This window comes from Conger conger, chromosome 1, assembly GCF_963514075.1.
Source record: "Conger conger chromosome 1, fConCon1.1, whole genome shotgun sequence".
Taxonomy (NCBI): Eukaryota; Metazoa; Chordata; class Actinopteri; order Anguilliformes; family Congridae; genus Conger; species Conger conger.
The window spans coordinates 69,538,425-69,826,782 of record NC_083760.1 but is presented as its reverse complement, the minus strand read 5'-3'; the positions used below and the strand labels follow the sequence as shown (position 1 = coordinate 69,826,782).

At 39.8% G+C, this 288,358-nt stretch overlaps 6 protein-coding genes across 9 annotated transcripts; 3 read left to right on the top strand and 3 right to left on the bottom strand.

Annotated features, from left to right (window-relative positions):
- Positions 1 to 82,407: 82,407 nt before the first annotated feature.
- On the bottom strand, positions 82,408 to 139,677 carry LOC133135169 (inactive phospholipase C-like protein 2). The gene is made up of 6 exons (XM_061251979.1): positions 137,977 to 139,677; positions 109,407 to 111,890; positions 106,620 to 106,823; positions 95,314 to 95,389; positions 86,440 to 86,549; positions 82,408 to 83,698 (listed from the first exon to the last, which is right to left on the bottom strand). The coding sequence occupies exons 1-6, from the start codon at positions 138,220 to 138,222 to the stop codon at positions 83,498 to 83,500; spliced, it is 3,321 nt and encodes a 1,106-aa protein (XP_061107963.1). The 5' UTR covers positions 138,223 to 139,677; the 3' UTR covers positions 82,408 to 83,497.
- A 22,894-nt stretch (positions 139,678 to 162,571) lies between these two features.
- LOC133130273 (raftlin-like) lies at positions 162,572 to 213,151 on the top strand. Its single transcript, XM_061244772.1, has 11 exons — positions 162,572 to 163,138; positions 168,604 to 168,768; positions 184,656 to 184,830; positions 192,011 to 192,119; positions 194,227 to 194,704; positions 198,037 to 198,240; positions 202,911 to 203,014; positions 208,563 to 208,666; positions 211,288 to 211,363; positions 212,324 to 212,605; positions 212,783 to 213,151. Exons 2-11 carry the CDS (start codon positions 168,624 to 168,626, stop codon positions 213,149 to 213,151), a joined length of 2,046 nt encoding a protein of 681 aa, XP_061100756.1. The 5' UTR covers positions 162,572 to 163,138; positions 168,604 to 168,623.
- A 7,878-nt stretch (positions 213,152 to 221,029) lies between these two features.
- LOC133137086 (vitelline membrane outer layer protein 1 homolog) lies at positions 221,030 to 225,728 on the bottom strand. Its single transcript, XM_061255117.1, has 4 exons — positions 225,537 to 225,728; positions 222,164 to 222,388; positions 221,613 to 221,725; positions 221,030 to 221,372 (listed from the first exon to the last, which is right to left on the bottom strand). The coding sequence occupies exons 1-4, from the start codon at positions 225,600 to 225,602 to the stop codon at positions 221,075 to 221,077; spliced, it is 702 nt and encodes a 233-aa protein (XP_061111101.1). The 5' UTR covers positions 225,603 to 225,728; the 3' UTR covers positions 221,030 to 221,074.
- malsu1 (mitochondrial assembly of ribosomal large subunit 1) lies at positions 224,890 to 227,128 on the top strand. Its single transcript, XM_061255104.1, has 4 exons — positions 224,890 to 225,266; positions 225,581 to 225,756; positions 226,134 to 226,215; positions 226,469 to 227,128. Exons 1-4 carry the CDS (start codon positions 224,978 to 224,980, stop codon positions 226,621 to 226,623), a joined length of 702 nt encoding a protein of 233 aa, XP_061111088.1. The 5' UTR covers positions 224,890 to 224,977; the 3' UTR covers positions 226,624 to 227,128.
- Positions 227,129 to 229,419: 2,291 nt separating this feature from the next.
- Positions 229,420 to 252,711, bottom strand: LOC133131208 (insulin-like growth factor 2 mRNA-binding protein 3). Of its 2 annotated transcripts, XM_061246456.1 has the most exons (16): positions 252,180 to 252,711; positions 251,040 to 251,100; positions 240,337 to 240,385; positions 239,285 to 239,336; positions 238,884 to 238,947; positions 238,041 to 238,322; positions 237,342 to 237,476; positions 236,734 to 236,856; positions 236,507 to 236,642; positions 236,082 to 236,213; positions 235,871 to 235,933; positions 231,663 to 231,779; positions 231,313 to 231,387; positions 230,842 to 230,973; positions 230,068 to 230,181; positions 229,420 to 229,890 (listed from the first exon to the last, which is right to left on the bottom strand). In XM_061246456.1, exons 1-16 carry the CDS (start codon positions 252,352 to 252,354, stop codon positions 229,792 to 229,794), a joined length of 1,809 nt encoding a protein of 602 aa, XP_061102440.1. In that variant the 5' UTR covers positions 252,355 to 252,711; the 3' UTR covers positions 229,420 to 229,791. The 2 variants fall into 2 exon arrangements, with proteins under 2 accessions (XP_061102440.1, XP_061102447.1); XM_061246463.1 differs by lacking the exon at positions 235,871 to 235,933 and having other exon boundaries at positions 252,180 to 252,709.
- A 7,283-nt stretch (positions 252,712 to 259,994) lies between these two features.
- stk31 (serine/threonine kinase 31) lies at positions 259,995 to 277,632 on the top strand. Of its 3 annotated transcripts, XM_061250187.1 has the most exons (25): positions 259,996 to 260,137; positions 260,334 to 260,375; positions 260,461 to 260,513; positions 260,907 to 261,005; positions 261,248 to 261,319; positions 261,634 to 261,792; positions 262,495 to 262,808; positions 263,789 to 263,954; positions 266,994 to 267,119; positions 267,390 to 267,505; positions 268,662 to 268,818; positions 268,939 to 269,064; positions 269,350 to 269,529; positions 270,342 to 270,458; positions 270,544 to 270,663; positions 272,943 to 273,074; positions 273,526 to 273,627; positions 273,988 to 274,068; positions 274,248 to 274,373; positions 274,757 to 274,882; positions 275,277 to 275,363; positions 275,445 to 275,594; positions 276,666 to 276,791; positions 277,051 to 277,122; positions 277,281 to 277,632. In XM_061250187.1, the coding sequence occupies exons 1-25, from the start codon at positions 260,008 to 260,010 to the stop codon at positions 277,383 to 277,385; spliced, it is 3,084 nt and encodes a 1,027-aa protein (XP_061106171.1). In that variant the 5' UTR covers positions 259,996 to 260,007; the 3' UTR covers positions 277,386 to 277,632. The 3 variants fall into 3 exon arrangements, with proteins under 3 accessions (XP_061106163.1, XP_061106171.1, XP_061106179.1); XM_061250179.1 differs by having other exon boundaries at positions 259,995 to 260,137; positions 277,051 to 277,632; XM_061250195.1 differs by lacking the exons at positions 259,996 to 260,137; positions 260,461 to 260,513 and having other exon boundaries at positions 260,348 to 260,375; positions 277,051 to 277,632.
- Positions 277,633 to 288,358: the final 10,726 nt, after the last annotated feature.

Sequence of the window (288,358 nt, the reverse complement as noted above, 5' to 3'; positions counted from 1 at the left end):
GTTCTACATTAAAAACTGAAATGTAATTAATATTTATCATTCCCATGTAACCATTTAGAATGTATTGCAGCTTATGTATTTGACTCTGTGACACACCTGATGATGATATTGATATTGAAACATAAAGCATGATATTGCTTTACCTTTTTAACAATAATTCACTCAAATTCTTGAAGAATTAAGCAAATGTACTGATCATAGATTATTCTTTTTTGTATATTTTAATTATTACAGGCATTTGGTTGCTTTTCTGAAGAAAATGGAGCTAACTTACAATAACCATTATTAAACCTAAATTTACATGCAAATCAGTGAAATGTCACATTGGGCCCATGTCCCTCTGAATTTTCAGAAACTACCGTTTTTCTTTTATCACATAATTAGCCTATTTACTGGTGTCTCTCAGGATATTTTTTGTTGAGACCCAGCTGGTCATTCAGGAGTAGGGTGGGAGAAAAATTGAAGATTGTGGTGTAGTGGTGGAAGGCACAAGCACACAGCATGAAAAGGGACTTTTCTAAGCTCGGAACCTAGGGTTCACAATGCAACACAAGTTCTCCATTTGAGGCATAGTGTGTTTTCCTATCACCTTGAAATTGATTCATATCTGTTATCACAAACAACGGTGTCATCACTGTTGATCGTATTGCAACAGTGATCGTATTGCAAACACATGGCAGGCTCCATTTTGTGAAAGGTTCACACAGAGCTAGAGCAGGGTGAACACACAAAGTGAAAGGGAACTCAGTAAATTGTTCCAATTGTGTACAGCCATCAGAATGCAGAATATCATCATATTCTCAAAATATGATTTCAATGAGTGTGGCTTCAATACATTATGACATATGTTTTATCAAATACTGCAATAAGGACCAAACATTGAAGAAAAAAGCAGGAAAAAACAACATTAGTTTATGTGCCTTTTATGAAAATAACTAAAAAATGAGCATACTGTATAGTTGACCCTTGCACAGGGCATGTTTGATTTAATCTGAGTAAACTTAAATCTTGTTTCACTGAATGCTATTTTCCTATATAGTTAGTACGAGAGTTTGATTAAAGCCAGGGGAGATCAATTTGTTCTGGCTCCATCGAAAAGGAGTCAAAAAGGTCCAGCAAACTCATCCAAGCAGTTCTATTCACTATGTAAATCCTTCCAGGTTCTTCTAGGTCTTCACGTCACGTTAACTTTATGGATAGGCTTGTCTCCACTGTACCACAAGTTTCCCAGTGTACAGCCTCATCCATCTCACAAATCCTTCCCAGCTCCATTCAGACATGCTCGGGGTGTGGTCACAGAGACCCACGTGTACAGAGTGATGTGGAACAGAGGCACAGTGCTGTACACACTTGGGACGAGCCCAACAGAGCCCTGTCACCTTGGCTACGTGATGAACTTGTCAACCGCTCACATCTGATGCCATTTTGGGTAGAAAGCCGGCGGTCGTTTGGGGAGCCGCGAGGAACAACAGCAGAGCTACGCCGTGCCTGCTCCCTGACACCTCCCTAATCTGATAACGGATGGGGACAGGTTGTGTTCCCTGTACCTGGCAAGTGTCTCCCAACTTGTGCGCACGGATTTATTGGGATAAGGCCCGTCTTGGCAAACTCCAGCATCCCCCTTGAGAATAGTTAAAGGGTGATTAATCATTGTTTCTGTGCGGAATGTGTGGGGAAGAATGGAAAAGCGGCGTTACACACCTCTGAAGCAATTAATCCCTGTGATCTCCGCCAGGTTTGTCTTGTAGATAAGTCAGGGTACAAAACTGTTCCTAATTTATCAAGCCGCTCATGCCATCCGGCATAAAACACACAATTTATTTCATATCATTTATAGTCAAATTTTAAAAGAGTGACTTTGCCACATCTAAGTGTGTCCTATATTGGCTTCATGTAAACTAAGTACCTGAGATTACAATGGGAATCCAGTTTTATTGTGCACATCTGGTCGAGTCACAATGCATTTTCTCATCCGCTGGCTGGATTTTTTAGTGAATGTGGCATAAATCATTTTGCTAATCAGAAACATAAGTGACGTGAAGCCATCTTCTCCTCTCTGAACAAAGGAAAAACATATGGCTTCAAAAGCAGCCGGCTCTTTTTATTTCCAAGGTATATAACCTGAGCATAAACCAACATTATTGGTTTGATTTGCATTTTTGTTTCATATTCAGGGGGAAAAATTGTCATGTAAGGTTTGACAAATAAAGAGTGCTGCCTGTAAGGGAAAATGGGAAGTCCTTTTGCAGTGACTGTCTGATCCACAGTGCAAATGTGTTTCTTTCACATGTATGAGCCTGTGCTTCAATGTCTCGCGGATGTTTTGAAATTATCCATGAAATGGTGCCGTTACAACTGTCACAGATGTGTTCGAGTCATGCTTGCATTACATTTCATGTACATCACCATGTCTTTGAAAATATAACAAAAAATGAACACCAACATACAGAAACATTCACACATGCCTAAATATATTTATTTAAAATGCATAAACATTTTAGACCTCTGTTCATGGGTTTTAAATCATATTTGCCTCCTAAAATTGGGAAGTAGAAAGACATGCCAATAATAGTAAAATTCAGCTATTTTAATTGCATCATTACGTTCTCAATATTAGCTGCCGTTCCTGCCAATATCAATATTCCTATAGCATGTGGGGAATACAGATGACCTGCAGGATGTGTGGGTACTCCATGAGTGCCTTCATGCCTGGCTCATCCCGGCTACCCGCTGTGAAGGGAATGGGAGGTGGGTTGGAGTGCGGCTCGTCTTCCTAATGTCCCTCAGTATTCCCGTAATTACTGCCGGATCCTGTTTGGATTATAACGGCAGATCTGAATCAGTAGCTGCAGCACGTAGGACCTGATAGGTCCAGGGGGAAAAATCATGCTACTTGTGAAAACTGATATGCATGTGTGTGGTGTCTGTGTGTTTGTGTGTGCAAGAGAGATGAGAAAATGGAAAGAATGCATTCTTTTTGCTCTTTTATGATATAAGAGTGTATAGAAACTGATATGAAGGTGGTGGGAAGTGTCGAGCCCACTTGATCTGAGGTGGGCTTGTTGTTGATCAATGTGCTGGTGTCAGGTCTTTGTGACAAAGCCTCTGGGTCAATTCTCTTGCTGGGTAATGGCTTTTCTTGTTGGCCAGACTATAAATAGGCGAAAGGTCACAGAACAAATGACCAATTTCCATTGACCAAGATCAATCAACCAGGTAATACTAAATCAAGTATACCCTTAACTCTGAAGTGATTTATGGCACTTTAAGCCAAAGCGTACATTATGCAGTGAAATGCGGAAATCCTGTGAGTGAGTCGAACTCAAGTTTTCTGAATAATCCAGAGGAAGAATTATGATTTCCTAGATGATAATGGAAGGTGAGTGACCCCTGAAATTTTGGTAGTGTTGAGAATCTCATTCGCATATTAGCATTTTACTGAGGTTAGACAACAAAAAAAGCTTTACGAATGTCTGGCCTTTTACCTGACCAAGCATGCAAACAACACTGTTCATGAAGTGCACTGGCCTGCAATATATGGTTTACAGGCCAAACCATACAGTGCACATTTTGTCATAACCTATATGTACATTTTTATTTTCCTAAGAGTGTTTACTGTCAAGACACTCATCAGTAAAACAAATCAATTAGTCTTGTAGAGACCACGTTGAAGGTAAGTGGCATGACAACTTACATTCTGACCAATCAGCGGTATGTCTGTTTATTGGGCAAGCAGTCAGAAGTGAACTTGTGGTGCCAGAACTTGTGGTGCCAACTCCAATATTCAAGTTCAGAAATGGTATAATGCATACCTCAATTAATTAATTAATAAATCTAGGCGCTAGGTCTGTGATAAAATGAACATACTGGAATCTCCTGTCCAGGCTGGTGAAATAATGGTGTATTGTAATGTTGCTATTTTCTCTTATAGAATTCTTCATCAGCATGAATTCACAAAATTGAATTCACATTAAATCAGTTTCAAAATGATAAACAAGCGCTTAAATACGCAAAAGGAATGAGGACGGTTCTGCGAGTCCTCTCTTAATGATGCCTCTGGCATAGCTTTGGCTCCATGTGTCGGCAGAAAGTGAGTTTTAGAGCCACTAAACTTTTATTCTGCATAAATGTCTTTGATCAATTAAAAACACAAACTATATATTTCCATTGAATATGTTAATGTGCTTTTTTCGACATGGAGGCAATATCATTGTTCAGAAATTTGGCCTAAAGCAAGGCTTGCTTCACTCACCATAGCAAACTACAATACACTAGCTTAGTGCCCTTCTCTTGAGGAAGGAGGACAGTTTAACACTGGCTCATGAAAAATATGGCTGATGATTTACTCATTTTACAATCTCCATGCTTGCTCTGTGGAATCATAGTTTTTTTTTCTTTACAAAATGCCTAAGGAAATAAGTACTGTTTTATTTATGAAATATATTAAATTAAATGGCTCAACTGGAATGTGTACCAATGCAGACTGATTTTATATCAATGATAACATTTCATGAAAGTTTTGGAGCAAGTAGTAATTCTGGCAATGATTTGTACTGTGCCACGCATCTGTAGTCTGTAAATATGCCTTGTTTTTGTCTGTGTTGGTAAAGAATATGTAGACATGATGGCTTGAAGATCAGTATGGTTTGTCTCAAGCTCCAAATAATAAGCAATTAGTAATTTGCCAAATAGTTTAGAATATTATTTACTAGTAGTAACACCAAATTATTGATGAAAGTGTTTTTTATTCAATGCCATAGAAGCAATCACAATGGTTGTACAGACAATGAGTGTGTATTATTTAATTATTTATCGTGGCAGGTCTATCAATAACACGTTTATTATTCTTTTGACAGTTCTATCAATAACAAGTATTATTAAAGGACAACTGAGGATGTCTCGGAATTTGGGTGAGATTTTTTTTACAAGTAAACAGTTAACTCCCATCATCTGCAATATAAAAAGATCAGAGGCAAATAAGTGCGCAGAGGGACTTTGCGACACTCTTAATGGTTTCTGTGTACATATGGTAAGGTACCGCTACTTAACAATTAGTAACTGCTTTGATGAAACTAAATTGCATTTTTAAGATCCCATCAGGAAGTCACTTCACATATCTGTATTAATGAATTCAGGGCTGGAGAAGGAAAGATAATTTCCCAGCTTAAATATTTAATTCAAGCTTAAAATTTAGTCCGTAATTAGAGCTCCCCAATGAGGAGAGAACAGAGTTTGTCCATTTTAATTAGATTGTTGTTTACCTATTAATTATATATCATATCTTGTCATATAGTTTTGATGTTAACAGATGGTGCGGGGAGATACCAGGGGTTAGGACAGAATAAGATTCCACATGATTTATTAAGCTGTGCTTTATTAGTGAGATTCCAGCACTAATCACATTACTGTGCAGAACCTCAACTTCCTCAGATTAAGACAATTTCCTCGCTTATTGTTTTGCGGTGAGATGGGGGGTTGTGCACACAGGTAGCATCTGCCTTCTTGCTAAACAAATTATATCCTACAGATTTTTTCCCAGTTTGGGAATCTGGGATGCAAGATGATGTAAGTTCTGAAATATTACTTTGTGATGAGCCTTATGCTGTATATGTGTAGTATTACATACCACTTTTGTGTCATTTTTGTATCACTTATAATTCTTTATCAGCATGACACATTCAGGCAAATGTATTTCATGAAGTATATTTCTTTAAAAATAGTACTTTTCCTTTACCCCAGATGATTCTTCATTTTATTAAGCCTTTGGTTCGACGTTAGGCCTTGAAGTCATTTTTGTTTCTCCAACACCTTATGTAACACTAACACTGTGGATTTAAGATTATTTACAATCATAATATTGCTTTTATGTATATTCCATGGCATAAGAAACATGGTTCAAGGAAAGCAGGACAAATGAAGCAGAGCCTAGGTCATCTGAAGGAAAAGCATTTCAGCTGAGGGTCAGACAGTTGCAACAATATAATTTCTAGGTTTCTATGTCCAGAAATATGATGTTGTGCATGCTTAATGGCTGATTGTTTTGTAAAGCCTTATGCTGAATGCACGTGCAGATGAATAGAAGATCCTGATTTCTGTTTATTTGTAGCCTATCCAATGGCACACTTTACATGGGAAACCTGTGAGTCATTTCGGGCATCTGTCTCTGTCTAGTTGTCTCTGTTTTGTGTCCCTGTTTTATTCTGGGCTGTATATCTGTGTGATTGTTACTGTTGTGCCTACTGACGATTGACCGTGATTGATGGAAGGGATCCAGGACATCTCGATCGACAGCTGTTGATAGCTCCAGAATCGAGAGGTGCATCCAGAGCGTAACAATGAGTTCATTGCTCTCGCCGTTCAGTTGCCAGCAGTGCCTGACGAAGAGGCACCTCATGAATTTTAACAGTGGCCATGGCCTTGAACTGACTGAGAGATGGGTGAACGAAGAGCACTCTGCGTGCTGGACCACTGGAAAACGCTTCAGCATTTGTGCAAAAGCCAATGGTGTAGTGCAGTAGAGAGCACATGTTTTTTCAGGGTAGTTTGATTGGGGAAGTTTTTATCATCAAAATATGTGGAAGTGGAACCACCTTAGTTTGTCTTTTAACAAACAGCTCTTTAGACAATAGCATGCAACTCTAAGAAATACCATGAGATTGGCTGACAGGAGGCAGGTGAGAGGTTGATGGTCAATAGACTGCTGTTTGTGTATGAGGAAGAATTATGGTTCAAGAGATTTGGATGAGTACTAAGTGGCCTTTACACATTTGTTGTACACACATCGAGATGATACAATTGCATCTCATTTCACATTTCTGTTTTGTTTGGTAGTGCTTTATGTCTCAGAAGCACTGCCAAACAAGACAGAGATGTGAAATGTACAATGTAGTACAGCAAGTCGTAGGAACATTTTCTTTCATAATGTACTCTCTTGTTTGGTAAGTAACCTTTCTTTCCTTTCAGTTGTTCATTCTATTCCGGAATTCAGTTTTTTGCCTGCATTTGTTTTATTTTATTCACTGTCTCTCAGCTATCTTGTAACTTGCCCACATCTATCCTGGGGGAGAAAACAATTAAAATTTAAATAAAAGAAAGCACAAGTAGTATAACAGCATCATAAAATGACAGAGAGGAACTCAGAGTGACAATAGTTTAGATGATTTTATATACAAATAAAGTTAAGACATGCTTACGACTCATATCCACATTCAGAATTTGTGATATTTGTATGCATAAGGTAACATTGGGATCCCTGTAGAACGTTAACAAACATTAGTATTCTGTAGCAGCAGATTTATCCTCTGCTTAATTAAGGTAAATTCAGTGTTCTCATTCCACATTTGCTGAATATAAGCTTAAAACAAGTTGTGGTTATTGGCATCTGTTTATTTTTTATATTAAAAAAAGAAAAAAATACACTGGGTGGTTTGGCATCTTGCTATTTTGTGTTTGGGCCTCATATTATGGGAATTCTCAGTTTGCACAATGATTAAATGCTTAATAAAAAATTCATTGTTGTTGCCAACATCTGTATTGTAGGACTAACGGCTCACTGGAGTGTGTGAGGCTTGTAAAGTTTCCAAACGCGTTGTTGAGAACCCTGGAAAGTTCACCGAAGAGTTTGTCTTCCTCATTACCAAGCTACTTCTGCGTCTGCGATTAGACAGAGAACATCTTTAATTGCTTTAAAATCTGAATGCATGATAAGAATGGATTAATTTGATTTTTCTGTTTCTACAAGTAGCAGATGGTTTATGTCTTAGGAATGCTCATGTTGTAAAATGAGATCCCCAGCTTGTCTCTGATTGGTCACTGTTAATGAAGCATGCTGTGCTGATTATTGATTTAGAAAATGAGGATGACACGAGTATTGTGTGTGTTGCTGTAATAAATTAAAGAGGAGCTTTTTTAATAGCCAGCAGAAACATAACTTAAATAACATAAAATATTTGCTTTTCCATTCAGGTGGTCTCTGGCCCTTCAAAGCAATTTTATTGTTTATTAAAAAGATGCACTGCTATAGTTGCTGCTAACAAGCAGATGGTCGACTTGACTTATTTGTGTTTTGTGTTTCTGAATGACCGATCAGATGCATGATGGGAAATTCAATGAGCTGCTTGTCAGAACAGAAACAATGCAATTCATCGGAGGAAGCCCACCAGAGCTCTGCATGTTTCCCTAACCCACCCACTCCCCCTCCTGTTTTTTAAGGTTAGTAATTTTTAGCATTATTATGGGCTGTTGCAGGAGCAGCTGTCCCTGGGTCCCTTTCCTTCCGAATTAATATCTTCACACTGACAAGCTGCTGGTTGGGAGACAATTTGCATGGAAAAATTCAATTCTGTGATGGAAGTAATGTGCCAGCGCCAGGGGGATTCGAGTCTCCTGGAAGATGGGAAGAGGGTCCAGGTTCTGGTTTTGGGAAGAGTGGGTACAGTGGGGGCCGTTGAAAACTCTCTTTTTCTACTGGGCTGGTTTATACAGCAGAAGCTGCTGGCTGAATATAGTTTTAGAGCTGGATGTATGCTGGATCCCTGGATTGAAAACTGGGTTTGCCGATATATACAGTACAGAGCAGTGAAAAAGTATTTGTCCCCTATCTATTTTTTTAAATGATTATTTAATTTACTTCATGAAATAAAAGTCTTAAAACACCCATATCACCTGTTAGGGAAGCGAGGATTAAGCAAAATACGTTTATTCTCTGGGTCCAACAATCAATGCCAAAAATGTTTACGTTTTTGTCAGATACAGCATCTCCATTTTTGGCATCAAAACAGAGATGGAAAAGGAGATGTGCCTCATACACATGGTGAAACATGGTGGTGGGTCACTGATGTTTTCAGGCACCAGAGTGGGGAAGAAATGTGACCTGAGCGACTTTGACCAGGGAATGATTGTTGGCGCCGGACGGGGTACTTTGAGTATCTCAGAAACTGCTGCTCTCCTGGGATTTCCATGCACAACAGTCTTTAGAGTTTACAGAGAATGGTGCAAAAAACTAAGAATATCCGTACGCGACAGTTCCGTGGGCGAAAACGCCTCGTTAATGCGAGAGGTCAGAGGAGAACGGCCAAGCTGATTGTGATTGATTCAAGCTGACAGGAAAGGCGACAGTTAATCAAATAACCACTCGTACAAGTTTTGTTGTCTTGGCTCTGCACATTGGATCTGAAAGGAAACAATTAATATGAGGTTAAAGTGCAGACTGTCGTTTTTAATTTGAGGGTATTTACGTACCTCCATATCAGGTGGTGAGTTGTATGGTAAGTGCACTTATTGTCTGAATCCGTAAGGGTTAGATAACGCATTATGGAAGGAAGTTAGTGTGGAATTGGTGTGATTAAATGTGTCTTTTTATACCACATGGTCAACAGAGTGAAATAAAAAGGCAATACATCCAACGTAAACTTGAACTCGAAGTCAAGTTATCATTTACATCCAGAAGAATATAAATAGCTTCACTATAACTGGAAACCCTTTAACGAACAGCTTGGAGTTGATTATTCAACTTATACCATGGTGTTTTGCCCAAGATTAAGATATAAGGAGGGGTCACTTTTTTGAAGCCAAGGAGGCTACTGTGATAATGTTACATCCTGTTCTGTAGGTAACTATTGATGCTGGCTAAATTTTGTTTGGATTATTTAGCTATTTAGGCTGAAGTTGGTTTCTTATTCACAGCTTATCATTCGTAATTCCAGGTGTACCTTTTTTAAAATCTTGTTTATTATTTGTAGATGGCTTTTCTCAGTTTTAAAGACTGATTCTGAACATTTTTTAAAGGGTTACTGTCATAGGCCACACATTACACACAATAACTTATATCACATAATTTAGCCAACATATTTCACATTGCTGATACCTAGCAGGAAATGAAAAGAGGAAATGCTAATTATGTGTTTACAAACAAAAAGTTCAGGACGTCACATGTTTAGCCACCTAAAACATGTTTTACAATTGTGGTCAATAAAAAGCCGTTCAACTCGTACGACACTGCCATAAGGTTTGATGGAGGAAGGACAAGGGTCCTCCAGCTACAGGGCTCCCGCAGCAAACCCCAGACAGTGTATACATTTAGATCAGTGAATTCACTTTACCCAAGCTACCTGCACATTATACGCATTTATGGTATACTCTACACCTTCCAGTCAAAATCTAGTATTTACCTAGACCATGGTTTATAATACGTGGGTTTAAAATATTTTCCTCAAAAGAAAAAGTCACACTTGGTTAAATAATATGCCTAAATGGCTGAATGTAGATGATCCTAGGTTAGTTTTGTCGGCCTAGTGATTTTGTAATTGTGACATGACCAGGGCCAACTAAATCAAGTAATTGGCTGTGAAGGGATTTTGGATGTACTGCAATTTAGGAGTATTTCAGGGTGGATACATAGTACTTCTAGAATCACAGCTTTTCAAGATGACCTTCTACAGAAAACTGCAAACCACAAGTTTTCTCTTAACCGTGTTTTTGAGCTTTTTCCTAAATTAAATTAGAAATTAATGTTTTCCATAATTTCCAGTGACTTTTTATCCCCTAGCTTTATCTCTGTGTCTGTCGGTGTCCATATGTAGTTTTGACGTCTGTTTAATCATAGTTCTATCTCTGTGCTTTAAAGAGACAGCCTTTTAAGCTCTTCAAATAAAAATGCTGTTAATAGCAAACGTCAAGCTGGGGGGTGATTGTGCCTTCTCTCTTTCTTTGGTAAGCTGCTCAGGCATTTTCACCACCTGTTACTAATCGTTCTGTAAATCGTCACCATGCGAGACTTGATTTAACCTAACACTGCGGGTCTGAATCCCTCCAGGAGAGAATCAAGCAGCAGTGCTTTGATGGGGAAAGAGAGGGAGTCACTTCATGGATTTTTTTTTCCTTGCGTCATTAACTATTTATGAGTTGCCACTTCATGTTATTTACACTGGACTGATGGTAATGCTATTCAGAGCTGAAATGCCAGGCTGAACCCCACTTCAGGGGATAAACATGTGCGACTCGTTTAAATATTATACATACACGCCACCTGCAGACGTGAGACAAGGGTAAATAAAATGGCAAAAAGGACCCTGGACCACAAAACACTGAACATGAAGGAACTGGACAAACATGCTCCCTCAATACCTTAACCATCCTAGAAACCAAAGCAGCCTTTCATCCATGGAGGCCATTCTGCTGCTCTGGTTTACGCACATTTTTAAAGGGGAAAAAAATACAAAAATGTCCTTTCTACTCACTGAAAATACAAATTAAAATAAATGAGACATTTTTATTTTAAATGACTACGCTCAATGTTTAGTAATTTAGCAAAAGTGAAAGACATTTTTAACAGCAACGTCAATTGCTGTTAGAACATGCCGTAAGCAGGCATCAGATAGAAAACTCAACAGACAACTGAATTGAACACCTGTCCCCATGTAGTTGAGTGATCCACCTCCACTTACTCATACGTATGAGCAGATGTCATTTAAGAACAATCTTCTCTACAATAATATTCCAAATGTTTGGCCTTCACAATCTAATGGGGAAAAGGCATTAATTGTTGTGCATCCAACATTTCTTATATATGCAACATTACTTTCAATAATATTGATCACAGTCATGTCAGTTGGTCAACTGTCAATTTGCCTATTGATGTTTGGTTGATCCATGGATGACTTCAGCAATCATTAAATCAATATTTTAACAGTCTTTGGAAGTCCTACTGGAATTATTTCCCCCAGTTCATGATAATGTAAGCATTGTATGAAATACATTTTTGTAATACACCTTCTGATTAAATCACTTGTCTCCATGCTGAATAGATACTATACTAACCTCATAAATAGAAACTCCATTGACTGTGAGTCAGTTGGACACTGTTATCTTACAGCAAGTATCTCACCTGCAGTTCCTCAGGCAAATGTACGAAAATGTGTCTAAAAATTAAAATGGAGTAAACTACAAAGGGAGCTGCTAAACCAGCTATGATACTAATTGTTCATTTTTGAAGATCTCGTTGAGTGATTCAAATTTGTCTTCTGCCTCATGAATCCATAATATACATCACAAATATTTTGAAAGGCCACTCACATTCTGTTTTCATGTGACACTCAACATGTGAATTTGTATCCTCAGTTAGCACTACAGAAAGGTACTTTTGTGTAGTGTTGGATTTGATGAGTCAAAGCAGGCAGTGCTTTCCTTTCCAAATACGGATGAGTCCTACTTGTGTACATGTTCAGAGCCAAAGAACTGCCTATAGGGCCTCTTTCAAGTGCTGTTGTTTTTATGAACAGTCATTTACATTCCACATCAAAAACTGTTGTAAGCTCAAGCCTCCTCCTGATATATCTGTTTATTAATTTACCCTTTTCTTTTCTGCTTATCAAAATAATACACAGCTTCAGAAGGTGACAGTGTCCTGTAATGTTTGGACAGCAGCTATTTCAATATTCTGTTTGCTTCAGAGTAAACTTTTTTGCATTTTCATTTTTGCCTGTTCCTGTCATCTATGTTTACCGCCTGTACCTTCCTCACAGAATGTACTCAGCCAAGTCCAGCAGTTGAAGTCACACGATCACACACAATAGTGTTGAGTCTGTATGCTCTGTGTTCATCACATTTTTTTCAGCAGGTCCTTTCTATTCCGTGCAGTCAGTTGTTTCATAGAGCGGGAGTTGCCCCTGTGACACTTAAAGCTATTATTCAAATACAATTTAAAAACAATTTTGTTTGACTGCTGTGGTTTGGGATGGTGTTTCAGTTTCCCCAACACGCCCAAATCGTTGTAGTATGACAACAGTTTTGATAATCTGACTGCCTTGCGTCAGTATTCCCTTTGAACTCCCTTGATCGTCGAGTAATTTTTATTAAGTGAGTACCAAGCTTTTTTTGTGGAAGTCTCTGAGGCTTCAAGGAGCCGTTGTGACAAGCGGAGCCCAAGAGCTTAAATTACCATCTCCCTGCACTACCACGACTATAATTAGCCCAAAATTAACAAGAAATGTTTGCTTTGGTTAGATTATTCAGAACATTTATTTCAGTCGTCAGAGGTTAGATCAAATTGTTACTTTAATGTTCAGTTTAAAGCAGACGCCTGCAAAGGCCTTGTCTACTGTCTGAGTTTCAATTACTGAATATGCACACCTTTAATTTCTCTATATTATTCTTTTTCACATTTTTACAATTACAACCAAGAGCTTAGTTCTTCTTTTAGCTCACTGAATACTGAGTTGAGATCGCAGCACACCATTTAATTGTTTTGCTTAAGCGCTTAGGCATATAAACTATGGGATTGTGTCAAAAAGTATTAGTCTCACTGAGTATCCAATGCCTCGTGAATTGCTTTTGTCTGCTATGCAGCTTTTTTTGACATTCATCATCTTACACTTTGTTGTGCACTGTGATGCGCATGCAATAAAGGTATTGCAGCTTTGATGATGACGATCTGTATGGTGAAATAACTATTCCTTAATACTCGGAATTGTGAAGTTGTGTTAAAATGGCAATTCCAGTGTGCTCCACAGCTCTAGCTTGTCAGCACTCCAGCTCTAGTAAGTATGGTCAGAGAGGTCTGTGCACTGAATGACTATTGACACATCCCTCCCCCATACAGTTTGGGAATGCTTGACAGGGGTGGTGGTGTCAGTGGTGTGTGTACCTTTTAGTTCAATTTGCATTTGACAGGAGTAACATTGATTTCAGATGACACTCTGTCGTTTCGGAGACCACAACCAAAGAGACAGAAAGTTCAATACTTGTCAGGCAGGCACTATTAACAGAGGTTTAACCTGAAGGGACTCCCCTCTAATCTCTATCTGCACTCGACTAAAAGCCTGTGTGTTAAATCTAATGTGAATGCAGTATCCACGGCCTCCTCAGGTTGGGATGTGGAAAGATCAGCCTGCTGATACAGTCTGTAATCAGCAGAGGTCTTTGTCGTCCCGCTATTCGTTTTATGGAGATGAAGAATTGGAAATCCTTTTATCAGAGACACACATCAGGTTGTTTACAGGCTACTGAGCTAATCCTTTTATAAGCACTGTTAATGTTACTGTTCAGCACTCTGAGTACTCTCATTCTTAACCAAAATTCAGTTGACCATTTTAACATCTGAAAAGTTTTTGGGCAAGTTAATTTAGTCTGTACATTAAGGTTACATTAAATTACATTATTTGTACATGTGTATATGTTTACATTATTTAATTCCCAAACCAAAACTGCCTTTCAGTTAAAATACATAGATTTTAGATGATCTCCTTTGCTATTTACTGTAATCTGCATGTGTTCTGCAAAATTGCAATACATTCAAACTTAATATAATGATATTTAAAATTTCAGTTGTACCCCTGTTTCCAAGACCCCTGTATAATTGTAATAGATTAATGCCTGAATTCAAACAGAAAAAAAAACTCAATGCAGCACTAATTGGCCTTTAAACTAAGATGGCACCTGAAATTTGCCTTGAGTGATCATTCACATATTATAAGAACTGAGTGTCTAAAGAAGATATTGCATTAATGTTGCATGAAAAACAGGTATAAAAGCAACACCAAAACAAAAATTACATAGCATTATTTTGTCATTATGGTGCACAGCATGATCTGGATAAACCAAGACCTCCTTTAAAGTGATATTTTTGGCTGGAAAGTCAGAATAATGAAGCTAGTTATAATATGCAAAAGTTTAAAACTACTGTACAAAGAGCTTCACTTTGCATATTTATTTTTTTCAATCCAATGAAATCCTGTATGATGCAATGCTATTTAGATAATATGTGTGTGTGCCAAAACATAATAGTTCATAATACTCAGTGGTATGAGTTGAATTTCAAAGTTTTAATATAATTAGGAAAGTCAAATCAATGCACTGATACAAATCAGTGAATATTTACACCCTTAGTGACCTACAAAATGATTACCCTTAGCAGTTAATGCCCTATAACATTCAGAAGATTTTGCCATTATTCTATGTTTCCTGTGTGAGCTTAAACATAAAAAACTTCCCTTGCTTTAAAAATGGACATAATGATATTGCTAAATACAGTGAACTGGCATAGCCATAGCATAGTTGTCAGTAAGGACAGGTCAGTATTCAGAAGTGCAATGAGGTGCCCAGGTCAGTTATTAATATACTGAATGAAAATGGGTTGAATCACACCAAGGAAGTAGCAGCACATACTCATAATGGGGCATGTTTTAATGCTTGAAGGATAAATGGGCTGTAGGCTATTTCGTGGCTATTACTGTAGCGATATTTGAGCATTGAGGTATTTCTGTTAGCTCGTAAAAGGTACTAAAATGATATGTTTATCAATGAATTCAATTAAAGCATGCTAGTCTGGATAGTAACCTTGCCCTAAGGGTTGAGAAAAGAGCTTGATCAGTTCCTCTTTCCTCTTTGTGACCTTGGAATTATAAGGTTCAATTTGAGTGCCTTTGATATATTGAGCAAAGATACCAAAGTGAATGAGCTCCAAGCAGATACAACCTTTTAAATGTGGATTTCATACTTTAAAACAGTATTTTTGTGTAAACCTTCACACATACAGGGGGCTGCAGAATTATTGGCACCCTCAATAAAAATGGAGAAAAAAGGCGGCATAATAAACATTGATAATGTTGTATATTTTCTGTTAAAGCATATGGGAAAACTATTTACTTTTATTTCAATACATTTGCTCTCATGCTTAATTTTTTTATTTTATTTAGTAATAAAAATGAGGTAATAAGCATGCAAAAAAACCATCAGCATGGGAAAAGCCGAAGAACTGTCAATTCAGAAGACACAGGTGGTAATTGACCAAGTCAGGTAATGGCTACAAGAACATACATAAAAGGTTAAACATACCACTTAGCACCATAAGTGCGATAATAAAAAGGCATAAAACATAAGGAATGGTTGCAAACTTGCCAGGAAGAGGACACAAGCACATATTATCCCCACAGTCAGTAAGGAAGATGGTGAGGGAGGCTATAACTAACCCAAGGATCGCAGTTTAAGAATTGCAGAGATTGGTTTTGAAAAGAAGAAAAGGAATGACTGGAAGAGAGTGCTATGGTCAGATGAGAGAAATATGGCAGTGGGTCATTGCCGTTTTGGAGATGTTTTGCTGCCAGTGGTCCAGGGGCACCATTAAAGATCAATAGCACAATTAATTCAACAATGTACCAGAAAATATTGGCAAAAAATAGGAAGCTGAGTCTTGGTCATCGGTAGATTGTCCAGCAGGACACCAAGCATACATCAAAATCCACATGGAAAGTGAAGTAACAACAACAATGTTCTGCAATGACCATCTCAATCTCCAGACTTAAATCCCATCAAAACCATGTGGTCTGAACTGAAGAGGGGGGCATCCCAAGGATATGAATGATTCTGCATGGAAGAATGTGCACTCAAATGTAAACAAATGTTGACATAGTCCAAAGTTACAATTGTGAAGTGTGGGACAGTGGTAAGTATGGTGGCAAACAAGGACGACTGCAAAAAGCATAAACATTTAGGAAAACATGCTCCAAATCAAGAAACGATGCAAATTCCTTAACCAATACAAAAAGCTAAAGCAAATTAAACATGTAATCATGCTGCAAGAGCAGAAACAAACTGCAAAAAAGCTAATGTAAAAAAAGGAAATGTTCTGTATGTTCAGAAATAATTCAAATAGGACAATCATGCTTAAAAGTGGAAAGCACAAACAAAACCATTTGAGGGAGGGAGGGAGGGAGGTCTTCCATGCCACTAGGGAGGAAGCCTGGCATCAGAAGTAAAAATACCATTCGTATTCACCATTGGGAATATGTATTAACCATAAAGCCTGCATGCCTACACGTAGCCTACATAACAAAAACATCCACCCGTGGTTGGCCGGTTGCTGTTACTTTTTTATATCATCAACCTGGGGTGAGTTCTCCGATAGCGACGTGTCTTGAAAAATTCACAATTTCAAGACAATTTTCATGTACGTTACCCAAAACATGATGTCAGGAGAGTTTTTCAAGAGTAACTCTAAAGAGTTACTTGAAGATAGCTTTCCCTTCAGTTAACTCTAGAGGTAGGTTGCCACAAACATCTTGATGTCATTTTGATACGGAATCAAAATGACATCAAGATGTTTGTGGTAACAAATTGCACTTTCTTCAACATAATTGAAATTAGACAGGCTATCCAATTTACTGAGGCAGTTTGAATAGCCTTTTTAATCAACATAAATTCAAGTAGTAGAATACAAGATCACTTTCACAAAACTGCTCTGGTCTGAAAAACACACACTTATGGTGCGGTAGGGGACATAGTTTTAAGTAGCCTATGTTTAGATGTTTTATAGATAATCATTATATCCTCTGTCTGTTTAAAGCCTGAAAGGGATTTAATATAGCAAACGCAACACTTGGAATCTCACCACTAGTTCCCGGATATCTCACTACTAGTTGCAGGATATCGTGGAAATAATACAACTTTCACATACTACTTGAGTTGTTTTGGGAAACACTCCCTGTTCCTTGCCATTCCTCAGTTAATGTCCTAAAATTGTAGGAGCCATTTATGGCAATTTATGAAGTTCATTTAAAATATTAGATATGTATTTTGGGACCATGCATGATTTAATATGCCTTTAGGAGTTAAGATACTAACATACTTACCCCTTTAAGATACACCCTTCCTGGTGACATCATACCTACCTCTGCACATATTATTGCTGTTTCTGTGGGAAGGGGTTGACCGGGGAAGTGATATAGTTTTCCACTGCAACGGAAATGGAGGCATTGGGCATTGTTTTGTGTTTCTTCAAATAGAAACTATGTGAAATTAAATTATTGTTTTATTTTTACTTTTGGAAGCAACTATCTTTCTTTGTTATGGATGGACTAGGCTGTCCCTGAAGTGACTAGAAGTGATATTCCAAATGAAGAAAATACGAAGACACTACAACAATATCAGTTGTTCAGCGAGTAGCCTATTGCTTGGTATTGATTTTCTTAAAGTTGCCATTTTCATGCAATCACCCCTTGTCAGTGTCATGCCTTCAAAATATTTGGAGTTTGGAAAGATTACCGATGATACACTCCTAGAGACATGTAGACATTTTTTCCCCTGATATAATGCCCCTGTTGTGAAGTAATATATATAATTATACCTTATACTGACTTTTATCATTTTGGCTGTGGTCCAGCCTATTGCAGCATGCTTGTACAGCCTATTACGGGAGGTATTTAATCCGTTAATCGATTAAATGTTGGCAGTTAACCAAAACATGAAAATACTGAAAATGCCCATCCTTAGTTTTTACACCTACAGTAGGTCACTTCTTGGCGATAATTTGTTACAATCTCTCACCAAACTTTGAAGGCTGATTTCTCAAAGACACTTCTGTCATACACACATAATGTAACAAGCCATATTTCCAAAATGTACAGTTTTACTTCAAATTAAAAACAAAATAGGTAAAATATTTTCAATAATATTCCCTTTACCACATTTAGTCACATATCTTACATAGTTCTTACAAAGGTCTGAAATTACTTGAAGCTAAACAAATGTATCATTTATATAATCTATCCATTTCACAACTCTCCAGAATGTTCCACATTATGGCTTTATTACAAAAGAATACAACTACCACCCCCTCCCCCACCCCCATCTGCTACATGAGTATCTGAAAGCACCAGCCACCACTGCATATTCGTAGTTTCAAATGAATGCAAAAAGGTCAATATACACATGATATAAAATGGTTGCAATTGTGTAGGATCGAGGAGAATGAAGAAACAATTCTCTTTGAGCTGACAAGGTGTTAAAGGTATCCACATTCAAAATGACATGGCCAGCTGTGGCAGTTTGCATGTGTGCTATGGTAAACATCAATCACCAGCCAAACTGCAAAGGTGAAGCTCACAAATATGCTTTGATCGAGACAAATGTTATGTCTCCAGTAGACTCTGGAACCTTGACAGAGTCCACACTGATATTATTTGCTAGAGCTCTGTTTCTTCTGAGTAATATTATAACACTTCTAAATCCAGTATGGCATCCCACTTTCTATTCCACTGTGCCGTACGGTATGTTGGTTAAACTCAGAAATACATGCATTTACATGAAGAAAGATTTGTGGCCTTGTTTAAATTATTAAAATTTGAGTGACATGTATGAAGATAGATTATTGGTCAATAATTAAATGTGTGTTGTAAATGGACTTCTGTCTTTGCAGGACTACTGAACAGCATGGGGGAATGGGGAAATTTTTCGAGTAAATAAATAATACAGCTCTTTTAGGATGTGCTTTAAAACCATTAAATATTCAGCTATTTGGATGATTGAATTTACTGCTAAATTACATCTTCCCTGTGGATGTAATAGGGAGGAGAGGGACACATGGGAAGCAGGTTGAAAGGAAAGCATTACACCCCTTTTCCTCACCCCTCCAGGTGGAATATGCCAGATTATTCAAACAGATATCTCTAATGCACATATACTGAGGCAAAATATCATTTTCAAAAACAACACTTCATTTCAGTAGAACTCATGTCATTAAGCAGCTATATTTGTATAATATCTGTATATAACTTGCTGTAAACTTGACATTACCTCAACATAATTATATTTGCAATAAGATAGAATAAGGTATGATGTGCTCCATTATTTTATTCTTATATTAAGGCCACTTCTCACATTTTTGTTTTTATTCTTAAGCATGAAGCGTTTGGTGGTGACTAAATTTTGCAACATGTAGTATATTGGTAAAAACACCATTTTACATAGTTGTTACAGATAAACATAAAACACATAAAATACACTAACATTTATGAAGACAGATCAGTGAGTTCATGTTCTTCTCCTTTTCAGTCTTGTTTAAGGCCATTTTTTGTAAAAAGCCAGGAAGTTTTGATTTTCTCATATAAAGGAATACAAGCACAATTTTGGCATCCGACCCCTGATTACAGCATTGGTAACCACAATGAGAAATGAAGCAATTAGGGAGGTTCACATGCATTATTTAGTTCTCATTAACTTCCTGTGACATCGTGGGGTTGTGGACCAATGAAAAGTGTTGGCTGCACCCAGGCAATTAGTAAAATTAGTGGCACAGGATTTGGCGCAGGTTCAGGCCACATGGCCCGTGAGATACCAGCTTGGTGTCATGCCGTAATTTGTAACTTCACATGTGAAATAATGGGTTTGAAAAATCGCAGGGGGAACAAATGTGTCAACCTGTATTATTCAATAAAGCGAGGTCTGTGCCTGGAGTAAGAGCGTGGTGTACTCCCTCTAGCTTTTGGATCACATGGTCATGGAGCAGGGCTCTTTTTGACTCTGGAATAATTAGGAGCAGGAATATCAGTCCAATGTGTTTGTAATTAACAGCCTGGGTTGTGTTTGTTTTCATTCAGGCATGTTTGTGCCGATAAAGTTTGACTTGCCAGGATAGCAAACCACTTCCAGGAGCTCTTTCCAATCACTTATTTTTCACCTGCTATCTCCTTGTTCTTTGCCTGCCCTGGAAATCGATCGAGGTCCACCATCTTTAAGGAAATTCCAAGCCATGAAATGTTCAATGTGAAATGTTATTTTAATGGTGAAAGTAGGGACACTGAGTGAAAACATCTCAACCAGTTAATAGCTTCTATTTGTTGTAATTGTTGAGGCTTTCACATACTTGTTGAAGACAAGTTCCAGACAGTCATGATGAGGTAAACTCCTCCCCCCTATATACCCTGCCCATGTTCAGTCACTATGTCAGGTACTTACGATACCTACATTACATATGCTTACTTTACACATCAACAGCAACTGAGCCAATATTTTAATCGCATAAGTCTTTCTGTTGGAAACTACCCTTCACTGAGATCCATTTCTGTGGTTTAATTTTGATTCTGTAAGGGTTCCAGTTCATTTGTGTTATTTGTCTTTGCGTTTGCTCTCTGGCAGTGCTGAACAACTCTGTAATTCCCAGTGTCTTTGTTGTTAAGGTTATCTATTGAAAACCTGTGAACAAGTGCACATGTCAGCATGATAAAAAGACAGAAGATTCTAATTTCACAACTTGTGTACCCTTTTATGGAAATAAATCTGGAAAATCTGGTAGGAAGAAAACACCTTCAAATGATACTCTGCAATTCAATTAATTAAATTAAGTGTCATAATGTGTCAATTTGTCTTCAAGGTTCCTTGTTCATGTCTCAATGTGACTAATGACACGTTTTTAAAATTATTCGTTTTCTTCTCTCCTGAGTATTCAGTAAATTCCCATGCACAAAACAGAGAGATTGATGAGGAACTTAATCTGAAATACTTATTTTCTCTAGTTTATTTTTTCTAAGAAGATTCTGAAAGCACAATCTTGTGATATTCACCACTGCTACGAATAGAGGTGGGGAGGGGGTGTAGGTTTTACTCTGGTCACCTAGTCATGCCTTGGATGAAGGGAGACACATTTTTTTCCTGTAGTTCATCAAATGCAAGATTAATGTGTGTTGTAATGGGTGTGTTAAATATGCTCTGACTGATCACATTTAGCTCTGACAGACTATTTTTCCCATCATAGACTTAAACTGTTAGAGATCACCACAAATTATTTTTCTCTGTGTGATGGTCTGAATTTCAATGGAACCTTAAAATGTATCACCTTTACTTGAGTTCAGTCAACCGAAGAGCATGCATATAGGTGCTTATAAGAACATGCTTATATTTCATGCTTATATCAACTATTTTGATACTTTCTATCATGTACAATTAATAAATAAATAAATAAATAAATAAATAAATAAATAAATAAATAAATAAATAAATAGCAAGAACACTCCAAAACGTGGCAATTCGCTTGCTAGTTTCCTGAAGAAAGAAATATAGCCAATATAGCTTTTGTTATTCAGGTTTTAGAAAAGCAGTCAACAGTGATAATGCTAATTATAATGTGGATCCAGAATACAGCAACTGAGATATTGTAATGCTTCCTAGCTATGGTATTTCATGGTATAAACAGTATCCTCTTGACATTAGACATTTTCATAATAGAATTAATTAAAATTTGGCCTACCGTGGTCAGCTTGCTGGGGAAAGGCCTCTGGCTTCACTCAGGTATATCTGACATACAATTCTGGTTTCTTCATTGTTCGGAAAGCTGTGAAATAATGTAAATGTTCATCTAATCAGGGAAATCATGTCTCATAAGGTCATAAACCACAACTTTACATACCTACAGTACTAACTATTCAGAATATTGATTTTCAGATGTGTCCAGTTCACCATTAAAATTCTTACTGGATGTATATTTCATTTAATCTTAGTTTCATACCATTTTTGTACTGCAATGTGAACTTTTGGAGATTCCAAGCTAGTGTGTAGGACCTTCACTGTCTGTGTAGCCAGTCAATGCCTGTTTTAAAACATCCCTCCCCGGGCTATGACCAATTATGTGCCACCCTGCTGAACTCTGGGGAAGCTCCATAGTTGACACGATGGATAATATTTTATTATTCACTGCTCCAGAACTAGTACTTGATCTGACCACACCTTCGCATACAACTATTAATTTATTACTATGGAACCTGGTAACAATCCAATTTAACATATCGACATTAGCAAAATTAGGTCGGTTGGGGACACTTATCGTCGAGAAGAATTAATTTATGATTAATTGCCCAGCTTTGCTTTATTGTGTTGTAGATTTTACATATATAAAATATAAAATACGCTCAATAACCAATAACGACAAAGTGAAAAAATGCCTGCACATTTATTGAAAATCTAAAACTGAAATATCTTGTCTCATAAGTATTCAGACACTTAATTCAGTAATTTGGCACCAATTACAGCTTTGAGTCTTTGTGGGTAAATCGCCACAAGCTTTGCACACCTGGATTTGGGCAGTGTATATCTTCTTCCAGGCAGATCCTCTCAAGCTCCATCAGATTGGATTGGAAGCATCTGTGAACTGCCATATTCAGGTCTCTCCACAGATGTTCTCTGGTGTTTAAGTCTGGGCTTTGGCTGGGGCACTCAACAACAGTCAGAGACTTGTCCCGAACCCACTCCTGCATTGTCTTGGCTGCATGTTTCGGGTCATTGTTGTGCTGAAAGGTGAACCGTCGCCCCAATCTGAGGTTGCTGGCTGTATTCATCCTACCCTCAATTCTGACCAGTCTCCCTGTGCCTGCTGCTGAGAAGCAGCCCCATAGCATGATGCTGCCACCACCATGATTCACTATGGGGATGGTATTATCCAGGTGATGAGCAGTGCCTGGTGTTAGTTGGTGCCAGACATAGTGCTTGGAATTCTGCCCAAAGAGTTCAACTTTTGTCTCAACTCCAAGCGAGCTGTCATATGCCTTTTACTCAAGAATGGCTTCTGTCTAGCCACTCTACCATAAAGGCCTGATTGATGGAGTTCTGCTGAGATGGTCATCATTACATTACATCACATTATAGTCATTTAGCAGACACTCTTATCCAGAGCGATGTACAATAAAGTGCAAATCAGAACCAGGGACAAGTGCATTGAAGAGTTCCAATACCAAGAGTGATCACATAGATAAAACTTGAACCCTTAATAAATCAACTTTCCAAGTAGCTTACCATGGTTAGCAGCTAGAATACTACAATAATTATACATTATATAAGTGCAATTATAACCTATGGCATACACATAGCTTATATGGCTAGTTATAACAGTGAGGTAGAACGGGAGGTGCAGCCTTCAGGGCGACAAGGGGGAGGGGCCACGCATCCAGAGGTAGCAGAATCGAGAGGTATGGCAAGTGTATAGGGTCTGATTAGCTTTTGGATGTACACTGGGGATGTTCCCTTAACTGCCTGGTATGCACGTATCAATGTTTTAAATTTGATGCATGCTATAACAGACAGCCATTGGAGGTCGGCGAGTAGGGGGGTGACGTGAGATTGTCTGGGGACGTTGAACACCAGATGAGCCGCGGCATTCTGGATCAGTTGTAGGGGTCTGATGGCAGATGCTGGAAGGCCAGCCAGCATAGAGTTGCAGTAGTCCAGGCGGGACAGGACTATTGCTTGAACAAGGAGCTGAATTAAAGAGGTTGTGAGGAAGGGACAGATTCTCTGGATGTTGTACAGGAAGAACCTGCATGCCCAGGTCACTGCCGCAATGTTCTCAGAGAGGGACAGCCTGTTGTCCATCACCACTCATAGGTTCCTTGCACTGGGGGATGAGGTCACTGTGGTGTCCCTTAGTGAAATGGAAAAATTAGAGAAGAGAGAGGTTAGAGCAGGGATGAAGCTCCATCTTACCTGGGTTGAGCTTTAGATGGTGGTTGTCCTTCCAGCACTGGATGTCTCTCAGGCAGGCGGCGATAGGGGTAGAGACCTGTGTTTCAGATGGGGGAAAGGTGAAAAAGTGTTGGGTATCATCGGCATAACCGTGGTATGACATACCATGAGCAGAGATAACAGGGCCAAGGGATCTGGTGTAGATGGAGAAGAGGAGGGGACTGAGGACTGAGCCCTGAGGAACTCTGCAGAGGCCACAGAGAGATCTAGAAGGATCAGGACAGAAGAAAGGGAGGCTGCTCATGCAGCCGGAAGGGATTGACAGAGAGGCATGCGGTCTCTGTCGCGTGACCAGGTCTGAAGCCGGACCGGGGGGGGGGGGAGGGGGGCAGCAGGTTATTCTGTGCAATGAAGGAAGAGAGTTGGTTAGAGGCAGCTCGGTCAAATGATTTGGATAGAAAAGGAAGGAGAGATATCAGAGAGTAGTTCTGTATAGTGGAGGGGTCCAGAGTGGGCTTCTTCAGTAGTGGGGTGATGTAGGCCCGCTTGAAGGCATGAGGGGAAACATCCACAAGACAAGGAAGAGTTTACAAGGTAGGTGAGGATGTCTGGTGTGATTGCCTGAAGGAGGGATAGGGTGAGAGAGCATGAGTTGAGAAAGATCAGTGTCTGTGAGGGGAGAGAAAGAGGAGAAACGGGGCAGGCACAGAGAGGGAGGCAGGCACAGAGAGGGGGGCGGGCACACCCTTCTGTGCGGTTCTCCCATCTCTGCAGAGGACTTCCGAAGCTCTGTTAGAGTGACCATTGTGTTGTTGGTCACCTCCCTGACCAAGGCCATTCTTGCCCAGTTACTCAGTTTGGCCAGATGGCCAACTCTAGGAAGAGTCCTGGTGGTTCTAAACATCAACCATTTCATAATTATTGAGGACACTGTGCTCCTGGGAACACTCAAAGTTCAGTTTTATACCCTTGCCCTGATCTATGCCTCGCCACAATTTTATTGTGGAGGTCTACAAAGAATTCCTTTGACTTCATGGCTTGGTATTTGTCTGGACATGCAGTGTCAATTGTGGGACCTTATTTACACAGCTATGGCACACACTAAACTATATCAAATCAATTCAATTTGCCGTAGGTGGATTCCTATCAAGCTCTAGCCACATCTCAAGGACAATTAAAGCAAACAAGATGCACCTGCAAAGGGTCTAAATATTTCAATGACAATGTTCTCATGTTGTCATTATGGGCTATTGAGTTTAGATTCATAGGCAAAAATGGCAAATGTTTCATTTACATTTAAATCTACAACACAATAAAGTTGCAAAAAGTGAAGGGGTCTCAATACTTTGTCAAGCCACTGTATATGGTACATATGAAGTGAAATGTAAAGGGTTGGATTGTGTGAGAAGTACTGCCTTCAGAAACATACTCCCAGCAAACTGCCTGCTGCTGATTATCAATTTATGTTCATCCAAGAGATGATGGAAGAAAGACATCCAATAATTTCTTTATAAATATGGAACAAATAAACATCAACAGCAACAAAACAAACAAAAGTTTGCAGGTGCTCTGTTGCTGTATAAAAAAAGCAAAAGCTAATGTGTTAGAATAGGAAGGCATAATTACACTGTGCTGGATTATGGAAAACCAGAGCATTTTGCATTTTAATCAAGCCAGGTATGTTTATTGATTTTCTGTTATAATACTTTAATTCATCATTAATAATTCATATTTTTCACCACCTCAATTTTTCACACACCTGTGTTGTTGTTCTATGTATATGGCTGCTTCTGATGCTTCTTTCCAAGGGTCACTGACTGCAGGAGATCCATGGACGTAATTATCCAAAACTCATCTGTATTAAGTAAACAAATGACAGATATATAATCTGTGTCTTTGTATCTAATTGATATTTTGGAAAATATGCAGTAAAGATAATCAAGATAAGTTAGCTATATTATTTTATATTAATTATTTATTTTGCTACTGTTACATTTGTACTGTATATTTTCACAATTACTGTATGCTCCATGAAGTTCTATCTTTGGTGAGACTAGCACTGCCATTATTAAATTATCCATAATCACATTGACCAATGGAAAGAGCTGAGCTCACTTCTTTAGGGATATGTCCTATACAAAGTCACCTGCTGCTGACTGACCACACCTTGAGGTGTGAGGCTGTCAAGTTATTATTCTTGTGCCCTGCCCAAGATTGGAACTTTTCCATCAGATCCAGGCAGGGCAGGGCTTATCCTTAACATAGTTTCATTCAGCCAATATAAGTAGTGCACATTGAAATTAAAACAAGAAAGGAGCAACAACTAATTGCATACAGTACAATATCCAACGAAATGACACTTTTCTACAGCACTGCCAGCATTGCCAAGGCCTTTCATTTATAAATGATCAATTATCTACCTAAAACTTAATTTATACTGCATTACATAAGGTGACCTGGGCTACTGCCCTGCTGTGTGTTTTGTACTCTCCACACTTTTTCGTTGGCAAACTGGCAAGTATTGGCAAAAGAAGAAATGACCTCACTCTTTTGTGGGAAACTTTGCCTTCACTGCAACACTGCATTGTTCTTCTCGGGTCCAATCAAAAGGTTTCCTGTCTCATCCATCAAAACTGAACAATAGCTTCATCTTTGAACCTCCCCAGCTGTGCCGTAGCACTGCTATTTGTGTTCTGCTATACAACTTGTTAATCCAACAACAATTGCTCTAGTTTTTCTTCAGTGTATCTCTTTCTCTATAAAGTAACTCTGAAACTGTCCGATTCTGTCTCTCTGATGAGTGTTCCGTCGGTAGTTGTGTGTGAGAGATATCCTACATGTACCATACCACCCATCTACCAACACTGAATTAAATCTGTGAATACATTCATCATAAATAGCTCCTAACACTGCAGATGCATGCTGATACTCTGAGAAGTGATTGTTTTGAATCTGTTACCTGGTCGTAATACAGAAAGAGAAAAGAAAACTAGAAAAAGAAAACCAGTGAAGCTAATTATTTTGAAGTAAAAACCGAAGTAAAAATCTGAAAGCATTTAACTAGTGCATTTATTTGTCAACCTCTGGAACATAACACACCCCAACAGATATGGATGAGTGATATTTCTATCTTCTTTTGAGGTGGAGCATGTGTCCTTAACAATGATTATCTATTATGATTACCTATCTTTTAATTACAAAATGTGGTGTTTTGGTTGGCACCCTTATCCAGGAAAACTAATGAGCTGATAATTCAACATACTTTCAAACATTTGTACATTTACTCAAAGTATTTTGCTCAAGATTACAGCAGCAGTTTCCTCTCAAGTTTTTAATCAATACCCCCCACAATGCTGGTGGTGCTTGCATACTGTTTACATTAAGTTCCTCACATGTTTCCATACACATGTAATTGAACATTACTAGCTTATACAAGAACAATGTAATATCCTGAATAGTATATAGGCATATTAAAAAAGACTCCCAAATCAAAAACTCCTTTACACAAAATACACAATCAAGACCACAGGACATTAAATATACTAGCCAGTAAATTTCGGAAGAAATTCAGTCCTGCAAAAGGCTCCTGAAAATGTTACATTATCTTTTCCCCTTAATAAATAAACAACAATATAATCTTGTCTCCCAAGTATTAGAAAATAGACACTATAAGTGCTTACTGTCATCTCAAGAAACCTAGTAGGGGTGCTGAATGGCTTATAACACATATTGAACTGTAAATTTGGATTGAAAGCTGGGGTCATCGTGCCTCATTGACTTTAGACCACAAAAGCAAATGATGTCTTAGTTGAGAGAAATATATCAAAGGATATCAACAATTATGAGTCATAAACACGCCTCGCGACGTGCCTGCCGGGCGTAAAGCAGCGGGAATTAGCATGTTGAGCTGATAAATATGCATGTAAAGACGTTCCCAGAGGAATAACTCGTGTGTGATTGATAGCTTTGGAATTGAAGGATGTGTAAGTTCCTTTTATTCTGGGTTCTGCTGTTGTACTGCTGAAATGCATCTCACTTGTTAAAAGTTTTACCAACTTTATAATCCTTAATGCCACATCTGTTTTCTGTCTTTATGGCGCTTGTAAAACTTCATTAAATTATTACCACCAGCTGGCCCCGTTGCACAATAACCTCACTTATCTGTTTTTCTGAGAAAATACTTTTGATTTATAGACCCTATTAGAATAAATGATATTTTATACGTATGTATACATAAATAAACAAGGAGAAAATATGTTCTTTTCAATTATTCATAAGCCGTAGTTGGACTCGGATGCTTGGAGTTTGTGTTTGCGAGCATTATAAAGACGCACTACTTACTTGTATGTAGGCTAAACCCCCCACAAAAAAAGAAAAGAAAAAAAAGATATGTTTACCTTAATTTGAACCCGGTAAAATAGATGCCTTTGATGAAATGTTTGTGTTTGTAGTGTATTAAACTAAAATCGTTCGTGAATAGGCTATGCGAAGTAGACGATAGCCTGCAGCATAGGACTAATGAGCATTAATTGTACCATTATGTCCACATGAATGAGGCAGTGGTTAATTTGTTTTAAATTCCAAAAACCTCCAAACAATACAGCTTGTATTTCGAACATAGTATTATTATTAACTTTCCAAATACACAGGGTATTTGAATTATGATGACTATATCTCATAACCGATAAACGATAACCTAATGCAGATATTTTTGTGTTTTGAAAACTGTCATTTCAAATGGTACAAACCCACCTGAATTATCTGAGCTCGTGGGAGCATTTCTGTAGGCCTCACTACTTCCGGATTTCAGCTACTCTCTCATTTCCCTCTGTTTCGTGAAACTATCGTTTCATATTTTCGCTCAAATCCAGCAAATAAAAAGTTTTTAATTCGCTTAGTTTTTTTCTTCTTTACTGCAGATATTCCAGAAATGCTTGAATATTTTACACATATACAGCGCCCCCTAACGGTACATAGAGATAACTGTATGTCAGTTCACAGAGAAGCTGTATCGTTGAAAAAACTGATGCAGTAGTAAGAAAAATATTTAATGTCTCCGAAACAGACATTAGGCTTGTCTCAAATCTGTGAATGTAATAAAATATGGTAATTTTATATGATTATCAGCATTATGACAAGAAGAACCCTTTTAAAGGGTATACTAATAAAGAAAATTGTTAAATATTTTCAGATTAATGTAGGTGCATACTTTAGAAAAGAGCCCTCGAGTAGCAATAAAATCTGTTTGTGGAGATACTGTATGTTTGAATGACACATTATTGCTTGAGGTAAAGAACTCAAACTTTCTGGAGAATTACTGTGCCTCTGAGTCTGGTCCTCTTGGGTACAATAGCTTCATAAGATCTAGACTACACTGGGAGAGAAAAACAAACAAAATTAAAGGTATTGAAGGGCCCTCTTTACAGGTAACCTTCTAACGTGCTGAATTCTATAATCATGGAGAGCCAACTTCAGAACTGGTCACACTTTACAATAAGGATCATAAATTGGCATTAACTAATGTAGTTGGTAACATGAATTAATGATGGACAAACACATTAATTAAGCATGAAATTAGCTTTTCATTAGTCAACCACTTCATTAGTTTGTTAACAACTAACGTATTTGTGAGATGATGTTTATACATTAGCAAATCATAGGATGAACTTATAATTAGTTTACCATTATCAAATACATTAGCTGACTTTTTGTCATGGAACCTGATGATTTTCAAGTCACTGAGTTTATAACTTATTCAGCTGGAAACTATGCAAATCTTTTTCAGTTTAACCGAAATTGACCTTGTCTTTAAAGCCTGGCTGAACCTTTAAAACCAGATTTAGGCCTATATTACTTTCATCATGTTTACATGTTATGAATTAATTTATGGCTGAAATGTAATTAACAACATCACAAAAAGGAAACACTGGAGTGAATTTGTCATCTTTGGATAAAGATCACTGTGAGCTGTGCTTAAGTATTTATGATTTGTTATAATTGTGTTATAATTCAGAACCACTATCTATTAATGCAGATACTAAAAATGTGGTGAATATTTCCCTCTAGAACTTTACAATTTCTCCAGCTGAACATAAGTACGGGGTGTTGTGGGGAGATTGGTGGAAATGGCGGTTCTGAGTCAGCATGTATTTTTGTTTCAAACAGATGAGAAACTGCCACTACCTCTGTACCTGAATGATTGTTCAGTGCATTCTGGCATGTCCACTGTCATCCTTCAATCCCTCTGCCGGTTTCTTTCAGTTTTTGCCATTTTCTTTGGAGCACAGAAAACACATTTCTGTAGGGATGTTAATTGAAAAGGACATACACACCTGGCTTCAGTCTAGAGCTGAGAACAAATCAGACTAAGACCGTGGCCAGGTTTACACATTGATGGGAGTATGTGTGCGTGCCTGTGTGTGTGTGTGTGTGTGTGTGTGTGTGTATTTCAATTCCTTTTACACAGACTGCTGTTTCCCTCTGATAATTTCACTACTGTGCTCCTATATTTATTTGCTGAACCCTTAGTACCCTGCAATGTGTGTTGTATTAAGACTACACTAAGGGCTTGAGGACCGTATATTCCTTGGTTTCTCCACAGTTTAGCACATTTTATATATCTACCTAAAATAGGTTCATGAACAGCAAGTCATTTGTTTCCCAGAATTTATGTCCATTTCTTCTTGCTGCAATATGTTTTAATATCAAATGGGAACAATATATTACATTTCAGTTTCAGTCAGGAGAGCAGCATCAACACATCCACATTTAAATAGATATTGCAGGATGAAACAGCACAGATGTGACATAACCTTTAGTGCTGAGAAAGCAAAATACATATTAGATTATTCGACTCTCTGAAGTTGAAACAGTGGGAGTTTGTGGAAGTGAGTTGGACAAGCACATAGCTGTGGATTGAACCGCTTCTAGGGTGGTTGTTCTAAATCGACCCTAAAATCTCCAGAGGAGATTCTTTACACTTCACCTCATCACCCACCTGTGAAAATGCATTGCTGCTTGCTTTACATATTTAATGAACTACACTGAGCTCCTGCTCTCAGTTTAAAAAAAGGATGTTTCACGAACCTTGTTCCCTCTAAAAATAAATAAAAAATGTTAACACTAAGTAACAAAGAATAGCCTTTCTGCCCCATATTATTAACTCACCATGTCAGCATGAATTCATGATTTTGTATGTGATCTTGCTGTTGCTATGGACCTGAATGGTGAGATCACATGCAAACAGCTAACAACACCTAACAAACAAGCACCAAAACCAAAGGAAACAATAGCACCAGTACCCAGGTCATGTTTGAAACACTGTTCAATATGGTATAGCAATATACCTGTACCCTTGGGTAAGATATTTAACCTTAACTTTAATAATACTTACTGCAGGTAAATATCCAGCTGTATTAATGGGTGCTGCAATGTTGTTAAATATGCAAAGAATCACAGGGTTCAATGGGGAAATAGATAATGATTGATCAGTTGGAAAGTTTGAGCCCTACATTGAGTTATAATCTCTCCTGGTGGCAGGGAGGTTAGTATTGTGGGTCATGGCTGCACCTGCAGAGCGAAGAGCAGAGCCTGAGGAAGCAGGGCGAGGGAAAGCACACTCACAGGTGCACTCATCCTTCACAGGCAGGAAGTGGGCTGTGAACACACACAGACTCGGCATCCGCAGATACAGCACACAGCAAACCAGAACAGCTTTGTTGGGTCATTTCACTTGGCTTATTATTATCGATTTCCCCTTCTTATTGTTGTGTCTTGCTGATCATCCGCATGGCATTCCAAGTAAAAACCCCATTCGTTGTTGTTGTTCTCTCAGTAGGGCTGAGAAACGGAGATCCTTTGTGTACCGGTGTTTGTTTTCCCCAGTGCAGTAAACAGACTCATCTAGTGAGAATATTGGAAAGGCTGATTTCCCCAGGGTATGGAGAGATCTGTGAACATTACCTGTCAGCACACCTGAGCATCTGAGCCTGACAGCACATCAGAGCAGCCCATGCCACTTGCCACAGATGACTTTAACGTGTTCAAATTACCAACAATATTACCATGCATCTCAGCTGCCGATTGTGGCATTGCAGCCCTCGTCACAAAAGAAGTATAAATGGATATTTGAGAGTCAAGGAGCCTTTGGTAGGTTTGTTTCTAGAAGGTTGTGAAATGGCTGTGGCATTACTATTCATGAATTAGACAGACACATGGTCACAGTCATATTATATAAAATGTTTTTATGAGGTGGAGCAGTCATTAACATTAGAAAACATCCAACCGATTCTTTACCAATGCCTAGTCTTGCTAATTCTACTAGATTCTTTCTGCATGTGGTCCCCCATGCTAGCACAAGATATATTTTAAGGCAGCTTCAGCTAAATTAGATGCCATTTCCTTCTCACATACCCACAGTTCATGTATTTAGCACCTGATTCAAAACATGGCCTGTTCCCCTGTACATTATGTGCTCATATCACACCGCCAACCTCATGTTGTCTTTGTGGCCTATTTTTAGCCCACAATGTCAGAACATCTGAGCGACTTGTGTGTGCTAGAAACATGGTCTCTAAACATGCCCAACACATGCCGCACAACAATGCACAAATCAACCGCTCCCACTTTGAATATGTGCTAATTGATCGTCGTCATGGAAAACCTGAGTCTATTTCAGGTCAGTGTTAACAACAATGTTCCTCTAATGACTTTTTCACTACTTAACTCAGATCTTGATTGACAGAAATTATACAAACATGGTAAAAGGAAGAAAGCAAGAAATATGGACTTCTGTCATACAAATAATTTTCATGAATACACTTTTTGCTTAATGGAATTAAATAAATTATGGATTTAGATACTGTTTTTCGAAAAAAGTAAATCAATTATTGTTACTGTAGATGTTGTGGATGGTGGATTGTAGATGGAGAGTAGGGCTTTAGCATTAGGATCAGCCTCAACCACCAAGTTATGTAAATCTAAATGCTTTAAAATCCAAATCCAAGGGTATGTACTGTTCATGATGATGCCTGTTGCAAATGTATTTCAAGCCTGTTGAAATCATATTTATTTTTTATTTTTTTATTTAGAAAGCGGAAAATCTGGACTCTTAGCCACTCAATGGAAACACCCTTAGAAAGTATATATAATGTTCAAAATGTTTTAAAAACCACATGTGAATACCCAAAATGGGAAGAGTACACATGTGACCTATAAACAGTCTAAGACTTGTGTAAGATGTGTAAGATGTGAATGGGAAAAGTTAACCTATTCTATTTCAAGTCACGTGTTTTGTTTTCATTTGTGCAAATTGTAGTTCACATTTGAAAAAGTGGTGGAACTCGCGTTTTGCTTTTACATGTAATGAATATTCCGTTAACGTGGAAATGTTAGATTCACGTGTGAAATTGTGATTTTCGCATCTGAAAAGGCACATTTCATGTGATTTATTGGTAAGGACAAGTAGCCAGAACACAATATGTCTGTCAAACCCTTCATACCATACTGAAAAGAAGTGGAATATGGATGGAGTGTAACAAGAAGGCTACATTATGGTAGTTTTTGTTGTACTTTGGGCAATATTTCAACTTGAAAAATGGATCTAGTATAAAATATAAACTGCACAATTCGTCCTGGATAAGAATCGGATACGTTGTAGTGATTTAGCCCGATATAGGTGTTACCAGACCATCACCTGAAAAATAATTCAATCCCCAGATGGCAGGCCAGTAAAACAGCCTTTCTGCGCTCTTGTTTCAGTGGAGAGCGCAATGACTCACTGTGAGAGGAGAGTAAAAGGTGGCATGACAGGCCCCACGGCTGGCTCTAATTGAATCACCACACAGCTCTGAAGTCCACGGGGAGACTGGGGTGGTCTGCAGGCTGAGCCTCTCTGTATCCATCGTCAGTGTTCCCCTGAGACCAGTAATCAGTAGGTCACCGATCCAGGCTCTCACTGAACCACAGACGCAGGCTGTTGAGATACTATAGCTCAGATACAGAGCTAGGAACACATCATCATCTGCAGTGACCCGGTCATGAGTGGTTCAGTGCATGCGGCTACTTTTACAGTTTACTCTGCACCTTGTTCTGACCTGATACATCTGACCTGCCCCCCTCACATACACACTCCACCACTCTCTCTCTTCCTTTGTGTGTGTGTGCATGTGTGTGTGGATAAGAGCGTCTGCCAAATGCCAATAATGTAATGTAATGTAATGTGTGGGTGTGTGTGTAAAATTCATTCTACTATGATATAGCTGAACTCACAATTTGCCTTTAACTCTGGAAAATTAATGCAAATAATAATAATTTTCAGCCACTGAAATTGGTTATAAAATGGTAAATGCAACCTTATCTTTTTGTTCACATTTTCAGTGTTGGAAAACTGGGCCTGCTGTATGCTGGGTTTTCCTTTTAGAAAAATCTCTCTCAGCATCAGATTTATGTACAAGGCTTTCTTGCACTTGATTTTCTGTTCATGGCTTTTCTCATTTGTATGCTTTGAAAAAGTGTTGAGGTAAAAAGAAAAAAGAACTTGTTAAGTGATTCAGTGCAATCCTTTTCATATGCAGTTTGAAGAGCTCCACTTTTGTCCTGCAAGAAAATATTGCTTGACTAATCTCTGGTTCTTCAAGCCTGCATGCAAGTGCTCCCTGAGCCAGTACAATCTGAGAGTCACACCCACACCTGGCCTCAATATTCATCCTGAATGCCACCAATATAACCAGGCAGAGTGCTCTCCATGCATAAGCCAGCAGTTTGAAATTAGCAAGTGTAGGTCATCAATATAAATAAGGTATGTTTGTTCAGGAGTTTGTTCTGCCCATATTGGTCCTGGAATGACAGAAAACTAGGTCATGGCCGTTTAATGGTCTTGTGATTTTAATACGCATAAGCATAGTCTTGTTAAATCCTAATAGGCTTTCTTGAACTCAAATTTTAACTGGCATGCAACAATCAATACAAAGGTAGGCATACTGTAGCTAATGTGTGTTTAAGCCTCTGTACAGTTTAGGTAGGGACAATCTTTTAATAAAAGAATGTCAAAATACACATGCGGCTTGCTTAAATACAATATATAACACAGCACACTTTACTTGTAACAAGACTTTTAAACCAACAACAGACAGGACTGTATAACTACACAGGATTTTATTTTTTCTCATATCATAGCCCGGTTCTAGAATGTTCTAATGGGGGAACATTCACAGATTCATGAGGCAGTCACAGATTTTAGGGGCACACTTTTTATTCAGGGACAGTGTGTTTTGGCTCTGTAATCCAGCACATCGGATTTGAAATGAAACAGTGAATGAGAGGTTACGGTGCATAGTGTTAGTTCGGGTTTGAGGGTATTTACATCCATATTGTGTGAGCTGCGCAGGAATTACAGCCTTCATTTTTAATGTAATGTCGAACGATTTTACTTTTATGTCAATACAGGTGCAATACAGGCCTGCTTGATTTCTACATCATGGAAATAGGATACTGCAAATAGGATACTGCAAAACTGTTAAGCTAGGTAGTAGTTCTGCCCAACAGTATATAGGTTATAGAACACTAAACACACAAAAACAAAAGTTAAATAGTGGTTTCCTGCAACATTATTAAGTAGATTTGGATTGAATGACTTAATGCATTTGTCACAGCCTTACTTAAGAATAGTGCATTCAATGGCTCTCACCTCTATAAACCTGTATAAAGCAGAAGCAAAACAATTCTCATGGAACAGTATTAGCTGCATGTAAAAGCACATACTGATACTGGCTGTACCTACAAATCAGATGTAGAACGATTGGTGCATTAAATCCAACCAAGCAATACCCCCAGGTTTATATCATTAATTTGGCCACTTTAGGTGCACCAGGTAGGTATATTTGATCCATTAAGTATCTACAGGAATTCTGCTGTGGTCTAACAGACAGGGACTTCCCTTCACACCTTATGGTACCCCACAGGCCCTACAGATTAAAACTTAATATGTGCACTTATTAAAATCAAGCCCTGTGAGTTGGCTTTATTGGTAATGGGTGTGTGCTTAAAAAAGGAAGTGATGGGCTCGGCCTTAACCAAAGGAAAGCTTCAGAGACTTTCAATAAGGTCCCTGCTGTCTGTCTGCTTGGTGCTCAGAATTACAGAGAAGGGTATGGGAGAGAGGCAGGATGTTTAAGGACTTGAGCTTGTACTTTAACTATAAGGCTAAATGCTCAATTACCACATGCATCACAACTGAGTAAAGTGCTTAAATGGGACTTTAATTGTGTTTCTAGTTTCGAAAATAAATAGACAATAGGCAAACTAGTAGTAGTAATTCTTGCAAGGAAACAAAATAGAAACTCGCTGCTGGAAACCATACACCGTGGTTAAGGCTTCACTCACTTAATATACACTCACCAAGCACTTTATTAGGTATTTATTCAACTTCTAATGCTCTTCTGCATACCACTGTTGTAATGTGTGGTTATTTGTATTAAATTTGACCAAAAGAATCCTCAGGCAGAGTAGACAGTCTGTCTAATTTCTGCAAACTTCCAACTCAAGTCAAAGAAAAATGAATTAAAATTTTAACAGCTGTAATGCACAACTGAGCTTTTCGGCCAGAAACCAGTGTTCAGATGAACGAAACAGGCCCATGCAGCAAATATGGAACCAAAAAGAATAAGTGATTTCTCACAAAGAAACAGAAACATCTTGCCTGTGTAGAAACTGGAGCGTGACTGCAGCATTTGAATATGAAATGGCTGAAGATTTTTGTTTCAGTCACCTTGTACTGTGTGCAAACAAAGCCACCAACTCTGACAGAATAGAGGGAGAGAATTTAAAGCAGCCCTTTGTCGTTGTTTATAACTGTGTTGTCTTTGTTCTCCTTTTTCTCTGCAGAAAAGAATGGGATGAATTATTTTTAAACAGTAATTACCTGGCCGGGATCCGACAGTCGGGGATTAATGGACGATTGCGGAGCGGCAGGTTCGGAAGCGTGTGCTGGAAGGTAGGACTGCTCCTTGTCGGAAGCTGGATTCAGGGAATGGCAGATTCCTGATGCATTTTTTTTTTTTGAGTACAAGTCGTTGGCTCTCGCCAAGTCTGCCACAAAGGAACAAGACAGATTTACTTTCTCAAATCCATTCTGGGGGATGTTTCAGGTTTTTCCTCTTCCTGCAATATGTATTTATACATTTGCCTACGCATTTGCTAATTTCTGTGTGTTCATTAGTTTGATTACTTGCCTTCAGAGCACATGGAGTTTTGCAGCTCATCATTTATTTCATCATCTTGATATACATATAATTTAAACATAATTACAATGCTTTGCAATCAAACACAGACATATTACAGATATGTACTGATTATGGATCACAATGAAAAAATGTAACAAAAGAAGGAGGGACTTTTATAAGTGCAAGTGCTAGTCTTGTAAAGTGCTTGTATATTCTAATTTTCAGACTAAATACAAGACCATTAACCTATGTGCCACGAAAGGGATGTCAGGGAGATAATGTTTAGATCCACGAGCACTCTGGCACATATTTAAGGGCATTTTTGTACTTGTTTAGGTTGAAAAGTGCATGAGATGGAAAGTTATTCCAATGTGAGGAGGAGAAGTCTCCCTCGCAGATGGTGTGTGAATCAGACAGTAATTAAACTGATCTGACTTGGATACAGCCAAGTCTCTGCAGAGCCAGATCACTCGGGTCCTGACGTGCTGTTCAAGGTCACCGCAACCGGGAAGCCCAGCAAAGTGTCTCTGCACTCCTCCTTCCAGTCGCCCAAGGCAGTCACGCCGCATTGTCCTTTTCATTTCAGGGTGGAAGTCTCGCTAACCCTTTGTATAATCCATGTGTTCCGTGCTTTTGTCAAATCAATCATGCAATACATACACAAACAGATCACCATACACTCCAACACAATATTAGACAGGGGCTCATGGGCAAAAATACCCAGATGCAATCTAACCACAGTGTATTTTGCTGTTCATTTCTCACACCGTATCATAGGATTTACTAGGGCCTGTGGCCTCAAGTGTTTGAGGAGGCAGGTAAAATATGTGAGCTGGATGTCAACATAGCCCTCAACTGCCTCTTCATTGAATCGTCTGTGAACTGTTTTATTGAGCAGTGGTCCGGTAGTTTTGTTTGGCTATTCGATCTGAAGCAGGACATTTTTCAGGGAGGGGCATGGGAGCTCTGTACTACATATGTCTAGTTTATTTCTGAAGAGAAGGCCGCAGTAGCATGTTAAAGTTTCTAGGAACCAATATTAAAATAAAGAACCAAACAATACCCATCCCTCCCCCAGTCAAGTATACATACACACCAGATTTTCTACATCAAATTTTTTTTTTTTAAACCAAATGGAGCTTATTATTATTGACAACTTCTGTCAAGATTAATATGTTCACAAAGGTTTAAAAAGATGACATAGTATAAGGAAATAACATTTTGAGATAGAAAGCTATCAAACTTGGTTTTTGACAATGAACATTACCAATGATAGCTGCTCATGGTCAAAGTTGTCCACATTGGTAGAGAACTGTGACCACAGAATCTATTATAGCAGTTGAGAGGAGATGCTTCAAAAGTACTACCATAACTAGCCAACTAGTTATCGCTGCCAAAATGTTCTTTTTTTTCCCCTTGATGAGCTGTCGCTTTGCTTATCAGAATGCCAATGTTTTTCTGTAATGAGTCTGATAAGAAATGGATTCTGATCTAAATACCTTCTTCCAACACTGAATTAACCCTTATCACTGAAAACTGACTGTTTTATAATTGAGGATTCAGAGTGAACGGCGTCATTAGCCATGTCTTTAATGGGTAGCAAATGTCTTGTAACAGACACCCTGTTTCCATTCCTCTGAAAGGCTGTGGAGGTCAGAGTTGGCCAGAATGTCTTTGCAGACCAAGGATAATCACATGTAATACCTGCCATTATCTATTCAACACCACCTGGATGTTGGTATAATGGATCCCCTTACAGTTCACACAAATGGCACTCTTGTGTGATGGTGCATGCGACTACTCATGAGTGCATTCAATGACATCAAGTATACTAGGGTGTCCATATTCTTATGAATGCAGACCTTTTGAAGCCTACAAACAGGGTTAAAATGTTACATTTACAGTATTTGTTAGAATGTTTACGGTAAATTATTTCAAGTACAGTATGCGCTCAACATTTTCCTGATACAGGACGAAAAGAAAATGAAATAGTATACAATTAACGGTGGCTGGTATTGGAGCATTCTGGAGTTTGGATTTTCTAAAGTGAGAAAATACTCTTTAATTCCAACATAGCTTGTACAGCAAAGGTAAGGCTCCAGAGGTTGTACATGTGTATATTACCCAATGAATTCTTCAAAAAGTTACATTCAATTTTATATTTGGTTGGCAGTACTTCCAATTGTGCATGCTGTACTGAAGGAAATTGTGGTACCTCTTGAGAATTGAGCAAGTACCAGTGCAATAAAAAAATGTTTATGTTTATAATTGTGAATATTGTAAAGTTATTCATGTGAATAAATGCCATAAAAATGTTCTATTCAGATGCAATGCCTCTGGAAATGTAAGGTCACTGTACAAACTACTTTGGAATATCCTTAAATGTATATTCTTGAATACATTTCAACCCCTAACCAATGTCCTAACCAATACCAATGTAGTCCTGCAATAGGATAACCTGCATGTTTGCAAATGTTTTACAAATTCACATTCTATGGCACAACGTTCAAAATGGCAAAATGGAAAAATGGCTAACATTTGCCAACTTATTCTCATTTTTATGTGTTCGCCATGAACATTAGCTAACTGTAGCTAACTGTTTGAGAAGATAGTGCGCGGTGAACAAAAATCACTGCTGATGGGTGAAACGCAGAGAGAACAAAAGTTGACAATTATTTGGCTCTTATAATACACTTTAATCAGTCTAATATTAGTTATTACCTTAAAAACAGCTAAGCAACATCAGCTAGCTGACACTGTTAGAGCTAAGTTGCATCCATTTGTATAAAAATGGCTTTGGTGGAAAATGTAATGGAAGGTTAATTTAAAATCGTTCAACAGTAACTGTTTGTTGCAAACATTGTTCACCGCAAACATTTGCGGTCTTGTACGTACATCAGTATAATGCTTTTTCTCCAGACATAGAGGCAATGTAAGGGAAAGATATTTGGCTCTATGTTAATGTAAAGAGCAATACGCACAGAAATGTCCCGAACACATTTTAAAATAACAAATACAGGTAAAGGATGTATGTAATGTTTGCTAAGAAAGACATTGCCAGAGGATCATAGATGTGCCTTAGCATGGTTATTTTATAATATTCCAAGATATAAATCTTGCATAGTATGCCCTTAAACATTGGGAATGCAACATAGAGGGAGATCAGTATTTTCTCTTGGCGGTGAATCAATAGAGATGACACTAAGGGGAGAAGATAATCAAAGCACATATGTTTGAAAATGTATGAAAATTCAACTTGTTTTGAAATTGCTGCGCTGCTTAAACAAATGTAAAATGAAGAAGAGGTGTATGCAGCCTTATTAGGTGCAGGCATGTCATTACGATTGCCCATTTACATGCATGCCTTACATTATACAACATTCCATGAGAGGGATAATAGTATATGCATTTAAAATCAAGACTGGATTGAATCAAGACTCTGAAGAATCCAGAGAGACTACTTCTTGAAATGAAGGCCTTGAAAGGCAGGAAAGTGACTTTTCCAGTAATGTGGAGGGCTGTGCAAAAGCTGCACAGTTGCATAGATTATTTTATTACATACATGTAAACAAATATATGCCTCTCATAAACTATTCATTATGACTACAGTAGTCTAAAATAAAAAAATATAAACCTTGCATTAGACCAAACACAAACTGGAGGACCAATATGACAGCAAAGAATAGAGCACAATAAATATTTGTTCCACTGCTGATATTGAGTATAATTAGTGTATGAGAACAAAATGAATATATACTGCGAAGCAATTTGTTCACAGTTAGAGGGGTTTTTCTAAAACATGTAAAATCTGAAAACCTTTTAAAAACCTTAAAAGCAATATTGCCACTATTAAATACTAATATTTTAGTAATAAATGAAAGAATACATTTTTAGCAGAGATGGCATAGTAAGTCTTCATAAACCACAAACTAGGTGGACCAATCATGTGTTATCACCTAGTAAACACTTTTGTGGTGAAAAATTGGTGAAGCTCCATCTAAGCTTTTGGTAGAAACGTGAACATTTTCTAATCAAGTAGGACATGGCCAGGCTACATCCGGGTAAAGCCTGTGCTATATTGGCAATATTATATATGTCAATAGTCTGATTATCCTAGATTTCAACCCGTCTATGCGTCTACATTCCGGGTTTTGCTCAGTGAGCAGTGACAAGGGAAAGGTGGAAAGCAGGTTTTATTGGTTCTTATTGGTTGGTGATGACGGTACATGACAACTGCATCCATAGTGTGGTTCTTGAATCAATAAATCGTTATGAAATGGCTGAATATAACAATCATTCTGCAGAAGACCTTTCCAGCATGTGATCAGCATTGCAGAATGTATTACATGAGCCATGCTTTCTTTTAACAGGGAGCAGTATGTGTTGCATGTATGGGCCACAGCGATACTCAGTGTGGTGATGGCATAGTCGCCTTAAAGCCAGTTCTCAAATAGTTGCCTTTAACTTATTATCATTTTCACGATGCTTTGCAGATATGAGTACAGCTAACACTGTTGTGGTCTGGTACAGTAACAATCACAATAAAGTTGTTTATAAATAGGCTTTCATCAGCCACTTGTAAGTTAACTGTCTGTGTGATGTGACAATATTGATAGACATCTATTAAGCTACTTTGAATCCTTACAGTACTTTTCAGATCCTCTGAAACTAATTCAAATAAGATAAAGAACTCTGAGGGATGATCAAACAAGATTTTGTGAGAATGTTAGTGCAAAAAACAACATTTTATCTGCCTTAATAACTATGCAACAATAACAGCATCAACAACAATGAAAAAACAAGACAGGCTAATGCGATAAAAAAAGATATGAAGAGATACTGGGAGTTGTAATCGTGGTAATTTGCCTAATCCTGTTAAAATGTGCCAGACATATTTATCTTACACACTGCATTTATTGGCACTATTTCACAAACTGCTGAGAGGAGCCCAGGTCCTTGTGTAGGTGCTCATTTTGATGCACAAAGAGATGATAAAACCTTCTATTTATCAGAATTGGAGCAAGGTTCTGCATAGGGTCTTGTCTGAAACATATGCTTTCTTTATAGTTCTTTGTAATTTTTTGTGGAGCAATTTTCATGATGGAATGTCACTGCACAATAATGAATAACTAGCATCATATGGGTTTTAATGGAGAAATCAGGTCTGAAATCTTTCCTTAAAGGTTTGCATAAAAATTGTCAGAAAAAGGTGACCTGAGACCTGGCTCTTACAGATGAGTATGCTCCATGGAGGAGAATGGTAGCATCAAGCTGACTGTGTGTGGTTTTTAAACAATAATAAAGAAACAATATGCAATATGAGATTTTTTTTTTTATCTCCCTTTGTTCTGAAAGAATGGGTAACATTCTGGGAGACATGGAAACCATCAGCATAATTCATGCATGCTGTCACTGAGGTTACTTTCTAAATATTGCAAAGACAGAAGCTGTCGTTAAGGATTACCATTACCTCCCCCAAATTTACAATTGAACAAACAAAAATAAGTTATTCATATTCTATATCTAACAATCTGTTATTTGCAATGTTAGCTGCAGCAAAGTTTCATTCTCTTACTTTGTGCCCTATAAGCTAAAGTTTATGCTGAGGTGGACATTGCCACTACTAGAACTGTGGCAGAACTGTTTGTACAAAAACCCTTTTGAAATGCAATTCACTCTATAACTACTATAAGAAACCCAAACAATCTATTTTAATTATCAGAACGGCAGTACATTTTCCTCCAACTAAATTAAAATGTTTTAATTTATCTCTATGCTACCTGGTCTTTCTGGAGTATAACTGCTTTACATTCAGGTCAAACCTGCATTTTGAACTTACAATCATGACCTTTTAGTTGCACAACAGTCAACTTCTTAAAATTGTACCTAATTGTGTAACTTTTAGGGACCCTCATCCTTTCCCCTATGACAGCGTTACTCATTCATTGTTGTTTCCATGCTTATGCAATAGTTTTTCTCAGCATGCATGTAGACTAATCACAGGTGAGATTTTTAGATGACTTTTTTAGATCAACAAAGGCACAAGTGCATGTGCGAGCCATCCTGTCAAGCAGTCTGATCACTGATCACACTCACAGTGTGATGTTCTCACAGTACGTGCAGACTGAATTGCGGTTTCTTCGAGTTTGATGTCCGAAAAGCGAGATTTAAACCGTCTCTCCAAGAAGTTTCCATCTTTTTTTTTTAAACATTGAATCAATGCATTTGCGTAGGTAACCTTTGAGAGCAGAAGGTCGGACTCAAATCTGTTATTCAAATGACCCACTTAACTGACAAAACCAAGCTTGCAGTCAAAACCGATCACGTACAGTTTATATGATTCATTACGTTGTTAAATAGAGATTTGATGTACTGCAAAAATATAAGATATATTCCCCATCTTTCCTAAGTAAATAGAGTATTACGTAAGTGGTTTGGCCTATTTCTGTGCTGTGCCTAAACAGATCTCACATATTTATCGTAATTATAGTTGCTTTAGAGCTGAGTAACACAGTGGTTAAGGGGACATTATTTAGATAATGTACAGTATTTAACGGAAGTTAAAGTTCAAAATCCAAGAGAAGTACTGCTGTTGTACCCTATTTGACATTAATTACCCCAGTAAATATGCAGCGGCATAAATGACTAACACCTGAGCTGTTTAATTGTCTCTAAATACGTGATTTTTGGGAGCAAATTTCTGATAGATGAGCATAAGCTATAGTTATTTTAAGAGGCAAAAATAGTAGTTCACCATGACCTGGAATGAGACTGTTTATGAAACCACAAGGCAACAATTCAAATGAGGTTGAGGGCATTTCAATATACTTTATTAATGAATCTCTGGCTTTATTATTTTAGAAATCCCGAATTCCCTGGTTCCGCGCATGTCACGGACTTCCATTGTGTAATCACTCTTGGCAGAACCCTGCTACACCATGGAGAAATAATGATCCAGATAGCATGTTGTTGTAAACATTGTCTTCGCTTCAGTCTCCTGTTTTATTTATGGAATTTATAACATAGGCAGAGAGCTCAATTTGAGGCCTTCCTTCTGCTGCTCAGTATATGTGGTTACTGTGTGTGCGCACATGTGTGTGCGTGCATTTGTGTGTTTGTGTGTGTGTGTCGGTTTACTTTGTTTTCTGTATTCCTCGAATGATAATAAGTAATGGCAGCCATAAAATGCTGGGCCTTTTTCCATAATTGGAACTACAGTCAGCCACAGACAGATAAAGGGATTGTAGATTGCCCTAGAGATTAAAGGAACATGAGCAACTTTATATAGAAAACAACAATTATTTGTAAAGAAATTGGATTGGTTATCTTCTTGTATACTACTGTATGTACATACAAGTAAGCATTTAGGATTTTAAAAGGAATATTAATTTCCAAATGGACATTGTTACATGTTACAGTGATAACATCAAATTCATTAGTTTAAAATACACTTAGAAGTATGTACACATACATACATACACACACCCACACACACAGTGGCATTCCATCTGGTGAAGAATCTGATTTGTCTCGGCAAGCCGACTGGTGGAGAAGTATGAAGTAGTCAGCCCAGGTGCCTAAAGGTGTGCTTCTCTCCATGGCTCAGGGCTGGGACCAGGACCAGATGCTGAGGGAGAGCAAGGCGGTTTGTGACAGCACTATAGACAAAGTGCTGAAAAGTGGAGGACCTGGTCAACTCAAATGCTGCCCAGCTGAAAAACGCAGCAAGCTGAAAGGCTATGTATCGTTTTCTTTTCCCTTTTTTTGTGTATTATTTTCACCCTCAACCCATGAGGCAAAGGGTGAAGAGTTACGATATTTGCGTTTTTGTGTCTGTCTGGCAAATTATTGGAAAATCCGGATCTGCCGCATCATCCTCCCACAGGTAACATATGCGAACACATACACACATACACACACACAGAATTTGGAGATCTTCTATGGGAGCCCTGTAAATGTAAATGTAATTAAAGGGAAATATTCATTAAATTTGTAATTGTTTTCACTTAGACATGTCTGTGTGCACACACACTCACCTTGTATTGTAATGTCAAAAAACGCATGAAAATACTGGATGTGCGTAGTCATGTCTAAATGGGCAAACATTTAGACATTTAAATACTGTAGTAGATGTGTGTACTTAGAGCAAAATATGCACATCTAGAATGTTAATGTATTGTTCAACATCTCTTTTTTGTGGCTGAACAGAACAGGGTGTGATTGTTATGTGTAAGAAAAGGTGCCTGCCATTGTTTTTGGCCTGCCACTGTTTTCTCAAAACTCTGCTCATGTGATGCAGGCTTGGAACATGAAAGTGGCTCATGTTGCATTTCAAACAGTAAACTGTGTAGCATTGCCACAGGAAATACCTTGACCTTTAACAACAACATGCAGTATTTCATCCATTTCGCTGGTTATTTCCAAAAGAGGTGTGGAGCGTCATATATTGAAAGCAAATTTCCTTAGGTTTCAACACTCTAAGATCGACTGTTTTATCTAAGGGAGTTTCAAATCTTTAACCATATCTTTCACATTGCAGCTATAGAGAGGGCGAACTCTGTCCTTACACATCATATGCATATATATCATTGATATATATATAATATAAAAAACCTGTGTGTTGGCTCTCTTTTGACTCTCATACTAATGACTACTGCTACATCAAAATAGTCTGTGTATACAGCAAACTTTCAATCTTATGGTGTCGATATCTGTGCCCATCAGTGTTAGTCACTATTTTGCTTCATGCTGCTTTTATTTTCTAAAATATACACTCAGTGATCCCTTAATTAGGAAGTAATGTGATTTAAGACTTTGATAGGCTACAGAAATAAGTACCTAATAAAGTGCTCACTTCACATTCATTAGTTTCTTCAGTTAACATTAGTTATTATTCGTTTGCTTGGCACTTGGCACTTATTATAATGAAAAAAATACAAATGATAATTAATTTGGTGTCCAATTACAGTAGCCATTTGCCAGCACAGCCATATTCGTGCCTGAGCCCCACTGCATATTTGGGAGAGTGTAGACAACCACAGTTCTACTCCAAAACACATGGTGTCTCCAGCTGCACACCTTCAAGCTCATATCCTGAGCAAAGCGGGCATTTCACATGGCCCTATGGGGTGACCTGCTATAGCCGGCACTGCCACTGGTCGGTAGGGCTCATCCATGCACCACAGCTTGTTGCCTTATCCGAATAAGCCACCCAGCAGCCCAGGCTATCTATTCATACTGCTTATCTTTACTGAAGCAATTCATGAAGACATGTGTCCACTGCCTGGAAATAAAACCTTTTTTTATTTTAAAACAGCGTCTCTTAAATTAGTACACAGCTACCCAGTATGACTACAATGTTCTTGCCTTATAAACATTCATGAATGCTGCATTTTCCGTTTGTCAGGCATTACAAACATGGGACTGTGTGCAAATAAAAGCAATAAGTGGTAAGGTGTAAAGTATGTCTGTGTAACAGCTTCAGCCTGATGTACGGTGTTCTTGTGGATAGAAAAACCTTTCATACAGCATCTCCAATGACCAGCATACCCCCTTACTACACCCCTAGCATGTGAGCAAGCGCAGAGCAGGTCAAAGGTAAATACCCCTGAGCGCTCAGCTTGCCGGATCGACATTGGCTGGGAGACTGCCGAGGTCTTGGCATTGGCTCGCCCACAGTAATGCCCTCTGTGTTTATTTGTTCTGTGTCTGCGCGTCCTGCGGGTGTTACCAGTGATGGTGATTGCCCGTCGTCAGGCTGATGCGCAATAAAGGCCTCAGCTGGTGGATGTGTTCATCACTCACTCAATAGCCCATTAATACACAGCGCGCACACACACACACACACACATCGCATGGGCCTCTTCTCCTGATCAACCAGAGGGTGATTCTAATCAACTCCACCAGCTGCCGGCCAGCCTGCAGATGCAGGGGGAGGCCGCAAACATCAGTGCACTGCTACAGCAATATCATAAAGATGGCAAGCCTCACACCGATGTGTCCATTTGTTTGCAGCTCATTGAAGATATATATTGTGAGTTGCTTAAAGCCTAAATCACACATTAATGCAGCTTATATTAGCCCCTGTAATTGTCCTCACCAACAATACATGAAATTATTGTTGAAGCTCAGCATGAACACACTCAAATTGTTTGGCTTAATGTTACAGCTCAATACATCTTGTGGTGTCAGGTGTTTACAAGATATGACAGTTGCTCTTGTGAGCACCTAAGCGGAGATTCATGTTCTAGCAAGTCAGGATATTTGGAAAGGAATCACTTTCAGTGTTGGGTGTCACAAGGAATGCTAACATGAAGGACTTTCGACAGCAAGTGATAATCTGACGTTGTTTTCAGCCAGATACTGTTTTAGCAAGCAGTTACGGTGTCTGGATGGAGGGCCATGGAATAATCAATGCATAAATGACTGTAAGTGGATTGGTGGAAATGCTAGGGGATTGTGCATGTCCTTGAGTTTTGTACTTTAAATACCTCAGAGAAAGAATACATGAAAATAGGCGGATTGGTAGTAAAGTGCTCATAGTAATAACAAAAACCGCCATCAGTTCAGACGCATGTCATTCCCAACTCTCAACGATTCTGCGGAACTTGTGACAGGCATGAGTAAAAAGTACCCTTGGTTATTATTTTCAAAAATTGTATCCTACAGTGAAGGGTGTGTTGTCAATTTGAGGAGGCCAGTGATAATGCAGCGCTAAAATATATGCTGTATATCCTAAAATTATCTGCAGAGAAATATGTTTACAGAGATATGTTATTGTGGTTACAGCTTCCACACCTGAAAAGTTATGGACTCCAAATATGACTTATGTTCTCACATTAATATTGGGCTCAAGCCAATAAATTATTATGAAATTATTATGTGAGGTGTGATTTTCATGGTTGGAAATATACATTCCACTGCACTCTGTATCTGCAGACTGTTCATTTCTATACAGTATGTCTGAGATACTGAAGTGTAGTTATCCTAGTCTGCCTGCAGCCAGTATCAATACTTAGACGTCATAGGAAACTAAAAATTGGTGCAATATTCTTCACTCCATCTTAATCTGGGCCATGCAGAGACCTTTTGTGGGCAGGTGCTCAGAGTGAGAAAAGAGCACACCAACCTATGTTGCCACAGAGCGTCTCGGATCACAACTGCCAATTTCAGCAAAGTGTACTGTAGTAGACAGTATGTTGTTTGTGTAAGTTGTCCTGCGGTTCATTACATAGCCCAAACATTGCACAAATGTTTTTTTTTTTTTTTTTTCAAATTGAAGATTGAATGTACAAAGCAAGTTTCCATGAGCCATATTATAAAGATGTATATAATAAATGTTCAATTGAATGTTTATTCTAAGGTGAAATTCAATAGGATTATGCATTAAATTAAAGAAATTCAACTATATATTAATAATTATTATAATTATTGTTATTAATATTATTAATATTATTATTATTGTAATTACTATTATTATTATTATTATTAGTAGTAGTAGGAATAGTAGTAATATAAAAAAAAATTAATAAAATTTGTATAAGATTTTTTTTAAAGTATTGTAAAAATTACTGTCTTGTGTTTTAATTTAGTGTCGAAACTCTCTAAATTGCTTCACTAAATATAAGTTGGCTGGGCTTTTGGCATGGTATTTGTTTATCTAAAGCAGAGGTGTTCAATGTCATCCAGCTATTGTGGCTGCAGGTTTTTGTTTTAGCCTAGTGCTAGGACACCTGATAGTAATTATTGATGTGAACCTTTTCAATGAAAACCTTGAAAATCAGTCAGTTAATATAATATAAAAACCAGCACCCACAGAGATCCTTTTCAGATAAGACTGGACACCCTGAAATGATGTATTTATTTAGGACACACATGTGACTCTGAGCACAAATTCTGGCTCTTTGATTGTAGTTTAAGCTTCTCATTGTCATGAGTTATATGGTTGGCACAGATGTTGTTCGGATCCCAGTTTTTCACTCAATTAAGGAATCCATCTTGCTGTGTTAATGATCCCATGAAAAGCTCATATCCCGCTCTTTTCGTTCCCATTTTTAAGCCCATATTAACTCCCCAGTATAGTACAGAAATATTTAAATCAGTCATCTTCATTTCTCCTCTCCTGATATTCCTCTTCTGCGAGCATTTGTATGTAAGTCAGTGTAAAGTCTTGTATTTAATGGGATTAACAGTGAAAACTATGATTTTATAGCCCAAAATAATTTTATTCTGAGGAAACATATCTAATTATCTCTTTCTGTCAGAAATAACGCATTTCTTAGTCTGTGTATATAAATGAAGAGTTGTGTTGTTCAAATAGAATAGATAGCTGTAAAAGCATTAGATTAGAGATTGATGTTGGAAGGTAGATGCATCAGTGATACAAGAATATTTATCACTGTGTGTTTGCACGGATAAATGTCTGCCAAGCATATTTAGAAGTCTGACGCCTGAACAATATGGTGAGCAATAGTTCGCAATGTTGGGTGCCGCTTTTGTTTCAAGCTCTGTGTCTCCTTAGAGATTTGGAGCAGCAAACCCTACCTGACTTTTTTTTCTGTTTTTTTTTTTTCTCGCTAAGTGCCTCTCCTCATCTCAGTTTCAGCAAACCTCATGCATTTTTATTGCCATCTGGAGGATTCCAACAGGTCCTAACAAGGGGAGTTGCTGCTGAAATTGCTTACGGTGGAGTCGGTGTGTAAGAGTCACCGACACTCGTTTCGCTGGCCAAATGCCCCGTGAGGGTAAAGCACTGTGGCAGCTAATTCACTAAGTACGTTTGCCCAAGAGCGTCAAGGTTTGATGGGTCGTCCCAGACGCTATCTGACATTTGTCCCCAGTCAGACCGGATGCCGCATGAAAAATTCACTGAGGCGCGTTGCCCGGAGGAATAAGCGTTTCTTCGGTGCGTCTCACTTGGGGGGAGCAAGGTGAGCACAACTTGAGCTTGTCACGGATGCACGGTTCTGACAAACATAAGTAGATGCTAATGGCGAAATCGTGACAGAGTAGAGTCCCACCGCCATATGGCTAATTGCCACAACAATATCTTCTGTGTTATTAATCAAGTTTTCATAGTGTGCCATGATAATTGGAATAATTAGAATCAGAGCCGGCTTAGAGTTCCTCTTCCATAGATGCAAAAATGAGACCCAGAAAGATTGCTGCTGCTTGCTGTACTCTTCATCCATGTCCCCACCCATCCCCCTCCTCGTCCCACCATTCCCACTCTTCCCACCCTTCCTTACTCTCTATTTCCACTCTCTCCCTTTGTTGTTTACAGTTTGGCTCTGTGGAAAAAGGAGTGGATAATTAATGAATGACTTCCCTGTTACAGGCACCCTGGTTGCTACCTGGGGTGACACGGGGCCCACGGTTAGTTAAATGAGGCCACCACATGCCCCATGGGCTATTTTTAAAGGTGTAGGCACACGTAAGCACGTATGCACTGTCCATTCATTGCTGACACCGCAGTGTTAAAACCACTGAGCTGTGCTTGCACCCGTTACGCACACATCATTTATGGAACAGCTGTAGCAAGTACATCATGTACTGTGGTGTGAACTTAGCATTGAGATGTCATTTAATTGTGCTTTGAATAAACAGATTATCAGGCTTACACAGGTTAGGTACACTTTGAATGAATTGTGTAGCATTTTAAAAAGTGGTAATTGCTTTGTTCGTTCTCAAGACTGATTTGTTGAAACGTTTCATAAGGCACAAAAAAAACAGAAAAAAAACTTGTAGGACTGAACGTTCAGGACAAAGCACGTTGAGGCTAGTTTGAATCTGAGCCATATGATAACTGGCACAGGCAAACCCTGTAGTTTACAAAGCTCTCGTTTACACAAAAACAAATATGCAATATTTGTGTGAGGATGAAGAGTTGCGCTGCCATGCAGATCCCAGAATTTTGCAAACATTTGCATTCACTATCGATAAAAGTTGGGCCTGTTCATGGGAAATGGCCTTTTTCATAGTGAAATGCTCCGATGAGCATGATGCATCATTGACTTTGACAGTGATTCAGTTGACCAAAAAGCCAAGACTTTACTGAACCCTGTGACTGCCTTAGCTCCAGCCTGCACTGTGTAGGGAGAGAGGGGGGTGATTTAAGCTTTTATTAACAATGAAGAGGTCAGGGTGACCCCCTCACTGTATCACTCTTAAAATAATGAAAGTGCGTCTGCTGTAATACGGGGAAGCGGGGAACTCTGGGCCGTACACGGAGCGCACTGATTGGCCCTGCCGATCAGGACGTGCCCAGAGTCTGACAGAAGAGTGAAGTCATGGATTTAAGGAGGGCAGCAGGGACAGAACATATGGTCTCAGGAATATGAATACACAGAAACTCCTCGGTCTGGAATCATCGAAGAACCAAACAAGATGCCGAGAGCGTATTAAGCAAATACGAACAAGTAATGCATCATTTCCTTATGTTACATTAATGAGTGCGGATTATAGGGGGCATATTTATATATTGGAAAGTCACAAGGTCTGTTTGTTTATTTAGATAGACATGCTGTTTGTGGCAAGGAACTTCAGTTCATGATTGCCTGGGTGTGGCTCAATATTTAATTAATTTTCTAGTGAAGATATTTATGCTTATGTGTCTGTGGGCTGCAAATAGTGAACATTTATGCAGTACATTATTTAAGCTCAGAAAACTTGAATCCTGACTGCTATAGTTTTCATTGAGTTTGCTGAATGAGTCCAAGGATTATTTATATCTAGGATATTAAACGTTCATTATTAAAGCAAAATCTATTTTTCTTTGGCAAAACACTATGGCAAAATGTTCTAAATCCACACATGCAACAAAAATAATCACAACTGACTTACTTTTAATACCTTCTGGAAAAAAAAATCTATCTCACCAAGAACCAAGAAAGGTTGCTTTGCATACTCTCACCTTTCTGGGGTAAGTTTCTATCAATAACTTAAAATACATTTTTTGTTCTTCTTCACTGCTTCATCTTTGACCTTCAATGTTGGGTGAATTCAAGTCACGCAGACTCAAAATAGACTCAAGATGAACTGATCCTGATGACTTTATTGGGGTTTTCATGAATCTTGTTATGACTCCTAGCCAAATCAGCATCAGTCAGTAGGTCAACGTGTCATAACTGGCAGTTGTCCCTCACAGTGTGTGTACACTGTTCAGCCAATAGCTGGCATCCTGCCTCAACCCAAATACCGCAATTTCTTCAGTTTGTTGGTTCATGATACTCTACCAACCTCCCTTGCTTTCTTGGGAGTGCCGACCACTCTGTCCTCCAAACTGTCTAAATTGTTCATTATTTGCCAGTGAGAAACAGTTCTGCAGGCAGAAACGCCTTGTTAATGAGAGAGGTCAGAGGAGAAGGGCCAGACTGGTCAAAGCTGACAGGAAGGTGACACTAACGCAAATAACCACACATTACAGCAGTGGTGTGCAGAAGAGCATCTGTGAACACGCTACGTGTCAAACCACTAAGTGGATAGGCTGTATCAGCAGAATAATTAATAAATGACAAAAATAAGTCTAATAAATACATCACCTAGTGTATATTTGGAACCTGATAGTGTAAGCAAGGGGAAGTGCAGTGAAAGCAAAGGCTCTTAGCAGGTTAGCGTGACAATTTTCCCTGATGACGTGACTCTCAAATTCAAAGAACGTTGATGCCCGTGGCTAGACCCACTTTCATCATTAGCTGACTGGTTCGTCCAGCAAATTTTTGGGTGAGTGAGAGACCAGGATTCAAATCTCGCCTTGGCAATCTCGCTCTTGTTACAATACCTCCATCGATCGTAGATGTTTTGACACTTATATATATATTAGATTTAGTGTTTATCACGTTTTTCTGATTAAACTCTTCACTAGTTTGTTTTTCTAGGTCTAAAAAACATAATTTTCATTTGTACAATCAAATGGTCTCAGTTTGTGCTCAGCACCATGATCTATCGATGTTGCTCACACCTCAGTCCATGACATCTGTCAACACATTGGATTCTATTGAAGGAGACCCACTTTCTTTTCTCCTATCTGGAAACAGAGCTGTTTTCCTTGCTGTGTGAAGTTAATGGTTGAATAACTGGAGTGCTTGTGCAGAATAAGCAGAAACCCAGGTAAACAGCTGGTGTTTCTACAAAGCAGGCGCCGGATGGCTCTTTCCCTCACTTCCGGAGAAGGTAATGTTCCCAGAACCGGGGAAAAGGCAGCTGCTTTTCTGACCATAAACCAGGGAGCTGGGGCGTTAATTGTTTCCCAGCAGAGAGGGAATTATCCAAACTGAAGCCGCCCCAAGGGAGCAGAGGAGGGGGGAGGCAAGGGGCAGATTCAGCTGGGCAAGGCACTCAGAGGGAAAAGGAGAGGAGGCTGGATGGTCACACAGAGAGGAGTAACTCATCAAATCATACACAGACAATTGAGGAGGATGGAGTGTTGATCAACTGCATGGGATATGTTGGATCTAAATGTTCACTGTGATATTTAGTCATTTTCTGTCCTCAGACACGGCAAATACATTGATTCACTTTGTGATTCAATTCATGCAAATGTTGTTTTACAGCTGCATTTTTACATAATGCGGAAGTCTGGAAGTGTGTAAAACTAAATAGCTTTAGGTCAGTGGCTTTTAGAAAGTAATGATTGTGAGAAAGGTTCATGTGTAGAAGAACAGTTTTTGTCAGTCATGTTTTTTGCACTTGATTTTGTTGGTCTAGGTGATCTGTAGGTTGTTCTGCAGAAGTATATTTGGTTCAAATGAAAAGAAGCAGTGGGGCTTGAAGGGCCAAACATGTATAAATGATGTCTTTATTAGATCAGGGCTGTTTAATGATAACTGCACTGACACCAATGACATGCCTGGTCTCATCAGGCTGCCATTACTGTACAGGCAGCCAGCTGTTGAGGGTTGAGGAAGGATAGTTTCAGAAACTGACATATATTGTATTGTACATTTTTTATATTTTGTGGAAATGAGAATACTGTAACATAGCTATGTATTTTGTTAATAAACAGACATTAGTAGTTTATATTTATAGACTTTTTGTATTTTTTTCAAAACTTTTGTTGGATGGCATATTGTATTTCATTCTACTTGTCAGTCATTTTTAAACAGAACATATGAAACTACGTCCCAGGTTAAAATATTTTTTTTTCTCACTGCAAGAACATATTCATGATCTGAGATCTAGGATCAGTGCTTGGATCTTTTGCGTTTACTTAAGGATTGTGCTGAGTTGTCCGTCCCTTGTCTATACCCCTGGGTAACAGCTGAGGAGAGGCAGAAGCATACAGGCGCTTGTTTGTGAAATACATAAAGTTAAGTTAACGGCTCATCAAGATTATTCTGAAACAGCCAGTGATAGGTGGGAATTAACGTGATATGGTATAGGATATGTGAGAAACTCACACGTGCAGAGCAGTGTGACAGCTGGGCCTGTCTAATCAAAATATCCTCCTTGCAGAATGTTTAAATTTCCTTTGTTTGCTTTAAAATGTCTGCGTGCCTCGGCATTGTTCAATGAAAATTTGTCTTTGTGTGAATGTGACTGTCTTTTATCAGCTTCTGCAGCATCTCCGATGAAACCTATCTGCTGTTGCAGCACCATTTTTACCAAGGTTTACTGGTGGAAATAGAAATGTCCCCACTGTTGTTTTTCTGGCTGAGCTTTCGTTACCTGTTATTTTGATGGAAAAAAAAACATTTCCATAATTTCTGTGTGCATAAGTGTACACTTGCCTAGATAATATTTTCAATGTTCATTTTGCTAGCAGGTTTTAGTGTCTAGCAGCGTTCCCACTGCAAAAACAAAAAAATATAGCATTTTAGTCTTTTATTTTGACTAAATTTATTTTAGAAATCTTATTTATATGATTGTTTTTGTTAAATAAGACAAAAACACTGCCTATGAGGTGAGACAGTTTGACCCATTTAAAAAGTGGACAGTAACTTAAAACAAGGTAATATTTTCTACTTGATACTGTTCTTTATTGTTCCACAATGAGATTCATCCTTAAATTTGAAAATGACTCTATAATTAGGCCATTTCATTTGTTACATCAACATAATTTTGGTTGGAAAGGGAGGGAAATCAATTATAATTTGTTCGAACAATTAATACTTGCCTTAAAACTAGGTAAGCAATGAATAAAGGAACACATCCTAAATTCTGTTTTTCAAATTAATGACGTGTGTGATGCAATTACATTGATTTCCAGCCAGAGTTTTGCAGTGACCTGTGCGTTGCCGTTATAGCTGTTTTTGGTGGGGGCACGGCATCTCTATTTGGACCAGGTGGACACCGTCTTGGTGTCCATGCTGATGTCCCACAGTGACACCTGTGAGTTTCTTCAAAGTCCCCCACAGGAGATACTAATGTAACCAAATATATTTACAGCAGATGTCACATTTTCACAGATTACACCCACCCCCCATAAAGGAGACATACTGTAGGTGTCCTGAAACGTGGTCTATGGACAAATTCAATGTGCAAATCATACCACCTACTGGTCAAATATGGAATTTTATCTCATTACACTGTATGCAGTGAAAATGTTTTTAAAAGTTTCAATCTAAGTTATATTGTATACAAAATAAACAAAGCAGCAATATGAAGTGCAATACTGAACTCATAATACGACTATGGGAAATTATTTAGAGCAGCGCCACTCACTGCAGTGTGTGCAGGTATTTGCTCCTGCCATGCGCTACACCATCTGATTTCACTAATTAGCTTATTATCTGAACCAAGCAGGTAAAATAATTAGTGAAATCAGGTGATGTAGCCCACGGTCGGAGCGAATACCTGCAGACACTGCGGCCCGCAGGACGTGGAGTTGAGTGGCGCTGATTTAGAGCAAACTGCATCTGGTCATGGCCAGTTCATAAACATACTTCATGAGTGTGTTTTAAAATGTTTGTTCTACCCAGATATGTCTGCTTACAACAGAACAATCAAGCTTTTCTTAGCTTAGATCCTTGATTAACAAAGATGACGTACAGATTATATAAATTTATAATTGTCCAAATCTTTGCCCAAATTTTTTTGTACTACCTTACAATGTTTATAAAAAATATCTTACAATGGTATAATATCCTTAGCATGCTCAGACATGTTGCCTGTCATTTTTTTAACACAATATGAATATACAGTACTGTAATCTAGCTGGTCATAATGTAATTGAGGCTGATGACATCTGTGATGGACGTACTTGGCCAGCCAAGAGTAACAGCCCAAATTGTGCTCTGTTTCATATCCATCTACTACTGTACTGTTCGCATTCTTTTTCCTGATCTTCTAAAGAAAGTTACCAGACTTTTTTCATTTGAATTGCTCTCAAGATATTGCAATAAAAGAGTGCATACATTTTGTATTGCTTAATGCTAACTTGAATTGGATAGCATGTGACGATCTTAGGGTTGCACTATTATTAGGCAAATAATGAACATAGGCGCTGATACTGGTATTGTCATAACCTGGATCAAAATGTTGATCCAGCAGCTTATGTTGTATGTTATGTATACCCCAATTTTATCAGTTTTCCCTTACATTTATGGTTAATCAGCTTGTGTCTGATTTAAACTGTATTCAAGTTAATTGGTTTTAGATTTAAACACATGTAATATGGTTTTGACATACTCAAATGTGTTTAATCCTAGATTTTGTTCGCTGCTGTAGCGTAATTGTCTCATGAATCACAAGTTGCCCTGGACAAGGACATCTGCTAAATGAGAAGACTAAGAGGAGGGAAACAAGACGCAGAAGAAGAAGACAGGTGAGAGAATGAAAGAACATGAAAGAGTAAGAGTTGGAGAAGAGAAAGAGGGTGCCTGTGCTCATGGGGCTCAGCAGAACGGGGTAAGAGAGCGAGAGAACAAGGCAACAAACAAACGGGGAGAGGTGCAGAGACTGAAGAGAGGCTAAGTGAGCACTTTACAAATGAAAGCAGATGCCTGGAATTATGAGCTGTCGGGTCGCAGATGGAAAACTCTGTGATAAAGTGTTTCTCTCCCCTGATCCTAATTATTCACTTCATCTACTCCTGTGTGTTCCCTCTCTGAAAAAATCCCCAAAATACACAGGACCTGTGAGATAAGGGCCACCTCTCAAACATTTGATTTGCGACTTTTACAAGTCCTCTTCTGCTTGGGAGGGAAATACTCTCTTCCATCTTTCTCTCTCTCTCTTTCTCTCTATTTCCCCCTCCGTTAAGATTGATCGCATTGTTCTTGCTCTTTGATTGATTTTGTTGCCTGCTAACTGCTCTCTGTGAGAGGAGAGAAGAGAGGAGTTTATCACTGCCATTGATCTTCTTATAAATGAAATGCTCAATTTCCACTGTATTTTAGTGTTAAGTGTAGTTCATTAGTGGGAGAGAGATTTATCTCTAACGCAGTTCTCCCCACAAGCTCTCTCTCTCCATCACCCATTGGAGGAACTACAGTTGTAAGTCAGCAGCTACACAAAGTGCAGCAGCATGGAGTGGCTCTGGGTCATGAGTAAAGGTCAAGTGCATCCGATAAGACTACATCAATCAGGCAGATCAGCATACTGACAGCAACACCAGCAAGCTTTCTGCCCTTTCAGACTATAGCTTTGTGTGCTGGTAAGGGCGCTGTGCACACCCAGACAATTGGTGTGTCTGGTCCCATATTGGGGAGAAATTGCCAAGACCCTTAAGCATGGTCTTCAACCTGAACTACTTCAGTACTTCAGTAAATACCACCTCTAGAAAAGGGCACGAAGAGCATAGCATTCAGCAATAAAATTCTGCCATAGCTGTGTCTTCACCATTCTCTTCTATGAGACTCTTTTTTTTTTTTAGGGGATCAGCTGTGACTATCAGTCAGGCTTGAGACAGGTAATGTGAGACCCACAGAAGGAGATATCTATGCTTCCCCCATAAATCCCTGCTCCTCTGGGACCCAAAGGTAACTAAATCCTGAAATAACCTCCCCCCCTTCCTGTTCTTAGCAAATCTACACTCTTTAGCTCTCAGCTCATCTGCAAGTTTAATGGATGTAGTTTTTGTGAGGACTTTGGAGCTTCGGTAGAGGTAATTGGTCCGGTACATTATTGAGGCCCCCTCTACATGCACACAAACACACACATACGCGTGCACACGCTCGCATACACGCTCACAGCCCAATTAAAACCTGTCATTTGAAGAGTCTTCAGCATCCTCAGTTTCCTGTCTCACCAGATGTTCTGTCGCACCTGCAGGCTACAGCGCACTTTCTCTGACACGAAAGGGTTTCTGCGCTTTGTTTAATCTTCACTGCAAACATTCTCTACGATGCCGATTTCCCCAGAGGGGCCAGCAGGCACTCCAAGTCTCAGGCACATCAAGGGCGAAGCCGCACCCTCCATTTAACCACCGTTAAAGTTTGTTTGTCTGAACAACTTAAAAACGCAAACTTTTCCCCACTACGACGGCGGAAACAAGCGCATGCCATGTTCACAGTGCTCATCACTGTCGTACTAAACACCGAATCTGCTGTAGATACCCCTCTATATGCATGAGACCAGATACCCTAAAGTGTCTGGCTCATGATGTGCCAACCAGTGCCCATTGCCCGATGACAGATTGTGTGGCTCTTTGACAGCATACGGAGATGACTACAAGGGCAGTCTGGTCGTTCTCCTTCTCTGCATTCAGAATGAGTCAGACTATCATCAGTGAAATAACAGTTCTAACTGCATGGGTTTCTACAGTAAAATGAGGCCTGGGAAAGAAAAACAAAAATATAGTTTCCCTTTAAAAATAATAGGGCTGAGTCTGTGATTGACCACTATATGGTGGTAAATATAGTGTCTATATTTATGGAAAAATTGTTTAATTTGTATATTATTTTATTTATGGAATCAAGTGTTTGCATACCTGCTGAACAATGCATGCTAGGGAACAGACAGCCATTGATTACATGTAATTAATTCAGTTAAGAAAATTAGAATTATTTTATTATGAATTATTTATTGCTCAGAAACTTGGTAAAGTTGTAATAATTATTGCTGTGGTGAAAGTTACAATTGCTAGAAGTTCCAACAACAAGTTCCAATATGACCCAGACATAGCCATATGAGCTCCTTCACCTTGTTCCTGATTAAGGGGGTCTACTCACTTAAATTCTGACTTGAAATTACACTTATTTATTGTTATATTGTTGTTAGCTACAGTTCCAAGGCACAAGGGGGTGTTTAATTTCCATAATTTAATTTATAATGCATTTTCACAGATTTTTATAGTTGAGTATTTTCCTGAGCAAATATCAGGTGTAGTGGACTAGTACATTAATCACTGACAGTCCTGCAATAGCTCCTTTCACATTTAGCATGTTCTCTTGTGAGCTATTGTACTGCAGTTTCACTTGCAAAAAGAAGATGAACGAATGTATTCATTAAAAAAAACACAGCAATCTGTTTTTGCTGTTGAACTTTATATTTGTTTAATAACTCTATTTTGCTCTCTTTAACCCTCCTATTATGTTAAGAGTTTATGATCGCTTTCAGGTATAAAGATACGCAGAATTATTGCAAAAGGAACATTTTGACACTTATTATCTCCCAAATTACTAACCTTGTATCCATAAATATGAAAAATCTGTGAGAAACACCTCATTTTAGAGCCTGAGGTACAGGAAGTGAAAGTTTGGCACCTGTATGGGAAAGTGACACCAGAATCCTCCAGAAAGAAATCTGAGATAAAAATAAAAATGTTTGTATGTTTTCTGACATTTTATACAGTTACAGAGGGTCAAAATAAACCCATACAACACATGAAAACTGTGAAAGTCTGAAAATACAGCATTATGTTTTTTGCACGTGTACTATTTAATCTCGCCAAAATAGAAAATTTAAAAAATCATACAGTATCAAGATGAAAACAGCTAACTGGTTTTTAAGAGATGTAAAACACTGAATGGGGTCAAATTGACACCAAACATAATACGTGCTAAGTGCTAGGGTAATTTTTTTGGGTTTTTTTGTTTTGTTTTTTTGTGATTGCAAATACAAAACAATATAATTTCAGAAGGCATTATATGAAGACCGGAATTTTCCACTGTTAAATGCAGTATAGAGTACACAGGAATTGCCTATGATGTGCTTACAGACCCAACACATGAAATATTAAAATGGAATGTACATTGCATTTGAACAATATCACAAGAGTATGCCAAGCCGATTATCATTCAACGTACGTCACAATGGCACCAAATCTGTTGCTACATCAGTGGCGTCATTCTGACATTGTATAGGAAACGTGACATGGTAAGAGAAGACAGATCGTTTTTTTTCTGGAAAAGGAGCAAGCTCCCTCCTGGATGCAGGGAAGTGGTAATGCTCTGTTTCATGAATATTCATCTCTCGGAGTTGGGGACTGCGACATATGGTTAGTACTCCCATACATCCCCTGAACGAGAGATGCAAACTCAGAATTGGATTTAACGCTTCAATTCCCCACTGACCATGGCTGGCTGACACAATTACTATCCCAGAGATGTCTAGGAAACTACTAATCCAATTAGGATGGAACTGGTATGAATCGACCCTGGTGGTGCCCGATTCTCTGGGCGGGGTTCTGTCTGCATCTGGACCAAGTCATCTATTGATGTTTTCCTTGAGTAAGTAATTTCATAGGTGGCCTCCAGAAATGAATGATCCTTCTGACATGAAGCAATGAGCACAAAATTAAATGTTATATTATTAATTGTTTGAATGATAATAATGGAACTGATATATTAGTATACTAGGGGTAATGAGGTTCTCCCTTGGTCTGTACTCAGATGAGTATTAGTATGTTGGCCATAACATTCCCATATGAGCACATCTATATTGGCTGGAACCTGAGTGTCTCAGTGAACTTTCAAAACTAGATCATTCCATCTTTTTATTGGAATACATGTGCCTGAAAAATTAAAGTGTCCCTTTTAGAAGTACACCAGGATTAGAATCTCTGGAAGCTAACTTAGTGTGACAATGCTCTTGTCCCTACCAGCAGGAATGGTTTAAAGTGCTAAATGAAACTTGTGAAACTGCTGATTACTGCATGTTTTATATACTTACTGGGACCACACAATAGAGGAGATAACCCTTTTGTTCTCATGTAACACTACGACGGGAGTTCATTCTTACCCAGTCAGAAAGTAACGTTCAAGGATCTGGATTCCTGCAGGATGAAGGCCCCTTCTCCTTTAGTGGATGAAGATAGCCTACTGGGACAGGACACACTGGCACATGTGTCACCAGAAAACCTATTTTATGCAACCCCCCATTAAAACTAGCAATACTACACCGTGTTCATCAGAACAGCCACAGACTCCTCCTAGTTGCTTCACACTGGTAGGAGAGACCGTGGTTTCTACTGCTCCTCGATGGAACGCCGTGCCAGCTCCCTTACAAGTACGACACCCACACCCCAGCAGCATACAGCTGTGGTTATGTCCTCTGAAAAGCCAGACCCCCTCCTGAATGTCTGTGACAGGTCTTTTACCCAAAACATATTAAACCCTCAACAAGGTTCCTCTATGATTTCTGACAGGTGCCTGGCAAGAGCAAGCACTGCGTGTTACTTGTGTACCAACATGGAATTTACATCTGGCACTAATTTAACATTACAGATTTCCCAACTTGACCACTGGCCTATGAGTTTGCAAGCTAGGTAGCATATTGCTAAAGCCAAAAGCTGCACAGAGTTCAACAATACTAGCTACTGTAGCTAGCTAATAATAATCTTACAATAAAATTAGCCTGTTACCGCCTTTATGTTCACTGTCCTCCTCACACTCAAAAGCAACAGGGGGCAATGCATGGTCAATATCCGTGGGGTTCATGAAAATAGCTTCTCCATATCTCCAACCCATTTCTTATCTATACAGTAGTAGGCCCATTTTCAAGATCAGAAAGATTTGTGTTACCCTTTATAGGCTAGTTGTGGACCTTGAAAATTATTAGATTCTTTCACCAGAAAATTCATTGTACATTAGGCCAGCAGACCTCCTCGTATGCAAACCGTAAAAATAACGTCTAAACGTATATATAAACTGGTAGTGTTAAAACACAGATATTTTAATAGTTAATTATGGCCATTTAAAAGTAAATCCCTATTCAACACATATTTACCTGCAGCAACGAAGTCCAGTGGAAACAGATACGTTATTACTTACCTAGTCCAGATTTGTGTTGAACAATCTCTGTCCTAAAATGTGTCCGGATTGGCAGCAGATGATCAGGGATTGACATATCTTAAAACCTTAGTTGGTGGTCACACAGAATTTTTGTTGCATGTTGGTGACTGCATAAAAAGCTATCCAATTTTGACAACTTACCTTTTTCATTCCCTTTTGATTTTTGTCTTTGATTTGGCCACTTTGCTGCTGAATAATTACATCATTCTGCATCATCACATTATTCAAAATAGATACATAGTTGACACTGAACAACCATATACACTGGCAATGTTTGCAAATCATAAAAGAGGACAATACCGATTACATTTTTTTATTATTATTATTATTATCAATGGCTACCCTCTACACGTGTTCGACATGCTCTGAGGCTATTGTCACTTTTTTCACTATTGTCACAAGTTAGTAACCATGAAGGTTTGTGGCATTGACGGTTTGGCCTAGACCACTTCTTCGTAACCTACAGGCTTGGATATTGAATTCTCAATTTTCTCCTGCCATGTTCACGTTTGAATGTCAGGAAGTAAAATGACTAGCCTACAGGTCTGTAATTTGGAGAAGGGACAAGATAGAAAAAAACTTAACTAGCTTGTAATTAGTAAACTTTTCCTTAGAATGAATTAGACGATTAGACTGCTGTTTCACTTCTGGGAAACTGTTTTTTGAGAGGCCTTTAGGAAAAGGGTAATCTAAACATGCCAATGTTGTTTCCTGAAGATTTTGTAATTGTTCAGCAATGTGCCGATGTTGACTCATAATGAATATGCGACCATGAAAATGAAATAATTTTTTATCGAAAGTCAAGTGAAAGCTCGATCCATTTATTCAGAAGTTGCACACAAAGGCCTTTTTATTAGGTGGCTAGCACCCTCTTCTTTCTCTCACAGAAATACAAGGAATGCAATGAAATACAATACATCTTCATTACATACAAACATTTAAAGGAGCACAGTCACGCTTTTTTCAGTTGAGCTTATTTGGATTAAATGCTTAAATTAGGTGTGTAGGCATTTTTAAAATCACCGTCAGTGTATAGCCATTTCCTAAATTTCGGTCAAAACTTCTCAAAACAAACAAATCCGGTGACGTTACTGGATGAATAGCCACCCACTTTATAATCTGTATGGATTTAAATGAGAAAAAACAAGCAGAACAACTACATTTCTCATTCAAATCAATTTACTATATGGGAATGTGCATGCGAGTCAACCTTCGAGAAATGAACCTCAGCGATTCTCTAACTTTGACGCTGCCATCAAACATGAAGCGACGGCTACAGTGGAGCCACTGTCATTAATTACAATAGATTAATTCCCTCAGTGTCCGATGGCTGATGGCGATAGCTGGTGTTACAGTTTTGAACCGGAATTTGCAGAGGAAGAATCGCATGAGCGAGAGAGCGAGTGGGTGTAAATCCTTGTTCAAAACTGTAAGGTTGTACTTCTTCGTCAAAATCTAAAAGCTTGTCCTCTAACTCGAAGTCAGAACTCTCCGTCATATTGCTCAGGCTAGCCAAGGTAGGCTCCGTGATATTTGTACGCTTTTAGTTGTTAAACTGGATGTAACCTACTTGTTTGTTACAAGTAACGTCAATGAGCAATAGTGCCACTTCCTGGGCCAACAGGGTTTTGGATTATTGAGTAATGAATACAGTAGCTATATTAGGTTATATTAGGGTAGTTGTACTTTATTATGCTCGATATAAACATATTTGTCATCAACGTGGCAAAACCCAGAAGAGCTGTTCTTTCATTTGAATTGCTCCTGGACCGCGCCATCATCTCTTTGTGGCCTTGGTTGTTCACTAAATGGTAAAAACTGTATGGTGCATTGTGGGCTATTTCTAATGCCTTCAAAATGTAAGTAAAATTAGATTTTTTTATTCGGACACAAGAACAAGATGGCTGACAATCTAGTTTACTAGTTAATGAATAGTGAGCCATTTCAGAAACAGGCCCTGTCTCTGGCTCCAATTTGTGTAACATAGCATTGCCCAAAAATGTCCGCGGTGTCATAACGCTTTTCACAAGCCCATGGAAAGCGAACGTGAGTCGTCACAGACAATTGGACCATATTTCTTCTACACTCTATGATGTAGCTATGCCCTCCTAACTACTGTGTCCTCAGAATATGTAGTGTCTACAAGACATACTCCCGACTTTCTGACATACTGTTTTCCAATAGTACTGCGGAAGCGTCCTAAGCCTTGGAATAAAAATCCCCCACCTCTTCCTCTCTGATTTATAGGACTGTGATTGGAACCAAAGAGGTCTCTGCTTCCTCCTCTCTGTGGGACCTCCTAAATAGTATGGTTTACTTTCTGAACTGTGCTCCCGAATACACACAATGAAACCCTGTAAATATGCATATCATCCAGGGATTTTAAGTACACTACATTTAGAGAAAATCTCACCTACGTAACTGCTTTCTCATCCAGTGTACTCAACTGGCTGTTATGGGAAAAAGTCTGTATTCAAGTTAGCAGTAGGCAGTACGTTAAGTAGACAGTACATATTATGAAAACACAGTAGTCAGGACACTGTTTTGGACATGGTCTAAATGTTGTGTACTTCCACAATATGGTTGGAATATAGCATCGGAAACTATTTTTTGCATACTGCCCATCGCGTACTAAAGGCACACAAAACAGTAGATAGTATCCTTAGTAGACAGTACATGCTGTACGTTGAGGACTGATTTGGTAGAAGCTGATTTGGACATAGCCCAGATTTTCATGGCGGAGGAGCGTGTCCTCATTCCACATACACATTCAGTGAGCAAACACTCATTCCTCGAGCATGCCTTCACTCCCTACAGCCACCTTCACAAGCAGGTCTTCATTCTGAATGATCTGCATTGGAATTAGAAAGACATTAATCACCCCCCATAGAAACCCCAGTCTGCAGAATGTAGAAGCTATGGTTAAAGAATACAACATGGCTAAACTTAAGTGTGGGTATTAGAATTAAAAATTAGAAAGTGGGTGGTAGAAATGTAATTTTCCTGATCGGAACCAGGTCATCTGTCACATTTCCTTACCGTTGAGTCTCTGCTAAATAAATGCGATTATATTATTTAGTGCTTTTTTGTCATTGCATTCATTCCAGTTTCCTTATCCATTTAACTACATTTCTGTGATAATTTATTTGAAAACTACGACAACTGAATCAGATGACAGCCATGGGATTCCTCTCCACTAAATCCTACTTTATGTCAAAATGTTTATTTTTTATTTATTTATTCTTGCTCTGGATAAGAGTGCCTGCTAAATGTATGTGTATTCAAAATATGTTGTTGTATACTTGATCACAAAACCTGCCAATATTAATGAAGCAGTCTCTCTGTGCATTACATATCTTTAGTCAGTACTATTTATCAATTTAACCATTTTTATAACAACAACTGATATTTTACAGAACCGGGCAAGTCAATTAAGATTGGACAATAATTATGCACACAGTAAGTCTACAACTTACCAGCAAAAAATTTTATTTGTAAAGCCAACATATTTCCAGTGAATGTCAGTGTGACCCTTTTGCTATCCCAAACACTAGCTTTCAGGGTAGAGATGAGCCTGACCTAGTATTGTCTACTTGTATGCATGTAAACAAACAAACAACTTAACTGGCCTTAAAGTTAAAAAATCTTAAAGTTATGGTATATACTATACAAAATAAAGTATCTTACAGAAAAGCTCTGATTCAGAGGTACTGTGTCTGTAAGTGGTGGTCAAGTCGTGCAGTCTGCAGGATGTGGGGACGACATTATACAGTACATGTACAGTGCAGTAATTGATTAAACTGAATCTAGATGAGTTGTTCATGCAAAACCTTAAATTCTGTGTGTGTTACATACTGTACCCGGCTGGATACATGTATTCAGTCAGGCTAAACAGATGCATAACTACAAGTGTTAAGAGAGGAGTATGTCTTTTACCTTCAGCTCTTTGTGTGTGCTGAGAGGCACATATTAGCTCCGACAGATCGTGGTGTTAATTGCTAATTGTGTTTCTCATTAGGCACAGGGGTGACAGGTGTTGTTAGTGTGTTGTGAGTTTTCCAGCACTCTCCCATGACTTGTAGCGACTCCCCCGCGCCACACTGCCGATCGCACCACTAATGGCTCCCCCGAGATGTCCCATCAGCCCCCTGGAACAGTGCAGCAGAGAGTTCAACTTTCGCTACTGTGTTGCAGTCATTCGATAAATCTCAGAGGAGTGTTTTTTCCCTTTCTATCCGTCTGTTTGTCTACCCAGGTACTTTATTTGCCTGAATGAGGCTTGAGTATTCTTAGGTTTGTGTGTTTTGGCTAAAAGCTAAACATTCATGAGTTGGGCAGATGAAATTGACTACCCTTGTATGAAACGGAAAATGTTTGGAAGGTCTTAATACGGTTTACTGTAAAACTTTGTGACACCTTTTTTGTCTTGGTCCGTGTTCTACCAGCAAGAGAAAAGAAAAAATCTAAGCCATTGACACTGACTTGTTGAAGCCCCACTGGCTTTTCTCTGACAGCAATCTGTGTGATCATTGCACCATGTCTGCAGTGGGGTCAGTACAGGAGTCTGCCAAAGGCCTGTTGTGTCTTTGGGTCAGTATTGGGCACCTCTTTTAATAGAATATTTGATGCTTGGATGATTGTTTTAATTATTGTTAATTATTACTGCTCATGAAGCCCTAGTGTGCTTGTTTATTCCTCTGTGCTCCTTCGGTGAAGAGTGTTTTCGCTGGCTACTAATTACAGCCGCAGTGAGGGACTGTCCCTCCTGGCTGAGCCCTGCAGTGGCCTTGTGTGTGTGTTTGCGTGTGTGTGTGTGTCACTGTGTCCCCTGCGTATACATGCACACGTGAGCATGTCTGGGAGTTTTCCCCTATCAACTAGGCATTATGTGGATTTGGCAGAGATTATTAACGTATGTATTAGTCCCACTACAGCCCACGCCTCTTTAAAACACCCACAGCATATGCGTGAGTGTCCCAGGACCACTGCTCCTGCACGGCCTCCAGAGAGCGTCCCGCTAATAATAACCCCCATGACACAGACCTGCTAATGATGAGACCCCGCCCTGAGCGCTAGGCGCTGCCTGGTTGCGCTCCTGGGACTGCTCCTGCCCTCTGTCTGATGCCCAGCCCACCCTCCTGTAATAGACTCATTCTGCCCCCCAGGAGCCCCCGTGCATGAGGCTGCTCCCAGGGGAGGCCCACACTCCTTGCTTTCCTGTTAGATCTGTCAACTCCTCCGAGCCTCATTTACAGGGAGCGCAGTGCATCAGCGCGCCTCCAATTAGCCCTGCCCTTTTCACAATCTATTTCAGATTAAGATGTTAGAGATAATACAATAAAAGATATTATACCTCACAGCAGGAAACAAATCAATATCTTTTTTTTCTTCTTTTTTTTTTACAACTTCCCAGCAAGATAGCTTCAAATAATTCAGGGAAAATATTCAGTAGAAATAAAATGGTAATGGTAAATATACCTATTCTGCTGCTACTGTAAAACAAGAAGCAGAATCAAATATAAATAGATCTTTTGACCATACGTCTGTGAAATACTTTTTGTAAGTCTAAATATGAGAGCACATTGTAGCTTTCTCAAAGAAGTCCAGGAGGTAATAGGCATTACTTTCTCCTGCATAAACTGCATTATTCCTATTAATAGTATTAATATATTTTGGGATTTTATATGAGATGCAAGTAAAACTAAAGGCCTTTTAAATCACTTGAAAATGTGTCATTGTTGCTAACAGTTACACACTCAATGGACACTATCCCAGCAGGGTTCCCTCCAAGATGCAAATTACTGGTAAGCCACAACAGAATAATGGGCAGGTTAGAGTTTGCTAAAAAAAAAAGTACATACAAAAACTGTAGACTTCTGGAACACAGTAATGTGGATAGATCAGATGAGTGAGACTGATGGACAGATGAGATGATGGATTTAACCTGTACCAATGTGTGGAGAAAGAACAGAACTGACCTTGATCCAAAGCACCTTCTGCTCTGAAGCAAGATGGAGGTAGTGTTATGGCTTGGGTGCGAATGGCTTCTGGTCTTTATTGATGATGTAACAGAGGATGACAGATCACCTGAACACAGCAGCAGTGAAGGCCAAGACTTCAGTTATTGTGTTTAAGGGCTGTGCAACCAAATATAACTTTCATTTACTTTTAAGCTTATCTGTTAAACAAAATGGTAAAATGGCAAAATATATGTACACATATGTACATAATGAGGTGGCACGGATGGTGCAGGGGGTAGCACTGCCGCCTCACAGCAAGGAGATCCTGTGTTCAAATCCCGATTGGCCGAGGCCTCTCTGTGTGGAGTTTGCATTCTCCCTGTGTTCGTGTGGGTTTCTTCCGGGTACTCCAGTTTCCCCCCACAGTCCAAAGACATGCAGGTTTGGCTGGTTGGAGAGTCTAAATTGCCTGTGGGTATGAGTGTATGAGTGAATGGTGTGTGTGCCCTGCAATGGACTGGCGACCTGTCCAGGGTGTATTCCTGCCTTTCACCCAATGTATGCTGGGATAGGCTCCAGCCCCCCTGCGACCCTGTTCAGGATAAGCGGGTAAAAATAATGGATGGATGGATGGATGTACATAATGTATGTGCACATGTAAATGTTGTGAGCTAATTGTTGATTGTTGATCTCAAATCCAAATGCCTTAAGTATACAGCAAAAATAACAAATTGTTATTTCCCAGTATACTTTATATATACACTTTATTAGGAATACCCATACCTACTTATTCATACAACTATCTGATCAGCCAATCCTGTGGCAGTAATGCAATGCATAAAATCATACCGATATGGGTCAGGAGCTTCAGAATGTTCACATCAACCATGAGAATCTGGAAAAAATGTGATCACATTTCGACTGTGGCATGATTGTTGGTGCCAGATGGGCTGGTAGAAGCTGACAGGAAGGTGACAGTAACACAAATAACCACAGATTACAACAGTGGTATGCAGAAGAACTTCTCTGAACACACAATGCGTCAAACGTCTTAAGTGGATAGACTACAGCAAAAGAAGACTTTCTTGGAAATACTACGACAGACAGAAAAACGACATGCTTGTCTACAATACTTCAATACTGCACCTTTAAAACTGCACCAACATCTTACATAAACTTTTTAAGAAAATCTTCTGGTAGGTTATACCAAACATATTGCAGAACTTGCCACAATTCTTCTGCAGACTTTGGCTGTCTCACTTCTGGCTATCCAGGGAATCCAGGACAGCCACAATCACATTTTTATCTAAAAGGTGGTGTATTCCTTAATATATTAAGTCACAGACCACTAATTTAATAAAATGCTAACATTCTATTTTTGGGGGGGAAATGTTCTTTTCTACAAATCAAACGCAGAAAACAACAAAAATATCTAATAATATCCAAGAGCAAATTTATACTTAGAGAAAATATTGGGTGCCTAAGACTTTTGCACAGTTCTGCACATTTTGCAGTTGGTGCCCTACATTTAATAATCTTCCCGTTTTTATTAATTTGAACAGATGTCTAGTTTATGGAATGCCTGGTGTTTACATAATTTGCTTTTGCAGGCTAGAAGCTGAGAAGCTCGCAAATTAGAGTGTCATGTTCTGTACAATACATTTTAAAAGGACTTTCCATTATACACATAGCCCTTTGAGTCAAATAATTTCCCAAAATATGTGCTCTCAGGGTATGGTGAGGAGCAAAGGCTTTGTAATACTGGAATTTAGAAAATTTCTACAATGTAGAAAGTTCAGAAGATTCTTAGGTTTGGAGCTTATTCTCTTTTTTCTGGCATGAAGAATGTTTGCACAGTCAACATGCTGAACAAGAGGCCTGTGCTTGGGGTGGATGTGTGCGTTCTCATAACACACAGCGTGGGTGGCGTGTGCTTGTCCAACATGCTGACATGTTCACGGGTACAGGTAGATCTATCTTATGTAAATTGGTGTCGACATTCACACCTCGGATGTGAGGCTTAACAGAACAGCATTCCTTTCCTGCATGAAGTTGACTTGTCTAGCACCAGCTTCTTTCGGCTTCCTTCAAAGTAACAAATGCAGGTCAACTGGCAGTGTCTCAATCCTGTAACTAACATGAAAAATGAACAGTTTTATTGTGTAAGGACTTGATTTGTGAGGTATTTGTGGGCTTGGTGACAGTCAAGGGTATTGCCTCACAGCAAGAAGAGCCTGGGTTTGAATCCTGACCAAGGCTTTTCTGTGTGGAGTTTGCATGTTCTCCCCATGTCCCACTCTCCATACAGTAGTCATGCATGTTTGGAGAGTCACGTAGTGATTAGTGGTTAAGGTACATGATTGGGACCCGCAAGGTCAGTGGTTCAATCTCCGGTGTAGCCACAATAAGAGCCGCATAGCCGTTGGGCCCTTGAGCAAGGCCCTTAACCCTGCATTGCTCCAGGGGAGGATTGTCTCCTACTTAGTCTAATCAACTGTACGTCGCTCTGGATGAGAGCGTCTGCCAAATGCCAATAATAATAATAATAAAGTGGGTTAGATAATGAATGGATTACTGAATGACTACAATCGGCCTAAGTCTACCAGAACCTGCTGTCTAAATCGGGTTGTCCTCCAGAGTTAGCCAGGTGTATGCAGCATATAGATTGTATAATCAATACACCTCACAGTGCAGCAGCCCGTGGAAACATAGAAGGAAACAGTTTCTGGAATTTGATGGGAATTTTGATCCGCACTGAAGCACCAGCTGAAAGCGAGAAGAGATGAGATGCGACAGAGGCTCCCTGGACCAGGCGGATGTGTCAGGAAGCATCTCTGTCACCCTTTTACAGACAGCCGCTGAGTCACAATGCAGCACGTTTGATGGGCTTGTGTGCATGTGTCAGTATACCTGCGCCAACATGCATCTACGGTTTAGCTAATGTGTATGTGTATGCATGCATGACAGATTGTGTACAGGGTGTCTGCATGAATAGGTATCTGTGTCCTTGCACTTGTATTGTATTGTACATATTTCAGTGCACGTGTGTGTGTGTGTGTGTGTGTGTGTGAGAGAGAGAGAGAGAGAGAGAGAGAGATAGTGAGATAGTGTATGTGTGTGTGTGTGTGCATTGGCTCAAACATGTAAGTCTGTGATCGGCGCACTGTGACCTCAGCCAGGCCAAGGTGTCACAGCAGATCTGTGTCTGCTCCCAGGGACAGAGGTTGAGTCACACAACAGCACCCATTAGCTTAGCTCTGCTGTCTTTTTTGTTCTGAAATCATCCAAAATCAGGAAAAGTGATCGGTTGAGTTGCTTTAGATGGCTTGAAGGACGTCACTAGCAAAAATTCTCTTGTTCATTTAATTAATGTCACTTTAATAATTTCCATTAATGTGTATGACTGGTCCTATTCAAGCTCATTGCAGAGTTGACTTTCAGCTATTAACCTCCAAGTTCTATCACATTGATTGTTACATCATAAGATATAATAAAATAAATTACTTTAATCGAAAACCTAAATCTAATTGCTCATCCACACAGCATGATATCATAGATTTTGAAAGAATGGTACTACAATACAGGATTCTCTTCTGTAAGGATTGTACAAGGTGTACCAAAGACATGTCCTGTATTTGAGCACAGTGCTTAATAATCTAATTCAGAGTGAATCTTTGAACCCTTGTGTTCACTTAGTTTTCTGGGAAGCACTCTGACAATATGTTAAAAATCCATTTGCCGCAATCTATGAACCAATAGTATTAAGGACTGATCCATGTTCTGATAGGGACACATTAACCAACCACCAATGGTGTTTCAGAATATCATTTTCAATGCTTTCAGGTTTCAGGACTTTCATCTTAAACTGGTGTGGTTCACCAGAAATCCGACCAATCACCATAATTTTTAATGAATGATAATGCCATAATAAATGTGGCTAGTTATGAAAATTCTGCACATTTATACACTGTTGGGAGTGGTTTTTTTTTTTGCACCTGTGAACTCTTGACAGAACATTTCAACAAAAAGCTACTCACCAACTTTATGAAAGTTTTGTTTATTTTCAGCAATCTGAACATTTTGCTGCCTTTGCAAAAGCACAAATTTTCATGAATTACGGCAATATATTCCTTCTGCATGATTATCAATACAGAACATACATTACATTAATCTAAAATGAGGATAGTTTTAGCTTATAAATTGTCATTGGTTGCTACATTTTAATGGGGATGTTTATGATAGTTTTACATGTCATTCTTAATGTAGTTTCATTTACTCCTAGATTGTGGGTTATTGACTAGAAATACTGCACATTTGGTTTCTCCTCTTCTGGTAAACACCATTTAAACCACCCTGTAAACACGCCTGTCTTAATTCATTATTTTCTCCCTCACCGTGATCAAGCTTCTCGATTTAATGAAGCAAATAGATATTTCTGCAGTGATTGTGTCTCTCCCTTGCAGTATTAAGAATATTAAATGGACACATCTGTTTTTAATTAGGAGCTGAAGTCACCTCAATGCTGTCTTCCATTTTAATGTACTTTGTGTGCTGATTTTATTATGCCTCCTGTAGATAAACAACAGTCAATCCCACAAAGCTCAGAAAAGAATGGCAAACCGAGGAATCGATTTGCCAAGTATGGGTGATTGGATGGAGTGTTGACACATTAGTTTGGACAGGATGGCACGACACTGTACACTGTCCAGCGGAACAGATAAAAGCTTTGAGAAGGACCGTTATTCATCTCAATGGACCTTAAATGAAAGTACAATATAGACCACTTTTTTGTGGGGGTCATGACATCTCTAAAAGTGAACACTGCATTTTAAATGCGCTTTGACTAATGTTGTTTGTCTTAGCATAAGACATCTACAGACGGTAACAACAGGATTAGGCTAGCATAAAGGGTTTCTGGGTAGAGTACGTTCAAAGAACAGAGGGATAATAGGGTCCAGGGGCAGCCCAATGAACCAGGTTGCTGCAGACATAATAAAATGAGACGGGCTAGAGCAGCCCCTAATGTTAACACAGAGACACTGAGAGAGGCTTTGTTGAGCTCCAGCTGCCATCTAGTGGAACAGAGACCGGCCCTGAAAACCTCTGTCTGCAGTCTCCTCAGGGGTTTGCCGTAGGATTTGTTAATCAACTGCTGTGTGAACATGTTATCTTTGTCTTACTAGTTTTCATTACTTGTTTTAACCAAAGCATTAGCATGAGTACTTAAATAGTAAACCCAGCCCTCATCAAACAAACAGGGAAATCAAGCATTCTAGTGGATGTCCGACATGCTTTGTATGTCTAATCACTATTTTCTTCTTCTTTTTTTTCATCTTTTGTGTTCAAAATGTATTGAATACTGTCCTCAGATAGTGAAGAATTATTGGCACCCTTGATAAATATGCACAAAAAATTCAGTAAACCAACAAATAATGCTGTTATTGACAACTTTTCCAACACATGTAAAGTAGTGTGCCACAAACAGGTTTCACAATTATTGGCACACCTGGTTTAATATTTTGTGATAAGATTAGAGAACACATTTGGATTCCTCCATGCAGATTTTTTCAAGATCATTGCTATCCTTGGGTTTGGACTTATTGACTGCTCTCATCAGTTCAGACCACAGGTTTTTGATGGGATTTAAGTCTGGAGACTGAAATGGCTGTTGCAGAATATGGATTTTGTTTTCCCTTAACCATTTCTGTGTGGATTTTCATGTATATTTGGAGTCATTGTCCTGTAGGGAAATCCAGTCTCAGAAAACAAAAGACAACAAAAGTTCCTGGTATTTTGTTGAATAAATTATGCCATTGATTAAATAGTACCCCCAGACCACTGACAGCAAAACATCCCTGAAACACTGATGACCCACCTCCATATTTGACAGTAGTTATGAGGTGCTTCTCATTGTACAGTATGCAAACATGTCAATGGTGTGTATGACCAAATGTTCAATTTTGGTCACAATTGGCCATCACATTCTCTTCTGGTTCTATTCCAACGACGTTTGGTTTTGTTTACTGTGCTCGTGCCACCCGTGGCCCTTCCAAAGATTTATTTTTTTTTTGTCTGAAGGTGCAATTTTATGGTTCTTATTGAGACTTGGTAACCCCATGATTCAAGCAATCTCTGCAATTCTTGAACCAGGATCCTTGGGCCTCCCTCACCATAGTGCACGTGCACTTGCATTCTCTTCCTGGAAAGTTTGTAACCATTCCATATGTTTTACTTTTTATTGTATTATTGCCCTTACAATGATATGTTTAACCATTTATATATTTCTTTGTACCCATTACCAGACTGACAGTCACTTGCCTCATTTTTATACTCTGGTGAAGCAGGAAGTGATGGAATGACACAATATAGTTCATTTGGACTGGGAATAATTCAATTAATTGTTAGTTGTTTTGATTTTATTTACAATAATTGTGAGGGGTCCCAATAATCTTGAGACCTATAATTTTCACTTAGTAAATCACTTAATAAAAACATTGAAACATGAAAGTAACTATAAAAATATACAATGGCTTCAGAAAGTATTCAGACCCCTTCACTTTTTCCACATCTAATTGTGTTAATTGTGTATTACAAAAACTGAAATCTTTCAAAATAGCAATTGTAAATCTACAACACAATAAAGTGTGCAGAATTTGAAGGGGTCTGAATACTTTCTGAAACCACTGCACAGTGTTCCTCTATGTTTGCACATAGCATATAGATTATTATCTGTGCTGTTTATTATATGCAGCCTTTTTTCTTCATAAATGTTTTCAAGGGTGCCAATAATTCTGGAGCTGACTATACATACGGTACTGGCTGTTCTGTTTTCATATGTGTAATGGATTGTCCACCTGTTATTGGATACAATATACAAATATTGTATCCAGTTGCTGGTGACACTTTTATGGCATAAGATTACCTTCTGTACACAAAGGTAAGGTCGAAGGTCTGTTGGAGACAGCTGGGTGCAGAGTGAGGGGAGTGTAACACTGCCAGTGCTATGAAGTTTTCCAAGAGATTAATCAATCTCCAACTGACCAACAACCTGCCTGATTGATTATTTGTCCATCATACCACCTTATGACCAAGACATCTTAATAGTCTGAACAGTAGACATGCACATCTGTAACATTTACTACTATACTGCTGTTATGCCATTAAGAGAAAGTGTTATTGTTGCTGTTGTTTTTCTTGTTCCGTTGAATTTAAGTAAAGGTGTATACTGTAATTATTTTTGACATATGTGAAATATATATTTTTTATATGAAATATTAAAATAAAAATATGTATCAATATATCTGTTGAGAAATTGTGTGTGTGTGTGTGTGTGTGTGTGTGTGTGTGTGTGTGTGTGTGTGTGTGTGTGTGTTAAATTGTATCTTCACCAACCTAGACTGGCTGTTGTAGATTCAGGGTGATGATTGAGCACTGCCTCTATTTCCTAAGACATCCAAGGTAACCGCTTCCATGGAAACCACAGCACAACAATTCAGTATGTTCACATCTAGCTGGCTGATGTTAGCCTCTGACTCATCTTACTGCCACATGCAGTACTGTCACACTACCACAAGAGGTCATATGAATACACCATACTAAACCACATTCCATTCATCCATTCTGGATACAGTCAAACTGTGTTTGTACCTCTGAAAACAAATCAAAACCTTGATATTGTAATACCTATGTCCAAAAGTTAGATGTGTTTATGTCAAATCCAGTTTGGCCAACTGGCCCTTTTTTGACCATTGGCTACTTGGGATAGACTTGACTGTTGGAAGAATGGACCTGTCATTTTATAAAATGTCAGTTTATGAGGCTCAGTTAATAACTTATGTTTTAATGTGAATGCCATGTGGTCAGTTGTTCCTCTCTAATTGACTTTCACGGTTGTGAATGTCAATTAGAGAATGGTTGCTTTAGAGTCTGAATTTTATTAATTCAGATTCACAATTAGATTCTGAATTCTGAATTCTGAATTTCTGTGAACCTTTGATGTACATTATATTAATTTCTGGATTTACCGCAGCAAATTCAGTTCTCATTAATGGCTTATCAGAAAATAGAAGCTCTGATTGTTTTCTAGTAGCATTCCAGTGAATTGTGTATGCACTGTATCAATCTTTTTTTATATTTCTCTTTCTGCCCTGTGTCTGCAATTTGGGTACTATAATGTTTGCATAAGTGCCGTATCTCAAATACGTGCTCTATAGGTGTTGCATGGTGACCACTATTGACATGCTCTGTAGGCGAGATACTCCTTGTTTCCACATCTTGTTTCCTGCCCTGACCTCGTTTCTAGCTCAGACTTCACTGAGTCATTTTCAGCTCTCAGAGGGAGTGGCACCTGAGTTCCTGTAACAAGCTGCAGTCTCTGGCCTTGACCTTGCCCCCTGCCCCCACAGAGAAGAGGAGGCCTCTGAGCTGTCAGGCAAATGCTGGAGATGAAAGGGGAGAGGTGTTTGAGTGCCCTGCAGGGCACTGTAATAACCATAACAGTGAATGGTTTACTGTTTATGGTCAGTAAAAATGAGATATGTCCTATGCTCATAAATCTGTGTGAATTTCTCTGTTGGCCAGTGATGGCAGCTAATACATTTTCCTTTCATGTATACTGGATTTAGGTTTGTTTATTTGATTTGAATGGAGAAATCCAAACTTTTCTTGAGAAAGATCTGATATCGACTGATGACAGTTTTTGCCAAGTCGATGTTGAGGAGAACAAAACACATCAACACATGCTACTGACCTATAAACAATATGTATCATCAAATAGACAAATGTGTCATGAAAAGAAATCAACTTAGTTTTGGCACAAATGGAACCCCATGCTCCTCTACAGAATGGAGGGCTTTTAAACTTTTGATATGATAAAGGGTTTACCCTCATCCAGGCATGTCAAAACATTGCTTTAAAACAGCAAGTTAGCCGCTCGTGTCACTGTAGGCTATAATTGTTGGCATGCCCAAAATGGAGGTGGCTGGTCAGCATGTGTTGTGTTTGGGTGTTTATTTAAACTGTCCAATCCAGCGTCAGTACTTCTGTTTTAAGAACACAGCAGGCGGTGCCATACAGTCACTCTCTGCCCTCCTGATTGAGGAATCCCACAGTGGGGAGGTTTTCTGTTCAATCTGCGGACGGAAAAGGCCAACAGGCATCTTTACTATGTATAGAATTGTACCACCGGGATTGGTAGCATATTAAGTGTTTAACCCCATAGTCCATTGCTCTGGAAATACTGTAATGGCAGGTGGTTGCAGTAGAATGCTGTTCCGCTCATTAACGTCTCCCAAGAGTCTGAACCCCCAGTCAAGTCTTTGTTAATAAAACCACCTCTTTAATCTCAACAAATGTAGACTGGGGCTTCCCTCATGTCTTATCCTTTCAGCTATGTGGGTAACTGCACCACTGCCATCCCAGCGATGAAAACAAAGAACAAACCACAATATTTTATCTTCATTTGGAAAATAGCATTTTTCTGTCAGTAGTCCTCCTGAGAGAATTGGGTTTTAATTTGCACGCTGTAAAGGTCAGTTTTGAAAGGAATAAAGTCAAACACATGAGACGAGTGGGTGAGAATAATAATAGCAGAACTTGATCACTTTCAAACAAAGAACTGAAAGTGCTATTAAATATCACTGCACATCCAGTCGAGCTCCTCTCCTCTCTCTTTTATATCTCTGCAGACTGCCGAATGCAGTTTGCATGGGGGGCTTTTATAGAATGGCTATTTCAGCATTGACAGGTGCTTTTTATGCATTTGCTTCATTATAAAAGCACGATTCATTGGCAGTACTATAGCTAATGGAAAGGCTGTGGTGATGTTGCTCGTAGTGCTATAGAAAAGATGAGACAAATAAGCTGCTACACATTCATTTTATTTTGACACTGAATTCTGTTGATCATTCATTTATCTGAAGATCGAGGCATAAGAGTGTTATTGCTGTGGAAAAACCTGATGGTAGAAAACGGGTAGTTCATCTTATTTAACAGACTAAACTGAAATGATACAGAATTCGGCTTAATGAACTTGAGAACCATGGCACATCATGATTACTTAGTCTTTTGGAATGACTAGGGTAGCGAGTCTGAACTTCCCCATTTTAATATAAATCCTCCCTTTGTGTCTTGACTGCGATGCATATTGATGTGTCACTGCAGGCACTGTGACTGGCGCATCACTGAGACCAAACATTTGTACATGGTACTCAGCTAAAGAGCTTAGAGAATATGGTGGTGGGGGGTAGACATGCTACAACTCAGCACTGTACAATAAGAAATGGTCAGGCGACAGGTATTTCTCTTTGTGACTCTAGGTGTATTTCACCATGCTATTTTGTGTAGTTTATTCCATCAGAGCTGCACTACTGTACAGTATTTGCCTTCACAGTGTTTACTGGTCAATGTCAGCTTCATGTCAAAATACAAGACTTTATGGTGCTATTCATTTAGGATGTTAGCTGCTCCACTGCTGTACTAGAAACAGTCACAGGTTACTGTAAACAGAGGGAAATGCATGTGTCCGTGATGGTTTGACTGGTACTCCATCCATGTTAAACACGCTGTTTGTCTTCTATACCCTTGAGAAAAGGCAGGCATTCTCTCCCGGTTTTATTGCAGTGGCCTGAGGATTGCTGTAAAAACCCTTCGTACAAGCTGCAGAGGCTTTTAAGCCAAGCTAATGGAGAGGAAAGAGCAGCCAGCTTCATTCTGACAGTTTAAGGTCCATAGATCCATAGATCGTGTTTACAGTCTCTTTTTCTGGGTGGTTTCTCCATCCTCTGGGCTAATATGTCCCAGGCTATGATTCCAGCGTATAGCTGAGAGGAAAGTGCTGAGGAGGAGGAAACAGAGAGACGCTCTCCCACAAAGGGCCCTATGAAGCGCGAGTCTCTCAGGGAAGTGCAGTTTACTGACCAGCAGAGCGTGAAATATTCAGCATGAAAGCGGCCTGAGAAAGACCTCTCCCTGTCCCATAACACTATTCACTCAGCCTCTGCAAACACAACAGGCTGCTATGTGCAAGACGTGACCATGTGGGGGTCTCTCAATGTGCAGAGCGTGAGTGTCTTAGGCCACAGGAGGTCCACAGTGCAGCCTTGTGCTATCACTTCTTGGTTATAGGAGTCCATTCGCACTGTTCTCACATATTCATAAAAGTTTTTATGAATATCATTGTGAATTTTTGGTTGAGGGAACATAGAAAATATACAAAATAATATACTCACTGAGCACTTTATTAGGTATTTATTAGACTTCTTTTTTTACTTATTGGTCTTCGACTGCTGGAGCCTATCCATTTAAGAGGTTTTACGCATTGTGTTCAAAGATGCTCTTCTGCATACCACTGTTGTAGTGTGTAGATATTTATGTTACTGTCACTTTTCTGTCACCCTTCTCCTCTGACCTCTCTCATTAACAACGCATTTTTGCCCTCAGAACCGCTGCTCACTGGATGTTTTTTTGTTTTTTGCACCATTCTCAGCAAAATCTGTTGTGCATGAAAATCCTAGGATATCAGCAGTGTCTAACATACTCAAATCACCATGTCTGGCACCAACAATCATTCCACAGTCAAAGTCACTTACATCACATTTCAATGGACAAAGATGGCTGCCTCTACCAGTTACAAAGAGCTACAAATATTTAATAAATGGCTACAAATCAATCGTGCAAAGTGAAAAGACATTACAAAGTACAAATCTGCCTTGCACTCGATGTGGTATTTGCCACATACTTATAATGGTTAACCTGAAATTATGTTATCCAGGCCACGCTACAGAGTATTCAATGTTCAAGGTATTACAAATGAATGACTATGCATAAGAGAAATGCATTAAATATAAATCGAGTTTCATAGATGTCGTGCTGTTGGAAGGAGTCATCTGTCACATCTGCCCTTCTGAAACACTACAGTATCTACCTGCCAGGACTGTAATGCAGGGTGAAGCATCAAGTGTACCTTCTGCACATTATGCAACATGAATAGTTACATAGCATAAATAAGGGAACATCTACGCGATTTTGGTTGAAATTTCTGAAAAGTAGCATTGCAAGTGGCATATCACACAACATAGAAGAATAATGACATTCTCCTTACATTATAGTTAGTGACAGGTAACATTGAGGCAGGGGACAGGCGTCTGCTTCCGAGAGCTGATCGCACTGTACAGCAGATACATGATGAGGACAAGCAGATGGAACAGGAATGGATAACTTCTATGTTCATTTTTGAAACCTTTTCTGTTGACTCCTTCAGCATGATGCTATACCCTATTTCCGATGGGGAGATTCCATCTCACAGACATCTCTTGTTTTATATAAACTGGAGGAAAAGGACTTGGACAAAACAATAAAAATAAATCACGAGCTTCATGAGTGACCTGTTTGGACTTCTCGCCATCTGCCTGAAGTCACTGAGCCCTTAATGAATCATCCACAATTTCAGCCCACGCATCTTCTGTGGAAAACAGAAAGTATGTCCACTACAGCAGACCATATTCACATCCGAAGAGAGTTTGTACTGACATAGAACCAGCAGACCTTCTGTGCAGACCCACGCCCTCATTTCCCTGTGCCAATTAGTGACCGAGCCAGCAACCAGAACGGGGACAAAGATAACTCCCTGTGTTATGACTGATTGTTTACGAGAGCAGATGTGTTGTGCCCTGTATGGCCTTGCTCTTATCTGATGCATTATAACAAGAAAGCCCTATATATTTCTGTTTAATATGGCACTGCAATTTAATGCATGAGCACTTAAACTCTACTGTGCTGGCACTGGTGACCTAGGATATCATAATTCCTGCTAGCTTTATCAACAGCATTGTCTAGTGTCATCTGTTTTGTTGATCCAATGTCCCTAAGTGGATGGTCATTCACCAGGGATGTTTCCAGAAGCCTTAAGCCCACTCAAATGAACCAGCGATTCCAATCTGAAGCCCTTTATTACAGTCTCAGCCGCCTCAGAGAGAAGTCACACCGGACTTTTAGAAAAAAATGGGTAAATATTGAGTGGAAAAACAGGGATCAAGGTATAGGACAGGACACAGATGGCGAGGGAGATGAGCTGGTGTCTGTGAGAACCATTCATCAGACCTGCCCAAGTTGTGATTTACAGTATATTTGTGCAGAATGTACAGCGTGTTACAGGTCAGATCATGTTAGTGAAACCCAACACCTGGGGCAAATCTCTCCATTCCTCAATGCTGAGGCTGCTGGCTCACTCTACCTGTCTGTACTGGCCCCACAGATGTGGACAGGGCAGTCTCTGGCTTCCCCTCCCACCACCAACTCAAGTTATATTTTTTATGGTTTTATGTTTTTATATTTTATGGATGCAGTCTGCAGGCATTTAGAGAGTACTTTTGCCCTTGGTCAGTATTCTGATAGTGGTGACGTGATGCTGGATCTTTACTTGCTGCTCTGGGGCTTGTGCTCATATACAGGTCAATGTACTTATGTTTCCCTCATATTAATGAAATATATTGTGCACATGAGTATGCTAAAACTTAATTAAATGCAGACCATGGACAGTATTGTTATCTCCGATGATTCGGGTAGCTAAAGTGACTTCATTACTAGTGACTTGATCGTGGAACAAAGGTAGTTAATGTATTGGTAAAAAAAAAAGAAAAAAAAAGAAAAAGAAAAGATGACAAAGAGCATAACTGAAAGCATCGGTTCCTTCTCCCATAAATATCCAATGACATTCAGAGCCCACTCATTACTGATCAGGTCTGCTAATGTTACAGCAAAAAAAAAATGTTAATGCACAGAGTTCAGAGGAAGTGATTATTTTATTAAAGCGGAAATAAAACTGGAACAGCATATGTATTTATTTCAGTTAGTTTATTCTGGAAACGGGATTTTTAACAGATTCCAACAAAACTGGGAACTGATGTGAAACTGGCGGTACGTATTCAACTGGTATAAATGGTTAACTTCGGTTATAAATACACACCCACTGGCACTGCACTGAAGTTTATAAAGGACAACATTTTTTTCATGTGGCTTGAGTAAACACTTTGTGGGTGATGGAATAAACTGGAAGTGGACCTGTGATAGGCTGCTTCTGGAGCTCCAGACCAGACCAGACCAGACAAATGGACCCGGCAACATGAGCTTGAGACGAGGTGTGACTCGGCAGGTCTGGGCAGGACACAATGGAGCAGAATCATCCATCTCCTCACATTACTGCCCGATTGGCTAAGAGCGATGAGGCACCCACATGTTTATCGCTATCCATAAACAGACAACTAATTTTATTACCTGGAATGGTTCAGAAGCTATTATTATTATTCAATAAGTTAGACACACATGGAACATTCACTACCTACAAGTCACTCAGCCCCTATTTCAATCTCTTGTTCTCCTCACCTCATTTTTACAGAGTAGTTGCTGGTCTCGGCTCAAAACTTAGTCCGTATGAGGAATCCCCACACTGGGGTCAATGTACAGGGCGAATGCCATCAGGCCTGGCAGTCCAACGTTTAAAACACATAAAATCAATCTCTTCACCTCTAAAATAAGAAACTGTATTCAAAAAAGGGGGAGATCGGAACAATACACAATGTAAAAACAAAGTAACAGATCTCCATATATACACAAACATTTTGGCAGACAAGACATGAATCAGTTGCACTGTAAACTTTACAATCTCTCCTCTCTCACAGTTCTTTACTACATTCGCATAAACCTGTATTTTGTGCTTTAGAAACTGCCAAAGCAAACAGAAGAGGTCTCCCTTGGGCTCGCCCTATCTGTCTTTAAATGCGGTTTCCAATGGCCACTGCATTTATGGATGGTCCCGTGTGAATTCTGTTGGTCATCTCTGGACCGCAGAGCTGGGGCTGGTTTGGGGAATGTTAGGGGTAAGCGTTTTTGTTTGAATTTGATTTCGGTGGGGGAAGGGGGGGCGAGGCCCTCAGTTCAGCCCCTCCTGTGGGTCGTCGTCTGGGCTGGCCTTCTCCGGGATGACCTCCAGGCTCCGGCGGGGCTTGCCCTCGACCCCGGCCACACCCTCTGCCCCGCCCTTATTCAGGTTACAGGTGAGAGCAGCATAGTGGATCTGCTTCAGGTTCTCCAGAACCTCGTTCTTGGCATGTTTCAGCAGGTCTGCCTGGCCCTGCAGAGGGAGACAGATGGATAAGCGATGGTCAGAATTCTGGACCTGATGACGGTACAGACGGCAGTGAACCTGCTTTCATATAGGGACTTTTATAATGTTCTTGTGCCAGATTAACTTAATGTGTGTTTGGTATCAATATGCTCAGTTTGCAATGTTGTTATGTCTCAGTGTGAAACACACAAATGGAAACATTCATTAAGAATTCAAAAGGAACACTTAATATTATGACTGCAGAAGTTACAGAAATGGACAGAAAATGCAAAACTCTGTGGCTGACAGAAAATTTGAGGCAGCTGCTTTCTGAGTAGACTGAATTAGCTCCAAGGACTAGTACAGGCGTACCACAATCAAGTCCTGGACAGCCGCGGGTTTTTGTGTTTTCCTTTCAATCAGCAGCCAGTTAAGACCTTGAAAGCATTGTGTGTGGGTCCTTCAGCCAATCAATGACTTAAATGCCTCACTGGTGCTGAATCTCACCAAAAACAGCATACACTGTGACCCTCCAGGACAGCAGTCTGCTGGTCTGTCCCAGCAGGGATTTGGACAAATCAAATGCACTGATCACATTTATTTGCTATATATGAGACCTGTCTGTTTTCAATGACCTTGTCACTTGTGTAAGTCCTAATATTATTCAATTCAATTCACCTTTTTCACTGTAGCGTGACAGTGTAAACTGGGGAAACCAGACCAGCTCAACTCCTAAAGGGTACGTTCCAGAAATTTACATACAACCCACAAATTAATACTACCAGAACAATTTGGCATGTAAAATATTTTTACGCTGCATAAATGTATTTTTGTGCAGGATGCAATGTTATTCCATTCATGAGGATCTGCCCTCTGATCTAGAGTGAATTTGAACTGTTCCGCGGCAGACCCTTCAAAAGCCTCAAGGAGGCACTGCACCCACCAAAACATCCCCAGCCCCACAGAGGACATGACATTAGAACTGATGATCTGACAGAATCATTGATGGTGGAAAACACTGCGAGAGATGATCGTCTGTCAATCTGACATTAAAATGAATGCAGACTGAAACTTTTAGATGGATATAAGATGTATCAATCTTAAAATGAACCCAACGTTGTCTAAAAGGGCTTTCCATTTTACACGAGAACCTTCATTAATGATCCTAGAATCAAGCTCGACTCCAGCCCCTGAGAGATCCCATCCACCTCAGCTCTGCAGGGAAAACACTGTAGGCTATGGCTGGGGGTCCTAAGGGGAATGGTGCCTGGAAGGACAGTCATTTCAGCCAACGGGCACAGTGCTCTGCACATCATTGCACAACAGTCAGCCTGTGGTCCTCCTGTCCTGGCTGTTGAGCAGGTCAGCAGGCGGACTGCAGCCTGAGAAGCAGCAGCAGCAGACTGCACATGTTTCAATGCAAATTGTTGGAAGACTCTGCGGTGATGGGTTGGGCCTACAGAAATGGGCCAGTGGGGGGCAGCTCTGACAGTCAATGACTGCTGTGCTGCACGCTGTGCTCCAATCCCCTGCTGCGTGCAGGCAACAGCACAAAACCGCCCAGACAGGAAGGTGCCCTCACAGGAAGCACACTTGTGGGCTGAGATACAAAGACCACAGACACTCTCGTGGGCAGGACGTCGCTCCGGCAACTGACTTTTACTGTTCCAAAACAAGAGCACAATGGCAGGGGCTTCTGCCTCTCGAAAAAATGAACTGAAAAATGTAAGCACTTCAGAATTAGATGGAAGACACCAAGCATGGTAATTTTTTAATCATCTTATCAATCCAATTTTGGCAAATATAAGAGTGTGCCAAATCTATAGCTTTACCTGGGTAAACAAAAATGTTTTAAATAATAAAATCTGCAAGAAAAGCTGAAAAAGTAAAACGGCTCTCACAGGCAATCTAGCAGAAGACCTGATGCAAACCGTGGGCTTCCTCCCATAATGAGACACATTAGTATAAGGCTCAGTGAAGTGGGCACTTTTAAATGGACAGCATTTACCTTATCATTTATGGTGAAAGGAATTAATTTACTATTTACTTTTTTAAAATATTTTTTTTTACTATGAAAGATGCGACATTATAAGCTGAAAAAAATAAAGATTCCTCGCCTGGTTTGTTGAATTGGTGGAAAAACAAAATCATGAACTGTAAATGTTGATGCAAAGCATGTGACTCACTAAACACTAAAGGGAGATCCACTGACCTGATTATGCTTGCAGGAAAACTCAAACGTACACGTGTGCTTTAATGATTTCAGCAGCTCAGCTAAGCCTTCTGCACAATCTACTCAATTATCTGCATACCCTTTGTAAATACAATTATCATTTTTAGTGTAGTCTTGATTAGCATGATGATTAGCAATATGATGTCTAAATACATCTGAAGGTCAAATGTTGCTGCTAAAAACACAGATGGATGCATTTAAATACAGCATATACTGTAAATCAGAACCAGTGAGCATGCACAATGTTACAATGGACAATTTATACAAGCTATACTTTGAGGTAATTTGAAGTTTTGGGTTCTACTTGGAAAAATAAAATAACCGTATCAATGAAACTGAAAGTCTAATTCAATTTGAAAGACGATACCATTTTCAAGTAACCAAGGACAAAATGATAAAAAACTGTAAAATAGTATCAATGTTGTACTCTTTAAGCATTTTATTCTTCCAAACAGCTGTACTTCTGATAAAGTAGTGCACTATGAAAGGTTCATGGAGCAGTGAGTTTGTGCTGAGAGGAAGTTTGGCGGCTCACCTTCAGGATGGTGATGTTCCAGGTGAAGCTCTCCAGGGCTTTCTGCGGCTTGCGGCCCTTCAGACCCTCCTTCACCGCCATGTCGTGCAGCTTCTCATGGAACTCCATAGCTGCGAGGGAACAAAATCATAATCACAAATCAACAACTTTATCTATGCTGACATTCTATTGCATGGCAGCAGACTTATACAAAGTTTCAGCTTTTTAGCTTGCATGTTTACCAATTACCCATGCTTGTTACTGATAGCTTTATATATATTTTTAAACCAGGTTAAAGACTTTCTTCAAGGGTCCAGCAGCAGTGCCCCAACTACTAGTGAACCCGACAGCCTTTTACTACAGGTCTAGTTCTCTTAGCACAATGCTAAAATGGCATTGCTGCATTAACACCCATTAAATGAGTTACAACAGCCTGAATTCCTCTATAGCAGGACAATTCTCACTCGAGCAATCAAAGAGAATTTCACTGTAAGGAGATAAAACCATCACCCCGTCCACTGAATCCAGTTCCCCCCAACCACCACTTTAATGCATCTTCTTCACAGCTCCCCATATTCCTGACCCGGTTTCCAATACCAGCCACCACCAACCTATCCTTTCCTCCGCATAATGCTCGTGTCTTATGTACTGTAGCAGAAACAGATGTTGGCTCTGCCTCATGATTATAGAGAGCCATTTGCCTTCACTGTTTGTTTCTGCAGTGGGCTGTATAACTGAGATAGACTTTGCTAAATGAAGTTAATTCTTTTCAAGTTTGAACAGTAGGTCGTGACTACGGCCGAGAGTGGGAGTGACACTGGGTGGAAACAGCTGTCAGGATCTGGAAAGGGACCAGGAAGAGCGGAACACACAGGCCGAGTCTCTGGGAAGGAGAAGTGCGTGGGCGCGGTGGACGCCCGTGAAATCCTGTCACTGTGGATTAGCATCGCCCGGGAAGACACAGGCAGCGAAGATCTCTATTTTCCTCACCGAGACACACTCTTTCCAGTATCGCACACATTCAAGGGGTATGGCTTTTATATAAAAAAAAAAAAAAAAGTTGCATCCCTGTGAGGGGATATGCATATCAATTTCACCGCAAATGAAAATTCACCGAAAAATACAACATCTGTCGACATCGTCGCTGCAGAGCTCTTAACCAAAATAAATGCACAACCGTAGGTTTATATTCCGATTCCATTCCGTTATTCTCACGTTTACTGTGGAATGAAAAAAAAAAAAAAAAGCAAAAATCCATTTAAAACCAATATGCATTATAAGCTTGACAAAATTACATGAACAATTCTCTCAACAGAGCACCCGAATCTCAACAGTCATACTGTGAACGGAATATGTGTGAACCTGTTATTTTAGCAAAGAGCAGTAATCCTGTGTAAGACAGAAATGACACACTGAATGGATGTGCTGAGCATGCCCCTGCATCGCTGACTCTCTCAAGGCCTGCATCTCTCCCATTGTCACAGGCCGAGTTCTGCTCCATGTCTGGGGTTGCTTAGCAACACAGGCTTCAGCACAGTTGCATTCTGCATTCTGTGCGAATGGGGGGAATGCTCCATTTTCCAGGCTCATTCAGACATTGACAGAGATGGTATGGATCTAGTGGAACAGAGTCCAGTGCTGAGAAATTAGGCCCCGTGCGAATAGAGATAAATTCTCAAGAAGAAATGGAGGCATTTATAACTTACTATAGCCTTCTCGGTGATTGATTTGCAGCAAATAACTGCTCTGATCCAATGGGAGCCTGAATAATGTGGTCACAGTAATGAAGCAGGTCCACAAATACGGAAACAGAGGAATATAGTCATAAAACCGGTCCCCAAGACACAGTAAAGTAAAACGGCAGAACCAGTGCCATAAAACGCACTTCACATCACACTGTGAAAATCATCCTCTTGCCTTTTACTTTATCTGCACTTCTACTGTCACTGTCAGACCAGAGCAAATGGTTACAATTACGCTGGGAATACAGGGCTGGCGCAAGACAAAAGGCATAGGGTTCAACAAGCGATCCACTTCAAATACAACAGGATATTGAAAAATAGTGCTTAAGAGCTAACAGATGAGAAACTGGCACATTCTCTTCTGTGTATTCATCACAAGAGAGGCAGAGACTGATGGGGCTTTATCCACTGCCCTTGTTGTTTTAGGTGGAGCATAGCAGGGTATATCGTACAGTAAGCTCCTACCGTTACGTCACAACATTAACAAACAATTAAAATGCCTTACAGCTTTCTAATTACCCAATCAAGAACTGTCGGCTTTGACAGATGAGACAGATGTACAGTGTATAGTAGATGTACTGTACAAACAAATTCTAAAGAACGAGTTCACCGTCCGGCCCTTCTGCTGTAAATAAAACACTGTTATTCAGCTTTACCCTGGGAAAAAGTTCACACCAAAGCCCACCAGATCCAGGGGAAGTGACTCATGGGTAATCTTGTAAAATAAAGACATGCACTCCGCAGAGACCAGAATCTTCAGGCGCTTATGGCTGGTGGCCCACACTGGACTCTGGGATCTTGAGCGTTCTGGTGGAATGCGGTTTGTGATTACTGTGTTCTGAGGGACACTTGCTTTGGGGCTCACGCTCTGAGCCCCTCACAGCGTGAGCCCTGAACGCTGGGATGGCAGGGATTACTGAGTGCCAGCGATCCTGTGCTCTGGGGCCTCTGCACCACGGAGATAGGTCTCTCCGCTGCGACTGCACTCCGTTTCTCCAGCTGCGTCCGCTTGATTTTTCCAGGCGGGGCCCTGGGGGACCTCCCTCTGAACCCCAGGGGCTGATGGGAATCAAGTGCTGACCCACTTAGCTCATCACTAACACCCCCACGACACCGGATGCAATCATCACAGCAGAACCCTGTGTACACAACTAGCCTGGGGTCCAATTCATTCAGGCAGCCTTCTTAAATTCATTATCTAGCTCTTGAATTTCAAAGTAAGTATGTGCACTATGTGCAAAAAAGTGGTTAGTCAATCACCCATTTCCCTTTTTGAATTTCCAATGACCTGGATCTGCACATCAAATACTGTATGAGCTTGATTAGCCTCCATCTACTGCACAATGTGGTGTCCATACAGAAGGAGGGCACAAACACTTCCAGATAATAACAGGTGGAAGCCATAGGCAAACTACTGCAGCTACCTACAGACGTGCAGGCATTTGTCTTACCATTCTCTTGTTCATGTCATCAGGAAAAGATGAATCTACAAATAGGTTAAACATCTACTTTTGGGCCTTTCAACTATGCTATGAACTGTTGTGGCTTCATCCAAAAATCCCTCAGCCTTAATTTATCAGCCAAAATGACCCGATTGAACAAACTCCCCTTTTCTGGTTTAAGAATTAAAATTTTATCTTTGTGCTGTACATCATCAATACTAACACTGCACGCAAGGTACAAAATGTGAGAAAGGTTGCATCCCTATCACACTACATACAATACCCCCCATCTGGCCAGAAAAAGAGAAAAACAACTCACTAGTTGAATTATTTGGCATACAGTCTAGCCTGCTTGTTGTGCAAGTTACAGGAGTCCTATGTATCGTTTTACCCACACCGTTGCATTTCTGTGACAGCAAATACTTAAGTACAAAATGTACTACTAAAGAATAATACATTAAAAAGTAAATGGCTTTCTTTGCTGGTGGAGGGAACTGGAACATCCTGTCGAGTACATTTCAATTTTCTCAACCTGATAGTGGTTCACTGGCAGGCAGGGTCCATAACTAGGAAGGTTACCACTCCAAGGAAATTGCATCACAGAGGTTTTGACTTGCAGCAGCTGTTATTAACAGCTTATTCTCACAGCAACAATAAGTATTTGCTTGGTCAGGACAAAAGACTGTGAATATATGATGTGTGTCATCCATATGGAAACCCATAAAATCAAAGCTTTATTAAAGGTGGCAAGTTTTTCCTCATTCAAAGCTTTATTACAAAAGAGCTATGGGACAATGGAGAGATGACATTTGAAAGCTGAAAGAAGTGAGAGCACTGCAGGCATTCTTCTGCAGAGGAAGAGATACGTGCGATTTATAGTCAATTAAGAGAGCTATACATGCTAAGAAGATGCTAGGGACATGACCATTTCACTCAAAATTCATTAGGATTTGTCCACTGCTTGAAACTGAAGGGCACAATAAAGTGTGTCTTGAATGCATAACTACAGAAATTAAAAGCCATCATACTTTTCAATTTCTTTTGCAAAGCAGTGCATTTTACTCCACGGAGGACTTCAGAAGGATATTTGCAGAAGAAGCAACCCAAACTTTTAAAAAATGGTGAAAAAATCTCTGCAGCACTAGCATTGTAAACCATCTGGTTGACGGTCATTCTCCGGGCATAAACAAACTGAATACGCAGGAAACAGGGCTTACACACAAAGGTGGACAATCCAGGTTCAGAAAGTAAAAGTCATCCCCAGTATTTTGTTCTAATCACCTGGATTTGTTAATTAGCACAATTCTTCAGCCAGGATGTAGAACTAATTACTGCAGTGAAATCAGCTGGCTGAGTTCACAGGTGGAAGAAACACATGGCAGGCCTTTTACTTTCTGACCTCTAGATTTTCCATCTCTGCCTACACAATTACAAGACTCATTTTCAACACGATGTGATTTTGGCTACTTTGGCTAAACAGATTAAAAATTGTGTACTTTTTATGCATCATCCTGAGTTTTGTGCCCACTGAGGTGCAAAATATTATGCAAGGATATGAAAATGCACACACTTGATTTGTAACTGAGAATGAAACACTCATTTGTTCCTGAAAGTGCTCCGAAAATGACCGCGTGTTCTAGAAACGTAATCACTGGGATTTCTTGGGGGGTGGCTGTATAAGCCAAAGTAATCAAAATGAAAAAGCAGGCCTTTTTTTCTACATTTACATTTTTAAAAGATACATTTTTGAGTCTCCGTAAGTCAACACACTGATAGCATGTTAACACAAACAAGTCACTATGTGCACTAATAGTAAGCATACCTGGAGGCACAACAATATTAGTATGTTATTGAATGCCTCTGCAGCAATAAACGTAACATTTTAAAACGGGATGTGTTCCTCGTTTTACAGCTGATTGCTAAAGTGAGAGCACACCACATTTCCATGCTATATTTATTTATGGTATGAATATAATGCTATTTGTGTTCTGGCAGCAAAACATTTTAGGGTTTCTTCATAAATGGTACGCTAATATGTTATTACTGTTATTTACAACATACTGATATTAAAGTGAATATTTTGATTTGCTGCTCCACTACCATTTGATTTCATTGTAACAAGAGTAAATGGAGCTATAAGTTCCTTGTATCATTTTTTTTTTACTACAGGTTGTACTTCTTGGTGAGTTACACAACTGCCTTTTAACCCAGATAATATGGCAATGGAAAAGTGGAATTTGTAATAGAAAAAAATGCTTTCAGTAATTGTTTACTCCACTCCCCACCACAGTGCATGGCAGCGGTGAATGCAGTTCCCTGTATGCAAGACAGAGATAAAGCAGAACAATGGATCCCTGGCTCTGGATCCAGTTCACACTGGAAAGGCCTGGCAGCACATTTCAGGTTGGTTAGGAGCAAAAAGGTTGGAGCCCTGTCTTGTGTCTGCCCACATCAGTGATAATTACTGCTAGCCTAGGGGAAAGAAGGAAAAAAAAAAAAAAACCCAAAAGAGCATCTGGTGAGGACTATCTCACTCTTCCACAGATCAGCAAAGCTTGCCTCTTCCCAGAGTTCTGCTCAGACAAACCGGAGCAGGCACAAGGCATCAAAATAACCAAATGAAACACTGCATGCTACAGTACATGCATGTCATTACCAGTTAGTCCACATGTAGTCGTTTCGACATGTTAAAAACCTTCTGATCGTGCTACGCTTCAATAAGGGATGGGTCACAGGAACTGTTGTAGGTAGCTCATACAGTTTTGGAACCATTGCTCAGCATAAGTCTGTGGTTAGCCACTCATTTCTCTCAATTTACTGGAACTAAGCAGAATCAGTCTAGCGAGCAAGATACCCATGTCTCTCCTTTCAAATCCGATGCACCAGGAGCACAGAGGAAATGGCCAATGTGAACTGAATGATCTTTGAGAATATAAAAGCAATAGTGGTATTGGCAGCATGTTTCACTTATTATTCTGGTGAGAACAAGTAAACAGTTTCCAGAAATATTTAACCATGCATGAACCACGCGGCACAAACAACAAAACCATATTATTTAAAGGTTTATGACGTGGCAATTGCGAACACAAGTCACTTTCAATAAGTCGGAATCTGCAGTCGACCACAAAACACACAACTAGCTGCAGTGCATAAGTGAGTTTGTATGATTTAGCTGCAGTTAGAGCCCGGCCATCGCTTCAATTCACTTTTACATGAATGGCAGACGCTCTTATCCAGAGCGACGTACAGTTGATTAGACTAAGCAGGAGACAATCCTCCCCTGGAGCAATGCAGGGTTAAGGGCCTTGCTCAAGGGCCCAACAGCTGTGCGGATCTTATTGTGGCTACACCGGGGATCGAACCACCAACCTTGCGGGTCCCAGTCATGTACCTTTATCCACTACGCTACAGGCCGCCCTGCACTTTTCTACAGCATGGAAGTTTATGTGGGGAACTGAATATCATTACAAGACATAGTTTCCTAAAATGGAGTAAAACTGAGTACACTATACTACTGGACTGGACACCGTACTACTCTTTTGTACACCCACAGAACTATTATTTTTATAATCTAAATATGTTGTGGTATTATCGCAAAATTAACATAGACCTGTATCTTACACAGTTTCTGTTATTTGTTAAAAAGGAGAAAAAACATTTTAAGACTATCTCCTGGGATCAGTGAGAAATCTTCACCAGCATGTTTCATTGAGAAACTGCCAATCACTGCTTTCCACCGAACGGCAGGTCATACACCAGGAGAGAATTTATTAACACTACTGCTGACCAAGTTAAGTCAACAAACACGAGTGGACCAGGAAAGCTTTTCATGACAAGTAAATAAATAGAAGCTAAAATTGCCAAAGAAACAATACATACAGTACTGTGCCAAAGTCTTAGGCGCAGTGTGTGTGTGTGTGTGTGTGTGTGTGTGTATATATATATATATATATATATATATTTGTTTGTTTCCTCCATTAATCTTGTACTAGAACAGAGCAAATTTGCTATTCCGAAACATTTATTTTCCCCAAAAAAAGTAGTGTTATAATGTTGTTGTTTTTGTTTGTTTTTTACATGAGCCCAAGACTTTTGCACAGTACTGTATATGGTCAGGATCCAAGACTGAAGAACATTTCCCCACACTGTCACAAGGGCATGAATTCTCCTGTACCATTTCCTTCACATTTAACACATTTGATCGTTATTGTAAATCCATGTCACTTTTCCAGTAGTTCAACCAGTTTATGTTAATCTGTGATCTGAAATGCAAATTATACCAATTTCGACAGAGTTTCTGAATTTAATGCTGTTAATGGACAAATAGACATTTGATTTTAAACGAGGGTTGACGTCTGGAACCACAGATTTGAACTCTGTACCCTCAAGCAAGGCACTTGAGCTGAATTACTTTAATAACCATTGCCCAGCATAAACGGATAACATGCAAATGCAGATGCCGTAAATCACTATAGGCGATGGGATCTGCCAGGCAAATAAATCACACAATAAACTACTGGAGGGATTCAGTACTACTGCAAAGCAGCAGGAAAATGTTGAAACAAGCCTGCTGTTCAGGCATGCTCTCTGGGCAAAACGAGCCAAAGAAATGCTGTCAGCAGGATTTATTATAATTAATTAATTGTTATTATTATTATTATTATTATTATTATTATTTAGTTTTTTTGCTGCGTGGCCTGCCTTCATGAACAGCGAAACGTCCGTCAGTTCTCCCTGGTGTTCCATACAGGAGGCTTCCAGCACCGAATCTCCACCTGATAAAAAATGTATCTGACGGCCCAGACACCCTCTTTATTGAACGCCTAAGGCTTGTCTCAGAAAATTCAGTTTTTATAATTTTTACCTCAGTTACCTGTTGGCATTAAATTTAACTTTAAATTTCATAAATTGAACATTTGGAAGTGTCATATAGACCATATAAAAAAGGTTTTACTTAATGTACCGGGCACATGTCAAATCAGATGGCCTTACAAATGTGTTTTTTTTTTTTTTAATGAACTGAGCTGTACAAAACACCACAGTTTTATGTTCACCCTTTTCAAATAAGAAATAAATATATTTATTTTAAACAGCCTAAACGTGCAGTCATATGACAAGATACCAGGTGCGCATATCCAGATTGAATTTCACATTTTGCTACACTGCGATTCATACTTGATGTGACAGTTTGATTTGGTAATCAGGTATAGATGCTAAAAATAATGATTCATTTAATTGATGAAAACAGAATGGGAACTCAGTTAAATAAGTAAACTATTATCCTTCATTCATGATTAAACACACCTGACAGAATTTGAGAGGCTGTATCTCCTTCCTCATATAAATCATAAATAATAAAGTAATCTTTTCTGACAGTTTTGATGTAGCTCCCCATTAATTAAAACTAACACTGTCCAAAAGCTACGGAACAGGGCTCGAGTGAGATTTCAAAGGAGGCAAGTACACATGTAAAGAAATCAGCATTAATCCAATTTCCATTTCAATCAGACCACAGCCTTTGCTGTGGCTTGTTTATTGCTATTCTTCAATAGGTCTTTATTTATTCATTTGTTTGACTCATTCATCTTTTCTTTGTTACTTGCCAGTTGCATATGAATAAAAGCGTGAAGCAGATCCGTGTTCAAGCCCTCAAGGCCTCTCTTTCTCCCTCTATTCCTCCCTCTCTCTTTCTCTCATTCTGTCTCTCTCACCTGATCTCTGGATCTGCAGCAGCCTCTCATAGACGCCATCAGAGTTCTCAATCAGAGCCTTACTCGTCTGGATCATCTGCAAAAACACAATAGATTATATTAATTTCATAATTTTAAATTAGTCACAAAAGTGCTTTCATGCAAAGAAAGGAACAGGTGCACAACAGTAAGGCCATTTGACGTGTTGGGCTATCCTTCAGGCTGTCTGTCAGGCAGCCAATCTGCCTCAGTGGAGAGGTCTCCGGACACCTGTGTGTTCGCTTGGCGGAGAGGGGTCCCGCCCTCACAGACCTCTGCTCCTCTGATTAATCCCGACTGATGTTGGCAGGTCCTGTAAGCCTGCCAGCCAGTGCGCACGGCGACCTGCACTCACAGTGACCTGCACACACAGCGACCTGCACCACACACAGCGACCTGCACCACACACAGCGACCTGCACCACACACAGCGACCTGCACCACACACGGTGACCTGCACCACACACAGCGACCTGCACCACACACGGTGACCTGCACCACACACAGTGACCTGCACACACAGCGACCTGCACTCACAGTGACCTGCACACACAGCGACCTGCACCACACACAGCGACCTGCACCACACACAGCGACCTGCACCACACACGGTGACCTGCACCACACACAGTGACCTGCACACACAGCGACCTGCACCACACACAGTGACCTGCACCACACACAGCGACCTGCACCACACAGTGACCTGCGCACACAGTGACCTGCACCACACACAGTGACCTGCACCACACACAGTGACCTGCACCACACAGTGACCTGCGCACACAGTGACCTGCACCACACACAGCGACCTGCACCACACACAGCGACCTGCACCACACACAGCGACCTGCACACACAGCGACCTGCACCACACACAGTGACCTGCGCACAGTGACCTGCACCACACACAGCGACCTGCACCACACACAGTGACCTTCACACACAGCGACCTGCACCACACACAGTGACCTGCACACACAGTGACCTGCACACACACAGTGACCTGCACCGCACACAGTGACCTGCACCACACACAGCGACCTGCACACACACAGTGACCTGCACACACAGTGACCTGCACCACACACAGCGACCTGCACACAGTGACCTGCACACAGTGACCTGCACACACACGTCGACCTGCACTCACAGCGACCTGCACACAGTGACCTGCACACACAGCGACCTGTACCACACACAGTGACCTGCACACACACGCCGACCTGCATTCACAGCGACATGCACACACAGCGACCTGCACACACAGCGACCTGTACCACACAGTGATCTGCACACACATGCCGACCTGCACACACAGTGACCTGCACTCACAGCGACCTGCACACACACACACACACAGTGACCTGCACACACAGTGACCTGCACCACACACAGTGACCTGCACACACGCCGACCTGCACCACGCACAGTGACCTGCACCACACACAGTGACCTGCACACACAGGGTGACCTGCACACACAGGGTGACCTGCACCACACACAGTGACCTGCACACACGCACAGTGACCTGCACACACACAGTAACCTGCACCACACACCGTGACCTGCACGACACACAGTGACCTACACACACACACAGTGACCTGCACACACACAGTAACCTGCACACACACAGTAACCTGCACCACACAGTAACCGGCACCACACACAGCGACCTGCACACACAGCGACCTGCACCACACAGTAACCTGCACACACACAGTGACCTGCACACACACAGTGACCTGCACACACGCACAGTGACCTGCACACACACAGTAACCTGCACACACACAGTAACCTGCACCACACACAGCGACCTGCACACACAGCGACCTGCACCACACAGTAACCTGCACACACACAGTGACCTGCACACACACAGTGACCTGCACCACACACAGTAACCTGCACCACACACAGTGACCTACACACACACAGTGACCTGCACCACACACAGCGACCTGCACCACACACAGCGACCTGCACCACACAGTGACCTGCACACACATGCCGACCTGCACACACAGTGACCTGCACTCACAGCGACCTGCACACACACACACAGTGACCTGCACACACAGTGACCTGCACCACACACAGTGACCTGCACACACGCCGACCTGCACCACGCACAGTGACCTGCACCACACACAGTGACCTGCACACACAGGATGACCTGCACACACAGGGTGACCTGCACACACGCACAGTGACCTGCACACACACAGTAACCTGCACCACACACCGTGACCTGCACGACACACAGTGACCTACACACACACAGTGACCTGCACACACGCACAGTGACCTGCACACACACAGTAACCTGCACACACACAGTAACCTGCACCACACAGTAACCGGCACCACACACAGCGACCTGCACACACAGCGACCTGCACACACACAGTGACCTGCACACACACAGTGACCTGCACACACACAGTGACCTGCACACACACAGTGACCTGCACCACACACAGTGACCTGCACACACGCAGTGACCTGCACACACACAGTAACCTGCACACACACAGTAACCTGCACACACACAGTGACCTGCACCACACAGTAACCGGCACCACAGTAACCGGCACCACACAGTGACCTGCACTCACAATGACCTGCACCACACACAGCGACCTGCACCACACACAGCGACCTGCACCACACACAGCGACCTGCACCACACACAGTAACCTGCACCACACACAGTAACCAGCACACACACAGTGACCTGCACCACGCACAGTGACCTGCACCACGCACAGTGACCTGCACCACGCACAGCGACCTGCACCACACACAGCGACCTGCACATACAGCGAATTGCACTAAACAGGCTGAGCAGGGCATGTGCAGGATGGGCATAGCCACGCACACGGCTTCCCCGGATTCCATTGGATGCACGTGGTAGTTTACCTGATTCTCAAAATCCTGCACTGTACTCTAAAATTATTTTGCTAATTGATAGAAGCTGTAATAATTCAGATGGCAGAGACCCTGACCCTGATGATTTCATCAAGACAGTAACACTGAGCTCCATAAATCAGCCCAGGTACAGATAAGCTGTAAAATAGAGTCAAGTCCCCCAGAGGGGCATGGAACAGATCAAGCACTCAGAATAACTCTTTTTTTAAAGGTCAACCAGGAGTTATTCTCTGTCCATCAGACCGCACTTGCTTACGCCTCCAGTAGACTTTCCACAGGAAATCATTTGCACGCTTCTTCCTGCAGACAGGCACTCCTTATTCATTACAGCATATTTCAGTGGTGGGAGGCTGTCGCATTCTCCTTGAGGTAAATGTATGTGCAGACACAAACAACAAAATTAGATTTATTGTAATTAGCTAGAACTGTGGCTCATTTCCTTGAAGTGAAAGACACAAATTACAGGTCAAACCCAGCACATATTCATAAGTTTATGAATGTGGCCAAGAGATTGAGTTTGACCCCAATATGTCAGGATGCAGGTGCAGACAGAGCTATCTGCGTGTGACCTTGGGACAGACTGAAAGCAGGGGAGCAGCTGGCCGGTGATCAGAGAGCGGGAATAAAGGACTCCTTCACCGAGACAACAGCAACTGTCTTTATACATGAACATATTCACAAGCTGACACAGACAGATGACTGAAAGACTGTCACTGCACATTTCAGGGTCAAAGTTTATACTGGGAAGAAATTAGGCAAAAATAAATGTAGCAAGATAATAACTAGTATAAAATGATATAAGCTCTTTTCAATGAAAATGCCGAAGCATTACATTACATTATTGGCATTTGGCAAACGCTCTTATCCAGAGCAACGTACAGTTGATTAGACTAAGCAGGGGACAATCCTCCCCTGGAGCAATGCAGGGTTAAGGGCCTTGCTCAAGGGCCCAACGGCTGTGCGGATCCTATTGTGGCTGCAGTGGGATTAGAACCACCGACCTTGTGTGTCCCAGTCATTTACCTTAACCACTACGCTACAGGCCGCCCCAGCATGGGAGTTAACCTCAAGGAGTGTCCCAAATGTGGACCATGAATGGGGTTGAAGAGGAGAACTTGAGGTGGAGATCTGAGGCACTGGGTTCAAGGTCTCACACACAGGCCAACGCTGACAAGAAGCTCTGTGATGTCTTACCCACTCCAGACCTCTCCCTGACCTCCGCAGCTTCACACGGTTTAAAACCTTATCACTTCCCCATAAGGCCTTGAGAAACCATTTACACTTCTCATCCAGGAAATGTCATGGGGCCAGAGGGGAGAGGAGGCCTTACTGTCTACACAAACACAGCCACATCATGTTCAAGAGCTGCAGATCCAGGGGCCTGAGCGCTTGTACTGGGACAATCACACAATTCCGTTGTTATTTTGACTCTGTAATCCAGCCCACTGGATTTGAAATAAAACAATGAATATGAGGCTAAAGTACCGACAGTCAGCATTAACTTAGGGTATTCACATCCATACTGTGATCAGTGTAGGAATTACAGTCCTTTTTATATTCTTGGAATGAAGAACACAGCTATATGTACATGTGTACATACCTTGTGTGTGCAATGCATGCAGCGATGCATGTCATTATTACAAGGGCATTCCAGATTAAAAAACATCCTGAAAAGAACAAGACAAATGGGGATATCTGAAACACCTGGTTGTAAACCTCCTATCATCTATTCTGTCACGATCCCAAGGGCTTGGTAATGGTTTATTAACTAAAAACTGAGTGCTGTGCTGTGCTGAGTGGTGCCAGCTACAGTCTCAATTAGAGCTCAGCTAACTAGTTTTTATGTACGGCATGTTATCTTAATTGGCTTCAATACTCCCCGGGTGCCTTTCCAGTTCATTGCAAAGTCATAGGAAAATCCCTTATGCAGGAAGCCTGTCTGAACGGACGGCTGTTCTAGCAGTACCCACCCTGTGTTATCCATTCCATCAGGCAGACTATGCCATTATACCAGGGAGAACAAGCTCACTGCCCTGCCCAGTGTCCCAAACATACAGACCAGCTGCATCGCATCCATAACAGGCCTCAATCAATGCCAGAGAATTGCAGACTTGAGTTCACTCAAAATAATATATATAACGGGAGAATAAGGTGGCATGTTCTGGCATGGTTTACCTGACTCGTGGCTGATCACTTGAGGTGCCGTCTTGCACGTTAACAGGTTGTTGATGTTTGTCACTAGAGATGCCCCAAGTAAAAAATTAAGATTGTTTACAAAAATTGCTGGCCTTTCAAAGTTGTGCAACTGATGGTTTTCTGCTGTTAAGAGGGCATGTGTAATGGTATGGGTTTTTTAGGTGACTGGTCTTGTTTTTCCCTTGATTTTGTTATGTAGAACTCAGCCATCCGATTTTAATGCAGTTATTCCCTGTTATTACGGCTGTCACGAACGGACACATGCTTTATAGGGAGGGGTGTAGCATTGTTAGTTTGCGATAATGCGAACCATCCTTGTTGTGTACTTCGTTTTATTGATAATATTATAATAGTCAATAATATTATATATTATGGCATAAATGCATTTATCGATCCAGTGTTGTGAAAGTACTGCTGACTCAAGGTTTATATTATAATAACATGCATTCAGTGAGCACTTTATTAGGTATTTATTAAACTTGTTTTTTAGACTTAAGTCTTCTGCTGCTGTAGCCTATCCACTGTACAGGTTTGACACATTGTGTGTTCAGAGATGCTCCTCTGCATACCACTGTTAATGCGTTGTAATTTCCGTTACTGACACCTTCCTGGCAGCCTCAACCAGTCTGGCCATTCTCCTCTGACCTCTCTTAACAACAAGCATTTTGCCCACAGAACTGCTGCTCACTGGATATTTTTCACACCATTTTCTGCAAACTAGAGACTGATGTGCCTGAAAATCCCAGGCGATCAGCAGTTTTTGAGAGCATCCTGTCTGGCACCAACAATCATTCCAAGTTCAAAGTCACTTAGACATTTGGTCTGAAAAACAGCTGAACCTCTTGACTACGTCAGCATACTTTTATGAATTTAGTTGCTACCACATGATTGGCTGATGAAAAATTTGCATTAACAAGCTGGTGTACAGGTCTACCTAATAAAGTGATCACTGAGTGTATAATATTAATAAAATAATAAAAAGATGCATTTACATAATTATGATTTTTATACCGCGATTACAGTTGGAATAGATCGGATGATTACCATATTGCCATTAGGAATAGATCATAGATTTGGCACCAAGCAGTGCTGCAGTGGGGCCTAGTGCATATGGAAAATGTATTCCAAAAAAACCTACCTACTCGGCCTAGCCACTTTTTCACAGGCCAGCCCAAAGCAAAAAAAGACTTGTGTAATTCCTTGTGAATATATGCTTCATTTACATTTAATATGAGGCATCAAGCAATTGCATGAGACAAGACTGAGTTTCAATAGTGTCCCAGCTCTGTAAACTCCTACAGTTACTTTAAACATACATTTATGTCCGGAATACTATGTAAAACAGGAACATGCTACTGAACTGTAGGGGCTGGATGACTACAATACACAGGAGATCAATACAAGTCATTGCAAAGCCAACAGTAAGGAATAACACTGTTATTGGAAAAAACAGATGTCAGCATGTTGGCAGAGATGACTGAGCAGAGATGGCAGAGATTATGGACTAGCTGGTGAGATGCGGATGGAGTTCTATGTACAGCACAGTTTGTGAATGTTTACAATAATCCTTGTACAATTATGAACCATATTGTTACAATGGAAAAAGATTTAGTCTCTTGGCTGCAGTTTCTTAGTGAGTGGGACGCAAAAAAGCAAATGACATCTAAGTTCCAGAAAGGCCCGACTGATTTGTGGTGTCACAGAGACTGGAGGTTGACTCACCAACGGTAATGATAGGGATTCCGGTTACCATCGTTTTTTGTTTTTATTTTTGAAAACTAGTAAGATTACTGATAAGTCCTTTCCTGGGGTTACTTCGCGGAATAAAATGCAAATCCTCGGCTCAAATGTCTTGTTCAAGAATAGCACGTCTAGCCCAGGATTTGAACCTGAGACCTTGACACAAGACGCACAGTTCTCCAACTGCTGCACTTCATTGGCAATGTCACAGAAAGTGTGTGTGTGTGTGTGTGTGTGAGAGAGAATGTGAGAGAGAGAGAGAGAGAGAGAGAGAGATGCTCAGCCAAGTGCATCCCTCTCGCCCACGGGATGGAGAATCTCCCTCCAGTGCTTCAGACTGGTGTGATCTGGGGGGGTGGGGCTGAGGGCAGAGCTACGTGTGGCAGCCCACAGCTGCGGCAACAAAGCACGCTACTATTACTTCACCCATGAGCGAGAAAATTACCATCTTTTTGGCAGAGAAAGTACTACTATATGCCACTGTATTTATAGTGTGCACAAAAGTGTAAGGTGTATTGTCCGTGTATTGTGGCAGTTGAGCTCAATAAATTCCTATTCCTGACTGCTTAGCAATTAAGCCTGTGATGCATTAATACCCTTGAAGCCACCAAGCCTGTGAAATTCAGTTCACTGACGCTCTACTCTTTGCTAATGCATATTAATACTGAGGAATGTGGTGCCGGCAATGTTCTGGAAGAAACGCACTCTCCAGTAGCACAGAATGGGAATTTAATCAATGGGGCACAATGATTTCAAATGTATTATTCTTGTTGTAAACAGGAACTTTAAAGTGTTTTATTCTAGATATTTGTAAGGGTTGTGCCAGAATTCAAAAACCCCATTACAGACTGTGTAAACAAAAGACAAGAAAGAGAACATTCATTAATTTTAATCTCAGATTTTTTTTTTCCAATTCTCAATAGAATAACAGTTTTCCACTTGAAGGTAAGGAACCACTTTTTAGAATCTGTGCTTCTTGTGCTTGTAACAGACACACCAGAGTGACATAAGTGGGCAATCATAATTGACATGTAACCATAAGCATACGAACTGAACCAAACCAACGTGTGGACTGAACCGTGGGCTTTTTACACGAACCGTTGCCCGCCTAATTTAGTCATCACTGTCACTAATTCCCAAACAGAGTACAGCTTCATCCAGACCAATCATAAGCACGGAATCTTCTCTTTCCATTCATAGCTGAACAAGTTCAGCTTTTCCACTAATGACCTACCACAATCCATCACTCTCTCCCTCTCTCCCACTCCCTGTCCCTCTCCCTCTCCACCCTTACAGCTCAGAGTCTGCTCCTTCAAGCCCCACTAAATTCACACTCCCCTTGATCCTTTCATTAACAGCAATGAAAGGGCTGCCAATGTTCCACAGCGCTCTTAACACAGCGCTAATATCTTTTTCATGACTCCGTTGTACTTTCTCCACCTCAGAGCCCCGCTATCCTACAGCGCAGACAGGGAATTAAAAGACTGCCATCCTGCCTCTTCCTCGGCTCTGCAAACGTTTGCTGCTGTCAAGCCTGGGCACAGGTGCTGTTATTTAAGCGGAGAGGAACAGTGTGGCAGGAGGGGGGGGGGGGGTCACTGCACTGGATAGACTCGCTTGCTCGCTGGGAGCCTTTCTCCCTCTCTCGCTTTCCCTCTCTCTCTCACGCTACGCAGTATAAAATATCCCCGCTGCATACCAAGCCGCAGCAATTAATCTCAGAGGTAACCTGCTCCCCCATAAACATTCTCACAATGCCTGGTGGCATAAATGCATTTCTCCATCCAGTGTTGTGAAAACACTGCTGACTCCAGCATAATTAGCATGACGGTAACATTGCTGACTCCAGCAGTTAGCATGACGGTAACACTGCTGACTCCAGCATAATTAGTATGACGGTAACACTGCTGACTCCAGCATAGTTAGCATGACGGTAACACTGCTGACTCCAGCATAGTTAGCATGACGGTAACACTGCTGACTCCAGCATAGTTAGCATGACGGTAACACTGCTGACTCCAGCATAGTTAGCATGACGGTAACACTGCTGACTCCAGCATAGTTAGCATGACGGTAACACTGCTGACTCCAGCATAGTTAGCATGACGGTAACACTGCTGACTCCAGCATAGTTAGCATGACGGTAACACTGCTGACTCCACCGTAGTTAGCATGACGGTAACACTGCTGACTCCAGCATAGTTAGCATGACGGTAACACTGCTGACTCCAGCATAGTTAGCATGACGGTAACACTCCTGACTCCAGCATAGTTAGCTTGACGGTAACACTGCCTGCCACCTGTCCTTTTTTATCCTTCTGATGATTAAGGTGCACATCACGTCACTCTGCGAGTCCCTGTGTTCTGCGCCCCAGTACTGAATCGGATCATTTCCTGAGCTGCATTAATGCAGGCGCTACTACTATTTTACCATTCAGACAGGCCAAGAAAAGGCACTCTCGGAATAGAGTAGCAGGCCAATGTTCCGGAGGATCATAGCTGTGCCTGCAACACATGACAAATGAGTATGCGGTCACTGGTCAGCCCAAGGTGTCTATTCCAACGCTCCCGCAAAGCCTGATCTGTCACTGCAGTGGGAAGATCAATTCAGAGTCTGGGGAGGTAGACCTTGTGAATACGTTTAACGGTAATGAGATTCAAAGCTATGCAAATGGAATGCAGCATAGGGGTGTGCCATCAGCGTTACATTTAACCACCAGGAGTACAAACCAATTTGCCAAGAGAATTTATTCCTCAATGACAGCCACATCTTTCATTAAAGCCACATCCAATTAAAATGTCAATGCCATATGCAGTTTATCTTTTTTTCACCCTTCTAAGCACTGTTGTTGGGTGAATAATTCTTGCTTTACTGTAAATGTCTATCTTATGCAGATAAAATCCAAAATGGGACAAACATATTGTATGTACCCTAGGGATGTCACCTCCTGCAAACCCTTTCACATCCTGCATGTGCATCATGGAGGCAATGGTTCTCAGCTGGCTGACCAAGTAATGTGAGAACAACAATATCTACTTTACAACAAGCAACACGTTTCACTTAGAGTCCACAGAACTGTCGTTCAGCTCAGGCAAATAATCTTGCAAATTTTCTTGGGAAATTGCTCCAGGCATGAGCCATACATTGGGTTTATTTGATGACATGAAAGGTGCTGCCGATTTGTAATACAGAATTATGTTTTTATGAAGTCATGTAAGCTAATCCATCCAAGTCAGTGGACAGAATCAAGGAATGCAGTTATAAAGACTGTGAAGGGAAGATAAATATTGCTCTTAAATAAATATTGCTCTTATCCAGTGTTGCAGAGTTCCACAGAAAGCAACGGCTGTACTAAAGCTTTAAGCAAGGTGATTTACCTACACTGCCCCGCTAAAATGTTACATAAACCAGTTATAGAACATAAAAACTCCACCAGGTAAAGGCTGTACTGAGAAGAAAATAATACTGTATGCCCAGCCCTTTATATTTTTAAAGGGCATAGAAACAGGCAGTTTTGTGCTATTTAAAATATGTGCTCAACACTGAATAAACATCATCACTGGTTCTGTAGCATATGGTAAGTTTATGTTGGGTAGAATACCGACACTGCGGAAATGAATCAACTGCACATCTCAAGTAAATAGGTGGGTATTGTCAAATTTCAAGGATGAGCCTTTGTCTGCCTTTTCCAATCATGACAAAAGTGTAAGTGTCTGGATGTGTGAGGTTAGGCATGGTTTTGTTGCATAGACAACGCAATGCTTATATAATATAGTTATGTAACTTTAATCCATTGTATACAATTAGTGTCCCAGTACTCGGCACACTCATTATTTTTCCATCGAAAAAAGCAGTTGAACTAAATATGACCCATGACTACATTCTTATGAGTACATACAATGTTGTCTAAGCCTGTTGATACTCTCATACTATTTTTCATTAACTCAATAAGATATGTCAGCCTAATTTATGAATCAAAAGCTTACCCTCCCATCAGTGCATATTTTGGTAGTTGACAAATATCCAACAAATGCAGTAGGACCAGATCCAAACTAATTTAGTATGTTCAGCATTTTCAAAAATACACACAGTATCAATTAGAATATTGACATTGTAAAACAAATGGATCCACTGTTTGGAAATCATTGTGCTAAACAAACTACGTACATGCAAAGCAAGTAGCTTCATGTAGTTTAAGAAATATTTCACTGCAAATATTTGAAATAAGCACCGCCATACCAAGAGGTTCAGTCCGTAGATGCATGTTCATCGAGTGCATGGTCAGCCTTAACGTTGATAGTTATCTTGGCTATGTCATTACCCTCAGAGCAAATCAGTGGGAAAAGCTGACTTGATACTTGTGTGCATATATTTTACCAGTGTTTGCACAAGCATGTAGACAAGCAGATCCTCACCACTTCATAGGCCATGACAACCTTCTTCAGCACCTCAGGCAGAAGCCCCTGCGGGTCCATGGTGGGGTACTGGTCCTTCAGGTTGAACATCAGGAGGGGGATGTTGTCTGTCCCAGTCAGGCGGGACGACAGCGCCAGGATGCACTGCATGAGGTTTGCCACCGCCGACAGGCCACACAGCTCTTTAAATGGAACAATGGCATTCTGGGGTGGGGACAGGAAGACAGAGGGAATGAGAACCGAGGCGATGAGAACCAGTACTAACTGCATGCATGTTTTGTAAGGAAAATTAAATTTTTATGGACAGTTCTTAATACCTGTCACAAACCATATGACCTTGCTATGTTGGAGGACAAGCTGACTATAGAACTCATTCTGCCAAAAATATAGTTTTTTTTTTAAAGCTCAAAAAAGCATATAGATAACAGTAACACCGATTCATTATGGTTAAGTTCTGCGCAGTTTATGGTTGCTCAAATTGAACTGATCGGGAGAGAGAACTTATTTTTTGCAAAAGATTATTATCCACCAGGGATAAGAAAATTGAAGGTTGTCAACTGAAGAGCAAGGTTGATTTGCAATATAAGTATTATAATAACATCATTATTGATGTTTTCTTGCCCAAAAGAAACTGAATGAACAGTTCCCTCCACTGTGAAGAAGCATGCAGTGGCACAATGTATATGCTTCATAGAATGAGCTTCAGTTTTACAGTATTAGTATTCTGAAATGTGTCATCAACAAATTATAATTTGTCAAGTCTGAACTTAGTTTTGCAGACTGTAATAATCTTGCAAATTTTCTTGGGCTTAACATCAAATTAAGCATAATTTCACAACAATAAAAAATGGAAATAGGCAACATTACTTTTCATTAATGTTATGCTCATGCTTTCCCAGCTTCCACGAGTGACAAACAGTAGGTTTGAGGCAGAACGTATAAAAAAATGCAGTCAGGACAGTGTTGAACTTCATCTGGGTCATGACAGTTTTTCATTACATTACATTAATGACATTTGGCTGACGCTCTTATCCAGAGCGACGTACAGTTGATTAGACTAAGCAGGAGATAATCCTCCCCTGGGACAATTCAGGGTTAAGGACCTTGCTCAAGGGCCCAACGGCTGTGCGGATCTTATTGTGGCTACACCGGGGATTGAACCACTGACCTTTGGGGTCTCAGCTGCCCACTATCCAAGAATGACAGCACAAAAATACTTTTAAGTACAGGTTTTGAAGGACAAATGAGCTTGTTTCGAAAAAAGGTGTTAAGGTATAACACATGAACACCGAAGTACAACAAACATAGAGCTATTTGGTCCTATTAATACGAACATGTTGTACTACTCTGCAGATTGCAGTGTACTCACTATAATAACTATAATATAGTTAAACCCAAATGTACAGCCGAGGATATCGGATTTGATGCTTGATTGAAATGCACTTGCAAGCAGCATCAGAATTGCAGTGATTGATTCTCCACCTGCCGCTTATACAAGATTAAAATATTCCACAGAAAATAGAATTAAGCAATTCATTGGTGATTAATGCAGACTATGGACTCTAAAAATACATAAGCTCAGAGAATTCACAAAGTATATGAGAGACAGTATCGGGGGGAGAAAGAGGCATCTGTGCAAGTAGTACTAGAGGTACCAGATTCAGTATTATTACTGGTTAATCATGCAGGTTATCAATTCCCTTTCTCTGCAAAATCAGACTTAAGGTTCAATTCTTCAAATGCATCTATCCCTCGGACAGCCTAATCTGCTTTTAAAAGTATTACTTTCAGATAAAAGACATACAGAATATGCTTCCCATTAAGAAAATTTAAGGAATTATGTTCATAAGCTGCTACGTGAATGTCTGAACACACAGTGTCTGGATGTCTGAATTCTTACTGCTCAACTACAGATTAGGGAAGCTTTGAAGTCAAATGCAAGCTAGGAACACTACTTCTGCATGATACAGCAGTAATGTTCACCTACTGTCCCTTGAATTTACACTTAACATTGAAATGGGTTTGATTGATGAGTCATGTTTTGTTTACTCTTACGGCATGGCTCCACTGTAGCCATCGCCATCATCAATAAATCTGACACCCTACTGTTGTGTTTTGCCAGCCCACTTCATATAGGATGTCGACAGCTAAAATGTTTTCACAAATTAGATTAAGCAACGATGCTCTGGTTCAGTTGTAACCATAGACTGTATAGAAATAAGTTGTAACCAGCTAATTTAGCTAGCTAGCTAGCTAGCCACAGTCTCTCATAAGACGATACCTGTAGTATGTGCACGATCACATAGCCAACGTGAATAGCCACCCACTTTATAATTTGTATAGTTAAATAAGAATCATCGAGAAATGAACCTCTGCGATTCTCTAACTTTGATGCTGCCATCAAATGTGACTCGATGGCTACAGTGGAGCCGCTGTCATTAATTACAATAGATTCGTTCCCTCAGCGTCCAATGGCAGATGGTGATGGCTGACGTTGATGGCTGCAGCGGAGCTGTGCCATTAGTCATCCTGAAATGTACTTGTGCAAACAGACATATAAAAATGAATGGGCCTTTTTGGAATGATAATTAAATAAAGACAGAAGGTGTGATATTGTAGGCAATGGGACATGGAAATAACATGTAGCAACGTGAATCAAGATTGGACTGAGCTGAAGGTCAAATACTAAAATGCCAGAAAGAAAGTTGCAAATGCAGAATGTGAACACGTGAAATGACATTTCTAGGTTTTGAGAAGAGCAGACAAATGTGAGGTCAGAATCATCACCTGCATGTTTTCCCGAAGGTCTGTGGCCTCTCTCAGCGGCTGAGCTGCAGTTTTGAAGACCTCATCCACGGCCTTGATGAACAGTACTCGCATAGTGGCATACTCCCGGCTCCGTTTGCCTTTGCGCACTGACAGTCCTCGCTTGTGGGGCTTGCCCCCTCCTCGACGGTTGGTGATGGCCACATGGGCAAACAGCCAGGCATGTGGCAGAATCTCCCCCGTCAGTGACTGAAGAGGGATATGCCGAAAGCCAGGCTGCAAGCACTCAAAGGGAATGGTGTACTGCCCAATAAACTCGTCCCCAATGTAGTCATCATCCAGCACCACGAAGCGCACCATCGCCAGCTCCGGAAGGTTAATCTGAAACTCAAAGCTCTCATCAAAAATAGGGTTGTCCCCATTCTGGTGCACAGTTTTAGTCCTTTGCTCAGCGCAGTCGGCTGGAATGCCGTGAATCTCCACATAGACGTACGGGTCAACGACATCGCCCTTGGCGCTCGAGCCCTTGGGTTTGGGGAAATTCTGTCCACTGATGATCTTTATGTGCAGGAGCTGCGGGGACACACCTGGGACAGAGTCTTTTGTGTTAGCGCTGAAATACGACACTTCCTCCCTCATGATGGCAGGACGGAGGACATATCCACAGTTCCCGTTCTGACGGAACCAGCCAATGTTCAAGTCCATCATCAGGCCTGGGGTCTGGAAGTTCATGGCCACAATCTGGCAGCCGCACTTCCAGAAGTCCTGAGGGTTCATGTTGCTAGAGTCGATCCGCATCGGGCTTGGATAAACCCGTGCCAGAAATTTCTTATTGTAATTGACAAAATCACCAGGGAATTCTGTGGCACAGCGGCTGGCAAAGACTTCATTGAAGGAGCAGAACTCCCAGTACTTCTGGCTCTGAAATGCTGCCTGGAAGTCTTTGAACCCCACGGATTTGCAAAGTGTTACCAGATCTGAGAGGTCCTTAGAGAGCTGAAACTTTTTTGGTGGGACTAGGTTTGGCTGATCGCCTGATTCATTGTTCCTCTGGGACATCTCCGCCCCCTCATCCTCATCAGTGACATCACCCTCTGCACCTGTGCAGTTGGGGCTCAGCTTCTTCCCCTTCAGGAGTATTTTCCCCTTAAGATGAGCGGGAGAAGGCAGGTAGCTGTCCTCAGTTCTAGGGGAATCAAGCTGCAGCTTATCAGACAGGATCTTTTTCAGGTGCTGAAACATGACCGTTTGTTGCTTTAGGGAACAATGGTTCTCCAGGCAGAGGATCAAGGGGAACTCGGATGCAACGAAAGCATACTTGTTGATAACATCGATGACGCTGCGGAAAACAATCTGCGATGTCATGGTGTGGCCTGTGTAGATGACTGGCTCATTGTCTGGGCCATCCCACACATCCAACTCTACGCTTCTGCAACCCATCTTGAGAGCACGGATATAACCTGTGATATCAGAGGGGCCCCTAAATTGATCCTCAATCAGGTAAGTGTTGTGGGAGGCATTGATATAATAGTGGGTCAGGGGTTGGTCCATATCCTGACAGACTGTCTTCTGTTCAGGGTCGAATATGTGGCACTCTGATGACATGAGATAATTTATGAAGCCATCGAGGGACAGCCAGGCCTTCTGCTGCCCTTCCTTAGAAGGCTCATACTTTCGGATTACTTCTAGACTGGTGTCTTCACTTACCTGGGCCATGCCTTGCTCTGCCTCCAGGAACATCATTAGGTCTTTTGTGTCCAAGAACTCCTTGTTACTGGAGAACTGGACCAAGAGGAAGTAAATCTCTGGTCTGGTGCAAAGATCATGAAAAACTTCAATGAATTCCTCCTTGGTTACCTCGCCACCTAGCTTACCTTTAGACTTGTGAAATTCTTTGAACTTTAGCTCTATTTTTACATTTTTCAGGCCAGGATTTAAGTCTTTGATCAGCTGCACAGCAGTGCACAAACCTATATGCTTGTTGCCTTTGGTATCAGCATCTGCAAAGAGATCAGAAAGCCAGGAAGACCGCAGGTTGTCCTGACTGCTCTGGATCATGTTGAGGGTATGTTTCCCATAGGATATCAGGTACCGAAGCCCTGTCACCCAAATGTTCGCCACATCAGCAGAGTTTGTTACCAAGTCCAGGGACTCGTAGTTCTCTCCATAAATAATCGAGAAAGCGCAATCCTCTGATATCTGCTCATATATTCCATTGGTTCTGAAAATGTCTGTATTCTTTCCCGTCCGCACTTCCTTGATGGACTTGACATCAATCTTGGCCTTCTCAGACTCTTTCTTAGAGGGCTCCCACCGGAGCGATTGCATGTCAGCGTCCAGCAGGAAGTAGCGGTGGTAGACGCGGGAGTTGGACCGGACCTTCCTCAGTTCGGAGCCTTCCACCATGGCATTGATGCAATCACTGGCGCTGCTTATTTTTTTATCTGTGGGCATGCTGCTGAAAGAGACCGTCTTCTTCCTCTCTCTACGCTGCCTCGAGCCATCCTAAAAGATAAAAAACAGGGAGAGTAAGTCAGACAGAGAGAAAACAAAGGCCATCATCTAGACAATTTTATATGCATACATATATTTACACACACACACACACACACACACACACACACACACTCAGTGATCACTTTATTAAGTACACCTGTACACCAGCTTGTTAATGCCAATATTTAATCAGCCAATCATGTGCCTGCAACTAAATGCATAAAAGCATGCAGACAAGGTCAAGAGGTTCAGCTGTTTTTCAGACCAAATGTCAGAATGAAGAAATGTGATCTAAGTGACTTTGACCGTGGAATGATTGTTTGTGCCAGACAGGGTGGATTGAAACTGCTGATCTCCTGGGATTTTCACACACAACAGTCTCTAGTGTGTGCAGAGAATGGTTCGAAAAACAAAAAACATCCAATGAGCAGCTGTTTTGCAGGCAGAGACACGTTGAATGAGAGAGGACCAGAGTGGTCGAAGCTGACAGGAAGATGACAGTAACACAAATAAGCATGCAATACCTCAGTGGTTTGCAGAAGAATATCCCTCAAAATACCACATCAAACCTCTAAGCAGATAGGGTACAGCAGCAGAAGACTTATTTAGTCAAAAGGGTGTGTATACATACAGTGGTGTGAAAAAGTGTTTCCCCCTTCCTGATTTCTTATTTTTTTGCATGTTTGTCACACTTAAATGTTTCAGATCATCAAACAAATTTAAAGTAAAAGTAAACACAAAATGCAGTTTTTAAATGAAGGTTTTTATTATTAAGGGAGAAAAAAATCCAAACCTACATGGCCCTGTGTGAAAAAGTGATTGCCCCCCCCCTGTTAAAACATAACTTAACTGTGGTTTATCAAACCTGAGTTCAATTTCTCTAGCCACACCCAAGCCTGATTACTGCCATACTTGTTCTCAATCAAGAAATCACTTAAATAGGACCTGCCTGACAAAGTGAAGTAGACCAAATGATCCTCAAAAGCTAGACATCATGCCGAGATCTAAAGAAATTCAGGAACAAATGAGAAAGAAAGTAATTGAGATCTATCAGTCTGGAAAAGGTTATAAAGCCATTTCTAAAGCTTTGGGACTCCAGCGAACCACAGTGAGAGCCATTATCCACAAATGGCGAAAACATGGAACAGTGGGTGAACCTTCCCAGGAGTGGCCGGCCAACCAAAATTACCCCAAGAGCGCAGCGACGACTCATCCAAGAGGTCACAAAAGACATCAACAACATCCAAAGAACTGCAGGCCTCACTTGCCTCAGTTAAGGTCAGTGTTCATGACGCCACCATAAGAAAGCGACTGGGCAAAAATGGCCTGCATGGCAGAGTTCCAAGACGAAAACCACTGCTGAACAAAGAGAACATTAAGGCTCGTCTCAATTTTGCCAGAAAACATCTTGATGATCCCCAAGACTTTTGGGAAAATACTCTGTGGTCTGACAAGACAAAAGTTGAACTTTTTGGAAGGTGTGTGTCCCATTACATCTGGCGTAAAAGTAACACCGCATTTCAGAAAAAGAACATCATACCAACAGTAAAATATGGTGGTGGTAGTGTGATGGTCTGGGGCTGTTTTGCTGCTTCAGGACCTGGAAGACTTGCTGTGATAAATGGAACCATGAATCCTAGTCAAAGTCCTGACCTGAATCCTATTGAGATGCTGTGGCATGACCTTAAAAAGGCGGTTCATGCTCGAAAACTCTCCAATGTGTTGTTGTTGTGGAATTACAACAATTCTGCAAAGATGAGTGGGCCAAAATTCCTCCACAGCGCTGTAAGAGACTCATTGCAAGTTATCGCAAACGCTTGATTGCAGTTGTTGCTGCTAGGGGTGGCCCAACCAGTTATTAGGTTTAGGGGGCAATCACTTTTTCACACAGGGCCATGTAGGTTTGGTTTTTTTTCTCCCTTAATAATAAAAACCTTCATTTAAAAACTGCATTTTGTGTTTACTTGTGTCGTCTGACTAATATTTAAATTTGTTTGATGATCTGAAACATTTAAGTGTGACAAACATGCAAAAAAATAAGAAATCAGGAAGGGGGCAAACACCTTTTCACACCACTGTATATATATATATATATATATATATATGATTGTATATATGTATGTATATGTATGTGTATGTATATGTATATATATGTGTATATATATGACATTCAACACTGTATATATAAATATATATGATTGTATGCATTGCACTGCTGATTAGATAATCGCATGAATAAGTAGGTGTAATAAAGTAAAAAAAAATTCCTAATAAAGATGTGTATATAATATATAATTGCGTAGTTGCATATAATATTACAAACAATTGCTTTGAGTGATTATGCCACATATTATCCACAAATATTAACCATACATTATTAAAAAGTTTTTCTAATCTAATCTAGACCTAATTTATAATGACAAGGGTAAACTTCCTACAATGAATATAATAATATATGTATTCTTCATTGGCACAAAGATTTATTTGATTAAGGCCTAACTTTTATTTCTGGATGAGGAAACACTGAAACAGTGACTGTTTGAACATTTGAACAGGTGCATGTCTAACAAAAATCTGCCTTATTTAAAACAAAATTGCCTTATTCATAAAAAACAATAAAGTGTAGAAAGAGTTAATAATTTTCTCAGAGTGGTGAGACTTTTACAAGATTATTCTCTGTACAGTATAAGGAAACATTCCTAAACCTTCCCCCAGAGACAAATGAACTGTCATTCATTCAACACGGATGTAAGTAATGAGACTGATGTGACAAAAAAGACTGAGGAAATTGGTGTTTGTAAAAGAAAAATTCTAAATACAAGTAAAAAAAATACTAGTCTAAAAAAAGAATGAAAACAAATCCAAAATCCAACCAGAAAGCTCTGAGCAGAACAATAGAAAATAGTGATTTGGAGTGACATCTTGTCTTCCGAACTGAAATACTGGCAATCTATCCATGTTGTCTCTGCTTGGGGATCCATACAGAACAGAAGCTGTCCCAAGGCAGAAATTGTAAATTATAAAGTTTCTTTGTAATCTGTACATCACTGAGCCCAGAGAGAATGGCACGAACTACTTTTTCTCAATTATTAAAATATAGACGGATTACATCAAATAGGTTTAGTTCAGCTTGAATCTTGGTTTGGAGGGTGGGGTCAGGCTCAAGGCAATGCCACCCTCATAGGAAACAAACAGGAAGTGCAATAATTCAAGGAGTTGGGCAATAGGGAGTGCTGGTGAAGGCCTTGAATGTACAGTAAGCAGTGGTGTTGATTGTGACAGACAACAGTAGGCCTACATAAAATCTACAATCGACAATAGCTTGCATAGTATGCTTGCAAGTATTCCAGGCTCAAGAAACACTGGTTTGTTATTGTTTTTTTTCATGTGAACTTTAAATTGATTTTGCACACAGCAACCTGACAGCTTCAGAATACACAGATCAATACAAAAGTATTGGGACAGTTGACAAATTGGTTGTTTTTTTTCCACAGTACTATTCAAATTTCTATTTGTAAATTGAAACTGTGAAAGGAAAAATGCAGAGTAATGAGCAACTTATGATCTAAGCAACATTGTCCCTGTTATTTTTGTTGGTACCAAATATGGCGGCCCAATCTCAGAATCTGCTGCCCTACAGTCTCTAGAATTGACAGAGAATGGTGTGATAAACAAAAAACACCCAGTGAGTGGCAGTTCTGTGGACAAAAACACCTTGTTAATGAGAGAGGTCACAGGAGAATAGGCTGACTCATTCCAGATAAGAGAAAGGCCACACAAGCTCATACAGCAGCTGTTTACAACAGTGGCCTACAGAAGGGCATCTGCAAGCACAACATGTCAAACCTTGAAGCGGATGGGCTACAACAGAAGACCATACCGGATTCCAGCCACCCCCAACCCAGCCCCGTGATCTGCTCCTACTGCCCCCCCACCCCCCACACCCCCCGCACGTCCTCTGTCGGTTCCTAGCTCCAAACCTCCTTATTAAGCTTCCTGCTGTGCATGTTGTCTACATCTGGTAACCCTAGTGAGCGTGTGTAGTTGAAATGCAGTGTCTTTTCAGCATGCAGTTACCCTGAGGATTCTTTACACAAATACAACATTTATCAGGCAGTAATAGCAGTAATAGCTCGGAACAGCAAGTTGAAAGCAGTGCTTAGCAGAGAAAAATGTTTTGTTTCACTAATGTGGAGTGGGACCTCCTGCTGAGACAGCCTGCTCTCAGGATGCACTCTTGAACGGAAGCAGATCAACCTATCGTGGCCGACATGGCTTTCCTTTGAACTTGTTGAAAAACAAGACAGAGCTATTTAGACCCTTTGAGGTTTCTCAAATGGACGAAATGTACTCGACTGTTCACATGTCATGCTACTAGAGCGTGTATGCCCTTTGCATAGTACCCCTCCTTTTCCTAAATGCAAATAACATTTTTCCCCCAATTTCAGGTGTGCTAATAATAATAATAGAGATACATTTTTGTCTAACATATTGAATATCACACAGGTCCTGTAAAATAACTAATGTAGAGGTTGAATAGATCATAAAATCAGAATTGGGTTCACTATTATACTATATTCCCTTATTATTTCCAGCATTTGTTATGCTTTAGCTACATGCAATTTGTGTCAGCATTAGTCGAATCTTAATCCGGCTCTGGTCGAGAGAAACTCTATGTCAGTCTACATTATAACAAGAGCCCCATACAGACATGGTGTCTCCTCATCTATGAGCACTAACCACTGCAAACCAACGCCAGACCTACAGAACAAACAGTCAATCACATCTGAATATCCCACATCTAAACAAGGGGCATTAGAGAGACAAAACAATCCCACAGAAGCTTTACTGAGACTAACTTACAGTAGACAGTGCTGCATTTGTTTGGTCTATTAAGTTCTGTGTTGATCAACTCCAAATACACACGCCTCACACAAGACTAAGGCCTATAATAAAAAAATATAGCAAAGGGTTTGCAGGACACAATAATGTTCTATTATGGTACAAGCGAATAACAAAAAATTGTCCTGATGAGCTACAATGCCTCGATGATACGATTAGGCACAGAACATTACAGAAAGAGTGAAGGCCATAACTGGACAGTACACAATAAAAGTGTCCAACAACAGATTTATATTCAAATACTGCATATGAATATGAACTGAAATCTTCTGCATTACCAATTTGAATCTTATATTAGCACTTGTGACTCAAGTTCAGTTATTTCTCCGCTTTCCAATACTAATCATTCTCAGGAATTGTACAAGAACACCCACTGTAAATGATTGTGCTTGAACAATGGTGCTTGTCACAATGCATTGTGGGTAAATGCTTTTGAAGGTTCCCTCCGGTCCATAGCACTCTCTATTAGCAATGTTTATGCCATTTACCATACCATTGCTCCAGGTTCAGCTCATCAATTTTACTCAAGAAAATGTTTACAAATGCTTTGATCTCCACATAATCTTCTATCCCTGGTCAAACAATAAACAAGCAAATTGGGGGCCACTTTTTATGGATCACCACTTCTGATTTAATTGGTGGACAATTGGACAATTTGCCTAGTAGAATAGCAGCATTTACTGTTCACGAATGGCACATAGGAGACTGCAGAACCTGGCAAAGTCATCTTGCATCTTGAGAGCTACAATCCAATTGAAAAAACATCTAATCTGCCTACCTACTGTAGTATTTTACATCACAGCTAATGTTACCCATTACCGTCATTTAGCACAGCGTTTTCCAACTGGTGTGCTGCCACACACAGGTGTGCCGCCAGGAAAGCTCAGGTGTGCCTCGTGAAAATCCATTTTAAAGGATTGATGCAACTCAGATATCAACAGTAATAGAGTCATTCTGAGGAAAATCTTTGTATGTTTTCCAAAGAACAGAAAAAAAGACATTTTGGTGTACATGAGGAAAAATCTGTCAGCAAGTTTGGAAAAGTTTGGAATCAAGCTTTGCTGGCTTTATAGCTTTAGCTAAAATATATATTATATTTGGGGTAAAGAATTGTTCATAAACTTCAAATGTTCATGATTGTTCTGTTTTTGTGATGCTGTCATCTGAATGATCAAGCATAATAGGCTCTATGTCTGCTAAGCGCAGGCCTCCTGCCCATAAACAACCAGCCTCATAAATCAGGTCATAAAAAGTTGCTCATGCAAGTAAAGGAAATACACTCACAAAGAGGTGGGGTAAACTCATGGACTTTAGCGTATGAAGCCAGGATTGAAATGCACTCCAAATGCAGACAATTTGAACTTCGTCCCCACCCCCCAATCTAAAACCTTATACCAACGTTATCCGTTCAGGTAGCCAAAAATGAAATATTCACAAATATCCTGCACATTTAGGCCAGCATAATGCAGTCAATTAAAAATAAAATAAAAAGAAGCAGACTTAAAATAAGAGATTACCCCTGAAAATGTCAATTCAATTGCAGCTACGTTACCAACTATAATATTGTGGTTAACTTCAATAGGCCTTGGGCATGTAAATGAAATTGCGGTCAAAACTTGGAACATCACACTTAATCCTGCCTGCCAATGATATTCAAAACAGGAAAAAAAATAGCCAAGGAAATGCTTTCCTTTACACAAAGCACTGGAGGCGCCGGAGGGAGCTTACTCCCCCTTTTGTGTTCTTTCTCAGAGTATAAAGGAGTTCCTGTAGGAAACTGCTGTATAATAGCCCGACACAACAGCCTGCCTGGCCCCATGGGGTCAGAGCACCTTGGCTATGGATTAGTGTTCTGCTCATCTATATTTCCTGGAACTCATTAATGCAAAGAGAATTGCACAGCCTGGGCACAGGAATGAAACTGATAGAAAGTCCCCAAAATGATATCTGTGTTCTTCCAAGGTAAATGATGATCACTGTGAGAAGATATAGCTCAAACAGATGAGCCCATCTCATATCAAATCCATTTGGAAATTGTGTTCATCAGGGGCACCCAACCCCGTTGGTTCCTCGAGGTTTTCACTTCAACCTTAACAAAGAACACCTCACTAAACAGATCTTGTTGAGCTACTATTAGTAGAAGTATGCAAAATTAGTGTTGAAATGAAAAGAAACAGGATGGTAGATCCAGGAACATGGTAGGACAGCTCTTTTGTACATGGTCTTTGTCCATACCACTGGCCTTCTTTTCTAACCATCAGTGCCAAAGGACAACGTCAAGCCTACATTTTTCTGCAGAACTAATAATAATTCAGTTTGCATATTACTAACTGAAATTATACAGTTATTATACTCTTAAAGTCCTGACAGACAAATGAAGACAGAGCAGAGCCATTGCATGACAGAATGTGCAAAAACAGAGAGACAAACGACTGATTAGGTTACTCCATGGGCATGCAAAAAGGTCCGTTTCATTAATTAACCGTCAATGACGCCTTGCTTGATGTTGTAATTTTCCCCCAGAAAATAATTCATCATTAATGAGAACAGCTGTGCAATAACACAAAACAACTTGTACATCCTTGAAATTCAGTAAAGTCATGCAAGGATTTCTGCTGCCAATGCAATGAACTATACAGATGCACAATATATTGGCCAGTATACTCGTATCGGCTGGTACTGGCCAAAATATGAATTGATATTGATCAGATGAAGTTGAAATGGCAACCGCTAACCCACATTTTAAAGGCTAGAGTGTCAGCTTTGCACAGGACTGTGGCTAGAAACAACATGACAACAACAACATAATTAAAACGGCTTAGAATGCACTAAAATAAACGGCTACCGTTTTCCTTTATGTTCCATTCTAAAGAGAGCAACAGCAAATGAGTTTACTCATGATTGAAACCCGCAACCATCTGGCCTAGTACTTGAACCACTAAGAAGCAGCAAGCCTCGAGTTACAGTCCTAAAATGCCCCACTAACAAAAGAGCTAGTATGTTCACCCTAATCGTAAACTTCAGCCTTGATTGTATTAATTCTTCCCTCAAAAGTGAGACAATGGTTTACGGTTGCCTTCCCATGCAGGTATACAAATGCTCTGAATAAATGACCTTGATCTTCGTCCTTCCCCTCTCAGGGAGAAATAGTGGCATTCTTCCCCTCAGCAGCCCAGACCGTGTGGGCTATAAATCACACAGACAGGAGAGGAATGGTTTCGCTCCTCACCATGCTCCTCTCGGGTCAGTGTTTAACAGCACAGCTCTCCCCTTAAAAGAGCTGCAGAATACACGGCCGGCGGCCCTTCATTCTCTTCCCTGCGGTTTTGGCACCCTGTTGTGAGAAGACAGTTCAGTAGGATTACTGTCATTATTGTTCATGTTCATATTAAAATTCCAGGCAGGGCTGGGTTTCAGCCAAAAAAACGCCCAAGTCCAAAATAGTGGTAACATCCATATGACTTCCCTATACCTACATGAAACGCAACTCATTATTGATCTGGATTTGCAGTTTCATCGATGTTGTGTTACCAAGCAGACAAAGCAAGCTAGTTAGCTTACCGTTACCAAGCATTCAGAAAAAATATTTGTATGCCTAGAAGTACAGTGTGTGCTTTGTATTAAGCCATTGAATATGCAGGACAAGTCTGTGAATTTGAAAATAAGCAATGGAATCAATGTATGAATCACCAGGAAACCAAAAAGTCAAGATTTATTCTATTAATACATACCCTACCTGGCTCACCCCTCCCCCCTCCAAAAAGAGAAAGATTTCAGGCCCTGCATAAATTAAGCATTGAAGTGACTGATCTGATAGTAATAGAATTTGTAATGTGCTGACTACAGCAAACAGTTTGTTTGAGCAGTACACATTATCTGCAAACTCAGTATGATAAATATTGGAAAAACCAAACAATTCATTTCCAAATGAGAAAAGTACAGTAGCTGGGTCCAAGTGCAGGACATGCACCCCCAGTAACAGTAACACTACTCACTAGAGAGGCGCCCACATAATTTGTGAGACGCATTCCCTAAATGTATTGAATATGACAGCAGTTCCGCAACTGAATTTGCCCATTAGTGGAAAGTCTACTGTATCTCTGAGTCACCTGCTACCCAGCACTCGCATGAACACACACATGCACACACACACACACACACACACACACACACGCACTCATACACTCACATAACAACACACATTAAAACCTTACAAGGAAATGCGATGTGTCACAATGCATTATTTACATTCTTAGTGCTGCATTTTCCAACCCTGGGGGTATATTAGAGAGGTTTTATTTATTTCTTGATTTTCAACCTTTTAATATGCTGCAAATCATGGGCGAAAGAAATGTGAGCTCAGAATAAACAGTGGCTCTGTGAATGCCATCGTCCAGGGTTAGTTGCATCCACTGCAAATTATCCATAATCCATAATCCATCCATTATATTATTATACAGCTGAATATGTTCCAGAGACATTTGGGTCAAACACCATACCTGTGCTTGAAATGTATGATTCCCACCATTATAAAACAACCACAAGTTTGAAAATATATGGCCTTACTGACCACCCCAATGCTTTAATGGCAACAGATAAACAGGCTGGCAAAGTTAAAGTCTACAAATGGCAATAGAGCTCCCTGTCCAAATGAATGAGAGCTGATTGTGCTGGGAAAACAATGCTCTGTGGTCATTTCAGATCCAGAGCAGGGCAGAACATCACCCACCACCCCTCTAAGGTCTACGGATCATCATCATTCATTCAAATCATTTGTATTTGGATAAAATGGAAGTGGCTGTGGATTTGCAGGGAAAACGGTACAGACTTGGCAGAAATGCTGTTTGGTCATTGACAAACCTGAGCCACTGTCCCCATGCAACAGAGGAAAATGACAATGCAATGGAGTTCAGGAATTATCTTGCCAATATTAGCCTACAATTCAAAATATTAAGACTATTCATGTAGCAAAACAAGCACAGCTAATACGAAAAGTTGGCTAACTAGATGGCTCATAGGCCTACTAATAACACAACGTTACATTATCAGCACAGGGAGGATTAAATGACATAGTCCTGGTAAATTAACAATGTGTTTGCAATGTTAGAAATCCATTCCTTTTGACCGTGGAACGATTGTTGGTGCCAGATGGGGTGGTTTGAGCATCACATACAACACTCTCAATGAGAAAGGTCAGAGAAGTCAATTGAGATAAAGGAAAAGTGCTCACGGTGCTGGTGTTTTTGGGGCATAACAAATCTGTTCAAAGAATCACTTAAATTACTTAATTCTTCCTAAATTTTACACAAGGAAACCTGAACATCCCACAAACTTTATTTGAGCAGCCATTTATTTGATGTATTATAAACATCACAGATGCACATTCCCAGACAGAGCCTATTATCTCAAAAAATGTCATAACATAAATATTCTCTAAAATATGAAACTAAAATTCACTAAAAATGAATTGAATTGGGGATATTTATTTATTTATTTATTTATTTATTTCCTGTTTTTGTTTCTAATCTATTAAGGTTATTTCAGCAGTGTTGGCTATTGAGCATGGAATCGGTACCATTTCAGTATCGAGTATTATTTTAGCATCAAGTATTGTGATACTAAACCTGGTATTGCTATCAAAGTGAAAATGTTCGGATCGTGACGACACCAACACAAATAACCACTTGTTGCAACAGTGGTATGCAGAAGAGCATCTCTGAACACCCAACAAGTGGAAACTTGAAGTGGATGGGCTACAGCAGCAGAAGACCAATTTGCCCAAGAATATCAATACTAAGGGTCAATTGAGATAAATAAAAAATAAAATAAAAATAAAAAATCTTGGTGTTTTTTTACGGTGTAACAAATCTGGCCCAAGAATAATTATGAATAATTAAATTATGAATTAATTATTCCTGAGTTTAGGAGTATAAGGAAACCTGAACTTGTCATGAACTTTATTTGAACTGATTATACAGCTCTCGCAACCACAAGTACCCTGGCAGACCATATATATTCAGCAAAATTTGAAACCATGTACATGGGAGCATCAAATAGAAAAAAGAAATGATAATTGAATTTGGGAAAAATGACACTCTCCCCAAATACCAAAATTCTCTCTCCAATTGTAAATTCCACTATTTTATTTTCTTCTCTCAACACTCTTGACTGGGTGGAACAAAATAACCAGTAAAACTGAAAAATTGATCTTAGGTTCTGATCTCGCTGCACAGAAAGTATTGAGACCTCTTCACCCTTTGCACACTTTATTGTGTTGTAGATTTAATTTCATGGTGTTTACCCAACGTCTTTGCCCATCAATCTACATTCAATAACCCATAATGACAAAGTGAAAACATGTTTTTAGAATTGTTTTATAATTTATTAAAAATCTAAAACTGAAATATCTAATTTATACAAGTATTCAGACCCTTAATTCAGTACTTAGTATAAGCCCCATTGGCAGAAAGTCTTCTTACGTAAGTCTCTACAATCTTTGCACAACTGGATTTGGGCAGTTTATCCTGTGCGTCCTGGCAGATCCTCTGATCCTTGGATCAGATTGGATGGGAAGCTTCAGGTCTCTCCACAGATGTTCTATGGGGTTTTACGTCAGGGCTTTGGCTGGGCCACTCAAGGACAGCCTTGTCCCGAAGCCACTACAGTGTGCTGTATGCTTCGGGTCATACGGGTCATATGGCTGCATTCATTCTTCCCTCAATTCTGACCAGTCTCCCTGTTCCTGCCGCTGAGAAACACCGCCATAGCATGATGCTGCCACCACCATGCTTCACCGTAGGGGTGGTATTAGCCAGGTAAAGGGCAGCGCCTGGTGTTCGCCAGACATAGAACTAGGAATTCTGCCCAAAGAGTTTAATTTTTGTCACATCAGACCAGAGAATCTTTTTCCTCATGCTCTCAAGAGTGCTCAGGGCGGTCATATGCTTTTTACTCAAGAGTGGCTTCCGCTAGCCACTCTACCATAAAGCCCTGATTGATGGAGTGCTGCTGAGATGGTCATCCTCCAGTAGGTTTTCCCATCCCTGCAGAGGACCTCTGAAGCTCTTTTAAAATGTCAGATGGGTTCTTGGTCACCTCCCTAACCAAGGCCCTTTCATGCCTGGTTACTCAGTTTAGCCGGATGGCCAACTCTAGGAAGAGTCCTGGTGGTTCCAAACATCCATTTTTAAATTATTGAGGCCACTGTAGTCCTGGGATCACACAAAGTTTTACAAACGGTTCCATACCATTTCCCAGATCTCTGTCTCACCACAATTGTATTGCGGACTTTGTGGCACCTTTTATATAGGTATGTGCCTTTCTAAAATGTCCAATCAATTCAGTTTGCCACAGGTGGACTCAAGTTCTAGACACATCTCAAGCATAATTAAAGCCAACAGGATGCACCTGACCACAATTTGGAGTGTGAAATTTTAATAAATTTCTAAAAACGTTCTCACGTCGTCATTATTGGTTATTGACTGTAGATTGATGGGCAAAAATGGTCATTTTATCCATTAAAAATGAAGCCTCCAACACAATAAAGGTCCGAATACTTTCTAAAGCTTTCTAAAGCCACTGCATGTAGGGGGGGACCATGTATGAGTGTGTATCTAGGAGTGATATGTGAACTAAATGAAACTAATCCCAGCTATTGTGTTAATTGGCAAGTGATTTCCATCTTAATCTTAAACAGACTTTAACATTGGTCCCATTGCTACAACCTCAATCTGAGAAACTAAGGGCTAGCAGGCAAAATCTCAGAAAAGTCAGCCAATCCCTGCCACACTACAGCTGCTTTAGCTGCTGAATCAGATGACCAAGCAGCTGGTGTAGCTGGCACAGAATACAAGAAGCGCCCAATTGACCAGTCACTAGTGAGCCAACTGAAACCCCACCTCCCATTCAGACTATGTCAGTGTCAGCTGAGGCTGAGGCCAAATGTGTAGCCTATAGCTTCACAGGGCTCACAGCCACAGCTGACCTGGATCTTAAGAGATGTTGCTCCAGCAAGTGCCTTAACTGTAAGCACCATTCGTGCACCCGAATTTTCATCTAATCACGAAAGCTCACATAGCCTGAGCTAAGTGGCCCTTAATGGTTCTGTACTGAGCAGAAATCTTAGGCAGCCGTAAAAAAAAAATGTACAGCTAAGATGCTTTCAAAAATAATGAAATGAAAGGTTCTAAACTACTGTAAAGAGCAGTAAATAGACAACACAAAATCAATATGTGGTCAATTCTCTTACATTATCCTGCAGTTTTAGAAGAAAATTGGCTGGTAGGTTGTTCCAGGCATATTGGAAAACTTGCCAGTTCTGGCTGTCACACTTGCTTCTTGTTCTCTAGGTAATACCAAACAGCCATAATCAAGTTTTACAAGTAGTCTATTACTAAATATGTTTCTTTATTTAATGAAATACAAAAAATGCTCAGTAAAATATATTTTTTTATTTTTTATGAAAGTTTGGAAATCTCGAATTTGACACACTAATGCAGAAAACAAAACAAACATCCAAGACCAAATGTATGATATACAGTGGGCTCCAGAATTATTGGCACCCTTAATAAAAATGGAAAAAAGGCTGTGTATATAATAAGAAACAAGGATAATGATCCATATTATATGTTCAAACATACAGGAAAACTATATACTTTTGTACGTTAAATTATTGGCACCCCTAACAATTAAACTAAGTGAAATTGGCAATATAATTTTACTTAATTTAGTTAATATCAGTGTAAAGGAACTATATTGTGTCATTCCATCACTTCCTGTTTCACTAGAGTATAAGAATTCAGTAACAAGCATTGCAAAATCCCTGAGTCACCCATCAACATGAGAAAAGCCAAAGAACTGTCAATTCAGAAGACACAGATGGTAATTGACCATCACAAGTCAGGTAATGGGTGCAAGAAAATGCATAAACGGTTAAACAAACCACTTAGCACAGTAAGGGCAATGATAAAAAGGTGCAAAACATATGAAATGGTTGCAAACTTGCCGGGAAGAGGATGGAAGCACATATTATCCCCATGGACAGTAAGGAGGATGGTGAGGGAGGCTATAACTAACCCAAGGATTTCAGTTTAAGAATTGATTGCATCTTGGGGTCACCAAGTCAAAAAAAAGAAAGGAAAATGGCACCTCCATACCAGAAAACTATTTGCAATGGTGGCACAAAGACAGCCCTTACTGAGCACAATAAAGTAAACTAAGAATCTTGAGTTTACCAAACCTCATTGGAATTATGACTGGAAGAGAATGCTACGATCAGATGAGCCCAAAATTGAATGTACCTCATAACTACCGTTAAATATGGTGGTGGGTCATTGATATTTTGGAGATCTTTTGCTGCCAGCGGTCAGAGGCACTATTTAGCCTAAGATCAATGGCACAACAAATTCAACAAAGTACTCGGAAATCTTGGCAGAAAATCTGGTTGCCTGTAGAAGGAAGCTGGGTCTTGATCTTAGGTAAATTGACCAGAAGGACAATGACTCCAAGCATACATCAAAATCGACACAGAAAAGTAAAAACAATGTTCTGCAATGGCCATCTCAGTCTCAGACTTAAATCCCATGAAAAACCTGTGGTCTGAACTGAAGAGGGGGGTATCCCATGGTTTATTCTCTGACACAAATGTCCATGGCAATAATCAGGCAGTATCAGCATTACTATGATTAAGAAGGACACTATTGTGTCAAAATGGCTAAAATTGCATCCATGGCTTGAGCTATGATGATGGGTGGTGAACCTAGACAGAAACTTTATTTGTATGACTTTTCTTTGTCAGACCTCACTCACATCGTGAACTTTGACCTTGAAGTTGACCCTACAGTGAAAATCCTGTAAACTTCCTGTACGTTTCTTTAGTTTTTAGCCTACATTAAGAATTTTAGAGGACCATTAGATTCTACACCTTTTGAAATACCCATATCTTGGGAATCATTGGTCCAAGAAAATATTTTTGACATTTTCGTGACATATATACCTTAAAACTAGCAGTCCCTGATGTACGGCCAAAAGGACGTGTCCAGATTTTCACTCTTATAATAGAACAGATCTGTAATATCCACTAACTCTTCTGCATGCACCATTTTCACAATAAAGATTGTTAAACAACCACTGAATGGATTTATCAACAATTAGAAGCTAAATTAATAAGATACCTTGGCAGATTTCTCACAATTGGGAAATGAAAATGTACGTTGGCCAGTGAATGTGTAACATCCTGCAATCTGGAAATGCAGATTCAGCATTACAAATACCAGAGTCTGATGTGCAAAACATACAAAATGTAAAATGCAGGACTTATAATGCACCATTAAAAGACAAATAGAATGTGCAATGTCCTCAACATCCTCTTTCCTCACATGATAAATAGCTGTAATGCATAAAGTGGAAGCAGTTTCTTCCTACAGTTGAAAGGCTTGCAACACAAGCACACATTGGCCAACCCTATGAGGAAATGGAGTTCTCCTCAGTGGCCTGAACTGCTAAGAACAACGCAGAGCCACTGTTCTAATACCCCCAGACTACGGTTTAGCTCTAAAAGGGGCAGGCCAGCGGCTGCAACCAAGCCATGCCCTGCAGACACCACAACATCTGCTGCTGTGTCTGATGTCTTCTCTCACAACAGCTTTCTCATGCTCTTGCTTGCAATCTATCTTTATTTGAAAAAAGGTCAGGGCTACTGTAAACCAGACTAAACAAATATTTTAGAAATGGACACATGGCTTTATGTAAACCTTTTTGGCAATGGTAGAATTATTAGATTTTTATGTTCTGATCTGATTGCACATTATGTACAGGATTTCCCGCTGCTACTTTGTGACATGCCAGGAACCATATCTAGAGTATCAATCAATATCAGGAACCAGTGCATGAACATTTGGCTAATCCAATATTTGCACCAACGATAATGGTGAAGATTATGAGAGTTCTGTTGGATAAACTGAGAGGCCCGCATAATTTCTGAAAATATTATGATGCTGAAAACTAAAATGATCAAGAGGGCAAATAAATTAACTGCAATCAAAACAGGAGGATAAGCACGGGTGGCAAGGGTTCTTCATCCAGCAAGAGCACATTGCGCAATGAAGCATCTGAAAAAGCCAAACGTGGCCCGATACACAGCCTATGGTACGTGCTCCTGACTGTTTCACCAATGATGCTGTCGGCCTAAAACACCCTGTTCATTCAGAGGAATTCTAGCATTCAGAGCTCATTAAAACTCACACATAAAAGTAAGCCTGGTTTTAGTACAGATGGAGGAAATCAGCTTAGCCTGTGGATAACGGGTGGTTTATCCATAATCTCAAGCTCTTTGTTTATAATAATAAAATACAACATTGTGCACATGGTGTGGCATTTAGCAAACCTGGTTAAGTGCGATTCATCCTGGTCTGGATTTGCAGAAACAAAGTAGCCTTTAGTGTTACTTACTTTAACATGTGTGTATTATGAAGAGTCATTGTTTTTTTGGGGGTTTTTTCATATAGTCATAAATTGTAACTGCATTGGTGCAATATAAGAACTTAACATCAAACACAAATAGTATTTATAGTATTTATGCATGCTCATTTACAAACAACAAAAGTTAATCAAACACAAAACACAGGGTGCCGTTTGTTTTGCTACATTACTGGATTAGAAATATACGACATAGAAGCTGCTTCATGAACATGTTTCTACCATCAGGCCATTATCACGAAGTGGATGAAGCTGATGTCATTACCCTTAAAGCGAAATGACATTTACAAGTCATTTTATGACTCAGTAAGGTTAAAAGCCTGTTTCAGCACATAAAAGAAGAAAATTATTCCTAGTGAGTGTTGATTTCTGAAGATGAAATGACATTTTCATGCCTCCCAAGTGACAGGGAAGTGGTACCTCTGTACTGTATGTTAATGCTGTCTTCTTACTAGCTCTCAGATCTTGTTGAGCAACATGCAATAGAGAATGAGAAGTGTGCACATATAAGATGTTGTTGCATTGGTGTAGAAATCATTCTGACAATCAATTAATGAGCCATACTGCTGCAATGTGTCCCCAAAGCCAAGTCTGTTTCACACAGACAACTATGTAGCAAACAGTTAATGTACACACCTTGAACATGCACCATGATCCACATGTATGTTTACTTATAGACCTGGGCCTGGATCAGGCTACTTTTCCAAGCACCCTCAGCCGGCTGGTTTGCAACTGGAACACAAATCACTTGAGAACCACTGAAGTATTTCAGCACGTGTGAGGTGGCATTGATCATATCCCATTGTCTGTACCTTGGTGTGTCTGTGAGGGAATAAAGAAGCGAGGCCTAATAAACAATCTTGTAATCAATGAAGAGAGCAGTGAAGAACAAAACCTCTGTAAACACCAGAGGGCCTTCAATATCCGCAGCCAAAAGCTGCAAATCAAAGGACCATTTCCTTCACCGTGCAAATGGATGTTCATTACTTTAATACAAGGACGCAAGCTCCTTAGTACAGCCAGAAAGCAAACAATTTCCTTCTCTTTAAAATGTGCCAAGGACTTCTGGGCACAGGTTAAAGAACCAAACAAAATGTACGACCTGACGAATAGTCTGTGAGCTTTTGCGAGCACCTTCCATTCACCCGCCCTGCATTTCTGGGGGTGGGCCACTCAGTGCAGGGAAGAGCAGGAGGATGAATGCGAGACAGAACCCCCGCGGTGCCAATTATCCCCAAGTATCTTTTTTTATTGCTGTCTGTACAACCTTTTTATTTCAAACGCTCTACAACAATCCATAATGATGTCCTGAGAACGGTTACGCAAGAAAGCACAGCAAACACGGACACGCGTCTTAAAAGTCCGGAAAACGGGGACACACATGTGGCCCGGGGCAGCCATGCATTAACTATCACTGAAAAATACGCTGCTTTTTCACAATAAGGGAAATACATGAGCTGTTGTTATGAAAGTCATAACAAAGAAGAATAAGAAAACAAATCCATCACACACAAATGAAACATATTCAAAAATAATTCAAAATATATGATGGGCATGGCATGCATATACAGTAGTTCATACAATTATCAGACATACTTAAAAGTACAGTACCATGTAAACCAGCTGCCAAAAACAAATCCCAATATAGATTGATTTGTCACCCTATCAATCCTGAATGTGTCCTCCAGTCAGGAACAGCGTGTGATGGAGTCATGACAAGAACACAATGACCTCTACATATCATTACACAACCAGCAATCAATATTACAGTCAGCCAGCTCTGGCTGCTGTGTGCGTCTCGACAGCCACAGTCCATAATCATCCAGACCATAACAAGACCAAAGGACACATCAGACAACAACAGACATTATTTTGGTTAAACGGATGAGATGAGAAAAAATAATCTGACCGAATCATTTTAAGTTCATTGTAGCATGTCATGTAGCCAATGCTTTTCCTGTCATGGAAAAGCTAAATGTTAATATTGAGGCCAATGGCCAATAGAAGTGCAGCATGTTTTATAACAGTGATCGAAATACTTTGGCCTGTGTGAACTGGATAGATGAAGGAGCAGAGAGGTCTGTAACTGTGTGTGTGCACCCGAGTCCTCCACACCTCTCTATTGCAATTCAAAACCCATGGTCTTTAAACACTTTAAGCATGGTGTAACTTACACCTGACGCAACTGTGGTACCTGACAAGACAAATTAGGCTATATGACTACCGCTGACAAACCTGCGTCTCTGTTACTGTGGATGAATTATTTAAGGGGACACCGAGAGGACGTCAAACTGGCATAGCGAGCACTTCTGACGTTTCATTCAATTCAGCGTCGCCTTTCCATATTTCACAGCTTGAGCTCTGCTTCCCAAAGGCAGAGTCCTTTCACATGAAAAAGCGGGTGGGGTGGTGGCGGGGGGGGGGGGTTGGGGGCGGGGGGAGTATTTGGCCATGTGTGGGCCAGCGCTGACACTTCAAATTTATGGGCTGAGTAACAAAGCAGTGGCTTCGATTCTGGCTGGTGCGGCAGCCATGCTGAGTGCAGTATATCAGGGCCTGTTTTCCGAGGTGTGAGGCTTCGCAAAGCACACAAACAAGGGCTCCTTTGGGGGTTCTGAACAGTCATCAATAATTCACCTCCGCTATGGCGGCTGACCCGTTTCATCAGCCTCCTGCTGAGGCAGGGGCAGTAGAGAGAAGCCCCCTAGTCCCATAGTCCAGGTCAGTAATATAGGGACGCCCATGGTACTTGCAGAGTAATCCAACAGAGGCCTGGTGCTGTACTAGTGTTCCACCAGGCCAGCAGTGCAACAGTGAATTAGACTGCAGCTCTGAACACCAGGTGGGGCTTGCACCATTGTTGCCTGAAGGAAGGTTCTGCATTTCCAATTGTACAATCTTAAGCAAATAGTAAATAATAAGTATTAACAAATAATACAAATAAGCTAGGTATTTAAGATGGTTACTATTGGGCCACGAAAAATACGGAAATATGTGCCTCATGTAGCCTACTATTAACCTGACCTCAACAGTAGAAATATTAAAGCTGGCTTGTGAGACCTTTCAAATTTAAATGCATCCTCACAGAAAAAATAATAGTTGAAGTTGAAAATTTTGAAAATATGCACTATAGGCAGCAACAAGCAAGCAATATATTCAACACCAACACAATACAATTTTTTAATTATCTCAGCTTGGAAGTGTGCAGCCACGGGTGGTAGCTAGAGGGACAATAACTAAAATGTATGATGCAACCTCCAAGAAGAGCGTATTAATATTGAGACATGGTCAAGTAAAAAGGGCCGCCAACTCTTAACCTGGAGTTTAATTCCCCACCATGGCACTTCTGTACTGTATCTGGGTTTAGGCCTACACCAGATTAATGATAAAAGCAATATAGCACTGAATATAACACTTTAAATTAAGACTATAGACAAGCAAAACAATTTTTTGCCATAGTTCCTGAAATACTATTGCTGAAATAATATATTCAAACTGCTTAAATAAAGCTAAAGGTTCTGTCTGCCCACACTAGTCGCCACCATAGCACTGACTGGATGAATAAATACAAGTGAAAGTTCTGTTTGCATTGCGTTGCCTTGACCAAAGCCTGGCTCAGTGAGAGGGCAGCGAGCCAGAGATTGTGACAGAAGATCTTTAATCACCAACACTGTCAGTAACGATCGGCTGTTGGCTAATGCTGCGGCGGTCTGGCCGTGGACCAAGGTTTTGGGCAATTAGGCCACGTTTGAGCTGTAAGCACACAAGATAACCCCATAATGCAGCACGAGCTACCTCACCTGCTGCACAAAGCATGGCTATCCTCCAGCAGGACTGTCCCAAGAGTGAGGGAGACATTATATTACACAGCGCACGTGGGCCACTCACATTCGCGTTCAGTTCGCGTTCATGCTCATTTTTGCATGCATACTGGAAAGTATGTGAAATATTAATATACCAGCTGACACACACAGGCTCAACAGCTTGTAAACAGTCTACATTTCCTCAAGGCCCACTAGCTTGTAAATTTAGCTTACCATGCAAAGACTTCACTCAAGTAACTAATAATGAATGCCTTAATAAAGAAGCCTTCCACAGCGCTGATCTGAATTTACTTTTCAGTTTGAATTAAACTGAATTCACTCTTCAATGAAAAGTTAACTCAGATCAGTACTGTATGCATTTTCACTTCATTTCCAAAGGTGGATTATAAGGCTGCCTTCTTTATTCTTGTTATCTTTAACTGGTTTTGGATGAAATACAGACAGTGCTATTAAATAACTCTAAAATGCCTCCTAAATTCAATTATATTCCATTTAGGCATAATAGAATAATTAATGTCTTCTATACAAGCAAACAGTTTATTCATTTTTCTTCAGCCACTGTCCCAAAGCAATAAAAGTGCTGCTTATTAACATGAAATAAAAACTGTGTACACTTGTGTTGACTGTTGCTTTATTTGAAACAATCTGAAATTTGGAACACATGTCCCTTTACAGGCCCACGCACAGATCTCAAGCTTCTTCTTCCTATTTCACCGGGAGGTGCAGAAGAGAACGAAACAGGAAGTTAAACCCTTCACTTCTATATGTAGATGTTCTCATCCTTTCATGGCAGATGATGGTTTTTAAATACAAACTGCTGACACTGAAACAATATTTACTATAGCCATAGCTATACGTGCTATTGAAACAGACCTTGAGCTCACCCTCCACCTATCTCTACATTCACTTGCTCCAACCTCAGACCACCACCACCCAGCCAATGGCTTCAAACTGCACGTCATCACGCTGAAGTTTCCATCCCTGTCATAGTACCGAATTACCAATTAAAGAGAAAGGCTTTGTTGTCATGACCACATCCTCTCACAACTGCATGAGAGCAAGCAGCTACCAGCAAAGCAGAGGAGGGGCGAGACTTCCTTCACAAAGCTTGCCCAACTTGAGGCGTTGACATGATCAGTTTTCCCAATAACTGACTTACTTGAGCAAATAAATAGATAAATAGAGTGAACTATTACTTTAAAATTTATTTTATTTATTTATTTAAAATGCCTGCCATTTACCATTTTAAAATGCTGACACTGTAAAAAACATCAGCAAATTTTATGGCATAAGTCTGTAAAATAGCAAAGGGACAAAATTGTAAACAGCTGAAATATTTAACATGTAGAGCACTGTTTGGGTCAATTATTAAAGCCAACTATACTTTCAGGACTGGGATACTTCAGCCCATAGCCACAATGATTAGCCTACTGCTGCCAGATTTGTTTTCAAAAACAAAACTAACATGTTAGTTCCACAAAGTCAGTTTTAGTCAGAGTGTAAAGTTAATCAAATTCACCAGTATCAAGTTGAAATCTTAAGAATGTCTAGGCTATGTGGGTCACTTGGAGTATAAAAGAAATCCTGTAGACAATATAGGGTAGCTGCATGCTCATGTAACAGCATATTGTATTCTTACCAAAATGTTTCTTTAACGTTATTCAGATGAGCAGATGACATAACTTCCCCATTCACAGCTGCAACATTAGTCCCAGCTGATGTAGGACTTGAGAATAACATTTTCGGTTCAGTTAACTATAAAGGCATCATGCACAGAGAAACCATGTATGTGCATTGCTAGAGGAAGCCCCAGGAGTGAACACAGATTGGTACAAGATCCTGGGGAACATAAGCTAACAACTGTTCCTGAATACAACTTTTTTTTTTGGTATTACACATTGTAGGCTACTTATAGATTTTATGTATCATTAGTAGCCCATTTAGGCTACTACAAAAGCATTTCCAAATCCGAAGCAGCCACTAAATAAGGACAACATGCAATTGAATTCCACTCATAATTAATTGATAGACTACAATAAACATTTTTACCACTTCCACCAGAGGTGGGCAAAAGTGCACCAAGAGCACGGGTAATATTTAAATTTTACTCCTCAGATTCTTACCCCATGGGTGCTGGTAAAGAGCAAGCGCAAAGCATTATTTACTGAAAGGTAGCCTATGTGAAATGAAAGGGACACCAGGGAAATAGCCATGCTTAGTAATCAGTAGTGGTAAAGGACACGGGGAAGTCAACCATCTATCAAGCACGGCATCAGACCCCGATAACGGCACAGAGAAACGTCTGAAATGTTAATGGGAGGAACAATCCGACTCAAGCTACAACTGGCCTTAAAATGATGAGTCACAACAGCTTGTACAAACGTGACAACATAAAACAAAGAAAAATCATGCCTCCAAATCTGCAGATGCCCTTAAGTTTTTGATAGTATACCCACCTGATATTATTAAAGAAACAAAATTTAAGTAGAAAATGGCTTCTAATGCTATACAGAATGAACTGCTGTAACATGCAACCAAAAGGAAATGAAGTCATTTCCTGAGAAGATGCATGGGCCTGAGAAGTATGAGTCGGAGCAGGGATGAGCAGCTTACAAGAAACCCTGTGGCAAAGCATACCCATTACCACATAACAGTTAGCTGAAACAACATTCTTCAAAGACTGCCATGCAGAAAGACACATTACAAAGTGAACACAAAAAACAAGATAAAACAAAATCCTTTGAGCACCATACATCACAGGGTGTTGTAGAACTTAACATCATATTTTTTCACTCTAGGTACCTTCTAGGTCTCTGTGTTTTCATGATTATTCAAGACAATGCAGAATGGAAGAGGACCATGGCATGTTAGAAAGCCTGAGCTGGTATGAATGTCTCAGAGTGAGGGTGTTATAAAACAAGAAATGGCCATGAGCTGTCCAACCCTGGTGCAAAGCCTCACCCACACAGTTATCCCTCTCATCTGTCATTCAGCCCACAGGTAAGCTGTTTTCAGCCATCTTGTTGTGGGAGAGCAATTTATAACCACCTGGACAGCTCATGCATAACTGCTCAGATTAGATTCTGGGACTGGAAAATGGGAAAACTTCCTGGATACCTGCTAGTGTTGTAGCCTTTCAACAGGGCCATGCAGGTGTGGCTCCAGCTCAAATATTGACTTCTACTTTTTTCACCCACTTTTTTCATCCGTTGTTTAAAAATGGACAAGGCACATTCTCCTGAAAAATGGGGTCATGTGTTTTGTCTGTCTGACCCCTATTATGGCAAAAACCAAGATTTCCTCACTTCATCTAGTACAATACTCTGGAGGTTAACAGCTCATTAATTCTGATTAGCTTCAAGATTACATTATGTTCAGTTTGTTAAGGTCAACAGACTGCCTCGACTTCACTTCAGTGAACATGGGAGAATTCCTCAATTGTTTGCCTAAACAGTTCCAAATAGTACATCTGCTCTCAGAAGACTTGATAAGTTTTTGTTCACAGTTTTTGTTTTTCAACCAGCAGTCAGTGACCCAGCCCAAGACATTCCCATCTCCAACCTCTACTAGTTCCACCAAACATATATCACAGGAACCGTTTTCCATTCCTCAACACCCTATACTGAAAGCTACAGGCTAATCCCGAGTTAGGAGTAAAAGCCTTCCAGTTTGTATTCAACAAATCAAGAGATGGAAATTACAATTTAAGAGGGTTGTGTATCTTTGAAACATGCGATGTGAGAACCAATGTAAAAGATAGATGCGTTTCAGTTTTGGCAGTCTAACTATGGAATGGCCTAAAAGACGACTTGAAATTTCGTAGCTCTCTGTTGATTTTCAAAAAAGCCTTAAAATGTGAAATAACAATTTAGAATACTTTTTTTGTACTACTGATATTCTGGGTTATTTTATGGATTGTTTAGCCTTTGGCTTCAGCCTGTTCATTTTTCAGTCACTGATTGTGTGAACTTTATTGTGTGAAATGGACTGGCGTATATTCTCCCAATTTGCTAAGTTTTGTTCTTTATAATCTGTGACCAAAATGAACTAGGCCATTCATTCATTCCTTACTTCATTCCTATCTCTAGCCTCACAAGCCATCCAAACAAGCCAGAAGATTGTATCAGTCCCCTACTGTTGATCCTTCTCAAAGAAAACATGGCAATTCCGAGATTCTGTGCGTCTCTCCAGACCAGTTCTAGGCTATATGGAATACCTTTTCTTTGCACAAAATGCAGCGCATAGTTTGGAAGAAGTCCTACGTTTACATTTGGACTGTAAAGTTGAAGTCATGTACACTAACTCTACAACATTATAATAGTATCACTACAATAGCGTTCACTACAATGGTTTAGAATGGTACATATACATAAGGAAACTTTATGAAACAGTGTAACGGCCAATCAGCATCAGATCATCAGATGTCAAGGACTACAGGGCACTTGCATGCTTTCCCAATCTGGCTAAATGCCAAAGGGTACTCAGAAGCCAGTCATTTATTTTCATCGAGATGTCGATGTAGACATGACAGCGCTAATCAATGTGCACCATTTATTTGGAATAAACAGCTGTGTCACACACAGAACCAGTATTTAATTCTAAATGAATGGTTGTCCCTTTATTTTAATGTCATATTGTGCTGTCATATTGTGTCCATCAAACAGGATAATCAGTAAAGAGTCTGCCAATACAAAGTTAGTCAATCAAGCCCTCAAGTGTTAATTATGGTAAAGCACTAAGGATGGTCGATGAGCACTACCCTGCAGCTTCTGTGGTTTTCATGTCCCTCTCCCTTTCCTATGGTAAGTGAAACAGCCTCTTTATTGGCAGATCAATACTCAGCACACAGGGGAGAGCTCTTAATATGTGGCTTCTTCAACACTTCATTTCTGTGTTTTTTTCTTTCTTTTTTTTTCCTTTTTTTCCGCAATACAAATACAGCTAAATACAAAGTCAGTTGCATGTGTTGCAAGATTGTTTTTACTTAGATTGGATTTTATACAATATTCATCTATGTCCTGGGACTTTGACATGGGCATTACAGAAAAGGAGTCAAATCACATCATATTACCACTGTAGCTACTCACTACATTTGAAATACTGCATCTTAATACAGGTACACTAAACAAGTACACGCAGCGGGAAATAGTATGATATTTCTTTAGGTTTACATCACATCACGCAAAATTGTAACACACAGAAGTAGGCCCAACAGCTAGAAATGTCATATGCACCCAGAAATGTTAGTTTGTTGGCCATTCTCAAAGAGAGTACACTAAAACAACTATGCAACAATATAAACATTTTGATCTACCCTCTTTAATCTGAGAAACATTCCTGCTGCTCTCTTAATTTTCATCCTTTGTTTAATGTGCTATAGGGCTTAGGTTAATTCTGCGTGTTCCATAGTTTTTATGTGTCATTTTATGGGTTATGTTTCCTCTAAGTTTCACGAGTGAATGTGTTCTTTATTTGCTGGTCCTTTTGTAGTAAAAAAAATAACGCGCAAATGTTTTGTGTATACAGGGAGGGCTATGTTAATTTTCGCAATGTTTCACAAATATAAAATTCTGCAAGGACACCATTAGCCAGAAATGTTCTTTAATGTGTTTATGGTCCTCTCGCGTAATAGACGGCATCACCACAAGACTTAAACAGTACAAATAACATCTCATCCACATTCAATCAATTTGAATCACTGTCATCCGCAAGTCGGGTATCTCACGTGAACTAATGCTTTGAGGCAAAATTCTGTTTGCATCCGTGAATAATAAAAGGTAAAATTAAAGTATAAGGGCTCGGTTGACATGACCGAACAGGCTAACAATACTTTAACTAGGCAATAGCTAACACGTTTACATAGCTATGGGTTTACTTTTGGCACCTCAACTTACCTTTATAATACTGCTTCTTCGAGGTATCCCAGATTTCGTATCTAATCCGGCAGAAGTGCTGTTGGCTTTCTCGGGGCTGTCATATTTAGTCGGAGATTCGGACCCAATCATGGTTGGAATCCCACAGTCCCCGTTCGACACCGATTCTTTGCATTGTGTTTCTTCGTCTGTCTCGTCCCCGGTTACGGCCAATTTATTTTCTATTGTGGGAGAAGACACTCCGCCGTTCTCCCCTAACTCCGCCATAGGTAACGTTACTGTAAACGTTAAGAACTTTAATGATTTGGCTCGTTATGCGTATTTCGGCGTTTGTCTGTCTCTGGAAAACCACTGCAAGTAATGTTCATTTAGCTAACATTAGTGTCTCTCCAGACATGCTCCGGCAGAATAATTCCTAACGTATGCTAGCTGCCAGCTAGCTAGCAATATACAGACATCACATGAACATTAGCTAGCTAAATAATTAGTTGCTAGGTGTCTGAAAAACTAACTAACTTACCGTTACCGTCCCAGATGCAAACTTTTAGATAGCTGGTTAACTAATTCCATGTGTACATGTCTCAGCTAGCTTGCCAGCCATCTAATTCAATTTAACACCTTTGTGGGGTGATCCTTGCATTGTAGTTTTAGTTAGCTAGCTAGCTAACGTTAAGTTACATAGCCAACTAATTAGTCCAACTTCTCATTCTCCTAGAATTTTGTGGACAATGGCACGATTTGTCATAGCCAACCAATACAGACAGTTAACGAAATATATGGTATATAAAGGTATTATGACATATAAAGACACCTTATTTCAACTAGCTAACACTAACCACAAAGAAAAGCTGTTAATGTCTGTACTATTTTGCTACCGTCAACCAGATAGCTACCTCAATTCAATTAATGTTAAAGCTAGCTACTAGCTGTCTCAATACAACGCATTCATCCATCAACGTGGTTCATCAGTCACCCTTGCAAGGCATTGGTGACAGCTATCTAAATATCAATCGAATCAGAAAAGCGCTCTTTTGATACAGTATCAAGTTGATAACGTTAATAAGGTTTATCGGTATATACGACTTCCTCAACTCACGGGCTAGATTGGATTCCTGGCTAGAACGTTGACTATTGCAATGTGCAATATTCAAGGTAGGCAATATAAATTAACACTACAGACGCTACCACTGGTAACGTTAGTTAGCTAACGTTAGCTAACTGACATTCATATGCTGATCTAATTAGCTAGATACCCATCTATAATGACATTTGGTTAAATTGATGAAATCCACTCAGTGATTCCCAGAATAAAAACCTCAAATGGTGATGTGATAATATAAAATGTTATTCCTCTTCTTGACACCGCGATGACTTGTTAAGCTAACTAGCTAGCACTGCCTTCTTGACGACCGTTGGCTAATTTGTGAGCATCCTTAAGGCTGTAGCTAACCAGCAAACGCAAAATTAAGCACGAACCGTATCCAGATATTGCTGGCTAGCTAACCGGCTAACGCTAGCGAGGATTTCTTAAAGCAGCATCCTAGATAACCAATTGACTAGCAATCATTTCGTAAAAGCCCAGGTGAGATGTCCGTTGGTCGATATTGCTCCGACGTTTAATATTTCATAGCGACACGGTGACAGTTCAGAATACGAATTAGCTAGCTACAATCGCTTCCTTAAAACCAACCCTCGCGCGCTGTATGTTCACGGCTATCGTCCAACCGAAACAAAACTTGCCGTCAGTCAAATACCAGCACTACCCATGATGATTGTTAATGAAAACTCCGCCTATTGTGGCTGTAAAACACTCAGATTAAGTGTTACGGAGCTATAAACCACGCATATGACATCCATAAAACAAAGCGTTTAACTCATTGGTTGTATCATGAACAAGAACAAGAGGGCTATTAGACTACCTGCGTCCACTTTCACTATAGCCTACCTGCATGTAACGACAGTGATAATTTGCTATGGCGGATATCAGGTAGGTTGTCGCTGCTAAAACGTGACGGTCTTCTGAATCTGGCAAAAATGCACCATGAATAATTATTTGGTAGTTTAATAACAAAGCATAATTAGGCTACTCTTCTTAAGAAAGGAAAATGTTTTTATTTTGTAATTCGCTATTCAATATTGGTCTGACGCTCCCAATATAAACATTAAGGTTGACTCTGAAAAAAGTATGTTCTCGTAGCTCTTTTGAGTAGGCTATTTGTTTAAGGCATACAGTTCTGGACTTCTTAAATTGCATTACATGTCATTTACAGCTCATTAGTATAAGCAGGAGACAATCCCCCTACAACAATGTGGGGTTAATGGCCTTGCTCAAGGGCCAAACAGCTGTGCAGATCTTATGATGGCTACAACAGGGATCGAGCCACCGACCTTGTGGGTTCCAGTCATATACCTTATCCAATAAGCTACAAGCTGCTCCAATGTTGCAGGTATGCAGGCTCATCTGATTAGAATCTAGATTGCTAACATGAATCCTCCTTGTATGAGTGGTTTACATAATTGAGTAGATGCATAATTATAAGCAGGTTGAGTATCCCTTGTAAAGGCTGCTATTCTGTCCAAATAATGAAGAAGACAGGTAAGTTTTGTGCTCTAAGGTACAATGTTACCTTACTAGGTTAAAATTGTACCATCAAATACTAATATACAAGGGTAATGGTAAACAGGTGTACCTGTGAGGGTACTGCCCCACTGACAAGCCATTACACCCCTGTAGGTACCATTTTTGTTGCACTTTTGTTCTGACCGTGTGGGCCAATTAAGAAATGTTGTAATATTCCAGAAAATTAGAGAAATCTGCATAGCACCAACAAGTAATTTAGGTATTTATTTTGTGTATTACATAATAATTATCATGTGTTGGAAGTAAGCTACTGTTGTCCAGTGTGCTTCAAAATAATACAACAAGACTGCTGTCCCAGTACAGGGCACATAAGACTGTAGTTGAATTTGAAGTAACTCATTGAAGTTGGCCAGATTAGTAACTTCAAGCTGACAAGAAGGCGACTATAACGCAAATAATCACGTCACAACAGTCGTATGCAGAAGAGCATCTCTGAAAACACAACACGTTGAACCTTGAAGTGGATGGGCTATAGCAGCAGAACGCCAATACATGTAAAAAATAAGTATAATCAATACATAATGAAGTGGTCACTGAGTGTAGACAGTAACCAAAACCACTTGTGAAATCTTGCAATGTTTGAAATGTTACACAAGGATGTAACGTTCATTCTCCACTGACTCCAATGTATTATTAATTAACCTTGTTATCAAACATCTATCCTCTTTTGTTCAATTGATTATTTATGAATCGTGCCAGCAATTTTACCATGCTACCATTTGTTCATTTGTTTGTTGAAATAAGACTATGTATGAAACAAACATTGAAGTTTACTTCAAACAACTGAATTTAATGTGGTCTGGACAATATAATATTGATCTCATGTTTATTTTGGCCTTTTGGTGGAATATTCAGCTAAAGCAGTAGCCTTTTGTGAGTTAATACTAATTGTTCATTTCATCCTCTCATTAATAAACCGGTTTGCAGGGTACAGCATTATTGGCCATATTGTAGGTTTTCTCCTTGCAAACAAAAACAAAATGTCCTTGTTAACACTTAATATGCTAACACATGACATCTCATCGCAGATGAGAAGCAAAATAAAATCAAAAGCAGGGAGCACACTAAAAATCTAGCATACAGTATATTATGTTGTCCATGTTATGTAAATGGCCTGGCAGCAGCATTTTTCAGCAAAGCCATTCTCAATGAAGTGTTAAGGGAAGCAGTTTCTAATTTGATTTCAAAATGGATGAAAAAAGCAAATGTGTGTCAAATTAGTTGTTGTCTCTTTTTTGTGAAACGATCTCCAACCACTGCCATAAGTCGTCTGCACTTGTACTAGCAAAGCACATGAGACTGGCTCCTTTTAATAGGATTGTGGTATCGCATTCCACAACTAAGGCTCAGGTATTAGACTTAGCCTCCTGAAATCCCCGCTGCTGGTGGAGCCTGCTTCCCTGCACGCAGAGTCAGCAGCAATCAACAAAGTCCATGGAAGCCAACACTGGAGGGGCTCCTGCTACCCCATACTAGGGAAATATAGAGACACTGTTTTAAAAGAAGATATTTCCTGTTCATGGGGGAAAGTCTTTTACAGGCTGTGATATCGTGGTCTGACCATTTAAAGACAGGGGTTAGGAAAATCCAGCCAGAAATCTCCGCTGGCTTGTAATTGATGGATGATTCATTAGTTCAGGGTGAATCATTTCAGTAGTTTTGAACGTGGTTCACCATCTGGTCTCCATACATTTTCTGATTTTCTCATAAATTTTAATTATTGTAGTTCTGAATCTGGTTGGTTCAGTTCCACATTAAATCTGTGAGCCCTGAAACTTTGTCAAATGTTAGTGACGTTTAAATTATTTTTCTCAATATAACCCTTGATAATAGGTCCATACACATGTGCACTGTATGTGTTTGTTCATGTGTTTGTGTAACCAGGGCAGTTTAGCTACTTGCCCCAATGGTATGAAATCCCCAGTCATTGAACTCACCTCTTCACATATGTTAAGAAAGCATACATAGCTGGATAATCAGTTTTACTTTCACTTTTGTTAACATATCAACAACATGGTAAATTTTACTTATTGTCAGTAACACTATTTAGACATTTTAGCATATATACACTCACTTAGCACTTTGTTAGGAACTACTTATAACTGTACACCTACTTAATCCTGTGATTATCTAATCAGCCAATCGTGTTGCATAAAAGTGTCCAGATATAGGTCAGGAGCTTCAGTTAATGTTAACATAAACCATCAGAATTGGGAAAAAAGTGATTTCATACTTGGCATGATTGTTGATGCCAGGTGAGCTGGTTTGAGTATTTCTATAACTGCTGGTCTCCTGGGAGTGTACTGAAAATGGTGCGAAAAACAAGAAACATCCAGTGAGTGGCAGTTCTGAGGACGGAAACGTCTTGTTGATGAGAGGTCAACGGAGAATGGCCAGGTGGTTTGAGCTGACAGTAACTCAGATAACCACTCTGTACAATTGTGGTGAGCAGAAAAGCAGATGCACAACACGTTGAATCTGAGGCTGCAGTGGCACAGGCTCATCAAAACTGGATAGTTGAAGACTGGAAAAACTTAGTCTGGTCTGATGAATTTTGATTTCTGCTGAGGCATACAGATGGTAGGGTCAGAATTTAGTTTCAACAGCATGAATCCATGGACCCAACCTGCTTTGTGTCAACAGTCCAGGCTGGTGGCGGTAGTGTTATGGTGTGGGTAATGTTTCCTTGGCACACTTTGGGCCTGATAATACCAATCAATCATCACTTGAATGCCACAGCCTATTTGAGTATTGTTGCTGACCATGTGCATCCCTTCATGGACACAATGTACCCATCTTCTCATGGCTACTTCCAGCATGATAATGCACCAAGTGACCGGATCTGAATCCAATTGAACACCTTTGGGATGTGGTAGGATGGGAGATTTGCAGCGTCAATGTGCAGCTGACGAAATTGCATGATGCAAGCATGTCAACATGGAACAGAATCTCAAAGGATCTTGTGGAATCCATTGCACAAAGAATTGAGGCTGAATTTAGAGCAAAGGGAGGCCCTACCCAGTATTACTATAGTGTTTCTAATAAAGTGCTCAGTGAGCGTATATGGTCAAATGTCTAGATAGAGAATTAAGACATTCTTTCATATATCACTTTAATCTACATAAACATTTTTAAATGACTGGTTGAAATCCCTACTAGACTGAAATATACAGCTATTCATGGGAATCACATCTGAAATGTATCTTAAACATCTTGAAAGGTCTCATATCACACAGCCTTTGCAGGGTCTGTGCAGATGTGATGATTCACTTGGGAACTCTTAAGAGCTGCACGATTAGTGAATCTATGCAGGTCACAAACATATTCAACATAATGTGCTCTACTCTGAACAGCTTCAGTTTGAGGAAGGTGTAATGCACTAAGGGTATAAGATACAATAGCTACATTATAAAAGGAAATATACAATAACCTATATCTCATAAGGATTGTTATCTTCCAGGCTAGTCTGTCATGAAAGGTGTCTTGCATAGTTTTCACAGATCAACAATATGAAATTGCACAACAGAGACATCTGCTGGTTAAAAAGTAATTCATGGAATATTAAACATATTAAAGTATTTGTAGTTCAGAATAATAATGCAGTCCCAGAAAGCCTCCTTATTGCAATAATGGCATGCTTTATGTTTAGTTTAGCATTTTTATTTTGTTAACATCACATAATGTTAACATAATTGCCGTCTTGACTCTCAGGACTATGCAGAGGACTGTTAATAGCCCTGGTACTGCTTCATGAGGAGAGTTAATCTTAATTGCACAGATTCCTTTCAAAGCCTTTTCCCGAATTCCCTTGTGTAAGTATTTTCATTTGTCAGTTCTCTGACTGTCTTTTGAATATTCACTGAAAACGTACTGTGAGCCATTCATTCATTCATGCTGGTTTAGAGCTGGGCCCAGAAGCACCCCACAGACAGGCAGTCTGAGAGAAGAAGGATCATGTGGCCTCAGGCCTGAAATACATCTAAGGGGGAGCAGTTTCATGATGACACTGACACAGTTCTGGAAGCAACAGCAAAAGGGGATGTGGAGAGGAGACTAAAGTCTATGACAACCATCATTGTGAGCATGGCTGCAGAGAGATTTGGTGTGAAGGGGAGGAGGGGAGCCAAGCAGCCCTATACAAAGAAGCAGAGGGCAGCTAAGATTCCCAACCTCAGGAAGGAGCTGAAAATTGTGAAGAAACAGCATAAGGAGGCAAGTAAATGGTTGGCATTTATATAGCACCTTTATTCAAAGCGCTGTACAATTGATGCTTCTCATTCACCCATTCATACACACACTCACACACCGACGGCAATTGGCTGCCATGCAAGGCACCGACCAGCTCGTCAGGAGTAGTTGGGGGTTAGGTGTCTTGCTCAGGGACACTTCGACACAGCCCGGGCAGGGGATCGAACCAGCAACCCTCCGACTGCCAGACGACTGCTCTTACTGCCTGAGCCATGTCACCCCAAGTGAAGAACAATGGGCACCGTCTCATGCTCATGAAGAGATTCCTAACTCTGCGCAGAGCCAAACTACACAGGACGTGGTGGAGAGAAAGGGCCAGGAAGCAAGCTGCTCTACTTGGATTCACCAGGTAGCTGCTTGGTCAGAAACAGTGGATATCTACCCTATATGAAGGAGGAAATTGACTAGCACCTGTTTGACACTAGAGACCAAGATCTATAGCAGTATGATAAGAACACCAGAGCCAACTGAGGCATTTTACTTGAGGGAGCCACTCCTGAAAGAAGTCCAGGATGTGGTGAGGGGTGCAAAATCCAGTTCAGCACCAGGACCAAGTGGCACCCCCTACAAGGTATGTACGCATTGCCCAAAGCTCTCTGATAACCATCAGAGTCATTTGGAGGAGAGGCAGTGCAGAGTCCAAGGACGTCAGCCAGTTCAGAATCATCTCTGGTCAGTTTTTTTCTTCAGCATTGTAGAGAACCGACTGACTGATTCCTTCTTCAGCAGTGGATACATTGACATGTCAGTGCTGAAAGGTGGTATTTCAGGGGTACCTGGTTCTGTTGAACTTACAGGCATTGTCACACAACTCTGAGAAGCCAAGGAGAACAGGGGTGATGTGGTTGGACCTTACCAATGCTTATGGCTCAATGCCCCACAAGCTGCTGCTGGAGACGCAGGTGAAGTAATTACATCAATTTCAGCCTAAGAGTGTCAGCAATGTCAATTACATAGGAGTGGCACAGACTAGAGGTGGAGATCATCAGAGGCTGCACCATTTCAGGATACACTAGCATGCCCCATATGCTAGAAAATGACACATACTGAGCTGCTGCCCAAAGGCTCTGGGGGATGGCCGGCATCTGTGGCAGCATGATCAAATGCTTTGAACCATTGCGGAGGTCATCTCCAGTGCCATCAGAAGCAGCCGGAAGTTGAAACCCAAAAAACAAGGCATCAGCTTCATTAGAGCTAGAGGGAAACTGCAGCTGCAGGACTTCGTAATACAGCACAGGACCAGCAGCTGTTGGCAGACTTGGGCAAGCATGTTGCCAAGATCATGCTTAGAACTGACATTGTCCTGGTTCATTGTCATGCTAGAGCTAATTGCGCCATAGGAAGACCACATGGAGGAGGCTTTTGAGTGGAAGAAGAAATATGAAGACCTGGTTAGTGACTGCCACAGACAAGGTTGGAGGGCTTGCCAGTGGAGGTAGGGTGCCAGGGATTTGCAGGGCAGTCCATCTGTAAGGCCTACACTGCACTTGGCATCATTGTGGGGCCATCTATAACAGCACAGAGGCTGCAGAGAAAGCCTCCAGATGGCTCTGGATCAAGTACGTGGATCCACACGAGGTTGCTACGGCACAAGCTTAATCAGCTGGGTCACCTAGGTGTCTGATGTTGAATGACCCGAAACACCCGATGACCTCTGGTTACATTACTGATGTTGTGCCCTAGTGTCGCCTCAGTAGATGTATTGTTACAGCTGATGATGGTGGTGATTATTACTATTATTATTGTTGTTATTATTATTATAATTATTATAATTATTATTATTAAAAAATGAGAGATGCGCTGCATGCATAGAATGCACAGAGCAAATGTGAGGGTTGAAGAACTCTTCCACAGCTGACCAATAGATGGCAATCACATTCACATCCATTTCTGTAATTAACTAATCACATTTGCGCAATGAATCTTCTCATAGCCTACTCATCCAACCACATGCACACATTGCTTTTCCTTAAACCAACAGTCAGACCTTCAGAACTTCTCACTGCCTATGCTTCCTCTGCTTGCTCGCTTGCTTCTGCACAAATTGTGCTCCCCCTCCTCCCTCCAGCTACCACTTGTTTTTTGGATCTGCTTTGAATTGGTTTGAATTGAAATATTCTGAATTGGTTTATGCCAGGAATGTGGTTAAATAAAACAATTTAGTGGACACATATTTGTAATGATTTCAATGATCTTTCAACAAGCTTGCAAGCAGTTTTTGAAAATCTGGACAGCACAGCTTGTGCTGGAAACCGTGAGTCAGTAAATCTGTTAAATGTCAGGCTGTGAAGAAGAGTTTCATGCAGTTCTTTAAAGAAACACTGTAGTAGTCCAGAGCCTGCAGCCATTTACTGTAATTACAAAAACTTAAATTACTTTTGATATTTTCTGGTATATATATATTGATATATTTTACACACAAAACCGTAAGGAGAGGAAAAATTGTTGTTAAAAAAGTGTGGCATTTATATATTAAATGTCAATAACACAATGAAAGCACCTTTTATAAGTACTTTCTGAATTTTACTATTACTTATTATTGAAAAAACTATTCATGAATGAATAAAATGTCATCCGGAGTGCTGGAAGATTGCAGCATCAATATTCATTAGGGTGTCCTATGGCGGATTCCACTTGCTGCATCAGCCCTGGAATTTAGTGTGCTGCTCTTGTCAGTTTTTAGATGCTAAGCAGGGATGACCCTGGTTAGTACATATTTAAAAGATCAAGAGCCAAAATCTATTCAGTATTTCTTACTTGCAGGTGTTTCAGGTTCACCATGATTTGAAGAAGCGAAATAAAATACATGCATACTGTTAATGCAAGGGCGTAGGTTTGCTTTGGAAAGTGCATGGTAGGGGCAAATCAGTGTATGTCATTGAAAAATCATTTTTAAATTTGATCACAAAAAATAACCACTGCAATACATATTAATTGTTAGTCTTCCCATGACACAGTATCCTTGGAGCTTACTCTATAACTTGAATGGAAAATAAGTGAATATATATATATATATATATATATATATATATATATATATATATATATATATATATATATATGCTACCCTATATTACCAAAAGACCAAGACCAGTTTGCTTTTCCTTAGATATTTCTTTTTAGCATCAATGCAGCCTTCCTTGCATGGAGGATGACCCGGTTCTGTTGAGTCCCCTCACATACAGTATATGATCATTATGATTTGTATTTATTTGGCCCAAATACCTGTCACTGACATACACAAACTCTTTACATATTGCCCTAAGATCCAGTTTGTCCATCTTGTCCTGTATGTCTATGATGTACTGTACAAACAAAATTATTTAAAATACGCAAGTTATGTCCCATTACCACCAATGTACCATGTTTTTGAAAAAATGAACAGGCGAGCCTGGTTTAGCCAGACCCTAATGTAGGGGTATGTGTGCCAGAAGCTATATGGGATGACCCATGCGTGTCAGTGCATTAGTGGAGCTGGATCCTCTCTCACTTTTCTGGTTGCAAACGTATCCTTCATTGAAGCATTTTCATCTCAATAGGCTACTTATATTACTACAGAAGATGTAGGAACATTTGTGAAATAAGGGGAATTTGGAGATGATTAGGTTTGTTGGGGGCTTTCATTTTGAGGTAATGAATGGGATTAAAAGAAAGTACTGCTAGGTGCTGCAAGAACAGAAGTCGGCCAAACACTGGCCTGTCCTTAAATGTGTCCGTGATAACTACAATGATTAGCTACAAGCCAATTCTAAGTAAGCTATACCAAAATGGAAACATGGAATCCAAACGATAGACATTACATTACATTAATGGCATTTGGCAGACTCTCTTATTCAGAGCGACGTACAGTTGATTAGACTAAGCAGGAGACAATCCCCCCTGGAGCACTGCAGGGTTAAGGGCCTTGCTCAAGGGCCCAACGGCTATGTGGATATTATTGTGGCTACACTGGGGATGGAACCCCTGACCTTGCACATCCCTGTCATGTACCTTAACCACTACGCTACAGGCCGCCCTGGAAGTGGAAGGTAACGCCCCAGAAGTGGAAGATAGCGATTAGATATCTTTGTATTAAATTATTTATCTGATAAAAAATAATGAGCAACAACAAACTCAGTAGCTAGGATCTACATGTTAGCTACGCTAAAAATAAATACAGTTATTTTATGGTAGCTAGCTAGGAAAGATTGTAGCTGCTATGTGTAGCTAAAAAGTGACAAGCTGACTAGCCTGCAAACAATGTGAAACTCAGGTGCTAGCTTTACATTAAAAAATGTTAAACAAATGTATATTTTTACTCTGAAATAAGACATAGCCTAATCAGCATGAAAGCCAAGGCCAAGTCAGATAAAAGATAACAGCAAGCTTGTAGCTGCTGAAGTGATGCTGGCTAGTTTCCAAACTCGACTTGGTTGATGGTTTCCTAGCTAGCTTGTCAAAGTATGTACATCATACTCTGAATTTGACATTAATTGCCACGACTGATTTAATTTAGGAATTAATTCATGATGTGGTATTGTTTAATTGTTTATTCAGTCAAACTATGTAGCTTACAACCTTGCTGTATACTTATTCACGGCACTGTATGTTATAATTTGATGAAACAATTTATTTTGTTTAACTTTCTGTCACTTCTTTCTTCAGGTAATGATTTGGCCATGGTACTGAGACAGTGCTGAGCACCAAATGCTCACAAAACCCTGCCTGATGCTCTAAAAGCCATATATTTGTCAAGATATAAGCATGGTTTGGCTAAAGAATATTGTGTCATGTCACTTCTTAAGAGAGTGAACCCAAAATTCAAAAAGACAAGCTACTTGAAGAACTACTATCATACAGGATTAGCATATTAGTTCATCATATTGCTGAGTGTTGAAGCTCGGTCATGTACTATTGCACAAAAGAAACTCCTGTTGTAAAATGCTTATATAATAAGTAGAAATTATGCAGTCATTAGTGAGCATACCTCTGCCAAGGCACAACAGTCTCCGCTTGCATGAAACAGCTAATGTCTTAGTTTTACTAATGCTAATGCTAATGTCTTATCATTACTTTCCAAGATATGTTTGGCCTGATGGTGGCGCTAGAGAAAAAGTCATGGGGTCAAAATTCAATACGTTTCTACCTCTTGGGAACATGAATGTGCACAGAACATTTCATGGCTATCTGGCCAGTAATTTTTCCAAATATGTCTGTCACAGTCAGACAGGCAAGCAGATAGATGGATAGATAGATGGACAGACATCATTACTAACCTCCTTGGCAGGTTGATGTACACCTTTTATTTCATATGTTTTATTGCAATAAATCCAGCATATATCATATACAGGGAATGACGGAACCAGAGGCCTGAGCAGCAGAGACGGAGACTCTGTGCTGTGGATGGTGAATGAGGTACAGGTCAAAACATGAACAGACCACAGAAAACAATAGAAATAACAGGATATTGAAGTGTTTATATTTCCCTACTGTGGGTAAGGTGTGTCCAGATTTTGTGTGGAGGGAAGGTTTCGACTGGAGGGAAGGGTGGCTAAGGCCTCTTGAGACATACAGTCCGGTCCATAAATATTGGGACATCGACACAATTCTTCTCTTTTTGGCTCTATACACCACCACAATGGATTTGAAATGAAACGAACAAGATATGCTTTAACTGCAGGCTTTCAGCTTTAATTTGAGGGTATTTACATCCAAATCAGGTGAACGGTGTAGGAATTACAACAGTTTGTATATGTGCCTCCCACTTTTTAAGGGACCAAAAGTAATGGGACAAACTAACAATCATAAATCAAACTTTCCCTTTTTAATACTTGGTTGCAAATCCTTTGCAGTCAATTACAGCCTGAAGTCTGGAACGCATAGACATCACCAGACGCTGGGTTTCATCCCTGGTGATGCTCTGCCACGCCTCTACTGCAACTGTCTTCAGTTCCTGCTTGTTCTTGGGGCATTTTCCCTTCAGTTTTGTCTTCAGCAAGTGAAATGCATGTTCAATCGGATTCAGGTCAGGTGATTGACTTGGCCATTGCATAACATTCCACTTCTTTGCCTTAAAAAACTCTTTGGTTGCTTTCGCAGTATGCTTCTGGTCATTGTCCATCTGCACTGTGAAGTGCCATCCAATGAGTTCTGAAGCATGTGGCTGAATATGAGCAGATAATATTGCTCGTAACCCTTCAGAATTCATCCTGCTGCTTTTGTCAGCGGTCACATCATCAATAAATACAAGGGAACCAGTTCCATTGGCAGCCATACATGCCCACGCCATGACACTACCACCACCATGCATCACTGATGAGGTGGTATGTTTTGGATCATGAGCAGTTCCTTTCCTTCTCCCTATTTTTCTCTTCCCATCATTCTGGTACAAGTTGATCTTTGTCTCATCTGTCCATAGGATGTTGTTCCAGAACTGTAAAGGCTTTTTTAGATTTAGACTTTAGACTTTGACACACATACACCTACCTCCTGGAGAGTGTTCTTGATCTGGCCAACTGTTGTGAAGGGGTTTTTCTTCACCAGGGAAATAATTCTTCTGTCATCCACCACAGTTGTTTTCCGTGGTCTTCCGGGTCTTTTGGTGTTGCTGAGCTCACCGGCGCGTTATTTCTTTTTAAGAATGTTCCAAACAGTTGATTTGGCCACATCTAATGTTTTTGCTATCTCTCTGATGGGTTTATTTTGATTTTTCAGCCTAATGATGGCTTGCTTCACTGATAGTGACAGCTCTTTGGATCTCATATTGAGAGTTGACAGCAACAGATTCCAAATGCAAATAGCACACTTTAAATGAACTCTAGACCTTTTTTCTGCTCCTTGTAAATGAGATAATGAGGGAATAACACACACCTGGCTATGGAACAGAAGCAGCCAATTGTCCTTTTGGTCCATTAAAAAGTGGGAGGCACTTATAGAAACTGTTGTAATTCCTACAGCGTTCACCTGATTTGGATGTAAATACCCTCAAATTAAAGCTGAAAGTCTGCAGTTAAAGCTAGTTTAATTTCAAATCCATTGTGGTGGTGTATAGAGCCAAAAAGAGGAGAATTGTGTCGATGTCCCAATATTTATGGACCTGACTGTATGTATCTCCAAAAACGTTGCTAGGACATGTAGACAGCAAACTTAATATCTGATGTGTAAATGTGCCCACAATTTAATTAACAGAATGGTGGATTGGCATTTCTTGAGTAAAGACTGTATAATAAGAAAGATCACTGAAAGATCATTATCTTGAGTCAAGCCTTACACAAATCACTTTTTGTTTTAGCACTAGTGCTGTACAATATCTTAAAGACTGCTTTCAGACTTTAGATATATGGCTCATTTTACAGGGATTTCAAACTAACAATTTATAATTCTATAAATCTATGAAAGTCTGCAGTTAAAGCATATCTTGTTCGTTTCATTTCAGATCCATTGTGGTGGTGTATAGAGCCAAAAAGAGGAGAATTGTGTCGATGTCTCAATATTTATGGACCTGACTGTATGTCTCTTTATGTGACATATATCTTGATTTCTTGACAAGTATGTGTTAAACAGGAAGAAATGGACATAATTCTTAATCCAAAATGAATAGTATATGGTAGTCTTCTTGCCAGGATTGTATTTTAGTCTAAAGGTTTAATTATGCATCTTCTTTTCTTGTAAAGTTATGGAATAATGTTGACTGACCAAAGTCTGTGTTGTGTGATTAGAATTACATTTATTTTCAAAGAAGGCCACAGGATATGTGCAATAAAAATCGATAGCAGTAATAAAAACTGAATGCCAAACAATGTATGTGAATACCACTGAAACTATTACCTGAATTGTATATCAAATTAATTGAATCCTATCCCTATATTCAAAATAGACCTGTCAATTTTCATTATATCTAAGACATATCAGTATCAGTATTGAACACATCTCTCACTGTTATCATTATCCAATAAAGGTCTGTCACCATCACCTATAGTAACTTGAAATACAAAATAATAAAATTGTCTTGTAAAATCAGCAGTTGTATACTGTAAGTGACCATAAATAAGGTTGAATAATTTTATCACCTGCGTGTAGTGGCCAATTGTGCAACCATTTCAGGATCCAATGGGATGCTGGTCATCTTTAACGTTATGGTGCAAGGCCTGAATGACCTGACTCACCACCCGTATGAGGGATTTTTGTACTTTCAGAGGCTAAGAATGGTCCATTTGTTTCGGTGTTCACCTGCAAAATGACTACAATGGTTCTTCATGTATGATAGGGATGGCTGGGCCAGGGTGGGCCATGGCGGCCTGAATAGTATCCATTTATTTTGCCAGAACACCACACCCAATTATGAATGCCCACTAAGGTAGTTCCCTAGTTTTATGCAGGCCCAATTATACAAATATTTCTGGCTACACTGTATGATCTGTGATGTGTTGATTGCACAGTTTTTATCTTAACTTGTGCTATAGTGAAACAGAAAGTAATTTCTACTATGTATGGACGTGTCCTGATTAACCCTTATTCAGTTATGTGTCCTAGCCAGTTTACATACTGTCTGTGTAGAGTATGTGTTTGAGAAAAGTATGCACACCATGAGGGGAACAATATTTCCACCTGTGTGGGAACTGGGAGGACCGTGAGTCATGAAACACCGTCAACCTACTCCTGTGCATTCTTTGCTGCCTCTGTGTTGCAGCTCTACAGATGAGACAGAGAGGTAAGAAGCTTTCTTACCATGTAAGTATACTATACATATACATCTATACCTATTAGCATGACATTCACTTCAAACATAACTTTCACTATGAACTGAACTGTGCACCAGAAACACATTTATCACTGTCACTACATTTACTTCAGCAGTGCCTGTACCTGAAACTTTTACTATCACTTTTAAACGTGTCATTGCTCTGTATGCATGAACCACAACAGTCACGTGCAAAAGGAAAATGAGAACAGACAGGATGTCAAGAATGTAAACTGTGGAGAATTTCAACTACCTGATTCAGTTGATGCTTTTCTTAACTGAATGAATCTGGCTTCCCTCACCAGTTTTGCAAGCATGTAAAACATGCTGTTTTGCAGTTTAGTAGAGTTAAATAGCCAGCACTAGATCTACACTATAAGCAGAGACAGAATGTAGACTCAGCTGTCCTTGAGTACTGGAGAGTGAGACAATACCTTCTGTCTTCAGCATGTCCCTGGAATTGGGGTCCAATGCTCAACGGGGGGATAGATGGCCTTGTGCACATTAAGCATCCCAGACAGAACAGGGGCAGTGGAGATTATTGTACATACAGATACACATACTAACAAACACCACATGGCCAGAATAAACATGCAGACACACAAACATAATGTAAGCTTCAAAATGATTGGCATTCTTGATCAAGATAAGCATAATTGCTGTATAATAATAAAATAAACAACACAGGTAATGAGCTATAGTTATGAAGATTATATACTTTCAACAGTTGTATATAATACAAAACAATTGTTGAAAAAACAACAGCAGTCATAATTTTATTTTGTAAGATACTGTAAGCTTCAGAATTGTTGGAACCACTTTGTTCAGTACTTTGTCCTTCTCAGTGGTCTTCCAAAGTATACTATGAGTTTGTTATACTTTGTAATAGTACATTTCAGAATCCTTCTGATCCTTCCGTAGATTGTGATTGCTCTCTTCATATCAAACCACACATTTTTAATTGAGTTGAATGGAGACTAAGATGCCCATTGTAAAACAATAACATTTGGTAGTTAACCATAGCTTGATTGAATTTGAGGAATGCTTGGGATCATTGCCTTGTGAAATGAGCCATTTGCAGCCAGGTTTTCAGGGAAGAGTACAAAATGTTGAGCTAAACAACAACCCTAGGGCCCACCCCATTATGCAAAACAGCATTATATCATCAGTGATCTACTACCACTTTTCTACAGTCTGTAGATGTCCTTTTCAACATAAGCTTCCTTCTTCCAATGTACATTGTCAAAAACTTTGATTTTGGTCTGATAGTCAGATACAGCTATGAGCATAGCATCTGGGAGGAGTAGGGGGAAATAAAAGGGTAATTAGTCACCAACACATATTTTGTCTTTTACAATGGCTAGAGAACAACCTAATTATGTGTTTTTGTGAATGCTATTCTTAGCATTATAGTATAATAATTACGACTTCATCCATGTGATTTCCATAGTGACTTCATCCAAGTGAATGCTGCATTGTAAAGAATGGGAGCTGTAATGATATGGGAAATATTTGGTTAACTGAGTGCGGAACATTTCAAGATAAGATTCATGAGCTGTTAAAAAACATTTCAACATCTGCCAGTCTCATGAATCCAAGTCAAATTTGACTTCTGACGTCTGTACTAAATGTAAGGAAGTGTTACAGAGATATAACTACCTGTCATTACAGCATCTAATCATGCATCTAATCATCACACAGACACACTGTCTTTCAGGAACTTGGAAAACCCCTGAAGTTACAAGTGAACCACATTTATGTTCACCCTGTGACAACATTCTCCTAATTCCTGTTCAACACAATGTGTCTTTAACTTCATGACAGTGCCCTGCTAAAGCTTGGTCAGAAAGCACATACAGTAATTACCACAGATGCGGTGTGCGGAATTCTAGAAAGAGCAACAAAGATGAAAATTAAAACCATAAAATTGGATAATTTAAATGGCAGTTGGGACTTTATTTGTTACTTGATGGTTGTGAATATCAATTCTGAATGAGACGGTGATGTTTACCCCTCAGGACCTTTTCCTAAATTGCTATTGTAGCAGCTGAGGTTTATAAATAGGTAGCATGTAAACTGGGAGCCATGTAGGCATATAAATGTACAAACTACCACATGCGATTTTTATGGTAAACTGGGGTGTCAGCAGGAATTAAATAAGCATCCCTCAAAACACAAATGGAGACATTAACACATACTTTAATTAAGGTTGCGGCATCAATGCTGGACTACTACATTTAATCCAAGCAACAGCCCTTTTGTCACAATGCATCAACTGGCAAGACCATGGAAATGAAAAAGGAATTTATGAATGCATTTTTTTTAAATAAAAGGATGTTTTTCCAACATAAAAGATTTGGTAACTTTTGTGAAAAGTAAATTCGCGTTCAAGTTTATGTCAGGCTTTTGAGGCCATTTTGTCTGCAATAATTAAACTTTAACTTAAACTTGAAGTTAACATAAACTATGATAGGTCATAGTCTGTCTGAAAATTATAACGATTATACTCCGACAACTCCGACAAGACTATAAGGTGCTCATTTTTATTCATTTGTTTATCAAAAAATCTGTGATATGATTTTATCATGGTACAATAGCCATGAAATTATGCAACACAGAGTGAAGGTCATTAGAAAAACCTAAACAAAAGCTAGTTATCTTAGATCACATATGCATAAGTTAACTTGATTTCTCCACCCTTTGCTGACTTGCCCCTGTCCTGGGAATTATCTCCCCACAAAAGGACAAAAGAATTATAAATTGTTAGTTTGAAATCCCTGTAAAATGAGCCATATATCTAAAGTCTGAAAGCAGTCTTTAAGATATTGTACAGCACTAGTGCTAAAACAAAAAGTGATTTGTGTAAGGCTTGACTCAAGATAATAATCTTTCAGTGATCTTTCTTATTATTCAGTCTTTACTCAAGAAATGCCAATCCACCATTCTGTTAATTAAATTGTGGGCACATTTACACATCAGCTATTAAGTTTGCTGTCTACATGTCCTAGCAACGTTTTTGGAGATACATACAGTCAGGTCCATAAATATTGGGACATCGACACAATTCTCCTCTTTTTGGCTCTATACACCACCACAATGGATTTGAAATGAAACAAACAAGATATGCTTTAACAGCAGTCTTTCAGCTTTAATTTGAGGTGAACGGTGTAGGAATTACAACAGTTTCTATATGTGCCTCCCACTTTTTAATGGACCAAAAGTAATGGGACAATTGGCTGCTCAGCTGTTCCATAGCCAGGTGTGTGTTATTCCCTCATTATCTCATTTACAAGGAGCAGATAAAAGGTCTAGAGTTCAATTCAAGTGTGCTATTTGCATTTGGAATCTGTTGCTGTCAACTCTCAATATGAGATCCAAAGAGCTGTCACTATCAGTGAAGCAAGCCATCATTAGGCTGAAAAATCAAAACAAACCCATCAGAGAGATAGCAAAAACATTAGGTGTGGCCAAATCAACTGTTTGGAACATTCTTAAAAAGAAATAACGCGCCGGTGAGCTCAGCAACACCAAAAGACCCGGAAGACCACGGAAAACAACTGTGGTGGATGACAGAAGAATTATTTCCCTGGTGAAGAAAAACCCCTTCACAACAGTTGGCCAGACCAAGAACACTCTCCAGGAGGTAGGTGTATGTGTGTCAAAGTCTAAATCTAAAAAAGCCTTTACAGTTCTGGAACAACATCCTATGGACAGATGAGACAAAGATCAACTTGTACCAGAATGATGGGAAGAGAATGGAGTATGGAGAAGGAAAGGAACTGCTCATGATCTAAAACATACCACCTCATCAGTGAAGCATGGTGGTGGTAGTGTCATGGCGTGGGCATGTATGGCTGCCAATGGAACTGGTTCCCTTGTATTTATTGATGATGTGACCGCTGACAAAAGCAGCAGGATGAATTCTGAAGTGTTACGAGCAATATTATCTGCTCATATTCAGCCACATGCTTCAGAACTCATTGGACGGCACTTCACAGTGCAGATGGACAATGACCAGAAGCATACTGCGAAAGCAACCAAAGAGTTTTTTAAGGCAAAGAAGTGGAATGTTATGTAATGGCCAAGTCAATCACCTGACCTGAATCTGATTGAACATGCATTTCACTTGCTGAAGACAAAACTGAAGGGAAAATGCCCCAAGAACAAGCAGGAACTGAAGACAGTAGAGGCCTGGCAGAGCATCACCAGGGATGAAACCCAGCGTCTGGTGATGTCTATGCGTTCCAGACTTCAGGCTGTAATTGACTGCAAAGGATTTGCAACCAAGTATTAAAAAGGGAAAGTTTGATATATGATTGTTAGTTTGTCCCATTACTTTTGGTCCCTTAAAAGGTGGGAGGCACATATACAAACTGTTGTAATTCCTACACCGTTCACCTGATTTGGATGTAAATACCCTCAAATTAAAGCTGAAAGTCTGCAGTTAAAGTATATCTTGTTTGTTTCATTTCAAATCCATTGTGGTGGTGTATAGAGACAAAAAGAGGAGAATTGTGTTGATGTCCCAATATTTATGGACCTGACTGTATATAATGTTCAAGAGTAGTTTATGGAGTTATGAGGCATGGTCATAACTCCATAACATAGCTATGAACTATATTATTAAATCTATGAAACTGACATTTTCTTTTTCAATTTCATACGTTTATCTAGTACAGATACATTTTAATACAGTATTAGATGAGCTGGCACATTGGTGATTGCTGTCTAGACAGTTAATTAGACAGTATTAGGAAACTGCACATTATTAGTACAATGTGTGTAATATTTACATATACTGTATTTTAAATGTAATTGAAAAAATATGTGCAGTGAGTGATGATCAAGGTCAGGCGTTGTCATGGAAGAATCATTTGTAATCACAAGTTACATAGATGGACTGTGTGTGTGCTTCGATTGTGTTAGTTGCATTTTTGGATTTGTTGCCACACACATAAGCAGCCTCAGTACACCTCACACACAAAAGCGGTTTACGAGTTGCTATGTTCCAATCTTGGGCCAGACACTTCTCCTGATGTTTATCCTAATGTATGTTTATCTGATGTAAATCTCATTTCTTTGGAAAAGCTCAATTTTCTAAGCAACATTTCTCAGAGATATGCCGTGCTAGCACAACATTATAGATGTAGGTGACAGGTAATCATCACTATTTCTCTCTTTCCCCACCCGCACACCACAGGGGAGATTATTCCTTTCACAGACTGTTTGAGCATCTCATGAAATTATACAGAATTGGGCTTTTTGGTGTCTGACTGGACTGCTTTCTCTTATCATTACCATAAGAGCTGGTTTTACGCTCTTCTCCTCATGCCTGCTCTCACAGCTCCTCACAGGCCTTCTCTTACAATACTGCTTTATCCATTATGGGAGATTTTACAATTATGCTCTATTTTGTGTGTTTAAATTGACTTTTGGTTACTCCAGATTCAAAAACCTTTTTTAAGATATGAGAGTTTACCTGGCACTGAAAGATAATACTTAAGATAAGTCTTAAGAAATGCAAAAAAGCTTTATCTTCCTCAAGGTTGTCTTCTCTAATTGTTGTGATATAAGCCCATTTCCTCTTTAACTGCTGCATATACAGTATGTGTATGTCTTTCATGTAACCAGGAAAGTTATATCTCAGATGTAGTGCAGTATTCGGTCCCGGTCTCAACCTATAATCTGATATTAGACATGTCCAGAGTGGCCTTTTTTTCTCTGGGAGACATTGAGGCTTTTCTTAAGATTCTTAAGATCCACAAATCTTGTATCAGATATACAAAACCAGAAATACCGTATTGCCTGACTTAATTTTTCACTTTCTAATTATCACAGAATGCTGAAAGAATTAAAAAATCTGATCTCTCACTCTGTAACATTCCCTCTCTTCTGTCAGCCAGTAACACCAAGCAGACATCTGCTCCTTCTCCACAAAGCCCAGAATGAACGTCTGGCTATATGCACAGAGCTAAACTGCTCCATAACAATTATTTTGGATTATGGGTAGACATACACATATTTTGCCTTCTCTGGTCATTTTTTGCTTATTATCATTTATATGATACATTTAAATTGGAGGCAGTCAAGCGCCACTATTTGCCTTCGCTTTGATGTCTATTTTGGTATGGAACACTAGATGGCAGTCTTGTTTAATGTTTACAAGGGGTGTACAGAAAAACTCTGATCATGCCTGTTTGAGACATTTAGATTTTTATATGGCCTTTCCTCAACATACTAATAGATACCAAAGCTTTCTAATCATAAAATAATTCAATCCAAGACTATTTTTTCTTTTTTGTTTGTCATTAAGAATACTTTCATTTCAATTGTGTGTAGGTTATGTGTTTGTGCAAATACAATTGTGTGTAGATTTGATGTGAATTTGGAACTTTCAGTTACATCAGTTGTCCAATTTGGAGAAATTAAATATGAAATAGAAAATGTTTTTCCTGGCTTAAAATTAAGTTGATCTCTCTCCCATCATTGCCGTTTTTGTCATGTTGCATTTTGTCGTTCCCCCCTCTCTCTATCTCTCCTTCTCTCTCTCAAATACCAAAAACTATCAAACAGATGCAATGTGAATCTTGGCACCTTCCTGATAATATCCAATGTGTTGCAGTCCTTTGTGAGCTGGAAGGTATCCATTTATATGATAAATACAAAATATGAATTGGATTATTGAATTTAGAATAAATCAAATCCAATCCAATTAATGGATTTCACAAAATGCTACATACAGTACATATTTTGCAAGGATATTGGACAAAGAGGTAATTGTCTCAAATAAAGGTCAATACAAGTAATTGACAGATATGGATATTACTGATATTGAAAGAGAAAGAACCTCTGGCTATGAAATGTGACATTTGTACCTAATAGAACCTTGATGTCTAGTAAGAATTAAATGTGAGTCAAGTTTCATTAAACCCAAGGTACATTCTAGGTGCCTCTATGGCCTAAAAATTTTACCTGACAATAAAAAGCATTCTGGACAGTAGAGAGGATAACATTTATTTTTTGTCAAGTCTAATCCATATGTTATTGGTTACATGTGGTGGATGGATAGACCAATATACTGAAAACCTGATGGCAAGAAGACCATCAGATCTTTAAGGCTTCATTAACAGGGCATACCGGTAGAAGTACCTAAGGTGGCTCTTCCCCTGCTCTCACATCACAGAAAGGGCAATGTTTATCATGACTTGAGTTAATATCACTCATTAGTTTTACTGTTGTACCAACTTTAAATCCTACGGTGGTACAGTCCTGCAAAGTTGTCACCAAATGGACTTCATTAGTACCTGGACGTGTGAAATGGGAAGAATAAGCCGCTGTGGGAGGTGATAGGTCAGCAGAAGGAAAATGTCCCTCTTAAGCAGGTCAGAAACCACTATTCTGATATTCCTAGTGCCAAATAGGTGCTGTGAGGGATATCATTTTTGGGGTAAGATTTTAATCCAAGGTCTCCACTCTAATTATTGAAGATTTAATGCTTTTCCTTATCAAAAAGAGGACTGTCCTCTGGTAACATGGTCAAATTCTGACCGGCCATCCAGTCACTCCGATTGGTTAAATGCATCCATCCAGTTTTCATCAACTGAGATACAGAATATATCATTGTACAAAAGAAAATGGCTCTGTATCATCTGGGACCATCCAACTGTAAACATTAATAAACAAGGTGAAAGCAAAGAGTCAAATGTTTTAAATCCTTGAATGTTGCCCTATAAGTGATATCCATTATCATAATAGGTAGTAGACATGACGATTTTGCTGGTAAACAGGGAAATCCTAACTGACTTCAAGGGGCACTCAAAAAGAAATTACGACTACAGTCAAAATTAAATGATTCGTACCCAAAGCATTTTAAGTTATGTTGTGATTTTACTGATATAAAGTATCTAGTATATAAATACTTACAGCTGAGCCATTTGCTATAAGTGACTGCAATCTCAAAACATGTCACCATGGTCAGAAACCATGAATAATTTGTTCATCAAAATAATCAATATATTGCAGCAAACATTTGCATGCTACTTTAAATAAGTTCACTCAGATGAAAAGCACAATTTGCTAGCCTTTATTATCAATCGATTAGTTACGTATGTGCATTCGCTTGAAAGTACAGCAGAAGCATTTACAATAAAAAGTCTACTCTCATTATGCAAAATCATCTGAGGATATTTAAATCAATGGTTGGCCCTCTGTCTCGCACAGGTATGTTTTATTTAAATTAAATCATGTTTACATAAGCATCAGGTCTTACTTTTTGAATCTTGCTTTCCAGCTGGAGACTGAGATGCTGAAATGGAAGCTGTCTGCTTTACATAGTTATTGTAGCAGTGGCCAAATGGAGTAAGAAACACATGATTGCATCTGCTACCTAATTAAAATGGAAAATGAAAAATCATGTTTTTGAGACCACATGGGGATTTTAATTTCTCGTAAACACATCTGTTTCCTAGCATTTCCTGATTAAGGAGTGGCACCGGTTGTGTAATGTTGTGAAAATTACAGTGGTCCCTGCTTACTAATTTAAGAGGGTAACCTGGTTCTGTGTCAGACGTCTGTCCCTGTATCAGTCTGCCCTCTTGCAAATTGCACTGAATAATGGATATGCATCTATAGGGGGGCTCATCTGAGGCTTATAAAATATACATTTCACTACAGAGGAGTGCAGACACAGACCTCCTCAACCACTAAATACCCCCCACCCCACCAATACCTCTTTCTCTCTCTTACAAACACACGCAACTGAAGTGCCCTGGCTGTGCTGTGCCTCTTGTTATCGCTCTTCCCCTTTCCCATTCTCTTGCACCTTTCCATTCCCCTGCTCTGTCTCCTGGCCTTTCACTCCCCTCCCTTCCCTTTCCTTATATCCCTGTCTGCCCTCCTCTCTCCCTCCCTCCCTCCCTCCCTCACATCCTCCCTCTCTGTCTCAGCACCCTGTCTCCCTCCCTCCCTGCCTCTTTCCTTCTCTCAGATGGTTTCCTCAGTCAGTCAAATGGAACCGTACAGGCTGCTGGTGGAGTCTAGAGTGAGTGAGGGGCTGAACTGAACTGTGACGAGGTCAGACTGGTCTTTTGTTTACAGTCAGTCAGGGGAGAGGAGTGAGACAGAAGAGAGAGCGTGCACGTACAGCAGGAGAGAGAGAGCAGGGAGGTAGAGATGTCAGAGGATGTGGTTTTCCTGAGCTTGCAGAACATCATAGAGGCATACTTTGAGCATGACTTAAACAAGAGGAGGCAAAGTGTATCCGCTGTTCGCTTAGCTTCTGTCACAGCTCCACCGGTGCCGTTCGCGAGAGGAGACAGGCTAGTCGGTTTAGGGGTTTGAAACTCACAAGCTCAGGGCTGTGTTTTTCTTTTCTTTTTCATTTGAACTGAAAAGCTTGCATTCTGTTTTGGATTTGCTTGACATCAGGAAGAGACTGCAAAGGATTTTATCAGAGACTCAAGCAGAGAATTGTCTCTCACTGACATGAGTCCATCTGCAACTAGAGCTTGCACAGCCATCCACACCTGATCACACAGTATACCTCCAGGATCTGGTCCCCAACTGCTTCTGTACAGGTAATAAACATTATTTCCACCCTTAAAATGTTTTGTTATTCAACATGTGGAAAAGGAGGATGTTGTGTCAGAAGTCTGTTAAAACTTGCTTATTACTAACAGTAAAGAAATAATTTTGTTTAGATTTTTAAATATTGTTTGATATCAAGCAATATAAAGCTGAACAGGTAGGCTATTATACCGAGTCTGAAGTTGTCCAGTGTGCAGTGCCTGACAATATTCACAATCCATAGACTCCTGCAAAAAGTGTATATTAATCACACAGATCAATGATCCGACCAATACCTCGCGGATAGCGCGTGGTACTGAGCTGAGGAAGAATGCCAAAAATTTCCACCTGGCTCCGTCGCACGAACTCAGATAGCATTTCAAACGAGATGTGCATGACATATTAAATTGTATTCGGCGCAACCGGAGATAGAGAGAGGGAGAAAGAGAGAGAACGGGGAAGGGGGGTGGCGGGTGAGACCACTGCTCGAGCGAGCTGCCGTTAATCAGTTCCAGCCGGTGAGCTGCAAGCTTTAACTGTTTCGAGCCGCCTTGCGCCCCAGGAGCTCGCGGACAGAGACGCCGTCGCCTCTGAGGAATCCGCTGCACTAAATCGCTGACAGGGCTTGCGTCTCTGCACTCAGAATCCGAATCAGTACTTGCTCATGAGCTCCCTGCTTTTGCAATGTGTTTATGTTAATTAAAATGACAAGACGTGACTGTCATTTCCTCCTTCGCATTTGCAGTACCCTGACATTATTAATAATAATGTAGGCTATCCCCTCGTATTGATATAACATATTCAGGTAGGTCCTACTACATCAAAAGTATGGTTCAGAAAGTAGAGTACGAGTTATTGTGTACTGGCATGGTATTTCATCTCGTGGTGTTTGATATGTGGTTAAATAAACTTTCACACTTGGAAAATATAGACATTTTCATCCAAGCAAAATTCTAATTTGAAACTAGAGGGCTTGAGTATCGTAAAAACGATACCAGTCTGACGGAATTATATTATAAGGCTACCTCTTTGTTATCGGAAATGCTCTATTCCATGATCTGTGCTGAGAATGGTTTATTCTTTTATTGGACTAATGTTTGGATAGTCATAGGAACCTCTACGCCTTACAGTAAGACAAAAAAGTCAAATAATGCAGAGTTCCAAGGAAAATATTGATTTTGTTCCATTTAAGCAATTTTACAGTGACTAAACGAAGATGGGAAAAAATCCTCTCAACTCAATTTCACGGAGGTAAATTTAGCATGTCTGTCTCTTTGTAATGGACAATAAAGAAAATAAGTAGCAGTATTGATCTAGTCATGTTCTATGGGAATATGTCAATATTCCTGTCTGAAAAGCGATGGATCTCGCCCTTCAGTGTGCATTAATAAAAAATGTCTTGCTGAAAAAGTCAGCATGTGGAAACAGTTCATATGCGCTGAAGGAATCTCAGCATGCCCTTTACTGGGGCCCAAAAAACAAGATTCCTGTGTGAAACCAACAGCCGGCCTCAGCAACACTTATGCATTTGGCAAATTATATTCTATGTGTAATTCATGGCAATAATGAGTATTTTTCCTTGAATCATTTTCCTAGATTTTTTTTCTATCAAACATGAATGCTCCCTTAAAATGTGTGTGGCGCACGTTTAATAATAAAAAAACATGTTCTGTCACCCTGCACTGAAAATGATTGCACTAACAAGAAATGTAATGGCTTGCTCGGTCACACTGACTCTACAAAATGATTAGAGGGAGGGAGGAAGGGGGAAAGTGAGGGAGAGGGTGTGAGAAATGGGTGTCCTTTATTCTCCTGAGTATGGAGTACTCGTCAAGAGGCTTGTTCCCATGGTGATGCCTGACTGCGTCTCCTGCGTTTGGTTCACTGGCACGAGCCACGTTTGGTCCTTGAGACGATAAAGGGAATGGCTTTGTTTTCAGGGCCGACATAAGCCCAGCACACCACATCGAACATGGACACATAGACAGTCACATTGATATTCTCACCTCTCAGTAAATACTTGTATTCACTTGACAAATATTGTTTTCCATTGTTTGTTTCATTTATCCTGGTTGTCGTGGGATAGTGCTGTACAGCAAAGGGCTAGGATTTTTTCCCCCTGTATTTGGAAACTTACAAAAAGCAAAGCTAGCTTTATTGCCATATGCAGCAAATTACAATAAATTACATAAAACATCCTATCAGATGTAAGGATTAGCCCAAAATTTCAAAGGTTTCAGCATGATGCTTTCACCAGAGGAATCGTTATTTTGTTGCCAATCTTCATACTCAACTCAAAATGTCACCACAGGTGAATATGTTCTTTGGAAATAAAGGCTAATAATGAGTTTTCTTATGGCAGATCTAGAAAAATTAAATGGAATGTGTCCTTACTTCAGCCAAGTACAAAAACCCCTACAAGATAAAAAAGGTGCTTTGTTCAAGTAACACATTTGATCCATCCACCTCAGTTTTGAACTTTCAGACTTTAATAGTCCTATTGAAAACATACTATTACTGCAAATTACCATGGAAATAACACCTTCTTACCTTCCTGCTGCTCAACAGATTGAGAGCAGCTTGATTCTGTGGAAAAAAAGCACATCCTGTCTGAGTTTGATAGACAGGGGTGTTTTAATTCCTAAACTGAACAGACATGTGACTGTAGCATTTCTCCTCCTGCGCAAACCCCCCCCCCCCTCCCCCCTCCCCTACCAGGGTCCATCTGTTTCCAGCTTCACCCGCTGCGTCTGCCTCCCATGCATGTTCAACTCCTGTCTTCTGCCACTGTAGAAAAACACATGGCCCCCCATTCCCTGCCACTGGCCTCACTCCTGTCCACATCTCCAGCCCCCGCTCAATTGTGCTGGACAGCAGGAAGTAGCACAGTGAGGGTTGAAGAGGAAGGAAGAGGGTGCAAACAAGAGATTCCCCTGCTCTGCCCTCCATTTTCCCCCCTGACAGCAGCCCATAGGAAACCATGTCTTACAAATGAGCACAGTGCTTTTACTGCTCAGACCCAAAGAATTCTCTGAATGCCACTTCAACACCCATATATACTGTACATATGTCTACGTATATGCCTCTCCTACAAATAAACACATTTTATTCAATGTTTTTCTAAATAATTAAGAAATATGTCCTTTGTTGACGTGTATAATAAGACATAAGACATTTTATTTTATGCTTATGTTATATTATATTAGCAATAATAGAATAATGGTAATAATACTTCTAATAGGTCACTTAAATGATTCCATAACTATAGCGCACTACAAAAACATTGCTTGCCATCTGTTTAGTGACTGTCTAACTGAACCTACGAGACCTTACAGAGCCTTACTTCCTCTACAGTCCACATGGTCCTAGTTGCAGCAGCTCTATTTATGGCAAGCATTTTATCTGCCATTTCACACTCCAAAAAGCCGTTTTATCCATCTTTCAAGAAGCATTTTCAACCTGGTTGTGCAAAACTGCCAGAGAACAGCAGGAGGAAGTTATGTCACACAGCTTGCTTCTGATGGGCAGTTACACTAAAAACCTTCCGTTTTCTGAACTGCAATTCTACTTTTCATAAAGTAGGCTTGTGAAACATTCAAAGTTGTGGTATAATACTGTAAATTTGCCGGGACTTTTCCCAAGAAAATCCCCGATATAGATAAAGCTATCCCTCAATTAATCATTGAGACGCAATTGAAGAAGTACTCGGGTTTTTTGGGTTTTTCCAATTTTGTATTATTGCATTTTGTGGTTCTCTCTCTCGCTCTCTCTCTCTCTCAATCTCTCTCTATCTCTTTCTATCTACCTATCTATCTATCTCTCTCTTTCTCTCTCTCTCTATCTATCTCTCTCTCTTTCTTGTGTGGGAGGAGAGACACTAGTGGACCATGGCAGAGGCCAAGAAAGCTAGTGAAGAGGAGAACTTTTGGAGAAAAACAGTCACTGCATTCATAAACAATTCTCGCTTCCTCTGATCTAAAAATACTCTCCATGACATCTCACTACCCTGCTGTCTCCACACACACTATGCAAATAAGACCCCTACATGGAGTTTCGTTTTTCTTCCCCATCTTGCCTTTGTTCTGACTCCTATCACCTTTGTAGATTACGCACTAAGCATCCCTTTGGATTCGCAGACATGTTTGAGCTTGGAATGGTGTTACTTTGAAATGTTACTTTGTGCTGCTGTGATATTTATGTAAGCTTGGTATGTTTTTAGGACTTTGAACGCAAAGTATTTTTATGCTACACAGGATATGAGAATCCTGTGTTTAACTCATCGGTGGGGATTTTGTGAGATTTATTTTAGTTTGTTAAATTTCAGTACCAGAATTCATATGAACATACATATCTGCTCTTATTTCTGATAAAGAAACTTATTCACAACACATAAGAGGGCAGGACGGATGCGAGAGTTAACTGAAAATGCTAGATCTTCTCCGCTTTTAATATCTTAAGTGTTAATGACCACATGCGGCATATTTCATTAAGTAGTCTTTTCATTAATATTTTGTTCACAGGAGAGGAGCAATGTCTCCATGGATACAATGTAACATTACTTTCGGATACTGAGAAACATACCCTCTCTGAAATAACACAATTATTTGTGTGTTTTTTGTGAGAGAGATGTTGATCCTCCTGACAGTGCTTATAATTGCATGATGGTAATAACCCCTCTCTTTCTGGTCATCTCATTAAAGTTGCCCCCCTTTGTTTAGGCTGGCTTTGTGATGCATTGCCTCCATTCCTAATTACCTATTTCACAGCAGAATTTTTTTGTGATTGATTTTCACCTTTTCATTCTTCTCCGGTCACCTCATTAACAATGCCTTGGCTCTCATCCTCTCCACAACGGCCTCGCAGATTGGTCAATTGCAAGGACTGGCAGAGTGTAATTAGATGAGAATATAATAAAGTGTGCCCCTCGTCAGCCCCCCCCCCCAGGTTTAATCAGTGGCACACAATAGGATATTACATGCTGCAGCCGATGCCAGTCCAACGGCTAGTCGCTGTCACAATACATTTGGGTGAAAGCTGCCCACAGCTCTTCAGGCCCCTATTGCTGCCACTCCATGGTTGTCTTTATCTAATTCTATCCCTGCTGGGACAACCTTGGGCACCCAGTGAAATATAAAACTAATTTGCTATTTATTTATTTATTTTTTATAGGCACTTACCCAATATGTTCACCTTTATTGGTTTCTCTCCAAACTACCTGAGGATATAGATGTGGCCTAGAGAGCCACTTGTTCCTCCCTCTCTCACATACCTGCGCAGCACAGCAGTCACCAAACTAACAGTTCCCTCTTTCCTGCTTGTAAGTGACATGATGAATGACTCTCCCTCCCTCTCCCTCTCCCTCTCTCTCTCTCTCTCTCTCTCTCTCACTTTCCACTCTTTTCTGTCCCCTGTGTATTTCCTCTGAACTCCCTCTTTTTTTTGGTCCTCTCACGCTCTCCTCTCCCTCTCTCTCCAGGTAGTGAAGACAGCAGTGAGATGGGCTGTGGACTGCCCAAGTTGAAGCGTTCTGAGGACAATAGTCCCGGGAAGATCTACTCCACCCTCAAGCGGCCTCAAGTGGAGACCAAAGTGGGCGTGTCTTACACCTACCGCTTTCTTGACTTTATTCTTGGAAAAGAAGGTGAGTCATCAGTTCAATCATCTGAGGAGGCAGGGCAGGAGGGCCATTAGAGGCTGTCACTATCAGCATTTTTCTTCCTGCCATGGTGGTGTATGAAAGCCTATGATGTGCTGGGCAGATTCTTTTTTTGATTGGCAGCATACGGAAGAGCCAACTGATCAAAATCAGGTACTGATGTATAGCATTGTTTTTGTTGGCATGGTATGGTATCAGAAACTTTCAGGCTGATGTTTTTAAATATACTGACCTTTTGTGAGTGCACTAATTTAAATATACAGCTCTGATGCCTACTGTATATAACAGTAGGCACCATAGCAGTCATGCAGAGTTGTAAGCATGACATTATGTTAGTGATGAGTCACTTCATTGATGACAATCCAAAATGATTAAACTATTGTAAACGTTCTATTTGTCAACTGTCATGTCTCTAGTGGCAATACAATTATGTCATGACAGGCCACATAAGGTACCCTGTCACTTGAAATAGTCACATAGTTAAATACTGTCAGGCTTATGTCAGTGTTGTATCGGCTGAATGGTGTGTAGGTGAAGCCAAGTGTTACCCATGTTGTGATTGAAGTGTAGAGCTTTTCCACTGCTAACTGCCTGCCTCCTTTTGCCACACCTTAACCTCCCTCGCTCCATCCCACAGACACAGAGCATGTGACTTAAGGTGTTTATGAGATGCAAAAGCTGGTGCTGTTTCTTTTTTAACTCCTCAAATTCAGCCTGCATTTTGAATCATGCCAATGGGAATTCTTTGGAGGTTGTCTCTAAATATAGAAACGTAGTTGTTTTTCACAGAGCAGATTGAGACCAGCCCTTCAGTGGAGCAGCAGCATGCGTTTTATCCCAGCACGCTCCATGACATTTCTGTCTTGTTGAGATTAATCCTTTGCGGAGCTTTCATTTGAAACCAGCTTCCATAACCAGGCTTTATGGCCCCATGTAAAGCCAGACCAATTATCCTCAGACTCCTTGGCCTTGGGACCTTCATTTCCCATTTGGAAAGGGCTATTGATTGGACAGTTATCCAAATAATCTAGTGTAGACCACTTGAACACATGTTGCCAAATTTAATTTTGTGTTAAAATATACATTTGGAGTTTTTAACTACTGTACAATAGTTGATGATTTGGAGTAGAAGCAAGTGCTAATGCCTCACAATTCAAGCTCTCTAGAATCATAAGACTGGGTCTCATTTTGCATTATGGACATGATTTTGCTGACTGGAGATCAAAAATGAGTCCAGATGTATTCTTGTCAGTTTTTTCAGATCAGTAATTATAACCGTTGTCGCTCTGTGAATGCTTGGCCAACCCACCAGAGTGTAATTACACGTGTTGAAAATATATTCACAGATATACAAAATGAACAGTGGCAAGGAGTTCTCTCAAATGGCTACAGTAAATGAGCTTTCAGCCCTGCAGAACATGATGTCAGTTTTATATTGCAGTTTTATACGTATATCAACTTCTATACTGCAGGTGATCCAGACATATCATGTACACTGTTATGTAAAATGATTGACTGTTTGAGGAACTCATTACACTAATATCTTGAAGCTTGTTTATTGAATTTGTACTGATGGTGGCAATATACCTGGCTGATTCACATGAGGACACAGTTCATTCTATTGATAAGTCAGCAGACCTATATATAGAATTGACTGAGGTTCTCCATTAAGGTTATGGCTTTTCAAAAACAATAAATAAATTAAGAGTTCAATGCCCAATGGTATCATATCTCCTGTCCTTTGTGAGTAATATTAAGATGTACACTTGATTGATGGAACAAACCCAATATTTAGATTAATTGTGAAAGTGCTACAAAAGGCTCGTAAGCTAAACTTGACTGGTTCTGTAAACTGGACAATATGTTATGTTTCCACTCCTCTTTGCAGTACTTTTTATCTGGAGTGCAGCTGAAATACTGTTGCCACCATTATTCTTAGCAGCAGAGTGTCTTCATTTTACCAGTATTAAATTAGCATATATACTGTAAGTGTCATGGCGCTCACACAAGGCCCAGCAGTGTGATTCATGCGGATTAAAAGCAGTCATGCAGCTCCAACAATCATCTGACACCAGTGACAAAACGTGTCAACCAATATGAAGACTGTGGCACTTGCCTTGCATTTCCTCCTCATCAGCATGTTAACATGAAAGTCATCCAAATAGTGCCGAAATAAGCTTTGTTAAAGGCATCCTATTGTGCCAGCAAACCCATGAATATGTTCCATTGTGCACATTTCCTTTCCTCTCTCAATTTGAATTTTGAATGGAGGGTTGTTCTCACTCCAGTTGGAAAATATGCACTGTAAAATTCTTCATGCAATTTTCAGACTTTGGGATGACAATTTCTGTCTGGTATTATATCTATTATTGCATTAAATGCTATCTCCATTCCTTTTGCTTTGATATTTTATGTGTGCATTCAATGGTGTGAAACCTGTAACAAAAAAGTGAATTACAGGTTACTTAAATCAGATTTCTTTGAACATGGAAGAGATAAACGCTTAAATTTTAAAATACAGCCAATAAAGTGATGTAGAGTGTCTCTATTATGTACTAAGAAAAACTTCATCACAACGCATCACAAAAAGCAACACAAGAAGGTGAAATGCATAACTATTTACTTTTAAAAATAACCATATCACAAAACTGTGTCTGCCAACAGTCTCTTGGCAACCTATTGATAATAATTACATGGAAAACATACCCTGGCAGCATGGCTGTTTTTTAGGTTTTTTTTGTTGAGAAATATAAACGGGTCAAGTTGTTCTCCTAAGTCTTAAAACTAGAGTAAAACAACTGCTGACCAAGTTTTCGTCAACAGGAAGTCTCGATGTCAGTGCTGTTCCTTCCTTTCAGTGGTCGGATATCTGCTGTATGTCACAATGTAGACCATCAAAATGTGTTTGAGATTAAACTTTCTTGTCCTGGAGGAAATGTACCTTATTCCTGTCATGTTTCCTTTATCTGAGGCCTTTCAGTGTGTGGTCACTCAACCCATTCTAAAGTGACTAATGTGACTAGTGGGTAATGCAAAGCATGTGCAGTATACAGAAAATATTGTTTTTGTTATTTGTTTGGTTCTTCAAATGCTTTTAATTGCTTTCACCTTTATTGAATCAAATGTTCCCTTCGGATTCAGATTCCGGCAGCAGATAGGAGATGCAATGCCTTTGTTTTCAGGCCAGCATCATAGCCTTTAGTGCTGCATGTTATTACCCGACTCCTGTATTACATCCTAACATCTGCCAATGCCCACAAGAGTAATTCACAATATCCCTGGTCACTCCCATGATGCTCTACTGTGTGTTATTGTCCTCCTGCTCTGATTCAATATGGCAGTATTGATTCTGCTCTAATGCAATCTGGAGGTCCTCGGCCGGGGAGTAAACAGCCTGAATTTAACAAAGTAAAAGCAGACTTCTTTGTCTCCTTCTTTTTCTTTCTCTTTCACAGCTGTATTGTTATTGAAGACACCACAAACAAAGGGACGCTATTTTGGCTTTCTTTCATGTTGCCCTTGTTTAAGGAACTCATGTTATTGCAGCCAGGTGGTAAATGCACATATAGCAAAACAGTGACCTCATCCTTGACCTTACTTCCTGCTTGAAGTGTTTCCTGCCTGGGTGTATCACTGTGGTCAGACAAGTTTTGTAATAGCTGTTAACTCCCAAATATATGATCTATAAAAATTTAAAATTTAAAATGTTCCATTGGATCTACCTATACACAACTTTACAATCGATTCACAGCTTCCTATAACAAAATAATGTATTCTTCAGATGAATGTGTCATTACGTTAGTTAGTGATTGTCTCATTAGCCAATAGGCCACACAGTGCATGTGCAAATATTCCCTCACTTAGAGCTTCAATTCGTTTTCCGAGTAGTGTTTCAGTTCTTCTCAGTGATAGCATGTAAAAAAAATCATCAGAGATGTTGAAGTTTTTGTGTCTGTCACCTTTTTAGACAAGTTTATAGCCAGTATGTCAGTATCCACTGTGAGATACAGCACACAGCTTCTTCAGATCCTCAATTTCAGGATACTTTTTTTAAGTCAGGTATGATTATAGTCAGTGGTGTCTTTCACTAAAATGCAATCCGTTATTTTGACACATTACTTACCATCCCTGTCATATCCCTGCCCAGTTTGGTTTGATCTTGTTTCCTGACTTACCACTGTGTACTGTAGCCAAGAAGGGTACAGTCATATTCTAACCTATAGACTCACTCCGTTCTTGACCATTGCAATTATGGAGTGAACACACTGTCCAAATGTTGCAGCTATCATAAACAGATTGTTACTGGCAAACTCTGATTTGGAGGCCACCTGCAAGTCGATGCTAATGGACAGAACCTTTGGCCTTGTTTTGGGATTTTTTCATGCTGTAGACAAACTATTTGAGTAATGATGAACATGTTTTGCTAAATGTTGAATTGTTGAAGAACAATTGCAATTACTTTGTTGCAAGATGGCAAGGGGTAGCACTGCTGCCTCAGAGCAAGGAGGTCCTGGGTTCGAATCCCCGTCGGCCGGGGCCTCTCTGTGCGGAGTTTGCATGTTTTCCCCGTGTCTGCGTGGGTTTCCTCCGGGTACTCTGGTTTCCTCCCACAGTCCAAAGACATGCAGGTTAGGCTGATTCTAAATTGCCCGTAGGTATGAGTGTGTGAGTGAATGGTGTGTGTGCCCTGCTATGGACTGGTGACCTGTCCAGGGTGTATTCCTGCCTTTCGCCCAATGTATGCTGGGATAGGCTCCAGCCCCCCTGCAACCCTGTTCAGGATAAGCGGGTTAGGATAATGAATTAATTAATTAATTGTTGCAAGATGTCATTGGGCTTAAATGATGTCAATCATACCCTTTTTTAACAACTGACAAAAGGTAACAATTCTCAAAAAATACAGAAGTACTTTTTAATACATTACTTCTATTTTATTTGTTTAAACGTCTGCTGCTGGGTGGCTCAGCCTGTTAAGGCACTGTTCTAGTGCATGGATGGGTGCCAGTGCCAAATGTGGCTAGCAGCCCCACTGGATGACGCATAGTTGGTGCTAGCATCGCCCACAGAGGTTAGCGATTGAATCACCCGGGGTGACAGAGTCTCATCTCAGCATCATCGGTGACTCCCACTGGCCAGTCATGGGTCTGGTGAACAGACGTGTCTTCCTCCAACTCAAGTGTGAGCTCTACTTGCAAGCTCTGGTGTGATAAGAAGCAACAGATCAGACAAACCTGTCTGCGCTCTCTCCAATCTATAGTGAAGGCTGCAGCAATGAGCATAGATAAATGTGATTGGGCATTTCAAACTGGGGAAAAAGCATTTAGAAACATGTCAGAACCAATGAAATCCAGAGTGGGTCTATTTAATTCATTCAGTGTCATCTTCACCCACTCAAAGGTTTGTGTGGTGGAGCCACTGTGGAAATATTAACATTAACTGATCTCATCCTTCCAGATGATAATTTTCTGAAAACTGTATTTTAATTTTCATATTTGATAATTAATGCAGGCAAATGTAACAAACCACATAGTCCCTTAAGATTTGAGCATTTGCATTTAAAGTGCATGGTTTTTTTATATGTTCAGACTATTTCCTCCAGTTTCCATGGAATCATCACTATTGCAAGACTCTCTGAGAATATGGCAATTGTTGGTTTCCATGACAATCCCCACCTGTGGCTCTATGTCACCTCCACGCACAGAGTATCAGCGTGGTGTGAAGAGCGATGTGAAGATTATGTGTAACATGTTTTAATTCACTTCACCCAGGCATGGGATATTTATGCAAGCATCTGTGTGCTGCATAAGGTGTGTTTTATTATTTCACGGGTTATAAGTGTGTGTATGTGTGGGTGTGTGTGTGTGTGTGTGTGTGCGTATGTGTGTGTGTGTGTGTGTTTGGGTGTGTCTATATATACAGTTAAATGCAAAAGTATTTGGATAGTGACACATTTCTTTCTTGTTTTGTCTCTGTACTCGAGCACATTGGATTTGAATTAACATAATGCATATGTGATTGAATTGCAGACTGTAATCTTTCATTTTAAGGTATTTCCATATACATATCAGGTGATCCATAGGAGTTACAGCCCACAGTCCCCCCATTTTAGGGTATTAAAAGTAAGTAACAGTAACATCTGGTTGTTTAGCTGTTTCTTGGCCCGCTGGGAGTCTTTACATCATTAGTTCCTGCACAAGCTAACGAAAGGTTGAGAGTTGATTCTATGTGCAGAATTTTCATTGATTGTCTCAACATGAGGACCAAATAAATGTCAATGCCAGTAATGCAGGCCATCATGAGGCGAAAAAGTCAGAATAAATTGATCTGAAACATAGCTGAAACATTGTAACTGTTTTATACAATGTTAGGAAGCAAAAATGCACTGATGAGCTCAGCAGCAATGAGCTGTTAGACCACAGAAGACCATTGCAGTAGATGAGCAAAGAATACTTTCAGTTCAACTGTCAAATAGATCAAGAACATTCTCCAGGATGTAGGTACGTGTCAGACTATCATAACCAGAAGACTACGCCAGCATAACCTCAGATGCAAGCGTCAAGAACAGAATGGCCAGGTTAGAGCTTCCTAAAAAGCACATTTAAAACTGTAGAGTTCTGGAATAAAGTTTTATGGACAGATAAGGCTAGTAGTAACCAATACCAAAGAGATGGTAAGAGGAGAGTATGGAGAAACAAAGGCACTGCTCATTATCCAAAGCACTGAGAACACTGGAACTGGTTCACTCATCTTCATTGATGAAGTGCCTGCTGAACTACATGCCTTCAAAAGAACTACAGGATGCCTTAAACTGTGTAAGCACTTATGTCAACCAATATATACTGCCATTGTGTACTGAGGGCACAGACTAAAGGATTTTGAAAGATTCTATTTGGAGAAAAGAAACCCAATATGTTTACTTATCTAGTAAAATATTACAGACGACAGTTCAGTGCTATCCTAGCAAAGGGAGAGTGCACAAAGTACTAAAAGCAGGCACTAAAACATTGTTAAAAATTGTAACATATCTTTTTTGGAAGGGAATTTCTTGTGAATTTTTTTCTGAGCAACTGTATTAGTACAAAATAATATATTCTTCAATTTTACCCATTTGGAGGACACTATATTATTTCACCATCCCTGGCCAATATCATATGACAACATTGCCATAAAATCAGCTGTGACATGAATTGTGATATAGCACGCCACAAGGCAGTCTATGTTAGTTGGAGTAAATGTCTGGGCATGATTATTATGTGTTTATGGAGGTGTTATGTTGCTCTTATGTATGGGATTCTTCATGAAAAGTGTTGCACCTCATATTTCAGAAAGTCGGCAGTAGTTTTATGACCAATGACCCTGTTGTAAATTCAATTATGTGTTAGCAGTTGGCTTGTAATTGGGTTGCATGCAGCATAATGGTTAGTGCAATGGATCAGTGATCAGACTGTTGAGAGCTCATTGCTCAGAGAGGTGCACTAACGATCTCCATTCAAGCACAGGACATTTAACCAGTAGAGTTTGGTCTCAGTCCAACTCGAGGTAATTTTCTAAAGTACCCACCTATTAAAAGTTTTAGTTCTATCAAGGTTTGAAATATGTAAAGAGGAGTTGTATTTCAGAAGAGACCTGCAGCTGTTTACAGTACTGCAGCAATGTGTTGACTCATTTCCCCATGTTTATTCTGCTGCTAATTAGCCAAGTAGTAAAGGCTTGTTAGGGGGATGTTTAAACGAATGATCCCAGCAGGATGCAGGTGTCCCGGGGCTACTCCAGAGTTACCCCCAGCATGGGATGCTTTTCACCCCCACAAACCCTCCTCCACTCCCACCCCACCCTTCTCAGTGGAATCTGTGGGATAACTCTTGAACATGGCAGCTTCATGTATTTATTTGCAATGAGAACCACCTGAAGAATGTGCTTCAGGGTGAATGTTTCAGTTTGTCTCCAGAACACACCATAATTCTGGCATGCAGGGTTGTGACCCTCTAGCATACCGGAAGTGTGTTTTGAAACACTATGGCTGAGAAATCATACATGGTTTTGAAAGCCCCTTTGAAGCAAGAAAACTACATGCAGTGTTTACAAGTGTTTATGCAATATGTGTCATGTCTATTATTGGCTTGTGATGTTATCCTTGCAAGGTTATACTGTAGGAAATTGTACACAAGAAAGTATTTTAAATGTGGCCTCTCATTGGCTCTTGAGCCTCTGACTGATTCCTCAGGAGAGCAGTCCATTCTACCAGCCACTCTGAAGGAAACCATGTTTGTTATCACTTTAAACCCCATAATACAGGACATTCTTTTCACAACCTTAAGGGCAGTAGCCAACTGGATTTTTTCCGTGATGTGAGCTCTGCATAAAGTGTAAACTATCAGACAGGATTGTAGTGCTTACACGTGAAATGACAGTGCATTTCTTTTGATTATCTTACAGTAAGTATAAAAATCAAAGCACTACTTAGCCTGTCTGCTTGGAGTGCACATGCTTGGTGTGTCCAAACCAATCACATCATCAGATCCGCTTTGAATACAATCACACAATTTGAGCCGCATTCATCTTCCAACTCTGGGATTTATTCAGGCACTGCCAGCGGTACCTTGATTGTGAAAAAGCTATGATTGCACTTCCAGCTGCCGACTGTTCAGTTCAAATGCACACCTGATGATGTATTCTATTGAAGCACACACACTTCTGCCATTTCCTCTCTGGGGGAATTCGATTTCCAACATTTGTCATTTGCAAGGATTTTTTTTCTTATCAAAATGAGGAATGTGAAAAGGCACTAATGGATCAAAATCAGTGGGAAATACTTATTTAGATATTTAGATAGCATGTACATAACCTGATTTATTTGTCCAGCACAATCCCGTGTTTGGGGTGATTTATGTATCTACCATGATGGATTGTGGATTCATACATCTGGTATGTATTTTGGTAAGATCATTTGTTCAGGACACAACCTCAGTGTCTTAGCCTAGATTCACCTTGCCTAGTGAAGGCAGCTTTGTGCTCACAGCTACAATTCTCCAGCATTGTACTGCACAACCTGGGAAAGGCCTCCTGCACTGGTATTGATACAGCCTCCCTATGCTTTGGTATGTGTCTTTAAGAGCCGTCTCCAAGCAACACTACTGTCAGGAGACAGGAATTACATCTGCATCTGGGAGTTCCTGTCAATCAAATCTGATATTTGAAGGCTCAGAGACCGAGAGAATAGCCTCTATTAATATGCCAATTTACAGGAAAACTGAATCACTGGCTTTTTATCTCGTACCTAAGTTACTTTATCTGCCTTCAAATGTCAAATGACCACATCCTTGCATGTTCGCATATTATTTAGCATACCACTTTATTAAATTTCTAAAGCTTCTGTGATGTTAGCTTTTCTGAAAGAATATATATAATTTCAGTTTTTGGATTAATTTATTACACTAATTAGTATACTATACACCAGATGTATACATGCATGGAGTATGTGTGATTTGTTAGACAGTACATCGAGACCTAAGAACCAATTGTGTTGAATGTCCCGCACTAATAACAGGACTGTTGTATGGCACTGAATCCCTGGACAACTGATGCTTATGTATAGCTTTTTAAGGCAATCGATGAGCCATGAGATGAGATTGTATTGCTGATGACTGTGCCATGTGTGCATCAAGCTTCCTGAGCCTGGCGTTGTCCAGGCTCTCCAGTCTCATGCTACCCCCACGCAACACAGCCACGTATCTCAGCGTAAGATTTCTCCCACGCTGCATCTGAGCACTGGGTTCTGTCTCATTTCACACTCATGCACAGAGACATTCCAATCAGTAAAGTGTGAGAATCTGAAGGATGGCAAGTCTAAAGCACCAGAAGGCTTTTTTTTTTTTTCTCACAATAAGTCATTAGTCTGTTAATGAAGCAGTTTTATAACCATGCTCTAGGGCTGGTTTCTGAACCACAGGACGTCGTGATAAGGCATGATTAGCACCATCGCCCGGACAGAACCAATGGGTTCACCTATCGGAGAGAACGGGAAGGCTAGTGTTCCCTAATATCAGTGGAACAAAATTAAGCACAGGGTCAAACCACTGAAATAGTCTGTATCAAATTATATTTTGGTATGCTTTCCCTTCAGTATGCAATATAGAGATCTTTTTCCATCTTTTATGCTAAAACAAATTACTCTGGTCTCGCTTTGCAAAGAAAATAAATGTAATACCACATGTTTTTTTAGTTCACTCAAATGGATTTGGAGAATTATAATTGTTATTTGTTATTCCAGATTAGAATTTGAGTAATTTCTATTGGCCCGATAAATTGAATTATTAGTGCCATATGAAGAGCAGGTCTCTAATTGTTAACAGGGAAATAATTGTTGGGAACAACGGATTGTGGATGAGCTTATTAGTAGCACCTTTCCTGGTATTGTGGAGCTAATTTATTCCAGCTTTTTTTTCTCTCTCAAGGTTCATGTAAATTGGATTGAACCATGTCCTCCAGTGGCACAGCAGTGCAGGCCTGAAGTCCTCCTCTCCCATATCACTGAGCTTATTAATTCATATTTACTCATTTATTTTTAAACAGACTGACTCAGGGAAACATCCACACAACAGTGCCCCTGTGTTGGAGGCGTCAGGTTTACATTTTTCCATTTTATACCATTGTGATAGTGGTATATGCCTTGAGAATATACCACTGACCTAACCACAATATTTATTTCATCTTTCATCATATTCTGTCTGTGAAATTGTCAAAATTCTTTTCAAAACAATATATATGGTTGACATGTAATACACTTGCATATACATAGGCTAATCTAACAGGAAGTACACACTGCTGACATGGCACAGGAAGTAAATTGCTGAACTGTTCATTTTTTGTTTTCTGATTTTTTCTTTTTTTGGATACTGGAAAGTAATTTCAACAGGATTTATACAAGTGAGCCAATGAATCCTTGACTATTTATAATGGCAAGAGTGGTGAAGAAGGCTTTTTAAACTAGGTAAACAAAGTAGATACAACATAATTGTCTTTTCTTGAAACAATGTGCATTAAGCTTTGTTTAAGTTTTGAGATTCCATTTTCAGCACTTAACCCCTTAAGTCTCAGGTTTTTTGCATTCACTGTGTTTTTAACAGTGCTATTTTCAATCACCATGGTAACAGGATACTCCATTTGAAAACATTATAACTCAGGGTTCTATGCATATAGCCTATTTTAAGATGCCATTGCTTTAGTGACAACAGTTCTTTATTTTATAACATGTGGGTGGCAAAACAAGTGTGGGAGGACTTTGTCTTCTCTGCATTTTGGCAATCCATATACTACACGAAATAAGGTAATGTCAGTGTCATTTTCACGGCTTGAGAAACATCAGTAGAATGTCCGTTGTTTACTTAGAATTGTTATCCGTTTCACCACTGCCTACTTCTACAAGAACAAGAAGAGCAATGTACAAACTTCTCTGACCAGCATCAGTAATCATGTTGCACAGTAAAGGCATAATCCCCATCCATAAGCAAAAAATACTGTATAACTTTAGCTGAACCTACAACCAGCTTGTGGTATGGTGTTGAAGTAATGACTGTGAAACAGTTTAGCTACTGACTTTATGTTTCCAATGATGTATAGTTTGTTAGGCTTTCACAAAACAACACACCATTTTTTGCCTGTGTAACAAAATAGCAGCATTTTCTATATACTGTTACGCTTTGGCAAAAACTGTCCTTGAGATTTTATGGGCAAAAAGGTTGACGGTTGACAACAAATTTGTGATCCCTACACGAAATAGAGGACTTCCTTTGGGCAAATTCCAAGAAATCTCTGGTCTCTCTAGCCCCTCGGGTATTCTCGAGTGAATACAGGAAGACAGTGAAAACACCTTTGGCTCCACAATAGAGGGGATTTTAATCATCATGACCCCATTTTATATCAGTGATCATCTAAATATCAATAAATATTGTATTAGCATTCAGTATGCTTATAAATAAGGAGAAGCCTGCTTTAGAATAATACATAGCATGTGAAATTGTGAAATGTGTTTGACTTGCTGATTGGGGGGTATTTGACAAAAACGTCAATTAAAGGACCTCAATGAATATATTAGATTATTATTGTGATTATTGTACTTATTTTTTTACAATCTTCTCTACCTGTTTCTATCTGAGGAGAGCACAAGGAGAGGGAGAGGGAGAGGTAGGGGGAGGGTGACAGGTGGGGGAATAAAAAGTGTTGTATACTTTAGTAAGCAAAATACAGTATTTTACACATCGTAAGACCCATAATATAATTTAGTTTCCATGTGTCCTTTTGTAGTCTCCCAATATCCTTTTTGGAAAACTGCCTAGACATAACTGAAAACAATGCAGAATGCTCATTTTTGGTGATATTGTCAACAAGTTTGAAAGGAGATTTGTCCAGTGTTTTGTCTGTGGCTCCATTGTGTTTCTAAGCGCGCCAGACACCACCACAATACTCTGTATCCTCTCAAAAACAGAAAATCTTTTCAGTGAGAAAACAATATTCCACTTCAACTGTGTTTTAGCTTCTGTATGTTGATTTAGTAATACTTAGAGTAATTCTGAAAAACAAACCCCAAAGGAAAACCCACAAAGGGTTACCTTTCAGAAGACACAACGATTATGCCTATAATCAAAACAGTTCAAGAATATAGGAATTTTATTTTGGGTATGTCATTTTCAAGCTTGTGTTGAGAAAATGGGTGATTCTTAAGGGGTTAAATTGGCATATATCTTTAGACTAGCCTCATAATAATTATGTAAATAAAGTCAACATCACTTTAATTACCCGCTCTACCAAGAAACAAATTTGAACATTTCACAACCGAACTGTGATAAATTACTATATGATTAGATTGCTGTAAAAATATATATTCTTTTTGCTACACTTCAAATGCTTGGGTTTGGGTTTTAGTGCACTGTGAGCATCTGCTATTATTTCAGGCAAATTCATAAATGCCTCATTGACTATTTACCTATTTACAATGGAGGCCACAGCATATTTATTCATCATAATGTTAGAGTTCAGACAGTGGGCATGATATTCTAGTCATGTTAATATCTGCCGGCTCAGAGAATGGCAAACAGCTTTCTCTGCCTCCAGGGAAAACAAAATGATTGCACAATAAAAATGAAATGAAAATGCAGAGACACCAGAATTAATAAAAGATATAAAGATGATAGAATGAGAGTGTTTGGATTTCCTGACCTTTGGCAAGGAAGAATGTTATTTCAGTCTGTCATTCATTAAACCCATGGAAGGTTTTTGTGTTGTCGTTCTGGTTGTCAAGGTACAGATTATGATTAGGAAAGTTTTGAATATTTTTAACTACCCATAGCCAGATAGTAGCCAAGTCTCAGGATTTCAGAGTTGTAGCCGAGAATGAAATCCACAGACACTTTATGCACTTTAAATTTGATGTAGGATTTTCTTTTTGTTGTTCAGCCATTGGCTTACTCAGAGTCTACCATTATATATAATTTGGTGAGAAATTTCAATTATATTAACCTAAAACTGTTTGGCAATAGCACACATACAAGTTCAATGAATTTGAACCAATGTCTGTCATGCCTTGTCATTCACCTGCATTTCCTCTCTGCTGAGCCTTGATTTATCCAATATCTGAATGGTACATTACAACAGCACTGCTCTCCAAGCACAAATCCAACCCCCTTAGCCTTTTCTGGGACAGGCAGCCTTGTAGTCAGCAGACCTTCATCTGGGCTCCGTGTGGTAGTAGTTACTGTAATTCTGTCCACTCTCTGTTCTGGAAGCTACGCTTAGTTGTTTGATTCTACTGGTTTGCTTATACAGTTCAGAGTTTGATTCTAATTGCTGGCAATGCCATTTTCACATCTTGTTCACATGTGGAAAATCAGAGGGACTGCTGGTCAGTCAAACACTATGCCAGTCAGTTGTTTACCTTGGCTTGAACGTGAAGCAGCTGTTTGAATCTAGTTAAATGTGGGTTCTGGCTGATATCTAGAAGTGCTGGTGTTGAGCTGTGGGCCAAGTGCTCTGTGTGGCTTTCATTAGCATATTACAGTCTTTGATTCTTGTCTTGGACAGGATCCACGCTTGTTGTTGCACAGTTGGCTGTTTTTGACAAGAGGTCAGGGCACTACAGTATTGTGCAATAATGTGGCCACCACTGGTGAAAAAGCCTTTTACAATTAATATATAACTGATCAGAAGCAAACCTGTCCTCTAAATGGTACAACCAAAAACATGACACATTTCTTCAATTTTTAAAGCAAGATTACTTATTTTTATTTTTTACAGTTAATAATTTAAAATAATAATTAAAAACAAAATATATATATATATTCTTTGGCCTCCTTGCATGTACAGCATGTTTGAGATTTTCAATAATATTCAAGCCGGGGGACTCTGGTGGCTATTAAAAAAACTTTATCCGTCTTTCCTGGAGGTACTTCATGGTTGATTTCAAGGTATGCTTTGGATCATTGTCTTGCTGGAATACCCAACCTCTCTTCAACATATTTGGTGGAATCCATTATTCCTTTCATTCGCACAATATTTCCTGTGCCCCCAGCTGCCACACAACCCCAAAGCATAATGGTCCATCTCCATGTTTAACAGTTGGCAAGGTGTTCCTCTCTACAAAGGCTTCACTCTTTTTTCTTTAGTGGTGGCCCAAAATTTTGGTTTTGTCAGTCCAAAGCACGTTGTTCCTAAAGGCTTCAGGCTCAGTGTTTTCTTTTGAAAAAGATGCTTAAGTTTGTCTTGAGGTTGTTCTTTCTGGCAACTCTGCCATATAGGTTGTTTAAAGTTAGTTGTATTGTTGTCCTGTGAGCAGCGAGACCTGTGTCTGCTACTCTATTTGCAGTTCTTTTGCAGTGATGTGTGGGTTCTTCTGAGTATTTCTCACCAGGTCTCGGGCCATTGTAACTGAATTTGTTCTTGGTCCTCCAGACCTTGCCTTGGCCTTGACTGTTCAATTTATCTTACATTTTTTAATAATGTTTCTGACAGGGAAATAGGGAGTTTGGAACTTTGAGAGAGTTTTTTTTGTAGCCTTCTCCCTCTTGATGATCTAAATGAACCATCTTCATTCTGAAATCCTTGGACAACTGTTTAGAGGAACCTATGGTTGTTAACACCAGAAATAACAGCCAGTGCAGTTGGATACTTTAGAAGGCATGGAATTCCTTCAGAATAAAAAGTTCAGCCCTGGAATTATACTCTTATATATACCTGACTCATTGAAGCCCTAACGAGTAAATCACCTGGGTCTGGGCCTTAGTAATCATCTATTTAAAAAGCAACAAAGTATAATCCAAAAGGGTTTCCAAACATTTGCACCAGGCCTTTTTCCTTTTTATATAATTTTTATAAACGTTTTTATAAACAGTAAAAAATGTAAATGAAAAGCAATCTTGCTTTCAAATTTGCAAAAAGGTCTCATGCTTAACTCTACCATTTAGGTTTGCTTTCATTGAGATTCACAGATTCATAGTTAACAGACATTTAAACCAGGGGTGCCCCAATGTTTGCACCCCACTGAATGTGTCCTTTTCTGCGTGTCCAGTCTCAATTTAGATTCTGCTGACATTGTGGAATTTTTATTTTTCCTTCAAAACATCTGGTCAATCATTGGTCTCATTATTACCAGTCGCTGGTCTACTACTTGGGTTATTATAGCTATCAAACCTAGCTAAAATGGCTTAATCTCACAGTGAGTAAAGCAGTCCTGTGAAAAAAAACACTTGAAGTAGAACAACCAGATTTTATTGGATTTTCATCCTGTTATATTAACTCACAGAGCAGTCATTTTATATGAGCAAAAGTGATTAGATAGATAATAGCTTGCTATTATTTATGTGAATTTGTCATCTCGCCAGGGGCATCTGGAGTCTGTCTCTCCTCTCTGAGGGAGTTACCTGTTCAGCTTCAGGACTTCTACCAGCAGGGCTTCGTTCTGGCCGCTGTGCACCCCTTCATCCACCCATGTGGCTCAGAGCCTGCCAGCATCCAGCATCAGCTTTACCGGGCAGTGCTGATTCGCCACTCAGACACGTAAGTGCCACCTCTGTCTCTTCTTCACCTCTGCTTTGGGTTTTCTTCCATTTTTTTGACAGTGTACGGGCCTTTATGTTTTTTCTAAATATAGTTTTTAAATGTAGTTGGTTAGAATCAATGGTAGCATTATTTTTTCTTTGTGAAACTGAAAGCTAGGACTTCTTAGTTATTAAATGTGTTTTGATTCAGTAAAGGGACGCAGCTAACTCTCCACAAGTTTTCCAAACAGCATTAATAAGCTTCCATCTACCGTATATTCAACTTAAACGTGCAGTAGTTCAGTTCTCTGAATGCATCTCAGTGAATATGCCTTGTATTAAACATTCACTCAGAAAAGTGAGAAAAGGTATGAATTCCCTGTGTTCCCCATTGAGGAAATGAGAAAGGACAGGAGTCTGTTAACAGTGTAAATTTATGAAGACTGGGAGTGGTTAAATGCCATTTGCAGATGGTCTTTGTATGTTTCTTGACTTTTTCCCCAAATTGTGAGAAGATATGAGATTATGGGCCCCGAAATGCAATTGAGCTTGGTACAGAGGAATAGCTGAGTGGATTACATCCTGATGTCTGTGAGGATATACCAGCTTTTCTTCAATATGTTGCCATATGAATATGATGCATTATGATCTATCCAAGTAATTGTAATTGGCTGTAAAATAAAATACCAAAATTATTATTTAAAATTGGGTAGAGACAGCCCCCCAAATGACTTTTCGCATTGTATAGTTTCAAATTTAATTCTGGATGTTTGCATTTCAAAAGAAAATTTGACATTAGAGTATGAATTTTTATCCAACATTTTTCTGGATGGAGGAAGCCAAAAATATTTTTACATGGAAGAATGTCCCTGTGTTAATAATGGTGACCCTAGCCTGGAGAGAGCTTGGAAGACAGGACAATTTATTTAGATCAGCCTCTATTTGTTTAGAAATTATTTGAAAGTTGTTTAAGGCAATCAAATATAGTAAGGGATGGCTATGGGATATTTAACTTTAACTATTGGTATATGTGAAGGCAGGACATAAGTTAAGGGCTATCATTAAGGGGAGTTAAGGGGTATCATTGCTGATTTTGTCCATTTTGTATTCTGATATGGCACTTAACTAATTGAAAGTGGATACAATATGTGGTAATGAAGCGGTAACATCATTACAAATAACAGGGCATCATCAGCATAGAGGGATATTTTATGTTGAGTATTGTTAACACTTATCAGTTTGATGAATATCGATTGCCGAATTGATTGAACCAGTGGCTCCAAGGAGAGGGTAAACAGAAGGAGTGAAAGCAGACAACCCTGTCGAGTGCCTCTGGAAATGGGGAACCGCAGAGAGCAAATATTATTTGTGAGAACCATTGCAGAAGGTTTGGTATACAAAACATTAATATGAATATGAATGAGATCAGTTCCAAAACGCATGTGTTCCTAAACCTCCCAGAGATACGCCCACTCCAGCTGATCAAAAGCCTTCTCTGCATCAAATTAAAGCAGCACACATGGGGTGTGGGCATCTCCGGTAGAATGTACCAGAAGTCTTCAGTCTACACTGTTGTGGGTGCAGCGTACCCTAGTACAACCATGGAGGGCCCACTGAGTACCCATATATAGACACTAACTTAGGCCTAATTCATGAAAAACTGTGTAACTAATGTTGACTGCAGTACAAAAACAATAGCCTATTTCTTTTGTTAATGGGAGTTCACATTGAAATGTATGGTATCTTTAAAATGGACTCCTTTGCGTTGGTGTAGCCGGATGCTTGGAACAAAGCAAATATCCTCTGGGGCTGCCCTATATTGTTTTTCTTCTGTGGCCACTGGCCACCAAAAACATGCGTGAGACCCTTCACTGTTGTGTCTGCTACTCACTTAGTGTTACCTGTACAAGCCAGACAGGAATTCATCTGGTTTAAATCTGGAGCAACTGCGAAGAGAAAAGGAAAATAATCATTATAAAAGGACAAAAGGCAGAAACCAGTCATTAAATGTTTGAACATGTGTTTCTTTAATTTTAGACTTGCTGAGGCTATTTACCAAAACACTTACTTATGATCTTATTTATGAATTCTAGTGTATGCATTGAAATTGTTTAAATTTTGATTCTAGGCAGCAAGCCAGGCCAGCCTAGCCGATGCAGTTCAGGCCGGTTTATGATTTAGATGGTCTTACAGAATGAACTTTGTATAAACTTGTTATGATTACTCTTCAGTGTCCTCCTTATTAAGCTGTGTTCTTTTTGGATAGGGCTTCAGGGGAGTATGGGACCTTGGGGCCCACACCCTCGCCATGCCTCACACCCATATGTATGACAGGCTAGCTCTGCCCCTGCCCAATACCATCCCCACAGTCCCAAGCCCCCAGTGGGTGCTTCCTTGTATAAGGGTCTACTTTGGCTTGGGCTGCTTATCAATCTTTATTTTGTGATTTCATCTGCATTGTACTACCAGGAGAAATAGCTACATGGGGAGTGATTCAGCACATAGTATGTGTGCATCTTTATGTGTGTGAATGCATGCATGTGTTTGTGTTGGAACCGGGCTGGGGATCCAGTTCTGTTTACAGTAGCTACTTAGCTACAGGGCTGTCTCCCTTCCCCCACCTGGAGGAGTACCTCTTGAACTTCTCAAGAGTCCCACTTAGGTTTGTTTTGTCTTCACTCTGTACAGTGAGAGATGACCAGGAGCAGTGTCTGTTCCCCCTACTGTCTAAGACTCAGGTTTGGACACAGTCTCCAGACTCTGTAAATCCCTGAAATCTCTATGGCTTAATTTACAGTCCACAAATTCGCTCCACATTCCTCCCAAATGAATCCATAATTCAAAACAGACACATTATTTGCTTAGATTCCTCTGAAGATTACTGATTATTTTCCCTTCATGTCTGTCTCTTTTTTTCTGTATATTTTTATACTGTAGAAACTCTAGAGAGAGGTATGCTAATAGAGAAGTACTGTATAAGAACAAACTTCTTTCTCTTGTCACATTATGGCATATGTGCCTAGTGATAGCAAAATTATTGTCAAATTTATACTAGTATTTTAATTGTATATTGAGACTTATTTATGACTTATTTTACTTTGTTGCTGAATAAGACAAAAGTATTGCCAATGAGGTATGACATTTACATAACATTACAGTTTTTTAGCTGATGCTTTTATCCAAAGTGACTTGCAGTTGGATTTTGTCTGAGCAGGGGCCAATCCCCCCTGGAACAATTAGGGATTGAGGGCCTTGCTCAAGGGGCCACAGCTGCACGGATCCTATTGTGGTTACACTGGGGTTTGGACTCCTAACATTCTGGGTCCCGGTCAAGCTCTTAAAAAGTCAATTATAACAAGCTAATGTTCTATGTGAAAGACAAAAAATATTAACTTATTACAAAACTGAAAGGCTTGTTAAGACAGTCATTTATTGCAGTGTATAAGAAATAAAAGGTGAAGGGCAATCAGGTAGAGAACAGTATTGTCTATATCAGCTAAACTGCTCACCCCTTACATAGCCCTTGCTGGTTTCCTCTTATTTCAAATGCTGTGGTGACAAACCCCTCACCCTCCCACCCCCTACACACAGAAGCATATAGTTACATTTTCCTGAAGAGGCAAATGAATATGATCTTAATTGGCCGTCAATGGGTATAAAGCAGTGAGATGAATGATTTGTGAAAGCAGGGTGAACTTACAGGGACTGTGGGAGAGAATGGGAAAGGAGTTCTCCCTACAGAGAGAAGCTGCCTTTCACTTTGAGGGGTGAGATAGAGGAGGGGGAGGGCAGTGGGCCTGTAGATCACAGTTGGGGCGAGGAGAGAGGGAGTGGAAAGGGGATGCTGATCCTTTGATGGCCCCTGCCAAACAGTCTCGCTTTATCTCAACGTCTGTCACCGTGGAGACAGCAGTCCGCATCAGCACCAGCCCAGGGGGATAAACCAAAAAAATAAAAGATTTAAATCAAACACCAACCAGCTCCTCTCCTTTTCTCCTCTCTTGACAGCCTGACAAAAACAAAAAAGCGACTGGGAAAGTGCACATGAAAGCAAATCACTGGATATCCAATCATCACTTTGAAAACAAACAGACCCAAAAATGTCCATGCCCATCTGGGAGACCAGGAAGGCTAGAGGAAAATGTTTGTGGCATTAAACGTTATGCTTAGTATTTCACACTCGCCCCTGGATGAAATTACAGCTATTCTCTTACTGATAGTCTTATTATCAGCCACCACATATGGAGCAGGAGATGTACGATCCAAATTACATTGTTACAGTACTCCCCTAAAAAGAAGATTTAGCCAGGATAAAAACATGCCCTTCTGATATGTGCCCTCTGTAAATGTTAACATCATTACTTTCAAGTGCTGTTTGGTTAAGTGACCAAGACTGAAATGGGCCGGTCTTTGAGATGGGGTTAGTCTGGCTTTAAAATCAACTTTTTTTTCTTTGAAATTTAGATGGAGTGCATTGGCTCATTCTGACCCAGAAATGTCAACTGTCAAATGTCCTATATTCAATTTTGTGGAAGTGAACAATAGAGGTAGAGTACAAAGCAAAAAAAAAAAAAGAGTATTTGTAATGGATACAGCTACCTCTCTGAATAAAAGCAGAAATGAACCCATTGCCTATGCTCAGAAAAATAAAATGAAAATTGTTAGATCTAACTTAATTTGCTAAAAGCTTGCCCAGTAATTAAGTGTAACGAGCTCCAAAAACTCTCCTGGTCAGTCATCAGCTGAAGCCATTGTCAGTGGAGCAGAATGTCAATGGATTAACATCCATGGAAACTAGCCAGCTGGTTATTTTTACATTCAAAAGCTCAGATGGATGAAATTCTGTTTGCGTTGTCAATAGTCACCATTTAATTCATACATTAGATCGTAGAGTGTATATTCATTTTCCAGCAGAAAATTATGATTGTAGATTCCCTGTTCTCAACTTGCAGTAATTTTAGATAGGACAAATATTTGCTCTGAAAATTAAGATAGAACAGTATAAATATCACAACAGACAGAATCTCTGGACTGAAACAAAACCAACCCAATGAACACTTTAGAATGCATTAGCAGTTGTCTCTGGCCTGATTTTCTACCTTTCAACATCATTGGTGTGATCCTCACATTCCTACTGCTTGGGTTTTGTAATCACAACATAAATGTACATGATCACATGTTTAATATGTCTAATAAATGAGTTTTTTGGAAATGAGTTTCCATGTGTTTAAGGTGACAGGGAAGGAGCATGAAGTAAGCATATGTCTTTTTCATTTAAATAGCATCATTTCAAAAAAAATTAGTTCGAGGCAAAGTTTTAACAGACATATACTTGCCAACCATATTGTTGCTGTTAATAATTTCTTATCTGGTAATAGAACTATAATCCTTGCTACTGTATATATTGTTTTCATTGAGTACAATAATAATGAGTGAGAAAGGTATATGTTCTTATTCAGGTCTTGGATTTGAATTAATGTTTCAAAGTCATTGAAAATGACAGTGACAGACTCGTTTCTGATATTAAAATACATTATCAAAATTCTCTCATCAGTATACTCAGTGTGAAATTTTTTATGTCAAATTATCATTTTCATCAGTTTTTTTTTTTGTTCTAAATTCTTTCCAACTTCTCATGCTCATTTATGTATTTAAGATATGCTGTATGTGTACGTGTGCGATTGCATGTATGTGTACAGGATCATCCGCAGGAAATCAATTTTACAGTACACAATCCAAATGAACAAAAAAAATTTCTTTGTAATTAATATAATTGATATTGATCATTGTGAAGTACAATGAGTACAAGTACAAATAAGCTGCCATACAGGGGTATTATGGGTAAAGTTGAAACTAATATTGAGGATTATTTGCATTAGAAGTGGCAATACTGATTGGTGTGTTGGTGGTAAAACTGTGAAGCACAGGTTAGGCAGTTCAATAATGCATGGATGTAACTTCACATTAACCTTTAAATCAGGAATATGCATTGATTCTTTTCCTAATTGGTTTGGCTGAGGGTGAGACTAAGACACATTTTTGAGGTGAAAATACTGTGGAAAGTCAGTGACACGCTGATTAGGTTCAAGTGAAAACTTGGCTACATTTGAAAAGTGAGAGTTTTCAGGATGCAGCCAGGCTATATCCAGGTAAAACCTTTTATATTGGGGATAACCTGGTCTGTTTATATCAAAAGTCAACCTAGATTTCCACCGCTCTAGATTCTTGCTTTTCCACACAGGGAAGGATATAGAAAGCTCACAGGCACAGATCACTTACCTCCCAGACCAGATGAGATGATACCATTTACGAGCACATAGATTAATGTGTTATATTTTAAAAAGTTAAACTCATTGAGGAGGACCATTATTCATCATTTGACAACAGAACAGTCTTTGCTCCTCTATTTATTGGCAGCAGACCTTTTCAGATAAAATGGTCATGCAGTGGGTTGTGTTACACTACCTGGAGCTTCTCACAAAAGCTACTTACAGTCAAGCATCATTAGGGACCTTGTTGCTCCTATTGGCAATGTGCCACAGGGCTTGCTTGGTGAAACATATCTGTGGTTTTAGAGCTTTAAATGTTTTACAGGCTTACAATGAGAGCTGACTCAGGCTGCAGGAGTGAATTTCATTGTGCAGGCTGGTTCAGGTTTTGGGTGTAAAACGGCAGGCATCCGGTCCAGGGGCTGTTTTTGGGAGAGCTGAACCCTCATCCACATGCAGGCACGTCTCCAGCCACCCTAAGAGGTGGGAAGGTCCCCAGCCCTCATGTCAACAGGATGGGAGAGCGGATAGCAGGGAGCACAGGGGCATCTGCCTTCACAGACGCTGTGCTGGGATTTCCTACTTAGCAAAATAGTTTTTCCACTATAAATAGACCCTGGAGCCAGAGATATTTATGCAAGATGAAAAGCAAGCCAAGAGATCTGCTCTCCTGGACATTAAGATATTGTGCTTTTGAAATACTATTTTTATTCCAGTTTTTAAGTTAACTTATGGTGTGATTCATAGCAGATCAATACATTAGTCATTATACAAATACAAAGGTAATACAAATGTATGAGCTTTGTGGAAAAATAAAAACTAGATTGATATAGGCCTTTGATTTTGCCTGTGAAAAAAGTGTTGAATTGTAGTAATATTAGTATTGCATGTTTGTTGAATGTTTGTTTTCTGTCCCTCTGTCCCCTCCAGTTCAGAGAAAACACAATCAAACGGTGAGCCCAGCCATCTAGAAGTAGACCTGTGTCTGTCAGCAGACCAGTCACCCAATACAGGTGTCATACAGGGCTACGTGAAAAAGGTGAGATATTGATAAAAGGTGAAGAATGTTTTGTGACAGTTTGCTTCATTGTTGAGTTCAGAATTCTGTGTATAAAATAACTAGGACTAGTAATATAAGGCATATACTGAGCATGGTAGCGCTCACTATATGTTTGCGTTTTTTGGCACTTCCATTCAACAGCCAATTTTGAACCTCAATGACTCACCCGTTTCAAAATCTCAATGCCATTTCACATGTCTACTACAATGGCAACAGGCTCACCAACAACTGATTGTGGTATTGCTACACTGCACCATTTCAATGTTATGGATACCCTTAAAAAAATGTGCATGAATCATTAAGACTTTTTTGAGTAAAAATAACTCCATTCAAGTCCAACGGATCCTGACACAATTCTGTGGGTAACACACTTTTTCCAATTTCATGACTGTATATTTTATTACATTTTAATTAGACCTCAAAGTTCTACATTTTAACAATGAATTGTCCATATACTTAACATATGCATATGCATACATACTGTAGGCTTACGTATAGGCCCATATACATACCATAGGCTATATATCTCATGATTATATTTTGTACCTTTCAAAATTATTTGCATATTAAATGCATTGCATATTAAAAAGACCAATGGCTTCAGCTTGCAAATAAATGCAATAGAAAACAACTTGAAAGTTTGCTTCATATAAAATAGGCAGCAGGTTTTGTATGAATAGATTTTTTTATTTTATGTGTTCAGTGAAAGATAGCATTTTAATGACACTGGCAGGATTTTATTAAAGTCAAATAATGAAAAAGTGACTTCATTAACATTCCTTGACAGTTAACATTTCAATTTCATTTCACACAGACTACCAGTATTGACTTCAAAACACCAACTGACAATAAATAGCAAAAAGCAATGCTGTTTGCAGATGTAATGAGTACAAATACACAGCAGACATTACAATCAGCTCCTGTTTAATTTGAAAACCTGACAGGAGTGATTTGTTTGCCTTCTCTCATTCAATCCAAAAATCTGATGCGCAAATACCTGTACTTGGCTATTTTGTCAGTGTAAAGATGAATGAATCAAACCATAATGAAACGGTACACACAGACCATAAACTTAAAATTGGAAACAGGTATATTTTAATAATAATCGTAAAACAATATATATATCATATCAATTTATATATAAAAACAAATAGCTATTGATCCGTTATGTATCTAGTTTTGTTTACTGATCTACTAAGACCGTTGTTTTTATTGGTAGATATTCTTGCTTGTGAAATTTATTTAAGGTACATTTTGATTAACTTGTGGTCATACCTGTGGTCTACTTGTGGTTTTATACTGCATTGCATTTTTTAGGAGAAATGCTGCAGAGGAGATCCCAGATATTATGCATTTCATGGCAACTAGCCCAAAGTTTCATTAGGAGCTGCAGTTTACACACATTCTGAAATGCCTGCCATACCGCATGACCAATTAAAATGGTTTTGAATAATGAATCTTCCCTTGATAATCACTGATAATGATGGTAACTGTGTACAGCAGCAATTCTGTACAGCAGATTTCAAACAGGAGACATTTTATGTACCTTTTGGGATTCATTACCATTGTTGTAAAACTTACTACACAGTAATTGAATCTGAGTCTCGATTCAAACACATATTACTGTACATGTGTTTTTATGCTCAGTTCTCAGTGTCCTTATGTTAAACAGTTTTTTTGTCATATCTGCCAATTATTTTCTTATGTATTAGTGGCAGCCATGTTTTTTATTTGCTTAAAAGTTATTAGTTATTTTCATCTGTGTGTTATAGCAACAAGATCTGATGCATAAGTGAAATCAAACAAAAATTATATTGTAAATTAAGATTTATTTATAATTTTTTTTAAATGTCAGTATTATTGACAAACAGTGTTTATTGAAATTTTGTGTCATTTAAAAAAATAGATATGCAAGAATAAAATGAATCAGGTGGAAAAGAATGGCTTTTGCATGAATTCTGAGGGAACCTAATGACATTCCAAAGCCATTCAATCACAGTGAATTTACATGGCAAGATATTCATGATTGACCTGTGTATGTGACTGAGTTGGTAAGCACTGATTCTCTCGCCCTCTGCCTCGTCAGATCCAGGATGCAGCAGAGCAAGGGCTCGTGTTTGTGGGTTTCGCCCAAGAGCCTGGTGCTGTTTTGACCCCAGGACAGGCTGGCCCGGAGGAAATGTCCATGTCCCTCCACTCAAGCCCGAGCTCTCTCCCAGGTACAGACACTGATCTAAACCAGAGCCCCACATCCCCAGGGGGGCTGGAGCTCCATGACTGTGAGGAGGAGACTGGAACAGAGGACAGTCCGTCAGCCTGTGAGGGAGAAGAGGCACATTTAGGAGAAGCAGAGAGTCACACTGTGAATCCTGGGAGCCCCAATGGGACAGGTGCAGAGGACAGTCAAGATGGAGAGTCTTGTCTTTCTGACCCCTCTTCATCAGTGGACCAGCCAGGCCAACGCCCAACGGCGATGGAGAACGACAGCCCGACGCATAACAACAATAAAACAAAGAACCCAGAGGAGAAAGACACACACACCAGTCTGTACTCCTCCATGAAAGGTGAGTCAAACTCAGAGTCCAAAAGGGCCTTTTACATTGTTCCACTTCATAGTCATTGCTCATAATGTTCATTATGTGCTTGCTGAAGTCCGGTAATTGCATTGTCACTGTACATGAAGCTTGCTAAAATGTGTGGTGATCACAATTAAATATGCATGCCCTGTCACGAGAGGTGGTTTCAGTTTGACTACAGCTGCAAAATCTATTGTATATGTGGAAATAACAAAACCATTTGTTTCTGGGTTCCTTTTTTAACAACATGGATTTTCCACAGTTTCATTTCAAATTCTTGCTTCACAGCTTGAACCAGAAAGAACTGGAAGGCATGTCCGGTTCAGGTCAAGTCAGTTTTGGCTGGGCAGAGGTATTACAATATATGCCATTTTACTATTTAATGAAATTAAGTTAACCCAGTGAAAATACATCTTTGTGACTTAATCTGCATTGCACTACCAGGAAGGTTAGCTGCATGGGAAGATTCATGGTGTGTGTATGTGTGTGTGTGCGTGTGCATGAGTGTGTGTAATAAGCACATAAATATAAAGTGCTCTTTCATGTTTTGGACTTTTATTAGCTTCATAGCCTGTTCAATTTGCCCTGGAGACAGTACTTTAGAGAGACGCTATCTGCAAGCACACTGAGAAGAGCTGTTTTGCTCTGTATGAGAATGCTAAGTGTATCTGTCATGGGGTTTAGTGATCTTTCAAATAAAATGGCTTTGAGTCAGTGCGCATCTAATGAAGGAGTGCTGATTTAATCATTTGATTCTAATGCTCTACACAAGGTCATGCATGGCTAGCTGGAATCCTTGAGGGCCGCAGGTCCTGCTGTTTTTATTTCACTTACCTTCTTGTTGTTCAACAGAGTCATTACTCAGATAGGAAATCACCTCACCTGGTGCTCCAGGTGTCAGTCAGCAGGCTTCTTGAGGTTAAGCTGGGCAGAGACAATTCCAGTTTTGTTGGACTGGGAGCCCGCAGGAGTCACGCTTCAGTTAGCTGTTCAGAGTTAAGAGTTAGCATTTCGATTTACAGATTAGACCTGGCCTTCTGGAACATGTCATCTACTGTCTTGCGTGCCTGTTTGTGTGTTTGTTCACTGCGATGGTGTCCATCCAAGGCATGACCCATTAGATTCAGCTCATTGTGGCCCTCTGCAGGAGGATTCTGTCCAATTCGGCCCGGTCCCAATCGTAAGTCCAAATGTTATTTATGGAGGAAGGTAACAGTTACTCTATGGTGAAATCAATGCATTTCCAACTGCATAGCCATAAATTAAAGCTGCTATAATGTATTATTTATACCAAAACTCAGTTAAGATTAATGAAATGGAGGGAGAAATAAGTGAAATTCCATGATAAGTGATAGTTCTTACAAAATCGCGGAATACATTTTTCTTAGCAGTGGAAGGTTCAGACATGGCTTTGAGGGATGAAGGCCTGTAATTGTGTGCATGTGCTCATTTGCTTGTTTACAGCAAATGTCAAAAACTATATTGAGACAGACAAGGTAACTCTTCAGGTTGCTGTCTGATTTCCCTCATGTGACAAATACTACACAGTTAGCAAGCTTGTGAGTCTGATGTCTGACAGCTTCATTTGAGTCACCTCCTCTCGAAAAACCACCTCGCTCAAATCATGGGGAATAACCAGGAAGAGTAGAATTAAAATAAAAACATATTTGCAAAATGACTTCTGGGTCACATTTGTACATTACTGTTGAATGAAATGATGGGAGATGTTCCTCATTTCTGTGCAATTCGCACAAATATCCGTTCATGTTGAGTGTGACTGCCAGTGCGTGTGTGAATTTAGTGGCCGTGTGTCACATCAGTCAAGCTGCTGAAAATAAGCCCACTGCTTAATGATTCATTCTTCCTGAGATGTTGATTGATTGAGGACCCGAGGCGAACGAGTCTTGACCGCTCATGATTCACGTTATGTGTGGCCATAGAGTCCTCCCATCCTGAGCGTACGTGACAATGCCTCTGTCGCAGCTGTCCTGCTTATTTGTATTAAATTGGAGCCAAATAGCAGAAAGACTCTGTAAACAGTCATGGCCAGGACAAGGGTTTACATTGCTAATTATGAATAAATGAAATAGAATTATCCCATGGGGTTAGAGATACACCAGTGTGTGGAAGGAAAACACAGTACAGCACATTTAATTTCCCTGCAGGTCACCATGTTACAAACAGTACAGCTTTGTCACTCTTCGGTTAATGATGCTGAAAAGCATTAGGACATGTTAGCTTAGCATGCTAGCCCTCATTACAAAACAGACTTTTAGTTTTGTTAAATGCGCAAACTAGTTTAATCTGCCATTTACTGTAATGTATCCACACCTTACAATATATTCATTATATACAAAATTATTTAGTATTTCTGAAGAAACTTTTAATAAAAAAAAGTTGCTTATTTTACCATACTATTCCTTTTAGTACCCGAAAAAAAAACATATTTTCAAAATGCCTCTATTATCTGGATATTTTCAAATGTGTCATTCTTTTTAATTCTACTGTTTCCAAAGAGCACCATTTCTAAAGCTAGTAGCTTTCCATTCTGATAAGATAAACACCAGGAGACATCTTACATTCACACACACAGTTTTAATGCCTCAGGCTTCTCCAAACTGGCCCTGTGTTTTCCTGTTTTCTGAAAAGTCTTAAAGAAAAGGAAATCCATAACTGAGTGGGCTTGCAGCCATCTCTGAGGGCATATTATCGGATGAAACCGTTTCTGTGGGCAACACATAGGGATAAATTACAGTGAGTTGTGTAACAAAGAGGCAGCATCTGTAACTCCAGAGCTTCAGGGCTTTCTCTGGAGAGTCTAGACAACACTCGGTACTATTTGAATTTGGCAGTACATCTAATGTTTGTGAGATATTAAATACATACCAAAGCTATTTGTATTTTAATGCCTTTCTTTTGTATTTTTGTATCACAATGGCCTGAAATGTAATTGTTTCCTCTGAAATGTCCTGACATTGACTTGTTGTCTCAAGCCAGTGTATGTCAGTCTGTGTGTGCTTTGTTTTGTGTGTGTATACAGCATGAGTTTATGCATATGTGTGTACATGTATGTATTGAGCTTGTGAGACAATGCATAGAGGATGCCCAGGGATTCAAAATCGTGGGCCCTAGTCTTGAGTGGGCCTCTGCTGTAGTACCCGTATGCTAAATATTTCACCTGAATGTATGTCTCTACAATCTGTTATGTGCTATAATGGGTAATACATTAGAGGTGGAAACATCACTGATCGAGGGCACCCAGCACACTGACGAATGACACCCTTATTATAATGTAATGGGGCTTTTCTCCACTTTCACAGGGACGGAGGTCTTTGCCTTGTTTAACCACCCCGGGGGGCATCAGGGGCTGCTGAAGTACTACACCATTAAGGTCCCCTTGCGGGTGCAGCTCCAGGATGAGGGGGTTAGCGGTGTGGAGGCTAACTGGCTGGATCACATGACGCAGCACTTCAACAGTGGCGCCTCGCTGGTCGATGGGTATTTCCATCTGGGGAGTGAAAACGGTACACCTGCAGCCACTACACACACTCATAACGCAGCACTGAGCATCATATGTGAAGATATATGAGGCAATAAAAAACCGCACATCAAACCAAGACAGTATTTATGCCAATCAAATACAGAAAATGTATGATTTATCTCCCGAATGGCAGCCCATATACAGTAATTTATGTGCTATGCATTCTTCTAAAGAAGGCACAGAACACAGGGGTAGGTGTGTCCAAAGTTGGGAGATCATCAATTCAGTGTTAAGTGCTGGATATACCAAGCTTAAAAATCCAAGCTTTTATCACCTTTCTATTGAACACCTTCTATCACCTTTCTACTGAACACCATAATGAGTAATGAATTGGAATAAGTAAGAGAACAGATGTGCCCTGAAGTACAGTGCTTTGTTATTACTTAATTTTACTTTCTTTAATATATAACAGATCATAAAAAGCGTCATAATTAATTAATCATCAGAAATGGATGAATCAGCAACTCTGAAACTGTAATAATTACGCTTTTTTATTTTTAATTAGCAGTGCATGCAGTACATTAGGTCATGGAACTTGTGAAATGAGGCTCTTTGTAATTAATTTTAGGTATTTTATTTAATTGTCCTGATGTGTATACATGATTTATTTAGAAAACAGACTAAGAGAAGGTCCGTATGCCATTCACTTTAGTCTTTTATGTTCCAGTCTTATCAGTGATCAGCCTTTTTTTGGTCCTGCGTTGAGTTCTATCTGCAGCATAATCCAACATAGTATACAGATCACTTATCTTAGAAGAAAACATCTACATGTTAATCAACTGTTGCCACCCCCTCCCCCCCTCTACTGTGCTCACAGGGCTTTATGAGTTTACTCTGGGTCTACTATTGCCCTGACTGGACTTGCTACAGGATGTGTTTATGCACAATTTTGAGAAAGCTAGCAATCAACATGCTTCTGGTTCACTCAGGCTTCAAATTGGCTCCAGAATTCATACTATGTGCAAACATGGCCCCCAAGCAATTACCAGGGTTATATGTGAGAGAGATAATGTAAAGATTAGCACTGGAAACTGTGACTCATAGAGAGAACCGTTTCGTTTATTTAGGAAGATCCGTTATACACAGGGCTTGTAAATGTGACCTTTGCTTGCTTTGTGTTTAAGCAAACTTACTGACGAATGAACGTACAAAAGTGTTGATTGTATGTAGGTGCTTAAAGGCCATTGATTCTGTGCAGAATCGTCCTTGGCTTTAATTTGAACTGAACAATATGAAAGTATACCATTTCTGCAGACTTTTCTTTTATAGATCACTAATTACTCAAACAGCTTGAGAAAACTCATGGTCAGACATGTTCAAATTTAGCATCTCCCTGAGACCATTTTCTGAATTCATTATGAGGTCCTTCTACAACTGCTTTTAAAGTCTCATAAATATCCAGGATATTATTTAGTGTGGAATGGCAAAAATTTTCATGCTTTTCAAACCTAATTTGTAATAATAATTTTAGTTCTGAAAGTGATGGTTATGATTATATTGTATTTTTTATCAGCAGTAGTATTATGTCTGATTTTCTCACTGCTTCATTCCACTCTCCCGTGCACTGATGTCCCTCCAGCTCCAAAAATGGCTCCAATACCCAGTGCTCAGAATGAGTTCTGCCTTTGGCTGATGCATGCTCTGATGCTGTGTTGTCTGATATTGCTTGGCCTTGTGTTAGTGGAGACAGTGGTGAGCCGTTATGGGAAAACACCAAGAGACAAACTGCTCCTGCCCACCTCCTGAGCTGGTTTTTCCGTAGTGCAAAGAAATTCCATTGAATTCCCCCAAAGGGGTGGGGTGTGAAGTACAGGCCCATAGTTAGGAACCCCCCCCTTACTGCACAAAAAGCAGGATATTAGAGCGTTATCAAATCTGTGGGTCCCTGCCCTCCCTTTGCACGTGCGGCAATGGGCCTGTAAGAGCCTTATTAAAGATTCATAGACGACATGTCTGGCAGCTCCACACTGCCAGAGGTGTTCCTCCTCCAGCCTGCCACGCTGCCGTAATGGGCTGCTCAGCGGACAGAAGACACCGAGCGAACAGTTCCTTTTGTCGCACGCTGCCAAAGCTGTCTCTGCTTTCAGAGGGGATTTGTATCCACAACCGCACGACATTCATATGCATAACTGAGAACGTATTGCTTTCTATATTCAGATAAAGCTCAGCGAGTGCAATCCCCTGAATCAAATATTAAATTCCAAATGGATTTATCTGAGTGTGAAGCGCGACGGCTTATTTAACTGGTACATGGGCCACTGGTTTGGAGCAAGACTCGAAGGCTTTTTAGAGTACACAAAAACAGGCTCTGTGTAATGCTAAAGAGGAACAAGTGCATCGAGCTTGTTTCCCTTTATTATTCATTCAGGGGGGCTTCCAAACTCCAAATTGAACCAAAGAATTTCATAGAGGGGCGGTGGGGAAAATGATTACTTTTCTGGAAATCATCTGCATTTGTATGTCTGTGGGTTTTTTTCACAATCACACAATCAAATTCTGCATATTTTTCTTTCTTGTCTCATTTATGGGGTCACAACCCCCCCCCCCCCCCCCCACAACCCCCCCCCCCCCCACACACACACACACACACACAGATATGGGAGGGTATGTGCCCAACTGATTTTTCTGTTTGTGAGGCACACTTAATTTACTCTCTACTATGCGCGTATATAACAAAGATTCATAGGTGTGTCTACTGTAGGTAAATGATACAGCAGCTGTTTGGGCTGTGCTAGCTTTTGTGCTCAGATTCTGCCCAGTAACCACCCCAACCTTTGGCACTAGGTGAACCTGTCATGTTTAATCCACGCATATTAGCAGCTCCCCATTTCCGTGCCACCACTGCCGGTCCCACTTAAAAACACATTAGCCTTCACTGCAGCATCTTGAGGTGCTCTTTGGCTGTTTGAGACAGACACTAAATGATGTTTTGTGCCAGAGCCCTGAGCAGGTTCATTCAGGGCATGTTCTTTTCTGTCGGTGGAACATTAGCCAGGCTGTCACCGAGGGTCTGTGATTCTTGCCACATGCTCTCCCAGGCAACAGCCTCGCTCCAGACTGTTGTCAGGTCCATCTTGGAAGAGAGAGTCGTTTGTCCAACTACCAGGGGCAGGCGACAGATGACCATGCAGTATTTTGCCTGAACGGCCTTGGCACTATCTGGTCTCGTGTTTTTTTTCCTCAGTGCTTTGGCTTGTTTCGGCCACTATAGCAGTCAATGTTTGAAAGGTCCAGCCACGCAATTGAACAGAGGTCTTGATTTCCTATTACAGACAGAGCAAGGGCATTGCTTGACTGAAAGGCGAACAATGTCCTAGACTGCAGGAGCAGAGAGATGTCTTTCACCGAGCGTGCAGTGCCTAAATGGATTTCAGGGAAAAGAATGGAGTCTTGACATGTCGGCTCCAAACCCCCCGTCCGCCCACCCCCCAGCCCCCATGCCCAGTCTCTGCCCCCAGCCTACAGCCCCCAAGTCTTGATCCTCATTATTCAGGGTAATAATGAAATCTGGAGTGTCTCGGAGAAGAGACAGTACCAGCACAAACAGTATTAGTGTGCAAATGTTGGAAAGGTAATGAGAAAGCACTCAGGCCAGGAGAAGATGGTCTGTGGAATAACAAGAGGTATGGAATACACTTTCTTCAGTGCCCAGCTGGGCTTGTTATCCTTCAAACCACTTCAAACCAGACTGGCCACTATGCTGTGGGAAACATAGCCAGAGGCCTTGTCTGCCGGTTAATTTTTTTCTGGAAACATAAATACCGAGTTATTTATATTCTGGTGTTGCTGAAATGTACATACTTTTATATTATATGAACATTTATATTGTGGCTCAACCCCCTCCCCTCTCTCTCTCTCTCTCTCTCTCTCTCTCCATCTCTCCCCTTCTATTCATGGTATATACAGTATGCCCCAGAATGATTGGCACCTTTAATAAAAATGAAGAAAAAAGGCTGCATATAATAAACAACACAGATAATGATCATCATATATGTTATGTTCAATCATACAGTAGGGGAAAACTACATACTTTTATTTCAATACATTTCCTCTCATTTTTCAATGTTTTTTACTAAGTAATCTAATTTTCTCTGAAAACCATAGGTGTCAAAATTATTGCCACTAACAATTATTGTAAACAAAATAAAACAAAGTGAAATTGGCAATAATTGTACTTAATTTAGGTCTAAAGGAACTGATATTGTGTCATTCCATCACTTCCTGTTTTACAAGAGTATAAAAAGGAGGTAACCTACAACTCCCTTTATCATCAATCAGCGTGGGAAAAGCTAACACTTTTGCATGTATTTATTTATTTATTTATTTACTTATCTTCCGATGCAATTTATGTTTCTGTGTTAGAATGACATTTAAGTGAAATCGCAGAAGCAAAAATAATATAAGCGATAACAAAGTAATACCGTACTGGACTACAATTTTAGGCATTTAGCTAAGAATGCTTATGTTTAAAGTATGGGTTTAAAAAGCAATGCGAGCTTAACAGTTATTCACTTCTTATCAGCAAGGAACCTCATCCTACTCAGAGCAACATTAACTTATATCACACTGTGCACATTGTGCTCAGTAATGATCCATATGCACATACATTTCTAAGAGGAAGAGAGTTTAGAGTCCATTGCCCGTTTTTTGCAGATTTGTCGGCCAAATCGGTGGAGAGCGTGTTTGTCTTCCAGGAGGCACTGGAGGGTGACACGTCCTACGATGCCATCGTTGTGGAGCAGTGGACCATTTTTCATGTGAGTTCATTCTTCACTGCTCCATATTTGTTTGACTGTTGATTTCATCCATGTCTTGTCGATCATTCGCTCTTGTAGAAAGGCACCGGAGCACACATTTGTTCAGACTCACAAATACCGTCAGAATACAGTCAGTGGTGTCCAGATATCACATATCAGCACAGGAGTCTAGAGGACTCATTATAGAATTAGTTCTGAGTCAAATCAGAACTCAGACCCATCGGATAATCACAAAACATGAAACAAAACTGGAACTAATGGGTTCACTAAACAAACCACAGGTGTTTGATACTGCAACACAGTTCTTATTAGAATCATTTGCATTAGCTGGCAGGTCAAAGTTTCTGTTTACACCCCCTGGGCACTATGACTGACTGTGAAAAGAGATTTTTGTTCTCTCTATTCTCCGAACAATGTGTTTTTCTGCAAGCCAGACAACTCCCAGTCATGAAGTTAGAGTTCAACTGCCTCATCCAGTTGTTTATGTTCTCGGTTTTTCATTTTATTTATTCCATCATTAGTCACGATATTAAAAAGCCTATTGTGTCAGACTTACAGTTTTTTGCTCTACTTGAACCTTGTGTGTGATCTAGATTTCATTCTTATTGTTAGTGTTTAAGTCTTTACCCAACTTTTAAGAAAGAAATTCATAATAATATTGTTCATACCTGCATGTAAATGGCAAATGGTTGCCATTTATATAGGGCCTTTATCCAATGCACTTTACAATTGATGCTTCTCATTCACCCATTCACACACACTCATACACACCAACAGCGATTGGCTGCCATGCAAGGCACCAACTAGCTCATCAGGAGAAATTGGGGGTTCGGTGTCTTGCTCAGGGCCACTTCGAACCGGCAACCCTCTGACTGCCAGACTATTGCTCTTAATGTCTAAAATGTCCTAGTTTCCACAGTTTTATAATTGTCCATTTATATAGCTGGATGTTTACTGAAGTAAATAAGGATACATATCTTAATTAAGTGACCCATCCAAAATGTGATTCACTAACCTGTTTATAAGTCAAGTGTACTTCTACACTGCTGCAGCCTCAGTGAATTAAGCTGGAATGCACTTTTATCTTAGGATGTGTTTTTCTTCACATCTGTGCTAATTTTGATTCATGCCAAATTATTAATTGCATATAAATATATGTTACGGTCAATATGACTCACTCACGAGGCAGAAAAAAAGCATTAATTTGCAGAGATGAAAAGAGCAAGACATAGTTTTGTTTTGCGTGGTGGTATTCTTGTAATTATTTTCTGTCCTGGTTTTCAAGGGTGAGTTAGGCCATTGCAGGCCATTCTCATCTCATTACTGAGCAGCAGCCTTACTTTTTGTCTTGTTTTTTCACACATGGAAAAGTTCAGTGTTTTTTTCTTTTCTCCTTTTTTCAGATTATTTTCTTTGGTTTTAGATGTGATTTTGAATGTAGTCGGGCTGTTACACTGATAGTTAGTTTCAAGACCACTAAACATATGCATGAACTGTAAGCATGTGTTTTTTACACACACTGAGCACTTTATTTATTAAATTTGTGTGAGTATCTAATGAGCCAATCATGTGGCGGCAGTGCAATGCATAAAATCATGCAGATATGGGTCAGGAGCTTCAGTTAATGTTCACGTCAACTTTTGACTGTGGCATGAGTATTTCTGTAACTGCTGATCTCCTGGAATTCTGGAATTTTCATGCACAACAGTCTTTTGAGTTTACTCAGAAAGGTTAAAAAAACAAAAAACACCCTGTGGGTGGTAATTTTGACAGAAACGCTTTGTTGATGGTGAGATGAGAATGGGCAGACTGGTTTGAGCTGACAGAAAGGCTACGATAACTCAAATAACCAGTTTGTACAATTGTGGTGAGCAGAAAAGCATCTCATGAATGCACAGCATGTCAAACCTTGAGGCGGATGGGCTATAACAGCAGAAGACCACTTAAAGTTCCACTTCTATCAGCCAAAAACAGAAAGCTGAGGCTGCAGTGGGCACAGGCTCACCAAAACTGAACAGTTGAAGACTGGAAAAATTTAGCCTGGTCTGATGAATCTCGATTTCTGCTGAGGCATACAGATGGTAGGATCAGCATGAATCCATGGACCCAACCTGCCTTGTGTCAACAGTCCAGGCTGGTGGCGGTAGTGTTATGGTGTGGGTAATGTTTTCTTGGCACACATTGGGCCTGATAATACCAATCAATCATCACTTGAATGCCACAGCGTATTTGAGTATTGTTGCTGACTATGTGTATCCCTTCATGGCCACAATTTCTCAATCTTCTAATGGCTACTTCCAGAATGATAATGCACCATGTCACAAAACAAAAGTCATCTCAAATTGGTTTCATGAACATGACAATGAGTTCAATGTTCTTCAGTGGCCTTCCCAGTCACCAGATCTGAATCCAATAGAACACCTTTGGGATGTGGTAGAACGGGAGATTCGCAGCATGAATGTGCAGCTGACAAATCTACAGAAATTGCTTGATGCAATCATGTCAACATGGAACAGAATCTCGAAGGAATGTTTTCAACATCTTGTGGAATCTAGGCCACAAAGAATTGAGTTTTCAGAGCAAAAAGAGTCCCTGCCCAGTATTAGTATAGTATTCCTAATAAAGTGCTCAGTGAGTGTATGCTACAGGCAGGTTTAATTTGTACTATGTTATAATTTGTATGTTATTGAAGCTGGTTTGTTATATATTTTTCATATATTTTTCTTTTTAGAATTCAAATTCAAGCTGTACAGCTGCTGATTTTTTAAACACTTTTATTTGGCTGCCAGTGTCTTGCTTTGGATTTCAAGTGATACATATTTATTTTTGCTGGACAGATACTTCATTAATGAGTAAGATGCATGCCATAACTCAATATTTAGTGACCTGCTGTCAGTTTCAAGTGGTATTCAAGTGATTCAATTCTCTAGAGCTCAAGAAATATGCTTAGGGGACCTTATTTGGGGAGTTATACAGGTGAACAATTGCAAGATGTGCTTTTGAATCAAACATCAAACTGTTCTTTGGAACATTGCTCCATGTGAGTGTACTTATAGGATATTATTTCTGCTGGAAATATCTGCCTACTTATCCTGACAAATTTTTCTGCTGAAGCAGCATTTTATTGCATTTCAAACACACGCACTCACTCTTTTAAGATGAACTATTTTAGCATAGGCGTTTCATGTGGTTGAAGCAGGATCTCTTGGTTGCATAGTAGCAAGCTGGTTGCTTAAATGCCATTCCAGTGTTGCTCATGTTCCAATGTCTTTTATTCCAATCCATAGTTCTTTTGTACATTCTTGTTAGAAAAGTTTTCTAGAATTTGTCCATAATTTGTTTCAGATGGAATTGAATGGGGTATGCTTACTGTGGAGAAAAGCTAACATGCCAAAATGTTAACTGTACAGTACCATATGTCTTTTATTTAGAATTGGATTTTCTGAATGCACTGTAAAGCAGTTAGTTTATTGGTCTGTTCTCTATTTAAAAATGAAAGAAGAGTGTTGTCTGTCTTTGTCAGCTCTGTGAGATGAGCCTGTTTTCATGCATTGCCAGCTTGCAGTGTCTGTCCTCTTTGTGCGGTTTAAAAACCCTGCTATGTTTGAGGGTCTGGACATTCTCCTGTCTAATTAGGGAAATGCTTTTCCTCATGTGAATGGAATGTAGCCAAGCAGCTCTCCAGAGGATGGCCAGAGTCTGTGCAGCAGAGGAGACGGATGAAATTCTCTGTGCTGCACACTGTAAGAGAGATCTGCTAACAACACTGACATTGTTCCTCATCATTCCAGTATCTATAAAAAAGGATTCAGCCCATAGAAGTGTGCAAGAACAGGCCAGAAAACAGTTACCAGAAAAAGACATTGTGCCAAAATGAGATTATAACTAAAAGCCAAGCATCAGTGGAGAATCTTCAGAGACTTGAGAAGATGCTTTACTTCAGAATGGCCCCTGGGTGTGTGTCTCTCAGGACATTTCTGTGTCTATCACCGTGCCCTAAAACCTGTTCATTCTCATGAACTTAAATCATAACTTTCACATTAGTGATGGCGGAGGGTCTCACAACATGATGGGGGGTTTTTTTGGAAAAGGGATGTCAGTCCGTTGGAAACCATTGAATAAACAGTAGTGTACTTTGGTACTTTGCTTTATGCTTCCTGTCATCACACAGAGTGGCAGTATTAATCTGAAGAGAGGCTTGTGATTTCAAGGTCTGTATTTGTAGGCTGCGTGCTCAACCTTCAGAACCTGGTCAGGATTATTCTGTCTCCCTGAGCAGAACAATCAGCTCTGCTCCAGCCACCTGCTTTAAGACCTGTGTCTATATTGACTTGAAGTGAGATAAGAATAGGAATAAGAATGAAACATACTGTAGGAAGACACATTTTCAGTTCGCCTCTGCCAGCGACATGCTGAACAGGGTAAAGGGAAAGCAGAGGCGGTGTGTACACAACTTAAAATAACCCACTGAAGTCACACAAAACGGACTGAAACAGGACAGAAAACGCATTGTGTTTTTTTCTGAAGAATTTATTGTTCAGTTGAGAATGATTTCTAAATGTGTCCAATCTGGGACCAGTTCCAACCCAATCCTCCCACACATTCTGTCTCACCCTTGGGCATGCTGGAAAGAAAGAAGCTAACGTAAATACAATAGTACCCCTTTTCCACCATGGAGCCATGCTGATCCAGCCCCTGCTGAAACCTGGGAATGGCTGACAGAGCTAGTTTGAGCTATTGTAGTCCCTGTGCTATAAGGCAATAAAAGTTTTGTCAGTTAAACAGTTTCGAAATAGATATCTATGCTACTGTCATGCTGTAAGCAGGGCTAAAAAACAAATGTCTGTAGAGGTCTCAAGCTGTTGCTTTGATAAAGAGCGTGCATTATTATCTTTTATTCACCATGGTAGACAGCGGTAAAGCTATAGCCTGAGTGTGTCTGGCCGTGTGGGGACACATTTGAACGGTTGGCACGCGACACAGTTTCGCTTCTGATGACAGGTGCAGACGCTGCACTCGAAATGAGAAACCACAGTTAGGCTACATCCTGTATGCAAGCGAGTGTTTGGCTCAAGCAGACATACATGTTGAAATAGTTCAGTTGTTGTTCGACCAAACTTTAGAATGGGCGAGACTCATGATCTAAGTGGCTTTGACCGTGGTTTGATTGTTGGTCCCAGACAGCTGCCGTCCTGGGATTTTAATGCTCTACAGTATCAATAGTTTACAGTTCACATCGCACCATGATAAACAAAAAACATTCAGAGAGCAATAGTTCTGTGGGAAACACATTGCTAATGAGAGAACAAATGGGCAGTCATTCAAGCTAACAGAATGGCCACAAATGCTTGAATAACAGCTGTTTACAACAGTGGTGTACAGAAGAGCATTTCTGAATGTACAATGCATTGAACTTTGAAGTGGATAGGCTACAGCAGTACAAGGCCACACCAGGTTCTACTCCTCTCAGCTAAGAACAGGAGGATGAGGCTTGGGCATGTGATCACCAAAATTGGATGACTGAAGATTATTACTGTATTCTCTGCAGGGTATGGAGGTAAAGACAGACTACGTCCCACTGCTCCAATCTCTGGCTATGTATGGATGGAAATTAACCTGTGTCCTATCTACACCCATTCTCAAGACCAACAGGTATGCACTTTGTGTGTTTCCAGAGATGGTGAAGTATGAAAATATCTTCATAGTGAATGGAATTTTGTGTTTTACTGATGGAATTCTTCACAATTTTGAGAAATAATTATGACAAAGAACTAAATACGTATTTATGATTTTTCAATTGATTCCTTATATAAATGAATGAAATGAAAAATAGCTCTTTTCAGACAAACTTGTAAGAGCTTGAAACGGTCTAATTATGGTAAAATCCTATATACTGTATATGGGTTATTGCAGATTTGCCAGATGAAATGTTAGCTTGAGGTGTGTTTGTCTTGTTAACTGAACATTTTCTGGAAATCATGTTACAGACATTCATACAACAAATATTCACTCTATCAGAACAACATTTCATTTTTCACAATAATGAGGCGAGTTTGAGCTTCTTCAGGGTGCCTAAGTAGCTCTGTGTTGGCTCTGTTTGTTTTTTAGGTGTTCACTATTGAGCCTGTGTGTATTGTGTGGCAAAAAAAGAATAAATCAATCTCAATGAGTATTTTGGTCCTATATTAAGACTTAAATCAAATTTCTAGCTAAATACCTTCTTTTTCACTAAATAAGACAAAAATATTGCATATGAGTTGAGAAAGATATTTTGGCTCATGTCAAGATTTGCCAATGAGGTAAGAAATTTTCACTTCACAAGCAAACTTAAAGTAACTTAAATAAATATTTTCTACCATAATGAGAGAAGTGTGTCAGGTTTATATTAATCTCAGTGTCTGTACCCATTAGGAGCATTATGTATGAGTGTTGCGCTGAAGAGTCTCCCCATAATTATGAAAGTCTTTTTGATTTACTGACTTTCTGTAATGTAATGAACTTAGGAACTTGTGGTGTAAAGACAGATATTCTGATTACAAGGCACTCCATCAGCTGGTTTTAAGAAGAGGCGGTACAATACCATTCTTTGAAGCTTTTCAAATACATTCTTGTCTTCTATGCGACTCATAGTTTGAGTCCATATGGATAAGGTGGCAGTCATATTATAGCCCCTTAAATGTTTTGATTCACCCCAACCAACTGATGCAGATAAATAAGACAAAGCCCCCTAAGGTTTTAGATGGCAACATCTTTCTTGTATGCTCTTTCAGATGGCATCTTGTGTTTACTGGGCCTTGTGTCTCCTGTCTTTTGTCTCTAATGTTCATGACCGTTTCCAAGCTTCTCTGATTAATTACGGCTCTATTTTAATCTTTAATTTTCCTCACAGAGAATGCTGCTACACAACACTGGGAATATGGCTAATTAATCACAGCACTGCCCTAGATACAACACAGTTTTCACTTGTTTTCACTCCACACTGTTCTCATTCATTTGTCTGTTCAATTTCATAGTAACCACTGCAGGGATTTCAGTGTAGTGTTTCAAATAAATGAAAATAATAATCAGCTTTCTATTGCATTCCCCCCTAGCCTAGTACCAATGAGTCTCCTGTCACCAATCCACAATTGATATTTACTGTATAGGGGATAAGCATTATGTCAAATATGCCGAAGGCAGGTGAAACATAAAAAAAGGCAATGAATATTACCACAAACCTAAAATCAAAACTTATAAGTGAATTGGATGCTTAGAAGCATAATTCTGTGACACGCACATCTGCTGTCTTGAAAACTTCCAATATAGATGATCAAAAATGAACATGTTGCAGTCACGGTGACTTTGTCTCTGTTTAGAGAACAGGGCGGACGAGAGAGACAAAATGTGTGTAATGCACAGATGCTGTTCTCCCTCACAGAATTAATCCTTCATGCAGAGTAGCAGTCGACAGATTAGGGGCTTTTGAACACAAAGTCTGACATGAACGCTTCTGTGATTCTGATGCACACAGTTGCAAGCTCATCAGAAGGATCCGGTGGGATGTGAGTTGGCTGTGGTATGGTTAACATTCTGAGAGCACAAGCTAACTGTTTATCTGTGATTAATTCCTTCCCAGTGGCCTGTTTTCTGATGGAAACTGGAAGGAGACAGCGAGACATGATTGTTATCAAACTCCTGTCTAAACCTCACAGCGGGGGATGTTTGCTGGGAATCTTAGCATTAGCCCAACAGCATGTCTCTCTGGCTTCCTATTTCTCCTTTTGCTTGAGACATGCCAGGTGTTTCATACCCAGAATGTGGAAGAACTCCTTAAAAATCATGAAATATGCAGATATTAGAAGCCATTCAGAGAGTAAAGTGAAAGACATTTGGGAGAGTTGCTTGCTGTAGCTGACACACAACGTAACTCTCGCAAACTTACCTGCTGCCAGTGGAGTCAGTACACTAGTCTGGATGCAGCATAATGTGAGTGCTGGAGTTTCCAGGGTGTCTAGATGCAAATTAGAATTATTATTAACACTGAAAATTCTTATTTTACGTAACCGCAAAGTTACAGCCACGTGGACAGAATCATGGCTGTAGATACCACAAGATTCCTGAGGTGGGGAAGAGACTCCATCTAAATCAAGTTCAGATGAACTTTTAAGAACAGTGGTAGTGGCATTTCATTTTTTAAAGTAAGATTTGCCATCATTGCCAGAGCAGGAATAATTATGAGAAACTAATTTGTGCTGATCAAAAGGAGATGCTAAATCCAATCATGTCTCCCACAGTGATGGAAGTCTGGCCACCAAGCAGATCGTTTTCCTCCAGAGACCCACCCTGCCTCGCAAAAAGAGGGATTCCAAGGTACTTGACCCAGCATTCCTCTGCTTGTTTCTTTTGGCACGCTTGGGACCCCTTCTCTGCCTTCTCCCCACACAGCGATACTCTCTGACCTGCACAGAACTTGTTATTGTTAGCACAAATCTATATGTGCAAAGTTATGGGCAAGTACAACAAACCCCCACATTGTGAAAGACACCACAGAAGTGAATGCTGTGGAACATATCATTAGTCTGGCTCCCTGGATTCAAACTACCATCGAGCTGATAACCTCCCTTGACCTCTCAACCCCAAGTATTAAATCTTCATTAGTGTGTTGAGCTCCTATTTTCCCAGGCCTAGATTTAAACTGTGACATTGCCTCTGGCAACCAAACACCAAACCGGTCCATCTGACCTCCAGAAGTCCAGCAAGGAATGTATGGAATGTAAAGTTCGCCACTGTGCAATAGCGAAATAACAAAACACAAGGGCACATTTACTCTTTTTGAAATTGCATTTGTTCACTGTCTTTCAGATGTATGGAGATTCTCCTGATATATGCGTATATACATATATATATATATATATATATATATATATATATATATACATGTATACACATATACAGTATGTGTATGCACAGTATTCTAAGTGATTTACTGTACTAAACATAGGAAACAAGTAAAACTAAAAAATATCCCCTGAGCTATATTACCTCTTTGCAATAATTTCATGAATATATAATGCTATTGGAAATGTCAGAGGAACTTTTTTTTTCAGCAATATAGAATACGTGACAAAGATCCAAAATGACAATGAAAATGACAGTGAACCAAACAAATGAAACACCCCCCCCCCCCCCCCCTCCAATTCAACACAAAAAAGCTAAAACATAAATAGACCATCTTAATAATAACACCTTCTCAAGCTCCACCAGCTAACGTAACATTTAATCACTGAATGTTATATTCAATTCTTCTCTATCTGTGTTCTCTAACTTCAGAAACTGGGCTTCAAAGCACGGAGCAAGTCAAATAAGAACTCTGTGAAAGATGCTCCAAAGTACAAGAAGAAGAAAAATGGTCCCTCTGTGCCCGAGAAAGAGACAGAGGAACAGAAGATATGTGAGGATGAGGAGAGGATGTGCAAAGAAGAAAGTGAGAATGTGGTGAAGAAGAACAATGAAAACAAGGAGAACGAGAGACAAAGCACAGTCACAATGAGCAATGGAGAAAAAGAGGCAGGATTGGAGGCAGAGCCTCAGGACAGAGAGGCGGGGAGAGGGGTAGAGGGAGAAGGGGAGAGAGGGGCTGGGACAGGGGTAGAGGGTGAAGGAGAGAGAGGGCCAGGGGTGGAGGGTGAAGGAGAGAGAGGGCCAGGGGTGGAGGGTGAAGGAGAGAGAGGAGCAGGGACAGTAGGAGAGACTGAGGAGGGGGAAGATGATGGGGCAAAAACTGTAGAGCTGAAAGAGGCAGATATTGCAGAGGGGAACAAGGGCAGGGCCCTGGCTGTAGAGGAGGGAGAGGGCACAGTTGAAGCAAATACTGTTGAGGGAAGAGAGGGTGAGGTAGAAGTTAAGACTGAGAAGGAAGTTGCCCTGGAAACAAAGAGCCAGGAGGGGCAGAGCAGAGGTTCTGATGGACAGGGTAGAGGAGCAACAGAACAGGATGGGGGAGGAGCAGGAGATGAACAGGAAATAGCAGCCAGTGGACAAATTGAGCTTAGAGTAGACTGTGAGGGCGCTGTGACAGAACTTACTACAGAGGCCATAAGTTCCAACTGCCATCTAGAATTTAGCAGCACTATTGACCCTTCCCCCTGCAATGACTGAGGTAGAGCCTGACCCAGAACACTGGCTGTGAAGACTGTGGGGCTATGGGGGTGGAGTTGAAGCCCCAGCCATGACTGGGTGGCCAAATTCCATGTGAAATCATTACCCTTCTCATTCCACAGTCCATCATGAATGAACATGAAAAGAATGTTCTGTATGAATTCAGACTGAGTAAACAAAATTGATTAAATATATAGAACAAGTAAGAACTAAGATACAAAATTGTATTCAGAAAAGAGCAATTTCAGGTTTTACTCACCAGGCTGGATTTGAAAATTAATTGATGTAAGGATTTATGACATAAATACCTGTGTCACATTTACCTGTAGTTCAAATTAAAATGATGAATACATATGTTGGAGTGTCAACAGAGAAAGGCGTGTTCTCAGTGTAGGCCTTTATTGTGAGATTGGATATTTAACTTTGTCATTTTGTTTATTCAGAATTTTCACATATTATTGCGAGAGAGAAAGACAATTTGTGAAATATATAATATAATTTGGTTACTGCTGAACTATAAAGCAAAGTGTATGAACCATGAATTCAATATTTAGGCACTTAATACAGTTACAAATGTGTTTGATATTGCAGTATTATTTTGAAATGTTTGGGCCTATAGAAAATGAAATCATGGTTCTCTTTTCAACATGTCTTGAAAAACAATTGCTTTTACCAGAACTTTGCTCCACACAGACAGGCTTCTCAACATGAAGAACATACTTTTAACTAGGGCTTTGAGATAAGCAAATTTAAAAATAGAGCCATGAGATGGATAATTGGCCCCGATGGTAAGACTCGGTAGCCATCTTTTAAATGTTTTCTCAAATGTTTCCCCCAGAGCCGGGATTCCGGTTATTTTCATCGCCACTTACAGAGTAACATGAATAATGGAACGGACTGAGTTCAACAACCTCTGTGATCACTTATGTCCACCCTTTCACTTAAGGGTCATTTTGAGACTAGTCTATCATCGAGATGATTCTTCCTATATTCAGCTGAAGACTGAGTCCACATTTGCCTTTCTCACATTCAATGCAGTGACTAATAGCATGGAAAAAAGAAAGAAATAGCCCAGATACTTGGTATGTTATAGAGGTCTCACTCATGTGCTATGTTGCTAGTAATATTTAAAGACTTTCAGAGGGCCAATATCAGATTCACTGTTGGAATGAAGGACACATATTAAATGATATCACCCTCCTCATTATTGCTTGTAGGGGCAGATAATAGCAGAATGCCAACACATTAGTGGTGATATATTGGAATGTATATATAGGTATACGTATGTAGGTGAGCTCACATGACTTCATAAATCCAAATATTAAATCTTAGTCTTAAATGTGTAAAGTGTAACATTCTCAATCAAAAGAATGTTTTGATAATCATATTTTAGCCGCAGTAAAGGTAAGCTACATATTTCAAGACCGGTTGGCCAAACCTCAGTTTGAGTAAATGGAGAGACATTTGGAAACGCACTGCATGTACCTTCTTTCCCTTAGATTTGAAGGGGTTAACCCCTTGGATATGAATTCTCTTTCATCAGCCAGGGGGTGAAGTTTAAACTATTTTATTGATTTTCCACTGTCTTACACAGATGGAAGTGATTTCTTTGTATGTACATTATAGTTTTCCAAACCCATGTCAAATTGCTTTTTTTATAGTTTCAGGATGTTTTCTCATCTAATTTCTTCAGTGGAAGTGCATTACCAAGATCTGTTTTATATTAATATCCTGTCTCACTAACAAAATAATGTATCTATTGGAAAAAGAAAGCTATGTTTTACCAATATTCCTTAATATTTGAGGTTAATATTTAATTTGGATTTTGAAGAATGAAGTGTGCGGTGTGGCTTGGGAAATGTGCAATGTAAATCTGCTATTAGGTGTTTACCAGATTCCATGTCTGTGGTAAGTAAAGTGATACGTTATCAATAAGTGAAGTACACAAGTAGGCCAACTCCTTTAGAAATTGCCATGAGTTTAACAGTAATATTATTTCTTTTTGTGGTTTCTTGTGAGAAAAGATGAAAAACATGTCTTTTCTGGTCTATTAGAGCAAAATGAAAGACTGCTGACCTGTGTCTTATAATAGTGAACCTCAAACAAGATGTGTTTGCTTTGACACATAACATTTATAAAACTATATTGATGACTACAATCATGCATTTATGTGATGTTCAGCCATAACTGGGTTTCTTGGTGATTTTCAGAGATGAACAACAGCATTAGTTTGGTGGCTGAGATTTGAGGTCAAGGTACTCATCCAGTTATATTATGCTATACAGTATTATGTCGCTACACATTAAAAGATTCATAGTGTTGTGAGCTGATTCCTGATTATGTCAGCCATAGGTGTAGTGTGATGTGATAACCAGTGAACATCATGCCTTCCAGAGGAATAAACAATGAAAGCTAAATAAGGAACAAAGAAGATGTATTTGGTCTCCATGTGATCTGTTAAATTGGTTTGAACACTACTTTCTGGTGCTACTCTGACGAAAGGAAACTCTGACTAATTTGAACTTCAACTGTGTTTTTGAGTGCGTTTCATAGCCAGTTGTGTAAAACGGCAAAAAACAAGTACACCATTTCCTGTCTTATGTAACCCGCAATGCCTCAAAGACTTAAGGCACAGCAGTTCCTATGTCATAGAAACATGCAGAAAATAGTGTTCGGATCTCACTGTGGCCTGTAACAATGTCCGTCAAGCTAAAGTAGATTTTTGCGCAAACAAGTGAGGTGTTGTCGTAAATGTATAATTGTAAATAACTTTGGTAAAGGCATAACACTCACCCTAGAACTTCATACTTTGTTATATGTATTTTATTTTGAGGATGGAGGCTGTCAGTGTTGCTCAATATCATGGTTTAAGTTTAGTATAATAATGTATGTGTCTTCTGGAGTGTCCTGCCTATGCTGAAATTAAATCTGCACCAATGAAACAGCCCCTGCTGGCTCAACAGTTCAGCTAACATTAGATGACTTTAGGGAAAGAAAAGATTGCTATAGCTCAGGTCATTTTTGCCTGTGTGAGGCATTTTTGAGGATACAGAAATGGTTTTTGTATTTCAATCTAATATAGGTGTAAATGCTGTCCTCGCCACATTAAATGCTTTACTGCCATTCTTTTCATAGTCTTTATAAAGCTATTTGCTCATTGGCACTTGCATTTTCCATATCTGTAAAAAAGTGTATATTATAAATCTGCTTTATATTTAATTTTCATTTGCCTTTGTAACATGAATATATTTGTTTTACCAAATGATAAATAATGTTGCGATGTATTTGACTTGAATAAATGGAAGTAAAATTCTCCAATTGAATGATGATAAAAAAAAACTGTCATTTTGCTCTGTGTTTAGCCAATGAGATTTGTTCAAGTCACTTATAAAAGCTGACATAGATGGGACTAGTGGGAGCAAGCAATTCTCAGCAGGGTTCTGTTCCTCTGCTCTGTGAAAGAGCCATTTATGCTGCATGCAATTTTAGCCTGAAATCCACAAGTGCTTACCACGGCTGGGTCAATGTGCGTCTCAGATCTGCAGGGGGTGGGGGATACCAGACGGTTTATCCTCTGGTGAGGTGAACACTGTGAGATTCCATCTGGAACCCAGAGTCCTTCAGTTGACTTGTTATGGTTGTTACCTTCTATATTGACCATGTGTGCATTCATGTGCTCTTTTCATCAAAGGTGTTAATGGCATTTCAATTAACAAGAGAATTGTGTGCACTCACAAATCCCAGTTCATCCCCAGTGTAAAGGCATTAACAGCAATTTTCCAGAAGCTGGTAACTACAGTGACACATTTGACATTTCGCAAAAGACCAGACTGTATTTTGACTAAGACTGCTGTACATTTTTACTGAAGACTTCCTGGGCCATACTGTTTCTTTTGCTTTGGGTAAGAAGATATATAATGAAGACAGAGCCAAACATTAACTCTCTGCTGTGCTCTTGTGCTACTCAATGTACACTGAGCACAGAATACTCAATGACCCTCTCCCGTAATGTAAAGAGGGCTTCCGAGAGCAGGGGTTCACCGGAGTCCAAATGCATTTTCCTTTTAAAGGCTGTTTAGTTTATATTTTCATATTTAAGAAATACAAATTTTAGAGTTATAGGTGGCACGGATGGTGCAGTGGGTAGCACTGCCGCCTCACGGCAAGGAGGTCCTGGGTTCGAATTCCGGTCGGCTGGGGCCTCTCTGTGCGGAGTTTGCATGTTCTCCGCGTGTTTGCGTGGGTTTCCTCCGGGTACTCCGGTTTCCTCCAACAGTCCAAAGACATGCAGGATAGGCTGATTGGAGAGTCTAAATTTCCCATAAGTATGAGTGTGTGAGTGAATGGTGTGTGTGCCCTGCGATGGACTGGCGACCTGTCCAGGGTGTATTCCTGCCTTTCGCCCAATGTATGCTGGGATAGGCTCCAGCCCCCCTGCGAGGATAAGCGGGTTAGGATAATGAATGAATGAATGAATGAATGAATGAATGAATGAATGAATGAATGAATGAAATTCATGTAAAACAAATTTTGTGTTGTGCTCAGCATATGCTATATTAAACATACTTGTGTTAGTCAACAGCCTGTAGTTGGGATTCAGGAGTTTTATTGAGGTGAGGATTGTTATTCCTTGGGCAGCTATTTCAGCTCTAAGATTCTACAGTTTGAGACCCCCGTTCCTCTCTCAGATGAACATGGCTGGTAATCTCTATTCTCGGTATGTTGACAGTCCTCTCATATCTCTCATATACAATCATAGAAATAACATTCTAGGGACAATCAGGGGTGGCATCAAATCTCCAACTCTGTTAGTCAAACAAGGAAGTGACCAATAGTCAATTATGTACTGCCCTTATTCCAACAACAAGGCTTTTGACTGATCAGTCAAATAATCTCCTTTCACAGCAGATTATCTCACAGGTCATATTGCCATCTAGTGGCTACAGCAGGAACATTTATACCAGGGGATCTTGAACAACTGTCTATACTGTGGGTCAGCATATTATTTGTAGGGGCTTTCAGTCAACTGACTCATGTTATTTTTGTTGATTATTGTTTAAGCACGGAAAAGGCACATAAATTGAACTATTGTAAAATTCAACAATCTTTATTCTTGTTTATTATTTTTTCCCGAATTAATAGATATTCCTAATCGATAGATAGTCACATCATTAATAATAATTAATTATACTGTATGCTATATTGGCATTTCCTATTTTCAGAGAATTAAAGTTGATAATATATTTCTCTATGTGTTTTAGAAAATGCATGATAGCACATTTCACATGTAAATATGTATGTAAATATGTCATATTTTACAAATGCAGATTTATGCATATTGTAGTTTAGACCCAATCTCTGACTTGGACAAAAGTGGACAAATTACTGACACATAACTGTGTTATTTAAATCACTAAACAAGGATGAAATGATGCTTCACTGCTTCACTCACAAACACACTGGTAAGTGGTGATATTCTGAAAAAAGTATTTTGTTTGCTAACCCATTCTTCCTGGTATATGAGTATTACATAGCACTTCTTAACATACATTCTGGGCATTTAGTAGATCCTCTTATCAAGAGGGACTAGGACAGTTGACATTATTTCGCATACAGCCCATTTAAACAGTTGGATATTTACTGCATAAACTCAGGTTAAGTATTCTAGACTGCAAGACTGCCATTATGCTAGACTGCCACCCTGTTTCCATTAACACTCCATTAGCATGTGTTTGCAAGTAAAAAGTGAATAAATTGTTTAGAAGCACTTAAAGGTTTTTAATGTCCAATGGTGAGTAAAAGCTCTCAAAAGACCCTTTGTTAATCAACTAATTACACATTATTCATTTAGAGAACAGATTTCCTATCCTAAAAATAAATCTGCAAGTCTGTAAATATGTTCAGGCCAAAGAGATTAGTCTAGGCCCGGAGCAGAGATCTATCTCTTCTTGCTGCATGTACACAGCATAAACAGATTATCCACTCACCAATTCATTAACACACTTACCTCACTGCTTCCCCATTGCCTTCTTATCTGCATCATTCAGGCCCCAACCCCCACTCCACAATTACTCTTCCATCTTGGAGTTACTTAATCAGCTTTTTCTTTCCACTCTATGAAGTGAAATATGCATACACCGCCATCTCAGCCGTGTATTCATTTCTACTTTGATGATTTGATGATTCTGTGGCTTCACGGTAGGACATAACAATAACACAACACAGCAGAGTATGATGTCTATATAAACCGTATTCAGGCGTAGATTCAGTATTTGTGGCATGTATAGCTCATTGAGAATAGCAGTAAGTCCTCAGGTGAATGATGAAGCCCTCTCAGTTGGCGGTTCACCTGGTTTGCACATTACAAACTCCTGCGTTAGGCATATAGGCTACAGTGAGATTGGAATATTCAGTGACAAATATATGTTGTAACAGAACTTTCTGGAGTTCTGGCATTGTATAGATGTACAGTAAGGGCAATTAAAGTGGTATTAAAGGGCATTAATTCGGAAAAGGAAAATTTTTCAAGAACTTAATAGTTGTGATCACATACAATTATAATGTGTGTTACAGTCCACAAATGTAGTAAGTGGAATCCCACTTTCAAATATATTTGAACCTGTAAATTAATAATCTGACTGTGATGGGGCATATGGTTCATTTTGTGAGCATACTTATATCTCTCATGTGTCATGTAAAATTAAGTTCCAGACTGAGGTCTTTAAAGATCCTATGATATTTCTTATAAAGAATAAGGAGTTCCCCGGTGTCCTTGATAGAGTCCCCATAATGTGGCCCCTCAGTCCTCAATCTAAAGTCCACAATTTAACGGCTTTAAACGGTTTCTATCTCCATTGATGTGAGGTGGTGACCTGCTGTAAATTGCCTACTGTACACTCATTGAGAATGTTAGGTATGTTTCCAGTACTTTTTCTGTAAAAGGCTTTGAGTTCCTCTAATGAAACATGGCAAATGTATGCCTTACTGGAAATTTAGATACGTATTGTACAGAGGAAATGAGCTTTGTGCAACAGATGTCTTTATTCATTTTCGATATCGCATAATCAATATCAGATTTTTACCAAAACTCCTGGTGTTTGGAGGTGTGTGCACTGCCTGGCTCAGATGTGGTTCTCTCCTCTGGCAGCTGTGAGAAGGACACAATGCATAAAGAGCTGGGGTCTTTCTCATGGAGTGCCTACAGGAGGGCATTTGTAATGAGAGGGGTGTTCCCAGAAAGCCCAGGTTTGTGTGCATGTTTTTAGTACTGCAGAACTATTTATATACTTTTATTAAAGCTATAACCCATTTCTATGGGCCTGTCTTGCCATACACAAAGGACCTTCAGTTTAAATAAACACAAGATGGAAAGGACATTAATCGCTAAATGCTTTCCGGTTATGTTCATTCCAATCTGAGGCAATACAAAACATTTTTTGGATAGCTGCAACAGGGATGCTATTTTCCGGATAAATGACTTTAAATTATTGTCCTTGTACTATAAATGATTATTTCTAATTCTCAATGTGGGGTCTTTTTGTGGTCCAATTCTCACATGGATTCCTTCCCATTTCCTATTCCAGTATTACAACTGAGAATTCAATGCAATTTTGGGAAAATTACTAAACTGACATTTTAAGGTAAGTGTTACCTATCTAGGTGATTTCACTGGGTTGTGGGGTGTTTTCTTTTTTCAAGAGAGGCAATAATATGAATTATAGAAATGTAATGACAACACATTAAGATGCAATCAAATAAAAATATGCTGATGGGTAAATCTTATTTAAATCAGAGCACTTGACAATCACTCAAAACAATCAAAAGGGCAGTTTTAAGAAAAGCTTAGCTTCTCCTAAATGAGTCTCCATTGATTATTATTCAGCTGACAGAAGAGGTCCTCACCGTGAGATCATTATGTCATCTCTAAGCGCAGCAGTGGAAACGCACGTCATTGAGGGACGAGTCATCTAGCCCGCTCTGGTAAGGCTCCATCTTGGTCTCGACGCCACAGATGCCCGTGCCGGAGCAATTCTGGCTCCAGTGGCCGTAATCGCCCCAGTCCATTCCAGGGCCCTCCAGGATGGGGTTGGTGCTGCAGCGGAATCGGATGTTGTTGGCCGCCGTGTCATCCCCGAAGAGGCCTTGATGGGGCTCGACACGAAGCTGGAAGGAATTCATGACCCCAGTGGGGCACCACTGGGGGTCGGACCAATCTCCATAACTGTGAAGGGACAGGGAGAGTATTACTGCACAGGGGAGTTCCTATCTCATTTTCAGATACCATGTTTCTGCATTCAAATTGGTTATGTGTCAAAGTTTCAGGTTTGTTTTTAGCCTTGTCTGAACTATACTGTTTCTGAATAATCGTAGGCTTTTCTTTGGTGATGAGAAGTCAAAAACTCTACCGATGAGAAAGAGAGCAGCCCTGGAGGATGAGAGTTTGGCCAGAACTCTTACTTACTATCCAGTATGAGACTCCACTGTGTAAAGGAAGGTCCTGTCATCGGGTTTAGAGCAGTACAGACGGATACCATTTAGTGCTGTGTCATCCAGAGCATACTGATTGGGCTCCACCTAAATCACAAAGATTACACACACACATACACAATATCATTTACACACAAATTCAATCTGAGACTTCATTCCATGATGTAGGTTAGTTCATATACTGCACATGCAAGTGTGAAATGAGCACAGATCATTCGGAGAGTGTGGAACAGGAGCAGATTAGTCTAGATGTATTCGTAGAGTAGTAAAGTCACTATACATATACACGCTTATGTAAAGGAGTATCTACATTTGTAAGGGTGTGTAAAGAAGTATAGAACATTGTAGGAGAGAATATTATTATTGGTATATATATTTATTTAAATGTGTGTGTAAAATATGTGATGTACTAAATATGTGCATAGAAGCGTATCGTTGCGTGTGTAAATGTGCGTAGATGTGTGCATGCAGAGGTATATGTACTGTATGAGAGAGTATGGTGACATATGTCGGACTGTGTTTTACCCGCAGACTGAAGCCCACAGCATAGAACCCATCGGGACACATCTCTGGCCAGGTCCAGTTTCCGAACTGTTCCCCGTTGGGCACAGTGAGGAGGCTTTGGTAGCTTCGCCCATTGAAACTGGCACCGGCTTGCATTACAACTGGCTTTGCCTCAGTGTTGCAAGAGCCAGGGTTAATAATGGATAGGACAGCAATGGCAGCAAAGATAAACCACACCATGTTGACCTGACAGGCAAACACACACAAAGAGAGAGAGCAGTCAAACTAGGCTGGGAATATATACACATTGCATTTTTATATTCACCACGCTCTGCCAAAACAGGGAACAAACAAGTCCCTAACTTGTTATCAGCATTAATAATTTACTGTGGAGAAAATTGCCATGGGAAGAAACAGCTGCTATAGTATAACATCAAATAACTTCAAAGAGTTGTAGGAAAAAGTATGGACTTGTGACAAAATTGCAGAATTAAATGTTCAAAGTTCTTATTTTGACTGTCATGTATTCCAGTATTCAAAGGAAACAGTTATTTTTGAGCACATATTTAGCATTAGTATTACTTGGTGATCAATGCAGATATTATATTATACACTCAGTGAGCACTTTATTAGATATTTATTTGACTTCTTTTTAGACCTATTGCTCTTCTGCTGCTGTCATCTAACAAGTTGGTGTATAGGGCTACCTAATTAAGTGCTCACTGTATATACAGTCAAGTCCAGAATTACTGGCACCCTGGATACAATTTAAGAAAAAAGGCTGCATATAAACAAAACAGACAATAATCAATATGCTATATTCAAACACATGGGAAAACTATATACTTTTATTTCAATACATATATTCTCATGTTTCAATGATTTTGTAATCCCTTTTTTTCTGAAAACCATGTGTCAAAATTATTGGTAGCCCTAACAATTATTATAAATAAAATCAAACAACTGAAATTAGCAATAAAATGTTACTTTATTTAGTTAATCTCAGTCAAAAGGAACTATATTGTGTCATTCCAATAAAAGACACAAGTCCATGTTGTCCTCAGGGGTGGTGAGGAAGATGGTAAGGGAAGCAATAAAGAACTCAAGTATCACGGTTTAAGAATAGCAGAGATTGGTTGCATCTTGGGGTCACCGAGACTCAAAAAGAACCATTAGGCACCACCTCCATACCAACAGACTCTTTGGAAGGGTTGCACAAAGTAGCCCTTAATGAGCATAAGCACTAAATCCAAGCATCTGGAGTTTGCCAAACCACACTGGAATTATGACTGGAAGAAGATGCTATGGTCACGTGAGACCTACTGTGAAATATGAAGGAGGAAATTATTCAGCATTAAAGATTAAATACTAGAATAACAAGTGTACACATGCATTATGATTTGTAGAATATCTCAGAACAAAACAAGGTATTTTGAATACAAATCTTAAGGGCAGAACTCATCTACATATGACAGTGAGAAGCTGCTTGTGAGTCAGGATGAGTCGGTTGTCAGTCATGATAAGTGCACAAAAATGTACAGTGTTAGATATGTTATATACACTCACTGAGCACTTTATTAGGACAACTTTTACTTTATTACACCTACTTATTCATGCCATTATCTAATCAGCTGGCAGCAGTGCAATGCAGACAATCATGTATATATGGGTCAAGAGCTTCAGCTAATGTTCACATCAACCATCAGAATGGGGAAAAAATTTGATCAAGTGACTTTGACCATGGAATGATTGTTGGTGGCAGACAGGGTGGTTTGAGTGTCTCAGAAACTGCTGATCTCCTGGGATTTTCATGAGAGAGAGAGAGAGAGAGAGAGAGAGAGAGAGAGAGAGAGAGAGAGAGAGAGAGAGAGAGAGAGAGAGAGAGAGAGAGAGAGAGAGAGAGAGAGAGAGATAAGATAAGGCTTGAATCTAGAATCAAGGTAAACACCAGAGAAATTGCTATTTTTCCATGCACCTGTTTAATTTCATGGCCCCTGTTGTTCAAGGCTAACACCACCAACACCCATATCTAGATAAATAAATGATGTGATATTATGCCATTTGTCCGAAAGCAATGGAAGAACCACATACTGCATATCGACGGGATATTTGGTAATGAATACACATTTTGTAAGAACTATTGTGCACATACAGTATATAAATTAATACTACTACTCCTACTACTACTATTACTACTACTACTAATAATAATAATAATAATAATAATAATAATAATAATAATAATATAAGAAGAAGAATAAGAATAAGAAGAAGATGATGATGATGATGATGAAGAAGAAGAAGAAGAAGAAGAAGAAGAAGAAGAAGAAGATCCACCCATCGTTTTTCTTATTTCTTTTTTTCAACAATGAATCACTGTTTTTCCCAGAAATGTACCAAATTGATTTGCATCCCTGTTTTCAAAAGTTGTTGCACCTTTCCTTTGTAAGGATAACACTACTGAGTCATCTTCTATAGTCATTTATGAGATCGGTGACTATTGCGGGAGGGGGATAATCCTTCTGATCCTTCAGTGCTCTTGTGGACTGCCCTCTTAAATTAAATCTATACAATCCAGAGAGACAACCATTACAAAATAGCAATTGTGCGGTCAAATATCAATTTGCTTGGTTTCCTGATCACTCTTCCAGTCTTAAATTCCACTCGCAACGTTAGGCGGCGGTATTGCGTCGGACGCACCTTCGAATGTGCGCAGTCGCCGATAGTAAAACAACGACCAATAGCAGTTTGGCAAGTGACTAACTTCCTGTTATGAGACGGTATGCTGAATTCATGCCAGTCCTTTAAAGACGGGCCTTTCGTGGATAGTTCAACATGCTTTACTGTGTGCGTATGCTTAGGTCCTCTAAAGGATTTTTGTCAAAAATATGTATTCAAGATGCTATGAACGTGAACAGATGTTTTAAAATGCCACGAGCAAACTTAGAATTTCGTGCGTGTCGGTACACATGGCTTGCCCTGCGGAGAAATGAGTTGCACGCTTCACATGTGAGGTTTTACACAGACATGTACCGTAACAAAAGTGATATAACTGAGCAGAGCCCCAGCACGTTGGAAGAGCAGAAATACGCGGACACGGAGACGGAGAAAGCCCCAAGACATAGTGAGTATAACCTACGCAGTTATGTGGCTAACTTAGTCTGTCTTGACTAATGCACGTAACGTCAAGTTTCAACTATACAAACATTAGATTCCACACATTGTTTATTTTCAGCGATTAAATGAGCAATTTGAATCACAGATTTAATGTCAGATTTAAAAAAAAACAGTGCACACACTCCCCTCTGATTCAGCGAACTAGAAGCCGTCCATGTAGCTTTTGGATGTTGTTATTAGTGCTGGTAGTAGGCCTATAGCACGACGTGAATCTCACATAATGTAAGATGTACATCTGCATGTTCTTGCTTTTTCTCACAGGTACTCTGCAGGTGTTCAACATTGATGTCCTGGTGTCACTTCTCCGTCAGGAAAATGCTGCTGATATCTGTGTTATCAAAGTACCGAAGGAGTTAACGTACACCGACTATTTTGTTGTTGTCAGTGGATTTTCATCGCGGCATCTTCAAGCAATGGCATTCTACGCGATCAAAGTGGTTGGTGGCTATTCACTTGTTTCAAGTCATCCGATAAAATCTTTACTGGGAGACATAGAAACTATTCTTGCACGCATTGCATCTTTCCAAGACTGTAAACATGTTCTGCAACAATTGGAAGCTGAATATTGTGAAAATGTTAATAGTTAGGCTTGCTAGCTTTTTCAAGGGAGGACCAAAAAAAAAGTGCGGCAATGGACAGTTCCCAGCCCGATCGTGATGCCTTAATAGTATGCGGTCCAGTGTGTATTCTCCTTTTCCCTGGAAGCTTCTCTTATTATGAAATTCAGATTTCAGTCAAGTGTATTATCATTTAGCGTAATTTATAGTGCACATATATCTTGTCATAGAATGTGAACTTTTACTCTGTTTGGCAGTACAAACACCTCAGGCAAGATGGCAACCCACATATCCGAATTGAGGGCAAGGATGCCGAGGACTGGATGTGCATCGATTTTGGTAAACCGAGCTACTTCACAGCTATAGGGTCATTCTGTGAAAAATTTGAGCGGTCACCCCCTCACACTTCTGGTTTCTTTTTCACAGAACTACCCTATAGCAGTAAAGATAAATGCATAATCATGACCTTTTTCAATTGAATGGACTGGTGGGTTAATCAATTAGTTGTGATTTTATTTGTGCTTGGGGAAACTGTTTCGGTGAGTGGAATGGTGACACATGCTGTCCATTGTCCCTCTCTTCCCATCCCTAGGTGACATCGTGGTTCATTTCATGCTGCCAGAAACCAGGGAGGTCTATGAGCTCGAGAAGTTGTGGACTCTGCGGTCTTTTGATGAGCAGCTGAGTGCCATCCCACCAGAAAAGCTTCCCGAGGATTTTATCTTTGAAGCAGAAATCCCAAAGTGACCCAAAAACCTCTGTCGGTGTTGGATACATCTCTGTACATCAGTTAGTGTTGTTGGGATTTTAGCTTGGATGTGGATCACTTTAGAGGACTCATTTTTGGACAATAATACATTGATAGGAGTTCATTACCAGAAGTTGTCGATCAGTGTGCACTTTGCTCTTTAGCAGGGTTTGACCTGGATGTACAGCCATCTACCATTTGGTTGTCTGTCCAGGGAGGCAACAGGGGAATGGTGAATTGGGTGACTTGTGGCAGCCAGGACAAAAACCAGGCCAGTTTAAGAAAAGTTTTAATTGGTGAGGTGAATGGGAAATGATTTTGATTTGTTTGAATGCTCCGTTTTTTGTTTTGTAGTGGTTGCATGTTAACTTTGGAGTGTGAAGAACTTTGTATAAATTTTCAATTGTTTAACAAGTGTTTTACATTTAATCATAAAAGTTCAGTGAAATGCATTTAGACTGAAGTGCACCATTAAAAATAAATATGGTTGGAACTTTAATACAAGCATGGAATTAATGTTCACATTTAGAAAACACAAGACCCAGGAAGATCAACAGATTTAAATAACAGGCATGCAACCATGATGTGTTGTGTGTCTGGACTTGGCTGGGATGCTGCTCAAAGTAAATCTCATGGCCCAATAGGGGGCAGCCTTACTCCAGGCCAAGCTGAATACCAAAGGCCTTCAACAGTGAAGGCCCATTTTACATGACTAATTTGGCTCAGTTATAACTTAAAATATGCTGGCCAACAGCACGGTTGTAATGTTGGGCATTACACATTTGCCCATTGGTTTATCCAACCAGCTGGGCTCCATATCCACAAGACCATTCTACTACTCACCCCCACAGAAGGAAATCAAGAAACAAGTACAGAGGCAACAACTGGAGAACATCGGTCTTTATTCGGAGGCATTTGACAAGTGGAGATGCATTAGGGCCACGAGTAGTCTGAAGGAATGATTCATGCTCAACAGAACCATGATCACCGCTTCCTAACCATTCCCCAAACCCAGTCATTAAATAAAGATTTCACACCTTACAGCCAAGTTATGAAAAAAAGAAAATTCAATTGAAAGAGAAAGCAATTCGGCAACCCAAAAAAAAAAAGAAAAAAAAAAAAATCAAAGCAGGAAACAAAAGGCAGACCTTTGTCTGTTCCAAAAGCATACTTCAGAGTTAAACGGAACATTTATTTGTCCAAGTACAAGTCAGTCTACCCTTATGTGAAAGCTACAGCCAAATATAAACGTATTCTAAAACTACAACATTTAAAAATTGGTTACTAAATGCAGGCAATCAGATAGTCATTACTGTCCTTTCAGTTCTGATCTGTAAAACAAGACTTTTTGGGAAGTTATCCTAAACCTTGAGTAGAAATAGGCCTCTAAAACGACATGTGACTAAGAGGTAGATGAAAAATAACACGCGTGCGCCCCCTGTCTGTGCAACACGATGCACGTTCTCTCAAGCAGAGGCATCCCGAAGGACAGAGGTATCCAGGGGGGCGAGAGGCGCCACCGTGTGGAGCATTACGCCGCTACAACTGAGGTAGATCAACTTCCGCCATTTAAAAAGCATGGATGCACAATGTTCGCAAATCAAATCATTCTGCACGAAAACAAGTTGTTTAAAATTTCAAAAGTTATATTCTTGCCTTTTGGATTAAAATGAAAAAAGAATTTAAACTACTTTCCAAGTATCTGGACATGACTGACTCAGAGCAAACCAATGAGGGAAGGCTTGCCTGCCTGCCTGCCTTTTACAATAGCTGGGAGTATACACTTATCATGCAGTAGACACGCCTTTAAATCATACGTGATCAAAACATCTGACCCCCCCTCCCCCCTCCCCCAATATAGCAAGTAACAACTGAAATTAAACTATGAAGTGGTGTACTTGCTGTAGTCTAACAACTAAAAGTCAGTGAATTTTTAAGTGTATTTTTAAACGCGTAATCGGGCAGAGTCCAAATAAACAAATGTTCTCTCCGTCAAACGGATCACGTTGGAAAGGAGGCAGAGGTGGGCAATGGTCCAGAAATTCACAAGACCACCACCAACCATCCTAAACCCTGACCTTGTATCACCACCATCTCAACCCCTCTCAAAACCAACAAACATTAAACACTCATTTCTAATTGATGTCACAATCTCCAAACTAAACCCCCCAAAATAGCACGGATGTTAAATCAATGCTATTATTAGGAACGTTTAACCTTTGCAATATGTATTGTCCAGAGAACAGAGAACCATAGGAAAATGGAAGCAATTTAATTCAGCACTCAAAGGTGCTGCAACTTTTTTTTTCATCCCTGCTAAATATCTCATGTACACATATTTATCTATACATGCTCATTACATGTACATATGTGTGTAAAACAGGAGTTGAGCTGATCAAATTTATAATTTTCTTATAAAAATAAAACGCTCAAGAAATATTAGCTTTATAAAGTATATAAAAATACCACAACGCAAATCAAAACAAACATTTCTCATATACACATATATTTTTTTCTTGTTCTGAGGTATTAAGCCTGAGGTAGTTTAGTAAAAAGTATATTAAATGTATTCCCTGGCCAACACCATTCAACACATCCCTCTAGGTTACTCTGATGGTGGTCGTATGCACATATAAAATCCACCTGAATTTATAAAATGCCACTATCAATACTGGGACAAGATAATTCCCATTTCTTCTAACGTCTTTGCTATAGCGAGTACTCTATGGACCCCCCGCCCACTTTACAACCCTACCCCCCTCCTTTCCCCACCCTGACACAAGGAGCTATGAGAGAAATGTTTTTTTTTTTTTACAATCCAGAGATCAAAAGAGAAAGCGTCATTAACCTATAACACACCATTCAGAAGAACAAATCCTGTTGGGGGAGTGAGGTGGCAATTAAAGAACAGCAGCAGGGCAGCAAAGAGGTCTTTCAATCTTTTGCCCCACCCTAAACCCCACCTCCCCTCCCCCCATTTCCTGAAGTTCACTGGGGCCGAGGCCAGCCCAGCAGGGTACTGAAGCCACCGCTAAGGGGCAGCACCATGGGTGGCAAGGGGGAGGAGAGCGCTCCATCATCCTTGCTGTGGTTAAAAGCCACTCCTCCTTCCTCTTTGGTCTGCTGTCCATCTACGTGATGAGTCTAGGTATTGCCTCAGATCCCTGCTACTTCCTCCTCTGGGGGAGCTGGCCACCAGGCATGGGTTTTTGATGCTGTTGTCGTTGTACCTGGCACAAGATTTCCTGAATTTTCCGCTGAGCAAGCTGAGATGGAGACGGAAAAGCAAAATCAGTTCCATTCCATAACGCAGATGACATTTCTAGAAGTTTACAAAACTTTATACTGTGAGGCAACTATTATGTCATCAGCCAAATATACTGTATATAGTACGCATGCGTGTATGCACACATTAATTTCAATAAAATAAATTTAAAATCTACCTGACTGGCATAGAAGTGACCAGTGATTTTGACGATGACTTGATCATTCTCATCAGGTGTCTGATCTCTGGGGACAACCACCTCTGCACTAGATAGGCTTTGTAGTTCATTCACCTGGAAGAATACATGCGATTACAGTACTGTGTATGTTACACACAGCACACTCATTCCCATGGGTTCCACAATGAGCCAATACCCTGAGAACCTCTTTTTACTGAGGGGATAGAATGCAGAAGTCTTACCTTAAATACCCATAATATTTATGACCGCTGTACAGATTGACATTTTTAATTGTCAAATAGGGGAAATCAGAAGTACTAATTGTAACAACCAAAAAAAAGTTGGAAAATATAAAATATTTTTAAAAATACATATACTGAAAATGGATTACACATATAAATGACCCACTCAATGCGCTACAGTTACACAGTAACTGGATCCATGTTAGTGTCTCAAAAACAACATTAGCCTTCCCATTCGACAATGCATCTGCATGAACCCAATGTTAGAAAATGACGGAAAGGTTATACACCATCACTCAGACTACAATTAACTGTGGTAATGTGGTAAACAAAATGGCATGTAATTTGAGCAGTTGAGTATGGTTCCATACTCACTCCGATCTTTTACAGGGGCCCTGCAACCAGATGTCAACATGGGGCAAATGCACCAAAATTAACTGAAAGACTTGTCGTGGTCTGCTTCTGGGATGTGGAACTTTCCTTTATTTACAGGAGGATAGTTCTCAGAGGATCATGCAATAGATAGGCTTACCGTTTTTCCACCTTTGCCTATCACCCTGCCTGCAGCAGACGCTGGCACTTTAATGTGGGCCTCCAGCTTCACTTCCTCCTTGGGTCCAAAGAAGTTCTCCTCTTTCAGCTTTGCAAAAATCCTTCCCTGAGCCTGCACAGGGGTTGGAAACACTAAGTTTTTTATTTTTATTTTATTTATTTTACCTATTGGTCACCATTGGTATTGTAGTTATCTTGCAATTTAACAAATATAAATGGGCATTAGGCTTTAAAATAATGATGATCATTCTGTCATTGTATTTCTAACAGTTCTTTCCATTTAACTAACGGTCTGATTCCTGGCTGTGTGTTATGTCCCATTATCATGGCAGTTAAATAAAATAATCAAATCCATGAGCATCTTCAGAAAAAGCAGTTGGCCCACAGGATGTGTAAAACATTCAGTAGAAGTATCAGAGAGAAAAGGCGATCAATGGACCATCAGTCAGACCTTGAACTGAGCCTCTGCAGGGCCTGTAATGATCACCATTCTCTGGTTGGTATCAGGTCCATCAGCAGGAGCAATCTGGAACCACACATTACATTAATTAAATCTATTAAATAAAAAGCATTTGTATTTACTTGAATACATTTACAGGCCCCAAACCAAATTGGTGTACGATGTATACAGGATGAAAAATGTGAACTATTCCATGTCACATAATACATACATTTGTATACAAGATATACACATAAAATTATTGGATATGTCAAGTGTCAAATGTGGCATTTAGTTTCATCCATTTTATTTATTTTACATTACATCTTGTAACCAGTAGCAGTACAACGGGGCTACTGTACCTTGATGGAAGCTCCTGTAAGTCGCGAGAGCTGCTTGATGTGCTGGCCCTGTTTTCCTATGATGGCTCCTACAGCCAGTGCCGGGATGAACAGGTGTACGGTCTCTGATTCTGGTGGCTGCAGAGGCAATAGAAAATTTTGAAAAGGGAGGGAGGAGTGGTTTCCAGGTGGCAGTATTAAATGGAACGAAGCCCATTCTAATTTACCAGAGACAAGCCCAAGCTTAAACGATCCATTACATACACTGCAAGTACTCTTATTCAGAGTGACTTACAGAAGTGGAGATTAGTGTCGGTCTCAAGAATACAAAAGTGTGATATCACCATACAGAAGACGGCTCAGACGGCCCATTTAAAATAAGTGTAAAGTTAACTAAAGAAACCAAAAATTTGTGTCATAAATGTCAATATACAGACAACCAGTCTTTACAAAATTATATCTATAGCATTATCCCAAAAGCAAATCCAACATAAAAAAGGGGGCAGCTGCAGCTGCAGAGGTCCTATAGAAGAGGCCCGTTGAGGAGGGAGTTTGGGTAGTCCAGAAAGGAAATGGCAAGCACCTGGGCTAACCAGGGATGCATGTTGATGAGAAATGATTGTCCAGCAAAACTGAGATTTCTAGCCGATGGAGAGCACTGTGGTGCCATCTCAGTTTTAGTGAAGCTGAGCTATAAGCGAGGTTTGGCATCCAGCTCGGGATTATAGATGCCGTGCATTGTGGAACTTTCAGGGTTCAGAATCGAATATTCCAGTGAGACTGTTACACGTTCTAAACCTCTACTATCACACTCAATAGGTTTGTGTTGGTTGGCACTTCCATTCAAAAGAACAAATTTTGAACCTCAGTCTCTCCCATTTCAAAACCAATCTCAATGCCATTTCGCTGTGTTGCACTTTTTTTTTTTTAAAGTTAGCATAAAACATTATGCAAAAATACCACCAACGGATCTCGACACAAGACCACTCATTTTATGGGCATGATTTTTCGAATTTCATGACTGTGCATTTTATTAAATTTGAATCAGAACTAAATTCTACATTTCCACAATGAATTGTCCATAGACTTAACATGGGGGAGACGCATGCGAACACGAATTAGCCCAATTGAACATGCCAACAACACCCTGTACTGTCACACTGTTGTATACTCATGATCTAACTTAGCCTAATATTAGACATTTCTAGCTCTAGTGAAATGCATGCATTAGTGAGCACCATTATATCATGCATCGTTATGCATACTAGCTATAAAAATAAAATTTTGGTTGAGAACAGACTGTAGAAGGTTGAGAACAAAGAAGTTATAATTGAATAGCAAAATACCACTTTGTGCCAGTAGATGGGATCAGCGTATAATAAATGGGGAGAATGGGCTTTTAACTTAAAATAGCAAAGTTATTAATTGAACCACCCAGGTGTAAAAACTAAGGACATGAATCACAAAAAAACGACATTTTAAGTTAAATGTTTGCATTTGCTGAAAGCCTCAAAAGACAAGAAATTAAATTGATCAGCCCTAACACCAACATAAGCCTGCTCTCAATCAAGGTATCAGCACAGATCTCCAACAACTACAGCCATGTTTAATGCCTATTGTACATGTGCTCACATTTAATTTCCTGTCTTTGAGGCTTTCAACAAATGCAGACATTTCACTTATATAAATAGTAAAATATGGCTGCTAATTATCAACAAGAAATATACTATATTATAAGGTAATTTTAGTATACATTTCAGATATAAAGTGGTCCTGCAGAGAAGCCCATCAGCGCAAATTGAGCACAACATATACAGTACATCCAAAACAAGGATGTATGTTCGTTACAGCCCAACTACCGTTCCATATACAACCCATAGTGTAGTCCTGCAGTCATAAGCTCCCACCCACCCGTCACCAATTCAAGCATTATGAATAGCTAATGGGATCCAGTATGTGTGACATTAAAGTCAGAGGGCTGTAATCTCTGTGGTGGATTCAGGTTTTTCTTATTGAAGTCTTGTGAGAAGCCATTGGGACTCATTCAAGGAATACAAAACTCTGGTCCTAGTAGAGCACTGCATAGGCTTGCTTTTGGTTCAACAGGGCTCATGTTAGTAGGTTTGCTTGACTTTTTAAATGCATACTGATCTGGATTTGTATCATGTGACAGTGATATGCTGGAAGTTCACTGCAAAAGAAACAAGAGGAATATTTGTTGTAAAGAGAATACTTTTTTGCCACTGAAACTGGCTAGGGAGGCAGTGAACACACTTATTCAATTGTTACAGGCCCTATAACAATAAATCAACACAAGACATTTCATTGTAATAAATCACGTTGACTAAAATATATAATGAATGTAAAACGTACAATTGACCCAAAGAGTTGTAAAAATAATTTCCTCTTGGTCCCACAATCATATCTCCAATACAAATGTATTTTACAAATGAATTATCGCAGATAACTGCTGAAAACTATAACATAAAAATTATCTGCCAAGTAAGAACTCTATAAAACATGATTAAGTGGGTACAGCTGCAACTAAAACCAGCACACACACACACAATGAAATACCCAGAGGAGCATCAGAAAACACTCCTGGAAAACAATGAATGTTCCAAGAGGTTCCACTCCTACACGTATGTTTATCCAGTAACACTGAAACATGCGCAAGCATGCACAGCAGGCATGATCAACTCAGAAAAGACCACAAGACGGAGCTCAAGATTACATAAGTCACACATTCCGTTTGACGTAAATGCACTAGGGTGGCTGAATGGTGCACTGCTCTCTGCCACATATCTACACCACTGTATGTAAGAGTACACAAAATCTGATTCTTGGCACCTTTACGTACTTAGCCATTCGGAAACCTGGCAATTTCAGTCCAAGCAAGCAGCATACTTAAACAAGCACTTAGGGGTGGTAGCCCAGCTCAAGCTGCAAACAAGATGCAACTGGGAGGCAGAAGGGTACAGAATAGTGCATACCACAATGAACCACCACCACCAATCCTTACTATGCATTTTCCTGTACGCTGACTAAAGCAGTGTTTGGACAGGAAGCACCATATTAATCCTTAAAACAGAAAACACTATATGGAACATTACAACCCATTTACAATGTGAAACCCCAAAATGTATCAGTACAGAGGGTGCATAATAATAATAGTACACAACAGTAAAAAGCAGTAAGTAACATTACAAAAAATGTAGCTGGCTACATTACACCATTGTGTTTTCCTGAAACAGAAATAATCATGGTGTTTCAAATGTGAATGTTTTTTAAGGGGTGTTTGTGAAATCGCAATGAAAAGCCAAGCAGGAACTAGACAGCCAGTGTCTAGCAATCACAATCAAATGCTAGGAGTGTAGCTAGCTAGCTAGCTAGCTAACCAAGCAGCCATCTGTATGAACGAAAACACAATGTAATGTCACCAACAATCCAGCTAGGAATACTTCAGAATTTTCATTGAATTAACAAAAAGCAAGCTAGCAAACCAACAGCTGCCATGTCATTATTACATCAAACACCTGAAGTATAGCTAGCTAGGAATCTGTGTTTAAATGGAAAAGCATTGGCTATGTTATATAGCTAGCTAACCAGGAAGCTGTAGAAATTAAAAAGGTTTCATGACAACATATAGCTCTTACTACCTCGCTAGTTATCCTATTATCCCAGGAATATATACACCCAACTTGAATTACATCACAGAGATTAGTTGATGTTGTATCACTGGGTGCTTCTGGTACAGTCTGGTTTCACAACCAGGACATTTCTTGTACCAATTTCATTTTTGCAGGATATCTAAACAGATAGCAAGCTAGATAGCTACTGCAAGATTAGGGAATACAGAAAAAGCAAGTGATTAAAATTGGAGAAAAAGCCTTTATTCCATTTCAAATGGATACACAAAACATGATGGTCTTCCAGCCAGGAAGCTTTTGAAACTAAAGACTAATTAAAATCGGTTTTTGAAATGATAATCTGCTACCTTATTCCATCTTGGAAAGGTAGCCTACATTAGGATAAGGGCAGGCATTACTAGACTATACAGTACATTGTCCTACTGTGCCATATTCGAGTAATTCCGGTTATAACAATTTGGCAAAATCAAGGAAGTTGGGGACCTGGGAGCTTGTGAAAGACCAACATAATCCTCCTACATTCCACCAGCAGAGCAGCCAGGCAGAGCCATGCAAAGCACTCTGGGAGGGGTCACTTACACCGGGGGCCTGGCAGCCCACAGATACTGATGCCCAAAACGCATCCATCCCAAACGGGCCACTCTACAGGAGAAAGGTACACATTACACGTCCCTCAGTTACCTCGTATCACCAAAATAGGAGGGATGTACACATTATACTACCCCTGCCGAAACGCCTCAAAAACAATCACGCTCCCTTGTGTGGGAAGGGTTGCAGACAGACAACTCACTGTGAAGGAACAGTGCATGGACTGCCCCCCCATAGAGGGCGGTGCCATCATGGAGGGGCCCATGACCGACGACGAAGAGGGAAACAGGCCCAGTGCATTCAGGTTCAGCCCCGGGATCAAATCCGACTGCAGCTGTGGAGAAAAGTATACGCTATGTGAGTGCCAACTTACCTGACCATGGCAGAAAGGTTGCCTTGTAAAGAAAAAAATTTGCAAACATATTAACATTAACCATAAAGCAATGTCAGCATTTAAGATCTGCAGGAGTTTGGTGTCGTTTAATTAATTGAAGCAACTAACCCTGCAGGAATTTTAACCATTGTTTTAGGTTTCATTTTGCAGGTTGAAAAGCAATTCTATACCTCTTTGTTGCTATACTGTTCAGGACTATTTGAGGAAATACCATTTCAGTCCAATGTACGTACATTGAGAGCAGCCATGTCGTTTTCGTAAGACTCCCTGATCTTCTTCATGACTTCCTCCTCAGCTCTGGCGCAGGCCTCGATAGTCCCCATCACAGTGATGGTTCTCTCGGGGTTGTACAGTGACAGGTCCTGCAGACTGAGAGCACACCAGAGTACAGAAGTTCATTCTGGGTCGCTGGGCTTAAATTCTGAAAGACTGGAAGAGCCAGGTGTGGCGGGCGACGTACGGGGAAATGGTAATCTTTGTGTCTGTGTCCTGCTCAATCTTCTTCAGGTTCTTTCCTTCTTTGCCGATCAGTCGGCCAACAAAGTTGTTGTGTGCAAGGATCTTCAGAGGAATTTCTTCAGTGCTGAAACAGATTGGAATATGATTTCTGTGTCTGTGATTGTCCAGGTGATTATTATTTAATAACCAAAAACTTCTGCCGTGTGAACTTGCGTATATTTGGTATCAAAGACAAGCAAAGAAGTTTGCATTAATGCAGCCCAGAAAAAAAAGAAAAACCAGATCCAGTGGTTGGCAGCTCCACTGAGTAGTATGGTTCTGGCCATAGCATCAGCCACCAGGGTATCACCCAGTCTTGAGTAGGGGAGTTCTAAATTATTATTATTAAATAATGATTAAATTATTATATTTATTCTTTACATGGGTGTACATTTCCCAACTTGACCCACCGTGCAGCTACCCAAAGCACGTGGTGTGATCACTGGGCAAAAGTTCACACTGGTGTTAAGTGGACTTAACTAAATAATTTCCCTTTTACAGCTTTTCAATGCTACCCACCCAAACCTCACCATTTTATTATGAAGGGGTAAGCGGTTGACTGGAACTCACAAGTTGGTGTCTTGCGCCTCCTTCTGGATGATCTCCATAATGGTTTTACAGGCAGCCGAACATCCATCGGGTGTGGAGTGAACAGTGATGGGCTTTTCGGCCGCACCAGCGTTTTCCTTCCGATGAATATCGATCCTGGTAAGGGAAAGGAGGTATCTTGAGAAATATTTTAGGCCTTCCCCATCCATACAACTTCTCTCAGGTCAGATGATGGCATGTGGGACTTCCCACAATACCCTGCTCAGATAAGATCCCTCGGACTACCATTTCATCCTTTAACCATTTCCGAACCCACTCTAAAATGCCTCCTGTAATTCCTACTGTATTCATTTTAATACTTTTTTCATGTTGTACATCAAATGATATTATATTTTATATTTAGGAAATCTATGTACCGTATAAAATGTCATAAGCCCTGCTACCATCAAGACACTTGGTAGCTTCCTCAAATAATGCCAAAAGGTTCGTCAGGCATGACCCTCCTCTTGCAAAAAATCATGTTGCCCGTCCCTTTGGACGTTGTCATTTTCAAAAAATAATTAAATATCAATTCACTTAATAAATGAGTTAACTTTTTTGATGTGCACCCTGTACACTGCCCTGAAGGACGGCATCTACTAAATGACTAAATGTAAATTCAACGTGAATCTACATCCTTCATCCATAGCCTGCAAGCGTGTGTGGTCAAAGTGGACATACTTGGACTGTGTCAGCTTGGTGACATTGCGTATGGTGGCCCCTTCCCTGCCGATGATTGCCCCCACAAACTGTGAGGGCACCATTATGCGCAGGGGGACGTCAGGCTGCAGCTTTGGTCTTGCACCCGGCCCCACTCCAGGGGAGCCCAGCCTGGGGGAGCCCCGAGGCCCCAGCCCACGTCTTCCGGCCTGAGGAGCATCCTGCTGGGCAGTTTCATCTGGGATATAGGTCACCTTCAGGGCATAGTCCTCCATCAGGTGACCGTTCAGTTTCTCCATTGCCCTAGGGTAAACGGCAAGAGCAGAGTGCTGAAGTGGCACACAAGTCATCGCCCCATCCTCACAGTACACAAATGAACAAACAATGCACCCGCATTCATGCCAGCAGAAATAAAAGTTTGAACTGCATAACTTGGATTTGTAATGTTTAAACTAATAATGATACATTGAATAGCATAACTTTAATATATACATCACTATTTGAGTGTAATGGTTTGAATAGAATTTGAGGTTTATTGCATTCAATTATCAGTTTAATTTTAAGTAGAATTTTTCCCAAATTGCCCATCTTTATCCACAGGATTTTCTGTGCACACTAGAGGGCAACACTGACCACTTTGCATGTGCTTCATGATCTGTTAACTAATGGCAAAATGACTTCTGCTCATGAGATTGTATCGCAGATTGAAATATAAAAAAATGACTTTGAAAGTCATAAAAAATAATTAACATTGATAGAAGACAGTTATTACAGACCAGATGCAAAAGTGTTAGCCATTTGCCTGCCAGGATCAGACGAACATGCAAGTTGCGCCTCAATATTGAATAAGCGGGCTGTACTCACTGTCGGGCCTGTTCCTTGGTGGCATATTTAACGTTGACAACTGCAGTCTCAGTCTCAGTGTTCACTACAAGCAAAGAAATGAATGAATGTTGACAAAAGTACAACTGGGTCCATTTCTGAATCACCATTCTGTGTGCTATAAACACGGCCTGTAGCATAGTGGTTAAGGTAAATGACTGGGACAAGCAAGGTCGGTGGTTCTAACCTATTGTGTAGCCACAATAAAATCCGCACAGCAGTTGGGCCCTTGAGCAAGGCCCTTAACCCTGCATTGCTCCAAGGGAGGATTGTCTTCTGCTTAGTCTAATCAACTGTACGTCGCTCTGAATAAGAGCGTCTGCCAAATGCCAATAATGTAATGTAATGTAATGTAAAAACACATGCAGCAGAACTGTGCCCACCTTGTTCACAGGACTCTACAGTGCCCTGTTCAGCCAACAAGCCATCTAAAACCTGGGAGACGGAATGGGAGGGTCACAAAGTTAGAACATTTTCAACTAGGTGTACAAAGATTTGACAATCCCCCCCAACAGTAAATTTGCATAAGCAGTAAGAACAAGAGCTCAGTGCAGTAGATTTCCATTGCTTATACAACAAAATGGTCTTTTGAACAGCTCAACTAATTTGATGGAACTCAAGATACATTTTTCAGCTATGAAATGGTCACAAAGAAACCACACACTGAAACTCACGACAATTTCCTACATAAGATCTAGTGTCTGTAAGTGATCAAAGAACTTTGTGGAAAAAGATTGTTTAGGGTTTCGTAGTTCTCCATTCACACTAATGAAACATTCTGGGTGGCAAGGCCAGCCAGTGTCATCATCTGCAACAAAGTCAGGTTCTAGGCTTACAGGATGTGCATATTAGTGCTTTATATGATAATAAATGCCATGTTGTAACTTTTATATGGAAAAATAAAAATAAAAATAATACATTCAAAAGTATCACTGGTAATTTGACTACCCAGATAAACATTAAAATTTAGCTTCAACACATGGCACATTGAAAATCATTGACACGGCAAATGATAATGCGTACACTTTAAAAGCTTTAGTAAACAGTACAATTCGGCAAGATCCAGTCAGATTTCTCAGAAAGTGGCAAAGGCATTCACCTAGAAATTCAAAGGAAGCAATACCTTACATTTTGAATCAGTCTTGCATACCATTCAGCGACTAGCTGAAGTAATCCTTTCACAGGTTTAACATTTTCAGACCCTTGTCTACATGAAACAAATGTCCTCTTGAATGGCTTTTCACAATGCAAGTGTCTCTTGTGGTGTGGATATCATTATAGTGGCAACAAACATGTCGTCATTATTTGCCTTTTACTTCGAAAAACACCAGAAGGAACTTATGAGTAGACATGCATGGAATGATATACGAACAGTCTCAACTAATCTTTATTCCTAAATTGATCCTCAAAGAAGAAGCACAAAAATGGAACTCACCTCCCATGGCAAGTGAGGGGGGACATTTCGGATCTGCAACTTGCTGCTCCTGAGAAGAAAAAGGCCCATTGATGTTACCAATGATTCATACATTGCCATTGGTCCAGCCTTCACACCCCAAGCAGCTCAATGTTAATGTGGCCTTGGGACTAAAACTGGCCTCCAAAGGCCATCACCAGGAACTTCCACAGCAAATAAACCCAACCACGTTGTTATAGAGGCTGTCAAATCCATGGAAGCAAGACACAGTAATAATGGTATAAACCCAATGATACATAGGAATATGAATCTCTACAACAGGCTGTGATTGGCCATACTGCATGTTTGACCAAAGAGAGAGCGCTTGAACTTCAATTCTCCCATCATCATCTACTATGCCTACCTGTCTTAATACCAGCTGATGTAATTTTTACCACAGAATTTCATGTTCCTGCATTACACTGTCAAACAGGTTAGAAATATTTAAGCAGTCATTCAGTTAGGTAAGCACACTTTACTGGCATGTAGCAGACACTCTTATCCAGACCCACTGAATGCAAATACAAGTACAGAGAGGGGGAGCGCCTTGTCCCAAGAGGCGGCAAGGGCAAGAAGTGCAGACCTCAAACAACTTATCAACAGCCATACTGAACATTGAGCCAAGGTATTGAAACCAGGACACTTTCAGCTATTTGCAAAGTAAAATGGCTGAGGTTGAGATACAGAATCAATGCCGCACATCTTACTGGTGCTCTCCTTTATAATAAATGGATCCAACATTATACTACACAATCCAGTTGAATCTTACCGAAATGGATAAACTTTTGCTCATTTTTCCATTTTCTTTCCTTGGGATGTGTTTCAACAAGTGAGGTAATGCTTGAGCTTGTACCGAGTGTTTACTCAGTACATTTGACCAATTCTCTTCACACATCATTGTGAAAGGCTGATAAGGAGTTCAGATCAATCTTGATTACCCTCTAGCACTCACCACTACACAGAACAGGACTGCTTTATATATGGCTGCATTGTCTAGATTTCCATTTGTTTCTCAGGTTTCCAGAAAGGCACTTTGAGAATTTCTTTGAGCAGTCTAGTTCTTTGGATTTCAGAGTGAAGTTCTCTGCTGCCCACAGGAGCACCTGGTCAGGTGACACTCCTGATATCTTTTGGTTCATTCATCCTCAGCTCTTTCCGGTTTATTTGGAGATCAACTGACACAACCATGTCACTTCCTCTTGCATAAGATTTTGTTTGCATCAGGACAATGCCAACAAGATAATCCAGAGTGACCACATCACATGATAAATCACACGAAGGTAAAACATATGGTGAGTGGATAGAACTGGCTTAAAATATGCCCAGTTCTAGTTTGAATCATTAGCAAAAAAAATTCCAGTGACAAGCAAATGCATCAATACAGAATTCATGACGACTAATTCCATGGAATGCCCAATCTAAGTCCATGCTCCGTTTTTTTGCAGGCAATTCCCTCACCAATTACAAATGCAATTTAATTAGGCAGCAAAACTGCCTGCTTGAAGTGTTTTTTTAAAAAAAGCTATTGGTCAAAATTGGTCTTTGTGACTCTTCAAGACTCTTTCAGGAGAGTCATTGGCAAGATCCCATGCCAAATTAGTTTGAGCTGAAATCACCATGCAGACATCGAGTCCCAAGTAAATGGCCTTGAGTGTTTGTGGATACCAAGTCACAAGCAGGGATTTAAAATTTCAATGGTTATCCTCCAGAAGTCCCCATAGACACTCCAACTGCGCAATCAGGTTACAATCATACAATTTATTTCCTAATTGAGACATTTATAAAAGCAATTTGTTGATCTAGCCCTGCTTTCAGGTGATGTCGGGTCGTTAGTAGCAGAATACATCACAACTCTACCATCTGTCTCGTTCAGGTTCATGCTGGTGTGTGGCTGCGTGTTAGTTCCTGTCTGACTATTTACATTCTAGGCTAGCAATCAACTAGCTATGTATAGCAAGCAATGTTTGCCTATTTCTGGGGGTTAAGAATGTATATACCCCAAGAAATTGAATGCTGCAGTACACTAGTCCGTTTTAAATTTGTAGCTGTGGTTTACTTATGACTATTGTAGATTTGGGGGGGGGTTTGTTTTTTTTCTAACCATGTTGGCAAGAGCGAGTATGTCACAACTCGGCCATTCCCGTAGGAAACTCATATAGACCATAAATCCCACACTATTTCAAAGCAGTGGGGAGTCAGGAAGAAAAGTGAACATGGATGGAGGTTTAAATGCAATTAAAAGCCTGTCTTTGAGCCAGTGATCCTCACTCCTAGTTTTGGAGAGCCACAGGGTCCGTCTGCTTTCGTTGTAGCTCAGCACAGCAATTAATCAGTTAAAGCAGTTGATTTTTTAACTCGGGTCACCTGGTTACTCAGGTCTTGGAAAAATGAGCAGAATTCAGTATAACTGCAGCATGGGCAGATGTGGATGCAGGTTCTTGTTTGTCACCACACAAAGAGAAGCTGGATTCCATTTGAGGCCTTGATTGAAGACCATCATCAGTTACAGTTGAATCATGAATTTATTTATTTTTAAATGTTATACAACTGCTCTCATTTTTAATTTGGGTGTTTCCCACTGCTTCCAATAAAACCTAACATGCCCCTGTACAACATTTAAAAATACTGCAGCTACTCCGTAATTGGCCTAACATCGCTGTCAATCTGAATTAGTGGCAATTGCTTTATAAACTTACATCATTGAGGTGCAAATTGATAAGTGACTTGACAAGTGTAGCTTGGCTATTGTGACCTCTAGCTGCCAGAAGATTGAAGTACCATGCAAGAAAATGAGGAAAGACAAAATGGTGGCCCCAATTACATATTATATAGTAAATGCACATTATTGCACACACACAATTCCTTTTCTCCAAAACAAAAATTTCAGCCCTGATTAATAGCATACAGATGAGTATGTGACATTTGGTAGGGTCACATATTATCATGACCATACTGCATATGATGAATGCATGTTAGTGTGGTGACGGAAATTTCCCTTGATCGCTATAAATACAACCCTGAAATATAGCAAAAAGATCTGTGACATCGCTTTCATCACTATATCCATTTCCAATGTTCACATATTTTAGCGGCCATGCTACATTTTGCAAACACTGCATGCTAATTTTCAATTCTCCTTATTATAGTCCTCATAGGGAAACAAAAACATAATCTGGCATCAATTTGGTGTGTACTGGTGTGTGCCTACTCCTAAGTATTTGGTGGCTCCATTGCACTGATTAAAGTATGCATGCATGCATAAAAGTATTTATCCTGATCTCTGAAGTTGGCTCAGCATGTGATACAATGTATACAAATTGTGATTGGTCATGAGTCACATGGCTTAGGCCCATACTGTGCCATACCCATTATCATAAAAATAATCACAGCAAAAATGCGTGTGAGATTAACTGCAATTTCTCCTGCTCAGCCACTCGCACAACCTTATGGTCTTGGGAAAAGCCAAGTCATGTGACATATCTTTGTGAACTTTGAATCTATCCGCTTCATGTGCCCTGTCCTCCATGGTTTGCCCGGTAGTTCTAGGCCTAAACTAATCAAAAGCTTTCCTGTATTTACTTGTACAATTACACACAATATGACCTGCATGCTAGCGTGTCTTTGTAAAAGATATTTACATGGAATTCGTGTTGTGTGTCCGACTCATTTGCAGTAGTATTCCTGTTTATTAAATATGCACATTTAGTTTAACTCAAGATGGTAGCGACAGTGAGGGGAAAAGGCTGAGCCAAACTAGCAAACAAATCTACCATCATGGAAGTCAGCAGCAAAAAGGAAAAGAAAAACAATGGTAGCTCAATGCCTTTTCATACACAATGGGCCAGCCTTCAAGTGCATTTGTCCTGATTCACAGATGAATTCATAACGTTTTTGGAAACAATTTCCATTCACACATGCAACTGGGCCGTTCAAAACCTAATGGTCCAAATGAACAGATGGTAGTGTCCCCACCTCACGCACTAATCGCAGTGTCAAACTGTCACTGACATTTAGCAAGTCTGTGACTTGGAGAAAATATCTTTAATAAGTACATTAATAACTGTTCAGTTGTCACCAACTGTGTCACTCACTAACTGTGACTGGGAGTCACAGCAGGAGGCCACAACTGGATTCATCCCACCTGGGTTAGAGTGGGCTTCAGCTGACCAAGCTTCTGCATTAGCTCCTGCCTCCAAATGTCACACCAGGAACGCAAAGACTGCTTCTTTTCATCGCAGAGAAATGGCTGTCCTCTGACCGTTTCTTTAGTAATACGCGGTCAGTAGTGTGGAAAATAGCATCAGGTCCACTGGAAAATTGATTGGTTTTACTCATACTGCTCAGAATACAAGCAGCACATTTTGAGCTAAAATCATTACATTTTGCATACATTTTTTTTTTAAATTTAGTAGTTTTTTTTGTGTGTTTTTTTTTTACACAAATACATTCCTGGTGGTATGATTGTAGCAACCTTCAGTTTAAGAGCTTAAGTAGTGAACCACTAAATGAAACTAAATGCTAATAACATGACTTCATAAAATGAAGTACCATTTGGAAGCAGTACATTTTACTTGTGTATCCATGCAAAAGAATTTCAAAACAAGTATTAACTTTTCCAATGAGTAATACAGCACAAATTACGATTTGGTGGGTGAATTTTCACTATGGGCTTTATTTTTGATAAGAGTTTTGCGGTCAAACTTTTAAGATGTAGAATAAAACCTACAACAAAAGGTGAGGTTTATTTTCATGTCATGTCCTTACCAACACTTCAACAAATTGTGTACACTTAAAATTTGTGCCCAAAAATGTATGAATATTCCAACATTTAATAAACTTTAAAGATGAATCAATATATTTTCTATATTTTTTATACAAATATCAAACATTGCACTTATGTGGGTTCTATGAGAAGCTTTCAGAATCCTGTCATTTCTTTTTATATAATTATAATGTTTGAAACCGTATCACTGGGGTGGGTGGATATTTAATGAAACTTTTGGTTTCATTTTCTCCGCATATAGATGTGCTCACATGATTTTTGAACTGCACTTCTGTATTACATTAACCATTCCATTTCCTCACTACGACTTCAAAGTGGTTGAGACATTGTGTATCTGCTCACTAATAAATAACTGTTTTGTGAGCTTTACACAAGTTCTTTCATTCTTAATGGCTTTTTACATGCTTTTATTTCCATGTCACATAATAAAGATAATCTTTACAGCATTAGCTGGTACACCTTATGATACTGTATCAAAAGACTATGGGGAGGAAAGAGGGGGGAGAAAGAAGAAAAAAAAAAAAAAAACAGAACTCGTCTGCCAAGAATAACCTATAGAACAAAGAGCTTAAATCATCCCTCCAGGAAATCCTGCATTCCTGACATTTCAGCCCCCCTCTCTCCCTCCACAGGCAGTCTCGGAGAGAGCCCCTAAGTCAGGCAGGGGGACAATGACAATTTCCCGCGCTCTGCGCTCCCAATTCTCTGGGCTTTGGGGAGGAAGGTGCCCCATGGAATGAGACCCCTCTATGCCCTGCGGGAGTGGGGGAAGGGGTCTGGTTACTGCAGTCAAGGCAGCTTGTCCCCCACTGACAGCCAGAAAACAGGGAATAGGGTGGGGCCCCTCCCTCAGAAAACACATGCATGGACACACACAGAGCCCAGGACACACATACTACAACAGGCCACGTTCTGAGCACACAACACCGATTACTGCAAAAAACTAAAATATTCACCTTTTATTAATTGATGCAAAAAAATCACACTAAGCTCCAATTACAAATGTGGGTTAACAGGTTCCAGACAGAGGGAAATGTAAAAGGTAAGAACGTTATCGAACAGGTCAAAACATAAAAACATGACCATTTCAAAACTAAGTCAAATCACCTCAGAGAAAAAAACATCAGTGTAACAGAATTAAAAATTAAAGCAGTGTGCTTTTCATTTAAATCATGAATTTAGGAAATATCTGAATACTATTAGCTTAATATGCAGAAGCCATATTGTGGTGCTCCCTTTGATTTTTCGGTAGATTCAAAATGCTGTTCAGTTGCCCTCTGAATAGCTACTTATACATTTTTGGATCACATATTTTAGCGGCCATGCTACATTTTGCAAACACAGCATGCTAATTTTCAATTCTCCTGATTATAGTCCTCATAGGGAAACAAAAACATAATCTGGCATCAATTTGGTGTGTACTGGTGTGTGCCTACTCCTAAGTATTTGGTGGCTCCATTGCACTGATTAAAGTATGCATGCAAACTTGTGTCAAACCTGTGTCAAAATACCAGGGTGTACATTTTTTGTTGTCACACTGTATATTTTGTAAACGGACAAAGTTCTGAGCTCCACCTTCCTTAGCATTTTATTTGGGCTAATATTAAGAATTTAGGAAAGTACCACAACAATATGATGAGAACAACTTTGCACTAAGGAGACAGTTACTGTCAGGAGTTTGCTGCTGTGTGTGCTCTGCAATGATCAGAAAAAATATATATTACTGCCATTTCTCATGCATCTATGCCATCACCCTTGTAATCAGTATAGATTTCATTGTTATGAATTAAATGTGATAGTTCCTAGTGAGGCATGAAAGCATTACACTTCCTTCCCATTCAAAAAGATAACCCATTTGGCTTGTAAGGCAGGACACCTTAAAACTACCCAACTGGAATATTTTGTAATGATTTTCAATGATTGGGTGGAACATATCCTATTTATGTAACCTAAGCATTTTTCATATTTTCAATATATGGGAGGCTGAACAAATAACTGGAGGCTGAACAAAACTATTAACACCACATAAAAATGGCTTCCACTAGGAACAATTTCTCAAGAATTTTATAAAGTGGTGACGACAATCTCACAATTGGCCAACTGATTTCTCTCACCATGGTGAAGCACTCAGTCATCAGGCACATTTTTCAGCATTTGAACATTTTTCAGCATTTGAACATATCGTGTCATTTTTGGGAAGCAGCATAGCAAGTTGCATTCTGTGCAATGGTAGTTCCAGGCCAAGCACAACCCCTGCAACTCGCTTAACTAGCTTCATATGCAGTGTACCAAAACACATTATTTTGGTTACAAACATCTGAACTAGGAGAGACGTGGCGCAGTCCGTAGTGCAGCCAACTATCAGTCATATGCATTTCCCCCCAGGCATGGGTGGGATGCTATGGCACTCTCAGCTGTGGTCGCTTATCCAACCATTACCCTCTGCGTTCTACCAATCTCAATAAAATTAAATGTAAAAAATTATGAACAGAGAAATTAGGGCCAACTCACCTACTTTTTACAAATAATTGTAAACCTATCTGAACTGTGCTCCCAATTTAATACACATTATATTAGTTCCATGCAATAGATCACAAGCAAAATCCATGTAAACAAATTGATTTTCCAAAGGTCAGCTCCACAATTGTCATAAATTCCATAATAGTGGAGGGTCCTTCTCAACAGCTTAAATGTACATTGAATTTACATACACATACCAGAGGGTAGCAATGGACATAAACTGCATTATGACACTGGATAATTATATGGGCTTACTTTAACTGAAATATTAAATGTTCAGTGATGTACTTGTTCCACAACAGCATCATTACAGAACAGAAATTTCCAAACTGTATCTACAACATGGAGGTCTGCAGGGATAAAATGGATAAGCACTGCAATCAGTTTCCAGGATGTCAGAATGCATCCTATGACGGTGTATATTTCTGCAGAGCTTTTATGGTAAACACTAGTTCCCTGCCTGGATTAACAATACATGTAATTTCATACAAGTTTCTATAAGCATATTGAATGTACATTATATACACAGTGAATCTAAAATATGAAAACACAGGGCATGCATACTACTAGGCCTCTTGTGGTTCATAGGACATGAAACCGCTCCTGTGGAAGTCTCTCTTTGTAGTCTTGGACAACGAATGAAATGGTGGTGGTGGGGGGAGGGGGATCCTCAAACGCCTTGATCTCTTAACCAACATTGCAGTGGTCAAATTTTTCTTCTTTGACTATAAGAATTATACTCAAGTTCCTACCAAAAACACAGGGCTATGCAAACCAACAACATGGCTGTATACACTGGTCCAGTGGAACCTTGTCATAGCCACATGGGCATGCAGGTCCTGAGAAAGATCTCTGGCTCCCAAAAACATCAACATGCAGGCTCCGGGATTTCCCCTCAGATCCTGTGAATTCATTAAGAGCAGGAGACACCACTGAGTCACCCACCCCCAGTCTCCCCGCCCATCCCCCTCTCAAACACTCACGCCATTTGTACGATCTGACAGCAGTATGCAACCTTTGCACAACCAAGCTCTTTCTAAATGTACAGGGGTGTGGGCTGATTGGAATAAACCTGGTACATTTAAATCCTGTACTTTTAACCATAGATTTCCATGTTATTACAGACTACAGAACACTTTTACCCAGCAAGATGTGAGAAGAGAATAACCTTCCACTCACAATGACTTTCCAAGGAACACCCAACGCAAGGAAATATTTCAGGAATGGAGTTGGATATAGACATAGTGAATCACAGAGCATATTTAAGGGAGTCTCTATGGAAAGCCAACAATAATCCTGCGCCTATGTCTGCTCAGGGAGGGAGGGAAAAAGGGAGAGAGAAAAAACACACACTGCTGATGTATGCGTCACCCCTCCTCCCACAGCAGTACACACACCCTCTTTCGCCCAGCGGATTCTGAACAGACCCAACCCACGACAAAATTCCTGTTCCCCTGCATGGCTTGAAGAGCTGTATAGCTGCAACCTCCCAACCTTCATTTCCCCACTGGGTCAAAGGTCAGTCTGAGCTGGGTGGGAGGAGCCTCAGTTGACGGACACCACTAATCCCTGCAGGCAGTGATGACTGATCCACAACAGGCCTGAAGCGCCAAGGCCAAAGAATTCCATTTTGAATAATAAATTGGGAGCACCCTTTTCACATTTGTTCCTGGTTTTTGTGATCCTAATATCACTTATTGACATTTTCCATGAATTACAAGCATGGGGAGGGAGGGGGCAAGGATAACTCGTGTCTCTCCACAAATGTGTGTCGGAAAACAAAATGTTTCCACAATGCATGGTAATTATCAATGGAGTGCATTTTGGAATTCTGTGTTAAATGATAATTTAACAGTGTTAAAAATGCAGTTGGGATACAAATTAGTGCTGTAAGAACTTTTTTTATCCAAACCTATTCAAGCACCAGCATTCATTAACCTCTAAATTCCCCCCTTACATAATACGGATAACGGAAAGAGGAGCACCACATAGGTTTTTAAGCACAAGAGCAACAGAACACATATTTAGGCTACACCCAAATCCAGTGCCAAATACACAAGAGCTGAACTACTTCACACAAACTAGACCTTAACATAAAGGAATATAAAAAATATAAATACTTTCCAAAATTATTCAAATGTTAACTGAGTTGACTATTTCTAAATGCTGCGCTAACATGGATATGCAGCATTTACTTTGTAATCTTAAAACAAGACTAACTAAAATTTGCATGTCAATGTTCCGTCATTTGCCTTCACTTTTTAATGGAGCTGAATACTCCTATGACTTGTTCCCATTCATAAAATACCAGGGATTTTTAAAACTGTGCAGAAATATATATACCCCATCCCCCCCTCCCCCATAGTAAATGTATAGGCTTCAAAGTTATACGGAGGAGTGTAAAAAAAACATTTAAAAAAATAAATAACTGTACATGATCAAAACTACAATTTCTCAACTACATAAATTAAGACAGAAACAAATGCATACAAAAACTCAAGTTTTCCAAAGTCACATTTCAGAACTCAATATATTACATTCTCCTACCATGTAGGCCTGCCTACTTTAAAGTTATGCCACTCAGAAGCAATTGTGTTTCACAAAATTACAGATATATATACACATATGTTCAGTTTACATGAAATACACGATGTGGTCAAGGTGGAAACAGTATGTTACTGAAATGTTTTTCTCCAAGTACACCAGCGACAAGAGAATTTGTAAACGAGGCCCAAACCCAAACCCAAACCCAAGACCATTTCTTGCATCACGACGAGCGTTAGTAAAACCACGTTGTGCGAGATGGACACACAATATAGCAACAGGATACCATTTAATCCATGAATGCTTTAAATTTGAATATACCATTGTGTTCGATGCATTTCTTTTAAATGTGCACAAGGCGGTATCAGACACAATTTAGCTACACGTTCGATAATGTACGGAACAAAATAAAAGCGTATCAGATTAATTATACTAAAGCATTCTGTGAAAGTCCATATCCATACATTTTAATCGCAACATCTACACATCCGAGCTACAAAACAGAAAAGGCATTTTATTAATGCTCCCCACGTGCTCAACACAAAACGTGTTCCTTATACGCACAAGGCCTCGATTTCTATCCGCTGCATTAAAACTAATGGTATCAAAAATGTAGCAATCTTTACTGCAAGAATGCACGGTAAATACTTTACTTTTTATGAAAAGAGAAAGAAATGTAAAATACTATGCATTTAACGTAGGGACATAACGTATTTTGGTGTTATGTTATATAAATGGTGTTATGAGTAAGGCCCTCCTCTTTCGTTTTGTAGCCTAAATGAGAACTTCGACATAACCAAAATGAATCCCAAAACCAGATTTTTAAAAGTGAAATTACCTTTGTCTTTTAGGTACTGAATATTCCACTTCTATGACTTTTCCATGGAGTTCTACTTTACCTGAAGGAGAAAATGAATACAAATTAATGTGCGATTTGGGTGAGGATAACTTCAAGGGCGTGAATTAAAGGTTTCATACAGAATCTACATAAAATCAACCTTCAGATTTTTTTTTCAAAAAAATGTGCCATGGATGTGAATGGATTTTGTTTGCCCATTGATGGGACAATTAATAACATCCAACACTGTGTATAGCAACTTGTCATTCCTAGATTGCAAAAACATAAATCTCAAATAAAAACATGGGCCTAAATAGCCTACTGCTATACAGACGGTCCCGCGCAAAATCCCTGCAAAGAATGAAAGCCTATTTTTCATGTAGGCATAAGAGAGGTTCAATCTCTTCCATTAAAGTGTATTTGTACAATTATTTCCTAATCGTTAACTGCCTCTGAGATTAAAAACAGGCAATTTCTCAATTAACTTGAGGCATGCATCGATCATGTGTCCGTAAAAAAATAAACAACCGTGCATGTAGTATCTAGTTAAAATAGAATCAAATGAGTAGAAAATAATCACAGATACAATGTTTACGCCCATGTACCCAATAGTAAAATCATTTAAATATAAAATCAGTGTTGAGGAAATGATTGGTTCTTTGCATACACTCTGTTTTACAGTAACCTAATTCAGCCAAAAACAAACAAAAAAACTATCAGAAGCAATAAGGTAACAGGAGACAGTTGGCAATTATTTAAATTGCAGTTACTGTAGCTACAGCGTTAGGTACAGTGTTCGCCTGGCCTTGCGTCCCCGCGTGTGGTGGAATAGCAACCGAATGCACACAGCGTTCTTAGCCGGTTTCTTAAAAAGTAATAGTAACATTGTGCACAACCAAATGTAGTTCTTAGATATGCTGAAAATAACTTAACACTTCACAGTACGGCAAGCAGCGTTAGCCTCGAGACTGGTGACCGCACGCGTGGAGATAAATAAATGCTTGCCTACACCACTTTAACCCTCTATCGTGTACTGGTTATACTAGCCCAGTATTGCTACATTACTGCAGGAAACCACAAAAAATAAGTCCAAGTACATTATACATCTGAATAATGCTCCGGTAGTTTTATTCGTCTTACCTGAGAGGGCATCAATGGCCTTCATAGCACACTTCTCATCTGGGCAATCTACAAACGCATACCCAGTTTTAACAAGAAAAGGGCTACTGATAGGGATCTTCCACTCCTCGAAGATACTTTCCAACTCCACGGAGCTCGCTTCTTCGCTCAAGTTGCCAATATAAAGCTTATTCATGGCGCTCAGCGCAGAGAAATGCCAGTTTTGAAAAATAAATTTGTTTCAGATGTCCGGTCTTTTAGAGAAACGCACTTCCACAGTACACGGGCGAATAGACTGTTTTGTTTGTATTCATGCAGCCTGTTTGCTAGGTCCCTCTCGCTGCAAAATAACAAGTTATCTAGATTATATTACAGCAGTTTTTCTTTTCGGATGGCGGACTTGGCGAAAAGGGAGGAGAAAATAGTTTTTTGTCTTCCCTAGAACCCGTTTGGCAGATAGACAGTGAAAATGTCACACACGTTAATGCTGGCGCCGCCTCCGAATAAAATCGAGAGAAAGAAAAAACACTCGGATATTCCTGGTTTCTGAATGAGCCACGTGTTCAAACTACAAATTCACCTATCACGTGAGGATTCCCAGTTCCACGGTTCAATAATGGAATTTATCACTGGTTTGGGAAAATGGCATGGGAACCAGAGTAGGGACAGAATGGAAGGGGGAGGGGTATTTGGGAAACCTATCTATGTACGCTAAAGGGATTTCGTGTCATCCTCCTTGGTCAAATTGGAATGTCTTTCTTTGTGTCCCGTTTTTCAATTGGCTGTTGGATGATGTAGTAAAACGGCATTGTATATTTGCTATTAGGGGGTCAAGTGTAGCTTAGTAGCCTACAGATAATGGGAATTTCAAAAATGGTCTTCCATAAAACTGTTCCACAACCTACGCGAAATATGGGCTACAGTGGTTTGTGCATTTTATTATAGTTAATGTAATATTGGTGATCAACTAGGTATATTCGTTTCGCCTACATTCTAATGTCTTTAAACGCTACCAACTCGACTACGTTAAAACAATCACAAAGATGGCCATTGTGTAATGCGTATGCTACACCTAACCACGTGTGAGACAGGTAGGCTAGCCTAACAGTGAAGTCGTTACCTTTGAACTGGAGTAAAATTTCGAACCTTTCTAAGCAAGATACAGGCCTATTCATGCAGCGAGGATCGATTCTACACAACGAGCAGTCTGTACCTTATGTTGGATGTTGACAGATCACTCTCGCTGTAACATTCCATTTGCAAACCACCTTCATACAAATCATGACTATATGGGTTTATGTTAGACTAGCCTATATAACTTAAGTCTTGTCATTAGTAGAAAAACTGTGAAGATATGCTTGAGTTCCGTGTTTATATAAGGTAGACCTATTGATATCAGCAAAGAGGTGCTGCGTGTAAGTAAAAATGCAAAAAGAAAATGTCTGCGTATGCGAGCGCGTGCACACACAATTGCTTAATTATCTTAAACCGACCATAGGCCACATTATCAATCAGAAATTATTTCGGTCACGTTTTACAGCAACACGGTATATTTTTATGTACGGTCAATATTGGGTAGGCCAGTTAAAGGAAGTAATATTAATTGCGCCAATCGAGGTTTTTCAGAGATTAAAAAAAAATATATGGTTTCAGTGAAGAGTGAAAATATAGCCTTTATGGGACATGGATTGCACAAAACAAAGTTCAAATTTAAATAAATGTGCTTCAAAAATCGCGCTATCATATATGACAACGACACTGCTATTTATGTTTCTTCGCTGTCGTTCTTTTGATAAAGCGAACATTTCCCTTTGTTGCAGTGCAACGTCACTGAAGGCGCCATTTGCGTTGTTACACTGTAGCTACTTCAAACGTTACCACAGGCGCCATGACACCAGACTGCATGCGAGTGCAGCAACACGGAGGTGCATTGCTACAACTTTCCACCATGCTCGAGGCACCGCCCCAAGGTCAGGGGTCAGGTGGCCTAACTACTGCAGACCTCACACTGGATAAGCCTACTTAGCTACGGCTGGATCATTAAGTTTTAAAATGGACTTCATGATAGAACAGAATATTAATTATGCAATTTCAAGACCAATGTTATGACACGCTGTAAGTCTGGTTTAGATATGGAAGACAAACATTTACATAGCTTGTTGGTAATCCTGAACATTTTTTTTTAAAAGTGTAAAATAGGTTATGCAGCAGAAGATTTTACAGTGTCACTTCTTTAGTGATCATACGAATCACATTAACAGCAGTTACAAAACATCACGATGTGTAATTGTATTTCTGTGCGCTAGATGTGCATTATATGTTCGCAAAAAGTTATATATATGTTACAATACCTATTTAATTACTGTCTATTTTGGAATACCTATTTAATTACTGTCTTCCACAGGAGATGTAGTCCTTTCAGCTACCTCTCATAATTTCACAAACATTTTGTACTCCAACTCGATTCTCCATGCCGTGGTTGTTGTCCTGAAGCACTTGATTGGTGGAAATAATGCTCCAATCAGAGAGCAGGATATCCCACTACTTGTTTTACCGGCCGAATCTGACTTTCCATTCATTGGTGCCTCACAAGTCCATTGTGATTCTGGATACGACAAGGTATTTTTTAACGATTTATTTAAAGAAAATCTGTCAAATCATTGTATTCTACAAATTTCTTATAAACAGTTGTTCGCTTGACATTCGCATGTTATATATTAAATGATTCGTATGCTATTATTCGTAAAGGATGAATTGGAAGCCACGATTGTATGTTTGTTGAAATGGCTGCAGACAGCTACTGTACATTATCGAAATAGCCAATGTATTTTTTAAATCTATAATTGCACATAGTCTATTTTGAAAACTAATTAAACGCAGAATAATGTGTAATAGTTAGATGATACATTATATTCCCAGTCATGCTATTTTTGTCAGAACGTTCATATTTCCATTCGATCCATTTTATGTTTAAAGAGTAGACTCGGTAACGTGTAAAATGTTGATAGTGTGTTTTTGAATGTGTTAGATTAGTAGCCTAACATCGAGTCTCCGCGCCCAAAAAATGACGTTCGTCGTTTAAGCAACAGGAAAAATCTATAGGCTATAGGCAACTATATTTAATTTCATATAGGCTTCTCTTCGTAGTAGGCACCGCCATGACGAATACTGACGATTCGCTCCCCCATGGCTTGCTTTTTAAACTTTCTACGGTCATTTGCATCAGTCAAAAACATTTTTTTTTGTGTTTGCATAAACACAAATGTTGCATGAAAAACGCATGGTAGTGTTCTTTGAACGTAAACTACTGGAAAATAGACAAATTGCAGTGTAGACCATTCGTTATTGGAAGTGGGATGTTATGAAAGATTCCCCTTTCAGCTCAGGAGAAGAACCTCCATATTGGTAGTTCAGCGAGCCTATAGCCTAGTAGCTAACCCTATAGCCTATTGTAGGTATAGGAGTGGAAAGAAGTTGTTGCTACACTATTTTTATTCTATAACATGGTAAATATGATGTTTAATGGTTTGGATAAAACGAAGCGGAGAAAATCAATTAAATACAACCTCTACATTTTAAGAAAACTTAAATACTGCTTTAACGTGCTTTTTAGAGTTTAAACAACTGACGAATTCGAAAGGAAACCCCCAAACTTCAGAACTGAAGATATAGGCTAATCCTGTTATGTAACTATGAAGGAGATTCGTTTCTTCGGACTTTGTAGGCGATTTGCTAATACATCTTATTCCTTTTATTTTCATATTGTCGGCGTATATTGAATTTGAATGAAATTAGGACTGTACTTGAGAAAAAGACACCAAATGGTGATACAAACAACCTTTTAGGATAGTAATTGCATTCTAATCGATTTCCGCTATCGCCAGTATATCCCAACATTTTAATTCGTATGGAACAACATTTCTGTGAACTTTTACTTTAGCCTACTCTGTATATTTCACATGCAAAATACGCTTTTTTCCTTTGAATTTGCAGTGCCTGGAAAGCAAATGCTTTCACATACTTTTTATATTTGAAGACTGATGGTAAACGTCATAGTATTTTTGATGCTATTTTTTTTGGTGACCCAGGATTTGTAATCTGTTTTTGTTGTAACTGGCATGTTCTGATACACAAGCATACATTTCTTAAACGTATGTTAAATATTAACATGTGTCCTGGTGTGTTAAATGTGGAAATGCTTAAAATTATGGTTTCATATATGGTTTTGGAAGGTTTTTTCTTCTTCTGATGAATGTCATATTGTTTAAATTAAGAATATCTAGTGATTAATGATTAATGGTATAATCTCATGTAAGGTGTTTTAAAATCATTCTGTAATAATGCATGTATAATTTAATTGTAAGTTCCATGTGTCTTCGTACAGTCAATTGTAAAATGGGAAATCCATCCAAGGATTCCTTCTTCGTATGTGTTTTTTATTTAATCTAAAATCATTCTGTATGGGTTACATTCCTCTTGATTATTTATGATGTTTAACTTTGTGTATTATGTGTAAATTGTAAAGCATTTGAAGAAAAAACTATCATTAACCACAGCCTGGAGTTGTCTTCTGAGATAATTTGACCATACTGTACTTAATTATTGACAATTCACTGAATAAAATTGGATACCTAGCACTGAAAATATATACCTTTAAGATGTGCTTTATATATTCTGGTGGAAAACCAACATGTTGTTTCTCAATAATGACTCATAATTGTTTGGGGAATATATCAATTTAATACCATCCGGTGTTGTGTGTTAAATGTGATAAAAACAATTCCTTCTGTAGCCAACCATAAAAGGAATTTCCTAGAACAGGAAATATTAACATTTCCAATGAAATTGTACATTGAGAATATTAAAACGAATCACATGTCGTATACTTTAGTACAAGCAAATGCGAGCTCAACAATCACTTTTCAAAAATTTGCATTTAAAACCATAGAAGCATAGAAGATTCAATCAATCTGAATAAAGATGAATAAAAGAATTGATTCAATACATATTTATTTTCTTTCCATTTTGGTGAGGATTCAGCGTACATTTATTTGTCACTGGCTTCTGCCAAAGATGTATGTATACATAAACGGAATGCAACAGAAAAAAAGAAAAAAAAACTGCACCTGTCATTCATATCACCCCTACTCTGAACCAGATGCTTTAGTATTCCACAATAACTACTGACCTACTAGTACTTATGCAGAGCATGGATTATGCTTTGCTCACTCTGATATCTAAATGTTTTAAATTGACACTGTATTACAGCGTCAATATTCACCACTAATAGCAGACAAATGTTATCTGTCTTCAGAACTTTAATTCAGAGTGTTTTTCCATTGTTGCTTGTTGGGGTTTTGGTCAGGGTTTTGTATGATGTAAGTTTGAGACAATTGTTTGTGAAATGCATTCTATTTGATTTTAATTTTTACTATTAAATACACTGTACATTATTTTAAATGACAAAGACAGGAATGATCCTTCTTTACAAATAACAATTTACCAGTCTAATTACATGGATGGTAACATAACTGTAGGCTGGTTTTACAGATGCAGATTAGACTTTATCATGGACTAAATTGAGTTTTGTATATTTTGTATCTCCATTCAAAATATAATTTAGTCAAGGACTATATTTAACTGGTCCTAAATGTGCTTCATGGCAGAAGTTTGAAATTTCTAGGGAAGAGAAGACTAATTAAATGTTATCATTTTCAACCGGTACCGAGCAACACCTGTAGTGTTGTCAATAAGGGATAAGAAAACATTTAGTTAAAATACAGTATACACTTCTCAACTGTACTGATTTCACTTGGAAAAATATATTATTGGACAACTATCACATTTATATTTAGCATATGCTTGTATCCAGAGCAAAATCATTAGGTTTCAAGGGTTTTTTGCAATTGAATGTTGTTTTGTACTGATTGTAACTGTGGGCAGCTGCTTGCATTGAATTCTCCCACCTTCCCACTCAACACCAGTCTTTCAGTTTCCTACCAAGTCAGTAGTAAACACAGCTTCCATAGTGGCTGGAATCCTAAAGAGCACAACTAAAACTAGGCACAAATTGTTTTATTTCAAAATAAAAATAAATAAATGATGCATTGTATTGATGAATGCAAAGTCATCCAATTACTTAGTACAATTGAGTACAACTGATCTAAAATAGTTTATTATCTCAGGTAAATCCATTTGACATGGTATGGGTAGTGAGGAAAAATCCTTTTTAGCAAATCAGCAATGCCAGGCACAAGGAAAATAATAAATAAAATAATGTGTTATTTAGCTGATGCTTTTATCCAAGGTGACTTACAGTTCATTAGACTAAGCAGGGGACAATCCCAACTGGAGCAGTGCAGGGTTCAAGAGTCCAACAGCTCTGTGGATCTCATCGTGGCTACACCAGGGCTTGAACCACCAACCTTCCGGGTCCCAGTCAAGCACCTTAGCCACTTCCAGGTCCCAGTCAAGCGCAACATATCACATCTATCCAAACTAGATTATTATATTTTGCCAGTATAGTGAAGCACAATGTACAGGATTTGGCCAGATAGTGAAAGATAATAGGATCTGCTGAGAGGCCATATTTGACAGATGAATGTGCGACCCTTTATTATAGACCAGAGGAGTCAAACCGAGGCATGTCTGTGATGGTTTTTTTCTTTCTCTTAATATGTATGATAATAATTCAACTTTTATATCACTTCCATGCCTGAATCTCTGATGAAAGTTCACTTTCATAATTTTTTAAAGTATAAATTACTTGGAGAGTACGACTACTTAAAAAAATGTACAAATCGAGACGTTTTAATCTAGTGAAACAACCAGCATTGGCACGGGAGTCGCTTTTGAATTCATCATCGGCAGGGGTTTTTTGCCTGTAGATGGCAGCAGCGACCCGCCAGTTTCATCGTGTCCCGCTCTTAGAATATGTGGAGACAGCGACGCCAATAGAAACCAATGGGAGATTATACAGTTCAATGAGGAAAGCATCGAGATGGGCGTAAGCTCATGCTTATTTATGTCCTTGGTCACATGCCTAGTCATATGCACAACGAAGTTGACGCACAGTATATGACGTACCACGGCGGATGAACCAATGACGCTTAGGCAGTTTCCAAACGAGGGCGCACTAGATATTACGTCAGACCATTTTTTGAGAAATAAAAACGTCTAATGTAATATCTTTGTCTGTGCTAGGGGGGAAAAGATAGAAAGACATCATAGATTGAAAATCAGTAAATGAACGGAAAGATTTTAATTTGCTGTGAAACATGAATGGAATCAATAGGGGGCGACTTCAAATCAATTGGCGAAGCTAATATAGCTCGAAAGATGGCCCCTTGGTCCCGTTTTCTCATCAAAAACGTGCTCTTACGAATTAAGTCCAACCAACCATCTCCTGTCCATTTTCAATGACCAAGTAGTCTAGGGCTATTGTTCAGCATTCAAATAGTATATATTTTCAAATAAATAAATACAAATGGGTTCAGCCAGCTGCTGTTAAGGAACGTTTCGTAAAAAACACCAGAACTGTCAAAGTAACAGCCAATTAATAGCACTTGCCCAACAACATCTCTAGGTCCATATGTCTAAATAGTATGATCAATGGAGAGAATATGGTAGCCAAAGACATCATTCAATAACAGCAGAGGAGAACAGGGGGACTAAAAATCATTGCTTCACATGAAGAACAGAGTAGAATAATGATTTAGCATAGCCTAAACTTGCCATTTCAAAATTAGTATATTGCAAATGAACAAACTCATTGCTTGCCGGAACGTTATTTACAGATGAAGTCTGACATAGGCTATAAGACCGACAAATCAATGTCAGAACGACGCCTATGCTAACGTTAGTTCGCAGTGAGGTGGTGGTCCCACTTGAAACTTTGGATCGAACACGTGATTCGTGCTACTTGTGTTATTTTAGGCGTAACTTATCAGTCGAAGATGGGAGAGGGTTTCCCCCAGAAGGTAAGAATGCGCCTTATTTTTTCGCGTTTAATTGAACAATTATGTCAGTTTAGCTAGATAATTATTATCTTATGTTTTCTTTGCTGGCCTTCTTCGTTTTAGGCGGTTATAGATAACATTATCCGGACAAATGTGAAGCTAGTTCCAATATGGAAAGCACTTAACTAGCTAACCTGTATTTTGCCTTTTTTTTAAGCTTTGAAACTCATGGATAAATCAAAATTAGAGCCTGAAAAAAGTAAGTTTCAATCTCATGTACAACGAGGTTCGGAAGGTGGAACGTGTCTTCATCGAAATATCAAATGTTTTTTTCTTTTTTTCAGTGGAATTGGTTGGTGTGACTCATGTTGTGGACGCCATTACATTTTGGGCTCAGGTATTGACGTAATTGTCCACGTTAGTTGCTAGTTTGCTACCTACCTAATTTAGGTGTAACAAACACGTCATGATTTTGCTATGGTCTCGAACAACCCTCTTGTCCTAACCTGCTCCCTACAGAACCATGCAAGTGTAGACGGAGATAACTACAATAATGGAAGACAGTCCTAATTTTCTTTTTCCCTCCGAATTATCATTTATAAAATTAACGAGAAGATGCCACGTAAACGTGGCAGACTACAACCCAATTGTAGTCGTACAGTACGTTGTGACATGGCCTGAAGTGTTTTCCTACTGAAATAATAGTGTATAAGGATAACTTATTTTTGTATTTCAAAATTAGTCTCAACATGTCCTGTCGGAGTATCAGGTAATTTTTGTTTCATTTAAGAATGTGAACGAGGACCAGGCGGTAGAGAAGATGACTAACATGTTGTCAGAGAAGTGTCCTGTTGCTAGAAGGCTCATGAGTAATCCCAGTCCCCAGAAGGTAAATGAAGAGTGACTGCACAACACAATCCTGTGATTCCACAATCCTTTGGTTCAATACTAAAGCGATGCAGTACAGATTCAAGTATCCGCATATCATTGGGACCACTCATACTATTCGCTAAACCTATTCATTTTATCTGCGGAAATTCTATGAAGACATGACAAATGAGGCTTGATGAAACTTTTTAATTGCACATGAGGTGCACATGTTAAGTCTCACTGTACAGTCTCCCTGTTCAGATCTATGCTGCACTCTTTTCTGAAGATGGTTGCTGGTACAGATGTAAGGTCCTACAGCAGACTGAGGACAAGGTTTGTCGAGAATAAACTGGATGTTTATAATGATTGAATTTTTGACGCTGGCCATTATTGCTTCAAGGATTCAGGGCATATTCCAATAGCTGGCTGATAACAAGGTGACAAGATTCAATAGCTAATGACAATAATTCTCAAAACCGTATGATCTGTGGCCACATAATTATTTTTTAGTGAACTGTGAGAAAATTGATTTAATGATTGTGATTGGTAGTGGTAGAGATATGTGGTCTGATATGCATGGAGCCACCTTTGTTACCCTAAAAGGAGCCCATTTTCATTACTCTTGCATGCCATACCCGTGTGTCCAGTTGGAAGTGTCGTACATGGATTATGGAAATACCGAAGTCATCAGCAGATCAGCCCTTGTGGAGCTCTCGGAGGGCCTACAGACAGCTAGTCTGGCCAAGAAGTACAGGTTCTGGGGTTTTCATGTTTCCAGTGACCAAGATTCAGCACATTTTCTGCAGGTAACACATTTGTGTTCGCAAATTATAGATCTTAGAAAATGAAAAAAACGTATCTCACTTTTCTATGATTTCTTTTATTATTATGTGGGGCTTTGTGCTTATGATGCCAACATTACTTTGGGTGATTCAGCCCATGTTGACATGAGAATTACAGGGTAAATGACATTTTTATTGAAAATCTGTTGTATACAAATGTTGTATTTATGTTTTACATGTGCGTGCTGTGAAGAAAAAAACAAGTTTCAAATCTGGGTGTAATTACGTTTTTTAGGAAGTTTGAGGTGGTAAAGCAAATGAGCTGACAATAACTTTTAAGAGTCAGTATCTCAGAACTGTTGAAGTGGTAGGTAGAAGGTTGTAATTTCCACTCTCGCCTTGTTTCTTCGTCTCCGGTAACAGTCATCACATTGTTGTTATGTAAATGGTTATGTTGTGATTTGAAATGCATTGTGTCGCTGTGCAAGTTGTACTAGGATAAATCAAAATGAATACATTTGAAACATGTTGGCTATAGGTGTTACATAGGATATGGAAAGTTTAGGAACCAAGTTAGTGTGTAGTGTGTCTGTAGTTATTTCCAGCTTCACAGCACAGTTCTTAGAATTAGTTTAAAGTAAAATAAAAAGTTTCTCTTTATTGCTATTGTTATTGCTGTTGTTATAATTATGCTTGTTCCTGCTCATGTTTGGATCACACGTTTAGGGAAAGACCTTCCTGCAGAATTTGATATTTGGGAAAAAACTACGAATCCAGAAGAAGTCTGTGTGTTTTGATGGAACCATTCTGGTCCAAGCGTTCCAGGGGAACTTGGATATTGGGGAAGAGGTCCTGAAAATGAAGTTTGCAAAACTGAGCCTCCCTGAGAACAGCCCACAGCCCAGCCGAGTGCTTCAGGACCCTTCAGCTCTCTGGCCTCACCGTGTGTTGGAGCGAGGTGACCTCGAAATGTCACCATCCCTAGGAAGCATGCCAAAACTGCGCCCCGCCTTCACAGATCAGAAGCCTCAGGCCCATAAGTAAGATGGCCAAACTCGCATACTCATTCAGGACTGGTGTCCAGGGCCTTTATGGTTACTGACCTTCACTGAACACCCCTAATGGCAGACAACCCTAGTTCTGCAGTTACCAGAAATACTTCAGTTTTTATTTACATGCGAACCTTTAATTGCATAATCCTCATGTTATTTAGGGTCTTTTAAAATTAGAGCAGTGGCATTTACTCTTCCCCTTGCAGAACCGCAATGTTGAACATTATTTTGTTTCTGAGAAACATAATTTACAAACTAAGCAGCTAATTGATATCAATGAACTGCTGTTGTAATTGGCTGGCTAGGCTCCAACAGGCTCCATCTCCATCTGTGCTGAGCACTTGGATTTGTTCTGGTAACAAGGTGGGCCATGCTGAAGCAAATGAGCTGTTGTTGTGATGTCACAACTTTGTTGTGTTGATTTGTCATTTTTATACTTCCAGTGCTTTTATAACCTTCAATTTTTTTTATAATTCACAAGGCATGGGGAATGTCATATGGCACCCTTAAGATTTTCCTGGTTCAAGTTGAAAACCACTGTTATAGAAAATCTTTTTGAAAATGGATGCCTACCTCTGACTTTGGGTCATTTCATGAGAAAGCATATAAAGACTAAGAAATGTGTTTGTTGGATGTACAAAGCATTATACAAGCTGACAATGTGTTCACAGTTTTCAGGGCCTTTTCTAAACCAGCTAATATTTGAAACATGAATTGAACTTGAGAGTGGCAAGTATATAGAAATGAATACCGCAGTACATTTTCATCAAGCCTGAACTGGAATAATGGACCCCCAAGAACATACTTGCCTATTCTTCTAAATGCATAAATCATCCTTCTATTAAGGATGCATGAGTTACTATTTAGTCTCTGACTAAAATTACTGACCATTTTGCAAAGAAAATGCTACATTTCCACCGTGTTGCAGATTCTGCTGTGCAGTGTCTGAACTTGGTTTGTGTGCACAGGGAGAAGGCCACGACCACGCCCCTTCAGCCTGCCAACCTGCTGAAGAAGAAGATGGATCAGGAGCTGATGGAGGAGAACGAAAGGCTGAAAGCAGAAAGGGGCACCCAGCAGCAGGGTGCTCTTCTCCTGGAGAGGGAGTTGAGGGACACTCGAGCAGAGCTGCAGGTACGTAGGTGTTGTCAGCACTTCCCAATAGAGGTCCTGTGTTTCTGGCCAAGCAAATTTTAGGTTAAATGATTAAGGAATGAAAGAGATTGGGCTGTTGATTTAATACTTCACAGGTGTGTGCCGTTTGCTTTTATCTTGGTTGTGAAAAGAGGTTGTGCATTTCTTAGCTTATAAACCCACAAACTAAATAGAAAGGTATTGCTCAAATTGGCTGTGTTTGTGTCTCTTGATCAGATTTGTTAATGGTGTTGATTTTCTCTTTTTTTTAAAATTTGTCTCAGTATGTGCATCAAAGATTGAATTCAGACAACTTTTAATGATTTCTGCAAAGATTTCAGCTCTGCATCTGTATTCATTGAACAGATAGCTCTGGCCTAATTTATTGAAAGCTGAGGTATATTTAATATTCACTTGAAATTAGAATTAGTCATGTGGACCCTTTAACATTCAGAATAGTTTGCTTGACTGTAACAATTGCAGCTGCTCGGATATGTGTTTATTGTAAAAGAGCATCTCTTCCCTGCATTCATTGCTACAAACTTTAATTTTGCTAATTTCTGTTGCTGATCAAAAGGATTTAGCAAGGCATTGTATTTCATGGAACAAGCATCCGATTCCTCCGATTCCAGTTCCTGTGTTTGTTTGAGTTATGTTATATTCTGAAGGCACAGATTTATACAGTTTTCAGTGCTTTAAAAACAACACAAAAGGCACTTCCTTCAAAAAGTTAAAAATGCCTGAACTAATACGCCTTTTATTTGCACATGTTGACTGAGATTATGTTTCCAAACATGTCACACTGATGCATTTTGACTTACAAGCCTTCATTGGAGTGTAATAAAATATGTGAGAGCAGTGCATGTACAAACTAAAACGCATAATAACAGTCAACAAGTGTAAAACAATCAGGAAATTTTCCATGCTTAGACCGACATCTCCACAAAATGTTTAATCCTTGTAAAGATGCCACAATGTACCTTGCACATGACATGCTATGTAGGATTTTCGTGCTACGGTATCTCTTGGTGTGGTTGAAAGAACATAACATGACCAAACTTTAGCTTATGCATACAGTACCAGTGAAAAGTTTGGACACAATGACTTTTTCTGCTTTTTCTGATTAATGTTCTATTTCCTCTGTTTCAACATTCAATTCAATGGTCAAAGTACAGATTCTTAGCTTATATTAAAGGGTATTTATTTATTTTGTTTTACCATGTACTAATCACAGCACTATATTGGCCGTCCGTCCTTTCATTGTCCGTCCATGTGTTGCATTCTTCTGAACGCGTTCTCTCAGGAATGCCTTGAGGTAATTTCTTCAAATTTGGCACAAACATCCACTTGGACTCAAGAACTGATTAGAATTTGGTGTCCAAATGTAAGGACAAGACCTTACAAAATACCCAAGAATTCATACACTAATTTGGTCAAAATCTCACACAAATGTCTAATAGGATAAAATTATGAAGTGATGATATTTTCTACCTAAAAGGGTAATTTGCATATAGAGCAGGGAAGTGAGATCAGATCACAAGTGGTCACTCGAGACTCATGAGGAGACGCATTGTGATTGATCACCCTGTGTTATTGCCAGGTGTGAACAGGGGCCCACTATTGCTTTGATTTTGTCCCTCGTCCTTCTCTCCGCCACTGTCGACACTGTCCAGTTCCAACCTGATCACCTAGCTGGCCTTCCTTAACAGCCTGTTGAGACTGCTGACCTCCGACCCTTGATGCCACCACCCCAATACCCCCCCCGCGAAGAACAGAGCACTGGCTACTACACTGATAGACCGATCAAAGATCTGCAGGAGCCTGTTGCACACACTGGAGGATCTGAGTCTCCTCAGGAAGAACAGTCTGCTCTGTCTCTTCCTGAAGAGGACTCCAGTGTTGTCCAGAGTCCAGCCCAGTTTGTTAGTGATTTGGACTCCAAGATACTTTATTATCCACCCTTCCTCTCCCTGGATGACAACAGGACAGGGGGCCTCCTTTTCCTGTGGTAGTCCACCACAAGCTCATTGGTTTTGCTGATATTGAGCTTCAGGTGATTGTCGTGGCACCATGCGACACAGCTCTCTGTACTGCTCTGTAAAAATAGTCTCTAAGTGAAGACGGCATGTTTCTCACTAGAGATTATCCTCTGAAAATGTCAATCTAGTGATAACTTTAATTTTGCCTTAAAAAATTAATAAATTAATACCTTTTATTTTTTATTTCAATGTGTGAGTCAAATTAAATTCTTGAATAAATGTTTTGTATTTGGTTCTATATCCTTTGCATGCCATGACTTCCTGGTGTCTGTGAGCTATTGACCTCATCAGAGTTTGGACATCTTATTATTATTTGTCCTACAAGCAATACTAAAACCTTTTTGCATTTAAATGGACCTCGATGGAATTGGGAGTGGGACTACTCTGCTGTAAATTATGCCGATACAGTACGGAACACATTTGTTGGCTAAATGGCTTTAAGTCATGAAGGTATCAAACCAGCCTCAAACCTCTGAGCTCCCACTAGCTATGCAGCGTCTTGTCAGGAGATGCAACCCTTGTAGTACAGCACATACTACATATCTGGTACATGATGATTTGAGGCTCATTTGATACCATGGACCCTTGATTACTTACACCATTTGTTGGCTAAATGGCTTTATCCGCATAATTTACAGCTGAATCTAGTCCCACCCCCCAGTTCCCATAGAGATCCATTCAAATGCAAAGATGCTTTGGTATCGCTAGATCCTGACTATGTTATTTGACTTTGTTAATTTGTCACAGACATTGAAATGTGGGTGCTGTAATTACTGTATGGTGAAACCAAAATGTGCTTTAATAAAAGCTGAGAATCTGCACTGACGACATGTGAATTGTTTAATGACAGAGGAAATAAAACATTACATTAATCTGTAGAAGGTGAGGTGTGTCCAAACCTTTGAATGGCACCGTATATACAGAAAGTATTTTGCATGTATCTAAACAGAATATTCCGAATAGAAATTCCAACACCTTTGTGGCCTTTGTGTTTGTGCAGAGGGCAAATTTAGCAGTACTGAAAGAGACAAAAGAGGTGGAGAAACTGAAGGCGGGGAATGGTGTCCTTCAACAAAAAATGGACATCCTTCAGAACCAGCTGAAGGAGACCAGGCTGGCATTGGAGGTGAGGAGGGCCAGCTGTCTGTGGGTAATGAAGAAACAAAAGATTCTGGGGTTTTAACATGCCACTAAACCCCTGGGAATGTTTTATGGAATTGGCGGCATAGTATATGGATTGTGTGCATATGGCTGTGCCTACTGTGCTGTAAAGCTGCCATACAAGCTCACTGTGCACAGACAGTGTGGCAGCACCATACGGGATTTTGGCTTCAGGGTGGTGTAGCACTGTACAGGTACATGGACAGACTCCATGTTTCATGTTTCCATTGCACAGTTGGCACAGCAGGAGAAGCAGAAGAATGCGGGGGAGGTAGAGAAGCTTTTGGAGACCGCAGCAGGGGATAAGCTGGGGAAACTTGCAGAGAAAGTGGATTTAGTGAGAAATGTAAGGTACGGTCACAGTGGTCTGGCTCTTGGAAGACTTTATAACCCCTCTGTTCAAATACTACTACGGAATTAGGCCTTTACTCTAGCAAAGTGGCTTTTTCATTTGCGGCCACAACATGAAAACCACATGCTTGAACCAGTTTTTTCATCATTAAAAATGCTTTAAACTATAAACACTTAATATGTAATTATATGATATGTGTACATGTACAGGTAGATAATCATAAGTAAATTGCATTAAAAAAATATATATATTTTATGAAAATGTAAATCTTGTAAGCTCATTGGGAGGGAGGCGTGCATTGTTTTGTTATCTAAATATCTTGGTACGTACTGATGCCCCAGGACCTGTAGAATTTTTCATATTTAAAAAGAGATACAGGTCTAAGCCTACATCACTTCCGCCCTTCTTCCCTCCATTAGAATTACATGGTACTGCAGGAGGTGAAACTTATGTAGAAATAGATCCCATGCATTTTAAAATATGGCAGGTGGTCTTTTAAAAATAATTTTTTTCTGAAAACTTCTACAGGTCGTGGAGCGAACCTGTTAACATAGATGTGATCACACCAGTACATACCAAGATATTTAGATAAAATGTTGAACCCCCCTCCCAATGAGCTTACAAGATTTACATTTTCAGTTAAAAATTAAACTTTTGAATACAATTCACTTATAATTATCTGCTTCTATAAGTTTTCGCATCATATAATTTATTGTTTATAGACAAGTTTATACCTTTTAAAGCATTGTTAATCATGCACTGGTTTAAGCAGGTGGTTTTAATGTTGTGGCTGATCGGTGTATAATTGAGGCATGGAAATATCTAAGGGCTGTACTATCCAATAAAAGAAAAGAAATCCGCAAAGAGTGTGTGTGAAGATTCAACACATGGTGCTTTCACATGTGCTTTTCCCCCTTTGCTTTGACTTAATCTTTCTCAACCTTACTTCACTTTTCATTTGATAGTGTGCACTATGTGAATTTTACCCATTTAAAGAAAAGAAACATTTATGAATGAATTAAAATGAGAAGTTTAGGAGAGAAAATCTTTAACATGATGCAGCTGGACGAGAGAACACAATAGGAATGGCTGTATTTGCATTCAGTTGATTTTAAATGGAACATTGTTTTCACATGTCATCTTTCTATTGGACAGAAAGCACAGTTCCAGCAGCACTGTGGGGGACAGTCTGCTACAGGCCATCACCATTGTCATGAACAATAGACTCTCCATCCCTGTTGCCATGGAGAAGTTGGAGGTGGCATGGAAAGAGTACAGTCATGCGCAGGAGATGGTGAAAGCCTGCCAGATGGTGAGTTTTCATGCGTGTTTGTCTGCAGGCCCTTCATTTAGCTTTTGCTGTGGAGATGTCAGTATTCTCATGATGGCAACAGTTGAGGTTGAGCTTGTGTTTGGGTCTCTGTTCTGACAGAGGAAGGAGCTGGTCGATCTGATTGACCACAGGAACAAGGTGAGGTGTGCCCTTGTGACTGCTGTGGATGACTACATACAGGAAGTTGACGGGCTGCCAATCAGTGAGCGTATGGACATGCTCGAGGTGGGAAACGGTGTGGCTTGCACTTTTAGCTTAGTCTTTCTCGTTGACCATGAAAGAGAATCAAGTCTGGAGGAAGTCACAGGCTAATGTAGTGGTCATCGCAGCTCTTTGTTTAATCCTGACTGGAGTAAATTTGTAATCGGTAGAAGGCTGTTCCAGGTCGCTGCGGCACAGAAGTTATTACTTTGAAGCGATTGTCTTTAACCGCACTAGACTGTCGTCTTATGAGGGGGATGGAATGGAACACTTTTCTAGTTTGTGATCTGGTCTTTGTGCCTCCCTCAGCATGTGGCCGTGTCTCTGACAGCGGTGTTCGGCCCCTTCTTGGCGGACGACGCCGGCGAGCGGGCGTTTCACCAGTTCTCAGAGTGGAAGAGTCGCAAGCAGCAGGAGAGCCAGAGCGTGAGGGAGAGGACAGACACCGCTCTGCAGTCCCTGTGCTCCTGGTTCAGCGACGCGGGAAAGGTACGGCACAGGATCAGGACAGTATGGGTAAGGAGTGTCAAACCAGTGGTGGGAATAAACTTCCCGATGGGAAGAAATCTCGGGAAGAACCCAGCTGTTGGGTGATGCCCATCCTGCATTGGCCAATGGGTTTAGATGGTAACAGTTGAGTTATTAAACTAGCAGTTCAGAGGGTCGGGGGGATGAATCTGTAGAAGTGTGGACATGAACCTGGGGTCTAATGGCTGTAGCGGTCCATGGAAAGCAGGGAAAAGTCAGTGAATTGAATAACAGACTGTCAGCAGTATTCAATCAAGAAACACACAGTCTGTAATGGTCAAGCTAATTAAGCGAGTTCTAGTCATGATTTAAATTAAGTTGGTTAAATGACACAAGAATATTGAACTTGTAAAACAGAAACAAGCTGGAGTCCAAAAAAGTGAGTGGTTTAGAAGATTACTGTATCAGACCGTTATCCTTTGGTGTTGGGTATTGTCCCAGAATGAATAGTCTGGCATTCATTTTACGTCTGTTTCTTAGGAGAGCAACATATTGTTGAGCCACAGATGTAACTAGAGGAAACTCGTAAATAAACAGTACCATGTTTAAAAAAAACAAAAAACATTTGTTTTCCAGATTTTTCAGATTTAGACTGTAACAGTAATCTGATTTAAACAACTGTTTGGAAGTTATCATTTAAACCACATCATCTGGGCTAAAAGCACATATAGCATACAAAGCCAGCTTTTATATCCTTCCTGTTTGAAGGCCTCTGCTAACCAAATAGCGGTAGTGCTGTAACATCCTGTTCTGTTTACCAATTGTATTTTCAGTTCTTCTGTTTGTCGAGCAAAACATCAGTGTGCTTGAGTGACGTTTTCGTGGGACTGGACGCACTTCTGAAGAGGGCAGAGCTAGACCTGTTCAAGGAGCTGGAGGTGTCCCAAACCGTGAGTGTGTACTTCAGGGCTTAGGCTCCTGCTGTCCACTGCTTTGCACTTAGTCAGCCTTGGTCTGCCCTGTATGTGTCTACAGGAGCAGAAGGATCAGGATGTTCAGATTGTGTCTGGCGCATTTAACAAAGTCATTCAGGAGATTCAGAGGGAGCAGAGCCTCCTGTGCAACATTCGGGAGAAATACCTGCAGAACCTTCAGGTACCAGTACCAACACTGCTGAACACTCCTGCTATACTGCCATCATATCAGCTGAACATACAGGTACCAGTACCAACACTGCTGAACACTCCTGCTATACTGCCATCATATCAGCTGAACATACAGGTACCAGTACCAACACTGCTGAACACTCCTGCTATACTGCCATCATATCAGCTGAACATAAGGGTACCAGTACCAACACTGCTGAACACTCCTGCTATACTGCCATCATATCAGCTGAACATACAGGTAACAGTACCAACACTGCTGAACACTCCTGCTATACTGCCATCATATCAGCTGAACATACAGGTACCAGTACCAACACTGCTGAACACTCCTGCTATACTGCCATCATATCAGCTGAACATACAGGTACCAGTACCAACACTGCTGAACACTCCTGCTATACTGCCATCATATCAGCTGAACATACAGGTACCAGTACCAACACTGCTGAACACTCCTGCTATACTGCCATCATATCAGCTGAACATACAGGTACCAGTACCAACACTGCTGAACACTCCTGCTATACTGCCATCATATCAGCTGAACATACAGGTACCAGTACCAACACTGCTGAACACTCCTGCTATACTGCCATCATATCAGCTGAACATACAGGTACCAGTACCAACACTGCTGAACACTCCTGCTATACTGCCATTATATCAGCTGAACATACAGGTACCAGTACCAACACTGCTGAACACTCCTGCTATACTGCCATAATATCAGCTGAACATACAGGTACCAGTACCAACACTGCTGAACACTCCTGCTATACTGCCATCATATCAGCTGAACATACAGGTACCAGTACCAACACTGCTGAACACTCCTGCTATACTGCCATAATATCAGCTGAACATACAGGTACCAGTACCTACACTGCTTAACACTCCTGCTATACTGCCATCATATCAGCTGAACATACAGGTACCAGCTCCAACACTGCTGAACACACCTGCTATACTGCCATAATATCAGCTGAACATACAGGTACCAGTACCAACACTGCTGAACACACCTGCTATACTGCCATCATATCAGCTGAACATACAGGTACCAGTTCCAACACTGCTGAACACACCTGCTATACTGCCATCATATCAGTTGGATATACAGGTAACGGTACCAAAACTGCTGGATCATTCCATGCCAACTCAACCAACTTGTACCACACACCTCTAATTTTCAGTTTCCATTGTGTGTTGGTCAGTCTGAAGGAGAAATGAAAATAATGAAAATTCAAGCTCACTCAGACAAACAGTTGGAATCCTTTCAAGTTGGAATCCTTTGAAAATTAGGCGTCTAAAATGGCCCAATCACATGATGTCCACTTTTCAAAAGGCCATATCTCTGGTTTAGATTCCTAAATTCTTTTTAATCTGAAATTGAATCTCCAGCAATATGTCAGTAGTACCAGCAGTATTTATTCACAGGAATCTGACTGTATCATGCCCGACCATCTGCAGTTATATAAATGTTCAAATGGAAAAATGCTTACACTTTCTGAAGTAAGTCTGATCAGCATACAGCATGTGTAAAAGTGGCAATAACATTTCTGAAATGGCAACAAATAAGAATATAACCTGCAGGCTTGCAAACAGAGCATCTTCATGTCAAAACAAGGCCAGTGTTATTCTGGAGAGGTTTATGTGTAGTAATAATAACTCTCCAATTGTTGTTTGGGTTCCACACATCATTATGAGCTGGTTGGTACCCTGCATGGCAGCCAACCGCCGTTGGAGTGTGTGTGAATGGATGAATGAGAAGCAGCAATTGTACAGTGCTTTGATGAAGGCGCTATATAAATGCCAACCATTTACCATTATTTCAGAATATGTGTAGCACAGTCTACTTTAATTACCTACCATTATATTTTTACAAATGCAGTATTTAAAATAATACATCTGCAATTACCGTATGGTAATTTCAGAAAATATTAGTGCATAGGGAGTGGTGCATGAGAATTTTAAACATTTTAACACTTTTATGTTTAATGTTGCAGTTTACTTGAAATGAAAATAGCTAATTGTATGGATCTTGTGTATCTATTTTCATTATCAGATCGAAAAAAGGTGAAGTTTTAACCATGCCAATAACAATCTTAAGCTGACGCATAGATATTTGTAGATATTTGTGAAAAATTTGTGAGCGTTTCACCCTCAGAATTTGTTTGAAATATTGATACATTCAATAACTGTCTTTTTGGCTCAAGTTTTGAAATCACCTTCCTGATGCTTTCTCACACAACATGGTGCTTGCAGTTTAAGGAGGAGCTGCACCAGTGGCAGAACAACAGCCCGAATGCAGACAAACTCTTCCTCATCAAGAAGAGCATCAGGAGCCTGAGGTCTCGGCTGCGCTGGAGGCTGGTGGAGGAGGGAAGCCTGGAGGAGGTGAGGTTCCTGGGGAGGGGAGCGGAGGAGCGGGTAAAGCTTTAAAGGGAGTGTGACTCCTTGAAAGAAGTAAGAAGTTCAGGCCAGGCAACATCTATGTGTGCAGGGGTCATGTGCATATTGGAGTGGTGGGCATTGTTGCCATGGTTACGCAGTGTAAATAAAAAAATTTTTAAAAAGGTTTTGGAAGAAATCATCATTTGATTAGCATTCTCAATGCTGATTTGATGCTGAAATGTCTTCCTGTTGCCTGAAATCATTTTCATAAGTTCATAAGTCATCCTTTTCTATGTGAATTGAATGAATTTTTTCTTGTGGGGAAGTGTATAACACAGTATTTTGGTGACCTAGTCCGCTCTGGATTTGAATGCACATTGTTGTCAATGTAAGCTGCATAATTCAGAGAAGAAATGAGTTTGTTCTTTGTTGGTCACTGTTTTCCTTCACTAAGGCTGAAGAGCAGGACTTGACTGAAATTGTGAAAAAGAAGGAAGAGATTGCTGAGACAAGGAATGCCCTTTTTCACGAGATAAGTCAAGAGAAGGATGAATATGTAAGTTCTGTTAGATCACTTATCACCAGGGCTGAGTAAGCCACATAGAGCATTTCAAAACATCACTGATGGGAGGTGTATTGCTGATCTTTTCACCAACTCTGGACTACATTTCCAGCTCTGACTCGGTTATTGACCAAGCAATACCCAAGTTAAGGCTGTACATATAAATACATTTTTGTCTTTAATGCCTATTCCAGTGTTAATGAACTGACCCATTTAATCATGTGTAATTGTAATCTAAAATTGTTTAATTGTGTATTAATTTAACATGAAATGGAATATCGGTTTACATTTTGTATTCTATAAAGTGTTTGTATGATTTTGCATTGAGTGGCCAGAGCTTCCATTCCTTTGTAGAAGAAGCTGAGTGTTCTGGCCAAGGGGGGCTTCCCCGAACTTCCACTGCTCTACCCCGAGGCAGACATTCTCAGCTACATGGTGAGAGTCCCCCTGGTGTCCAGGAGGTAGAACTGTGTTCACACTTCCGTGGATAGTGGATGGTAATATGACCGGTGGTGCTCAAACTATAGTAATGAAATATTGGTACATCAGTGTGACCTTGGCAGAATATAGCTGCCTGTGGTGTGCAGGAGTTGAGTTGGACACACACTTTGCAGACCTCTGAAGGTCTCCTGGTGAAGAGTCTGGACCGGGAGGTGTTTGACACCGAGCCAATGAGGGAGCTGAGCGGGAGGAGACCACTGCTGTGCACGGAGTTCCAGGGTCAGAGGGTCATCCTGAAGGTCAGACACTCATACCACTGCTGTCCATCCATCTATCCTACCCTTATAATTCAACCATACTGCGATTGCACTTTGGTGTGTAACTGGACTGTGGACCGTTTTATCTCATAAGCCATTTAGGCACGTTGATAATATCTGGGTTTCCACAGGGTAGAGATGACTATTTTTGTGTGAAGATGGGAATATTATTTTAGAATGTATTTGGGGAAAGGTGTTAACTGGGAGGGTTTCCCAAATGGCAAAATTAATTTTCTGAGTGCCTTGATAGAAAGCTGGGAAATATGACTATTTTTGGGGTATCTGGAGAGAAGTCTAGGTCAGCCTGGGGTAAGATTTTGATATGGTGGGATTTTGAGGGGGGGACATTATGATGTGGTCTCCAGGGGTATGCCATAGATGAGGAGACTGAGGCACGGATGCTAGAGGGAGCGACCGCGTACCATCGAGCGAGGATGTTCACTGAGGAGCAGGCTGGGCTACTCCCTCTGGTGGCCCTTTTCTTGGGAAAGGTAGCCCACCTCATGAACCACTCTCATCTGCTCTTCCCTCTGCCAGTGAGGCAGCAGGGTTGGGTTGTCATTTTGACCCATGCAAGTATGCAGATGAAGCATACATAGTCATTGTGAAATGTTGTCCATTTACAGGTGTTTGATATTTTTATGCAACACATACTATTTATATTGGACAACAAGTGTCTGTTTTGTTTGGTCTGTTCTTTTTTGATAGGTCACATTTTTGTAATGAAAATGTTGTGCACATGTAGGCCTTTGTTTTAAACCTGTGAAAGTGTGTGACTTCAGTTAAATGTATGGCAAGCAAGCAGTGCAATTATGTATGACAGTGCAGTGTTTATGCATACTCAAAAAGGCATGTTTTCTTGCATCTGGAACTTCCCTCCCACAGTCTGACCCACTGGCGTATGTGATGGTCCCGTATTTCACCGGCGGAAGCCTGAAGGTGGTGCAGAAGTCCAGCCCTTTGACTGCCTCTGTAAGTTGCGATAAGTCCTCTGTTCCACTCGTTCATTGAGTGGTTTGTAAGGACTGGTTGGTCACTGCTCTTCCTCTTCAGGAGACAGTTGGGGTGATGAGGGGCATGGCTCTGGGACTGCGGACACTGCACAGCTCTGGCATTACCCACGGATCTCTGCACCCCGGCAACGTGTTTGTGCTCAACCGAGAGCAGGGCATGGTGGGCGACTTCGACTTCACAAAGACGGCCGTGAGCTCCCCCCTTTCACCCAGTTCACCTGGGCTAGAGCCAAACATGTTGTTTGCTCCAGTGCACTTTCACTATGCTTTCACCATTACTTTTACTGTATGCATTTCAGAACAAAGTACAATTTTAAGAGAGGGAATCATACCCACTGGAGTTAAAAGCCTAGTTCCCCAAGAAATATATTACACTGCCATCCATTACCTTTTTAAGGTCTGAATGTGCCCAGTTTCTCTTGTCATCACCAACGTGTACACAACGGATTCTATAGGCTCACTGCACCCTTCTCACCCCAAGTCTGCACTGAAGGGAGCTGTAAGTCAAATTGCGGGCTATATCATCTGGATCCAACGGTAGTTTCCAAACTCATACTATTAGCTCCACCGGCAGTAGATGGAGCAAAGGTTACACTGTAGCATCGGTTGTCCATCAGTGAATAGGCTAAAGTGGCTAAAAGGTAGTTCTCGATCGACTTGAATTAAAAGCTTTTTGAATTTAATAGTTATAATTTTTCAACGGAAGAAATGAATATATATTGTATGTGAGGTATAGTTATTGTATGTAAATACCACCACCTTCTTTGCTCTTATTTTTTGTGAGCTGCTGAAATGCTAGTAACCTCTAGCACCACTAGGTGGAGCAGAGGCAATATGATCTCTCGTTTTTGTCTGTTGTGGTAGTTTGGCATGATTCCAAAATGATACCTTAGATACTCTAAACGTACTGCTTTTGTAAATGTGCTGTTGTGTAGAAATATAACCCGTATAAACTGCTATAAGATCTGCTATAAGATCTAAAAGGCAAAGGAAGAAAAAACAGCCGTGTGCACAATTCCCACAGGTCTTTGAATACCATGAACATGTTTTATTTTGAATGTAGGAAATATCAACTTTGAAAAAGTCCTTTCATTTTCTACGAGACCATTAACATTCTTTGACGCTTTAGAAAAGGTCTTTTTTTTAATGGGAATTAGTCATTATTATGTTTCTTAAATCATTGCAGCTTTTGGCTTTTCCTCATAATTTTCCTTCCTCTCATACTGTATGTGTACTCTGGCCCTTGGCTTGGTGCTTTCAGGAGCAGAGGGCTGTTGACAGTGCTATGGTGGCGGGCTCTCTCAGCCTGGTGGCCCCAGAGGTCCGGCAGGGCCAGCCTCCCTCTCAGAGCTCAGACATGTACTGTGTCGGCTGCCTGCTGCTCTGGGTGAGAGAGCCAACATTTCAGCCAAAATGTAGTCATAACAAAACATTTAAAACCGCATAACATGGCTGTTTAAGACAAATGTAGGGACTAGGGAGTAAGCATAATTGCTGTTTGGAGATGGTTGGTTAGGTAGGAAAACCAAAAGGGAATAGGGGTTTGTTGATAGCTGTATATTTACTGGGAAAGCCATAGTTTCTAATCTTTTGTTTGGCACATTCAGACTCCCAATAGCTAGCTAAAGATGAATTGTGCATTTTAGCTTCACTTCCCAGATGCCAGGTATACACTGAAAACAGATGGATTGATACCAGATACAAGTGAACTGAAACTGGTGAGTGTTGTTCTTCTGTTTTATGCTGCACATAAACTTCCCTCGGGGGACAATGAAAGCTTACTAAAGAATTTAATAAATGATTTCTGTTTTTATTTTATAGCATTATGAGAGGTTAAGGTCAAACACGTCTCTATAACGCATCTATGCTTTCACAGGATCCCAAACTCAATGGCTTGCTATCAAAGCTGCTGGTATGTTCCGGAAGGTTAACGGCTCCTGAAGTCCAGTCTGATGACTATTTCCTGGAGGGTGGGGTCTGAGCATGTAACCATGACATTCAAGAACAGCTGAGAGACCAATGTGAACCATACTTTTTGTTGTCGTGACATTCCTACTATTGCTTTAATTTTTAAAATCTTTCCTGTTGCCAAGTTACTTTTTTTGTATTCATTGTTGAATACCATTTGTTTTGAATGTTCTGTTAAGATTTAACTACAAAGCTGCAGGAACCCCTTTGTTTATTCCTTGTCCTGTTAAACACTACAAATTAAAAAGGATGCTTGGAAATCTTTGTCTCCGAATCCCATGTATCCCATGTAATCCCTTGTTCTTTATCTGTATTACCTGGTAAGTCCACATAGAAGACGAACATACATGAGTGTGAATCATTACTTACGCTTGTTATTCATGAAAGCCCATTAAGAAAGTGGAAACTGAAGAAACCAAACCAAAACCTTTTATTTTCAATGGGACTTCAACTCTTCATCAAATTATTTCATAAATATTGTATAGGGTGTGTTATTTCATTTGCAGTGGTATTCAAACGTTTGGGCAGCCCTGGTAAAATTGCATGCTTTGTTTATTTTTTAAGAGAAAGTAAACAGCAGAAAACATGGTTCACAGTTTTTGATCAATGTCTTGTTGGAATATCCAAGCTATATTTATGTTCAGTTTCTTCACTGATTCTGGGACATGATTTGTTCATGTATGCTTTTTCTTCAACCTAGACAATATGCCCTGTGCCACTTGCTGCCACACAGTCCCTGTCGAGTATAATTGATTTAGCTCTATGCTTAAAGTTTGGCAAAGTGGTGTTCTTCAAATGCCTCCCCTGATTTTCTTCAAATGTATCTTTGGTGGTTGTAACTATAATGGCTTCCTTTACTGACATTGGCACACTCTGGGCCTCATGTTGACAAACGCCAATAACAATGCCAAGGCATTCAAAAGCCTAGAATCAAGACTAGGTGCTGAAAGGTTTCTTATACCTGCACTAAGGAAGCGATTGAATACACCTGACTATTCAGAAGCAGCTGGGAAGCCAACCGTCCAATTACTTTTGGTCTCTTAAAATGGCAGGGACTGAATTTAAAGGAATTTGATCCCTGCATGCATTATCTGATATAAACACCCTCAAAATGAAGGGGACTGTCTGCACTTTAACCTCACATTTATTTTTAATTTCATACCCAATGTGCTGGACTACACAGCCAAAAGAACAGAAATTGTACCAACTGTCCAAATGCATACGGACTGCACTATATACAGTGCATCCGGAAAGTATTCACAGCGCTTCACTTTTCCCACATTTTGTTGTTAGCCTTATTCCAAAATGGAATAAATTCTTTTTTTTCCTCAAAATTCTACACACAACACCCCATAATGACAACTTGAAAGAAGTTTTTTTTATTTTTTTTTTAATAAAAAAGAAATCACATGTACATAAGTATTCACAGCCTTTGCCATGAAGCTCAAAATTGAGCTCAGGTGCATCCTGTTTCCACTGATCAACCTTGAGATGTTTCTACAGCTTAATTGGAGTCCACCTGTGGTAAATTCAGTTGATTGGACATGATTTGGAAAGTCACACACCTGTCTATATAAGGTCCCACAGTTGACAGTGCATGTCGGCGCACAAACCAAGCATGAAGTCAAAGGAATTGTCTCGAGGCACAAATCTGGGGAAGGGTACAGAAAAATTTCTGCTGCTTTGAAGGTCCCAATGAGCACAGTGGCCTCCATCATCTGTAAATGTAAGAAGTTCGGAACCACCAGGACTCTTCCTAGAGCTGGCCGCCCGTCTAAACTGAGCAATCGGTGGAGAAGGGCCTTAGTCAGGGAGGTGACCAAGAACCCGATGGTCACTCTGTCAGAGCTCCAGCGTTCCTCTGTGGAGAGAGGAGAACCTTCCAGAAGGACAACTATCTCTGCAGCAATCCACCAATCAGGCCTGTATGGTAGAGTGGCCAGACGGAAGCCACTCCTTAGTAAAAGGCACATGGCAGCCTGCCTTGAGAAACAAAATTCTCTGGTCTGATGAGACAAGGATTGAACTCTTTGGTGTGAATGCCAGGCGTCATGTTTGGAGGAAACCAGGCACCGCTCATCACCTGGCCAATACCATCCCTACAGTGAAGCATGGTGGTGGCAGGATCATGCTGTGGGGATGTTTCAAAACAACTTATTTTCATGTCATTATGGGGTGTTGTGTGTAGAATTGAGAAAAAAAAAAAAGAATTTATTCCATTTTTGGAATAAGGCTGTAACATAACAAAATGTGGGAAAAGTGAAGCGCTGCGAATACTTTCCGGATGCACTGTATACTGTAACTGAAGCCAATTGAAAATACTGGTCTTAGTACAATACACTAGGAAATCTATACCTTATCTTGCATAATATGACAGTTGGTTTAGTTTTATTTTCTGAAGAAGCTTCATTTGTATACTTAACATTGGTTGAGTGATTTAATTGTGTATGAATGTTTTCATTGTACATATCTTTGGATGTCACTCAATAGTTAGTTCAGTGATTGCCTTCTTGATGTGGTGTTTGTAACATGGCAGGGATAAGGGGAGTAGTATGCACAGACTAGAGTCTTGATTCTTGTCTTTCTTTCCTACTCATGAAAGATGTAGATTTGTGTTGAAATCTGGATTTCACAGAAAGCGGTACGGACTACTGGGTTTGATTAAAGCCCCGAAAAGTTTATCTGCTCGTGATAGTCCCCTTGTTCACTTGTAGGATAAAGTTATGTTCATTCTGTTCTGTTCCAGCTACTTTGCCCTCCTCAGCCTGCTGACAGGGGGAAAATTACCTGCTCCCTTCACTTGTCACATCTCTGATGACTCCCTCTAGAGAAATGCTTGTCAGGGAAAATTGTGGACATTAAGCGGTTCAGCCTCTTCACTGTTTGAAAGGTCTGGTGACTTTTTGTGTTTTTTATTTATTTAAAAAAAATATGTGGCATGTAAGGTGTACGCCTTCTGTCTTCAGTCTTGTCTTTTGGAAAGGAGTAGTGGTATTGCTTCAGAGTCATTCAGATGAGTACTAGGAAAGTATAGTTGGCAGCACAAAGTTCACATGGTTTTGGTTGTAACAGACTTCTTTTGAATGGATTTGCTTCAGAAAGCACAATCATTTTGCTCTTTTGGGTCAATTCTGGTAAGGTTTTAGGTTGTTATAGTTTTACCTAACAGGTTATTTTTAAGTCGCCTATAGCTACAAAAAACACTTTCAGCAAGATATTGGTATTTTGTATCATTTTAGTCATTTAAAGTGTCACCTGCACTGCAACATAATTTTTAGTTTTTACTATAAGCCTTATTTTGCCTGTTTGGGATCTTTCAAAATTTCACTGAGCTTGAATTTCCAAGTGCCAGAGGTCAACTTCTTTGTCTACCTCTAGACTAAAGCCTATCTCAAGAAATATTGCAGAGCATTGCATACAACTTGCAATGTTCAGTTGCTTTGTGTTTAAATGTATACCCTCACACATATGGAATACTTTTGCCTGGCCTACATATTCTGGGCTTCAGCCATGTACAGCCATCTGCAATGACAGAACATTGAGAAGATGGCACTTGCCACAGTTTGTGTAGCATTTGGACAACTACAAATGTCTGGCCAGGCTGGGGTACAGTTGAATCCTGGACATGTAGTATTATACCGTTTGAAATTATATTTACTGATACTGGGCTGCTGGATGGCTTAAGGCACCATGCTGTGGTGCATGGATAAGTCTCATGGCCTCGGGCCAAATCCGGACAGTGACAGTCCAGATTCCATTGAACAGGGTATTGAAGAAGGAATTGATTGGTTAGATTTCCACGTTTCATCACTCTCTTGCCCATGTGGACTGCAGGCTAAAGCCGCTTATGAAAGTCTTCCTCTGACTCCACTCTGCAGCGGGCAGTGTTGTGTGAAAAAGAAGCAGCGGGCGACGGCTGCTGGGCCGTTCCAGGTTGAGGTGGGAATTAGACATGTTAAGTGAAATTTATAAGAAATATATACAGTCAATGAGCATTTTATTAGGTATTTATTCGACTCATTGGTCTTGTGCTGCTGTAGCCTATTCGCGTTTGATGCGATGTGTGTTCAGAGATGCTCTTTGGCATACCATTGTGGTATTGTGTGGTTATTTATCGGTCTGCTTTGACCAGTCTGTCCCTTTTCCTCTGACCTCTCTAAGAAGGCGTTTTTGTCCACAGAACTGCTGCTCACTGGATGTTTTTTTTTTTTTCTCCTTTTTTTTTTTCTCCTTTTTTTTTTTTTTTTTCCCGCACCATTCACCAAACTCTAAACTGTTGTGCATGAAAATCCCAGGAGATCAGCAGTTTCTGAAATACTCAAACCACCCTGTCTGGCACCAACAATCATTCCACAGTGAAATTAATTTTGATGACATTTTTTCCCGTTCTAATGGTTGAAGTGAATATTAACGGAAGCGCCTGACTCATATCTGCGTGATTTTATGCATAGCACTGCTGTCACATGATTGGCTGATTAGAAAATCACATTAATAAGTAGGTGTACATGTGTTCCTAAAAGTGCTGAGTGAGTATACATATATAATGTTTACAAAATGTATCTGTGATTACAACAATAGAATTACTTTTTTTGAAAGTGAAATGATTACAAACAAACATTGTATAAATTGTTTTGTATGCATTAGCTGAGTTTGTCATGTTAAAGCTGATGTCATCTGTGGTAGTGCGGGAAACCATCAGAAGGAATCAGATCTGATGGGTGACATTGCGGTTGGCTGAGTCTGTTATGACTGAAAATGGCTTCACAAGAACAGACTGTGTTATTCTGGGTGGAGGGTCTTTGGGAAAAGTGCCCTGCTTTGTAGTTTCGCAGATGCAATGGCACAGATTGGAGGGATAACTAACCAAGGTTCTGGAAAAGAAGTACAGTTCACAATTGTGGAAAAAATGGGTGGTACACAGCAGCTGTTGTGTGGAAATTTCCTGTCCACTTATCAATATATATTTGAACAAGACAGACTTTCTTTAAGAAATGTTTTTGTTTTTCCAGTGAGATGGCTTCATTGCTCCTCCTCTACTACAAACTACTACAACTGCAGTGATACACTTGTGAACATGACATTTGGCCATGGCATGTCTCAGGTTACTGCTTGTTAGTAACAGTGTTGTTTTAGGTACTTCCCTGTGCTTCCATATTAATTATTGGACTAATTTGCAACAAATAATTCAATGTATAAATAGGATAAAAATGGAAAATGAATATACTAGAGATCATTCAGCATGTCTTCAAAAATATATTGAATTGGTCATATCCTGTCTGAACAATGAAATTCCATTCTTGTGTACCAAAAATTAGTTGGTCTTTTTATTTACTTTAGCATTACTTCTGAAGGTACAATTGTTTCTTACATTAAAAGGACAGGGAATATGAAAATGGCACGCAAAAATTAAACAAGATATGTCTGCCCTAGTGCCGCAGGAAATTTGGGAAGGTTTTTGATTTTTCTGTTCGAATGCGTAGTCACTATGGAGAGAAACTCATTCCTGTAGAAAGAGGCCCTCATTAAAACATGTTGTCGCTAGGGAGCACATCGGTGACATTCAGCACATTTTATTTAATGGGAGGAAGAACAGGTCACATCTTGGGAGCCTGATAGAGGATTTTTCATTTTATCATGTCGTTTGCACTGAGATTTAGCACAAGAACAAGGGGACTGGCATTTCAGACCCATAAGCCCGGCTGAAAATGTCAGCCACATTCCTGTACCATTTCTATTTGGCTTGTTGCAGACAATCTTTCCTTCATCGGCCAACTTGGATCCAAAACATGCCCCCCTCTAGTCTCTTGTTACCTGCGTGTATTTTCAAAGCTTGACGATGGAGCAATGCGTATTTGCTGTTTGTGACTGTCTTGGAAGAACAATCATTTTTATTTTTGACAAACCATCAGATTATTTCAAAAATTGTGACAATGCCTATGAGTGAAGGACTGGTAATTATCTAATCGTGATATATTTGGCCAGCAGGTAGAGGGATGGCTTCACAGGGAAAACAAGGAAGTGACAGAAAAAGGACCACACAGACAACTGGTACACAGCCATTTTGTAGGAAGGAAGCAATAGATGCAGCTTATGTTCATTTTACCCATCTCTGAATGTTTGTAAGTTGTCACTCCATTAACTGATTCACTTCAGAAAGATGACAATTTGAAGGACTGGAGGAGGAGAGCAGGTGTGTGAATCACTCCTGGACAGTGCAGTTCAGGGACAATTATTAACAACCCAGGAATTCCCATTTCACCTGTTAAACCATTTGTGATATTCTGCTGAAAAGGAATGGCCACAGAAAACATGAATGTCTTACCACATCTGGACTTCATGCAATTAATTTTTTTAAAGATTGTCAAAGTAGGTGTCTTGCAGATAATCTGATCAAGTGATGTGCAGTTGTTCTGTAGGATTGTGTCCACTGTGTAAAAATGTGCTCAGGGTCTGTTGACTTCACATTCTGTAACTGCCGTCTTGTAGAGTATGATATGAGCCAAATAACAGCTAATTTCTAGTAACTAAATTGGAAAACTGCAGTCCCTTGCTAATGCTTCCAAGATTATTAAACTCATACTGTGAAGAAATGGCTCCTGTTTTAACTATCTCTTTTTTTCTTTAGAAGCCTCTTCGGTCCTTCACAGCAGTAGTATTGGTCATCCCTGGCCTGTTCCCAAGTAGTCTCAGCATGTGTGAGATTGAAGACATGGAGATAAAGCATTACTTGGTGTGTGTCCTCTCCTGTTTCCCTCTCGAGAAGAGGATAGCATTAGTCCCCTACAGTTGAATGACCCAGACTGAATTTGATTAGCAGAGCCAAGAAAGCTCTTCCAGAATTAGAGAAGCTTGATAAAGTCTCCTAAAAGGCTGGATTGCATTTTCCTTGCTGTGTGTCAAATAAGTGGATAAAACTAATCTGAGACAGCATTTCAACTGAGTGATTGACTTCTGACACTGCTGCCCTTCTCAGCTCAAAATCTGTCTTCCATCATCACATTCTCTCCATTTTTCACTTGTCACTCCTGAAAGCAAGGTGAGGAACATGGGGGATGCGCAGGGGATGCCATAGTGTGACCACATACAGTAGCAGCATGGTATAGAGTGTCATTCTTTTTTGTGAATCTTCTTATCCCTATTTTGAAAACCCTTTTGTATTTACCGGCCTGTCCAGCCATTGAAACTCAATTTGGGTCAGTAGAAGCATAGAAAGTCTTCGGTCGTGCCTCTATCCCGCTGCCACCTCTTTTCACTCTGTAGTCCACCAACTGTGCTGGGCAGTCATTGTGCTAAAGGACTGCATCTTACAGAGCTTGCACAGGCAGGACCACCTAATAAACCATTAGATTAATGTTGCAGGAGATCCCCAGCCCACCAAAGCCTGACCCTCCCTGTGATGCTGTGGTGAATTACGCATGAATTCATGTGGGTCCTGGCACCACAGCTGACATGGTCAGGACTGTTACGGACTATGAGATGCATCCATGCACTTGGCAGCCTGGCCCCAACTTAACAACAGTCCCTTGGATCCCAGCTCTAAAAACTGGAAAGAAACTGAGCTATTATCCTGCTGTAAAATATAGTCCTCATGTGAGGAACTATACCCTTTCAACTGGCACATTTTCATTTTGTATCTCAATTGCGCTGACTGAACCACATACTTGCTCTCTTACTTAGGCATTGATTGCTTCTGCAGGGATCCTGTCTGGTCCTGGGACTTTGCTATTGTTCTACATTGAAAATTATTTTTATCTCTGAATGTACAATGTATCTCTTGTGTGTAAATGGACATCAGCAATATATTGCCACTGTGCACTCATTTCACTGTTCTTTAAAGACAATTGGCTGTAGTTTACGTAATATTAAATTTTGCTTATGAAAATACCTTAAACGTCACTTGTCGTCCATAGTCCACTGGAATTCAGCAACCCAAGGGTGAGTGACACAGATGAAGTTTCATATGCATGTGAAGTGCATCATCCCAGCATTTCTTATTTTCTGTTCTGACCAGGGATGCAGGGCCAATGTCACTTCAGCGTTGGATTCGGTTCAGTTTATCACATTACCTTCCCTTGCGGTCTTTTCTTGAGTGAGCGATTTTGTGACAAAATCTGTGACATTGAAAAACTGATCTAAATGCAGCCCAGGCCCTTCTATATCACAGGTTCTTTCTGTATAAGTGTATCATTCAGTATATCCACCAGAACATAAACCACACCGCATCACAAGGCAGCTGCAGATTTTCAGCTGTAAGATCTGCTCACAACAAAACTAAATCTAAAGGCTTGCACACATGGCTATATGTTATTTACAGGTCATATAAGTGCCATGTGGAATGACCTACCCCATATTCTCCTTCTAATTTTTCAGTTTCAATTACTGCATTTTTCAGTAGGGGGATATACTTTGCAGTTACTCACTATTCAGACAGATATTGACAGCCAGAATGTAATGGGCAGTTGCTTATCTGATGCCAGGGAAGTAAATTACATCATGGGCACACTTTTTTTAGGGGCTCTGATCAGTAGGCAACTTGACTTTTCAGTGTCTCCTCCTTTGTATCCCAAAATCAATGAACCTTCAACAAGGGAAAGCTTCATTCTGTGGTCTAAAACTGGACATGATCCAGCTTGCCATTTCTGACTATTCTGTCACTCATCACAAAGTTCTGGAAAACACTGACTGCTATTCAGGCATTGAATAGCAGTCTGACTACATCTGGCATTAACCCATAGGCTACGCATTCAATTCATATGTACTGTATGTCATGAGACAGGAAGAAGACCTAAATGGAATCCATCATTTTAAACATATAAACATATTGTAAAAATGATGATCATATGCAACTGGGATGCTTTTAAAAATGTTGGGACAAAAACAGACTAATGTTTAAAACAGTTCTGTGATGGATAAGTGGGAATCAATAACATTTTACATTTAGAGTGCTTTTTAATGTCCAATATTAACATGAATGCAATACAACACTTGCTCATACGTCATTCTATAATTGCCAGTTAAAACATTTATCTCATTAAGAACTCAAATGGGACTATCACTTCTAATATACATTGACAGAATGTAATAGTAACTTCACACATTTGTAATTCTCATATTGATTTCTCTATTCACTGCTAATGAGTTGAAAAGATATGTTAGATAACTTACTTGTGCTCAACTTCTCATATCCTTGCTGACTTGAAGGCAGTTAAATGCAGGATGAGATGTCAGGAAAATTCAAGATCACAGAGTAAAAAGTGAACTTTTCATACATAAAAGTACTGTGCCAATATGGCTTGTTGCTTACTTGTTGTTAATCTACTGTAATCTTAGGTTCTGGTCCCATGAATGTTACAAAGCAAACAGATAAGATCGTACGTAGAGTTCTGTATTTGGGGTTGAACAAAACGCAGAAATGTGCTATGAAGCCAAAGTTGTACCAACTCATTGTGAAGTCCCATTTATTTCCTATTTTGATTAATCCTTTTAACAATTTCACTCTTTATTCAGTGGAAAAGGGGATTATGTTTTCTTAGCATTATGGAATACAAAGAATGTATTAATTTGCAGCTGTAAAACCACTTTCATGAAAATGTGAGATTAATCACATCCACATCAACAGAGCCTTCTTTATGCATTCTTGTATAATCAGACTGTGGCCAACTGTGGCCATTGGTTTGGAATCACTGATAAATGTTTATGTTTTTCAAATAAACTGATACTTTCATTCACCAAGGTAGCAATAAATTGATCAAAAATACAGCCAAGACATTGTTAATGTTACAAATTACTAATATTGCCAGAAATTCAATCTTTACATTGCAAAGCCTCATTTCCAATGGCCATTACTTCAATGTACACACTGTGGTAGCTCATATTTAACTAATCATGCTAATGTGCTAATGTGGGACAGGAGAAACTATTCCCATTATATTAAGTGCAGCTGAAAACAATAGTGCTGTTTAATAAGCTACGCAATAGTATGCAGGCATTTATAAAGTTCAATTTTGGTTTAAAAATGGCCAAAAATAAAACGCTTTCTCCAGAAACGCATCAGTCAATTGTTGTTTTAAGAGATTAAGCCTATTCCATGTGTAAAATTGCCAAGATTCCATACCAAGACTCGCACTGCTGTCTTTAAAGAAGAGACCAAAATGGATCTATCCAGGACAGAAGAAGAAGTGGAAGCCTTACATGCACAACTGCACAGGAGGATAGTTATATTACAGTCACTAGCTTGACTGCCTCACAGGTCCTCAGCAGAAACATCACGTACATCTGCAACAATAGAAGGGACAACATCGGATGTTGGCCTTATTGTCCTTATGCTGATACCAATATGCCAATCTTTGTATTATTATGCCTATTTTAACATTTTCTTCTTGTTTGCCAGTTTCAGAAGTGGCTTTTTCTTTGAAACTCTCCCTATAAGGCCAGCATACTGAAATCGTCTCGGCACACTGTTGCAGATGAAAATGATGATGATGTTTGAACATGCTCAAAAGCCTACCAAATTGTCTGATTTAAAGTAAAGAAAAGAATAACGGGATGAAATTCCACCATAGCACATTCCACCAAATTAGGCTACTGCAGCTAAAGTTGGTGCAAGTTTAAGCAGGCAACTACTTTTTCACATAGGTGATATTGGTGTTTGAAAACTTTTTTTAAGAAATAGATTAAATCACTTTTTTTAATGTGTTTACTTCCTTTGCCTAATATTACATTTTTGTTTAAATGGATATCTGAAATCATTTAGTGTGAATTAGATGAAATCAGAAAGCCCCCCATATTTTCTCAATGCTGAGTCATATGGGTAATAAACTAGGCTATAAATCATTTAAAATATGAAGCAACAATTGTGGAATTGTTCATATCAACGATTTCGTTGGTAGTGATGTTTCACAATTTAGAGCTTTATCTTTTAGACTTTTATTGACATTAAGCATCGAGTGCCATTTCTATTGTTTGCGTAAAATAAACAGGTAGAAT

Excerpts from the sequence above, each read along its gene's own strand:
- LOC133135169 (XM_061251979.1), bottom strand. The coding sequence starts at position 138,222 with ATGGCGGAGTTAGGGGAGAACGGCGGAGTGTCTTCTCCCACAATAGAA. Across the intron at positions 106,824-109,406 it reads ACCTTCGGGAAAACATGCAG|AATGCCATTGTTCCATTTAA; the intron begins GTGATGATTCTG and ends TCCCCACCCCAG. Across the intron at positions 86,550-95,313 it reads GCTGCAGATCCAGAGATCAG|CTATGGAGTTCCATGAGAAG; the intron begins GTGAGAGAGACA and ends GTTCCCTCGCAG.
- LOC133130273 (XM_061244772.1), top strand. The coding sequence starts at position 168,624 with ATGGGCTGTGGACTGCCCAAGTTGAAGCGTTCTGAGGACAATAGTCCC. Across the intron at positions 168,769-184,655 it reads CTTTATTCTTGGAAAAGAAG|GGGCATCTGGAGTCTGTCTC; the intron begins GTGAGTCATCAG and ends TCATCTCGCCAG. Across the intron at positions 198,241-202,910 it reads CCATCTGGGGAGTGAAAACG|ATTTGTCGGCCAAATCGGTG; the intron begins GTACACCTGCAG and ends CGTTTTTTGCAG.
- malsu1 (XM_061255104.1), top strand. The coding sequence starts at position 224,978 with ATGCTTTACTGTGTGCGTATGCTTAGGTCCTCTAAAGGATTTTTGTCA. Across the intron at positions 225,267-225,580 it reads GGAGAAAGCCCCAAGACATA|GTACTCTGCAGGTGTTCAAC; the intron begins GTGAGTATAACC and ends TTTTTCTCACAG. Across the intron at positions 225,757-226,133 it reads CATTCTACGCGATCAAAGTG|TACAAACACCTCAGGCAAGA; the intron begins GTTGGTGGCTAT and ends TCTGTTTGGCAG.
- LOC133137086 (XM_061255117.1), bottom strand. The coding sequence starts at position 225,602 with ATGTTGAACACCTGCAGAGTACCTGTGAGAAAAAGCAAGAACATGCAG. Across the intron at positions 222,389-225,536 it reads AGATGTACATCTTACATTAT|GTCAACATGGTGTGGTTTAT; the intron begins GTGAGATTCACG and ends TTTGCCTGTCAG. Across the intron at positions 221,373-221,612 it reads GTGGAGTCTCATACTGGATA|TTATGGAGATTGGTCCGACC; the intron begins GTAAGTAAGAGT and ends GTCCCTTCACAG.
- LOC133131208 (XM_061246456.1), bottom strand. The coding sequence starts at position 252,354 with ATGAATAAGCTTTATATTGGCAACTTGAGCGAAGAAGCGAGCTCCGTG. Across the intron at positions 251,101-252,179 it reads GGCCATTGATGCCCTCTCAG|GTAAAGTAGAACTCCATGGA; the intron begins GTAAGACGAATA and ends TTTCTCCTTCAG. Across the intron at positions 236,214-236,506 it reads ACGACATGGCTGCTCTCAAT|CTGCAGTCGGATTTGATCCC; the intron begins GTACGTACATTG and ends TTTTCTCCACAG.
- stk31 (XM_061250179.1), top strand. The coding sequence starts at position 260,008 with ATGCTAACGTTAGTTCGCAGTGAGGTGGTGGTCCCACTTGAAACTTTG. Across the intron at positions 260,138-260,333 it reads GAGAGGGTTTCCCCCAGAAG|CTTTGAAACTCATGGATAAA; the intron begins GTAAGAATGCGC and ends CTTTTTTTTAAG. Across the intron at positions 274,374-274,756 it reads GTCAGAGGGTCATCCTGAAG|GGGTATGCCATAGATGAGGA; the intron begins GTCAGACACTCA and ends TGTGGTCTCCAG.